Source organism: Molossus molossus, unplaced genomic scaffold (genome assembly GCF_014108415.1).
Source record: "Molossus molossus isolate mMolMol1 unplaced genomic scaffold, mMolMol1.p scaffold_m16_p_5, whole genome shotgun sequence".
NCBI lineage: Eukaryota > Metazoa > Chordata > Mammalia > Chiroptera > Molossidae > Molossus > Molossus molossus.
Genome location: NW_023425388.1, coordinates 63,806,432 through 64,021,997, shown reverse-complemented (window position 1 = coordinate 64,021,997; position 215,566 = coordinate 63,806,432). Strand labels below are relative to the sequence as shown.

At 40.3% G+C, this 215,566-nt stretch overlaps 3 protein-coding genes across 8 annotated transcripts; 2 read left to right on the top strand and 1 right to left on the bottom strand.

The window, feature by feature from the left end:
• The first annotated feature begins 33,085 nt into the window (after positions 1 to 33,085).
• Positions 33,086 to 79,996, top strand: PARP14 (poly(ADP-ribose) polymerase family member 14). The gene is made up of 17 exons (XM_036242588.1): positions 33,086 to 33,479; positions 38,451 to 38,584; positions 39,841 to 39,874; positions 42,990 to 43,232; positions 45,205 to 45,441; positions 49,199 to 51,444; positions 53,860 to 54,096; positions 54,624 to 54,845; positions 56,890 to 56,968; positions 59,736 to 59,885; positions 60,232 to 60,294; positions 60,635 to 60,802; positions 64,632 to 64,838; positions 67,374 to 67,973; positions 69,364 to 69,497; positions 79,100 to 79,274; positions 79,578 to 79,996. Exons 1-17 carry the CDS (start codon positions 33,293 to 33,295, stop codon positions 79,865 to 79,867), a joined length of 5,406 nt encoding a protein of 1,801 aa, XP_036098481.1. The 5' UTR covers positions 33,086 to 33,292; the 3' UTR covers positions 79,868 to 79,996.
• A 5,588-nt stretch (positions 79,997 to 85,584) lies between these two features.
• HSPBAP1 (HSPB1 associated protein 1) lies at positions 85,585 to 135,481 on the bottom strand. Its single transcript, XM_036242911.1, has 8 exons — positions 135,284 to 135,481; positions 121,866 to 122,051; positions 108,833 to 109,014; positions 100,128 to 100,264; positions 97,125 to 97,296; positions 94,443 to 94,526; positions 86,267 to 86,377; positions 85,585 to 86,153 (listed from the first exon to the last, which is right to left on the bottom strand). Exons 1-8 carry the CDS (start codon positions 135,345 to 135,347, stop codon positions 85,623 to 85,625), a joined length of 1,467 nt encoding a protein of 488 aa, XP_036098804.1. The 5' UTR covers positions 135,348 to 135,481; the 3' UTR covers positions 85,585 to 85,622.
• Positions 135,482 to 136,750: 1,269 nt separating this feature from the next.
• On the top strand, positions 136,751 to 215,094 carry SLC49A4 (solute carrier family 49 member 4). Of its 6 annotated transcripts, XR_004956819.1 has the most exons (10): positions 137,027 to 137,483; positions 150,437 to 150,530; positions 167,644 to 167,909; positions 175,258 to 175,387; positions 181,696 to 181,804; positions 188,736 to 188,803; positions 192,129 to 192,256; positions 205,429 to 205,611; positions 213,490 to 213,763; positions 214,980 to 215,094. XR_004956819.1 is itself a non-coding variant. In XM_036243194.1 (9 exons), the coding sequence occupies exons 1-9, from the start codon at positions 137,141 to 137,143 to the stop codon at positions 213,603 to 213,605; spliced, it is 1,437 nt and encodes a 478-aa protein (XP_036099087.1). In that variant the 5' UTR covers positions 136,751 to 137,140; the 3' UTR covers positions 213,606 to 214,141. The 6 variants fall into 6 exon arrangements, 5 of the variants coding, with proteins under 5 accessions (XP_036099087.1, XP_036099088.1, XP_036099091.1 ...); XM_036243194.1 differs by lacking the exon at positions 214,980 to 215,094 and having other exon boundaries at positions 136,751 to 137,483; positions 213,490 to 214,141; XM_036243195.1 differs by lacking the exons at positions 205,429 to 205,611; positions 213,490 to 213,763; positions 214,980 to 215,094 and adding an exon at positions 197,216 to 197,393 and having other exon boundaries at positions 137,043 to 137,483.
• The last annotated feature ends 472 nt before the right edge of the window (positions 215,095 to 215,566 follow it).

Below are 215,566 nucleotides of genomic sequence, written 5' to 3'. Positions count from 1 at the left end.
TGCCTTTGGCTTGTTTACACAGATTAAAAAGAAAATCCATAGGAGAACAGAGAGCACATTTTTTTTAATTGGAAAAGAAAAACAGTGAATCATTCTAAAGCCAAGTTGTCATTGTTCTTATTGGAATATGTTAAGACAGTAAACTGTGTTGCACTAAACCATACTATTAAACAAATAGGCTGCTATTGTGCACCTGTAACAGCTGGGGATTTTGCTTCCTGAAGAAACACTTATTAGTAACAGAATGACTGAATCAAAGAATATTATGTCAAATCTATTGTGAAACAAATCAGGTAAAAATATGTTGTATGGATATCTAATGCTACATGACAAATTACTGCCAAACTTAGTGGCCTGCAGGTAAGGAATTCATTCAGGCATGGCTCAGCTGAGTCATTCTGACCTAAGGTTTGTCATGAAGCTGCAGTGAAGATGTTGGAGGGCATGCAGGCATCTGAAGGCTTTGCTGGAGCTGGAGGATCTGCTTCCAAGGGGAATCACTCAAATAGCTGGCAAGTTTTTGCTGGTTGTTGACAGGATGCCTCAGTTCCTCTCCACATGGGCCTCTTGGCAAGCTGCTTTAGTGTCTTCATGACATGTCAGCAGGCGTAGGCCACAGTGAGCAATTCAGGAAAGAAAAGGCGGAAGCCACGATGTCTTTTATGGCCTAGCTTTAAAGTTATACTCCATCCTTTCCACAATGTCCTTTCAGTTACATGAATCAGCTCATTCGGTGTGGGAGGGAATTAAACAGGGTTGAACATCAGTAGGCAAGGGTCATTGGGGACCATCTTGGAGGTCATATGAATGAGTGAATGAATGATAAATTGGTAATATTAGAAGTGAAAAGGACACTAGATATCAACTAGTCCCACTTTCCCTTCATCTTTCTCCCTTTTCCATCTCCCACTCCTAGGGCAAAAAGCTCTCTAGCCTCTGCTTGACCACTTCCAGCATGCATGTCTTTTTTTTTTAATTTTAAATCTTTATTGTTGTATGTATTAAAGGTGTTCCTCATTTTTCCCCCATTGACCTTCTCCTCCCCCTTCCCGCCCCCCTTCCCACCTTTTCCCATACTATTGTCTGTGTCCATTGGTTATGCACACAAGTTCTTTGGTTTATTTCTTCCCACCCCCCACCCCCTTACCCTCTGAGGTTTGTCATTCTAGCAATGAATTTGTACTTCTTAATCCTTTCACCTTTTTCACCCATTCCCCCAGCTCCCCTCCCATCTGGCAACCAACAAAATGTTCTCTGTATCTATGAGAATGATTCTGTTCTGCCTGGTCATTTTGTTTGTAGATTCCGTTGTCGATACATATGTATTCATTGCCATTTTGTTTGTTCATATATTTTATCTTTTTCTTCAAAAACACCCTTCATCATTTCATATAATAACGGTTTGGTGGTGATAAACTCCTTTCACTTTTTCTTGTCTGGGAAACTCTTTATATGGCCATCGTTTCTAAATGACAGCTTTGCAGGATAGAGTAATCTTGGTTGTAGGTTCTTGCTTCTCATCACTCTGAATATTTCTTGCCACTCCCTTCTGGCCTGCAAAGTTTCTTTTGAGAAATCAGCTGACAGCCTTATGGGAACGCCCTTGTAGGTAACTAACTGCTTTTCTCTTGCTGCTTTTAAGATTCTCTCTTTGTCTTGAACCTTTTGCATTTTGATGATGATGTGTCTAGGTGTGAGCCTCTTGGGGTTCATCTTGTTTGGGACTCTGTACTCCCTGGACTTGTATGTCTTTTTCCTTCACCAAGTTAGGGAAGTTTTCTGCCATTATTGTTTCAAACAGGTTTTCAATTTCTTGTTCTCTCTCTTCTCCTTCTGGCACCCCCAAGATGTGAATGTTGGCACGCTTAAAGTTGTCCCTGAGGCTCCTTACACTATCCTCATTTTTGTGGATTCTTTTTTCTTTTTGCTGTTCTGATTGGGTGTTTTTTTTTTGCTTCCTTATATTCCAAATCAATGGTTTGCTTCTTGGATTTATGTACTCTACTACTGAATCTGTGTAAATTATTCTTTATTTCAGTTAATGCCTCCTTCATTTCTGACTGTGCATCCATCATTTCTGACTGGTCCTTTTTTATGCTCTTGAGGCCCTCACTAAGTTCACTGAGCATCCTTATAAGCAGTATTTTGAACTCAGCATCTGTTAGGTTGCTTATCTCCATTTTGCTTAGTTCTTTTTTTTTTTTAATCCTCACCTGAGGACATCCTTCCATTTTCACTCAGATAGAGCGAGAAGGAGAGAGAGGAAGAGAGAGAAACATCGATGTGAAAGGGACACATCAAGTGGCCGCCACCCACACGACCCAACCAGGGCCGGGGACAAACTGCAGCCAAAGTACATGCCCTAAGCGGGAACTGAACCCGGGTCTCTCTGGACCGCAGGCTAACGCTCTAACCGCTGAGCCAAACCGGCCAGGGCTCGCTTAGTTCTTTTCTTGTGATTTTGTTCTGTTCTTTCATTTGGGACCTGTTTTTTTGTCTCCTCATTTTGTCTGCCTCTCTGTGTTTGTTTCTGTGTATTACTTTTTTTTTTTTTTTATCCTCACCCGAGGATATTTTTCCATTTTTTGTACAGATAGAGTGGGAGGGAAAGAGAGGAAGGGAGAGAGAGAGAGAGAAACATCGACGTGAAGGGACACATCGAGTGGCTGCCACCCGCACGACCAACCAGGGACGGGGACAAACTGCAACCGAAGTACGTGCCCTTAGCGGGAACCGAACCCGGGTCTCTCCGGACCGCAGGCTGACGCTCTAACCGCTGAGCCAAACTGGCCAGGGCTGTTTCTGTGTATTACAGAATGAGCGGTATGGGGCTATCTGAGACCAGATGCTGCTTGTTTGAAAGAATTTAGGAAAACCTGAAGCAGGATCCAAGACAGACCAAGCTTATGGTTAAGCAACTGGCAACAGCTTGGGTGGGCCTGAAAGTTGGGTGGGGCAGGTCCTTAGGGAATCACCAGGGCGGGGCTACCAGTGTGAGCCATGTTGCTGGAGTCCCAGATATGGCGACTGTCTGCTGCCCCAGGGCAGGGTTCACCAAAGGGACAAAGGCCTCCCACAGCACATTTGTCCCAGAGAAAGCCCCCTCTCCAGCCCCCACTTCAGTGCCAAGCAGCTCAGTTCTTCCCTGTATGTCTCTGATGCCCCTCAAGCTGCCTCCCCTCCAAGCTTAGAGGGAGAGAGTCCAAGAAGTCCGTGCGCAGATCCTTTAAGGAGCTGCCTGGGGCTCCAGCCGCCTCAGCCTCCCTGAACCTCAGTTCCCGCTGGTTTTTCCAGCCAGAAGTTATGGGGACTTATCTTCCTGGCACTGGAACCCTGAGCGGGGTGTCTGGTGTGGGACGGGGACCCCTCAGTCCTCAGGGAGGATCTTCCCAGCCGAGGTGTCCTCCTGATTTTTATGTGCCTCCGCTCCTTTTACCAGTCTTGATGCGGCTGCTGCTTTAATTCTGTAGTTGTAGGACTTCCATTCTGCTTGATTTCAGGTGGTTTTGAATGATGGTTGTTCTGTAGTTTAGTTGTAACTTTGATGTGGTTGTGGGAGGACGCGATATTGCATTTACCTACGCCGCCGTCTTGACTGGAAGTTCCCAGCATGCAGTGTCTTGAGAGAACCTATTCCATGCTGGGACAGCTCTAACTATCAGAAAACTCTTGCTTATCCTGAGTTGAAAGCTATTCTTCTATGTCTACTACTTGCTGATCACTGTCCTATCTGACACAGAACATACCTCATTTCTTTTATAGATGGTGGTCCTTCAGATTCATCCCTTGTATTAGAGTTAGGTAAATTCTTAAAATATTTAGCAGCTTATTTATCCTGAAACATTACTTTTCAAGAGTTGCAGACATTTAAGAAGTATTTACGTTATCATAAATAAAGCACATGCATATTTAAAGAGTACAGAAAAGTATAACAAAATCCTCACCGAACTCCATCACCCATGATTGCAATGCTCTGAGGAAACCACTGCCAGTGTTCTTATGTACTCCTTTCTGCTTTCTTCCTTTCATTTATTTTTTTGTTAATCCTCACCCAAGGATATTTGAGAGAAAGAGAGAGAGAAAAACAGAGAGAGAGAGAGAGATGTAAGAGAGACACATCGATTGGTTGCTTCTCAGACGTGTCCTGACTAGGATCCAGGGGTCAAATCTGCAACCCAGGCACGTGCCCTTGACTGGGAATCAACCCCACGACTCTTCGGTGTATGGGCTGGTACTCTAACCACTGAGGACATCGACCAGGGCTCTTTTATTTTTTTTAAAGATAGTTTATTGATTTTTAGAGGAGAGGGAAACATCGATGTGAGAGCACAATATCAATCAGCTGCCTCTTGCAGGCCCCCTACTGGGGATCGGGAATCAGTCCACAATCTGGGCATGTGCCTTTGCCAGGAATCAAACCGGCAACCTTTTGGTGCACAGGATGATGCCCAAACAACTGAGCCACACTGGCCAGGGCCCTTCTAGTCTCTATATCCATCTTCAAGAAAGTAAAAATCACACTTTATTCATTTAAAATAACACTTTATTAAATCCCGTATCTACATTTTTTCACTTAACATTACAAATATTTGTCTGTTACTAATTTTTTTCCATAAACAATCTTAATGGTTGAGTTATTTGCTATATATTTTCCTCTTTATGTATCATTTCCCACATGTCATTAAACACCTTATATATCATTTTAATTGTATTTTAACATATGTTTTTACATACATATCATGTCAAAATAGGGTGTTTACATTTCTAGATAAGTATATGATTGGTTTATGAGATGCCAAGATCATAATCTACCTTCAATCAGATGCCACTCCCTAAATTTCTTGAGGGAAATATCATCCTAGAGAACAAAACGGTGTTCAGTAATGTTCTGTCAACTACCTGGGCCTTGGCTCCCAATCCTAGTGTAGAATCCTAATGAGCCAGGTGGGAGCATAGAACAACTCCTCTTCCTGAGGTAAGGTAGATTCTTACTTACAATGTGAATTGCAGTCTTCTGTCTCCTCTGGTGCTGTTACTCAAGGACTCCCCAATTTATTTTGCTGTACTTCTGTTTCAGTAGTATGACACAGAAGTCTCGAGTACAAAACTCCCATGTTATTAAAGTTGTAACAGTTTCATAAAGAACAAAATATAAACCAATTGATAATTATATACTTACTATAAATTTTGCCTTCCATCACTGAAGCAAACTCATGTCTTATTTTTTAATCTTTTTTTTTTTTAGAGAGAGAGAAACGTGAATATATTGTTCCACCTATCTATGCATTTATTGGTTAATTCTTATATGTGCCCTGACCAGGGATCAAACCCACAACCTTGGCATATCAGGACACTCTCATAAGCTGAGATATCCAGCCAGGGCCTAAATCATGTCATTTTGTCTTTTAAGTCCATCTGTTTTTCAGCTGGTTTGGCCTTCTCTATGCATATGGCCAGAATGGTCTATACTTCTCTCTGAAGAACCCACCATTTCAAGTTAATTACATTAGAAGTCTTCCTCAAACTTTGCTAACTACTAAAGAAATGACTTTCTTCTCTGGAGATTTCCAAAGTTCAGGCTGATGGTACCTGATTGATCACAGACCGCAGGCTACCATTCTGGACTCTGCTTTCATAGAGGGCTTTACTGTCTGAAATCTCTTCTCTGCCCTGTTTACTTTTCTTAGCATTTTTCTGCTCTCATTCCACTACCCACCCCAAATCCTCTCCCTCACTTGTGGAAAAACAAAGACACACACTCTGCTTAGATGAATCAGAAGTCACATTTTAATTTTTTTTTCCCCTTCATTTATTGTAGAGAACCGGTCAAATTCCATGTAGTATGTACGGTGATATGTTAATTGAACTCAAGGTTTATGAATTCATTTACATACAGTATGGTAGGTTAATTTTCACAAGGCCAGTAAGATTGTTTACAGCTAATATTCAATTTCTGCTAAATGCTGTATTAGAACAAATGCAGTTTCTTATAGTAAACATGCTCTAATTAATTAAATTATTACATTTATAAGCTGTTTAGGAAAAACTCTTCTTGTATGTTTCTCTTTTACTCTCACACTATTTACCACACAACACTTCTGACACTAGATGTGTGGTTTTTCTCCCAACAATAACCAATTCTCTGTGACATCAGCTGGGTGTCCCACAATTTAACACAATTCTGACACTACCTACCTTCTCCTCCTCCCCCCCCCCCCACACACACTTCAGATTATAATCATAAGTCCCAGGTTGTTACCTGTTCTTCTGACTGACTGAGTTCCCATAATCCCCTCCTTGGGTTCAATAACTTCCTAGAATGGCTGGCAGAACTCAGGGAAACACGTTTACTGGCTTATTATGAAAGGATATGGTCAAGGATACAGATAAACGTTCAGATGGAAGAGTTACATAGGGCAAGGCATGTGGGAAGGGGCTCGGAGCTTCCATGCTTGCTCAGAGCGAGCTACTCTCCCAGCACTTCCGTGTGCTCACCAACTCGGAAGCTCCTTGAACTTTGCCCCTTTGGGATTTTTATGGAGGCTCATCATGTAAGCATGATCGATCATTAAGTCAATTCCCAGCTCCTCTTCCCTTTCTGGAGAATAGGCAATAGGGCTGACAGTTCTATAAAAAAATTAATAGTTGACCTCAACCAGACTGCAGTCTGGAGGGACTGTAAGGGGAACTCTCATGTCTATGTCAGTCTGGAAGCTGAACAGGAAAAACTCTAGTTATCAGTCTTCCTGACTTCCTTTTACCATTTATAAAATAACTTCCTCTTTAACTGTTCTGGTGAACTTGCCGTGGCTTCATGTCCTGGATTGCAATTCTCTCTTTTTCCCTAAATAAACCCTTTTTGTTGGAAGAATATCTAGGGGTCTTTTTGCTAAGGCCAACAGTTCCAAGTTTCTAATTATGGCTTGGTCTCTCTGGAGACAGACCCTATGCAGGAGCCCACCAAGAATCACCTCTTAGCCCCGGCCGGTTTGGCTCAGCGGTTAGAGCGTTGGCCTGCAGTCTGGAGAGACCCGGGTTCGGTTCCCGCTAAGGGCACGTACCTTGGTTGCAGTTTGTCCCCTGCCCTGGTTGGGTCGTGTCAGTGGCGACCACTCGATGTGTCCCTTTCGCATCGATGTTTCTCTCTCTCTCTCCCCCCCTCCACCCCCCACTCTATCTGAACAAGGTATCGAAAAATGTCCTCGGGTGAGGATAAAAAAAAAAAGAATCACCTCTTTTTTTTTTTTTTTTTATCCTCACCTGAGGACATTTTTCCATTTTTTCGTTCAGATAGAGTGGAAGGGAGAGAGAGGAAGAGAGAGAGAGAGCGAAACATCGACGTGAAGGGACACATCGAGTGGCTGCCACCCGCATGACCAACCAGGGCCGGGGACAAACTGCAACCGAGGTATGTGCCCTTAGCGGGAACCGAACCCAGGTCTCTCTGTACCGCAGGCTGATGCTCCAACCGCTGAGCCAAACCGGCCAGGGCAAGAATCACCTCTTAGAACAGAAGACATTGCCACAGCCAGGAGATTCCAAATTGTTTAATGCCTCTTGTGTCAGGAGCTGACACAAAAGTTGTTCCTAATGCTATTATCACTTAGGAAATTATACGGATTTTAGGAACTATGTGCCAGGAACCAGAGGCAGAGACCAATACATATTTTCTCTTATCTCACGCAAGCCTTTGTCTTTATTGCAACTATCAGTAAACATATGAAGAGAATCTTGTAACCATGTAATTAGAGTGAATAACAATTTTAAAAGATCTTTGCTTCATCTCTCTCATTATTTATATTATTTTTGTAGCCACCAGAATATAAATATTCTCTAACTTTCTTTTCCTTATCTTGTTAAGAAAGACATTTTCAACCAGTAATCTATTTCTCCGAAGCCCCTTATTACCTAAAATATAATTCTAAAAATAAGACCCATCAAATAAATAATTTTGACTTTCACAAAAGCCAACCCCACCTCTTCAATCCAAGCCTTGCCTTTTGTGTGCCCAGTGTGTTCCTGTTTCCTGGAACCCAAACTTGGCAGCCCCTTCACCTCACAACACCTCCTTCATGTCCTACTTAGTCAGATAGAATAAATTGGAAATGATTCTTATTGTTGTAAGGGGTCAGCGAGATAACCAGAGACGCACAGCCAAATTGTAAAGGAGCACTTTATTACACCACAGGCCGGGGCCAAACTGACCAGGGCTCAGGTAAATCACTTTGACAGAGAAGAAGCTAATGCCCAAAGTAGTTGATTCAGCTAGTTAGTGGCAGTGCTGGGACTGGATGTCAAGTCTCTGACAACTGATCAGAATTCTTCGTAGAATCTACATTGCATAGTTGGAAGCAGAAAAAATCTAGAACAGATTCACAAAGCATTAAATCAACAGGTATGAAAGAGCACTAAATAGTTCTATCACAATAAGCCAAGAAGATATAATTAGCTTAGTAAAAAGAGTATGTAAATTCAAAGTCTTAAACAAAGGGATTGCTGAATAAACACAAACAGGAAGCTGAAAAAACTACTAATCAAGGATGTGAGAGGGGAAATTTTCCAATTGAAAAAAGTGTGCAGCCTGGAAAAGGCTGTCTTCAAGAATTAAGAGCCAGCCCTGGCCAGTTTGGCTCAGCGGTTAGAGCGTTGGCCTGCGGTCCGGAGAGACCCGGGTTCAGTTCCCGCTAAGGGCACGTACCTCGGTTGCAGTTTGTCCCCAGCCCTGGTCGGTCGTGCGGGTGGCAGCCACTCGATGTGTCCCTTTCACGTCGATGTTTCTCTCTCTCTCTCTTCCTCTCTCTCCCTCCCACTCTATCTGTACAAAGAATGGAAAAAAATGTCCTCGGGTGAGGATAAAAAAAAAAAAAAAAGAATTAAGAGCCAAAGAAAGATATGTAGACATATGCTTGTAAATTACCTGAATCTTAAAAATAGAGAAAGGATACTTCATTCAACTAAGAAGGGATAGCACAATAATGACATGGGTTAAAATAATGTTTTATTTTGTTACCTTAGATTGTCCACCAGGAGCCAACCTTTTAAATATACCTAACATGGTCTGGCAGGTGTGGCTCAGTGATTGAATGTCGACCCATGCACCAAGAGGTCGCTGGTTTGATTCCTGGTCAGGACACATGCCCAGGTTGTGGGCCCGATCTCCAGTGGAGGACATGCAGGAGGTGGCCAATCAATGTTCTCTCTCATTGATGTTTCTATCTCTCTCTCCTTCTCACTTTCTCTCTCTCTAAAAATCAATAAGGGGGAAAAAATATACCTCAAATGAATTTAATTAAAAAGTCAAGTGACCTATGTGTTTAGCTATAAAACTCAATGCGTTCTCTGTGTCTCCACTCCATGAGGAAAGGTACTCTAGGATGAGCCAAGAAGAAATGGCTTCCTCAGTGATACACAATTGAGACAAGATGCTAAGGCATGTGTTTGTTTTGGATGGATCTTCGAATTTCTTTTCCTAGTTCCTTCTTTTCTCTCCTACTAGAGAAATGGGGCAATAGGAAGGGTTTGGAGATGAGAAGAGCATGGAGCTGGCTCTTCCTCAGAAGAGGCCCTTCTGGCTTTGTAAGGTCACGATGGGCTCAAAGGGAAAGAAACTTTTGAGTGGAAGACTTGGGTCATTTGGGTTCTTGGCCTCAAGGAAAAAAGCTCCCTTCCTTGGGTTCATCTTTCTACCACATTCTCTTATTACATTATACAAACCCCGAAAAGACTAATATTATACAGGTAAGGGCCTAAGGTTCAGGAAGCCACACAAATTAGATTGTTCTTTGCTGCCAGAGAATCCAGAAATTTGGGATCATCATTATTTCTCCATCAGTAATCAATATAAGGCCAACACACTGATAAGGAAAAGATTGATGTGCAAACTAGCTTGAAAGACAGTAAAAATTTAAGATGTAAATACAACAAAAAATTTTGGAAATAGAAACAAAACTAGCTTTAGAATATCAAGAGGTAGCATCACTGAGTATTGGCCTAGAGTTAGTAGACCTGGATTCAGTCCTGACCCTAGAACTAACATGTTACTTGTGTAAACTTGGACAAATCATTTAAGCTCTCAGAGCCTTGGTCCTTCATATTTAAAATTGGGATAATGATTCTTGCCTTCCTTCTTTTCAGCATTCAATAAGATAATACCAAAATTATATTGAAAAAAATGTATTACAGTTTTAAACTAAACATTGGAAGGCAAGACAAAAATAGTACAAACTATAGAGGCAAAGATAAATACACTTGACTACTTAATGCTTTAAAAATTGGGTTGAGGGTTAAGATTGAGCACATGCATTTAATTTTGCTTCATCTTCAAAATCCTAGGAAAACCATAATAAAGGAATTTAAAAGGATACATAAGTCTTTAAGAACAGTTTCGTTGTTGTTGTTGTTGTTTTAGAGAGAGAGATAGAAACATCAATCAGCTGCCTCCTGCACTTCCCCGACTGGGGATCAAGCCCAAAACCTGAGCATGTGCCTGGACCAGGAATTGAACTGGGACCTCTCAGTCCACTGAGCCACACTGGCCAGGCAAGAACAGTTTGAATAGGTGATGATAGCAAACACATTTTAGAACCCAGAAAGCAGATGGATCTGTGATAATAACTACAGACAGTTCAACCTTCAGCTAGAAAGTGGGAAGAAAGCCAAGAACCAACCTGCTTTACCCTTGAAAGACTCAGAAACTGACAACATAGGTGCCTCTGGAGCTAACAGTGAAGCAGGGAAGAAGGGCACGTGCTAAAATGATAGGATGAAAATCATTCGTGAACATTTAAATCCCTAAACACTCTCCCCGCCCTCCTTGCCCAGGATGACCTCTCACCTACTCCAGTGGAAATCTGGAGGCTATTTTCTGTGGAAGGAATAGAGAGTCTCTAAGCAGGACACCAGGCACAGGTGAGATTTTGGGTGCTATAGCAAAAACAAGAGAGTCAGTGGCCAAATGTATACTAAATACTAAATCCTGAGATGATCCTCCCATAGCTCCCTTTCCTATTTGGCTCCCAAAGCAGCAGCATCCAGACTTTTATTCTCCAAACACGAGATTGGAAATTGCAACTTGGACTTGTCCAGGTCAAGAGGAAATTTTACCTAAAGATACTGACAGCAGAGGGTCCCCCATACAGACCATCAAAGTGTTATAGACCAATGAGACAGACCAGACTCAGACTCCGAACTGGGTTCGAAATTAGAGAGCTTTATTAGCCACGCAGCGACTGTCCCATCCTACGCAGAGGAGAGAGCAGCCCCGAGCTCAGGGGGTGGGTTGCTTATATAGTTGTCTTAGCCCCTGTTAAGGAATTTGGGCTAAAGGTTTGCGAGCAAGCAAGCACGCACAGAAGCAGATATTTGCAGTTAGCTGTTATGCCTGAGGGAGCAAGCAGTTTAGGTGTACACAAAGCAGTGGTTATCTATTCAATGCAGCGGATATGGATATCTATTAGCAGCTAGTTCTTGCCATTCTCTGAAATTCCAGGGGGTAAGGTCTGCTTAATGGGAAAAATTTTAATGTTCACATAGCATGTGCTTGTCCTTTACAAAAGCACCTATTGTGAAACTCAAAGTGAATGAGCCCCATTCATTAGCACAGAGCTTCCAATAGCCTTTGGACTTCTGAGAACAGACAACCAAGTTCCCAGGGAAGAAGCCGCTGTAGGACAACAAGGAGACCATAAGCCTCTAAGACAATCATTCCTCAAAGCAGTACATATAGTTTCTTCACCCTGACCTTCACCAAACAGATAAAGCCTGTAAAATAAGAACCCTCCTCCCCTCCTCATGCTACCTCATTCTCTCCTCTCCCCAAGACACTTTTAACTCCTTTTAAAAAAAATTATTATTTTTTTCTTTATTGGTTTTAGAGAGAGGAAGGGAGAAGGAGAGAAACATTGTTGAGAACATCGATTGGCCGCCTCCTTCATGCTCCCCACTGGGGATTGGGCCCACAACCTGGGCATGTGCCATGACCAGGAATCAAACTGGCAACCTCTTGATGTATGGGTCGATGCTCAACCACTGAGCCACACCGGCCAGGCCCTTTTAATGTCTATTCCTCCCAACTTTGAGTCTTCCCTCCTTTCCCACATTATGGTCCTTTCCTCAGCAATTAGCAAGACCCATGTTTTCCTCTGCAAAATAGTCACAACCTCTGACATTAGTTGGAGGTCATAACCATTTTGTCCCTAGTCATTTTAGATTAGTGGGTAGAAGGAGCTGGAAGCTGAATGTCTGAGAGTGAAGGAAAGGAAGAGAACATGAAAGTATTTTTGCCCCGAAGGAGGAATTCTGCTTTTTTAAAGAAAACAAAAACAAAAAAACTAAATCTAAGCCCAAGTTCATATTTCTATATATGAGTTTCATATCTATCATAACTTATAGACCATATTTTGCTAAAAGGGCTTCTGAATCATTTTTAGCTTTTAGTTATAGAAGTTAGAAAAACTCTTTACTATTAAGTCGCTCTAGGAGGTACGTACCTGTATTAGTAAGGGTTCTCTAGAGAAAGAGAACCAACAGGATGTGTATCTATAGAGAGCGATTTATTGTATTCACGGTGAGTCAAGGAGAACTGGGGAGCCTCAGCTTCCATACAGGGAGACACCTGGAGCAGGAGAGCTGACTTCTGCAGCCCCTTCAGCCAGGGGTCATGTGCTGATTCTGGGCATGGGCCAGAGGCTGATCATTCCCGGCTTGGAAGACCTGTGCTGGGAGACCAACTGGTGGAGCTACTGGAGGGGATTTGGAGACCTATGAAATTATGGGGATGCAAGAGGCTGGGGTTTCAAAATAAAAACAGAAAACCTCTGAAAGAAGAACAGAGCCTTCAGAAATCCTGTGAGACGTAGATTAGAATTACTGAATTTAGGGAACCAAAAAATGGCGGCGGAGTGAATGGAGCTACACAGACCGTCTCCCAGAACCAAACTGGAATTACAACTATAACACAGACAAATCGACGGAAAAACCAACAGAAAAGCAGCTTGCGAGGACCATACAACGAGGGACACTGACTCCATCCCGGTAGGCTTGCGAAGGCGCGAGACGTGGCTGGGAGCCCACAGTCGGCAGCTCGGCAGCAGCCTCAGCTGTGAGCAGCGCCCTCGGGTCACACTCCCAGGTGGCCCCACAGCGCAGCCGGAACAGAGGCTGAAACAGCCACAGCCACTCACCTTGGGCTCCGGCAGAGGGAGGGCAGACTGGACTGGAGCGGACGGGACACTCGGGGTTTGGAGGGCGCTCAGAGCTTTGGTTGAGTGCAGCCACTCAGGACGGTGGCCACATTGCTCCTTCCCAGAGCTCTGAGGAGAGGCAGCAGCCCCTCCCTTGGAGATCCAACCCCACCCTGTGGGCCATTGAAGTGTTCATTGAGGCTCATTAACAACCAGCATCTGCACCACCCTCGTGAAAGCCCCTTGGCTGAGCACCAGAGGGAGTTTTTCAATCAACTGACAACCCAAAACTCATCAATTAACCTAGACTGCTAGCCTCCAGGCAAAAAGCTAGAGGATAACAGTACGTTTCCTGGGCCGGCAACTTTAACCAGGAAAGTAAGACTTGACAGTGGTGTTCAACGTGGGTCCTCCCTCGCTTATCTAAACACAGGAGAGGGAGCCACAAACAGCAGAACACCAACACCCACAGGGAGAACTTGACAGGCTCCAAAGCCCACAGTGATAGCCAAAATGGTGAAACACAGAAACAGAAGCCAAATGAAAGAGCAAGAGACCTCCACCGAAGATGAGATCAATGTGGAGCAATTAGGCATGTTAACAGAGCTAGAATTCAGAGCCATGATCTTGAGGAAGCTGAACAGCATGAGTAAGGACATAGAGACACTGAAAATAAGCCAATTGGAAATTAAAAACCAACAAGAAGAGATAAAAAATGACATATCAGAAATGAAAAACACATTGGAAGGTTTAAAAAGCAGAGTAGGGGAAGCTGAGGACCGGATCAGTGAATTAGAAGATAGGGTAGAAAAAAATCAACGAATCAGAAAAACAAAAGGAAAAAACGATTAAAAAACAGGAAGACAGCTGAAGAGAACTATGGGACAACTGGAAACGTAATAATATTCGCATCATAGGAGTCCCCAAAGAAGAAGAAAATGAGCAAGGGATAGAGAATATATTCAAAAAAATAGTGACAGAAAACTTCCCTAATTTGGTGAAGGAAGAAGGCATTCAAGTTCAAGAAGCACAGAGAGTCCCAAGTAAGAAGAACCCAAACAGGCCCACACCAAGACACATAGTAATTAAAATGCCACAAATTAAAGACAAAGAGAGAATCTTAAAAGCAGCAAGAGATAAGCAATAGGTCACCTACAAAGGGAACCCCATAAGGCTCTCAGCTGACTTCTCATAAGAAACACTACAGGCCAGAAGAGAATGGCATGAAGTAATCAAAGTCATGAAAAACAAGAATCTGAATCCAAGACTACTCTACCCAGCAAGGCTATCATTCAAAATAGAAGATCAAATAAAGAGCTTCCCAGACAAAAAAAGGCTAAGGGAATACATTAGCACCAAACCAGCACTTCGAGAAATGTTAAAAGGACTGCTGTAATTAGCAGAAAAAATGGGAAGAAAAATAGAACCAAACTAAACAAAAATGGCAATAAATAAGTACATATCAATAATCACCTTAGCCCTGGCCAGTTTGGCTCAGCGGTTAGAGCGTCGGCCTGCGGTCCTGAGAGACCCGGGTTCGGTTCCCGCTAAGGGCGCGTACCTCAGTTGCAGTTTGTCCCCGGCCCTGGTCGGTCGTGCGGGTGGCAGCCACTCAATGTGTTCCTTCCACATCGATGTTTCTCTCTCTCTCTCCCTCCCACTCTATCTGAACAAAAAATGGAAAAATGTCCTTGGGTGAGGATAAAAAAAATAATAATAATAATCACCTTAAACGTAAATGGATTGAATGCTCCCATAAAGAGACACAGAGTAGCTGATTGGATAAGAAAGCATGACTCATCTATATGTTGTTTACAAGAGACCCACCTCTCAACAAAAGACTCACATCGATTGAAAGTGAAGGGATGGAAAAAAATTTTCCAAGCAAATGGAAAGCAAAAAAAAGCTGGGGTAGCAATTCTCATATCTGATAAAATAGATTTCAAAATGAAGACCATAACGAGACAAAGACGGCCACTACATAATATTGAAAGGATCTATCCAACAAGAAGATATAACCTTGATAAAACATATATGCACACAATATAGGAGCACCAAAATATATTAAAAATCTTCTGGAGGACTTCCAAGGAGAAATCGACAACAATACAATCATAGCAGGGGACTTCAACACCCCGTTGACAGCACTGGATAGATCCTGTAGGCAAAAAATTAGCAAGGAAACAGAGACTCTAAATGAAGCAGTAGACCAAATGGATTTAATAGATATCTACAGAGAATTACACCCCAAAACTACAGAATACACATTCTTCTCAAGTGCACATGGGACATTCTCAAAGATAGGCCACATGATAGGACACAAACTAAATCTCTACAAGTTCAAGAAGATTGAAATCATATCAAGCATCTTCTCAGATCACAATGGCATGAAACTAGAAATCAATTGCAACAAGAACATGCAAAGACATTTCAACACATGGAGGCTAAATAGCATGTTATTAAACAATGAATGGGTCACCGAGGAGATCAAGGAAGAAATTAAAAACTTCCTGGAAACCAATGAAAATGAACACACAACAACACAAAATCTATGGGATGCAGCCAAAGCAGTTCTGAGAGGGAAGTTCATAGCACTATAGGCCTACCTCAAAAAACAAGATGCCCTGGCCGGTTTGGCTCAGCGGTTGGAGCGTTGGCCTGCGGTCCCGAGAGACCCGGGTTCAGTTCCCGCTAAAGGTACGTGCCTCGGTTGCAGTTTGTCCCCGGCCCTGGTTGGTTGTGCGGGTGGCAACCACTCAATGTGTCCCTTTCACATTGATGTTTCTCTCTCTCTCTGTTCCTCTCTCTTCCTCCCACTCTACCTGAACAAAAAAATGGAAAAACCTCCTCGGGTGAGGATGATAAAAAAAAAAAACAAGAAAAATTTCTAATTGACTGTCTAACCTCACAACTTAAAGAATTAGAAAGCAAACAAAAAGAAAACCCCAGAGCAAGTAGAAGGAAGGAAATAGTAAAGATCAGAGCAAAAATAAATGACATAGAGACCAAAAAAACAATTCAAAGGATCAATGAAACAAAGAGCTGGTTTTTCGAAAAGATAAAGATAGATGGACCCTTAGGTAGACTCACCAAGAAACAAAGAGAGAGAACCCAAATACACAAAATCAGAAATGAAAGAGGAGAAGTAACAACCAACACCACGGAAATACAAAAGATCGTTAACAACTACTATGAACAACTATATGGCAACAAATTCGACAATCTAAGTGAAATGGACAAATTTCTAGAAACACACAGTCTCCCAAAACTATTCCCGGAAGAGATAGAAAACTTGAACAGACCAATAACAACTAAGGAAATTGAAGAGGTAATCAAGACTCTCCCAGCAAACAAAAGCCCAGGCCCAGATGGTTTCACGGGGGAGTTTTACCGAACATTCAAAAAAGAACTAACACCCATTCTCAAACTATTTCAAAAAATTCAAGAAGAAGGAAGACTTCCAAACACGTTCTATGAGGCCAGCATAATTCTAATTCCAAAACCAGAAAAGGACACTACGAAGAAAGAAAACTACAAGCCAATATCCCTGATGAACATAGACGCCAAAATCCTGAACAAAATATTAGCAAATCGGATCCAGAAATACATCAAAAAAATTATTCAGCCCTGGCCGGTTTGGCTCAGCGGTTAGAGCGTCCGCCTGCGGTCCGGAGAGACCCAGGTTCGGTTCCCGCTAAGGGCATGTACCTTGGTTGCAGTTTGTCCCCGGCCCTGGTTGGTCGTGCGGGTGGCAGCCACTCGATGTGTCCCTTTCACATCGATGTTTCCCTCTCTCTCTCTTCCTCTCTCTCCCTCCCACACTGTCTGTACAAAAAATGGAAAAATGTCCTCGGATGAGGATTAAAAAAAAAAAAAAAAAAAAAAAATTATTCACCATGACCAAGTGGAATTCATTCCAGGGATGCAAGGCTGGTACAATATTCGCAAATCAATAAATGTGATACACCACATAAACAAAATGAAGAATAAAAACCACATGATCATATCAATAGATGCTGAAAAAGCATTCGACAAAATCCAGCATCCATTTCTGATAAAAACGCTCAGCAATGTAGGAATAGAGGGATCATATCTCGACATAATAAAGGCCATATATGAAAGACCTACAGCCAACATCATACTCAATGGACAGAAACTAAAAACATTTCCATTAAGAACAGGAACAAGACAGGGATGTCCACTTTTGCCACTCTTATTTCACATAGTACTGGAAGTCTTAGCCACAGCAATAGACATGAAGAAAAAATAAAAGGGATCCAAATTGGAAAGGAGGAAGTGAAACTGTCATTATTTGCAGATGACATGATATTGTACATAGAAAACCCTAAAGACTCCATCAAAAATCTATTAAACTTAATAAATGAATTTGGCAAAGTAGCAGGATACAAAATTAACGTCAAGAAATCGACGGCATTCTTGTACATCAATGATGAACTCACAGAAAGAGAAACTGAAAAAACAATCCCATTTAGCATCGCGTCAAAAAAATTATGATACCTAGGAATAAACTTAACCAAAGAAGTAAAGGACCTATTTGCAGAAAACTACAGGTCATTGAAAAAAGAAATAGAGGAAGATATAAAAAAGTGGAAGCACATACCCTGTTCATGGATTGGAAGAATTAACATAATTAAAATGTCCATACTATCCAAAGCAATCTATAGATTCAATGCAATCCCCATCAAAATACCAACGACATATTTCATAGAACTAGAACAAATACTTCAAAAGTTCATATGGAACCAAAAAAGACCCCGAATAGCCACAGCAATCTTGAAAAAGAAGGACAAAGCTGGAGGGATCACATTACCAGATTTCAGGTTATACTACAAAGCGACTGTAACCAAAACAGCCTGGTACTGGCACAAGAACAGGCATATAGACCAGTGGAACAGAACTGAAAACCCAGAAATGGACCCAAGGCAATACGCTCAATTAATATTTGACAAAGGTGGCAAGAGCATACAGTGGAGTAAAGACAGCCTCTTTAATAAATGGTGTTGGGAAAATTGGACAGCTACATGCCAAAAAATGAAACTAGACCATCAACTTACACCATACACAAAAATAAACTCGAAATGGATAAAAGACTTAAATGTGACCCGTGAATCCATAAAAATTCTAGAAGAAAATGTAGGCAACAAAATTTCGGACATCATACGGAGCAGAATTTTCACTGATACATCACCTAAGGCAACAGAAATAAAGGAGAAAATGAACACATGGGACTACATCAAACTAAAAAGCTTCTGCACAGCAAAAGAAACAATCATCAAAATGGAAAGGCAACCCACTGTATGGGAGAACATCATTGCCAATGATGTATCAGATAAGGGGTTAATTTCCAATATATATAGAGTGCTCATACAACTCCACAAAAGGAAGACAAAGAACCCAATTAAAAAATGGGCAGAGGAGATGAATAGACACCTCTCCAAACAGGACATACAAATGGCCAAGAGACATATGAAGAAATCCTCAACATCACTAATCATCAGAGAGATGCAAATTAAAACAACAATGAGGTATCACCTCACACCAGTCAGAATGGCCGCCATCAACAAATCATCAAACAACAAGTGTTGGCGAGGGTGTGGAGAAAAGGGGACTCTAATACACTGCTGGTGGGAATGCAGACTGGAATGCTATGGAAAACAATATGGTGCTACCTCAAAAAATTAAAAATTGAACTTCCATTTGACCCAGTGATCCCACTGCTGGGAATATACCCTAAGAAGCCTGAAACACCAATCAGGAACAATATATGTACCCCCATGTTCATAGCAGCACTATTTACAATAGCTAAGATCTGGAAACAGCCCACGTGTCCATCAGTAGACGAATGGATAAAAAAGCAGTGGTACATATACACAATGGAGTACTATACAGCGGTAAGAAAGAAAGATCTCTTATCCTTTGAGACGACATGGAGGGACCTGGAAAGTATTATCCTAAGTGAAAGAAGCCAAGCAGAAAAAGACAAATACCACATGATCTCACTTATATACGGAATATAATGAACATAACAGTCTGAAGAATACAGTAGACCCAGACACATGGAAGTAGGGCACAGACTGACATCCCTCAGAAAAGGGGATGGGGGGTGGGGGGGTGGGAAGAGATAAACCACAGAACTTATATGCATGTTGCATGACCAATGGACATGGACAACTAAGCCGGGGACAGGGTGGAGGGGGGGTGGGGTGGGGGGGTGCCAATGGGGTAAAAAGGTAAAATATCTGTAACAAAAAAATAAATAAAAATTCATAAAAAAAAAAAGAATTACTGAATTTACCAGTGGGATTTCTGCTGAAAATCCTGAAGAGGCAGAAGTAAAATGAAGGTAGACTTAGCCTTACTAGGGTTGTAATTCAGCCCAACTCAGCAACGTACATTATTGGATTCAGGTGACCAGCCTCAAATAGAAATAAGATGCTTTATAAAATTAAAATGTCATGTAATTTAAAATTAAAATCAATGTAATTTTTATTTTATATGGGAACATAAATGACGAGAACATCAAACAGTATTCCTGATTCAAAAAGCGTCATGAGAAGATTTTGTCCTAGCAGACGTTAAGATATACTGGTAACCAATTTGAGACCCTTGATTGATATATTTGATATATACAAGAATATCAATTATGAGAATATTAAAAAGACCTACACTTGCTTTTTTTCCCCATTTATCTTCAGATAGAGTGGGAAGAAGGGAGGGAAAGAGAGAGAGAGAGAGAGAGAGGGAGAGAGAGGGAGAGAGAGGGAGAGAAACATCGATGTGAGAGAGACACATAGACTGGTTGCCTCCAGCATGGCCCTGTGGCAGGGTTGAACTGCAACCAAGGTACGTGCCCTTGACCGGAATTGAACCCGCAACTCATTGGTCGGCAGGCCAATGTTCTAACCGCTGAGCCAAACCAGCCAGGGCAGGACCTACAAGGACCTACACTTTCTATTATATTTGCCAAAAGATTCCAGGTGGATTTAAAGTTAAACACATAAAATCAAAAGAAATATACTCCCACATGTGTAAATAGACTTGCACAAGGAGACAGCACTTTTTGACTCTTGATGGAATAGAAATTAAAAATAAAGATGCACAGATTTATTACTTAGATAGTTTTACCTTTGGTGGAATGAATACCAATAAAGCTGAGATTTAAAAATTCAGAAGAATGGAGAAAATGTTTGCACATAAACACCAAAGTTCAATAACTAAAAAGTATAAATGATTAAAAGAGTTCATACAAGAAGAAACATCATTTTAAATCATGACTTTTAAAACATTTGGTCAACCTAGTTGGTGAAATAACTGCAAATTAAACCTACTGGGAAGTTTCATTTTGTACTTAAAGAACTAGAAAAAGTTTTAAAAAGTGATGAAACCCTAAGCCCGCACCGCTTCAGGAGAGCACGCGTGCTCATGCATTGCTGATAGCGATGTAAAGGGACCTAGTCTTTCTGAAGGGCAAAACGGCACTTTATTGAAAAAATCATACGTATGCCTAACCCCTGACCAAGTAATAAAATTTATCTTGAGGAAATAATGTTTAATAAAAACCAAAAATATACCTACACAATATTTATTTATGATAGTAAAATACTGGAAGAAAGCTAAAACCCCAACATGACAGAAATATAGAAGCTAGCTGTGGTATACCAAAATGATATACTCTAATGGTACACTAAAAATAATAAATGTAAATATGATATAGGAAGCAGAAAATCGTTGGTTAAATCACATTACTCAAAAGGAAGAATATCAAATTGTGTGTACATACCTATAATAACTATAAAAGGGCCATGAATACATATTGGCACAGGAGGCAAGAGCTCAGATATAGGGAATGTTTCCAGTTGGGTTAAGAGCAATAAGACTTGTGGTGAGTTATTCTGTAAAATAGACAAAATTAGGTTTTTAAAGAATTTGATATTGGTATAATGAGAGCAGTCTTTTCTTTGTAAGGCATAGGACTGGCTTATAGAAATACAGAGATTTGCTGCCTTCTTAACTGGACAGATGAAAAGATAATGGTATTTTCATTTAGTTATGTGAACCTTATTGAATCTGTATTTTCATAAAGAGAGAAAAGGTCAGAGGTAAATGATGGTCAGAGTGAGTCAACCCACTCCAGGGTAATGCTCTATAGGGGAGGAAAAATTATTTTTCCTCTACCCCTCTGAGTTCTTGGCTGAGACCCCTATAATAAAAGACAGATTAACAAAAGAAAAACAAACAGAAGTTTATTAGCATGTATGCCTCATGTACACCTAGGAGAGATCCTGGAGGTGGCTTAGAATTCAGACTTAAATACTCTTAATAGCTGAAGGTATGGGGGAATGCAGGTCTCTTAGGGGACAGTAAATTATTTTGGGGAGCCCTGGCTGGTTTGGCTCAGTGATTAGAGCATTGGCCTGAGGATTGAAGGGTTGAGGGTTCGATTCTGGTCAAGGGCATGTACCTGGGTTGCAGGTTCGATCTCTGGCCCCAGTTAGGAGTGTTCGGGAGGCCACCAATAGATATGTGTCTCTCACATTGATGTCCCCCCTCCCCCCTTTCCTCCCATTCTCTGTTTAAAAAAAAAAAAAATCAATAAAAAAAATATTCTCAGGTGAGAATTAACAACAACAACAACAAAAATATTTTTGGGAAAGGTGAATGGGCCTCAGAAGAATAAGATGAGACATACTATCTTTTTCTGGGTTGTGTTGAATTCTAGTCTCTTCTCCTGTGAAGAGCCCATCTTCTCTGGTTTATGAAACTCCTGGTGACCCAGGGTTTATGACAACTGAGTTCCTTTTGGAGGTTCTGTCTTTAGATAGATAAGGGGAATTCAGAGAATGCCTCTTCCTGTGTTTGCTGTTTCGTAAGTTCCTACAGCTCAAAATAATCAATATACCAAAACAGTATATTTTGGGGGTGCCATGTCTTTAACTCCTACAGTCATATTTTGGGGTGGCATAGTCGACTACCCTTTAGTTCCAAATGAGAATGTTAGCAAAAAAGAATGTTCCCTCATGTGCGGAAAGGAGAGATTAGGTCAGAGCCACCTGTCAGAAAGTAATCTGAGAAGTGGGACTACAGTGGGTAGAATTGTGTCCCTGAGAAAGATATGTTGAAGTCCTAACCCTCTGTGAATATACCTTTTGGAAACAGGTCTTTGCAGATGGAATTAAGCTAAAATGAACTCATACTGTACTAGGGTAAACCCTAATCTGATGACTGGTGTCCTTATAAGAAGATGAAAATTTGAACACAGGGAAAATATTATGTGCCAGTGGAGGCGGAGACTGGAGGGATGCAGCTATAAGCCAAGGATGACAAGGATTGGGAGCAAAACAGTGAGCCAGGAGAGAGGCAGGGAAAGGTTTCTCCCTCAGAGCCCCCAGTGGGAACCAACCCTGCTGACGCCTTGATTTCAGACTTCTGGCTTCAAGAACTGAGAGAATGAATTTCTGTTGTTTTAAACTACCTGGACTGTGGTACTTTGTTACAGCAGCCCTAGGTAATTAATACAGGGACTAAATGTGACTAACCTGGTAGAAATACTAATTCAAACAAAAAACTTACTACAGCTGACTACTGGCTTCTAAAGTGGCAAAATCCATGATTCATTGTTTTTAGGGAAGCACTTACATTATATAGAGTCCCCACCCCCACCACAGTTAGGTCAGGGGTTGGTATATAACTCTGGCCTACAGACCAAATCCAGCCTACTGCCTGCACACTACAAATGGTTTTCACATTTTTAAATGGTTGGGGGAAGAAATAATAATAATAAAAATAATAAAGAACAACACTTTGTGACATGAAAATTAAGCAAAATTCAATTTTCTTTGTTCTTAATAGAAGTTTATTGAAACACAGTACACTCTCATTTGTTTACATATCTTCTATGGCTGCATATAAATATAAATAAAAAATTTAAAAATTAATTTGCTCAGGTGTTAAGAAGGGAAGAAATCTTCCATCTGCTCTTCACTTTCACTTTAGAAAACTTGCAATGAATTGTTTATTCTTTCTCTGCGTCTTTGAAGTGTTTGTCAATGTTTTTGAAAGCTAAAAAAAAAATCCCCTTGCCATTTTACAACCCAGGAATGTTATCTCAAGGGTCAGGGAACCACCTCATTGAATTGTCATCATCAAGGAAGATGGTACCCCACTTCCCTGGGAGGCAGGAGCCTAACTTCTGCCGGCATCCAGCTCCACTTGGATGGAGGCACCTGTCATAGAGACAAGAGAAACTTCTTTTGTGTAAAGCAATTAGCTAACACAGTGGGATACCCCAATTGCCAGGTGAATTTAAGATGAACAATGTGTGACAAATGGTGTTGTTAGTCCTCTTACTTGAGGACTAGTTATCATTTGTCTTGAGAACATGTGTGTAATGGATTGTATCTGCCTGGCTATATAACAAGGTGAGATTTCTTTTTCATCCTTGCAATCCCTTAGGGGATTGCCTGTGATGAGAATCACACTCGGGCTTAATGCTTAATCAATAAAACTATTTTCTTTCTCTTCTACTCTATGGAGAGGTTTTCTGTCTTGGCAGAAGATCTGTCTTTTAATTATATTTCCCCAACAATTGTTTCTGGTCTATGAAGGCAGAACTGAGTAGTTGCAACGGAGACCGTATAAATGGTCTAAAATATTTATTATCTGGTTCCTAATAGAAGAAGGTTGCTGCTGAATCCTGGTCTAGGTATGTGCACAAGTTACCTGGAAAAGCTAAGTTATTCAGTATAATGAAGTGAGAGGAATTTTGGGGTTTGTGTGGTAGGGGCCTGGGAACATGGGGAAGATGTAGAGGAGGTGGATCCTAGGGCAAGGGGATGCAAACCCAAATGCCTAGAGGGGCTGAAAGTTAAAGTAAATGGGTGAGCCCGGCCAGTGCTGCTCAGTGGTTGAGTGTCGACCCATGCACCAAGAGGTCACCGGTTCATTTCCGCATCAGGGCACATGTCCAGGTTGTGGGCCTGATCCCCAGGAGGTGGCCAATTGATGTTCTCTCTCATCGATGTTTCTATCTCTCTCTCCCTCTCCCTTCCTCTCTCTCTAAAAATCAATAAAGGCAAAAAATTAAATTAAAAAAAAAAAGTAAATGAGTGAAGTGGGCCAAATGGAAAATTGAGTGAATAGAAGCCAGGGGTCAGCTGGTCCTGGCTTCACTTGATCACTGACATGTGAGAAAGTAAACCAACCGAGTATTGGCAGACTATCTGATATTTTTTCCAAGAGAAGCTGGAAATCTGAGTTTTAATATAAAACTCACACTGTTCAAATGTGAGCATCTAATTCAAATTTGAAAAGCAGGTCTCAGGGCAGACTTCAGTTTGGTGATCACCAAGTCCAACTTCTGATCTAGAGAATTGGGAGGACCTCTCCATGCTAACAATGAAGGAGGAAATGGTTCAGGTAGGAAATGGTTGATAAATTCCTAGGAATACTTATGTGTAATATTGACCTGGGAGTTGATTCCTACACTGAGATATAATTAGTAAAACCTCAGTGAATGTGTTGGTGATGATTTGAAGGAAAGAAAGGGGGAGGTGTCTCTAGCAGAAAAGCAGGGTGGAAACAAGAGCCCAAAAGCCAATTTCAATGTAGACTTTCTCTGGAAAAAGGTAGTCCCCTGGGGTCTCTAGTACACTGCTGGTGTGAATGCAAACTGGTGCAGCCACTATGGAAAACACTATGGTGTTACCTCAAAAAACTTAAAAATTGAATTGTCATTTGACCCAGTGATCCCATTTCTAGGAATATACCCTAAGAAGCCTGAAACTCCAATCAGAAAGAATATATGTACCCCCGTGTTCATAGCAGCACTATTTACAATAGCTAAGATCTGGAAACAGCCCAAGTGCCCATCAATAGATGAGTGGATAAAAAAGCTGTAGTACATATATACAATGGAATACTATGCAACTGTAATAAAGAAAGAGCTCTTATCCTTTGAGATGACATGGAGGGACCTGGAGAGTATTATCCTAAGCGAAACAAGCCAAGCAGAGAAAGACAAATATCACATGATCTCACTTATTTGTGGAATATAATGCACATAACAGTCTGAGGAACAGGGTAGACCCAGAGATGTGGAAGTAGGGTACAGACTGACAACCCTCAGAAGAGGGGGTGGGGGGAAGGAAGAGATAAACCACAGAATTTATATGCATGTACATATAACCAATGGACACGGACAACAAAGCTGGGGACGGGATGGGGTAAGGGGGATGTGGAGAAGGGTGTCATTGGGCAAAAAGGAGAAAAATCTGTAACAAAAATAAATTAATTAAAAAAATGTAATCCCCTGAAAAGAGATGTATTGGAGAGGGCTCTGAACCTTCCTGCCATACACTGGTTGGAAACATGGAATATTTTATATGGATTTAGTAGAGAATAATTCACACAGGATAGCGAACTTGGGGACTTAGAGTAATGACTAGCATATAATAAGCCCTCAATAAATGTTCGCTTTTGTAATCCAACTATTGTTTTCTAGAATACATGCAGAAACACAGATCACTTGTCCAGGATGCAACAACTACCAAGAAAGAAACAAACAGAGCTCAACAACTTTTCAGCTTAAAAGGAAAAGGTTTGGTGCGTCTGATGGTTTTAAAACATGTCTGCAAATCCTCAAACACTCCTCCCATGAAGAAGTGGAGTCCAAGTCTCCTCTCCTTGAATGTGAGTTGGCCTTAATGACTCACCCCTAATGAATAAAATACCAGAGAAGAGACACTGATAACTTCTGAGGTCTAAGTCACAAAAAATGATCCAGCTTTTCGAGCTCCCTCTCTCTCTCTCTTTATCTCGCTCTCTCCATACCTTAGGAACTGAGCTGCCATGTTAGAAGTCCAGCTATCCTGAAGCTGCCATGCTGAAAGACCGTGCAGTGAACCCACACACCTATAGAGATGCCAGAGGAACCCTGATTGTTCCAGCCCCCATCCTTCTGACTGCTTGAGATGTTCAGTCTAGGGACCAGACACATGGGAGTAAAACAGCCCTCGAGATGACTCCTCTCAGCCAGTCATGAGAGACCTTGACGGAGATTACCTAGATGAGCCCAGTTGACACCCCCCCCCCAATAATATAGTGGTGAGTGGCTGTTGTTGTCTTATGGCACTAAATTTGGGGGGAGAGTTGTGAAGAAGTAAAAGATAGCTAGAATTATGTACTCACCTCCCACTGTGTCAAGAACTTTTTAAAGGTACATTGCCTATTATAAAACAGTAATTTACACCGAAATTTCTTTATGTCTGTACCTTTATTTCACTGACAGATTTATGTAGGATGGAGATTTTATTTATCTTAATTTGGGTATATGACTGATGTATGGAAACAGAAAATATTTACCAAACCTCTTCCACAGATCAAAGACTTCCAGAATGTAAGGGCTTTGAGATATCTACCTTATTGTATGTGGAATAACTCACAAGATTGTGCTTTCTGACTGGTGATAGATATAGCATCCAAATACCCTGAATTTGAGACTGCAAGGAGGAAGGACACTGCTCATTTCTTCAGAAGGTGCTCTGGCTGGGCTGTGAATGACACATGGATTGAGCAGGTGGCTCTGGCTCTCAATCCCTGATCCTTTAAAATGTTATATCCAGTCCTGGCTGGTTTGGCTCAGCGGTTAGAGCATCTGCCCACAGACCAGAGAGTCCCGGGTTCGGTTTCCACTAAAGGCACATACCTCAGTTGCAGTTTGGCCCCGGCCCCGGTTGGGGTCGTGTGGGTGGCAACCAGTTGATGTGTCTCTCTCAAATCAATGTTTCTCTCTCTCTCTTCCTCCCTCTCTCCCTCCTGTTCTATCTGAAGGTAAATGCAAAAATGTGCTCAGGTGAGGTTTAAAAAAATAAATAAAATGTCATACCCAGTTATGTTTGGGCCTGGCTTCTCCAGGGACCAGCCATTGACTGGAAATATAACGGGCAAATGTTTATTTTGGAGTGCCCTTGAGCAGCTGAGTCAACAGGACCTTCCTTGAAGGGGACTCTGTGTGATGCATGGCTGTGACCAACAGAAGTTTCTAGATACTTCAAAAGAGATTAAAACTGGTTGAGTATGGATCATCCATTTTATTTCAAAGCATGACTTTGGAGAACAAACCTCAGGATTGCATCCAGGGCGATGAATTTCTCTCTCTTTTTTTTTTTATTTTTATCCTCACCCGAGGACTTTTTTGTTGTTGTTCAGATAGAGTGGGAGGGAGAGAGAGGAAGAGAGAGAGAGAAACGTCGACGTGAAAGGGACACATCGAATGGTTGCCACCCGCACGACCAACCAGGGCCGGGGACAACTGCAACGGAGGTACATGCCCTTAGCGGGAACCGAACCCGGGTCTCTCAGGACCGCAGGCCGACGCTCTAACCGCTGAGCCAAACTGGCCAGGGCAGGGCGATGAATTTCAAGTGAAACTGAATGAACCACGAGAAAAGGAGATTCAAGGACATGATATGGCTTCTCTAGAGTTTTAGGGATAATTTTATAAACCCCTGAGTTCTGAAATTTCTGGCTATGTAGCCAAATTCTGGGCAAAGATTTTGTCAACTCAAATCCATGACCATGTTTTAGCTTCTGGTGTTTGGATTTGACCACACCTTTCATGCTCACTAGACTTGAAAAGAATTTTAAAGTAAAATTAGTAAGGACACGTGGTTTTTTAAAAAATTGTGGATGTCGCATTGTTAAAAGCCACTTTTCAGCCAGACTTCCAGTTAAGATGGTGGCGTAGGTAAATGCGGTATCGCCTCCTCCTACAAGCACAACAAAATTACAGCTAACTACAGATAACCATCATTCTGAACCGTCTAAAATCGGGCTGAATGAAATTCCTACAACTACGAAATTAACGAGCCACATCTATACTGGGAGGAGGGGCTGAGGCAGACGGGCTGGTCCCACACCCACGTGTGGCGGATAAAAATCAGGAGGGCACCTCGGCTGGGAAGGTCCTTCCTGAGGACTGAGGGGTCCCTGCCCCACACCAGGCGCCCAGCTCAGGGTTCCAGTGCCAGGAAGAGAATCCCCATAACTTCTGGCTGGAAAAACCAGCAGGAACGGAGGTTCAGGGAGGCTGAGGTGGCTGGAGCCCCTGGCAGCTCCTCTGAAAGGGCCTGTGCAGGGACTCACTTCCTCTGTGCTTCAGAGACATATGGGGAAGAACTGAGTTGTTCCTTTGGTGAGCTTTTCCGTTGTTCCTACAGGGCCGGCAGGAATGTGCTTCTGCAGAAAAAGGGCAGTTAATCTAATAGAGAATTGCCTTCCCCAAGAGGCTTTGCTAAGTCTAAGGTCTGCAAAAGAATAGATACAGAATTTGTAAATTCAAATCCCATAGACTGTGAAAGAGGGAATAAAGCAAAAAAAAAAAAGTCAATCTCATATAACACAAGAAAGGAAGAAAAATAAACAAGTAAAAACATAGTTAATTTAAAACCTTGCAAAATTTAGTGGAAATAAGTGAATATATCAGTCATTTCTAATATCTCTAACTTTACATTTACTAATGAAAAGAAATTGGATTGAAAATAACCCAACCAGCCCTGGTCGGTTTGGCTCAGCGGTTAGAGCGTCGGCCTGCGGTCCAGAGAGACCTGGGTTCGGTTCCCGCTAAGGGCACGTACCTCGGTTGCAGTTTGTCCCCGGCCCTGGTTGGGTCGTGAGGGTGGCAGCCACTCGATGTGTCTCTTTCACATTGATGTTTCTCTCTCTCTCTCTCCCTCCCATTCTATCTAAACAAAAAGTGTGTTGCCCTGGTCGGTTTGGCTCAGCGGTTAGAGCATCGGCCTGCGGTCCCGAGAGACCCGGGTTCGGTTCCCGCTAAGGGCACGTACCTTGGTTGCAGTTTGTCCCCGGCCCTGGTTGGTTGTGTGGGTGGCAGCCACTCGATGTGTCCCTTTCACGTCGATGTTTCTCTCTCTCTCTCTCCCTCTCTTTCTCCCTCTCCCTCCCACTCTACCTGAACAAAAAAATGGAAAAAATGTCCTCGGGTGAGGATGAAAATAAATAAATAAATAAAAAAGTGTATACCGTTGAGCAAGATTGCCTGTGTTTGTATCTCAGCCTGATCATTCATTAGCTGTGTAACCTTGGGTAAAATGTTTAACCTTTTTTTTTTTTTTTATCCTCACCCGAGTACATTTTTCCATTTTTTGTTCAGATAGAGTGGGAGGGAGAGAGAGGAAGAGAGAGAGAGAGAGAGAGAGAGAGAGAAACATTGACATGAAAGGGACACATCGAGTGGCTGCCACCCGCATGACCAACCAGGGCGGGGAACAAACTGCAACCGAGGTACGTGCCCTTAGTGGGAACCGAACCCAGGTCTCTCTGGACCGCAGGCCGACGCTCTAACCACTGAGCCAAACCGGTCAGGGCAAAATGTTTAACCTCAATTTCTTCATAGTAAAATGGAGTTAATATTAATTTCCTTATAAGTTTGTTGTATTGATTATTACAATTTAATTATTTTTTACTATATTTGTCCTTGTTTTATGATTTCTGAGGACATTTATTTCTTCCAGGATAGATTTCTCAAAAGTCACGAATAGCCTTGGCCAGTTTTGCTCAGCAGTAGAGCATTGGCCTGTGGTTCAATGAGTCGTGGGTTTGATCAAAGGCACGTACCTTGGTTGCGGTTTGTCCCCTGCCCTGGTCGGGGTCATGTGGGAGGCAACTAGTCGATGCGTCCCTCTCACATCGATGTTTTTTTTTCTCTCTCTCTCTCTCTCCCTCTATTCCATCTGAGATAAATGAAAAAATATCCTTGGGTGAGGATTAAAAAAAAAAGTCACGAATAGATTAATGAATGTTTGTCTTGGTGATTAATTGGCTGTAGAAATGAAGGAAAGCAATCTGTTTTAAAACCTAACTGATTAGAAGAATATTAGTACAACAATTGCACTAAGATGGGTGTGAGGGTGGTGGGGAAGTGTACGGACTTCTCTGTGTGATAACACAACCTCTTTTGGGAGAATGGTAGAGTTTTGTGCTGAAGCTGGCTCACATTGGCTCACCAAAGCTGATCGTTAAATTTTCAAAAATTTTGTGAACCAGTTATAACTACCATTATTTAGAATTATATTGTATAAACTTACAATAAAATAGATTCTCTCAAAAAATAATATTGAAAATTCATCACTTCCTAATTACTTACTACATTTTACTATTATCTGTACTCTTGAGTTATTGATGTCTATCGTATCTATAAGGTAGAAATATTATGTTAAGTGTGCTAATGGTCATGTCTTTTGCCCCACCCTGTAAACTAGTTTCACTCTAGTTTTATTTCTTGAAAAATGATGATGTGAGAGGAAAGAGAAACTGTTTGCCCAGTTCTGGACCTCCAAGCTCTGGGGAGAAGAGGATACTGATTTTCATTGTGGTTTGGAGTGGGATGCCTTGTGGGGAAACCGTCACCACTGGGTGGCGGAGACTTGCCCTTCTGTGTCCTCCCCACTTCCTTTGCTGTGGATCAGGGTGGTTTGAACTGGATAATGAGCGATACCTGCAGGTAGAAAACTGGAGAAAATATCTTAATACAGTTTAGCATCATTATAGATCAGGATCAAAAGCCCAGTAAACTCTCTTTGGCCCATCTCTGGTTCTCTTCATTGCTAAGTTTATTTGTAATTAAGAGACAATAGGTCAGATCCAGTCCTGCAGGGGAAAGCAGCTCAAATTTTGGCAGAGTCGTAGAGATCTCATCACCTCCTTCACAGAGGAAACAGAACCCATCAGGAAAGGACTTCCATACCTTCTATCAACGGTCATTCAGAATTACCCACTTCTGCAGGCCATCTCCGCCTTTTCCTGAGGCAGAGGGGAAAGTGTCCCCTTCCTGAGGTTACTACCTCCAGGATTCCATTCCACTTTCTCCCATAGCCTGTATCTTCAACCTTCCCTTCAGTTCTTTCTACCAATATTTAAATAGGCCTAAGACTCTTCCATCTTAAAATTATTTTAGAAGTCAGGAAACAAACATAACAACAACTGCCTGATCTTATAACCCCATAAACTGCTGCCTAATTCTGTTTTCCCCTACAGTCACACTTCTGGAGGAACTGACTCCGCTTGTTGCCTCCACTTCCTTTCTGTCCTCCCCCCAGTGCCATCTCTGCCTCCTGCCCCCTCACTAGGATACAGTGTTTGCAAGGTCCCCAGCAGTCCAAGGGACTTCTCTCATATTGGCAGTGCTTGAATGATAATCCCTCCTTCTCACTGGAAACACTCCTTTTTTTGCTTTTGTTAACTCTCGCCCGAAGATATATTTTTCCACTGATTTTTAGAGAGGGTAGAAGGGAGGGAGGGAGGGAGAGAGGGAGAGAAACATCAATTGAGAGCGACACATCGATCGGTTGGTTGCCTCCTGCACACGCCCTGACCAGGGTTGGGGATCTAACCTATAACCCAGGTCCATGCCCTTGATGGAGAATCAAACCTGAGACCCTTTCTCCAGCTGACCAACACTGAGCAACACCAGCCAGGGCTGGAAACACTCTTTTATTATGGGTCTAGGATGCACACATTCCTAGGCTCTCTCCCACCTTTCTGGCCTCCTCTTGGTGTTCCTATCTGGTAGATGTCATTATTATCTAGCCCAGTGATTTTCAACTTTTTTCATCTCATGGCACATATAAACTAATTACGAAAATCTTGTGGCACACCAAAAAAATATATATTTTTGCCGATCTGACAAAAATAGGTATAATTTTGATTCATTCACACTGAACGGCCATTGTTGCATTGGCTGTCATTTTTTGTTGTTGTTATTGTCATTTTTTTATTTGACAACCTAAGGGAAAAGAGGTAAATATCCCAGACTATCTTTAGATAGAGTGGGAGGAAGGGAAAGAGGAAAAGAGAGAGAAACACCGGTATCAGAGAGACACATAAACTGGTTGCTTCCCATGCGACCCCGACCAGGGCTGGAGGGCAACTGCAACCAAGGTTCGTGCCCTTGACCAGAATTGAACCCGCGACTCACTGGTCTGTGGGCCGACGTTGTAACCTCTGAGCCAAACCAGCCAGGGCAGGTATTGAATGCTTTAAAAATTCTTGTGGCATACTGGTTAAAAATCACCGATCTAGCCAGTTGCTCACGCTATCTGTGGATGACCATGGAGTCACCTGTGAGCATCTTCTCTCACCATCCACATCCTTCAGTCAGTCCTGCAGCTGTGCCTTCAATACTGAATCCAGCTTTTCTCAGAAGGTCCTCTGCCAGCACCCTGGTCTCAGCCACTCCCATTTCTCACCTGGACAATACAGCAGCCAGCCACTTGGTGGCCTCCCTGCCTCTGCTCCAGCTACCACACAGCAGCCAGATGGATTCTGTACACGTACATCAGATTATGGCATGTCCCTCTTCTCCACCCTCCAAGGCTATCCCCCACCATCCTTAGGCCTCAGGTTATATGTTACCTCCTCGTAAACCCTCCCTGAGCTCGTCCTAATTTGTTCCTTCTAAGAGCACTTACTCCAAACTGTGTCATAACACTGCAGTGTCCCACAGCTTCCAAGCTCAGAGAGGGCAGGAACTGCGTCGGTGTTGAATCCACGCCTTGTGAATATTTCCTAAAAAACTGGTAAATGTACGGTTCTTCTCCCCCATTTCTAGACATATAATAACAGATCAGGGAACAAACTTCAAATGAAGGAAAGCAAGGTACAATTCTGACAATTAATTGCTTGTTGAAAGAAGACCCTAGATGGGCCCCAAACATTGTAAAGTCACAGTTTGATGAGCCATTTTATTTCCTTGTAAAATGTCGGCTTGAGGCAAACACGAAACTTTGTTTGCAGGAAGTCTTGTGACCCAAAGCTGCTGATTTCACCTGCGACTTGTGTGAGTGTCAATAAGCCCTGATTTTAGGGACCCCTGTACACCCAGATGCCTGGAGTGGCCTTTGGCTGGGCTCCAGAGGGAGGTGAAGATTTGCTGGGTGACTAATCCAGTCTGAGGTTGCTGTTTACAGCCACGGACAGGGAGGAGTTTTCCCTGGAAACGAAAGCGAAAGAGGCAAAGTTAACCGCCCTAAGTTGCAGCGAGACTGGCAGTCTTGGCCATACCAGTGGAGGTGAGGATGGCTGAGCCCGGCTACTTCCCGCTGCTGGTCGAGGGGTCCTGGGGCCCCGACCCCCCGAAGAACTTGAACACCAAGTTGCAGATGTACTTCCAAAGCCAGAAGAGATCGGGAGGCGGGGAGTGTGAGGTCCGCCCGGTGCCGGGCAGCCCCGCCCGCTTCCTGGTGCTCTTCCACCCGCAGGACGGTGAGGGTCGCCTGGGGCGGGGGCGGGGGCGAGAGGGGGCCGCCAGGCTCCGACCGCCAGGCTCGGGCCGCCAGGCTCCGCCCGCCCGGGGAACAAGGGAAGTCGGTGTGGGGATGGAGGAGACATTTGTGTGATGCTCTGGATTTGGTAACCGGTTCTCTGGGAATGGTCAATGTTCCATGTGGAGGGAGGGAGAGGGAGAGTCAGAGTCCCTTTTCTTTCTGTCAGTTTTTAGGTGGGGAAGGAAAGGGGCTAAGCAGTGTGAGGAGTCCTGACGATTTCCCCATGGGTCATGGAGATTCCCAGGGGTTCTGGGATAACCTGGGAGAGGGGCAGAGGCGCTGCTTCAAATCACGCTGTCTGGGTGGAATAGAGTTATTGGAGGGGACGACAGCTAGCGCTTGATCTAGGCAGTATCTTTGTTGGTGGTGCCCTCCCCTCAGTTTCACCTTGGTCCTCGCACTGGGTTGAATAGGTTGGGAGTTTTGAGTTTTGAGTTTTGAGTTTTGAGGGGGAGGTTCCCTTCTTACAGGCAGTTGAGCAGCTGAGTTCTCCGCTCCTCTCAATGGATTGCTTTTGCTGTTTAAGGAAGGGGGAGGACAGATACCCACCAAATACCTGCTTGCTTGCGACACACACCAAGTCTTACGACACACACCAGGTCTCGCACCGGGAGAGATGTGGCCACCTGCTCCCAGAGCACTGTTTCCATCGGCATCTCCTAGGAAAGAAATTCTGCTTTCTTTCTTTTTTTTTTTTTTATCCTCACCCGAGGACATTTTTCCATTTTTTGTACAGATAGAGTGGGAGGGAGAGAGAGAGAGAAACATCGACATGAAGGGACACATTGAGTGGCTGCCATCCGCACGACCATCCAGGGCCGGGGACAAACTGCAACCGAAGTACGCGCCCCTAGCGGGAACCGAACCCGGGTCTCTCCGGACTGCAGGGCGACGCTCTAACCGCTGAGCCAAACTGGCCAGGGCTAAAATTTTCTTTTTTTTTTTTTTATCCTCACCCGAGGACATTTTTCCATTTTTTGTTCAGGTAGAGTGGGAGGGAGAGAGAGAGAGAGAGAAACATCGACGTGAAAGGAACACATCGAGAGGCTGCCACCCGCACAACCGACCAGGGCCGGGGACAAACTGCAACCGAGGTACGCGCCCTTAGCGGGAACCGAACCCGGGTCTCTCAGGACCGCAGGCCAACGCTCTAACCGCTGAGCCAAACCGGCCAGGGAAATTCTGCTTTCTTGTCACTGGATTTGTGAAGCACTTGGGCCAGAGGAGAAGCAAGGAGACTTACAGGGCCACGAGAGCAACTGGAGAGCTTTAGGCAAAGATCCAGAAAGGAAAGACAAAACCCGGAGGGGAAAGTTGTGCCCAGATAATGTAAAGGAAGTGAGGTGGGCGCGGGACAGGAGACAGGAGACCTGCTTGGCTCAGAGCTTTGTGAAAAAGTACATCTTTAGGGTATTTCAAAAGAGAAAACTGTATAGGCAGGAAAAAACAACAACCACAGAGAAACAAAGTACATAGTTTTCCAAGGATTAATTTCACCTAGGAATGCTCAGAAGGGCAGCCGTCTGATATAAGTAATTTCCTCAGGGCGTTACTGCTTTGATTCCAACTGTTAGCATCACCATGGGCCTGGCCCTTAGGAATGCTTCTTCCTTCTTTAGCATCCCATTACCCTCAGGAATAGTTCTCAAATTGGGGCCACAGACCCCTGCATCGGACTCTCAGCAGGTTAAACAGACACAGCTCAGCTCTGTCCTAGAGACTCAGGAACCCCAGTGAGGGTGGGTGAGAGGTCATCAGTACTTTGAACCAGCATCCCAGGTGACTCTGATGCACTAAAGGGAGAATGCCTATTGTTTGTTGATGACCTCGAATGAACAAAGGGGGATCCGATTATGGAAACTACAAACAGCATAAAAACCGGCGCAAAATATAGTTTTGTGATGATAACATCATTCTGTTCTAGCCTTCAAAACAGAACTAGTTTCAGTCTCCTGTCAGGCGTCTTCCTTCACATGTTCTAGACCACGACCCCCTTCCTCCATCCCAAAGCTGCTCCAGTGGCCCCTTTGTGTTCCCCGCAGCAAAGACATCTCAAGACTTGGTGTAACACAAGACCTTTTATGGTCAAAGTTCTTGGCTAGTGGAAAGTCCCATTCAGTTTCTGTTTCCTATCAGAAGAACAGCTTTCTGGACAGCAAGTTGCCAGGAACTGGCTAACAATGAATGACCTGCCTTAGCAGTCCTAGGACTGGAAAGGGTCCTCTCTTACAGGGAGATCCTCCCCACCCTCACACCAGGAAGTGGCCTCATTAGGTGCAGGCTCACTGTGTAACAGTACTTCAGTCATGTAATTCACATAATAAGAATGAGCCCTCCAGCATTTCTCTGTAGAAATTACTGTAGAGCACACAGGACTTATTTAGAAGCTCTGTCTTTCTTTTATATAGTTCACGGAATTTCTGAAAAGTTGAGTGTAAATTGACTTAGGAGATTTTAAACCCCGTTTCAGATGTGTACATTTATCATCCTCTCTGGTCATAATTTGGCTCCTGATTATTGTCTGTTTGTTTGGGGTAAGGAAACCCATCTTCTCTTTAAATAAAAGTAAATGTAGATGGTTTGTTATTAGTGCAACAAGGACATGGTTCACAAGGGTACGGATGGCTGGACATCAGAGTTGCAGCTCTTTTTCCTCCCAGATTCACTTTCTCCTAGTTGGAGAGCACTTACTGATCTTGCTGCCATCTGCACTCTTGAAGTAGTGGTGGTCATAGGTATTGCACACAGATCAGGCTGGCACATTTAAATGACTATCTAGGACTCTACCGAAGTCTAGGGAATAATAAAAGGAATACATCACAGTGCGTGACTCTGGAAAACCTGGCTTACAAAACGTAGCTTCCTCTCTGGCCTCAGGTTCTTATCCAGTCCTCACTCAAGCTCAGGGCAGCCCCTTAGGAGTCCATGTAAAGACCTCTGCCCTCCCATAAAGAGTGAAATTAGTGTTCAGCATTTCTTCTCCTATTGTTTCTGGGAGGTCTGCTTCATTCAGTTGGCATCCAGTAAGACCTCACTTCTCCTACCCCTTCATGGATGGTTGAGGTGGAAAAGTTATTCAATCCCCTCTCTTTGAAAGATTCCTATGTATATCCTTGGCCTCATCAGGCCAACCATATCAGAACCACAACACGACTCTGGAATACAACATGTAACCCAACTCATGGCAGAGCTACACTTGTGAACAGTAGAGCACTTTTTTTTTTTTTCCTTCTCCCCCTTTTATTGAATTTAGAAAGAGAGGAAGGGAGAGGGAGAGAGAGAGAGAAACATTGATGAGAGAACATCAATTGGTCACCTCCTGCACGCCCCCACTGGGGATTTGGCCCACAACCTGGGCATGTGCCCGAATGGGAATCGAACCAGTGACCTCTTGGTGCATGAGTCAATGCTCAACCACTGAGCCACACCAGCTGGGCCAGTAGGGCACTCTTAAAGGGTCCTCTTCACCTTGACATTTTTGTACCATTTGACTGTGTCAGCCACACCTCCACATCTAAACTCATTCCTTGTTCTTCACAGTTGGAGATACACTGACTTTCCCTTTATCTCTCTGGCTGCTCCTTCTTATTAATTATCTTACACGTGCATACCTCTTGTAGGTGTTACAAAATTTATTCACAGACCACTGGTTTGAGTGAAGAAGTAAATTTAAGAGAAGTTAAGATATTTTCTCAATGTCATTCATCTTGTTTGTGGCAGAGTTGAAATTTCAGTTGAGATTTTTTAAAATCTTATGTCCATTGTTCAGTTTTTTCACTACTGCCCTGCTGCCTGATGTTGTTGTAAGGTGTCAGCGAGATAACCAGAGATGCACAGCCGAATTGTAAAGGAGTACTTCATTACACCGGCAGGCTGGGGGGGGCTCTCCCCAAATCCTCAGCCCCGAGCCTTCTTTGTTGCCCGCTTTTAAAGGCACAACCTACAGAAAAAAACTACATTCTTTTGGCGCCGCTTTTGGTTGGGGCTGATATAGAGAAGGGGGAGAAAGGAGCTTGTTAGAGGTCAGGGCAACCATTAATCTCTTTTTTCTCATGGTTCCTCTGAGTTTCCCAAGGCCATTATTAACCCCTTATCTTTATAGTTTTCTTTAGGTTTCTCAAGGCCCTTATGTTTAAAAGAAAGAGTCTCCCAGCGTATGTACGTGCAGTAACTAAGCGTCAGAATGGAGTTATTACAATGCGCTATTTAAAAAAAAAATCTCTCTATTCCTTTTTTTCTTCTCCTTTCAATATCACACATGAGGCTCTTATCTTTCCAAGTTAAAGAATTGATTGGAATAGTTTTTAACTAGCCATTCTGCTCCTGGTTACCTGAGTCACCTTCCTAAAACATGGCTTTTACCATGCATGCCCCAGCACCCAATCTTCACTTGCTCACCGTGATGGATGCTTAAATTACTTCCTTTACTGTACAATAAAGATTTCTCCCTTTCTGAGAGCCTACTGAGCATCAGGTGTTACACTAAATTCTTTATCGTGTTTCTTCAATTTAATCTATGTAATATCCATATAAGACAATTCTTATTAATTACTTATTAATATACAAGAAGACAGAGGCTTTTAAACATGCTTAAAGTTAAAAAAATAAGTCTGGCAATAGAATTCAAATCTATGTCTGCTTGCTAAACATTTCTTTTCTTTCTTTGTTTTAACTACATAAAGTCTCTCTTGGGGAAATGACCGAACAATTGATTGATGGTAATAAAGCCTATGGAGATCATGGAATAATTCTGTAAATAAAGATTGCTTGACAATTCTTCTTCTTCTTCTTCTTCTTCTTCTTCTTCTTCTTCTTCTTCTTCTTCTTCCTCTTCCTCTTCCTCTTCCTCTTCCTCTTCCTCTTCCTCTTCCTCTTCCTCTTCTCCTCTCCTTCTTTTTTGATATTTCAGTTCGGCAGAATGTTCTGGAGAGAGAGAACCATGAGTTAGTATGGCCAGGAAAAGGAACATTTAAGTTAACTGTCCAGTCGCCCACACCCCGAGATGAAGTCCATGATGTCTCCAAAGGGAAAATTCCAACAAAGGTAAGTAAAGGAGTGAACAAAGGGGAAGTATGGTGTTCTCCCAAGGTGTGTGGGATGGAAAGCACAATGAGAAAAAACTAATGGAATAAAAAATATAAATCAAACAAAAGTCAGAAATGCAACTTACGGATGTGGTGGGATAGGTATGGAATAATGAAGAAAGGGGCACTTTCTGTTTGATTTTAGACACTTTTTAAAAAGCAAGATTTGAGGGTTATAATAAGGGTGGTTTAAGATGAAAATTTTGGGTTTCTCCTGGGTGCTCTGAACCTGGAACTTGCTGTATTGGTTTTACTTATATGTTGTTTTGAGGGGATAGCGATCCATACTGCATGACTATTTCCTAAAATGGTATAGTAATATTATCTGCCTTGTTGGTTTGTTGGATTGATGTAAAGATTAGAGCCCTGGCCGGTTTGGCTCAGCAGTTAGAGCGTCGGCCCGCGGTACTGAGAGACCCGGGTTGGTTCCCGCTAAGGGCATGTACCTCGGTTGCAGTTTGTCCCCGGCTCTGGTCAGTCGTGCGGGTGGCAGCCACTCGATGTGTCCCTTCACGTCGATGTTTCTCTCTCTCTCTGTTCCTCTCTCCCCCTCCTACTCTACCTGAACAAAAAATGGAAAAATGTCCTCGGGTGAGGATAAAAAAAAAAAAAAAAAAGATTAGATGAGACAACCTGTATAAAGCAAATGGTATAGTGTTTGTTCATAGGAAACACTCAATAAGTGTTAATGGGGAAAGCTGTAGGTCTCGCCCCATGCCCCGGACACTTGGTGTTCACTGGGGTTTCTGTTATTTGTGACTCATCGGTAGCAGTGATTTTTGTGCTGAGTAAGTGGATGTGCCACTACACATGGTGGGGTTGGGGGGGCATTCAAAAGTGTCATTGCCAGAGCTTTTTATGATCATTTCTGTTGATTCTACATTTCTAGGCTGGTCCCAGGCACATTTTCTTGTTTTTTTTAATTCTCACCCGAGGACATTTTTGCATTCATCTTCAGATAGAGCTGGAGGGAGAGAGGGAGGAAGAGAGAGAGAGAAACATCGATGTGAGAGAGACACATCGACTGGTTGCCACTGGCATGACCCCAACCGGGGCTGGGGACAAACCTCAACCGAGGTACATGCCCTTAGCGGGAACTGAACCCGGGACTCTGGTCCACAGGCCGATGCTCTAACTGCTCGCCAGGGTCACATTTTCTCAATGTAAAGAAATTATTAGTAATTTATTAATGCTACTTTATTATCTGGATTTCAGGAATCCAAGACCAAAGAACATGCCAAAGAACCAGGTAAGGTCTCAATTGAGATGATTTGCCTTCACAAGGCAGCTTGGCTTTTGTTAAAGACGGCACTTGTAGACATCGTCCTTATCTTCTTTACTCCGCAAGGCAGGGCTTTCTCAGCTTGAGAAGCCTTGGGCTGCATCCGCTATATTTACAGCCAGCTGTGCAGAGGGTAAACACTGGGGGAGCCACTTGAGCTTCAAGGGCTCAGGTCAGAAGGCGGGGAGCAGCTCTCTCAGTGGGGACTGAGAGACACCTTGCAGGTGAGGGGAGGGCAAAGAGGTGCCTGGAAGATGGTGATGAACTGACATTTAGAGCCCACTTATGCCCAAGCTGCCCTGGAGAAGCAAGTGCATAATGTATCAGTGGGTGCAGTGTGTGGCTAAGTCAGTTTCTGAGAACTGGGTGTGCAAAGTGCTGTCCTCTGTGGATGAAAGCTTCTGAGTGCTGGGTGCAGGGTGGAGGTACAGCCCTCCAGACCAGCAGCAGCTCTTCTCGTCCCAGCTGCTGTAAGAAAGAGCCTGAAACCTAGTAGCTGTTGTGGACACTGTTGCTTAGTGTCTGGGCGTTGGCCCGTAGCACCTGACATTTACTAAAGAAGCAACTAGTTTTCCTGGCCAAGCATGGTGTTATAAAAGGAAAGAAATGATGAAACGTGTTGAATGGCTGAGCAAGAGAGATAAAGTGATACAGTACATATGTCCAGATCTTAGGGAAAAGGAATTCCAAAAAATGTGTAATTATTTTCTTCTAAAGTAGAAATTGTTTCGAGGACATGTTTAGATTTTTGCAACTTTGTTTGACAGTGGCACTAGGATGAGAGCTGTCTTTACTCAGTAAAGCTGGATAGGGATGGTTAGACTGTTTTTACCTTACGTGAATGTTACTACAAAACTCTGGAATCTAGTATGCATGGTTTCCTTAAGAAGTTCATGACTCTAATAAGATAGGATCCCTCCCTCCCCATTTTTCAGATATCAGACTGGCTCATCCAACTCTCAGTGTTCATTGTGACCCCTAAATCCTTAACCTACTTCTTGAATGATACCTTACATGCTATACCCTCAAGTTCAATATTAGACCAGGAAGTGGTTTTATATTTGTACATTTACAGTGGAAGCTTGTTTCTCGGACTTAATTCATTCCAGAAGGCTGTTCAAGAAGCGATTTGTTCAAAAACTGAATTATTTTTTCCCATTAGAAATAATGTAAGTTAAATTAATTAATTCCAGACCCCCAAATGACTCCGTTTTAACCTTTCTTATATACAGTACATGTCTAATGTAGTGTTTAATCTACAAACACTTTTTCTCTTAAATTTATCAAACCACCCTCTATTAGCCTTAAACAAATCACTTTCAGCACTCATTCCAGGGGTGTTTCAGGAGGTCAGCATGCCGCAGTCTTCACTTTTTCATATGTCCTTACCTCCGAAATGCTGTCATGGGCTAACTGCTTTTTGTTTATTCAAACCATGAACAGTTTGTCTACCTCTTCAATTGTCTGTGATCATTGTTTATTTCACCATTAGCAAAATTAGCAATCTTGATGGCCTCTTTATCTTTTAAAGTCATCCATTTTGCCAGCAACAAAAGCAAAAAAAAAAAAAAAAGCATTTACAGCACAATTTTCTAGGATGTTACCAACCAAGCGTTATTGGTAAACTGACTCAAAGTGGTGCGTTCTCTCCTTTGTTTGTGGCCTGAGAGACACTCTTTGTCATGTTGACGTATCAGCATGAAAAGATTGACAGGTCGAGAAACAAAGTTTGTTCAGCAACTGAGACATTTTTTCTGTGACCAACTTGGTGGAGAACCTAATTGTTCAAGAAGAGAGACATTCTAGAACCGAGGTTTGACTGTATATCTGTACCATTTCCAACACTGAGAATTTAATCAAGTCTGTTTTTCTTATGGTTTCATAGATTTTACCCTAACTCTGTCTTTATTGATTTATTAGCACTGCTTCAGTATGTATCCAGCCCCGCTCCACCAATGGACTTTTCATTGTTCTGGAAATTTTAGACCCATTTACTAACCTGTTTTACTTGTTCCAGACTGTAATCAGCCAAAAAGTTGGGTAGTCTTCAACAAGGGACTTAATTGGCCCCTTTAACAGATGGAAGCAGAGGTCTTTTGTCGAATGGTTTCTCCACACTGACTCCTGAACTCCTGAAATTAATTGGAATGATGTAGACAGTTTTCAAGAGTTCTAGCTGTCGGACCATTGTCAGGACTCTTAGGGTCATTGTCAGAATTTTTGAAATTCACTGGAAGGGTGAGCAAAATGAGGATGGAGGGTGGTTACCTAATAGGTCCATATCTGAGGGATGAAGAAAGTAAAGGAGTCTGACCAGGAATGCACTAGGCATGCCTGAAACCCAGAGCTTCTAGTTAAAGATTGACAGGCAGTTGATAGAGCAGGAGAAAGTCAATGAAGGGACACACCAAAATCAGAGGGTGCGAGCACTAAGCCAGTGTCCTTTCTGATCGAGGCCAAGCTGAGTGTGGCTGGGCCTGAAAGGTGGGTCTCCCTGTACCTGATGTCCTTGTCCTTAAATCTGACCCCTTTGTGTTGCTGAAATCTTCCCTGACTTGCCCTTACTATTAGCTCTCTAGGCCATTGTATCTTCTCTGTGTATTCCCTAGTCATCAGTACAAGTATCTTTATTTGTCTCTTCAGTGATGGAAAGTTACTACATTTCAGAGCATAAAGTGTTAGATGATGCTTATGTGTGGCATCATCAGATATTCTTGCTTTCCTCCAGTGGTCCAAGCAGTAAATCTCCAAGTCAGCAAACACTTATTGAGCCTCAAGTATATACCATGTGCTAGCAATACCAGGATGCATAAACATGTTCCTTGCTTTTGGGAAACTGAGTTCAATAATTATAATATGGTGCCATGACAGAAGTATATGTCAGTAGAACAAGGCATAATAAAATTGAACATCATCATCATAATTAAGCAAAAAAAAAAAAAAAAAAAAAAACCTTTTAAGATCTGTTTTTATTTGAGTTAGCTAAGATGTTGGGAAGGAAAAAGAGCAGGGGCTTACGTAATTTACTTTGCTAAGACCATGGTAGATAAATATAACATATTGACCTCTTTTGTATCCCTAGAACCAGATGTGTCAGAAGATGCAAAAATCCCTCTCAGAGAAAGATCAGAAAAAGTAGAAGATATCCCAAAAGAATGTGAAAATATTCCCTCTTTGGTTGCATTTGAAAATGTCACAGCCAATGTGACTGACATCATGTTAATCTTGTTGGTGGAGAACATAAGTGGCCTGTTCAGTGAAGATTTTCAAGTGGAATTAATACGAGATTTTGAGGTTGCCATAGTTACCTTTCAAAAACATATAGGTAAGATTACGTGTCCTTTCATTTTCAGTCTTCTTTGCATCACATTTTTGGAATTTGGGACCCCATCTAATGGAATATCTTTGAAAGTCTGACTCTTTCTGGTAGCTAGTTAGAGGGGACTATAAGTTCATATAGGTGATCACACGCGGTGCAAAAAAAATGAGTGCTCTCTTCGGCCTGCGGTCCAGAGACACCCGGGTTCGGTTCCCGCTAAGGGCGCGTATACCTCAGTTGCAGTTTGTCCCCGGCCCTGGTTGGGTTGTGCGGGAGGCAGCCACTCGATGTGTCCTTTCACATCGATGTTTCTCTCTCTCTCCCTCCCTCCCACTCTATCTGAACAAAAAATGAAAGGGTGTCCTCAGGTAAGGATAAAAAAAAAAAAAAAAAAAAAAAACTGCTCTCTGAGGTCGGTGGGAGGAGTCTGTGGGCTGGCAGAGCTTTCTGCAGAAAAACAAGGACATTTTCCACTTCCAAGTCCTCACCATTCCATAGCAGTGGCAGTGGGCTGGTTAATTAAGAGCGCAGGTCATGAAGTCAAACTTCTAGCTTCACCACTTAACTAATTATCTGAGGTTGGCCAAGTTACTATTCTCTGTGTTCTTTACTTTCCTTACCTGTATAATGGGGATAATAATACCTACCTGGTAGAGTTTCTGTGAAGATTAAGTGAGAGAACGTTTGAAAAGCTCTTAACACAGTACTCGAGACATGGTAAGGACTCAATAAAGGGAGCTAGTAGTCTTATTTCAAATTGATGGTTATTTCTTATAAAGCTAGAACTAAATGGACTTGCTGTTGTTCATGGAGCAAAATTTTTGAACACCTACTGTGTGCACCTGTCTAGGTGCTGTGGGTACAGAGATGAATAATTCTTGGTTCTTGCTTCTGAGGAACTCCTATGGGGCAGGGAGGAAAGCCGTACATAAATGAACAATGAAGATGCAAGAGGAGAAGCTGCCTTCCTCGGCTATGGACAGCAGGCTATGGGGAGGAGAGGGGCTTTGCCCTGCCTACTCCCTTCTATGAAGCTTAGACTCCAGCAGAACCAGTCTGTCATGTCCCAAATATACCATGTTGTTTCATGCCACTGCTGTTCCCTCTGCCTGAAATGCGTCCTCCCCTTATCTGTCTGGGAAATTCTTTATTCTTCACAACTCAGATCGGTGACCACTTACTCTGGGAATCCTTGGATGAGTGCCAGTATTAGTCTTCCCACCTTATCTGATCCCACAGTAGACCACTCGCTTGCTTTCAAGACTTCCTCCCTCCTGGAAGATGAATGTTCAAGAACTTGTTATAGTCATCTCTCCCCATCTCACCCCCAGCTCTTAGCACAGTGCCTGACACATCATGGGCCCAACATCAGTATTTATTTACTTGAAAGAGATAATTGGGCTGAGTCCTGAAGGAGGAATAGGAGCAAGATAAAAAATCGGAGAAGGGCATTTCAGGCATGGGAAATCATATCTCCAAAGGCGAAAGAGAGTGGGTTTTTAAAATAATGACTAGTTTCTGTGGCAGTATGGAGAAGAAAATGAATGGCAGGGAACAACCAGAGGGGATGTTTGGACATTAATTTGGAGTCAAATAGCCAAGGACATAATGCCCCTCGCTAACGAGTGTGAACTCATGCCTGCAAGGTAGTGGGGAGCCATTGAAGGACTTAAGAAAGGGGTGAAACAGGAGATTTGTATGGTAGAGTGAGGACTCAGGTGGTTACGTCAAGGAGGGTTAGGGAGGGCTGTGAGCAGAGGTAGGGACACAGCGCGGTGCCAGTTATCCTGCTATGACATTCATACATGCATCATTGTTCAGAGACCTGGAATTCTAGGCATGTAAATTCTCTTTTAAAAATTAAAATCTTGCATCTAAAAATTGAGTGCTTAGCTCCCCCCTTTATCTCAATATTCAGACAGTTTCTTCTGTATAATGTAAAGGTGTAATTTTCTGATTGATTGATTTTGGTTTGTAGATACCAAGAAATTTGTTGAAGATTGTGCCATGCACCGTTCAGTGAAGCAGCTGCGGCTTTATCCAAGACTCCTGGAAGAGACAAAAGCCATCAGGGTGGAAAACCTGCCACCTGGTGTGGACTACTATAATTTGAAATGTTTCTTTGAAAATCCTCAAAATGGAGGGGGAAGACTTGTCAGCATTGAATGTTTTCCTGAAGAGAGTTCAGCTCTGATTGAATTTTTTGACAGAAAAGGTAATTATCTATTAGCCCGATTTTGTAAACCTTCCCTGGCATAATTTAAACTATGTTAGCAGATCTTATCAGTATAGCTAGCAATTGAATTCTCATAAATTTTATTTTTCATTCATAGACGTCATTGGTATTCCAAGTAGGAATCTTGTTCATCTGAGATATGATGCTTATTGTGTCTAGTGATTCAAACTTTGAAGAAGTAATGTCAAATTTTTGTAAAACTAAAAAAGATATAATTCTTAGAATCTTGGAAATACTGTATTTAAAAAGAGATGTTCTGTGTTTGAGCTGTATACTTGGTAGAAATTCTCGAGTTAATTTCAACAAGGTTAGGTAAAGAAATACTCAGAAACACATACAGTTCCTAGAAATGTCACTACTTCCTGTTCGCCTGTCAGGGTCATCATTCAGAAATTAATAGGGGTGATTTCACATGATTAGTGAATCCAGTGACCCTGTGAAAACCATGTCCAGAAGAACCTCAGGGTAACCCTTCTGAGGGTTTTGTAGACATAGATTGCCAGTTCTCTGAGGCAGATGCAAAGTCAGCTTGGAGATTCCACTGATGTTCAGAGGCCAAGGTTGAGGACTAGGGGACCAGACTTCTTAGGAAAAGAAGGAGCATTGTGCATGGGATTAACTGGGGGAGCATGAGACAGGGTCATGTGGTATGCCACCTACTTAAGATAAATTGATTCATGGGGTACTTAGAGGAACCTCCCTCCAGCTTTTATAAGTTGGAGAAAATGGGGTGGAGGTATAGTTAAGATTAAAATGGAATGAAAGACCTAGTGTTCCTTAGGCAAAGGAACAAAAGAGGAGTTTCTGTCGCATGTTCTCTAAGTCTCCCTGAGCCTGATCTTGACCCCAGGTAGAGAGCTACATAAAGCTGTCTACTCTAGAATTCAACTGCCAGCTAATGGTGGAAGTTGACAACTTTGGTGCCTTTGAACATCTTGAGGGCATGAGGCAGTTGGATGTGTCCTCAGAATGTCTAGTTACATGTGTACCACTAATAATAGGAATTATTTAATTGAGATTTATTTGATAACCGAGCTATACCTGTAAACAGTAGGGCCCTTTCAAAAGATCCGTTTCACCTGACCTCTTTGCACCATCTGACTATGTTGGCCGCACCTCCTCCTCTAACCTCACTCATTCCCTGTTCTCCAGGTCTGAGATACACTGACTTTCCCTTCTCTCTCTGGACATGTGCATAGCTCTGCAGGGTGCTACAAAGTGATTTATAGACATTGCTTTATAGGTATTGCTATTACTGTAATCGTAATCCTTATTTTACAAATGAAGAAACTGAGGTACAGAAAGGTCAAATCACTTGACCAAGGTTACATAGCTAGTAAGTGACAGAGGCAGGATTTGAACCTGGGTTGTCTGGCCCTATAATCTGTGCTCTTAAATTAGCCACTTTTCCCCAATCTCCTGTTCACCTATAACATTAATTTTTCTTGTGGGATATTTTTCTACTTATGATGGGTTACCAATAATGAGGCAAACTGTAGATAAGGATGGATTAAGAACAGAATTTATTTAGCAGTATTGTATTTTATGTAGATTATTTGAGAGAAATGTTAGGCACTTCACTCTGAAATTATTTGGTTTAACTTCACAAAGTCTTAAGGAAGGGATCTCTTATTAAACACCTACTGCATGTGAGATATTTTGCTGTTTTTCTGCTTATCACACTGAATCCCCATAATAACCTTCATGGTTAGATATAGTTACTCTTTCTTTATAGAAGAGGAAATGGGATGGAAAATTTAAGGCACATTAAGGTGACACCTTGGGTGGTTCTTGGGTCAGGTAGACCCAAGTTCAAATTCTGGCTTTGGTGCTTACTAGTTTTTTTATCTTGGGCACGTTATTTTAACCCACCAAATCCTCTGTTTTCTAATCTGTAAAACAGAGTTCCTGTTACTACTTCCCCCACAGGAACATTATGAGGATCAAGTGAAATTACACCTGTAAAGTGCTTGGCACATGGTGGGTACTCAGTTCATGTTAGTGGTCATTGGTACTGCCCAGGCTTGGAGCTTATACCAGACCACGTTGGGAAGTTGAAGCTATGTGTCTGGACCTCTGAAGGCCATGTTCTTTTTATTATGTCTGGCTCAAGGTCTAGGATCAATCATGCATAGGTGGAGTTATTTTTAACATCGTTTCACAAAGACACTATTTTAATCCAAGTTGTTACTGGAATTCAGTCTAATTCCCTTCCTTCTTTTTTTTTTTTTTTAAATTCCTTACTTGAGGATAATTTTCTATTTATCATCAGAAAGAATGGGAGGGAGGGGAGGGAGAGAGACAGAGAGAAACATCCATGTGATAGAGGAACATTGACTAGTTGCCTCCCACACAATCCAACCAAGGCCGGAGATGAACCACAACCAAGGTACGTACCCTTGACCAGAACTGAACCCGAGACTCATTGGTCCTTGGGCCCACGCTCTAACCGCTGAGCAAAACCAGCTAGGGCTAATTCCCTTCCTTCTTAGACATCTTGTATCTGTCTAATAACTACTACAAAATGAGAAGGGGTTTTGGGGAGAAGGGTATTCCCCCAACCACACACAGATGCACACTTATGCCATCTTAGGGACTGTCCCAGTAAAAGTGGCAGGAGGTGAATTGTAACAGGGATGGGGGAGGTGCTGGGCTTAACTGAATCAGTCCCTGGGCTGGGCCCTCTGATGACTTTGAGGATGACCTTGGTTTGGAATCCCTGGTAGAAGGGCAAGAGCATGGGCTTTGGGGTCAGACAGACACTGGTTTGAATCTTAGCTCAGATATTTACAGTCTACATGACCTTATTTGAGTTATCTAATATTTACCAGCTTGAGTTTTATCATTTGTAAATAGTGGTGATAATAATAGTGTCCGTAGCCCTGGTATGGCTTAATCATTAGAGAGCATTGGCCCATGTACCAAAGGCTCACAGGTTTGATTCCGGGTCAAGGGCATGTACCTGGGTTGCAGGGTCTATCCACAGCCCCAGTCAGGTGCATGTGGGAGGCAACCAATTGATGTGTCTCTCTCACATCTATGTTCCCTCTCTCTCCATCCCCCCCTCCCTTCCTTCTTTCCATTCTCTCTAAAAAATCAATGGAAAAAATGTTTTTGGGTGAGCATTAACCAAAAAAAGAAATGAAATAATAGTGTCTCTGCCTCAAAGGGTTGTCGTGAGGATTAAAATAATTAAACATATGTAAAGCACTTACAATAGTGGCTGACACATAGTAAGCTATGATAATTATTATTATGCTCCACCCCTTAGAAGCATTACTGGAATCTAAGACATTTCTAAAGCCTAGAATTGTGAGAAGTATAAGAAACAGCAAACGGCATGATTCTTAGACAAGCTTGGCTTTGGTCACCAAAATATTCTTTACACTGGGCAAACATTATCCCCATGCTTATGACCAAAGTCATATCTATCTCTGAGGCTGGTGGTGACATATCAGTGTTATCTGAAAATAGAATTTATGTAACAGAATTTCAACATAGAGTGATCTTGTTGAAAGTAATTATTCCATCGGATACCTATGCAGTGTTAACACATATCAACTTATCTTTGAGCACTTTGAGAGCAGAGCTGCTTTTTAATACTATGTCATAACATCAAAGTTCTACAAACATTAGCACTTTCTCTCCTCAAGGACAGGAAAGGTTTGTCTGTTTATTCTCATTTGAAACATATTATACTGGGATTACTACTTTATTTTATTTCTTTCCTTTTAAGTGTTAGACACCATCATGACCAAGAAACTGTACCTCAATAATATGCCGCTCTCTGTGTTCCCGTACTATACCTCTTTGGGCACAGCTTTGTATGGGAAGGAGCAGCCTTTGATCAAGCTTCCAGCACCATTTAAAGAATCTTTGGATCTTTTTTTATGGAAGTTCTTACACAAAAATAATCAGCTGATTGAGGAGATAAATGAAGAAGTGAGACGTTGTCACTGTGAGCTGACATGGTCCCAACTCAGTGGTGAAGTTACCATCAGACCTGCGGCCACTTTAGCCAGTCAAGGAAGACAAAAAATTAAGAACTGGAAGAAAGATGTGTCCACAGCATTCTCTGACATCAAGTCTAGATACAAAGTTACCCCATTTAAAGTGGAACCAATAGTATGGGACACTATAAAAAATGATTTGGAAGATGAAAGAATTTTGACTGAGTTTGATACACTTATGGGGATTGTAACCTTAGTGGGGAAATCAGAAGATGTACAGAGCGTTGAGCCACACGTCAAGGAATTAATAGAAAACACCATTCAAAAAATTAAAAGAGAAGAGCAAAGTCTGAAGGAAACAGTGACCATTTCTCCAAGCAAGTATTCTCTTTTGTGCCTCAGCGGTATGCAGGAGCAACTCCACAGGGAGTACCCAGAGGTGGAGATTCTGTATGACAAAGCCACTCAACACATGTGTTTTAAAGGACTCGATGTGGATGTGTATAAAGTAAAGTGTGAAATCCAGGAAAAGGTGTACACCATGGTTCAGACAAGCATTCCGCTTCCGCCTGAGGTTTTCCAGTTTTTGCAGCAGGTCGACTGTGCAGAATTCTCCAAGTCTCTTTTTATAGCACAGGGAATTCTTGCAGTTTATGAGCTAGAGGGTACAACTGTTCTCTTAACTGGCTGTTCTTCTGAAGTCCTATTAGAAGCTGGAAAGCACATGGCCAGTGCCCTAAGTTATAAGCGCATAGACATTGAGGACAGGGAAGTTCTTAACAGCAAGAAATGGAAAATGATCACTCGCAATTTGCCTAAGAAACATAACTCCTCCTCAAAGACTGTAATAATCAATGAGCTAACTTCAGAAACCACAGCTGAGGTCATTATTGCAGGCTATGTGAGAGAAGTAAATGAAATGTACAACTGCCTTTTTGACTTTGTGGAAAAAAACATGAAAATAGAGAGATTCATTGAAGTAAAGCCTCCCTTAGTTATTAATTATTTAAAGGCAGAGAAGAAGCTATTCTTGCACAAGATAAAGGCAAAGAAGCTAAATGTTCATGTAGATTTCAATCATGAGAAAAAAACAAAAGGCATTTTACTAATTGGCTCAAAGGCTGAAGTCCTGGAGGCTATGAACCTCCTCAAGCAAGCCAGGGATTCAGTTTGTATTAAAAGCATCTGTATTGATAAGCCAGGAGCCAGCCAGTTCTTCAAGGATAAAGAATGGTATTATAAACGTGAGGTGCGGTCGTTGGGTTGTTTTGTGGAACTACTGCAGAAAGCAGAGGAGGGAGGTGACACTGATGGGCAGACGTGCTCCTGTCGGACAGAGTTGGCCCCTGGAGTCTCGCTGATTGTACAGCAAGGTGACTTGACACAGTTTCCTGTCGAAGTGGTGGTGAACTCCGCAAACGAGGACCTCCGGCTCAGCGGGGGCCTGGCTGCTGCTCTTTCAAAAGCAGCTGGCCCTGAGCTCCAAGCAGACTGTGACCAGATAGTGAAGAAAAAGGGCAAGATCCCACCTGGCCATGCCACCATCTCGACATCAGGAAAGCTCCCATACCACCAGGTGATCCATGCAGTGGGACCCAAGTGGAAGAAAGAGGATGCCCAGGAGTGTGTGGTACAGTTAAAGAGAGTAGTGGCGAGAAGTCTCCATTTGGCTGAAAATCTCCAGTGCCGATCCATAGCCATCCCGGCCATTGGCTCTGGAAACTATGGCTTTCCCTTACCCCAGTGTGCAGAGGCCATTGTCTTGGCCATCAAGGAAACCTTCCAGTCTAACTGGAATGGAAACAGCTTGAAAGAAATTTACCTCGTGGATTCAGCTGAGAAGACTGTGGAGGCCTTTGCTGAAACTGTGAAAACTGTGTTTAGGAACACTGTGACTGATACTGCGTCCCCACCCAGTGTCCCAGCAGCAGTCCAGCCCAGCCTGGGGAAAGACGATGGAAACAGACGAATGATGCTGTGCCCGGGGGGCCTGAGGATCCTGCTGGTGAAAGGAGATGTGCAGAACGTTACAGTGAGTGTCCCCATTTATAGAACACCCGGCAAGGGGCTGTGGCTGCAGGGAGGCTGTTGCCAGAGGAAGATTAGGATCGAGGGGAGAATTAAGGGAGAGAATCCCATGCCCTCCATTCTGGCCTGGAAACTGGTTTCCTTAGAAAATTGGGATACTTCAGCTTGTCGTTTGCTGATAGAGATCCGCCGGTTATGTGTGGGAACACAAAGTGCATTCAGACCACTAGGTTCCCAGTAAATGTGAACATCCACAATAATAGCTTATGATTATAAGACTCCCTATACTGTCTTAGTGCCTTCACACCTGTCATATTTTGGCAAATCTAAGGTTAATTTCCTATCAAATTTACTGGTAGCAGATATAGAAAAATTAAGCATACATTGGGGACAGAAGACAGGAATTTTGTCAATGGAGCTGAACCAGATCGAGCAGGGAGGCCTGAGGGGACCCTCAGCACCCAACACCAGTATGAAAATATGGGAAGGAAGTAGACTGAACCTGGGAAGGGTCTGGGTGTCATGTGGGGATAATTCTTGAAGGTCTGCCAGGGGGGTGACGTGTTTTTTAAAAACATATTTAACAACATTTTCAACATAGGTTTTAATTAATGGAAACAGCCCTGGAAGCCCCTGCTGTGCCGATGTTACCTCCTTACTTGGGGGATTGTGTGCAGGCCTGGAAGGGATCCCTAGGGAAGGCCACTGCCTATCTTCTTTGGAGAAATGTCTATTCAGATCCTTTGCCCACTTTTAAATTGAGTTGTCTTTTTATTACTGAATTGAAAGTTCATTATATATTTTGGATACAGGTCCCTTACCAGATGTATGAATTGCAAATATTTTTTCCCATTCTGTGGGTCATCTTCCTTATATGCATAAGGAGTAATTGCTGGCACCAATTATTTAGGATGTGCCAGGCACCATGCTAAGTGCTTGGCTTGCATTTTCTCATTCAATGCCATGAAGCAGATTCCAGGATTATTTTTCTTCTCAAACAGATGAAAGAATGAAACTTAGAGGGGTTAAGTAATTTGCCCAACTCCCAGAGCTCACAAATGGGCGAGCCAGGATTGGAATTTGTTCGGGCACTATTTCAGAAATACTAAAAATAATTGTGTTTCTCGTTTAAAAAACCAAACAAATAAACAAGACACCCTTTTGACCACGAATCAGTAACTGGAATGAGTTCCATTCCTCGTCCATCTTGAACCCTGAATAGTCAGACATTCCTTTCATTTGTATGCTTCATAGATGCTTGGCTTTTGATGCCACAGTACCTGCCCCGTGTTGCTTCTCCATGACCCACGCAGGGCAGCTTTGAAAATGACTTGGTCGCCCTGGCCGGTTTGGCTCAGCGGTTAAGAGCGTCAGCCCGCAGACCAGGGGGTACCGAGTTTGGTTCCTGCTAAGGGCACGTACCTCGGTTACAGTTTGTCCCCGGCCCTGGTTGGGGTCGTGTGGGTGGCAGCCACTCGATGTGTCTCTCTCACATCGATGTTTCTTTCTCTCTCTTTCTCCCTCTCTCCCTCCTGCTCTATCTAAAGATAAATGGAAAAAAAAAAAGGTCCTCGGGTGAGGATAAAAAAAAAAAGACTTGGTCACATTCTTTCTCCTCTCTTCTCTTGGTGTTCTAATCTAGCCAATTAATCTGCTTTCATTAACTGTCCTGCTGAAAAGCTTCCATGCTCCTCTCTGTCAGTAAGTCCAGTTGGCCTGGCACTTGAGATCCTCTGCCGTCTACCCCCAGTATAACATTTCCATCCTGGCTTGTACCATTTTGCTGCAGATGCTATCAGGTCAAACTAATCTGCTCATGCTCACCACCTACCATGAGTATGTTCCCCCTTCCCTGCCTCTCCCTGCCTGCTGCAACTATTCCATTTCTAAGACTCCACATCACTTATGATGTCTTTACTGTGTGCACAAGTCCTCTGGCCGCCTTCAGTGATCCCATACTATTCATACATTGATTTTTTTATCCTTACCCGAGGATATTTTTCCATTTTTTGTACAGATAGAGTGGGAGGGGGAGAGAGGAAGGGAGAGAGAGAGAGAAACATCGACATGAAGGGACACATCGAGTGGCTGCCACCCACACGACCAACCAGGGCCGGGGACAAACTGCAACCAAAGTACGTGCCCTTAGCGGGAACCGAACCCGGGTCTCTCCGGACCGCAGGCCAATGCTCTAACCGCTGAGCCAAACTGGCCAGGGCATACATTGATTTTTGACAGCTCTTTTTTTGTCCTGGAATGTAATTTAAATAAGGATCTAATGATACTTTGTCTTGGGTGGTATTTGAGTCTCTGAAAACTTAGTCATCTTAGTTGTCCTCCATCGTGGCAAGTCCAGTGTTTCAAATATAGTGAATGTTTTTGTTAGAAGTTGAAACAAATTGTTGGTTTTGTCTTTAAGACCGATGTTGTTGTCAACTCCATTCCTTCGGATCTTGGCCTCGATAGTGGGCCCCTTTCTCAGGCCCTCTTGAAAAAAGCTGGGCCAAATCTCCAGAAGGAATTAGACATAGCTGGACAAAAGACAACTGTTGACGTGGGCACGATTCTTCAAACCAGTGGATGTAATCTGCAATGCCAGCGAGTGCTGCACGTGGTGGTTCCGGGCTGGAATAATGGCAACCCATCTTCACACAAGGTGGGGCCTGGTTTTAAATTCTCGGGGAAATTGGGTACCCCCCGGACTCCTTTCAGTATAATGTAGATTGCACCCTGTTTCTCTTCTGTAATAACAACATTCTTGGCAGGTTCCATCATTATGGCCTTTTTTTCCAGGGGTAGCTGCCTTCTCCTGAGACTAGTTAATGATATACATTGATTATGGTGCTCAGTCATTGTTGGGGCTTGGGGAAGAGTTACTGAAGACAGCACATTTTTAGCAAGGAAGGCAAAGTGAGGGCTTGGAGAATGGAAGAGCATGAGGGATTAGAACACTAGTTGCTTTGCTTCTTTCTTTCATTGCTGAGTGCGTTTGAAAAAGGGTTTCTCACGTTCTCTTTTCCTTTTCCTGTATTTTTCTTCCCCCTTCTGACTGCCCTTAGCCTGCCTTCTGTTGAAAGCAAAAAGGAGTAGACAGAGATCACAAAGTTGCTAAATTCTTTTTTTTTTTCCCCCTAACTTCCATTTCTAGGCAAAATGTATAAGTATGTGCTTTGTACTTTTCAGATCATGGAAGACATAATCAGAGAATGTTTGGAAATCACTGAGAGCTTGTCCTTAAAATCAATTACGTTTCCAGCCATAGGAACAGGCAACTTGGGGTTTCCTAAAAACGTTTTTGCTGACTTAATTATTTCAGAAGTGTTCAAATTTAGTTGCAACAATCTACCAACAGCTTTGCAAGACGTGTGCCTCCTGCTGCACCCGAGTGATCAAAGGAATATTCAGGTATAGCCTCACTCATTTCTGGTTATTTTGGCAACTGAGCCATAATGGTACCCCATGTCTTCTTGGTCTAGTAGGTTGTTGCTTTCCTGTATTTCCCATCCAGGAAAGTAAAAGAGCAGTGTAGACTAGTAGTAGCATGGCACATTTCAAGCGAATGTATGGATGTAGAAAAAAATTAATTTCTTTTTTAGGAAAATTTCAAACATGTACAAATGTAAACAAAACAGTATAATAAACTCCCTTATGCCCATCATTCAGCTTCACAATTATCAACCTGTGGCTAATATGTTTTATCTCTGTCTCTGTTTATTTCCCATATTATTATTTATTTATTTATTTTTAATCCTCATCGAAGGATATGTTTTTTCTTCATAATGTTTATTTATTTTTATTACAGATAGTTCTCCTTTTTTCCCCCAAGGAGGATATGTTTTCATTAATTTTTTTTTTTTTTTTTTTGAGAGAGAAAGAGGAAGGGGGAGAGAGAGGGAGAGAGAGAGATGTGAGAGAGAAACATTGATTGGCTGCCGCTAGCACACGCCCCTACCGGGAATCGAACCCGAAACCTAGGTATGTGCCCTACTGGGAAATGAACCCACAACTTTTTGGTGTATGGGACAATGCTCCCACCAACTCAGCCACTCAGCCAGGGCCCCATATTACTTTGAAGTTAATCCCAGATATACATTTTACCCATAAACAATTCAGTATTTATTTTAGACACTGGAATTCTTTTTTTTTTTTTTTTTTTTTTAATCCTCACCCGAGGATACCTTTCCATTTTTTGTACAGATAGAGTGGGAGGGAGAGAGAGGAAGGGAGAGAGAGAGAAACATCGACATGAAGGGACACATCGAGTGGCTGCCACCCGCATGACCAACCAGGGCCGGGGACAAACTGCAACCGAAGTACGTGCCCTTAGCGGGAACCGAACCCGGGTCTCTCCGGACCGCAGGCCGACGCTCTAACCGCTGAGCCAAACTGGCCAGGGCCTGGAATTCTTTTTTAAAAGTAACAACACCACAATACTATTTCACACATAGAAGAAATGGACAGTCATTCCTTTATCTCATCAATTATCAAGTCAGTATTCAAATTTCCAACTCATAAATGTTTTGTTTTTACAGCTTGTTATTTGAAACAGAATCCAAATAAGGCCCATATATTGCAATGGAGTTGACATGTCCCCTTAACCCTTATTTATTTATTTATGTTAATCCTCACCTGAGGATATTTTTTTCATTGATTTTCAGATAGAGTGGGAGGGAAAGAGAGAGAAAGAGAAACATCGATCTGAGGGAGACACACTGATTAGTTGCCTCTCGCACCACCCCAACCAGGGCCAGGGATTGAACCGCAACTGAGGTACGTGCGGTTTGACCGGAATCCAAACCGCAACTCTTTGATCTGCGGGCGGATGCTCTAACCGCTGAGCCAAACCGCCCAGGGCTTAACGTTGTATTTTTAACAACTGGCAAGTTTTTTGCTCTTTTTGATTATGAAGGTAATACATATTCATTGTAGAAATTTTGAACAATACAAAATGCATAAATTCTTTTAGTTGTATTTCATTCTAGTCACCTTCTATGCATGTGTATTTTGTAAAGGGTGTCATAATAATATAATTAAAGTTATTCTTTCGTTTAATAGTATACAGTGAGTATCCCTTCTTCCATTAACTACTCTTTGAAAATGCAATTCTTAATGGCTGCTAAATATTTTATGTGGATATACTAAAATTTATTTAGCCATTTCCCTATTGGATATTTAAATGTTTTATTTTTTCTTGATTTTAATAAATGGCACTGTAATGAATATTTTTGTATTTATATTTTTGTCTCCATCTTTGATAATTCTCATGGGATGCATTTGTAGAAATATTATATGTATTTTCATAAATTTAAAATTCTATAATGATAATAAGCTATACTTTGAGAATTGTTCTCTTCTAAATAATTGTGCATGCTGGATCAAAAGCTGTGATGAATCACATTCATTTATCTATTGAGGACTGTAGTAGTCAGAACTGTCTTTGTGTTTTCAGGCATTTTCAGATGAATTTGATAGAAGGGCTAATGAACATTTCGTCAGTGACAAAATTCCCAAGGCTGAGAATACACAAGGTTCAGTAAATATATATTTTCATGTTCTTTAATCTTTTTTGTTGTTGTTCTTTTTTGTTTGTTTCTTTTGGGGTTCAGAAAAGCTTTTAAATTGAGAAATTAGTTCTAGTTTCTAAATAACTATTTAATGATAAGTGGGAGATGGTAGTAATGATTTTTATGAAAAAATCAATTTGTGATAAAGAAGATACTAAATTATATTCCATAAACCTGAGTATGCAAGAAACTGGCCATATTTCTGTGGTCTGGAGCGGAAGAATAAGCAGGCCGAGTTAGATAATCTGTACAGTGGGTTTTTAAGTAGGGAAAAGGCTACTATTTTCTAAGGATGATGTGACATATGTTTTTGGAAATAGACATTTAAAGAGACAGTACCAACCAAATGCTTCTTATCTGTCAAATTTTCTGTTACATATTTGACTTTATTCTATTTGGAGTTTGCCGAAGCTTCTTAAATCTGAATATGTGTGTATTCCATCAAATTTGGGAATTTTTCAGTTATTTCTTCAAACATTTTTCTTGCACTGGTCTCTGTCTCCTCTCCTTCTGGTGCTCTAGTAATATGAACGCTAGGCCTTTTGATAATGTCCTAACAGTCCCTAAGGATCTAGTCTTTTTTTTTTCCTTTTAATCTTTTTCTCTCTGTTCTTCAGATTGGATAATTTTATTGATCTACCTCCAAGTTCAAAGACTAATTTCTCTCTCTACTACACTATTGAGCCTATCCAGTAAATTTTAAAATGTCAGATATTGTATTTTTAAGTTCTAAAGTTTCCATTTGGTTCTTTTTGTTGTTGTTGTTAATTCTCACCTGAGGATATTTGTCCCATTGATTTTTTTTTTAGAGAGAACAGAAGGGAGGGAGGAAGGTGAGGAAGAGAGAAAGAGAAACATCAATGTGAGAGAGACACATGGATTGGTTGTCTCCTATACTCGCCCCAACCAGGGTTATGGATCAAACCTGCAACCCAGGTATGTGCCCTTGACTGGGAATCAAACCTGAAACCCTTCCATCCATGGACTAATGCTCTAACCACTGAGCAAGTCCAACCAGGGCTCCATTTGATTTTTTTTAAATATATGTTTTTATTGATTTCTTTAGAGAGAGGGCGGGAGAGAGAGATAGAAACACTGATGTGAGAGAGAAGCATTGATCAGCTGCCTCCTGCACGCCCTGCACCGAGGATCAAGCCTGCAACCTGGGCATGTGCCCTGACTGGTGGGAGTCAAACTGAGACTTCTCAGTCAAGGGGACAATGCTCAATCCACTGAGCCCCACTGGCCGGCTGTTTGATTCTTATTTTATAATTTATATTTCTCTGCAGAGACTCCATTCATTCCAAATCATTTCCATTCATTCAGATACGTTTACTTTGACCTCAGGGAGCATATTTGTAGTAGATACTTTAAAGTCTTTGTTTGATAATTCCAACAGCTGGATCATCTTCAGATTAGCATCTATAGTGAGTATCTTTATCCTTGAGAGCTGCTCACATTTTCTTGGTTCTTTATGTGACAAGCAGTTTTGGATTATAGGCTGGTTATTTTAATTATGTTGTGAAACTTGGGTCTTGTTAAAATCCTCTGGAAAATGGTGATAGTTTGTTTTAGCAGGCAGTCAATCAGTTAACCTGTTAACCGAGCGGGACGTATAAATACGTCAAACGTTGCATACAGTAAAAAGGGAATTCCCCGGTTAACAGGTTAAGTTCATTCTAAAAATTCTGTCTCACTTTCTGGGTGGGCAGAGGTTCCAATGTCACTTCAGCTCCCAGGCGTGCAGCTCCGGGGCGGGCTCAGGATTTATTCCAGTTCATCCCAGAACAGGGGACCACCCTCTCCACTCTCCCCTCCAGGACTCCCCTCACACTCTCTGGCTTGCAGGAGCCCATTTTCCAGGCCTCTCACCAGAGAGACAATGTTCTCTTGGAGTTTAAGCTGCCTGTTTTGTTGCCTTATAACTGCATGATTGACCGGGGTTGCCCTTGGGCAAAGTGAAGAAAATAAAGAGAGAGAGAAAAAAACAGGGATTTCTCACATACCCATATACACTTTTCAGACCACAAGGGCCCCTTTTCCTGATTCTTCTGTCTGGAACTAGAGATTGTCTCTCAGAGTTTTAGCTCTCTGTGGTGCCATATGGAGTTCTGCACCTGGGATCACTTTGGAGGTAGGGCCTAGATTGAAAAAGAATAAATATGGACAATATGGAAGATCTCTGCCGTACTCTGCAGCTCATGGGGTCCCCTTTTGTCAGTTCTCTGGCCACAAGAAAGGGGCCTCTGAGAGTTTTGCTCCCGTGCTCGTCGTGCAGTTCCTCAGCGAGGGCCACCCTTGGGCCAGAGCTGGGAGAGAAAAGAGGAAACATGTCAAAACAAAACTCCCCTCTGTACAGGCTGCCTCTACAGGTTTTGACTCCCCTCCTGGATCTGCCTGCTGTTATTGACTTTTCAGTCCTCAGTTGGTGGATTTTGTAGTTATCCCATGTTTTAGTTGTCATCAGTGGGAGAGAGGCTCTCGTGGCTGACTTCACCTTGGCCAGCTCCAGAAGTCCACATTTGATAGTATTATATTTTATAATTCTTTTTCAGAAATAGTCCATCCTTGGGGCTAAGAGTCTGAAGTAGGTTAAAGGCCAGAAATTGGGGGCTTGGAGTAGAGAGGAAGAGAAGTATGGGAGGGGCACATGTGAGGAGCATGAAACCTAAGTCATTCTTACCATTGTTGACTTGATTATTGACTCCATTTTTTTTCTTTTTCTTTTCAGTTTTATATGGGACTGTTACCAATCCTAGTTCAGGAGTGCATGAAATGAAAATTGGCCCCATCACCTTCCAGGTGGCCTCTGGAGATATTGCTAAAGAAGAGGCAGATGTGATTGTAAATTCAACATCAAAGACATTTAATCTCAAAGCAGGTACTTCACCTGTAGGATTTTTACGAGTGTAATGGTCATAGTAGATCCCATGAAAGAGCACTCCTATAGCCAAACTGTTCTACAGTTACTATAGCCAAACTGGTTTCCACTATTATGACTTATTAATATTAATGAATAATTTAAAAATTATTTTGACATGGTTTCTTATCACTGGTAACAGTTATTTTATGAATATTTCTTCTTTGTGATCAGAAATACCCAGATTATAGGATTCCTTTATAGTATGATGGGGAATGCATTTAGATGATGAGGCAATCATTCCGATCCAAATATATTGTACTGATTTTTTATTCACATTTGTAACCTTGTTGATGTTCTCATGCAGGGGTCTCCAAAGCAATTTTGGAGCAAGCTGGACAAGATGTGGAGGTAGAATGTTGTAACTTAGGTAAGGCACAATGCTGTTTTTATGGTCTTAAATTGTAAGTGGAAGGCTGAATATGGGGGGCTGTGGGGAGGCTGAGATTGGGAAGACAACATATTAATCTTATAATCACACATTTTACTAAAGAATTTCACTCACAGAGAATTAGAAATGAAAAGACGTGAAAAGTGAAATTTTGGTTAAAATAGAAAGTAAGCAAGAAAGAAAGTATTTTGGTAGGTAGAATTTTAGGAGTCTTTAATTCACATAAAATACTTTATTTGCCAAACCAGACATTTTGATTTCACAACCAGAAAGTGGGTTTAGCATTTGATTTTGCATCTTTTTGTTTTGTGTATCTTAGCTCAACAGGGCAACAATAGTTATATAATTACTAAAGGTGGATTACTGAAGTGCAAGAATATTATTCATGTCATCGGTGGAAATAATGTCAAGAATTCGGTTACCTGTGTTTTGCAAGAGTGTGAAAACCGGAATTACTCAACCATTTGCCTCCCAGCCATTGGGACAGGTTTGTAGCCTCTCAAGGCTAAAGCCCTCGGTGCCCCATTCCCTCTGATTTCCTGCTGACTTGAATGTCGTTCATACTGAGTCTGAGTAAGGGCAGCTTCCTCATTCCAAGGCAGTCACTGAGGGAGAGAGCAAGGCCTGTGGTAGTTTAAGAAAAAGAGGAAAAACTGAAGAAAACCGAAGAAAATGTTGGAATATTAGAGAGAAATTTGCTTTCTAATATGGAGGGGAAGGGAGATCAGAGAGGGGAAGGTAAGTGGGCAAAGAGATAGAAAAACCATCCCTCTTTCTCTTTTCATCTGTTCTTTTCGCTTTTTTCCATCTCCTACATAACCCCTATTAGTTAGGCCTTAACTTTCCCCTCCATCCGCTCTCTGTGGAGGACGTCAGTGCATCGACTTCCACCTCTCCGTAACTAACTCCCAGATGAATGTTCCAGGCCCTTCTCTCACCTCTTGAGCAGTGGCTGTGTTGGTTGGCCTAGGGCAAATCTGCACAGAAACCTTTCAATTATCATAACCCAGTGGGTTCCAATGGGTCTGAAACGCAAGCCACCTTTCTTTTCTCAGCCTACTTGCCTTTTTCAAATTTCCTGTTTTCCTCAAACTATATAATGATTGTGTGATTGAGTCTTCTTATATAAAGATGTGCTTTGGGTTTATCATTAGTAAGGTGATGCCCTTTGAGCTCTTTTCCCAGGAATCGGAGTCATGTGCATTGATCAGGAATTTTTGCTTGGTCTCTCTTAGGAGAGCTGGTCAGGGGAGGCAAATACCCTTAGGCTTGAAGTGGAATGGAGCTGACCAGTTCCAGAGAGAATGCTAGGCACTGGATTGATCATTCCATTGCTCAAGAATCTAAGTTTGAATGTCTGCACTGGAATGCTAGGCCCTTCAGAAGTTTAGCTTCAATAAACTTACCTATCCTTGTCCCTTCCTGGGCCTTCTTCTAATCCTGTGTCCCACATTTTTATTTGTGCCATTCTCTACTATACCTCTTAATGTTCCCACATGGAATGCTATGTGTACTTTATTACTTTCCTGTTTCTCAAAGTATAGTTTATAGCCCCTTTATGTTTTCATGCCCCTGTAGTATCATCCAATCCTAGCAGATCAGCCAACGTGTTATCTGTTTGTCTGTCTATCTATCCATCCATCCATCCATCCATCCATCCATCTATGTACTTGGCATCTTTTATGGACACCCACTAATAATCTCCAGTCTTTATCTCCATTTGCTTTTTCCTCTTTGTTCTGGTCTTGTGTTTCTGTCTTACCTTTATTTGGGCCAAGAAAGCAGGCAGCCCAAGATTGGCATAAACCTTCCCAAGGGAGTGCCTGGGTGGAGACAAAGAAGAAACAAGGAAAGGAAACAGTTTTAGTTTTCTATAAATATGTGCACGTGTTTGAGTATTTCTGGGTTACTGCAAACCTTTTGTTTCTTCCAATGACCAGGTGGCATGCGGTCCTGCACAATCAGCAGGTTCTCCTTGCTTGTCTTCTTTACCTATCTCTAGTCCACTCCAGCTGGTCCTTAGACTAATGCATGGAGAAGCTTTCTCTCTTAGTGGTGTTTATCAGTTGAGTTTGTCTGGGAGGGATCAAGACAGCTTCTGGCAGTAAAGGAAGCCCTCGACCTGTTACCTATAGATACCCACCCTCAGTGAGAATGGCTGGTCAGTAATACCTGCAGCACCTCAAGCTCAGTGTAAACTCCAAAGTCCAATTCACTGTCTTCTCCCCCAAACCTTGCCTTCCTGTTACATACCCAATTATGTTAAAAGAATCACTTTTTTTAAAAAATCCTTCACTCAAGGATATTTTTCTACTTACTATCAGATAGAGTGGAAGGAAGGAGAGAAAGAGACAGAGAGAAACATTGATGTGATAGAGACACATCTAGTGGCTGCCACCCACACGACCTCAACCGGAACTGGGGACAAACTGCAACTGAGGTACGTGCCCTTAGTGGGAACTGAACCTGGGACTCTCCGGTCCACAGGCTAATGCTCTCTAACTGCTGAGTCAAACCGGCCAGGGCTTAAAAGCATCACTTTTTATCTAGAATCATTAACTCTACCCTCTTTATCACTCCCATGTTCACTGCCTTATTAATTAGTTTGATTAAATGTTTTCTGAATGCCTATCATGTGCCAGGCACTGTGCTGAGGCACGGGGGTAGAAAGATGACTAAAAAAAGGATCCAGTCCACAAGGAGCAGCTAACCTATGGGGAGAGACAGACCTGTAAACAAACAACCGCAATACAGCTTGCCCACGATATACACATAAAGGTGTGTGGGTGGCAGAAGAGGGGGAACTAAAGGTCAAATATACATGCAGTTGGTCTCTGGGTCCTCTTGACTTTACTTCCTAAACGTTTCCTACCTCCCTACACTCATGGCTTTATTCTGGTCCCCTCTTTGTTCAGCTCTTGTCTTTGCCTAGACTTTTATTACAGCCTGCTATCTAGAACTGGATTCTCTGCTCCAGTGCCTCCTATACCACCCCCACCCCAATCCCAGACTTATTTTTCTCAAAAACAGATTTATTTTACTGAACACACCAGGTTGAGGTTGAACATATCACACCCCTGTTACATAGTTCTAGGCTTTCTCTCATTTTTCCATACTTCACCTATTGAATACCATTCATCCTATGTTATCATATCCTTTGTGTCTAAGCACCTCGATGAGCATCCAGCTTGTGATGGGACACAGTAAATGTTTATTGAAAGTGAGTGACTGTATCTGAACACCCCTATTTAAATTCTTCCAAATATCATAAGATAACTACAGCTTTGCAAAGGAGAATTTTCCTGCTCATCTAATTAAAAACCAAAACCAAAACAAACAAAAAACCTGAATAAACCTTCCTGGTTAGTTTTATATGGGGTTTGTCTACGTTCCCACAATTGTCTACATAGCCAAGTCAAAGAGGTCTTATTTCTGCAGTAATGTGGGCACCATCAGTGGGGATAATCCAAGTGGGCCCTTAGTCTAGCACACCAGGTTGGTCAGGGAACTTTTACATTGTTACACCCCTCCCACACACACCCATGTGACAGCTGCTGTTCATGTGTACTTTACATGTGACTACTTCCATGGTTTTTCATGAGACTTTTCAAGGAACTTTCCATGATCTTACCTAGGCAGTAAGCTAGAAAAACAAGGTATGGAGCCTGCTTAATTAGGAGAACTGCTCAGGTGGCAACCTTGAATACTGCTAGTCAGCTAAAATCTCACCAAGTATGGGAAGAAAGACTTCTTGAAGGCTCATGGATAACTTGCATACAAAACGTATAGATGATAACAAATAGCTTAGCTTAGAGCTCCAGATGTTACCCAAATTACCTTAGCATAAGTCAAGTCCCCAAAGACATCTGGGAAAATAAGGATACATGCATAAAGTCAAGTGGTGATTGAGAAAAAAAAATGGTTGTCACCCTGGCTTAGAGTGTTGGCCTGTGGACTGGAGTGTCGTGGGTTTGATTCCCGGTCAAGGGCACGTACCTCAGTTGCAAGTTCAATCCCTGGCCCTAGTCAGGGTCATGCAGGAGCAACCACTGGATATGTCTCTCTCACATCAATGTTTCTCTCTACCTCCCTCCCTCCCTTCCACTCTATCTAAAAATCAATGGAAAAATATCCTTGGGTGAGGATTAACAACAATAACAAAAATGTGTTTGCTGATGCATTGTTAGAAAAGTCCACAGAGATGGAAATTTTGGGGAGTGTGGATTCATTCTGTGAGAATTGGAATCCCTAGTTTATTCTTCAGCCTTTTCCAATTGGGTCTTTTTTTTTCTAGTCATTTTTATTTGCTTTTCTAGGAAGTGCTAAACAAGACCCAGATAAAGTTGCTGGAGACATAATTGATGCCATTGAAGACTTTGTCCAGAAAGGATCAGTTAAGACTGTGAAAAAAGTTAAAGTTGTAATCTTTCTGCCTCAAGTCCTGGATGTGTTCTGTGCCAACATGAAAAAAAGAGAAGGCTCTCAACCTTCTACTTCACAGTCTGTGATATCTAAAATTGCATGTGAGTTGTTGATTTTTATAAAATGCATATTCCTAATACTGATGTCACATGAAAAATAACTAAAATTCTAAATTATTTTTAGAATTTGACATACATGTGAGGTATAATTGACATACATCACTATAAATGTAAGGTGTACAGCATAATGGTTTGAGATACATGTATTATGCAATATGTTTAGTTAGCATCCATCATCTCATGCAGTTACAATTAAAAAAGAAAGCAAAAAAAGAATTTCCCTTGTGATGAGAACTCTTAGAATTAACAGCTTTCATGTAGATCATACAGCTGTGTTAAATATAATAGTCATGCTGTACATTATATCGCTAGTACTTATTTATATTGTAACTAGAAGTTTGTACCTTTGACCACCCTTCCCCAAACCCACCTCTGGTGACCACAAATTCTATCTCTTTTTCTATGAGTTTGGGTTGTTTGTTGTTGTTTTTTAAGATTCCAGATGTAAGTGAGATCTTATGGTATTTGTCTTTTTCTGTCTGACTTGAAAAGGCTAATTTTAATGAACTATCAGAAAGAAAAATTAAGATAACAATTACATTTACAATTGCATCAAAAAGAATAAAATACTTAGGAATAAATTTAACCAAGGAGATGAAAGTTATAAGACACTGATGAAAGAAATTGAAGAAGACACAAATAAATGGAAAGAGAGTCTGTGCTCATGTATTGGAAGAATTAACATTGTCAAACTATCCATTCTTCCTAAGGCACTCTACAAATTCAGTGCAATCCCTATCAAAATTCCAATGGAATTTTCTCAGAAATAGAACAAACAAACCTAAAATTTGTATGGAACCGCAGAAGACCCCAAGTAGCCAAAGTAGTTTTGAGAAAGACTAACAGAGGTGGAAGCATCACAATTCCTGATTTCAAAGTATATTACAAAAATATAATAAACAAAACAGTATGATATTGGTATAAAAACAGACACATAGATCAATGGAAGAGAATAGAGAACCCAGAAATAAACCTATGCATATATGGTCAATTAATTTACAACAAAGGAGTCAAGAATATACAATGGGGAAAGGATAGTCTCTTTAATAAATAGTGTTGGGCGCTTACTGCGATAGCACATATACTAAAATAAGTGGTTTTGGGAAAACTAGACAGCCATGCAAAAGAAACTGGCCACTATCTTACACCATACACACAAACCCACTCAAAATAGATTAAAGACTTGAATGTAAGATCTGAAACCATAAAATTTTGAAAAGAAATCATAGAGGGTAATCTTCTCAACATCAGTCTTGGCAACAATTTTTGGATTTGACATCAAAGACACAAACAGCAAAAGCAAAAATAAGCAGTGGTAATATGTCCGACAAAAAAGTTTCTGTACAGCAAAGGGAACCATCAACAAAATGAAAAGACAATCTATTGAATGGGAGAAAATATTTACAAATGATGTACCTGACAAGAGGTTAATATAAAAATATTTAAGGAAATCCTACAACTCAATAGAAAAAAGAACAGTCCAATTTAAAAATGGGCAGAGGATATGAATAGACATTTTTTTCCAAAGAAGTCATACAGATGGCCAACAGGTACATGAAAAGGCGGTCAACATCACTAATCATCAGGGAAATGCAAATCAAAACAATAATGAGATACCACCTCACACCTGTTAGAACACTATTATGTAAAAGACAAGAAATGGGCGTTGAAAAAATGTGAAGAAAAGGGAACCCTTGTGCACTGTTGGTGTAGCCACTGTGAAAAACAGTATGGAAGTTCCTCATAAAATTAAAAATAGAACAACTACATGATCCAGCAATTTCATTTCTGGGTATTTATCTGAAGGAAATGAAATCATTATCTCGAAAAGATATCTGCTTCACCATGTTCATTATAGCATTATTTACACAGCCAACACATGGAAACAACCTACTGTCCATCATCAAATGAACAGGCAAAAAAGACGTGGTATGTACAGGGTAGAGCAAAAGTAGGTTTATAGTTGTAAGTACATGAATCAGTTTATTCCTGGTTCATTAGTTATTAATTATTGTATTATTTTCCATATGAACAACTATAAATCTACTTTTGCCCCACCCTGTATATATGATGGAATATTATTCAGTCATAAAAAAGGAAATCCTACCATTTGCAACAACATGGATGAACCTTGAGGGCACTATGCTAAATGAACTAAGTTAGAGAAAGACAAATAATTATGACATATCTAATATGTAGAATATATATTTTAAAAAAACCAAAATAAACTGAATTCATGGATACAGAGAACAGATTGGTGGTTGCCAGAGATGGGGTAGTAGGAGGTGGGTAAAATGAGTGAAAGTGGTCAAAAGGTACACATTTTCAATTATAAGATAAATAAATCATGGGGATGTGGTGTATACCATGATGACTGGAAAAGAAAATGTAAAAAAAGAAGGGAGGGAAGGAGGAAGAAGGAAGCAAGGGAGAAATAGCTTATAGCTAAACCTTTTTTTTTTGCTTTTTCAATCCAAAAACAATTGTTATATTCTCTTTTGTGTCTCTCTCTCTTAGCATTTTTTGGGTTATCAAAGCCATCTCCCAAAAAACAAATGGTTTTGATTTTGGAAAAGAAAACAGAATCAGCAATTTTTCAGGTGTGTGGTGAAAACGAAAAATGTTTGGAAAACGCCCTCTCCTGGTTACAGAATCTGATCATAAAGGAACAGAATCTTTACATCAGTGAAGATGAATGTATCAAAGACTTTGATGAAAAGGAATGTCAAGAATTGACTAAGCTGCAGAAGGAATTGAATATTTCCCTGATCTTAGACCGTCAAAAACCTTTGATTAAGATTTCAGGAATGAGCAGAGATGTGGAACAGGCTAGAAATGCAGTTGAGGAAATGCTTAAGACAGTGAGATTAGCCAAAGAGCAGGAGTCCAAAGCGGAATACATCAGTGACTTCATAGAATGGCAATATAATGACAATAACGCTTTTCATAATTTTGACAAAATAACCAATCTGCAATTGGAGGAGGCCAAAAAAAACCAGAGACAAACACTTGATGTCAAAATCAATAATCAGAGCTACACAGTGGACTTGAAAACATACACTGCTACAGATGCAAACAGACACAGTTTACCTGTTCGGCGCATCATGAAATCTGAAGGTGAGTCAAACTTTCATACTTGTTATCCATTATTTTACACTTACTTTGGCTTCTGTACTTACATCAAAATTTGTATTCAAGTAGATAAAATTCAAGTAACTCTGAAGGAATAGGATAGGAAACTTGGTCTCTGAGCCAAAGGAGCTTAGATTATGGTCAGGAAAATACAGCACGAATGTGCTCAGCATCTGAGGATGACCATCTCAGTGGTAGCACTAGCCAAACCTTGCATTTTTACAGTTTACAAGCTTCCCAGAGCCAGTTCTTCTGGGAAGTAATGGCTGCTTCAGCCAGGAGAGGGAAAGCCATGGGCTTTAAAGAAAAGTGGCCCAAGGTGTTTTTGGAACAAAAGGGGGAAGACAGCCTGTTCAGAGAGTGGGCACTTTCTGCATCTGTGATGATACCCAGAGAGGACCTGTAGGATCTTCTCCCAGAACACTTCCTCCTCTGCCCTGAACATAAAGTCCAGTGACACACACGTTGGGAAGCAGCCTTCAGATTCTCTGACTGGATCTGCTTCCTGAGAAGGGAATTCTTGTCTCGTATAGACAGCTGTTCCTGCTTTCAAACCACAGAAGTCCCCCAGTGAAAACTAGTAAAAATGGCTTCCTTTCCACTATGTTCTCTTCATCTCTTGTGAGGTCGGTGTGAATGAATTCTTCACACCCTGAGCAACCCCAAGGAAATGAGAAGTCAAGGATAAAATCCTGTTTAGCAGAAGGGGAGACTGAGCTGCCCCACTGCCACATGGCAAACCCTGCTGCCCACTCAACCCTTAAGGATGTTGTGAAGAATAATGAGAGAACGGATGTGGAGGGCCTTGGGGTGGGCATTCTGGCAAAAATCCACGTTTTTGTAAACAAGCCATTAGCAACTATTTAAAATATGGTAGGGAAATAGTTGATGGTTAAATTACTAAATTATAAGAGATTAGAGACTGGGCAGGATGTGCAGCCAAGTCCCACTACAGCAGCAGTTCTCAAATCTGAGCATGATCAAAATTTGTTAAGATGTAGGAACACAGGTTCTACCCCTCAGAGATTTTGATTTGATAGATCTGGGGTGTTTTGTTTTTTAAAAAACAACCATTAGCCCTGGCCAGTTTGGCTCAGCGGTTGGCGCATCGGCCTGTGGACCAGAGAGTTCCGGGTTCGGTTTCCGCTAGGGGCACGTACCAAAAAAATAAAAAACAATCATTACAGTTGGTTCTGTGGTCCGGACTTTGAAAAACATTCTCCTAGAAAGATAAGACATTTCTTGACTACATTGAATCGGGAAATTGTAAAACAAGAACACAAATGATACTTGGTATTTCAAAGCACACCAGGGAGGTGGATTGTGTAGATGAGACTTCCTGGGTGGACAGTGTCCTCAAATGTCTACTTTGCAGTTGAGATACCAGGACACTGGAGCGATATGAAGCAGCAGCAAGTCTGTCTGGTTGAGCTGCAGCGTGGCCATGCAGAATACAACCAAGTGGCGGATGCATTTAATAAGACCTGCTCACAATTCAAGATACTGAAGGTAAGCTATCTGCTGACATGGAGTTTCTTAATGGTGGGAATGAGGGGTATTGTAGTCCTGGATAAATACATTTTTATTTCCTATCATATTTTTTAACCCAGAATTAGAATATTTTATGGTAATTAGATGCTAGATTTTTCTAACGTCCCAATCATTACTGAGACATTAAGACAGAGATTCTTGTGCCAGTTATAATAGATTGCAATATAATACGAGAATACTAAAGACATTTTATTTGTTAAGTAGGCTAATAAAAATTCAAAGATATGGCTTCAAAGTTGGAGTTAATAACTAGCAAACCACCACAGAGCAGCGGAGGCTCCGCGGGTCAGGGTTACTTAGGCGCCTCTGCCGCCCTGTGCACACGTTGACAGTGCTTGCTTCCTCCGTGAACTGGTGGTCCTTGCTTTGTTCACCTCATTTATTTTGGCATCTTCCACTCTTAAAAATTAATATTGCTCTTTGAAATCTATGGTCTTTCTTGACTTCTATGGTAATATTATTTTGATGCTTTCTTCTTTAATTACTTCTCCTTTCGTTATCACTGTTATCTGTTTCTCCTTCGAACCCTGAATCCTAGCTTTCCCCACAGGATTTATACTTTGGTCTTCTGTCTCTGCACTTTACCAGGGAATGCTTTTACCCTTCTTGGATGCGGCTATTATTTCAATGTTAATAGCTCTCAAATCAACATATCATCAATCTGGATCTTTGACTCCAACTCTAGAACATATTCCCAGGGTCCTAAAAATATCTCCACTTGGTTATCTATCTGTTAAATCAATTTTTCTACAACCTAATTCATCATCTCTAAGTAGTTATCTTTCCCCTTCTCCTTTCTGTCCTTGGTTCCACCATTCTCTGAGTAAAGCTAGAGGTTTCTGAGTACCTTCTCTTCATCCATTATAACAAGTGTGCCAATGAGGTCTGTATATTTTTTTCTTTGCAACTTTTCTCTTACTTTCTATTTGCACTGCCACCATTCTATTTATTCATGTAATTAAGCACATAATAATTCAAAAAATATTTGAAATGCCCTAAAAATATATGCCATACCTTCAGATAAAATAAGTAGTTGAAGAAAAATGGACAAAGAGAAAAGGAGGGTAGGGAAAATAAGATAACACAGAAGTATTTTTCACAAAAATATATAACATGAAGTCCTAGATAGTTACTAGAGAAGGACCACCAGTTTGTCCCTGAGCTTCCCAGTAGACAAAGCAAAGAAGTAAATAGCCAGCTACAAGATTCATAATCTTGTACAAAAATCAAAAAGCAAACCATTTGATCAGGAGATGCATAGCTTTCGCAATACTGACTGACTTCTGAGAGGTTTAGTCCATGAATAAAGTACTGGAGAATATCTTCGAAATCATCCTCACAATACATTCAATATCAAATTATATACCACTTTTTTAGTTTATTATTTTTTGAACTCATCTTTATTGTTGAATGTATTACAGATGTTCTCTCTTTTTTTCCTTATTGACACCCTCCTCCCCAACCCCCCTCCCCTTCCCCACACTATTGTCGGTGTCCATTGGTTATGCACATATGCATAGAAGTTCTTTGGTTTATCTCATCCTGCCCTTCCTTCAACTTTTTCACCCATCCCCCCAAACCCCACCCATCTGGCAGGCAACAAAAAGTTCTCTGTATCTATGAATCTGTTTCTGTTCTGCTTGCTTATGTATTTCTTGTCATTTTATTGCTCATATTTTTGTTCTTCTTCAAGAAGACTCTTCAACATTTCATATAATACTGGTTTGGTGGTGAACTCCTTTAGCTTTTTCTTGTCTGGGAAACTCTTGATATGTCCATCAATTCTAAATGATAGCTTTGCAGGATAGAGTAATCTTGGTTGTAGGTCATTCATTGCTTTTTATCACCTTGAAAGTCTCTTGCCACTCCTTTCTGGCTTGCAAAGTTTCTTTTGAGAAATCAACTGACAGTCTTTTTTTTTTTTTTTTTTTTAAAGAGGATTCTGGCTTTATTTATTTATTTATTTATTTTTTAATCCTCACCCGAGGATATTTTTTGTACAGATAGAGTGGGAGGGAGAGAGAGGAAGGGAGAGAAAGAGAGAAACATCGACGTGAAAGGGACACATCGAGTGGCTGCCACCCGCACGACCAACCAGGGCCGGGGACAAACTGCAACCGAAGTACGTGCCCTTAGCGGGAACCGAACCCGGGCCTCTCAGGACTGCAGGCCGACGCTCTAACCGCTGAGCCAAACCGGCCAGGGCTCAACTGACAGTCTTATGGGAGCTCCTTTGTAGGTAATGAACTGCTTTTATCTTGCTGCTTTTAAGATTCTCTCTTTGGCCCTGGCCAGTTTGGCTCCGTGGTTAGAGCGTCAGCCAGTGGACGGGAGAGTCCCAGGTTTGGTTCTTGTTAAGGGCGTGTACCTCGGTTGCAGTTTGTCCCAGGCCCCAGTTGGGGCCATGGGGGTGGCAACCATTGGATGTGTCCCTCTCACATCAATGTTTCTCTCTTCCTTTCTCTCTCCTGTTGTAGACCAACGAGACAGACCAGTCTCAGGCTCCGAACTGGGTTCAAATTAAGAGAGCTTTATTAGCTGTGCGGCGACTGTCCCATCCTACACAGAGGAGAGAGCAGCTCCGAGCTCAGGGGGTGGGTTGCTTATATAGTTGTCTTAGCCCCTGTTAAGGAATTTGGGTTAAGGGTATGCGAGCAAGCAAGCATGTACAGAAGCAGATATTTGCAGTTAGCTGTTATGCCTGAGGGAACAATCAGTTTCTGTGTACACAAAGCAATGGTTATCTATACAATGCAGTGGTTATCTATTAGTAGATAGTTCTTGCCATTCCCTTAAAATCCAGGGGGTAAGGTCATATGTTTGTCCTTTACACTCCCTCCCCCTCTCTCTGAAGATATATGCAAAAATTTCCTCGGGTGAGGATAAAAAAAAAAAAAAAAAAAAAAGATTCTCCCTTTGTATTTAACCTTTGGCATTTTGATGATGATGTGTCTTGGTGTGGACCTCTTTGGGTTCATCTTGTTTGGGAGTCTGTTCTTCCTAGACTTGTATGTCTGTTTCCTTCACCAAATTAAGGAAGTTTTCTGTCATTATTGTTTAAAATAGGTTTTCAATTTCTTGTTCTCTCTCCTCTCCTTCTGGCACTGCTATGATGCAAATGTTGGCACGCTTAAAGTTGTCCAGAGGCTCCTTACACTATCCTTATTTTTTTGGATTCTTTTCTCTTTATGCTGTTCTGATGGGGTGTTTTTTGCTTCCTTATATTCCAAATTGATGGTTTGCTTCTTGGCTTCACCTATTCTACTATTGATTCCTTGTAAATTATTTGTAAGAACGAGGCAGTGCCGAGTAAGCAGAAGAGTGTAGGTTTATTGAGGGAAAGACCTGCTGGGCTACCTCTAAGGAGAAAATATCAACTGGCTTGTCCAGACTAAGAATTTTTAAACTTAGGGCTGGGGTGGGTGGCCGTTCAGCTGAGGAGTCATGGTCAACCTTGATGGGTCGGGGCTGGGGTCTCCTGAAACTTTTCTTGTAGAGACCGTTTGCAGTTTTGGGTGGGTTAGGGTAGTTCCGTCATTCCGTTCCGCCTGACTGGAGTGATGGGTTTTGGTTTCCTGGAATGAGAGGCTTAGGGCAAGGTTAAACAATAAGAGGCCTGGGGCATCAATATGAAAGTAAAAGATTTAAGAGGCTTGGGGCAATAATATGGAAGTTAGAGTTAACTGGTGCCAGACCTGGGCCACTTAATGAGAGGTATGGGGCTCACTGAGAGCAGATGCTGCTTGTTTGATAGATTTTAGGAAACTCTGAAGCAGGATCCAAGACAGGCCAATCCTATGGTAAAGCCTTTGGAAACAGCTTGGGTGGGCCTGAAAGTTGGTGGGGCAGGGCAACCAGGGTGAGCCAGGTTGCAGGAGTCCCAGATATGGTGGCTGTCTGCTGCCCCCCCACCCCCACCCCAGGGAAGGGCTCACCAAAGGAACATCAGCCTCCACTAGCACGTTTGTCCAGGAGAGAGCCCCCTCTCCAGCCCTCATCTCGAGGCCAAACAGCTCAGTTCTTCCCTGCATGTCTCTGGTGTCCCTCAAGCTGCCTCCAAGCTTAGAGAGAGCAAGTCCGAGTGAGTCTGTGTGCAGGCCCTAGTTTGGCTCAGCGGTTGAGCGTCTTCTTCGGACCAGAGGATCCTGGGTTCAGTTCCCGCTAGGGGCACGTACCACAAATAAATAAATAAATAAATAAATAAATAAATAAAGCCAATCATTTAAAAAAAAAAAGAGGAACTGCCTGGGGCTCCAGCAGTGGCAGCCTCCTTGAGCCTCAGTTCCTGCTGGTTTTTCCAGCCAGAAGTTATGGGGATTCTCCTCCTGGCACTGGAACCCTGAGCAGGGCATCTGGTATGGGGCAGGGACCCCTCAGTCCTCAGGGAGGACCTTCCCGGCTGAGTGCCCCTCCTGATTTTTATCCACCACAGTTGGGTGTGGGGCCTGTAGTTGTGGGAGGAGGTGATAACCTCGTTTTCCCACTTTTTTTTAGATCTCAATGTAAACCAATTGAGCAAAACAATTCTGCGAGGTACTAAGACAATGTGACTCTATGCAGCTCTTTAATGATCTGGTTCTGAAATGGCAAATACGTTTCATTCCCAATACCATCTCATCGCAGCTAACTGGCACACTGTGGTGAGATGCCAAGCCCAGGCTGAGCAGGACTGTCCAGCTGGCCAGCAGTGTCTGCATTGGGCCCTGGAGGCTTGCCGTGTGTTGTCAGACCTCGGCCAGAGAAATGATGTCACTACGTTTTTGTAGTGGAACCTTTTTCTCAAATAACACTTTATGTGAAATCCCAGTGTAAGACCAACAAAAGCAGAGCTAGGAAGTACTTAAGGCACCTCTGTGGAGGTCTCTGGTCATGCGAAAACATTAACATGAAAAATGAACGGTTTATCATCCTCCATGTCTGTTACGTCTTATGACTATGATTTTTAACATCCACCTGGATTAAAAAATTTTGCCACATTTACTTTTTCTCCCTCACTCTCAGTTTTTGCTGAAGCATCTGAAAGTAAGTTGCAGACATCATGACACTCCTAAATAGTTTAATACATTTCTCTTAAGAACAAAGACATTCTCCCAAATAACAAAGTATCATTATCCCATGTAAGAAAATATGTTTTGCAAGACTATTTCATAGGTGATACATCACATGAAGCCTTATATGATAAGGTTGTCCCACTATTTTTTTATTTTTTATTTTGAATCCTCACCTGAGGATATTTTTCCATTTATTTTCAGATAGAGTGGGAGGGAGGGGGGGGAGAGAGAGAGAGAGAGAGAGAGAGAGAGAGAGCAAGAGAGAAATATTGATGTGAGAGAGACACATCAATTGGTTGCCTCCTGCACGACCCAGACCAGGGCTGGGGACTGAACTACAACTGAGGTACGTGCCCTTGTACTCTTGATGGGAATTGAACCCGAGACTCTTTGGTCCCTGGACCAATGTTCTAACCACTGAGCAAAACCAGCCAGGGCTGGTTGGGTTTAAATATGCCATATTAATCTTTGTTCTCTATGTATCACAGCTATTCTTTGTTCCGTTTCTTTTTTCCTTACCTTCTTTTGCATTAAGTATTTTTATCATTCCATTTTTATGCCCTATTAGATTGTTCATTATACATCTCACCTATTATAATTCAGCAATTACAGTGTATATCCTTGACTTATTAAACTCTAATGCAAATTAGTATATTTATCATTTCCCAAACAATGCAATGAATTTTGAACACTTTAAACCCATTTATCCCCTCCTGCCTTTTGTACTACTTTTAACCTGTATTTTAATTTTGTGTATATTTGAAACACCATAAAGTTTTAATTTTTGATATAGTCATTGTTTGTTTTTTTTTTAATTTATTTTTTTACCCTCACCCAAGAATATTTTTTCATATTTTGTTCAGATAGAGTGGGAGGGGGAGAGAGAGAGAGAGAAACATTGACGTGAAAGGGACACATCTAGTGGTTGCCACCCACACAACCCAACCAGCGCCGGGGACAAACTGCAACTGAAGTACGTGCCCTTAGAGGGAACCGAACCCGGGTCTCTCTGGACCACAAGCCGATGCTCTAACCGCTGAGCCAAACCGGCTAGGGTGATACAGTCATTGTTGATTTATATTTACCCTTTTATCCCACTGCCCTTCCATTCTTCTTGTATTTTCATGCCTACATCTTGGGATCGTTCTCCTTCTGGTTTTATTGTTGTTTTTTTCAGTGTAGATCTGGTCGTGATGTTTCTGGTAGTCTCAGTGTTTGTTTGTCTGAAAATGTCTTAATTTCACTTTCATTCTTTGAAGGACATTTTTGCAGGGTATAGAATTCTGGGTGGCAGTTATTTTCTTTAAGCACTTTGAAGAAGTTAATCTATTGTCTTCTGACTTTGCTTCACTCTGCACTGCTGTTCTGTCTGGGAACTTGGCCCATCAAATCCTTGTTGCCTTCAGACATGCCTGCCCCTCCACCCCCCCAGCTCTTCTAGTCATTGTTGACAAGAGGATTGGTCTGATATAAATAGTTGACCACAGCCAGAAGCCTGCTGCTAATATAAACCTACTAAGTCAAGTTTAAGATTTATTTGCAGTGCTGCTGTTTTTTTTAAATCCTCACCCAAGGATATTTTTACATTTATCTTCAGAGTGGGAGGGAGAGTGAGAGAGAGGGAGAGAGAGAGAAAGAGAGAGAGAAAGAGAAACATTGATGCAAGAGAGATACATCGATTGGTTGCCACCCGCATGATGCCAGGGACCAACAGAAACCGAGGTATGTGCCCTTGGCTGAAATCGAACCCGGGTCTCTTTGGTCCACAGGCCGACGCTCTAACTGCTGAGCCAAGAGCCACATTGGCCAGGGCTGCAGTGTTTTTTTTTAACCTTATAATTTATCCCATTGGGGATATAGAATCAGATTACTATTTTCAAAATTACTTGAAATAATTATTTTCATTGTGTGGTTATTACATTTTAGAAGGTTGAGTGCAGCACATATACTAAAAACGGGCGAGAAACAAGAATGAAAAGCTAAGAAATAAGAATGATTTCAAAACTAAGTAGAAATTTTTAAGGCTTTTTGAAAATGAATAAATTCTAAGGTAAATAGAAACAAAATGGAAAATTAAAGTTTTTAAAGATTAAAAACTTAATTGTAGGTAAAAAGAAAAATAAATTTTAAAATCACAAATCAGATCAATAAAATGCATGATAATGCAGAGACTTTGAGCTAGAGGTCAAACTGTATCTTAATTAAAAATAAGAAACCCAAAACTGAAAGAAAGAAAAAAAATGAAGGCTGGTAACAGTGTTAGCACCGAGATTTCTGTAGACTGGAAGAAGATTCTGGAAGCATGGAACCTTTACTTTGTGCCTTTCCTGAGGGGCTCACCCCCTTCACCCACTCCTCATTCCTTCCCAGGACAACTCTATGAAACTGCCACTCCCTGTTGATTAGGGAAGTTTGGAAGCTGACCTGCAATCTAGGACCCAAGGAGTTTTCACCACATCCCTGGAAACCACTGACCAAAGAGTATGGTCAAAGCTTGGCCACTTTGGAATGCAGATTGGTGCAGTGTGAAGAAAAACAGTGTGAAGAAATGCAGAAAAACAGTGTGAAGTTTCCTCAAAAAATGAAAAATGGAATTGCCTTATGACCTAGTGATTCCACTTCTGGGAATATATCTGAAAAAAAGAGAAAAAAAACAGAAACACTAATTCGAAGGAGTATGTGCACGCCTATGTTCATTGCAGTGTTATTTACAATAGCCAAGATTTGAAAGCAGCCCATGTTCCCATTGGTAGATGAGTGGATGAAACAGTGGCAGTACATTGACACAATGGAATACTACTCAGCTGTAAAAAAGAAGGAAATCTTGCCTTTTACAACAGTGTGGAAGGACCTAGAGGGGATTATGCTAAGTGAAATAAGCCAGTCTGAGAAAGACAAATATGATATGATTTCACTTATATGTGGAATCTAATGAATAGAATAAAGAAACAAAATAGAAACAGATTCATAGATACAGAGAACAGACTGAGAGCTGTCAGAGGGAGGGTGTTGGGGGACTTGGTGAAAAAGGTGAAGGGATTAAGAAGTACAAATTGGTAGTTGCAGAATAGCCACAGAGGTATAGATTACAGCAATAATATCAAGATAAATAGGTATGGGACCAGGTGGGTACTTGAAGCAGTAGGGGGAACCACTTTGTAAATACATAATTTTTTAACCACTTTGCTATATACCTGAAACTAATACAGAATGATACTGAATGTAAACTGTAATTGAAAAATAAATTAGGCCCTGGCCAGTTTGGCTCAGCGGTTAGAACATCGGCCTGTGGCCAGGGAGTCCCGGGTTTGATTCTGGCCAAGGGCACGTACCTCAGTTGCAGTTTGTCCCTGACCCTGGTTGGGGTCATGTGGGTGGCAACCAATGGATGTATCTCTGTCAAATCAATGTTTCTTTCTCTCTCTCTCTCTCCCTCCCACTCTGTCTGAAGATAAATGTAAAAATATCCTCAGGTGAGGATTAAAAAAATAATTTAAAAAAAAGAAAAATAAATTAGAAAAACAAAAACAAAAACGCATGACCACTTGGGTCTGTGACCAGATTCCCTTCCACCAGGATTCATGCCCACTCTTCCAACTGGACAAGAGATTAATTTTCACTAATTTCCTTCTTGCCTAGACACACTAGTGCTTCTCCCACAGGTAACAGCTTGGCTAGGTAAACCGTCTTCCAGAAGGACGGAGGAGAGGCAGAGTGACGAGGCGAGGTGGACTGCAGCAGGAGCAGTCGTTACAGTGGAAGCAAACGGCAGAGTTGGACGGCCGTGGTTCGCCAAGGCCCTGGACATTGCTTCTGCTCATGCAATGCACAAAAGATGTTAAACATTAAATCAACTTTCTTCCCAAGGCCTGATTTGTGAAACTCTGGGCCTAAAAATATTTCTGAATGCAGAAAGCTGCCATCTGTCACTGAACTTGCTGTTTGTAGTAATTTTTTTTTTTTATCCTCACCTGAGGACATTTTTCTATTTTTTGTTCAGGTAGAGTGGGAGGGGGAGAGAGGAAGAGAGAGAGAAACATCGATGTGAAAGGGACACATCGAGTGACTGCCACCCGCACGACCAACCAGGGCCGGGGACAAACCGCAACCGAGGTGCATGCCCTTAGCGGGAACCGAACCCGGGTCTCTCGGGACCGCAGGCCGACGCTCTAACCGCTGAGCCAAACCGGCCAGGGCTGTTTGTAGTAATTTTTACTTATAAACAATAGTGGTCTTTCCCTGGCCAAGTGGCTCAGCTGGTTGGAGTGTTGTCCAGTATGCCAAAAGGTTGTGGGTTCGATCCCTGGTTGGAGCGCATACAGAAGGCAGCTGATCATTGTTTCTCTCTGGCATTGATGCTTCTCACTCTCTCTCCCTCTCTCCCTCCCATCCTCTCTCACAACATATCCTTGAGTGAGGATTAAAAAAAACAGTGGTCATGTTTCATTTGCTGTGTCTTGCCATGGGCTCTTGGCACTGACAGAATATTTTTTCCTTATTGGTTTGCAGATTGAGAGGATCCAGAATCCAGCTCTCTGGAAGGCCTACCAGACAAAGAAAAAAATCATGGATGCAAAGAATGGCCAAATACAAAATGAGAAGCTGCTCTTCCATGGGACAGATGCTAACTCATTGCCACATGTCAACCTGCATGGCTTTAACCGCAGTTATGCAGGAAAGAATGGTAAGGAAGCGAGGAATATGTCTGCCCCAGATGAGGTGTCAGCCGTAAGAAGCCATGCTGGCTCAGGGACCACGGGGGACCTGCCTTGTGTTCTCTCATGGTTCGTGGCCATGTTGCAGCCAGAGTTTTGACTGACTCAAAGATGGAGGAATGATGTTTTAAATTAAAAACACACACACAAATATTTTAAAGAGGCTTTAGAGAGAACTGAACATTATATTAACATTATTGGATATATTGGGATAATTCATCAAACTCTAGACTAAATTGAAATTCTTAAAAATGTTGTTTCTCTTTTCACAGCTGTGGCATATGGAAAGGGAACCTACTTTGCTGTCAATGCCAACTATTCTGCCAATAACACCTACTCCAAACCAGACATAAATGGGATAAAGCACATGTATTATGTGCGAGTACTTACCGGATTGTATGAATGTGGAAATCAGTCATTAATTGTGCCTCCTCCAAAGAATCCTCAGCATCCCATTGACCTCTATGACACTGTCACAGATAATGTGCGAAATCCCAGTTTATTTGTGGTATTTTATGACTACCAGGCTTACCCAGAGTACCTCATTACTTTTACACAATAACATTGTGGTATCCTTCTCAGAAGACGTTATTCATCTATGCCAGCAATTTTCAACTTGTTTCATCTCATGGCACATAAACTAGTTACTAAAATTCTGTGGCATACCAAAATATATATTTTTTGCTGACCTGACCCCCCCCAAAAAGTATAATTTTGATTTATGCACACCAGATGGCTACTGTTGTGTTGACTGTTGTCACTGTTTTTTTATTTGACAGTCTAAGGGAAAAGAGGTCAGTGCCCCTGACTAAATAGTCAGGTATTTCACGTTTTTAAAATTCTTATGGCACACCAGCTGAAAATCACTGATCTATACTTATGTAGTTATAAAACAGGTTTTAAATTTTTTTCCCTCTTAACAGCCTTTTCTAAAGGATCCTCACCACTGAAATCAGAGTTTCTTCAGCTTCTTTTATAACTAGAGTGAACCTATCTTGAAATCAGTAAGTTTGAGAATTTAAATCAGATAATTTAGTTACAATGGTATGTCCACAACCATGGACATCAAATCTGTAGAAGAAAAGAAAAGGTTTCTATTTTCAGGAAGGAAAGAATAACATCAGTCTTAGCAGAGGGCACAGCTCTGCAGTCTCAGCTGCTAGTGCAGAGAGAAATGGCCCCAGGTCAGGAGGCCACATTACTGTGGGCAGCACAGTCTTACTGAGGGAGTGGACTCCTATCCTTCCTGGGGGCAGCAAAGCTGTCTTATTAGTTGTTTTTTCCATCCCTGGACTACGTCTGTGCCTGATGTCCAATGGATGCTCAAAAAATGTTTCATAAACCAATTAAGAATGAAAAGGTCTAGTCAGACTTCCTACACAAGGATGAACCATTTCGTCAACATCCTTGACTTCTTGCCACGTTGGCTCAAATTGAGCAGATTCCATGATAGGGAACCTGGTGTTTCATGAACCAGCCCCTGGCTGAGGGGCTCCGGTCAGGGCCCTGGGATCGCAGTGCAGCTGCGCCCTGCCTAGCCCAGGGGCTGTGGTCTGCCTTGTGGGGTAGATGAACTGTGTCCCATGGAATTGTGCAGCACAGCAGCCCTGGCTTCAAGTGTCCTTTTTGTGTTGAATCCAAATCTGCCTATTTATGACTTCTCATTGGTGTTAATTTTGCCCAGTGAAAACAGTAGGATGATAATGCTTGCTACATCTTTAGTATGAAACCCTCTACTCTGTTAAGATGAAGAGAATTCTAAGATTATTAAATGGCATATTTTCCTTGGCAGCCTAGCTTTTGGTGATTTAAAGGTATATAAATAAACCAAAGGAATGAAACATAATGCTAATTTGCTAGCCCAGTATCTGTTGGATCATATAGGAAAGTTTATTGTTTAACTTCCCCAGGTAAATTTCAGATTCAGTTTATTGAGCACTTAGATGGCACCAGGTAGTATAATAGACACTTTCATGTACAGTATTTATTTTATTCCCGCAAACAATCCTGTGAGGTAAGAATTATATCCTCACTTTAAAGCCAAGGAAACAGGCTCAGAGTGCAAGCAGTTTCCTTGCCTGAGGTCACCTGGGCAATGGCCCTCAGAGTCAGCGACTGAATCTTGCTCCGTGTCATCAAGCCCTCTGTTCTTCCCACGACAGACCATGGCCTCTAGATTAATGTTACTCATTCAGGTGCATCGCAGCCAATCTGTGAATCCCCTTTATATTCCCTTCACTTTTTCCTCTGGCTTTGGTTTCTGTCAGTTTTCATTGGAAGCTCTGAAGGCTGAGGTCAGAGCTGATGCCCACGCAAAGCCAGTGCTGATGGCTCACTCGGACACAAGGGGTCGCTAGAAGGGTAAAGGTGCTCTTCCCTGGCCGTGGGGGAAAACCTGCACTTCACTGTAGAGGTGGTTGAGGGGGCCACAGTTCCTGCTTCATTAACACATAAGTCTTGATATTTCTCTTGCTGTTGCTGTTTGTTTTTTGAAGTGGACTGGCAAAGACACTTTATTGCTTAGGAGTGTTCGGCCACGGGCATCTCAAATTGGGCTTGACAATGAATGTAAGAAATAAAAAAGGAGAGGCCCACTCTCTAATTTGCTCCTTCTCCAGTGGTTTGGTTAACTTAGGGCAAGGCTGAGTATCAGCGTGTATTCAACCAAGGTATAATGTTACAATTATCCAGTCAATCTAGAGAAATGTCATTTACCTCCTTTTTGAATAAAGTACTTGGAAAATGTCATTTGATGGTAAACATTTTTATTTATCAAGGCAAACACATGAAAGCTTGATGATGAACACAAGCCACTGATAACAAAAGCCCCCAATTAAATATGACAGCATCAAGGGATCCTCAGAGTATTAATAATATTCGGCTGAACCCTGGCCAGGTGGCTTAGTTGGTTGAAGCATCATCCCATGCACCAAAAGGCTGCAGATTTTATTCCTGGTCAGAGCACATACTGAGGTTGTGGGTTTGATACCCAGTCAGAGTATGTACAGGAAGCAACCGATCGATGTTTCTCTCTCTCTCTAAAAAAAAGCATATCCTTGGGTGAGGATTAAAAAAAAAAATCTATCTCTAAAAAAAAAAAATTTGGCTGAAAGTTACAGAAAGGGCACAGTGCAGGTTTAATTCAGTAAATCTGAAGGACAAATTGACCCCAAGTAGCACCTGCTGAAAAAAGCCTGCCTTGAGCCTGTGATAAGTCTTGGTGGTCTACTCTAGGGCCAGAGATTCTTAAATTTTTTTGGTATTTAAATCACCTGAGGTGTCTGCTGAGGCCACCAATCCTGGTTCATCCCAAAGGAGTCAGATTCTGTAGCTCTAAATTGGTGCCCAGAAATCTGCATTTTCAGCAAGCACCTTAAAAATGATAGCTGTCCCTGGTTCCCACAGCCACTTAGGACTTTCATGGACCCCAGGCACTTTTGCCTTTGTGGGCCTCTTACTCTATAAGAAGTAGTAAGCCCTGGCCGGTTTGGCTTAGCGGTTAGAGCGTTGGCCTACAGTCCAGAGAGACCCGGGTTCGGTTCCTGCTAAGGGCACGTATCTCAGGTGGCAGCTACTCGATGTGTACCTTTCACGTCGATGTTTCTCTCTCTCTTCCTCTCTCTCCCTCCCACTCTATGCGAACAAAAAATGAAAAAAATGTGAAGATAAAAAAAAAAAGAAGTATTAAAACTTGTACTTTGTGCCCCGGCCGGTTTGGCTAGAGCTTTGGCCTGCGGACGAGAGGCCTGGGTTCGGTTCCCACTAAGGGCACATACCTTGGTTGCAGTTTGTCCCCGCCCTGGTTGGGGTTGTGTGGGTGGCAACCACTCGATGTGTCTCTGTCACATTGATGCTTCTCTCTCTCTCTCTCCTCCTGCCTCTCCCTCCCGCTCTAGCGAAAGATAAATGCAAAAAAAAAAAAAAAATGTCCTCGGTGAGGATAAAAAAAAAACAAACTTGTACTTTGCAACTGCATTGATAAAAACATGAATGTAATTGAGGATGGAATATATATATATCTTTTGTTTTTTTGAAGGAAATTAAAACAAGCCCGGCCTATGTGGCTCAGTGGTTGAGCGTCAACTCATATACCAAGAGGTTGCTGGTTCAATTCCTGGTCAGGGCACATGCCCAGGTTGTGGGCCTGATCCCGGGGCGGGTGGGGGGCATGCAGGAGGCGGCCCATGGATGTTCTTTCTCATCGATGTTTCCATCACTCTCTCCCTCTCCCTTCTCTCTCTAAAATCAATAAAGAAAATTTTTTTTTAAAGCTAAAACACTTTTGTGGACCCCTAAAAGCTTGTGCACGGGCCCTAGCCACTGTGCCTGCTGTATAGTTCAGCCTTGCTGATACCTGGACTCTGTGACTTTAGGCATATGCTGAGCTTGTACTCCTCAATCCCTCCAGCCTCTAGAGGGTCAGTGCTTTATTTAATAATTGATTTCACTCACTTGGGCATGCTCGTCTGAGAAATGCAGGGTGAAACGGGACCCAGGTGTTTGGTGACCAAGAGCCTGCCCCTTTCATATCTTTTCTCACTTGCAGGCTCCCCTTCTGCAAACAGCAGGATCTCTTGCTATGTCATAATCTCCACATTGAAAGTCAGGACATTGGTCCCCATTACCTGTTTACACTTAGAATCCATTCGTACCAATGGCCTAACTCTGTTTCCAGGTGTCTGTATGCCAAAGACTACTCCCTCTGAGTTAAATGCTTTGTCTCAGAACAGCATTCAAACGTTTCTGACTCCAACCTACACTAACAAATACATTTTATATTAGGCCCAGTACACACACTGATATAACTGCAAGTGTTATGAAGTATATTTACCCTGAAAAAATACTTTTCCTACAAAGTTTCACATAATACTTGTATTTACTACTGAACTCACGGAAATGACCTATTATGTTCCATTTTTTCAAAAAAATGCTGGTCTTACCCACTAAATTGATTTTATGAATTATTAATGGGTCACAGCCTGCAACTTGAAATCAGTGGTCAAAGAAGTAACAAACATAAAAATGAAAATATTCTAAGACAAAGATAATGTCTATTTCTGCAATAGGGCTACACCCACTAGGTTAACGGACACAGTACCCTTGGCTACAACATCCTCTGCCCCAATGTATTTGACGGAGTACTGCCAGTAAGGTCTTCTTTTTAAAATTATCCACTCAGCTGGATACAACACCTGCCACGTGCTGGCCAATGATCTAGGTTCTGCAAATACAGCAATAATCAAAGTCCAAACCTTCATGCAGTGACATTCTGGTTGGGGAATATAAACAACAGATAAATAGGTAGATATACAGTGGTCAGATGGTGGTTAAGTGCTACAGAAGCATTTTTCCCTCCAAATCCTTCTTTTCCTGGTCATGTCCACATGACACCTCCCTCCCTCCCTCTCTCTGGAAGGCACATACTTTCTTTGGGTTTATTGATACCCTCAGGCTGAAGACTGAGAAGGATAAGGCCAGAAGTCAGCTCATCAAAAAGGTGATTTTGTACACCTCTTGTTTTGTATTTGTTTCATAAATAGTTGCTGAGAGATCAATGTGCTTTTCTAATTTCTAAATTCTTACTTAGACCTTAATGGCAACAATTATCCCCAGATCTTCTTGCAAAAGTAGTAACAGTGGGATCAATTTCATCAAACCAAGCTTTTAGTCCGTTTTTATTCCCAGGACGTGTTTCTACATGCCCAGGTTCCTTCCATACTGGACCCCCAACTACTTTTCTCCTGTGGGTATCCTGCCCTGGATGCAGGGATTAACAGTGAGAATTCTGTCGGTGTTAGAAATCTGATCACGTCAGGTCAAGGCTAGAATCCACCCAATGGGTGCATTAGGCCAGGGGCTGGCAATATACATATATTTTTTTCTGTGAGGGAATATAGTGAAGACTTTCAGCTTTGTGGGCATCTGGTTTCTGTCACTGCTCAACTCTGCTACAGCAACCCCACCACCACAGACAGCACGTGAACAAGTCACGAGGCTGTGTTCCAATCACACTTCATTACAAAAACAAGCCGCCCCTGCTTCAGGCTGATGGAGAGATTCTTTCCGGTTGAGAACACTTGGGGCTTACATTTGAAGAGGGCTGGAGGGATGGAATGGGAGAGGAAAGGAAAGGGCTCAGGAAAAAGGTCTAACAAATAACAGAGCAATGTGCATGCAAGAAGGTGGCAAGAGACTGAAATTTAACAAGTACATTTACAAGCATGAGCATAATTTGTGCTACTTCAGCTTTTATTTAAAAATCGTACTATTTTGAAAATATTTAAAAATAGTATTTAAAAAGTCATTTTCTATTATAATCACAAACTTCTTCCTTGTATCAAAAGTTGTGCCACAATCTTGGTTACTTGTGGATTCACCAAGCAGTCCAGCAAGTTATCTGTGGAAATGAATGTCTGAGAAGGGGCCATAGTATTATTTGAAGCAATTTGTTCACCAATTGCATTCTCATGTTTACTCATTATTCGTTGCTTCTTAGTACAGTGCAATTTTTCAAATTGCTCTCCATCTTTGGCAACAAAGTCTTTACCATCATTTTCAAGTATGCCCCCTCTTTCTGAGGGTGGGTCTTCAGAACTCGGTTGCACGGGAACCAGATCAGGGCCGAAGGGACTTGCTGCCTGCTGTTCTACTGTTCCCGAGGTCAGGTTCTGGCTACCTGTCTGATCCACCTCCATGAGGCTGTGCACACTTAATTCTTTCTTCACGTACTCTCCGTTTGTTCTGAGTGCTTGGATTTCTACTGGCTTAGATGTTCTGTAATGATCAAAAAAGGCTGAAACAGCTCTATTTAAGTAGCGACAATTGACTTCATGGGATGTTTCCTCAACCTAAGGAAAACGAAAAACCTTTTAGAGTGGCTACATAGATTGGAAAATACATCTAGTCAGGGTTGATTTATTACAGGAAGCAACTGCCATGACGGGAGCCCAAAGTGGCCTACCTCTGTTGGGTTCAGCCAAGCTCTGGTGCTGTGTGGGTCCTCCGCAGTCTTCAGGGCACACACAAGCGTGCGGGTGATGGCCTCCTCTACCCGAGCCTGGTGGTCCTCTTCCTAAGTTGAGATGAAAACACCATTGTTTTTCATTTGTCTCTGTGTCTCATGGCTTAAAAGAGATAAGAGTCTCTTAATTACCTGTTCTTTTCTCATTAATATAAGCTTAATAATATGAACATGTTGGCAGACCACAATTTTTTGTGTGTTTACTATCATCTGCCATCCAGAAGAGCCGCAGAATATTTCACTAGCCAAATTTAAGTATATATCCTGTCTATAAGGCATAGGCCTTGAACATGAACCACTTTGTGATGGTTTTTTTCCCCCAATCTTTTCCATTCTCTGACATGTTTCAAGCCAAAAAAAAAAAAAAGTGTTACATATATAGAAATAATCCTTATAGAGTTTGACAAGCTAATTGTTTGAGGAATGGGAGAAAAATTATAATAAACATGCTTAGCCACAAGAATGAGATGGCTAAATCTGTAAATAAGTTTTTTAAGATACAATAAATATAAACCAGAGCATTAATGACAAACTACATTAAAGTCAACAACTTTACTTCATCAAACACCATAAAAGAAAAAAAAAATCCCAGATGTCTATAATATATAGTATAATTGATAAAGCCCTGTAAGAATATGAGATTAATATTTAGACTATATAAAGAGTTTGCACACTTCAGTAAGAAAATGACCCAATTTTTAAAATGGGCAAAAGACATGAAGATAAGCATTTCAACAAAAAACAATTACATGATTAATAAACATAAAAATATGCTTAACCTCATTAAAAATATAGGAAATGTAAATCGAGAAACAAACAAAAAAAGCCCCAGTAAAAGAGGGTCTGATAATTCCAAGTGGTGGAAAAATGTGCCCTGACAGACACAAGTATCACACACTGATGATATAAGTGCATACTGATAGAGCCATTTGGAAAACATGTTAGCATTATCTTGTAAACTTGAGTACTGTATACCCTACAGACCAGCAATTCTACTCTGAGATATACACATACTCTCTAGAGAAACTTGTACATTTGTACAAGAATACTCCAGTTATAAAAGTAAAAAATAGTAAAGAACCCAGAACAATGAACCAGTAAATTGTGGTACATTAACACAAGAAAATACTTCACAGTGAAATGAATGTGACAACACAGATGAATCTTGGAAACATAATATCAGTGTGAAAAAGCAAATCCCCCACATTGAGACACGCTTTACACAAGGACGGCTACAATAAAAAAGACAGATAACCACAAGTGTTGACGAGGATGGGGAGAAACCAGTCTTCAGTCACTGCTAGTGGGACTGTAAAGGGTACAGCTGCTTTGGAAAAAAGCCTGGCAGTTCCTCAAAAGTTTAACATATGTGATGGTTAATTTTATAAGTCAACTTGATTGGGCTTTGGTGCCCAGTTGTTTGGTCAAGCACTAGCAGAGATGTTACTGTGAAGATATTTTCTAGATGTGATTAATATCTGTAATCAGTTGACTTTCAGAAGATTGCCCTCAACCATGTGGGTGGACCTCATCTAATCAGTTGAAGGCCTCCACAGTGAAAACCAAGGTTTCCTGGAGAAGATGGAATTCTGCCTCAAGACTAGCAGAAACCCTGAGTGAGCGTCCAGCCTGCTGGGCTGTCCTACAGATTTCACACTCTAGACCGCAACTTCAACTCCTTGAGTTTTCATCCTGCTGCCCTGCCTTGACTAATTAACATACCATATGACCCAGCAATTCCACTCCGAGGTGTATATCCAAGAGAAATGAAAACATATATCCACATAAAACTTGTACATGAATGTTAACAATAGAATTATTCATAGTAGCTAAAAGCAGACACAATCCAAATGTCTACCAACTCATGGATGAATAAACAAAACATGGTATATTTATACAATGGAACACATTCAGCCATAAAAAAAGAAATGAAATACTGATACATACTACTACATAATGAATCTTGAAAACATGCTGAGTGAGAGATGCCAGCCACAGAACACTACATTATGTAATTCCAGAACTGGCAAATCTACACAGATAGTAAACAGGTTAATGATCGCCTATGGCTAGAAAGGAAAATGGGAGGAGTAACTATCAATAGATATGGGGTTTCTTTTTAGGGTGGTGAAAATGTACCAAATTTGATTTGGGTATGGTTGCACAATTCTGTGAATATAGTAAAAACTACTGAACTGTACAATTCAAATGGCTGATCTGGATGGTATATAAATTATATCATAATAAAGTCATTATTTAAAAAAACCCACAAGCCAAGATGGCGGCGTAGGTAAACGCGGTATCACGTGCTCCCACAACCACATCAAAGTTACAACTAAACTACAGAACAACCATCATTCAAAACCGCCTGAAATCAAGCTGAATGGAAGTCCTACAACTATGGAATTAAAGCAGCAGCCACATCCAGACTGGTAGGAGGGGCGAAGGCGGACAGGCTGGTCCCACACCCACGTGTGGCAGATAAAAATCCGGAGGACACCTTGGCTGGGAAGGTCCTTCCTGAGGACTGAGGGGTCCTTGTCCCACACCAGGCGCCCGCTCAGGGTTCCAGTGCCAGGAAGAGAAGTCCCCATAACTTCTGGCTGGAAAAACCAGAGGGAACTGAGGCTCAGGGAAGCTGAAGCGGCTGGAGCCCCAGGCACCTCCTCTTAAAGGGCCCGCGCACGGACTTATTGGACTCACTCCCTCTAAGCTTGGAGGGGAGGCAGCTCGAGGGATGCCAGAGACATACAGGAAAGAACTGAGCTGTTTGGCACTGGAACGAGGGCTGGAGAGGGGGCTTTCTCCGAGACAAACGTGCTGTCAGAGGCCTTTGTTCCTTTGGTGAACCCTTCCCTGGGGCAGCAGACAGTCGCCATATCTGGGACTCCACACTGGTAACCCCGCCCTGGTGATTCCCTGAGGCCCCGCCCCACCCAACTTTCAGGCCCACCCAAGCTGTTGCCAGTTGCTTAACCACAGGATTGGCTTGTCTTGGATCCTGCTTCAGGTTTTCTTAAATTCTTTCAAACAAGCAGCATCTAGTCTCAGATAGCCCCATACCTCTCCTTAAGTAATACACAGAAACAAACACAGGGAGGCAGCCAAAATGAGGAGACAAAGAAACAGGTCCCAAATGAAAGAACAGAACAAAACCCCAAGAAAAGAACTAAGCAAAATGGAGATAAGCAACCTAACAGATGCTGAGTTCAAAATACTGCTTATAAGGATGCTCAATGAACTTAGTGAGAACCTCAGCGAACTGAGTGAGGGCCTCAAGAGCATAAAAAAGGACCAGTCAGAAATGATGGATGCACAGTCAGAAATGAAGGAGGCATTAACTGAAATAAAGAATAATTTATACAGATTCAATAGTAGAGTAGCTAAAGCCAAGAAGCAAACTATTGATTTGGAATATAAGGAAGCAAAAAACACACAATCAGAACAACAAAAAGAAAAAAGAATCCAAAAAAATTAGGATAGTGTAAGGAGCCTCTGGGACAACTTCAAGCATGCCAACATTCGCATCTTGGGGGTGCCAGAAGGAGAAGAGCAAGAACAAGAAATTGAAAACCTGTTTGAAACAATAATGGCAGAAAACTTCCCTAACTTGGTGAAGGAAAAAGACATACAAGTCCAGGAAGCACAGAGTCCCAACAAGATGAACCGCAAGAGGCCCACACCAAGACACATCATCATCAAAATGCAAAAGGTTCAAGACAAAGAGAGAATCTTAAAAGCAGCAAGAGAAAAGCAGATAATTACCTACAAGGGAGTTCCCATAAGACTGTCAGCTGATTTCTCGAAAGAAACTTTGCAGGCCAGAAGAGAGTGGCAAGAAATATTCAGAATAATGAAAAGTAAGAACCTATAACCAAGATTACTCTATCCTGCAAAGCTGTCATTTATAATCGATGGCCATATAAAGAATTTCCCAGACAAGAAAAAGCTAAAGGAGTTCATCACCACCAAACTGTTATTATATGAAATGTTGAAGGGTCTTTTTGAAGAAAAAGATAAAATATATGAACAAACAAAATGGCAATGAATACATATCTATTGACAATGGAATCTACAAACAAATGAACAGGCAGAACAGAAACATTCTCAGAGATACAGAGAACATTTTGTTGGTTGCCATTTGGGAGGGGGGTTGGGGGAATGGGTGTAAAAGTTGAAGGAATTAAGAAGTACAAATTCATTGATAGACTGACAAACCTCAAAGGGAAAGGGGTTGGGGGATGGGAAGAAATAAACCAAAGAACTTATATGCATAACCAATGGACACAGACAACAGTGTGGGAAAAGGCGGGAGGCGGCGGGAGTGGGGAGGAGGGGGTCAATGGGGGAAAAATGAGGAACATCTGTAATACATTCAACAATAAAGATAAAAAAAAAAACCCACAAGCCCAGAAGACTACAGTAAATATGACCTCATTTGCATAGAGCTCAAAAGTGTGCAAAACTAAGCAGTATACTAAGCAGGGACATATAAATACATAATAAAACTTGCTTTGTTTAAGCAAGAGAATGAAGCTAGTGAAGAAAACAGATGGGGTGGGATGGGGAAAGCACAACACATGCATGTTTTCTGTAACTTTCTAGTTTGGGGTCAGGTAACGGGTTCATTGGTATTCCTTATATTACTCTTCATATCCTACAAATATGCTACATATCTAGTTTCATATGCATACATGAAATAAAATACATAACAAAAAATTATGAGAGAGGATAGCCTGTAAAAATGAACAAAAATGTTTTCTAAAAACATTTGGAACAAATACTGATACATACATTTCAATACTGGAAGAATAAGGAGGAAAAATGGATGAAAAAGGCACCATTGGGAAGAACTGAGAATTTACTTTATCCCCTTAAATATATCAGAACAAACAGAATCTACATTTCTTTTCCAGAGAAACTGAGAAGGAATGAATACTGCACCACCTGAAGAGAACTAATATCTATGTTTTCCCAAATCAATGTGACTCGTGACAGGAATACCAGAGGCTGGAGTTAGCTTGAATACAGTAGATAGGTTTTAAGACCTAAGGGCTTTTTGGAGCTAAATTTGACAACAAGAAGGAATTATGGTCTAGTGCCGGAAGAGACAAAAATAAAAGCAATACATGCCAGAGGAAGATATAATTACTAAACTCCAATTCTGCACTCTAGTTTTTCAAGAAAGAATGAATGGTTTTCAAATTGAAGTACACAAAAAGAAGCTATGATACCTATCCTTTGGAAAATTCTAGGAGAGACAACTACACAGATGGTATATTACAAGCTTTAAAAAGACCAGGGTTTCAAACTCTTGAGACTATCTATTTTCAAATCTAAATAAAATATGTACAAATAATATTCTATAGTACATTAAAAAATAACACATTACAACCACAAGAGATTTGTTCCAGAAATTAAGGATGAATCAATATTAGGAAATCCACTGATATAATTTGCCATAAAACCAGGTATTTACTAAAGAGGAGTATTATATCATCATCTTAATCGATGCTTAAAAAGGCATTCAACAAAATTCAACACCTTTTCCTGATTTTAATAAACAAAAGGTAATGAAATAGGAATTGAGAAATACTTAACATGATAAAGTATATACACAACTCAGCCCTAAATGCAGCCTTTTACTTAAAGAGAAATCACTAGAGGAATTCCCTCTAAAGTAAGAAAAAAAAAAAACAAGGATGTTGTTATCTCCACTAATACTTACTACTGAATTGGAGGTATTAGCCAATGTAATCAAATAAAAGAAAACAGTTACAAGCAAACAGATAGGAAAAAAAGAGGTTAAACTATTTTAATTTTTAGGTAATCTGAGAGAGAACTGAAAATACAAGATGGTCAATAAAAAAATCACTATGTGTGGATAAATTAATTCAAATTAACACATTCAATAGTCTTCATTTACACAAATAACATCCAGTCAGATGATATAATGAAAGAGAAGACCCTACTTACCATAGCAACAAAAAAGATAGAATGCCTAAAGATAAACCTTAAAAAAAAAAAAAAGCAAATCCTATATGAGGAAAACTTTATAACACTCCTGAAATAAAGAAAATTAGATTTGGACAAGTAGGAAGGTATCTCATTCTTGGATAGGACAATTCAATCTCATAAAGTTCATATAATATGGATTGAATAAAAATATCACCAGTTTTTGTTAATGAAGCTAGACAAACTGATTCTAAAGATCATATGAAAAAATAAAATCAAGAGGGGCCAGGGAAACACTGCAAAAGAAAAGCTATGACAGAAGTTAGCCCTACAGATTTAAAAAATGTACTAGAAGATATCTCTAAATAATAAAAGATAGAACTGATGAAAGAATGTGAAGAAAGAACAATGGAAGAAATAGACCCAAGTAAATAATGATATCTAGTATATGATTAAGGTGATATTTCAAATTACCAGGGAAAAGACAGACTTTAAAATAAGTGACGGCCCTGACAATTCTATTGTCATTTAGTAAAAGATAAATTGATCTCAACCTTACACTATATACTAGTAGAAACCTCTAAATGGACAAGAGATCTAAGCATAAAAATAAAAAAAAAAATCCAAATTGTAAAAACACTGGTGAATTCCTTTATGTCCTGGAAGACCTGGAAGACAGAAAAGTCTTTCTGGCTATGATTCACACGCCAGAAGCAACAAAGTTTAAGAACACATCCTGTCGGTGAGGCTGTGGAGCAAAGAAGCACTCTCACACGACTGATGGAAATGCGAAATGGCACAATCACAGTGGAGTGGAATTTGGCAAAACCTAACAAAATTAAAGATACATTTACCCTGTGCTTGACAAACCCACTTTTAAGATTCTACCCCGAAGACACACTTCAACAACAGAATGAGCTGGCTTGGGAGAAGCGGCACCTGTCAGGGCTACTGCAGGTGACTGGTACCGGGAGTGGAAGGACTCCCTGGACTCCACCCTGGCATCTGCTCCACCTCCAATTCAGCGTGCTGCGGGCAGAACTTCCGTGCTTCTACTGATCCCACGCCACACCTCTCACCTAATTCTCAAGGGCTACAACTCTCCTCAGCTCACACACACAGCTTCCCCTTACAGGACGGGTTTGTGTTCCTCCACAGCCCTTTCCATTACCAAGGGTAAGAAAAGCCTGACTGAGAGAAGAGTGCAGCTGCCAAAGACAGGAGATGCAACCAAGCTCTGGGAACAGGACACAGAGATGCACTGAAGGCCTCAGGTTAAAGAGGGCACAGGTGCAGCCAAACCTCTGGTTAAAGAGCATACAGATGTGCCCTGGCTGGTTTGGCTCACTGGTTAGAGTGTTGGCCCTCAGACCGAAGCATCACGGGTTCGATTCCTGGTCAAGGGCACGTGGCTGGGTTGCAAGTTCAATCCCCAGCCCCAGATGGGTTTGTGCGGGCAGCAACCAACCAATGTCTCTTTCTCACAGAGATGTGTCTTTCTTTCTCTCTTTCTCTTTCTCTTTCTCTCTCTCTCTCTCTCTCCCTCCCTCCCTTCCTCCCTCCCACTCCATCTAAAACTCAATGGAAAAATATCCTCAGGTGAGGATTAACAACAACAAAAAGATGCAATTAAGCCCTTGGGTTGAAGAAAATAGATGTGAGCTGAACAGGCAGCCATTTTAATTGTCAAGTAGAAAACCAGGATTAAGCAAAGCTTATTGGAGGGAAAAGGCTTCTGGCAGAAATGAAATGATTTGAGAAAACATATAAGCCAGGACTGAGAGTTCTGCAATTAGTTATGAGAGCCCTGAAGCAATAAGCAGGTATTTCTGGCCCAGGTGGTGTGAGATGGGACTGGCAACATGGGGCAAACAGGGGAGATCCAGCCAGGCCCAACACAATTCTCCTAACGCTGGCCCAGGGGAAAAACCCTGCGTGCCAACATTAGGGCCCACTGTGTACCCTTAAAAGAAAAAATGGCACATTACTAAAACTCCTATCTCTAACCTAAATATCCACCAACAGAGCACAGAATACATAAATTATAGCATATCAACACAAAGTAACATTGGAATGTTGGTTAAAGTTAATCACCACATTTTATAAACAGGCTTTGTATATGTAAAAAGCAGGGGATACATTTATTAAGAAAAATAAGTACCAGCTCAATCCATGAGTTTATACTGACAGTGACAGGATCAATGGACTCTACGTAATGCCACCAGTGTCTGGGAACAAACAGAACCTAAAGGGTAAACAAAAAATGGTTAGCACAAGAACAGGAATTTTATTTTTATGTCAGAATTAAACCCTAACTGAAGACACTAGAAAAAGTAATACAAATGAATTTATCATAATATTGCTTTAGGAGTGGAAAACAAGAAAAAAAACCCCATAATCCTTTTGTTCTTTTTTTTAAATTGACAAATTCATCTGTTCTACAAAGGATACTACCAGCTCCTCCCATCACTACTCTCCCTAATCCTGGACCTTCTCTGTTCACATCTAAGTCTTAGTACAGGATTTTGAGACTCTAATAGTTCCCCTTTTCCACTGAAAAATAGTTGTACACATTCTGAGAAAGGGCATAGGTAAGAATGCAGGACATCGTTTCTGTCTTCTCAGTCTACGATCTGGCCAGTGAAAAGTAGTAAGCAGAATGGTGGACTTACACAAGTGGTAACCCTGATGAGTGGACACTGGTGCAGGAACTTCAAAGGTGGGAGAAGCAGGCATGAACTAAGGCCAGGGGCAAGCTGGATGGAGGGAGTGTGATTTGAACCAGGGCTGGATGGTAAGTCAGAGAGAAGACTGAGGATGTATCGGGAGGGAGAAGAGGCACAGACAAGGGAGGTGGGGTTGTTGAGGCACAGCGAGTGGGCCAGTCTTACCATGCAGAGGGAGTAATGAGAGGTAAGTGGGAGAGTTTGTTGGGGGAGGGTCTGTGGAGGGCTCTGAAATCAGAATACAGAATCTGGATTTTATCCTATTGGCATTAGGAGTGGCTAAGAAACTTTAAGTAGGGGGATGGTTAAAATAGTGACATTATGGGAGAGTCTGAGAAGGACAGGAGATTCCTGCAATAGTCCAATTATTAAATGCTAAGATCTAGCCAGGAAGGTATAGTAGACAAAAGCAACAGGCAGAGTCAAGGCGGACTGCGTTTGTTCAGACTCAGTATGAGATTTCCTGCGGAAGGCTGAGTAGAACAGAGAGATGACCTCGGGCTCTTGGCCTTCAGATCTGGAAACTGGTGGCACTCGCTATGGACAAAGTTGAGCTGGGAGACGGGAAGAGAGTTCCTTTTAGTGGAATGGGACACACTGGATTTTGTCATTAGCAGGTCACGAATGTCCTATCACAGTGTATACTTCCAGTACGTAGTAAGAGAGCACCAGTTTGAGGTGGATTAAGGAATAAGTAGGATGCAAGGAAAACTGGTTATGCTAAACAGAAACATTCAAATTTGGCTATTAAAATCGAAGAAAAAATGAATTACAACTTCACACTCACTAGTAGAATGTTTACAACAACAACAACAACATAATAATGATATAATAATTATATCATTAATAATAATAATGAGAAATAACAAGTGTTGGTGAGGATGTGGAGGAACTGGAACCTTCATACACTGCTGGTGGGAAGGTAAGACGGTGCAGTTGCTGTGGAAAACAGTTTGGAAGTTTCCCAAAAAGTTAAACACAGAGTTACTATATGACCCAGCAATTCCACTCCTAGGTATATATACCAAAGAGAAATGAAAACATATATGTGTACAAAAACTCGTACACAAATGTTCATAGTGGCATTATTTACCATAGCTCAAAAGTACAAAACCAACCCAAATGGCCATCACTGATTAATGGTTAAACAAAATGTATCACCATACAGTGGAATATATTCAACCATAAAAAGGAATGAAGTACTAATAACATTCTACAGCATGGATGAACCTTATGCTAAGTGAAAGAAACCAGTTACGAAAGCTCATATATTGTATGACTGTACTTATGTGAAATGGCCAGAATAGGTAACTCTATAGAGAAAGAAAAGGTAAGTGGTTTCCAGGGGCTGGAGGGAGAGGTGAAGGGAGAGTAACTGCCAACAGGTTGAGGCAACGTGAGTCTATACTCAAGCATGAAGAAAGCAGGAAAGGAGCCACTGAGAAGGTAGCAAAGGAAGAAAAACAGGCAGGGGAGAGGGATAATTGAGGGAATAAACTCTCCATAAGAGACTAAGAACATTTTTCAAATTGTTAATAAAACATCAGAAAGCAGATGCCAGTGCTATTAAGATGATTCTCCCTACTGGGCAGCAGCACTAGGTATAATACCTTTGGGAATGCTTCAGAGACAGTTACAAAAGCAACATCCATTCTTGCTTAAAAGCAAATCATTCTCCATTCATTCTGCCTTTGTTGGCCCACCACCTAAATGCATTACAACTTGAGTATATGTGTCTGGGTTCTAGCAGAGTTGAACAGATATTAACTGTGAATAAATGTTCCAGAGGTGCTCAAGTACCCATGCCTTGACACTTTTTCTTAACATGAAAAAAAAAAAAAGATTTTGTGAGCTGTCTTCTTCCACAGTCCATGCTCATCTTTACCAGCAGGAGGAGCTGTGTTCCCTCCTCCCATCTTTCTGTGACCTGAGAAGAGAGAAGTAAAGCCTGTAGCTGGAAAAGCTACCCTCCAATAGCAGAACACCAGGGAAGAAACCATTTTTATTTGTACTGGGCGGAGGGGAGGAAAGGGGGAGGCATGTGGCATAGCGACTTGAAAGAAGTTATAGCTAGGGGGTCCTCTGACAGGTCATCAAGGTTTCAAAGCCCCCATTACCTGTCCTGGGCTCAGCGTAACCACATGTCTTCGAGCTTTCTGGAACTGAGGAAAACGTTTAAAATCAGGATTGACAACATTGACTTTACTAAACACGCTAGATTCTTCATAAGGGATTCTAGTTGGATAAAGGAAAGGAGTATCTTCAGGAGGAAAGAGATGCCATCTTTTCCTAATTAAAGAAAAAAGAAGATATAAATTAGTACTCTGAACTTGTGATAAAACATGTAAGAAGGCAGCAGCTAAGTGTTTGTTTTTACTCGTTTTCATTCAGTCCATAAAGGGATAGAGGAGCAATGATAGTGGTCACCTGGCCCACCTCAGTAAGTGCTGGAATCTCCTCCATTGAAACCTGGTGGTGGCAGGGCAGGAGCTAATGATGCCCTGACGCAGCACCTTTGCTGGGACAGGATCGGTTTGAAAGATCATTCTTTCATATCCCAAATCAAAGTCCTCATACACTGTTTCCATCCCTCATTCTATAGTTCCTAGAATAAATCCGCCCCCCCCCCCCCAATATCTGTATTCTTATCTTATCCAGAGCAACCACCTGTAGTTCTACCCACCAGATAGTTTCCAGACTTCTTCCTGTTGGGGTTGTAAATTTCTTAAGGTAATCCATTAAGGAAGAGAAATGCATAAACGATGCCCCATAACTAAAAAGCAGAGTAATATAGAAATTTTCAAAAAGAGAAAACTGTAAGATGTTTCAGTCACTTTAAAAATTTTGAAAAACTTACAAAGCACCAGACACACCCATACTTCGAGCCAATAGAGGGAAGATACGGGAGACAAAGGAGGGACAATAGTTCAAAAGGAAGAGACAGAGACAGAAACACACTAATGGGGAAGCAAAGAGAAAGACAGCCCTGGCCGGTTTTGCTCAGCGGTTAGCGCGTCAGCCTGCGGTCCCGAGAAAGACAGATGGGAAAACACCTAGTTCTGAGAAAAGCCTGAAGCCCTCTAGTGACCCAGTGCAGTTCCACGGGGCTGTCACCCACGTCCTTTCAAAACTGGGAAGCAGTTGGCTGCTATTTTTGAATGAAGGAGTATATACTCAAGCCTTATTTTGCTTTAGAAATGGTAAGGCTACTCCATTCCACTGTACCTGTTGCTAGCTTAGAAAAATTTTTGGTATTTGGTATATTTAGAATGTTAGAATTGGAAGGATTTTTAAGAGATCATCAGTCTAATTTCACTTTCAAAGTAGTAGAGAGGGACTCAGTATTGGCTTGAGTCTTTCACTGGTAGAACCGGAACTAAGTCACAGATCTCCTGACCTCTCCGGTCCCAGTTCCTATCTCTGCGCCATAGCTGTGTTTCCCAAAGGAAGAGCCATAACAATAACCATCCCATACAATTTGCTTGGCTTGGCTTAAAATGTAATATATATGCATCCTTCTTTTGTTAATCAGAAAACGTAGTCAATCATCATGTCATCCCCTGCTGAAGAGCTCTCAGGGTTCTACATGCTGCAAGAACAGAGAACAAGCAGTATTTGCCTGGGAGTCAAGACCCTCATGACCATTTCTGCTTTCCCCTCTGTGCTGCCCAAGAAATGTCCTGAACGGCCAGGAGAGGAGACGGGGGTATCATTAAATAGGGGAAATAAGGCTGCATATATAACAGCTGGAGTACATCTCCAAGTGGAAGAAACAAATTCAGTTGTCCCTCGCCACTTCGCGCTTTGACTTTTGTGGCTTCACTCTATCGCAGTTTTTTCAAATACTGTACCATACTATATTTGAAAAAAGAGTGATAGAGTGAAGCCGTAAAAGTCAAAGCGCGAAGTGGCGAGGGACAACTGTATATAAATAAAGAATCCCACTTTGTGGAAATTCATTTATTGTGGTACACTCTGGAACTGATTAACCATGATAAAGGAGAGCCGACTGTTCTCACATAACTCCTAAAACCAGAGACTATCAAAATTATTACCTGACTTAGCTCTTTTATCTCTTAGGGTCCACAGACTGTGAAGATACAAAATTGAACTAAAGCCCGGCCGGTGTGACTCAGTGGCTGAGCGTCTAACCATGCACCACGAGGTCGCTGGTTCGATTCCCAGTCAGGGCACATGCCCAGGCTGTGGGCTCAATCCCCAGTGGGGGGCATGCAGGAGGCAGCCAATCGATGTTCTCTCTCATCGATGTTTCTACCTCTCTCCTCCTCTCCCTTCCTCTCTAAAGTCAATAAAAAAAAATTAAAGAAACAAAAAACCAAAATTGAACTAAAGTGAAAAAAATACTGCATTGTGTCTATAGGTAGGCACAAACTAAAATTTAGAGTTGAAAGAGGCTGTCTAGTCCAGCATTTCTCAAACCAGGCTCCCTGGCATCGCCTCAGGGGCCTGAGGGATAGCAGCAAAGTCTCTTCCTTTCAACAAACTGCTCTGCTCTTACTTATTTAGGTTTGAAGAAAGGGTGTTCCTGCCTTTTTTTTTTTTTTAGAGAGAGGGAGGAAGGGGGTGGGGGAGAGAGAGAGAGCAACATCAATGTGAGAGAGATATATCTTGCACATGCCTCAACTGGGGATCGAACCTGCACACTAGGTATGTGCCCTGACCAGGAATCAAACCCACAACCTTTGGTGCATGGGATGATGCTCCAGCCAACTGAGCCACCTGGCCAAGGCAGGTGTCCCTGATTTTAAATAAAAGTTTGAAAATTACACAGACTCTTATGTAAAAGAGCTAAGCAGAGGACTGAAGCTGAACTGGGAGAGGAATCCTGGAAGTCTAGGATCAGCTTTGTGAAGGCAATCCTGAACATGGCTGAAAGACACACACGGAAACACCATTTAACTGTTCCCCTCACTTCACAAAGGAGGAAACAACCAGAGGTCAAGAGATCTTACCTGGTCGTGAGGCAGGCTGACAGGATAGAGCCAGGATAAAATCTTGGGGTCCTACCACCTACCAGTACTGGTTTCTCTTCCTGTGCAACACAGACACACACACAGGCACGCAGACACACACGTTCTCATGCCGCACATGTGTATTACCTTCCTTGTACCTGGAATACTAAGTTGCAACCATAGGAGTCCAGATGACAGGGTGTGTGAGCCCCCAGGGAGCCGATCCACAATGTACTTTCCTGTCCATTTCTTCCATGAAACCCGAAGTCGGACCATATCACATCCTGTTTTGAAAATAAAGTTATAGTCCATCAAGAACCAAACAATTCCTCTGTATGGTAGTGCTGCACATTTAGTTTGACATAACCCACATCCATGGAATTAAAAATATGTATAAGCTAGAAGAGAGCAAACTAGTGAACCAGGCATGCAGGTTTTGTTTTATTCATATTTTAAATCATGAATTTTTCCTACTGAGTTAAAAAAAACAGCAACAAAAACATGTTGTACAGAACATGTTTCTAAATGCTTACACTTCTTTTATCAGTATCTTCAATCTATATTTTCTGTTTTTAGAGGCAAACTATTAACAGCTGTATTCAGAGAAAAATATTTTGAGAATACATTTAATAGATGGTTTTGAGGAAGACTAGAACGAGCATTTCCATTTTGGTTTGAGAGATGAAAAAAGCGGAACATGTGCACATAACTAGCATGTGACAGAAGGGGCAGTTTTCGCAAGGTCAGCACCATTTTAAGTGCCTATGGCTCACACGCAGCAGCTCCGGGGGTGGCAAAGTCATGTGCCTTCTGGATACAGCCCATAAGCTCCATGCAGTGAGCTCACCTCTGTATTCCCAATGCCTAAAATTATACCTGGCTCAAGGTAAGTATTTAAAATCCTGGATGCTTGGGAAGAAAAGAAGAATCTGTTGGCTGATTATGGGTAAATGGTTCAGGTCAAGAACATTTTTAAGCATCTACTGCATAGCTGCTATGATACTGGGTATTTGGAACACAAAAATTAATACAACACAGTCTCAGCCTTTAAATCTAAGAAAGAAAGATAGTCCACAAATCTATAATGTGGCAAGTTTTCTGACAGAAGTGAGCAGAGGATGCTCTAAGACAACAAAAGGACTCCTGGTCCCAAGCAGAGAGCTCGGGGAAGCCTTCAATTAACCTGGGTCCTTGTTGAACAGTTCACCACATCTGACTCTGGAATTTGACTAAAGGCAGCTGAAAGATGGCAGTATAAAAACAGGGGTTGCCTTAGCTAAGCAGCAGCTGGTTTAAGTGATTCTGAATCATCTGCTACATACACTCCCTTGGGAATCTAATGAACGCTAACACCCCTTTCCACAGAGAAATACACACACACAGTATTTCTCACATCCTTGGAGGGAGACGACGCGCTGACCGCAGGCGAGAAACTGTTCTACAGCACTGCTGCAGAAAGAATCACAGAAAAAAGGTTTTCTACAGGATGGGGGGTGGGGGCGGGTTACTATATGAGAAACTGACAAGAGGCTTCTCTGACTTCTAATCTAACACAATATAGACTAGTAAAAGAAAATTATCTTGGAATAATTAAATCAAGGTGACCTAAACTATCTAAATTTCAGCAGCAAGTTGGCTGGAAAAACCAAAGGATGAAGAGTTGGGGGGGGGGGGCGGTTAGTGGGAGGGGGTTTGCAGAGAGAGAGAGAGAGAATCAAAGTAATTTGTCAGCATTTGAGGTACTATTTTGTTTATTTTCCCACAGGCTCTTGAGAGTTGGGCCTTTCTTGCCAATTGAGTTCAGCTACTTATAGGAAGCCAAATGTCTGAAATCAATACAGGCCTGGGAAGAATCTGCCTTAAGTCTTGCTACTAGGTCACAACATCAGTGAAACTAGCACAGATGATTGATGGGGTGACCCACCCTGGAGTTCTACTCTAATGGCTACCTCAAGCATTGGGAAAGTCTTTAGAAAGCATCTATATGCAGGAAATTCTATTCTAACCCTGCCCCTGAAAAGAGCAATCAAGTGTCTGGTTGTTAACTGCTTACCACATAAACACTATCTGTTTTCTTGGAACTTCCAGAAGATCCTAGATTTGCTTTCTACAAATACAGACACATTCATTTCCTCTTCTGCCAAAAATTCCAGTCTTACATTATCTGAAAAATTGTCATACCTCCTCCTTTTCCTTCCTTCCCTCTTTCTTTTTCTCCCTCCCTCCCTTCCTTCCAGAAAGTTCCCTCTCATTCCTACGCAGTCAGTCTGCCTGCCTCCACCCTTAGCTCATGCAATCACTGATCTAGTTCTGTTATCACAATATTTTGAAACTGGATTCCATATAACAACAACGAGGATACGTTTTTTTAAATTGTTTAATTAAAAATGTCCACTAACACTGTAAACAAAATAAGAGACTCAAACTTTGGTTATAATAAATAAAATTCAAGAAAATGTATATGCTTCATTTAATATTCTTGATCATATATAATATTCTAAAACTATTACAACATTTAAGTGATAAAATAATGTCACAAACAGTATTGAACTCTAGTAAAACATTTTATACTCTTCCATCTTGAGGCTTGGTTTCTGCATTTGACATTAAAGTCCCATGGAGTCCCAACTTCATTCAAGTTGGCATCTCTAGCACCTAACAGTGAGCACAACAAACGCTACAAACCTGCTCCGTCATTGATCTAGGTAAGTAGATCTATTTTTATCTTTAGTGCCCCCTAAAACTATTCCAATTTGCAAGTTAAATAATTGTCACAGAATCAAACACCACTTAAAAATGTTGTACAAGTAACTAAATCTTCCATAACTTTACAGTTTTAACCAGAGAAGTGAAGAAAAACTGGTAAGATGCTTGTAAGAGAAGGACAGCTTTTTTGGCCTACCATGTAAACCAATTACCAAAAATAATTCTTCAATTGTTCAGTCCTAGAACACAGTATATTACTTGGTGAAATATTTAAATAATATTTTCACATATGCATTATTACTTTCATTCCTATTTTACAGATAAGAAATCTAAGGCTCTGAGAACACCCCAACTCAAAAGTATTTGCTCTTTACCCATATCATGACATTTGGGCAAGTTGTGGTTATGGTTAATTTGAGTCTGTCACATTAAAACTTGTCTTCTATTTTTCTCCATGCCTATATCATAAATACATGTAGGAAAACTGATTACCCATAATTATGTAATAAACTTACATCTAAATAAAAAACAAAAACAAAAACAACCTAATACTGGTCAAAACAATAAAAATGGAACTTTAATACATCAACTTAAATTTCAAACAGCCCTTAAATGGACATTACAAATTAGCAAATACTTAAGGCTCTTTTTTCTTGGGAAAATTACCTTAAGTAACATAAACAGAAAACAGGTAGAATAGGATAAACATCCAAATTCTTACATTCCCATTTGTTTCACTAGAAAGCATCACTGGCCATCAAACCCTTTTAATCATTACTAAACCACCTGGTTCAATTTCAACATACTCTCATAACTATGTTACAAAGTCCAAGACAGATTAGATAGAACTAATCTTCCACATATTGCATTTTGGGATTCTGTGTCCTGGTGACCAAACAAGGTTCCTGACTCTCAGTAGCCAATATGAATCACAACATAATCTGAATCTACCTGGAAAACATTCTTGGAGTAATATACCTTTTGCTATAAAGTTGATTTATAATAGCCTCAATTGTGATGTAGACCAGGTATTCTCAAAGTGGCCCACAGACCCCCTTGGGGGTCCCTGAGACCCTTTCACAGGATCTATAAGGTTGAAATTATTTTCATACTGCTACTAAGATGTTATTTGCTTATTTCACTGAGTTGACATTTGCATTGAGGGCACAAAAATAATGATGAATATCGCTGGCCGGTTCGGGTCAGTGGTAAGAGCATCAGCCCACAGAGCAATGAGTCTCAGGTTTGATTCTGGTCAAGGGCACGTACCTTGGTTGCGGTTTGTCCCTGGCCCTGGTCGGGGTTGTGCAGGAGACAACCAGTCGATGTGTCTCTCTCACATCGATGTCTCTCTCTCTCTCTCTCTCTCTCTCTCCCTTCCTTTCTCACAAGATAAATAGAAAAATGAACTCAGGTAAGGACTGATAAAGAAAAAAAATGTTGAATAAAACTGCTGGTCAAGCCCTGGCTGGTTTGGCTCAGCAGTTAGAGTGTTGGCCTGCAGTCCAGAGAGACCCAGGTTCGGTTCCAGCTAAGGGCACGTACCTCGGTTGCAGTTTGTCCCCGGCCCTAGTTGGGTTGTGTGGGTGGCAGCCACTCGATGTGTCCCTTTCACCTCTCTCTCTCTCTCTCTCTCTCTCTCTCTCTCTCTCTCTCTCCCTCTCCCTCCCTTCTGCTGTATCTGAACAAAAAATGAAAAAATGTCCTCGGGTGAGGATTAAAAAAACAAACAAACAAAAAAAAACCTGCTGGTCAAGACAGTGGAACCAAAGTGTACTAGTAGAATTGTATTTTTTTAAATAAAAGAGCTTTATCGAGATATAATTGATATACAATGAACAGCATACAATTTTGTAAATTTTTACATATGTATATAGCTGAGAAACCATTACTACAATCAAGATGACAAACCTTTTGATCATGTCCAAAAGTTCCCCCATGACCCTTTGTAACCCATCTCTCCCTACTTCCTCAATCTGAGACAACTACTAATCTATTTTCTGTCAATTTATTTGCAAGTTCTGCAACTTTATATAAATGGAATCATATATTAAGTACTCCTTTTTCATACTAACATTAATCCAAAGGCAAACCAAACAAAGTTGACTTCAGACAATGTAGACATCAAAACAAGGAAGAAGCCCCTGAGAAGGAGGTCATTTCATCATGATGAAAGATCAATCCATTAAGAAGACACAATAATCCTAAATGTGTATGAACTTAATATTTTCAAAATACATGAAACTAAAACTGACCAACCTAAACTGAAAAAGAAACAAATATATAATTATAGTTGGGAAATTTCAATACCTTTCTCTATATAATGGGTAGAACAAGAGTATAGAAAATTAACAATCAACTATATTTATAAAAACAGTAACAACAGAATACACATTAGTTTTAAGTGCACCTGGAACATTTATCAACATTGATTACATTCTGGGCCATAAGGTAATAAACTTAAAAGGAGTAAAATCATACAAAGTATATTCTCTGGTTATAATGGAATTAAATTAGAAATTGATAACAGAAAGATAGCCAGAAAAATCCCCAAATATTTGGAAACTAATATTATACTTCTAAATATCCCATAAGTCTAAGAATAAATCACAAAGAAAATTAGAAAATATTTTCTCAACATTCTGCATTCCTCTCCATTTAGTCCTTTTTGGAAATTCACCACCAAGCTTGAGTACTGCACACCAACAAAACTCTAAGTGTTGTCAGGTTTTCTAGTAAGACTTTGCTGTAGTGTGGATAGCTATGATTGGTGAGTCAGCTGTCTGTAGCTACCAGTTACACCAAGATTGTTAACAGCATTTTTACTTTTTGTACAACAAAGAAGTTTTGTAAATAAAATCTTAACATTAAAAAAAAAGAAAAAGAAAATATTTTGAACAGAATGAAAATGATTTTGGAAACTTGTATCCTGACACCCATAAGCTTCAAAGCTTCCTTATACTTAAAAGACTTTCTGATGAGAATGGCGATATTAGCAAATGTCGCTTTTTTTCTATAATGAAGCATATGGAAATGTGTCACTAGTTGGAAGACCTACATAACTCAATAAACCAATATTTTCCAAATGGATGATGAACGGTATCACAAAAGCTGCATTCCATGCAAGATATACCAGTGGAGTTTATTGTGAGAGTACAAAGAGTTCGGTGCTTACGGGTTCAGACTCTACACTGCAACACACAAACCTTTTGAGAAACTACCCCTTGTCAAATTTGGTGGAGTATTAAAAAAAATATCCACAAGGCTGCTAAAAAACCTCTTTTTCAGCTGCATATGCATGAGGCAAGATATTCTTCATATACTTCAAATATACCAACAAATAACAACAGATTGAGTGAAGAGGCAGATAAAAGAATCCAGCTGTCTTCTATTAAGCCAGACATCAAAAAGACTTACAAAAATGTAAAACAATGTCACTCCTCTCAGAACATTAAAAAAACTTTGAATATAGCTATTTTCAAAAAGATGTTACTTATGTTCACATATGAGTTTATTTGAAATGAATTAACAAATACTTTTAAAATTAATCAGTTTTAATGCTTAACTACCTACCATTTTATGACAGACAGAAAAATACTTAAAAAAAAAAAAGACTTAGTGAGTGGCTGAATGAATTATAGTGGTAAAAGTAAAATAACAACAACTTTGGTACCTGATGTAAGAATACTTGGTACTCTGAAAACTTTGATCTAAAAAATAATATAATCGTAATAGACTTGGTTCATAGCAGATTTTCCTGTTCTAATCTAGAGACTCAATCACCATGATGTGAGCTGACAGAAAATTCATTCAACTAAAAAGACCAGGTTTTATAAAGGCTCAATTGGAATTCCAGAACATTACCAAATGGACTGGGCACATGTATGTCCAGTACAGTTATGCCTGGGCTGAGACAGACAACTGATGGGGTCAGATGAGAGATTCATCCAAGGCAGAGAGAGCCTAGACTCAGCATAAATGGAATTCCTTAACTCTAGCTGTCGAGTCCCCACAGAACTGAGTATATTTAGACCCTCTGTAGCATACAGTGCAGGAGTTAAAGCTTGGAGGGCAGACTGCTTGGGTTATTCTTCTCAGTTGTATATTTTCAAAACTGTTTTACTTAACCACTTTGTGCCTAATTTTTCTTACAATAGGGATAATTATTAAATCATAGGGTTACTGTGAGGATTATAAATGTAAAGCACTTAGAAAAGCACCAAGTATAAGCAAGTACTTGATAAATATTATATTATACACTATTTTGCCTGAAATATGGAGTAAAGAGGTATTAATCTGATCTACAGAGTGGGTGGGGGTATGAGAAATATAATAAAATACTCTAAAAGTTAACTAGGATATCTAAAAGGTCCAGGGTTAAAGATCCATAAAGTGATCACAACTAAGGTTGTAAGAAAAAAATTACCTCCAAATTATCATTTGAAAATGAGTCAAGAGTAGATTTGGTATAGACTTTAGATTCAGAAAGCATCTACTGTTTTTAAAACTAGCCCTGGCCAGTTTGGCTCAGCGGTTAAAGCGTCGGCCTGCGGTCCGGAGAGACCCGGGTTTGGTTCCCGCTAAGGGCACGTACTTCAGTTGCAGTTTGTCCCTGGCCCTGGTTGGTCGTGCGGGTGGTAGCCACTCGATGTGTCCCTTCACGTCGATGTTTCTCTCTCTCTCTCCCTTCCTCTCTCTCCTTCCCACTCTATCTGTACAAAAAATGGAAAAATATCCTCGGGTGAGGATAAAAAAACAACAACAACAAAAAAACCCAATGCATTCCGTTCATGGTTATGAGAATACATGTATATCCTCAACTAACAATTATAAAGCAAGTGATATATTTTTCAATTTTTAATAAAAAGCAAAAATTAAGTAAACATTTAAAAAATTTAATAAAGGAAAGCTACAAAGTATTAACAACTGTATCAGAGTAATTACATAAACATCAGCATCTACACCTTCACTCAAAGTGAAAAAGAAAAATATAGGCTGAATGAAAAACTCAGGAGTCCAAGGACTATCATCCTATGTGAGAAGGAAGTCAGGGCAGGGGCGGGGTGGAGGGGTGAAGGACTCTGAAGCCTTGACCTGATGGTGGACAAAGCAAAGTCATCCTAACAGCTTCCTGGAAATCCTCCCTTCCTACCCCAGGCCTAAGACTCACACAGAAACCAGAGCAGTTTGCAAACTCACTCCACAAAATAAATTGGCAGTCTGAAGTAGAAAACACTGAGAGGAAAGAGGGCATGTAGCCTGCAAGCTGTGCTGTCAATCATGTCAACAGATGGCAGAGAACTTCCACTTTCTTACTTCTGCAGGTACACCCACACCCCTCTGCAAGTACCCCCACACTTCTGCAGGACTTCTGTAATCAAATACTGGGAGCCCAACATCTGACTCAGGCCATAAACCTGCACTAGACCCCGGAGCAGGGAGAGATGGCAGCAGCAGCCTGGCATGCTTCCAGGAGTCTAGGAATGCTTCTTCCTGTAATCAGCTTTGTACCTCCATCTACCTCACTGACAGAACAAGAACTTACATGTAGGTCAGAGGAAATGAAGAGTCATACACAATTTATACTTCCAATATACTCCAAACCAGCTCAGGTGCTGTTTAAAGGCACAGGAGAGAGTGTAGAGGAAATCTGGTGAGTAGAAAAACAGTGAGAAGGTTGCTCATGTGTGCGCGCCAAATATTCAGTTTCTCTTGAGCAAATCCTTTTTGGCTTGAGTGGATAGAATACTCAACACTCACAGTGACTTCTATTGAAAGAAAAAGACAGTGAAAGGAAAAGGTACCAGGGAAATGCTAATTTGTGACCTTTTCTTTTCTTTTTTTTTTTTTTATCCTCACCCGAGGACATTTTTCCATTTTTTGTTCAGGTAGAGTGGGAGGGAGAGAGAGGAAGGGAGAGGGAGAGAGAAACATCGACGTGAAGGGACACATCGAGTGGCTGCCACCCGTACGACCAACCAGGGCCGGGGACAAACTGCAACCGAAGTACGTGCCCATAGCGGGAACCGAACCCGGGTCTCTCCGGACCGCAGGCCGACGCTCTAACCGCTGAGCCAAACTGGCCAGGGCTGACCTTTTCTTAAGAACAAATTATTACCGTGATTAGAAGGAATGTGTTGACTTACCTGGAAAATATCTGTGTTGTCTTCAAATAGACTGGCAACATATTTATAGTCAGCATAAGCCCAGAATTTGGAATAATCATAATCTGTAAATGGTCCAGAAATACTAGAGTGGTCCCAGTTCCAGGTCAGAAACTCTTCAAGTGTAGCTTCTACATAACTACATGTAGTTTCAAACTGAGGAACTGCAATGTAAGGGAATTCAACTTTAAATGTATACAGAACAGTTTCCAAAATAGTCATATTTTAAAAATAAACATAATGGTTAACCAAAAATTTTAACTATCATTTAAATTAATTAAAAATTAATTTTGTACTTGCTATATAATTAAAATCATTTACAACATTCACAATACTCATGATTAAACATAAAAGTGTCTTTCACCAAAGTGTCTTTCGATAGATGACTGGACAAAGAAGATGTGGTACATATACATAGTGGAGTACTAAGTCCTAAGAAAAGATGAAATACTGCCACTTGTAACAACATGGATGGATCATGAGCATATCATGCTAAATGAAATAAGTCAGGTGGAAAAAGTCAAGAACCACATGATTTCACTCATATGTGGAATAAAAAACTGAAAGCAACAAAGGAATAAACACGACAACAGACAAATAGTGGTTACCAGAGGGAAGGCGGTGGAGAGGAGGTATAAAAGGGTAAAAGGAGTCAAACATATGATGATGGAAAGAGATTTAACTTTGGGTGGTAAACACACAATGCGGATGATATATTACAGAACTGCACACTTGAAACCTACATAATTTTATTAACCAATGTCACGCCCCCCAAATTTAATAAACAATTTTTAAAAGGACACTATTTTTTTTTAATCCTCACTGGAGGATATTTTTCCATTTACCTTCTGATAGAGTAGGAGGGAGGGAAAGAGAGAAACATTGATGTGAGAGAGACACAGCGACTGGTTGCCTCCTGCAAGGCCTGACCAGGACCGAGGATGAACTGCAACTGAGGTACATGCGCTTGACCAGAATCAATCCCGCAACTCATTGGTCCATGGGCCGATGCTCCAACCACTGAGCAAACCAGCCAGGGCAAAAAAAGACACTATTTAATTAACCATTCATTTTAAAATAAAATAGTAAAATATTCTAAGTTTTAAAAAAAAGTAATCTTAGAATTAAAGACTACCTACTAACTGATTAAGTTGTTAAAGAGAAAAGCCAAAAGCTTTCCTGAAAGAAAGGGTTTACTGAGCCATATGCTGGCCAGAAAAAGGACCAGGTCCTGGGGCATGCAGTCTAATCCTTGATGGAGCTCTTTTATCCAAACATTTTGGGGAAAAAAGATGTAAGCTGTTTTAAAAGAATTTGCATTAGCTATAGATAAAGGGGGTGGGAGAAGGTGAAAGGGGGCTAGTTCTGGGATAGGTGTATAGTCTGTAAGGAAGAAGTGTTTGTTCTTTAGGATTGGTTATGGGCAATCTTCTGGGAAATTTATGCATCAGCAAGATGCAGTGGCACCTAGTGGTTAGGGTACTCTGCAATTTTCTCTATATAATGGAATGTAAGCAGTCTTTCGTTGGTTCTGTCTTGCAGTTATCTGATTAACCTCTCATTTCTTCTTTCTACCCTCCAGCCTGCTGTAATTGAAGACATCTCAGCTTGTCTGGGAAGCTTAGTTTGTTAGAGCATTGTCCCCATCCCCCAAGGTTGTAGGTTCAATCTCTGGTCAGGGCACATCCAAGAAGCAACAGATGAATGCATAAATAAATGGAACAACAGCCCTAGCCGCCGGTTTGGCTTAGCGGTTAGAGCGTCAGCCCGCAGACCAGAGAGTCCCAGGTTCGGTTCCCATTAAGGGCACGTACCTCAGTTGCAGTTTGTCCTCGGCCCCAAACAGGGCCGTGTGGGTGGCAACCAATCGATGTGTCTCTCTCACGTCGCTGTTTCTCTCTCTCTCTTCTTCTTTCTCTCCCTCCCGCTGTAGCTGAAGATAAATGCAAAAATGTCCTCATGTGAGGATAAAAATAAATAAATAAATTGAACAACAAATCAATGTTTCGCTCTCAAATTAATCAATAAAATATATTTTTAAAAAAGATCTCAGAGTTATTTTCCTGTCACAGTAATCCAATGGAATACGTTATTTAGTTCCTTTTAAATTTTTACTTATTGATTTTAGAGAGAGGGAAAAGGGGTGGGGAGAGAAACATCAATTTGTTGTTCCACCCATGCATGTATTCATTGGTTGATTCTTGTTAAGTTCCCTGACCAGGGATCAAACCCACAACCTTGGCATATTAGGACAACACTCTAAACAACTGAGTACAGTCAGGGCCCAATGGAATACTTTAGACTGCCTTTTTCACTCGCATTCTCTCACAAATGTATAGTGGAGTTTTCCTGAGGCTATATGACATGTATTGATGTCAGTGCTTTGACAGAATACAGTCGTCCCTCGCCACTTCACGCTTCGACTTTTGCAGCTTCACTCTATCGGTTTTTTTCAAATATGTTCATTAAAAAGTTGATCGAGACAGTGAAAATCATACAGCATGCGCTCGGTTGTCTGAGTCAATTAAACACTCCTGTATTACAATTAAAATTACTGTACGTATGGACTGTAGGCCTATGTATTCAAGCACTCCAGGAATCCTTCAACCCCAGGTGCAACCGCTAGAGTCTGGACTGTATATGATTATGTTCTCATATTTTAAAATGTCTAAATTTTAATTTCTTTTTTTTTTTTATCCTCACCCGAGGACATTCTTAAATTTTTTTGTTCAGATAGAGTGGGAGGGGGAGAGAGAGAGAAACATTGACGTGAAAGGGACACATCGAGTGGCTGCCACCCGCACAACCCCAACCAGGGCCAGGGACAAACCACAACAGAGGTACATGCCCTTAGCGGGAACCGAACCCGGGTCTCTTGGACCGCAGGCCGATGCTCTAACTGCTGAGCCAAACTGGCCAGGGCTTAATTTCTAATATGTTAACTATCACTATATATAACCCAGACCAACAAAAAATCATTGGGGTACTCAATAATTTTTAGTGTAAAGGGAAACTCAAACCAAAAAGTTTGAGAACAATTCTGACATTGGTGGAAGTGGAGTTCTTGGGATGCTATGAGGAAAAGCATTTCCTGAGGCCCCCACAGGAGATGGGTTTTTTTTTTAAATCCTCACCCGAGTACATTTTTATATCCATCTTCAAATAGAGCGGGAGGGAGAGAGGGAGGAAGAGAGAAAGAGAAACATCGATGTGAGAGAGACACATCGAGTGGTTGCCACCCACACAACCCACCCAGGACCCGGGACAAACTGCAACCGAGGTACATGCCCTCAGCGGGAACCGAACCTGGGACTCTCTGGTCTGCAGGCTGACGCTCTAACTGCTGAGCTAAACCGGCCAGGGCAGGAGATGCGGTTTTGTGGAAAGCTTTATTGATGATAAAAAATTAAGGTGGTTCCCCTTCGAGTTTCCATCTCTATACATCTCGTTATGGAAGAAGTCCAATCTTGTCCTCAGCAGGGCCAGAATTAAGGCCACTGCCCTCAGTTTCTGCTCCATATTAAAGTCCAGTCCAGTCCAGTCCAGTATCTGGCTAGCTTAGCTTGTCTTCCCAGCTGCAGTCCATTGCATGTGGGGTCCACATGGCCATGGGCCATGCAGATGCTTAAGGCCACGTGGGTATGGAGAGAGAAGATGCAAACGCATAGGTGAGTGTGGGTCATGGGGTGAGAGAGAACAAGAGCAAGAGGCCAGCAAGAATAATAGAAGGGGAACTCTTTGGGGATTTTAACTCTTCAGAATTCATTAGCTTTTTATGGGGTCAACCCCCTAGCCAATCCGTTGCTCCCCAGGCTATACTGACAGGCAAGTACCTACCCTGCATCACCCTGACTTCACTGCACATGCACCCATACCCTCCCCCTTTGTTGAATCCCTTCCCCCAGTGATCTGCAGGGAATGGATTGGTGGTTTCTTAGGGAGCATGAACCTGTAGCTTCCTGGTGAAGCTGCCTAGATAATCAGGCTTATAATGTCTGGCCTCCACTTCGCTCACTTCTTCTTCTTATTAACTAGCTAATTATGATGATAATTCTTCAAATTAAAAAAAAGGCAACACAAAAAACTGTCTTGAAAATTTTCTGATTTTATATTATTTATGAATCATACACAGCTCCTCAGATCATTACATGGACAATGGCAATTTAAAATCTGTTCATTTATTAGCTCATTCATTTCAAAATAATTTATTAAGTAGCCAATTTGTAACTAGCACTGTGCTCAGGCTTATGGGAACATAAACAGATAATACTCTTGAGTTTAGAATATATTTAAATATATAAAGCTTTAACAGGAAATCTGAGGCATCATATAATTAAATGCAAAATTCTGTACCACATGCAAAGAGGAAAAGGCAGAGAGGGTCTTCGAGAGAATTCTACTGTCCGTCCACAGTGGTTTGTTATTATGGGTATGATTTATTTATACAAGAATTATTCTTCTAAATAGTGATGAAATAAAATTTTTTTGCAACCAGAAAAATATTTTAAATGCACACTGGAAAGTTAATATTCAAGAAATCAGCCCTGGCCCTGGCCAGTTTGGCTCAGCGGTTAGAGCGTCCGCCTGCAGTCTGGAGAGACCCGGGTTCGGTTCCCGCTAAGGGCACGTACTTCGGTTGCAGTTTGTCCCCGGCCCTGGTTGGTCGTGCGGGTGGCAGCCACTCGATGTGTCCCTTCACGTCGATGTTTCTCTCTCTCTCTCCCTTCCTCTCTCTCCCTCCCACTCTATCTGTACAAAAAAAAAAATGGAAAAATATCCTCGGGTGAGGATAAAAAAAAAAAAAAAAAAAAAAGAAATCAGCCCTGGCCAGTTTGGCTCAGCGGTTGGAGCGTCAGCCTGCGGTACAGAGAGACCCGGGTTCGGTTCCCGCTAAGGGCACGCAGCTCGGTTGCAGTTTGTCCCCGGCCCTGGTTGGTCGTGCGGGTGGTAGCTACTCGATGTGTCCCTTCACATCGATGTTTCTCTGTCTCTCTTCCTCTCTCTCCCTCCCGCTCTATCTGAACAAAAAATGGAAAAATGTCCTCGGGTGAGGATAAAAAAAAAAAAGAAATCTGATTATGATTTCCTTTGCAAAAGCATAAAATCCTTTCAAGGGGGATGTAGATCTAACAAATGCAAATTAGCACAATGCTTGACACACAGCAGATGCTAAGTAAAAGGCACTATTATTAGTACTTATGCTTCGTTTATATATTTACTTGGGGCCCTTTAAGAGTTAGCTGAATTAGTAGCAGAAGAAGGATATTCAAACTCTTCTTTCAACAGCTTTTATCTTTTCCCTCTATTTCTCCCTAAACTGCTTATATTATGTCAATTATCTTTCCCGGGACTTCCTCTCCTTTTCCTAAAACCTTAAAACCTCAGAATGGCAGAGAAGTAGTAGAGAAGGGTATGTGTCAGAGTCATCATAATTCATCTACTTTACTTGTCACCTCACTTTGAGAAGCAGGAAAACTTTACAAGGGTATGTTCATGTAACAAATAAAAATCAGCATATTTAAGATCTTATTTAAATTTGATAACTTTTGAGAAACACTTAAAACACTGCCTGGCACACCGTAACCCATCAATATACAGAAATTCTTAGTATAAAAACTCCAAATATTTTTACTGAGAGATAAAATAAATTTAATAAGTAAAGACAACATGTTCTTTATAGGAAGATACAATAGTATCACAAGGCAGACTCTTTCCAAATTAATTTATAATGTTTAATGAATTTTCATTTTAAAACCTAACAAGATTTATTTAATGTGAGTACATTGTTTTACTCTAAAATTCATTCAGAGGAATAAAATTCGATAACATCTAAGAAAATACTGAGAAAGAAGAGTAATTAGGGAGGAGTGGTTGTTCTTCAAATACTAAGATATATACCGTTGTTAAAATAGTTTTTAGAAAGTCTTTTACTATCCCCAAAACTGATATCTCGATATGTGGTCCAAGAACAGATACTGGAATATATAACAATACAGCAATATAATAAAAGTGGTTTCAAAGTCAGTAGGGAAAAAAAGAATTATTCAGTAAATAGTACTGAAATAAAAGGTATTGATATTTCCAACTTAAGTATTTGGAAAAAAGTCAGTGAACACCTTATACCAAAATAAATATGGAATGGACAGAGAGTAAAATGTAAGAAAGAAATCATTAAGCTATTAAAAACATACTAGAATATTTATCTACTTTCAGAATACAGAAGAAATTTCTAAATAAATGAAATAAAACAAATAAGATTAAAAATATTAATGAGCCTAGCAGGTGTGGCTCAGTGGTTGGGCGTCAACCCATGCACCAAAAGGTCGCCGGTTCGATTCCAGGTCAGGGCACATGCCCAGGTTGTGGGGCCAATCCCCAGTGGGGGGCATGTAGGAGGTGGCCAATTGATGTTCTCTCTCATCGATGTTTCTGTCTCTCTCTCTCCCTCTTACTTCCTCTCTCTCTAAAAAATCAATAAAGAAAAAAAATATTAATGAAATATTTGATTTGGCTATGTAAAAAGGTAAAAATGTGAAGCAAAATCAAAAGGCAAACAATAAAGTGGGAAACACATTAGTGTAACTGTGCAGAAACAGCATTTCTTTAACATGATTCTTTCTCCTGTCTGTCTGTCCACCCCCCTTTTTTTAAAATCCTCACCCAAGGACATTTTTCTATTTACCTTCAGATAGAGTGGGAGGATGGGAGGGAGAGAGAGAAACATCAGTGTGAGAGACATCAATTGGTTGCCTCATGCATGACCCTGACCAGGGCTGGAACGAACTGCAATCGAGGTATGTGCCCTTGACCAGAATCGAACCCTTGACTCATTGGTCCACAGGCCATGTTCTAACCCCTGAGCCAATCTGGCAAGGGCTCTGCTCCCTTATTTTACTTTATTGATTTTAGAGAGAGAAGATGGGAGAGGGAGAGAGAGAAACATCGATGAGAGAGAGAACAGTCACTGGCCACCTCCTGCATGCCCCCACTGGGGATCTGGCCCACAACCTGGGCATGTGCCCTGACCAGGAATCGAACTGGTGACATTTTGGTGCATGGGTCAACCTCAAATACTGAGCCATACTTGCTGGGCTCCACTCCTTTCTTAATGGTTACGCCCTTAAGACATCAGACTCCGGTCAGCATCAAACTGTCTTAAGAACAAAGCCTCAAGCCCTGGCTGGTTTGGCTCAGCGGTTAGAGCATCCACCTGCAGTCCAGAAGGACCAGGGTTTGGTTCCTGCTAAGGGCACATATCTCGGTTACAGTTTGTCCCCGGCCCTGGTTGGTATCATGTGGGAGGCAGACACTCATTGTGTCCCTTTCACGTGGATGTTTCTCTCCCTCCCTCCCACTCTATCTGAACAAAAATGGAAAAGTGGAAAAATATCCTCGGGTGAGGATATAAAAAAAACAAACAAAAAAAAGCCTCAGGTTTGTTGACCACAGAAACAGAGTTTTGGTCAAACTAAAGATACATCTTGAATTCAGTTGTGCTTCAGTCCCAGGCCCATGAAAGCAGGACTCTACTGACCACACCCTCACAGAACTAAGCAGAACAGCACCATGGTTGACATCAGGATCTGATACAATGACCACCTATTCCCTACCCTGGCCCCAACGAATCAGTAGAGCCTCCACCCCAACTCCCTTAATCACCATGATTAATAATTTTTCCCATATATAATCTGTCCCTGTGTGGTCCATCCTAGAGCCAGATTTTAGGGCACTTGCTTACTTGTGACTCCAGGCTTGGCACCATTTCCTTAAATAAATCTTTACTTTCTTTGCTGAAAACTCGTTTGCACCTTATTGGGCTTTGATGCCTGCAGGCAAACGGATCCCATTAGTCTGGTAAGATTAGTAACCAATACAGTATTCTTAATATGTAAGGAATTTATGTATCTATGTATATGTGTATGTTCATCCTCACCTGAGGATATTATTTTCATTGATTTTTAGAGAAAGTGAAAGGGAGGGGTGGAGGGGGAGAGAGAGAGAAAAACATCGATGTGAGAGAGACACATGGATTGGTTGCCTCCCGCACGTGCCCCAAATGGGACTGGGGATCAAACCTACAACCCAGGTATGTACCCTTGACTGGGAGTTGAACCCTTGACTCTGGTGTATGGGCCAAAGCTCTAACCACTGAGCACACCAGCCAGGGCAGGAATTAATTTTTTTAGAACTCAAAAACCTGAAAGCCTACCCTGGCCGGTTTGGCTCAGCGGTTGGAGCATTAGGGTTCGGTTCCCGCTAGGGGCACGTGCCTCAGTTGCAGTTTGTCCCCGCCCCGGTTGGGGTCGTGTGGGTGGTGGCCGGTCGATGTGTCTCACACATCGATATTTCTTTCTCTTCTCTCCCTCTCGTTCTAGGCAAAAATGTCCTGGGGTGAAGATAAAAAATAAAAACAAAAACAAAAAAACCTGAAAGCCCAATAAGGAATAGTCAAAGAACAATTACCATAAAAAATATGTAAATTGCTAATACACATGAACACATGTTCAACATCACCAGCAGTCAAAGAATGTTAAACTCATGAGATACCATTTTTCACCTACCAGCAAGATTATTTTTTAAATTTATTTTTTAAATTGAATTGACTGGGGTGACATTGGTTAATGATATTATATATTATATAGGTTTCAGGTGTACAATTGTATAATACATCATCTGCATATTATATTGTGTGTTCACCACCCTAAGCAAGATTAATTTTTTAAAAAGGCTTTCTACAAAGCACTGAGCCATAGTATTAAAGACCTTTTCTTCTTTCACTCCACAAATATCTGAATGTCCAATAGGTGCTCAGTCCATGATGAGACATGGCCCTTGCCCCTACAAAGGTGAACTTTAAGGGAAGAGAGACTTTAAACAGTTCATTACTCATATAACTAGCCATGTAATTATAACTATGCTAAGTGTTCCTAAGAAATAGTAGGTGTTCTGAGATAATTTAATAATCACACATTTGGGGGTGGGAGAGGGAGATGTGGTCAGGAAAGACATCTATGAGAAAATGACATTTGAGCTAAGATCTGAAGGGAGACGAGAAATTAAGTAGGTAAAGCTGGGGTAAGGGAAAAGAGGAACAGAGAGAAGAATGGCTAGACTATAAAGGCCTTGAAGTAAGAAGCAAACCTCTGGAAACACAAAAACTGAAGAAATGCTTGTTTGGCCTAAGCTCAGGGAGAGCGGTTAAACTAATGAGACAAACACAGCTTTCTACACCAAAACAAACTTTTGACCTTTAGCCTAAGGGTAATGGGAAGCCATTTAAGGATTTAAGTAGAGAAATAAGATGGAGTTTAAAAAAAAATCTCTGGTTTCAGTATGAAGACCAGCCTAGGTGGGGAGAGCAGGGGGAACAGAGGGCCTACAGACGAGGCTTCTGAAACGATGGAGTAAGAGAGCAGGGTAACCCCTTCTCCTTCTCTAGAGAAAGAGAACCACGTTGATACTAGACACTTAGGATATAAGTCATCAAGTCACCAGACACCACTTAGGAGAGGCATTCCAAGTGACTCAGAGGGTTCTTGTATAAGAAGCTTCATGGCTCGGTTGCAGTTTGTCCCCGGCCCTGGTTGGTCGTGCGGGTGGCAGCCACTTGATGTGTCACTTCACGTCGATGTTTCTCTCTCTCTCTCCCTTCCTCTCTCTCCCTCCCACTCTATCTGTACAAAAAAAAATGGAAAAATATCCTCGGGTGAGGATAAAAAAAAAAAGAAGCTTCATGGATATTGCTGCTACTGACGATAATGGTCATATCCCTTGATTTAGTCATTATCCTTCTAGGAATTTATTCTAGAGAAATAATCACAAACTTGGACAAGATTTATTTTCAAAGTTGTTCACTACAATCTTATTTAAAACTTTTAAACTTCTAAACAATCTAAATATCAAAACAGGAGAATTTTACAAATAAATTATGATACTACCATGTAATGGAATATTAAGTAGCCATTTAGAAGTCACATTTAAGCCTGGCTGGTGCGGCTCAGTGTTTGAGCAATGACCCATGAACCAAGAGGTCGCCGGTTGGATTCCCGGTCAGGGCACATGCCCAGGTTGTGGGTCAATCCCCACTGGGGGGCATGCAGGAGGCGGCCAGCCAATGTTCTCTCTCATCGATGTTTCTATCTCTCTCTCTCTCCCTTCCTCTCTCTAAAAATCAATAAAGAAAAAAAATCATAAGTAAAAGTTACATTTAATGTCAAGAGAAGCTGCTCAGAATATGTTAAGTAGAAAAAAGCAGGCTATGAACATTAGTACATTATTTTAAAAATACAGAAAGATCTATATAGATATATGTGCATTTTGATAAGACCAAGTGTTTTAAAATTTCTTTGGATCGTCCCATTTTTTCAATGTTCTCTACAATGAGGAAGTCATATTTTTATTTTTAAATTATTTCTATTTTTTAATAACATTTGTTGAGCGTTTACTATATGTTAGGCACTGTTTTAAATGTTTTATGTATATGAACACATTTAATCATGAAAGCAATTCTATTACAGAGAAGTGACTTGCCTAAAGTCACACAGTAAGCCAAAATTTGAACCCATGCAAGATGACTCGAGCGTCAGCTCTTATACCACTACCCTATACTGCTTGTGGCAGAATTGCATTTATATGCAAAGAATAACTTTAAAAAGAACAAACAAATTATTAAGATAAGCCACAGAATGAGAGAAAGTACATATTTGCAAGTTATCTATCTGATAAGGATTTAGTATCCAGAATATATAAAGAACTCTTTCATAATTCAACAAAAAGACCAAAAAAAACCCAGAAAGCAAGAAACACCTCAGTTAGAAAATAGGCAAAGGATCTGAATAAACATTTCTCCAAAGAAGATATCCAAGTGGTCAATAAGCATACGAAAAGATGCTGGACATCATTAGTCAAGGTAAATGTATATCAAAAGCATAATAAGATAACAATTCACACCAGAATAAAAAATGGCCAGAATAAAAAATGGAGTCAGTCTTGGCAAGAATAGAGAAATTGGAACAATCATACATTGGCGTGGAAACACAAAATGGTTGAGCTGCTTTGGAAAACAGTTTGGTAGTTTCTTAGAAGGTTTAAACACACAGTTACTGTATGGCTCTAGGTATAAACCCAAGAGAAATGAAAACATATGCCCACACAAACACTGTACATAAACGTTCATAGCAGCCTTATTAATGATAGCCAAAAAGTAGAAACAACCCAATGGCCAGCAACTGATTAATGGATAAACAAAATTTGATATATACATATAAGGGAATATTATTCAGCAATAAAAATAAATGAAGTACAGATACATGCTACGACATGGATGAATCTTGAAAACATGCTATATGAGTGAAAGAAGCTACACACAAAAAGCCACAATATTGTATGATTCCTTTTATATGATGTTTCCAGAATAGTCAAATCAATAAAAACAGAAAGTAGATTAGTGATTGCCAGGAGCTGGGGGTCTGGTGGCATAGAGGGTGACTGCCTAAGGGATACTGGGCTTCTGTATGGGGCAATAAAATGTTCAAGAATAAGATAGTGGTGATGTTGCCTAACATTGTGAATATACTAAAACCCCTGTATACTTAAAATGGTGAATTTTTCATTATGTGAATTTTACCTGAATTTTGAAAAAGAACAAAATATCTTTAGTAAAAAAACAGAGAATTTGCTCACAATCACAGAGACTTTCTACTTTATCTTTCTTTTATCCTTAAGTATCAACATGAAAATGTCAAATTACTGTGCATTATCTATAAAACAGGATAACAACAGTACTATTCTAAGAGGGTTTGAAGAATATTAAGAGAGTTAATATATATGAAACACTCAGAACAGTGTCTGACACAACAGCTCTCAATAACTGTGAGCTAGTAGTAGCAGTAGTAGTAGTATTGGATTTGGAATCCAACGAGGATGGGGAAAAAATTATGTCCTATTTCTCTCTAAATTTTTGTCTTCAATGAATGGAAGATTTATTTGACTACAATCAGGAAGGAAAAAGCACAAGCTGTTTTTTATGTGGTTGCTGCTGTCTAGCATTTAATTTTATAAATACAGTAAATATTTTGGTCTGTGATTAGAATGAGATGCCAAGGAGTTTCAGGTATATTAATCTTGCTTTACCAGTCATGGGAGTACAAGGAGAGTCTAGATACCAAAAACCAAATAATTCTATAAGATCTACTAGAAGGTCAACACGAAAGAAAGAAGTTTGGAGAAGCTGGGTAATTTTCTAGCTTCATCTCAATTATTAATAGATATTCATAGAGCCACATCACAGCAATACTTAAAACACTAAAATTCTAGACTATCAAATTTACCCACATTTAAATATAAGTTAAACACACATACTGAAGCCAGACAATGGTTGTAGACTCCTGTAGACTAGAAACAGCACTATTTCTTTCCTTTAAATGAACTATTTTTAGATGTAACAATTAATTGCTTTATCTGACTATAAAGCAAAAAAAAAAAAAAATCAAACCACTGCAAGTCTTCAGGGAAGAAGAGGGAGCTCGCAAAATCTAATTGCTTAGAGAATGAAGAAAATAGCTTTACATATCAGCTGCAATAGAGGTCAGGCAGCTGATAAAGCAGAGAGATAAAATTTCAAACCAAGACTGAGCACTATAAATAGTGCCCAAAGCTATAAATAGAAGGACACATTCTACATGAGTCAAAAGTGGGAGCAACTATTAGATTAGTATTGGTCTTTTTCAGTCACATGGGAACAGAAGTAATAGCAGATTAACAAATACTTATTAAGTGCCTACCACATACATGAACAAAAACATTTTATATGAGGTTATAAACTATAGGTTATTTATTGTTAAAAAAAAGTCTTTATACAAACTCCTTTTAAAACTTCCAATAAAATATTCCCTATGTGCAAAGAGTCAAAATGAGAATTAGAAATAAAGGACTTTGTAGAGATAAAGAAACCACTGCGGGGGATGTGGAAATGCTATTGAACAGCCATTATTATTATGATTACTTGCAGTCCTACCTGTATCTGTGCTTTTCATTCCCATCCTAAATCGTATTTGCTTGCCATGAAGGACCTTGGAGAGGTGTTCAGCAGTCCAGTGCTGTGCGGGCCAGTCAAAAACCATATTACAGAAGACTGCAGGTTGCTGCAAAGACATGATAATTTCTTTGGCTTTCTCTGGCGTAAAAGGTTTGATATGTTCATCTAGGGAGAGAAATAAATAGAGCAACAGATAGATAATTATAAAGTTATTTAACATAATATGAAAAAAAATCTGGTATCGTTTTAATCACGGCAAATCTTTTTGTGTAATTACACTGCATTTACACATCACTCATTACTGTTCATATAAATATAAATATCAACCATAATTCTTTTTTTTTAAATTAATTTTATTCTACCAGTCTATTAGCTTTTTTTTTTTTTTTATCCTCACCTGAAGACATTTTTCCATTTTTTATTCAGACAGAGCAGGAGGGAGAGAGAGGAAGAGAGACAGAGAAACATCGATGTGAAAGGGACACATCGAGTGGCTGCCACCTGCACGACCCAACCAGGGCTGGGGACAAACTGCTGCCAAGGTACATGCCCTTAGCGGGAACCGAACCCGGGTTTCTGTGGACTGCAGGCTGACACTCTAACCGCTGAGCCAAACCGGCCAGGGCCAAACCATAATTCTTAAATGATATTTCTTATATTAAATTTTAAATGTTAGAAAATATTTACAATTTTCAATGTCAAATAGTTTGTTTGTTTGTTTTGTTTTAAACTTTTTTTTCCCTTTATTGATTTTAGAGAGAGAGGAAGTGAGAGGGAGAGACAAAAACATCGATGAGAGAGAACATTGATTGGCCGCCTCCTGCACGCCGCCCACCAGGGATCAGGCCCACAACCTGGAATCGAACTGGCAACCTCTTGGTACATGGGTTGACGATCAACCACTGAGCCACATTGGCCAGAGTCAAAAAGTTTTTTTAAAAAGTTTTCCAACTATTTAAATTTAAAAACAATACAATTTTTAAAAAATATTATTTCTTAAATAGAGGTGTATGCAAGAAATGCTGATACAAACTACTCTAGAACAATTAGAGTTGCTGGAGTCAGCAACAATTCTACTTGCTGTCACATGTTGATGCCACAAAAAACTACTTAATTATTAAAAATACATAAGTCAGTGGGAAAAGGGGAATTATTTTTACTGAAAGATTTAAAAGGAAAAAAAATGTGCTAGGATGAGTATCATTGTTAATCCTCGGCTTCAACTGCATCTGTAAACTGTACAGGGGCTATGCACTGAGTACTTCAATACATTTCACAGAATCATAGAATGTTAATTCTGAACAGGATAGTAAAGATTTGTATTGCTAAAGAAAAGAACAAGTTTCTCTCTCTCTTATCCTCACCCGAGCACATTTTTCCATTTTTTGTTCAGATAGAGTGGGAGGGAGAGAGAGGAAGAGAAAGAGAGAGAGAAACATCGACGTGAAAGGGACATATCGAGTGGCTGCCACCTGCACGACCCAACAAGGGCCGGGGACAAACCGCAACCAAGGTATGTGTCCTTAGCGGGAACCAAACCTGGGTCTCTCTGGACCGCAGGCCGACACTCTAACCGCTGAACAAAACCAGCCAGGGCAGTAAGTTTCTCTTTAAAGACATCTTAAGATGAAAGTTTTTTGGGAAAGGTAAAAAATGCTTCATACTCTGACCTCCAAAACGTATGATATGCTAAATCAATTAACCAGTGTATTTCAGTTACCTAATCTGTAATTACACTTAATTCAAAATAATTAAGAAAAGCTCATAAATAATCCAAATTCTCCCATCATCCAGCTTTTTCTAAACTTTCTGATAAAAGACAGAGGGATGAGGAAGGACTCATCAAGGAACTTGAATAATTTGTACTTGTCTGATGAATCTAAAGCTTGTTTTTAAAAAATGAAAATTTAAGTCAACTCCACTTCCTTTCTCAGACAAGGGCAAAAACTCAGAATCCTTTCCTAAACCCTTAGTGAAAGTGAGTAGGCTCTAAGCCTTCAGCAGTTGACATTTGAGAACAATGTATCACCTTCTACACAGTCAGGGCTTCCAAATGAGGAGGAAATCAGTGTGGATGCTTAGAGGGTAAGGATAGATAGAAGAGCTGGGGACTACATAGAGTGAGAAAGGGAAATGACACTCTTAGGTCTTGATGTAAAAAGAGCACCAACTTTTTAAAGTGACTTTTAAGTACTAAAGCGTCCTGTTAAAGAAAATAGGATGTGACGAGGAATAAAAAGAGTTTTCTTTCTTTCCTTGATATTTTTTCCCCACTTTTGACATGTATGATAAATTCACATTTAAGGTCTAAACCCATACTAGCCTATAAATACAAGGTTACCTAGCCTTCAGTGCATGAAGTCTTCCTGGACTTGTAGTGCCTAAATTCTGTGTGCATGAAAATGGACAAGCTGCATTTTTATTATATGTTTTTAAAGTTTTGCTAGATTATGTATGTAAAGCTACAATACATTCATAATACTTTCTCATTTGTGGCAAAAAAAAAAAAAAAAAAAAATAGAACTATCCTTTGAGAAACAACTGGGAAAATTAAGAAGTCTCAAAGAACCACCTACTAACCACTAACCTAGTAACTCAAGTTATAGGAATTTGCTTTCAACAAAGTAATTAATCATAAGCTATATACATATTTATATATAACATATATATATATACACATAAAATATCTACTACAAGATAAATCTAAAAATATAAACAACCTAGTGTCTAAAAGTAAAAAAATATTTACTAAATACTTTCCCCATGGTATGTACATCCATTAGCAATAAAAATGAGGGCTATGTAGCCCTGGCCAGTGCAGCTCAGTGGTTGGACCACTGGCCGGTACACCAAAGGGTCTTGGATTCGATTTCCGGTCAAGGGCAGGTACATGGGTTGCAGGTTCAATCCCCAGTGTGGGAGGCAACTAATCAATGTGTCTCTCTCAGACTGATGTTTCTTTCTCTCTCTCTAAAAGTTGATGGAAAGAATATCCTTGGGTGAGGATTAACAAAAATAAAAAATGAGGGCTATGTAGAAATGTAGGGACTGGAATTAACTCAGAGAGCTATTACATTAGCCAAGTGAGAAGTGTGATAATAAGGCCTTGAACAAGGTGTGGCAGTAAGGAAGGCAGAGATGGTAAAGATGAAGAAATCTGCCACATACTTTTATATACATTAAAATAAAAATGCACATGTGAGACCTGGCCAGTTTGGCTCAGCAGTTGAGTGTCAACCCTTGAACCAAAGAGTCGTGGGTTCGATTTCCAGTCAAAGGCACGTACCTCAGTTGTGGGTTCAATCCCCAGCCGGGTCAGGATCATTCAGGAGGTAACTAATGGATTTGTCTTTTTCACATCAATGTTTCTCTTTCTTTCTCTCTCTCTCCAATGCCCTCCACCTCCCTCCCACTCTATCTAAAAAAAAGGAAAAATATCCTTGGATAAGGATAAAAAAAAATGCACATGTGATCCTCTAAGAAACCTGTAAAACACAGCTAGAAAAGGTATTTTATTACCACACAATCCAAAGGAAGAAATAGAAGCTCATATGTCAAAGGTCAATACCCAGGTGACTAACTTAAACTATAGGTCACATACTCTGATTCTAAGTCCAGGCCCCTTTCCACTTCACAATCCTGCTTCCAGAGAATTAAAACGGAGGGACTAACACTAGCATCAGAAATTCAGGAGAGATAATATAAGCTGAAAGGATGCCAGGAAAGTTTTAGATGGATTCATAGATCCACATGTGCTGTTAAGGAGGGAGGAATGTTTTGGTTTGTGCATATGTATGGGTGTGTGTTAGGTGACGCATTAATACCTGTAGAAGAGACTGCTGGTTGCCTAACTTACCCAATACCCATTCTCTTCTTCTTTACTAACAGAACTTTAGGCAATGGGAATAGCTGTAAAATTATGTTTCTTAGACTCCTTTGCAGATAGGAGCGGTCATAGATTTATCTGGAAATTGCTGAGTAAGCCTTTTTGCCCTTACCCTCCTCTCCTATCTTTGGCCTGGAAAACAGACATAATGGTTAGCCATCTTGAGAGATAAAAGAAAGGCCCAGGAAACTGCAACCTCAGCTGAAATAATGCAAAGATGTGTATCTTTGTGCCACTGAGCCAACACCAGCAAAATTCTACTTCCTAAATCCTTTCACATAAAAGAAAGTTAACTCTTACAGTCAAAACTGCTATTAGTTCATAACTGGTATAACACCTAGCCTTCTGAGGCTATCCTTTTCAAGGACAACGATATTCTCCCTGTTAAAAACAAGAGAACAGGCTCCAAATAGAGGTACTTATGTTAAGCTCCAAGTCACCAGTCTGAGACTTAATTACAGTTTTGGCCTCTCCTAGAAATGGAATGTTAAACAATCAAGAATCACCTGGTCAGCACAAGTGAGGTAATCTGTTCGATAGACCATGACATACTCTAAAGGAAAATGACCTTGCCACAACCAACCCACTTTTTGCTAGTATAACTTCCTTGTTCCTCTCCCTTGTGCCTATAAAAGTCTTTCATTTTGTACAGCTCTTCAAAGCTCCTTTTTATATGCTAGATGGGATGCTGCCTGATTTATGAATCGTTGAATAAAGCCAATAAGATCTTTACATTTAATCAGTTGATTTTTTAAAAATATCTCTATGAAGTGCTCAGTGGCTTAAGTTGGATGAATCATGGCTAGTTTAACCCACTTTAGCAATCCATCAGTTCTAAGGTTGTAAAATATTCAAGCTTTGAACATTTGACTTCTAGAAATTTAAAGGGCAGAGATAAACAGAAGCACCAATCCTTTTGGGATTGGGGATTTATTTATTCTGCTTATCTTAAATCAGAGCTAACAGATCATATAGCTTTAAAAGATACCAAAACATGACTAGTGTTTTGATAGAATAGCTTCAAAGTAAATAAGTATTTTTTTCTCTAACATAATGTTAAAAACTATTTAATATGCTCTAACAATCCCAGATATTATTTAATAGGAGACTCTAAAACCAAAGCACCTGGCCCAGTGATAGGAATATATTAAATGTTCAAATATTTGCTAAATGAATTGTAAGTGCTATAAAACATATATAGTATAGAGCAGTAGGATGCTCATCATAATAGGAAATTAACATATTTACATAATTTCTTTTCTTTTTTTTTTATCCTCACCTGAGGACATTTTTTCTATTTTTTGTTCAGATAGAGTGTGGGAGGGAGAGAGAGAGAGAGAAACATCGACGTGAAAGGGACACGTCGAGTGGTTGCCACCCACATGACCCAACCAGGGCCAGGGACAAACTGCAACCGAGGTACATGCCCTTAGCGGGAACCGAACCCGGGTCTCTCAGGACCGCAGGCCGACGCTCTAACCGCTGAGCCAAACCGGCCAGGGCCATATTTACATAATTTCAAGCCTATCAGTAAAATAAAACAATCAACTGCTTGTGAGATAAAACTAATTTAGTTTCTGGTAGTTTAATCAACAATGAACAAGGCCATTAAATTAAATTTAATTGTTATAATTTCCTTTAAAGTCTTTAAAGGATAAGTGTATTTAAGTCTAAAATTGCAGGAAGCAGCAATGTCTAATTAGATGACTTAGAAACTGCTGAAAAAATAATTAGTGATTCTATGCGTGGTACAACAGTCTCTTCTCCCTCTAAGTGTAGCATGTGATTCAGACAATTTATTATAGCTTGGTTAATAACTAATTCTTTGGAGATAGTGAAACACCATCGAAAAGCAAATTGCCTTTTTCTCAGTAATTTTTTCTTTAGTTAATACAAAGTACAAGATAATTTGAAATCTAATTTCTCTGAATTTGCTAGCAATCTGGCTTCAATTAATATCTGGTGTGGACTTATATCTGAGATTTAGAATTCAGGACAAGAATAAGGAAAATATACCAAGTTGTGGAGGACAGACTGTTCCATTATGTGACCACTGCAGGACCTAAGAGCTGGACATGGGCCAGAACAGAGATTGTTTACCACAAATCCCCCTTAAAGATGGTCTGATTGTAATCCATGTACATTTTGAAATAAATCAGCATCTCTCCCATGCCTCCCACTAGGTGCTGGTTCCTAGAACAGGCCATTGTCCTAAGCATGTAATTTTTTTGTACCTGGTAGCATTTGCGTACTAGTATTTACAATATCCCCTCTTTATATTATATAATTCTTTGATGCCTGCCAAGAGGTGGGGGGGAACCATTTATCCTGCAGTCGCCCAAGATATTCCTCACATGTAATTTTCCCTTAATAATCTCTACTAATTACCATACTGGAGTGGCCAGCCTCTTTCTTCAGTCTTTTCTTGTCCTCTGCTTACCGAGGTAGATTTTTAGTCTGGGGACCTTCCCCTGGGTCTGTGTGTACTAACACAAGTTTCAAAATACTCTCCTAATACATATATATATATTTTTAATCCTCACCCGAGGACATTTTTTCCATATTTTGTTCAGATAGGGTGAGAGGAAGAGAGAGAGAGAGAAATATCGACATGAAAGGGACACATCGAGTGGTTGCCACCTGCATGACCCAACCAGGGCCGTGGACAAACTGCAACTGAGGTACATGCCCTTAGCAGGAACCGAACCCGGGTCTCGCTGGACCGCAGGCCAACACTCTAACCGCTGAGCAAAACCGACCAGGGCTTAATAGAATATAACAAAGACTAAGATCCTAAAATTAAAATTAACTTACAGCTCATGCCATGTATAATTTTAATAACTATTAAATTTAATAGTTTTCAATCTTATTCAAAAACTTTCAGAAGGTAACATAAGAGTAAGTCAAAAGTTACAATACAGAGACTCACCATAGTGATAGAGCATGAATAAAAAATTAGCATGGGAGATCTGGGTGGTTTGGCTCAGAGGTTAGAGTGTTGACTCACAGACCAATGAGTCGTGGGTTCGAGTCCAGTCAAGTGCATGTACCTTGGTTGTGGTTTGTCTCCGGCCCTGGTTGGGGTCATGTAGGAGGCAACCAGTCGATGTGTCCCTCACATGGATGCTTCTCTTCCTCCCACTCTCTCTCGCTCTCTCTCCCTCCCAGTCTATCTGAACAAAAACGGAAAAATATCCTCAGGTGAGGATTTAAAAAAAAAATGGCATGAGGAGCTATTATATTTCTAAATATATACATATAAACCTAAGTAAATCATTTGAATTTCAAGGTCTAGAAGGTAGTGCCACTGAAGACTCCACAGACAGAAATGTTGAGGCTGTTATGTTGAGTCCGTACAACCCCGGAATGAGATATTTCCTTGGGCAGACCTGGAAAAAGTTAGAAAGAATACATCCTTCTCTTCATAAAGGTATAAACCTAGCTATAACTAAAACAATGAGAGCCCAACAGAAAGAAATATAATAACCTCAGTCTGAAAGACAGAATCAGATTCAAAGAATGACAAGAATTTTAAATTTCACTTAATGCTTTAATCAATGTGTGATCCTGGAAGTAACATCTCAAACTCAGAATTCAAGTTGATTCTTAACAAAGTAGTTTTATATTTGATTGTTTAGGATTATTTCTTAGATTAATTTTAGATTTACAAAAAAATTAAGAGGAAAGTATAGAGATTTCACACATATCCCATCCACTCACACATGCGTGCCCCGCCCTCCACATTATCAACATCATTCACCAGAATGGTACATTTTTACCAGGGATGAAGCTAAATTGATCACATTTCCCCCCTCCTTAGGACTTCTAGATTAAGAATCACCAGTTTCCTCAAAAAGCTAAATATGGAATTATATGACTCAAAAATTCCATGCTTAGAAAAATGACCAAGGGAACTGAAAACACATGCTCATACAAAAACCTACATATGAATGTTCATAGCAGCATTAGTCATAATAGCCCAAAAGTGAAAACCCATCAGTTGATAAATAGTTCATCAATGATGAACAGATAAACAAATGTGGTATATTCATACTATGTATGGAACATTATTCAACCATAAAAAGGAATGAAGGACTTCCGGTCAAGGTGGCGGCGTAGGTAAACGCGGTATCGCGTCCTCCCACAACCACATCAAAGTTACAACTAAACTACAGAACAACCATCATTCAAAACCGCCTCAAATCAAGCTGAATGGAAGTCCTACAACTACGGAATTAAAGCAGCAGCCACATCCAGACTGGTAGGAGGGGCAGCGGCGCGGAGGCGCGAGGTTGCGAGACGGGCTGGTCCCACACCCACGTGTGGCGGATAAAAAACAGGAGGATACCTCGGCTGGGAAGGCCCTTCCTGAGGACTGAGGGATCCCTGTCCCACACCAGGTGCCCCGCTCAGGGTTCCAGTGCCAGGAAGAGAAGTCCCCATAACTTCTGGCTGGAAAAACCAGCGGGACCTGAGGCTCAGGGAAGCTGAAGCGGCTGGAGCCCCAGGCAGCTCTTTAAAGGGCCCAAGCACGAACTTATTGGACTCTCTCCCTCTAAGCTTGGAGGGGAGGCAGCTTGAGGGGCATCAGAGACATACAGGGAAGACCTGAGCTATTTGGCACTGGAGTGAGGGCTGGAGAGGGGGCTTTCTCCAGGACAAACGTGCTGTCAGAGGCCTTTGTTCCTTTGGTGAGCCCTTCCCTGGGTCGGCAGACAGCTGCCATATCTGGGACTCCAGCAACCTGGCTCACACTGGTAGCCCCGCCCTGGTGACACCCTGAGGCCCCGCCCCACCCCACCCAACTGTCAGACCCACCCGAGCTGTTGCCACTTGCTTAGCTATAGGATTGGCCTGTTTTGGATCCTGCTTCAGATTTTTCCTAAATTCTCTCAAACGAGCAGCATCTGGTCTCAGCTAGCCCCATACCTCGTGTTAAGTAATACACAGAAACAAACACAGAGAGGCAGCCAAAATGAGGAGACAAAGAAACAGGTCCCAAATGAAAGAACAGAACAAAACCCCAAGAAAAGAACTAAGCCAAATGGAGATGAGCAACCTAACAGATGCTGAGTTCAAAATACTGCTTATAAGGATGCTCAATGAACTCAGTGAGGGCCTCAAAAGCATAAAAAAGGACCAGTCAGAAATTATGGATGCACAGTCAGAATTGAAGGAGGCATTAACTGAAATAAAGAATAATTTACACAGATTCAATAGTAGCGTACGTAAATCCAAGAAGCAAACCATCAATTTGGAATATAAGGAAGCAAAAAACGCCCAATCAGAACAGCAAAAAGAAAAAAGAATCCAAAAATATGAGGATAGTGTAAGGAGCCTCTGGGACAACTTCAAGCGTGCCAACATTCGCATCTTGGGGGTGCCGGAAGAAGAGAGAGAACAAGAAATCGAAAACCTGTTTGAAACAATAATGGCAGAAAACTTCCCTAACTTGGTGAAGGAAACAGACATACAAGTCCAGGAAGCACAGAGAGTTCCAAACAAGATGAACCCCAAGAGGCCCACACTAAGACACATCATCATCAAAATGCAAAAGGTTCAAGACAAAGAGAGAATCTTAAAAGCAGCAAGAGAAAGGCAGCTAGTTACCTACAAGGGAGTTCCCATAAGGCTGTCAGCTGATTTCTTAAAAGAAACTTTGCAGGCCAGAAGGGAGTGGCAAGAAATATTCAGAATAATGAAAAGCAAGAACCTACAACCAAGATTACTCTATCCTGCAAAGCTGTCATTTAGAATCGATGGCCATATAAAGACTTTCCCAGACAAGAAAAAGTTAAAGAAGTTCATCACCACCAAACCGTTATTATATGAAATGATGAAGGGTCTTTTTGAAGAAAAAGATAAAATATATGAACAAACAAAATGGCAATGAATACATATCTATCAACAATGGACTCTACAAACAAAATGAACAGGTAGAACAGAAACAATCTCATAGATACAGAGAACATTTTGTTGGTTGCCAGATGGGAGGGGGGTTGGGGGAATGGGTGAAAAAGGTGAAGAGATTAAGAAGTACAAATTCATTGCTAGACTGACAAACCTCAAAGGGAAAGGGGTGGTGGGGTGGTGGGAAGAAATAAACCAAAGAACTTATATGCATAACCAATGGACACAGACAATAGTGTGGAAAAAGGCGGGAGGGGGGCAGGAGGGGGTCAATGGAGGAAAAATGTGGAACATCTGTAATACATTCAACAATAAAGATTCAAAAAATAAATAAAATTAAATTTAAAAAAAATGAAGTACCGATACATGTCACAACACAGAAGGACCTTGAAAACATTACACTATGTGAGACACAAAGGCCTCATATGATTCCATTTATATGAAATGTCCAGAACAGGCAAATTCATAGAGACAGAGTAGATTAGTAATTGCCAGGAGCTGGAAAGAGGGATGAATGGGAAATGACTGCAATAGGTACCAGGTTTCTTTTGGGTATGATGAAAATGTTCTGGAGTGATGTGATAGCTGCACAACTTTGTGAAAATACGAAAAACCAGTGACCTGTACACTTTGAAAGGATGAATTTATGGTATGTAAATACCATAAAAAATAAAAAGCTCTTCTTCCCTTGCTGCATATTTGACATTTTTGGTAGCATCTTTCCAAAACTAAACTCTATGCATTCACATTAAAATTCAATAGTACTCTCCCAACCACCTCCTTTTTTCTTCAGTTTCCTAATTTATATGTCATTTCTCAGGCTGAAGATTTTCAGATATCTCTTATTTTCTCTCAATTTCAACATCAGTCACCCATGACAGCATTTTCTGAAACTAACTGGGATTAAGTACTTTGTTCTTCAGTCTTTCTCCCTTAAATCTATGCTCCACCCTTCAACCAGAGTGATCTTCCTGAAATAATGATCAAGTTACTCTCTTCCTAAGCTCTTCAAAAGCTTCCCACTGTCATAAAGTCCAGATTCCTTAACTGGATATAAGGTGCCCTCTAGGGTCCCTTTTCTCTCACCACTCCTTATACCAACTTCTTTCAGTTCCTGGACCAGGCCAAACTCTTTCTCCTCTTGCCTCTGGACTTCGCATAGGCTTCTCTTATTCATTCCTTCAACAAATATGTATTAAGTGCCCACTATGCCTGGCATTGTAATTGCTGCTTGTGGTCTTGCCCTCAAGGTACTTACAGTCTAATGGAAGAAACAATACAAACAATTACAAAGTGTGAAAAGTGAAATGAGGGAAGAAGCATGTTGTATTATAGAACATTTAGGGTTAGGGGTCGTGGAATACCACGAAGTGTTTTAAATAGGTTGTTCTGGTAAGATCTCAGGTGGTGACATACTCTGAAACCTGAAGATTAAGGAACCAGCCATGTGAAAAGTAGGTAAGAGTAAGGGGGTGAGTGACAAGAGACATTCCTGGAGAGCACAGACCAAGATATCTGTTTTTCTTAGGTTTTTTTTTTTGAGCTTTAAACCGCACTTTAATTTCCAATTAACTGTAACTTACTGGAGATTTTTGTAGATAATGGTTAGGAGTTTGGATTTTATTCAAAGTTTTAAGTGTAACGGAATTCACTGAAGAATTTCAAATAAGAAAGTGTCACTTTTTGCTGCTAAACAGAGAAGGGACTAGAGGGGTACAAGATGGGAAACAGGGACACATGGCCTGAAAATATAGTAGTGGTTTCGGTGAGAAATATGGATGATCTGGACAAGGGTTTGATAGTGAAGGAGGAAAAAATTGATAGACTAGATGCAGAATTGACCTGACTTACAAAGAAGTCATCAGTTGAAAATGAGAAAGAGCCCTGGCCAGTTTGGCCCAGCAGTTAGAACGTTGGTCCGCAAACCAGAGTCCTGGGTTCAGTTCCTGCTAAGGGCACATACTTCGGTTGCAGTTTGTCCCTGGCCCTGGTTGGGGCATGCAGGTGGCAACCAGTTGATGTGTCTCTCTCATCTCTCACATAGATGTTTCCTTCTCTCTCTCTTCCTCCCACTCTGTCTAAAGATGAATGCAAAAAAAGAAAATGAGAAAGAGATGAGAGTATGTAGAAAGTTTAGGGAATTGTCATTAGAAAAAAGAAAGTAGGCTTACCACAGAAACAGGATAAGAAGGATCTCAGGCCCATGCTGAGTGAATATTCAAGAGGTTGACCATTTTCATTTCATAGTGTTATCAATTTGTCCAGGAGTTTTTCCAGCAAAGTTCAGCCATACAGATGCAGGTGCAAAGAGGGCAAAAAAAGGGTTCATCCAGAGTATGGGTTTTGCCAGAAAAATAAAAGGCAGGGAGGGACCAGAATTAGAGCTTTTTTTTTCCCGTTTTTTAAAAATCTTTACCTGAGGATATTGTTCCATTTAAATAGAGTGGGAGGGAGGGTGAGAGGAAGAGGGAGAGACATGAGAGAGACACATAGACTGGTTGACTCCCGCAGGACCCCAACTAGGGCTGGGGGAGAAACCGCAGCAGAGACATGTGCCCTTGATCGGAATCCAACCCAGGACTCACTGGTCCACGGGCGACACTCTAACTGCTGAGCCAAACTGGCCAGGGAGAGATAGTGTATTTTCAAGGGAGAGAACATAATGATAAACTATGATATGCACTCTATTAGATAAGGGGGATACAGATGGGCAGAAAATTGAAGGATCAATGAACTGGAGGTACAGATGAAGTTCAAGAATTGTCTCTTTGGGGTACGCAAGCGAGTTACAAAGGCAGGAGCTTGTAGTCACATAGAAGGTAATAATTTGTTTCTTCTACTTGGCAAACATCTTGCTCTCCAATCATATCCATCCTGTACTTTCCTGTTGTATTCCAATGACTCCCCATTACTACTACCTGAGTTTGTCACTATCTCACCCAATCATAAAGGCCCATCTCAAACTATTCCCATTTTGAAGCATTTGTTTTCCCCACTGGGATCTCTCCTGGTGACAGACCTCACCCAGGGTGTACTGATAATATTCCCATTACCACATACATTAGTCATTCTTTTTCCTTTCTATACCTCTTTACTCAATTGGGAAAAAGCACTGTTATAAACAATCTCTGGATCCTGTGGCAGTCCCCATAACAGTACCAGGAACCGAGCAATCATTCAATAAATGCTAACAGGGGTCTCAGTCTCCTGGGCTTCCAAACCTCACCTGTTCTTTAAAGCAAAAATCCACCGAAATCAAACAAAAGCTCATAATCTCTGTTCACAAAGGTCGGAGACATCTCCATTTACCTCAAGGAGGGGCTCTAATTTCAATCCACTGTAACATTCAAAACACCATCATGCATACAACAGCCCTGGTAGGATGCGGGAATGTAGGGCCTGCGGGAGAATCCAAAACCTGGATGCCACCACCACTTGAGAAAAGCCACGTTTACTAGAAAACAAATACTTTTCCTCACAGCTTAATGCACAGCCAGAGAGACCTGGGACAGAAGCTAGACCAAACGGCCACATGAGAGGTGCCAAGAGAGTCAGCTGTCACAGGGTTGTACTTATGGCCTGACCTCAGCCTGGCACCTACCTTCCTTCTCTCCAGTTCCAGCTGCAGGGCCCGTATCAGTGGTCGTCCCCGGGCCTGCCGCCATGGTTAGCACGACTCCAGCTCCGTCCGAAACCCAAGAGTGGAGTGGAGCGTGAGTGGGGTCCGAGGACGGCCAGGACTCGGGCTCTGAAACCGACACAATGAAAGTAGACGCAACCGTTGCTACCCGAGTCTTTCGGAAGCGACGCTCGCGTGAAAGTCATGTGACGGACGCTGGGCGGGGCTACGCAGGGTTTGTTTTGATTCAGCTGTTGTAATGCAGGCACGTGGTCTCTGTTGTGGCTTTTTTTTTCTTCCCCAGACTTTACCCTTTCAAAGTAGTCCTTTCTTGGCCTCGTTTTCTAGTCTGGTCCTGTCTTTCTGACTTGGCGCTTTCCTCTACCCAATTATATTGGAGTTTTAGGAGATGTTTGCTTTTTTGTGGGGCTCGGAGCAGTGTAATGTGGCTCTGCGTTCGTTTACTCTGCTACCGCCCTTACCCGCCTTGGATACCAGGAGATCTCACGCGTCTCCTCCTTTCTCTTCCCACCTCTTTTGCCATTCAAGCAGCAACACGACTCCATTTGATTTTCGTGGCTGCCGGGGAGTAAGAACCTCGATTAGATGTCCTTTAATCGTGTTCCCCGTATCTCATTTCCCCACCCAGACAAACCAAATCGCTTAGGTTTTCAAAGGCACTAACCCCGGCAGCTGTCAGTCAGGCTTCTGGATTTGTATATCAAAATAAACAACCGGAAGCGTGATCAAGAGATCAACAACCCCCACCCTTCTCGGTTACTCTTAGTGAGGTCAGATCTTAACTGGAGATGGATCTAGGTCATTTGGGGACAAATCTTCCAGTGTTGTTGTTTATCCTCACCCCAGGAGATATATATATTTATCTTAGAGAGAGAGAGAGAGAGAGAGAGAGAGAGAGAGAGAGAGAGAGAGAGAGAGAGAAACATCCATCGGTTGATTGGTTGCCTCTGGTGGGCACCCAGGCCCGCAATGCAACCTGCAATATAGTTATGTGCCCTGACAGGAATCGAACCCGCAGCCTTTTGTTATTCGGGAGGACTCTCCAACCAACCGAGTCACCTGGCCAGGACACAGATCTTTCAGTTTAATTAACATATCTTTATTGGTCGCCTATTAATGACAGGAAAAAGTAGAAACATGTCTATTTGTATCTTTTATATATGAATAAAATTGGCTAGTTTATAATCTCATTGAGTATGTATACAAAAAACTGAAAAAACTAGGCTCTATTCACTGTACATAAAAAATGATTTTCAAGTGGCAACATTGGGGCTCTTACTATACCTCAATCTTATCCTGCCTCCCCTATAATTTCTAAAGTTAAAAAAAAACAAAAAACCAACAACAAAAAAAGAAACCCAACATAGAGGCAAGCATTGGCTTAAGTGACCAGAGGTCACCTAATTGTTTACTAGGCACATGATGTAAAACCTGGACACTTCCTTCAGCCAGCCGGGTTCCTTGCTCAACCTCTTCTAACACAGCCTCTCGGGAGCTTCCTTTTCCCCGGGCTCAGCCCCGCTCTTCCCAGCATTTCCAATTCCTCCAGGTCCTTTTCCTGGGACTGCGGCTCCACTCAGTCTCCCCCCACCGGGGTCCTTCCCACTCCTGCACTCCAGCCTCCTCCCCGCCTGCCACACCCGCCACCCCTCCCAGGCCGGGAACCGCTCGCGCGGCGCAGGCGCACCAGGCGCGGCCGGGAGGCCGAGGGCGTCCAAAGCAGCCTCGGCTTCCGCCTATTCCCGCCTTATCTGCGCGGGACTGGTCGGCGGCTGCACAGACCGCGCTGGGCAGGGGCCCCGCGGGCCGCGCGTCGCCATGGGCTCCGGCTGGAGCAGCGAGGAGGAGCGGCAGCCGCTGCTGGGGCCCGGGCTGGGGCCTGCGGCAGGGACTGCCTGGAGAAGCCGGGAGGCAGCGGCGGCGGTGCTGCCCGCGGCGGCCCCGGGTCCCGGGCGGGTGTACGGGCGCCGCTGGCTGGTGCTTCTGCTCTTCTCGCTGCTGGGGTTCGCGCAGGGCCTGGTCTGGAACACCTGGGGCCCCATCCAGAACTCGGCGCGCCAGGCCTACGGCTTCTCCAGCTGGGACATCGCGCTGCTTGTGCTGTGGGGGCCCATCGGCTTCCTGCCCTGCTTCGCGTTCATGTGGCTCATGGACAAGAGAGGTGAGGGGTTCCGGGGATCACTGGCTGGGGCTGTCAATCCTGGGGGAGCCTCCTCCCTCGGTTTCGGCTTTGAGGTTGTGTGAGGTGAGGTGACGGGAGTGTTGCTGGCATCCCGTTCCTGACCAGGAACCCTCTGTGCTCAAAGCAACAAATACGGGAAGGCTTCATTGCAGCTACTATGTTTTTATCAAGGCCCATTATGCAACAGCAGGGATTAAGTGTTCGCGTTTTTGCATATTGTGGACCCCAGAACATCCTCGTGCACGTGCAGTATATGTTTGTTACACCTCACAAAAATGACTGCTGCTTTGGCTTATTTGGGGATGTTGAGGGTGAAAGGTCAGAAAATAGGCGATGCCCAAGTATAAGGAAGCAGTGAGTTGGCTTTACTTAATAGATGACTCCAGCCCAGGAAGAGCTGCTAGGAAACTCGAATCTGACTCTTTGGTTTCTGGGAAAAGGTGCAAAGGGGCTTAAAAGTGTGTGAACGTGACTAGGTGGCTGTGTCAGTTGAGATTTAGAATTTTCAGATAAAATCTGCAGATGAATGAGACTCTTCACAGAAGAATATGTGGTCAGATATCTCACTTTACCACTTGCCAGTGTGATTCTCTGAGGAGGTAAAAGTCATAGGATTGAATGATAAGGCACTGAATTATACCACACAAGTATGGCCAAATGATTCATGATAGATGTTTTATAGCTGCTGAAAAAGAGAGAATGATTTTAGGCAGATAAGCATAGTGTCTAAAACAAGAAGAGAAATAATTTGATAGGCTCTACTCCAGTGTTCAGTTCTAAGCATTACTTTTAAGAAGGCTGTTGACAAACTGGTGGAGTACTTTAAAAGTTGTGTGGCAAGAATAATAAAGGATGTAAAAATCATAATGTGTAACATGAAGGGAGCTGGGTGAGGCAAGCTTCAAAAGGAAACTTGAGGCAGAGTATAAAATATGTGGAGATCAAGCCCGGGCTGGTGTGACTTAGTTGGTTGAACATTATTCCATGTACCAAAAGGTTGAAGGCTTGATTCCCTGTCAAAGCACATGCCCTGGTTGTGGGCTCCATACCCAGGAGGGGGTGTGCAGGAGGCAGCCCATCGATGTCTCTCACATCAGTGTTCTCTCTCACTCTCCCTTTCTCTCTCTCTAAAAATTATATATATATATATATATATATATATATATATATGTCAAGATCAAGTAGAAGAGGAATTAGACTTAATGTGTGTGGTTCTGGAAGGAAGAACCTTATAACAATGAAAGACACAGCTCTGCAAGGTGTGTCTTGATTGGTGTGGAACTTCCAGACAGAGCAAGGACTTATGCAGAGGATGTGTACTAGGTGCTGAGGTAGGGATTCTTGTACTGAATGCAGGTTTTCTTTGGGTATTTTTTGTTTGCTTTTAAACTGAATTGTAGACTTTATTTAGATTTCACTAGTTTTTCTGCTAATGGCTCCCCCACCCGCCTTATTCCAAGGATTCAATGGAGGGTCCCAAATTGTGTTTAGTTGTTATTTCTCCTTAACCTCCTCTAATCTGTGACAATTCCTCAGTCATTTCTTACAAGGTTGGCTAAATTTAGGAGAAAATGCTATTTTGTTGTCTCTTTTTGTTTATCTTTTTATCAGGAGCATTTTTCAATAGTATTTGCTAAATTTAGCCAATCTTGTTTTTATGGTAGAGAAATGTTCATTTTCACTCTTGTTATTGTAAGTCTATCTACATCTCCAGGTAAATTGGGGACTATCTATTTGCTTCATAAAATAAGTTACTTTAAGACTTGTTTCAGAAATCCTGTGACTATACGGGGAATTCAGTTTTATATTTTCCACTAGTTGAAGCAATAAAACTTAAATTTAAAAAATTCTCTCTTTTAGGAAGTGGTTTTCCTTTTCAGTACAAGTCTAATAAACTTTTATATGTTGACTGTCCTGCTGCACATGTTCTATCTGCATACATAGAAAGTGAGTTCCTTTTATCCTTGGGTTCTAAAATATTTTTCTCCCTAGAGTGTAGGTAGTTGTTTGACCTTCCTGTTGCCATGGTTCCCAGCCAGCTTAGCGTAGAAAGCTGCTTATCTTCCTGAGATCGGTTTTGTTCTCCATCACCCCTTTTCACTTTCCAGCAAGGAGATAAAAAGGACTCCCTAGAAGCCAAATGAAGAAAGGTTCTAGAAGAGATAGCACCTAAATGAGTGCTAAGCACTGGGGACATAGCCCTCACAGAGTCTCTGTACATTCTATTGAGAAGACTCAGGCATCAAACAACAATGAAATTAAATATTTAGTGTGTCAAATCGTGATGTGCTTTGGAGAAAAATAAAGCAAGGCAAGGGAGAAAGGGGATTTAATTGGGTGATACTCTCTATAAGAGAGTGTCACAGAAGACCTTACTGATAAAGTATTATGTTTGAGCAGAGACCTGAGGTTAAAAGGAAGCCTGACTTGTCGGTTCTGGATAAGACTGTTTTGGGAAAAGACAAAGGTCCTAAATTTGTTTGACGTATCTAAGAACAATGAGGCTTGTGTGGCTGGAGTTGAGCCATGAGGGAAACAACAGTAGGAGATGAGATCAGAGGTAGAGGGAGGCTGAATCATATTGGGCCTCGTAGGCCACTGTAAAGACATTGGCCATGGAGGAAGGAGGAGGGCTCTCTCCATTAGAGGAGTAAAATGATGACTCTGCTGTTGTCTTGAGAACAAGAGCCAGGGAAGAGAGACCCATTAGGCTAGTGGAATAACACCGTTGGGGCTAATGGTGACTTCCAACCGGGGTGATGCAGTGGTGAAAAGTGCTTAGATTCCAGATATATGTTGAAAGTAGACTCACCAGTATTTTTCAATGGATTGGAGGTGGGGTATAAAGAAAGAAAAGGAGCCTAAGATATTTCTCAACTTTATTTTTATTTTTATTTTTTTATCCTCACCTGAGGACATTTTTTGTTCAGATAGAGTGGGAGGGAGAGAGAGAGAGAGAAACATCGATGTGAAAGGGACACATTGAGTGGTTGCCTCCCACACGACCCAACCAGGGCCGGGGACAAACTGCAACTGAGGTACGTGCCCTTAACGGGAACCGAACCCGGGTCTCTCTGGACTACAGGCCGATGCTCTAACCGCTGAGCCAAACTGGCCAGGGCGATATTTCTCAACTTTATAGCATTATGGAAGAATCAGGTTGCAATTTACTGACATGTAGAAGGTTGTGGAAGGAGCAGTTTGGGGGCAGATGGCATGAAGATCAGGGGTTTGAAATACCTATTAGCTATCCAAGTAGACAAGTTAAACTGTCAGTTGGATTTACAAATTTGGAGTTCAGGGGAGAGGCCTGAACTTGGGATTAATCAATTTATAAAATGGTATTCAGAGTCTTGATGCTGAGTGAGATCACCTGTGGAGATGGGTGTTGCTTCAGAAGAGGACTGAGTATGGGGACATTCCAACATTTAGAGGTTGCAGTGATAAGAAAGAACCAGCTAGTGTTGACTGACAATAGAGCCTTGGATTTAGCAACATGGAGCTCTTTGGTGTGTCCTTTTTTTAAAAAGAATCTCATTGGAGTGGTGGGGGTGAGTTCAAAATAAATTGCAAGGAGAAAAGTTGGAGACAATGAGTGTTGATATTACTTTTAAGCAATTGTGCTGTAAAGGGCAGTAGAGAAATCGGGCAGTAGCCAGAGGCAGTGTGACTACTGAGAAGGTATTTTTAAAAAATGTTTTTATTGATTTTAGAGAGAAAGGAAGGTGGAGGTGGGAGGAGAAATATCTATTGGCTGCCTCCTACACACTCCCTACTGGGGATCAAGCCTGCAACCCGGGCATGTGTCCTGACTGGAAATCGAACTGGCGACCTCTTGTTGCATGAGATGATGATCAACCAGCTGAGCCACACCTATTAAACCATATATCTGTGAGGCAATATCCTAATGGATCCAGTAGAAAGGGGGAAATTGCTAGAGGGAGAGGGAAGAACTGCTCTAACCATATCCTTGAGTAAGCAAAAGATGAGGTCCTCCACAGCACAAGTAGACAGGTTGGCCTTAGGTAGGAGGGCTGACAGTTAATTCTCCAGTAGTAACAGAGGAGAAGATAGAGTGTATAGATATAGATGCATATAGGAGCTTGTGGAAGATATCTTTGCTTATAGTTCTCAGAAAATAGAAAGCAAAATTATCACCTGACAAATAAGGACAGGGGAGTTATTGGAGGATTGAAGAGAGATGATAAGTAATGAAACGTTTTCCTAGGAAAGCAGAGAACTTATGGACTAGGAAATTATAGTTATGCACCACTTAACCACGGGAATACCTGCTGAGAAATGCATCATTAGGTGATTTCATCATTGTGCGAACATCATTGAGTGTGCATATACTAACCTAGGTGGTATAGCCTACTACACACCTAGGCTATATGGTATAGCCTAATTTCCTAGACTACAAACCTATACAACTTGTTATTGTACAAAATAACACAAGATTAAATCAAGCACAAAAGAAAATGATGCAATCAAAAGAAGCGGTAAATGCCAGATGTATGAAGCTACTGTCAGTGTAACATGGATACTGTTTTACAGCAAACTTTTTTTATTTTTATTTTATTTTATTTTTTTAAATATTTATTGTTGGATGTAAAATGTATTACAGATGTTCCACATTTTTTCCCCATTGACCCCCTCCTCCCCACTTCCGCCTTCCTCCCACCTTTTCCCACACTATTGTCTGTGTCCATTGGTTATGCATATAAGTTCTTTGGTTTATTTCTTCACACCCCTCCAACCCCTTTCCCTTTGAGGTTTGTCAGTCTAGCAATGAATTTGTGCTTCTTAATCACTTCACCTTTTTCACCCATTCCCCCAAGCCCCCTCCCAACTGGCAACCAACAAAATGTTCTCTGTATCTATGAGAATGTTTCTGTTCTACCTGTTCATTTTGTTTGTAGATTCCATTGTCGATAGATATGTATTCATTGCCATTTTGTTTGTTCATATATTTTATCTTTTTCTTCAAAAAGACCCTTCATCATTTCATATAATAACGGTTTGGTAGTGATGAACTCCTTTAATTTTTTCTTGTCTGGGAAAGTTTTTATATGGCCATCGATTCTAAATGACAGCTTTGCAGGATAGAGTTATCTTGGTTGTAGGTTCTTGCTTTTCATCACTCTGAATATTTCTTGCCACTCCCTTCTGGCCTGCAAAGTTTCTTTTGAGAAATCAGCTGACAGCCTAATGGGAACTCCCTTGTAGGTAACTAGCTGCCTTTCTCTTGCTGCTTTTAAGATTCTCTCTTTGTCTTGAACCTTTCGCATTTTGGTGATGATGTGTCTTAGTGTGGGCCTCTTGGGGTTCATCTTGTTTGGGACTCTGTGCTTCCTGGACTTGTATGTCTGTTTCCTTCACCAAGTTAGGAAAGTTTTCTGCCATTATTGTTTCAAACAGGTTTTTGATTTCTTGTTCTCGCTCTTCTCCTTCTGGCACCCCTAAGATGCGAATGTTGGCATGCTTGAAGTTGTCCCAGAGGCTCCTTACACTATCCTCATTTTTTTGGATTTTTTTTCTTTTTGCTGTTCTGTTTGGGAATTTTTTGCTTCCTTATATTCCAAATGGATGGTTTGCTCCTTGGATTTACGTACTCTATTATTGAATCTGTGTAAATTATTCTTTATTTCAGTTAATGCCTTCTTCAATTCTAACTGTGTATCCATGGTTTCTAACTGGTCCTTTTTTATGCTCTTGAGGCCCTCCCTAAGTTCACTGAGGTTCTCACTAAGTTCATTGAGCATCCTTATAAGCAATATTCTGAACTCAGCATCTGTTAGTTTGCTTATCTCCATTTCGCTTAGTTCTTTTCTTGGGGTTTTGTTCTGTTCTTTCATTTGGGACCTGTTTCTTTGCCTCATTTTGGCTGCCTCCCTGTGTTTGTTTCTGTGTATTATTTAACGAGAGGTATGGGGCTAGCTGAGACTAAGATGCTGCTCGTTTGAAAGAATTTAGGAAAAACCTGAAGCAGGATCCAAGACAGGCCAATCCTATAGCTAAGCAAGTGGCAACAGCTTGGGTGGGCATGAAAGTTGGGTGGGGTGGGGCGGGGCCTCAGGGAGTCACCAGGGCGGGGCTACCAGTGTGAGCCAGGTTGCTGGAGTCCCAGATATGGCGACTGTCTGCTGCTCCTGGGAAGGGCTCATCAAAGGAACAAAGGCCTCTTACAGCACGTTTGTCTCAGAGAAAGCCCCCTCTCCAGCCCTCGCTCCAGTGCCAAACAGCTCAGGTCTTCCCTGTATGTCTTTGGCGCCCCTCTAGCTGCCTCCCCTCCAAGCTTAGAGGGAGAGAGTCTGATAAGTCCGTGCTTGGGCCCTTTAGGGAGCTGCCTGGGGCTCCAGCTGCTTCAGCCTCCCTGAGCCTCAGTTCCCGCTGGTTTTTCCAGCCAGAAGTTATGGGGACTTCTCTTCCTGGCACTGGAACCCTGAGTGGGGCACCTGGTGTGGGACAGGGACCCCTCAGTCCTCAGGGAGGACCTTCCCAGCCACGGGAGCCTCCTGTTTTTTATCCGCCACACTTGGGTGTGGGACCAGCCCGTCACGCCCCGCCTACGCCCGCCCCTCGCGCCTCCTCCCCTCCTACCAGTCTGGATTTGGCTGCTGCTTTAATTCCATAGTTGTAGGACTTCCATTCAGCTTGATTTCAGGCAGTTTTGAATGATGGTTGTTCTGTAGTTTAGTTGTAACTTTGATGTGGTTGTGGGAGGACACGATACCGCTGCCATCTTGACCGGAAGTCGTTACAGCAAACTTTTATTTTTAGAAAGTAGAAAGAGTACACTCTAAAATAATGATAAAGCCCTGGCCAGTTTGGCTCAGCGGTTAGAGCGTCAGCCTGCGGTCTCGAGAGACCTGGGTTTGGTTCTCGCTAAGGGCACGTACTTTGGTTGCAGTTTGTCCCTGGCCCTGGTTGGTCGTGCAGGTGGCAGCCACTCGATGTGTCCCTTTCATGTCGATGTTTCTCTTTCTCTCTCTCTTCCTCTCCCTCCCTCCCACTCAATCTGAACAAAAAATGAAAATGTCCTCTGGTGAGGATAAAAATAAATGAATAAATAAAAAATAATGATAAAAAGTATAGTATAGTAAATACATAAACCAGTAACATAGTTGTTTATTATCATTATCAAGTATCAGGCACTGTAAATAATTGTATGTGCTATACTTTTATTTGGCAGGCAGTACAGTAGGTTTGTTTACATTAACATCACCACAAGCACGTGAGTAATGCTTTGTGATACAATGTTACAACAGCTGACATAACTAGGAGATAGGAAATTTTCAGCTCTATTATAATCTTATGGACCACCATTCATTGTATATGTCCATCATTCCAGAATGTCATAATATGGTGCATGACACACACATTAAGGATTGTTAGACACTCAGGGTCCACTTTAAATTCTTGGGCATTAATTCCAAGAGAGACCCATCAACATGGGTGTGTGTTCCTGCAGCCTGTTCTTTTGGACAAGCATAGGCATGGGCAGAGTTGGCACAGAGATTTAACCATAGCTGAAGTTTACCTGCAGCCTGTTCTTTTGGACAAACATAGGCATGGGCAGAGTTGGCACAGAGATTTAACCATAGCTGCAGTTTACCAGATGAGTAGGACTAAAAGTGTAGGCCAAGAGTAGAGGGTTATGTAGAGAGTGATATAACAATGAACCATGGAATCTAAACTGACTGGGAAAAAGAGAAAAGAAAACACAGGAGATGGATGAGAATTCCCAATTGGATAAAGATTTACAGTATTACAGGGAAGAGTGGGAAAGAAAGGAGGTTATAGTTGAAGGACAGATGCTTAAAATTGCAATTATGGTAAACTTAAGGTCAGAGTGTAAGCAAGGGAGTGGCGGACTGAGATGGGGGTAGAGGACATGATTATGGAATAAGAAGTCAGGGGACTGAGAGGCCAGGATCATGTAGTGGATATTGAAATAACCAGATTTATGAAAGAAGTGGTGGCCTAAGGAGTAATAATGAGCCAATTCATTTTCAAGTAGTGAGGGTGAATGACCTGGAGGCAGGTATGTGGTGGTTTGTAGACAACTGCAGCCAGGAGTTGTGAGTATTACAGTCATATAAAATTAAATCAAAGGCTGTTCTGGCTATGATGGAGTAACAGAAACTGGATTTATCCTTCCATCTTAAACAACTAAAAACAAAAAGTATAAGAAATAGTGGTCTTCAGACTAGGGACAATAGGCAGAGCAGGACAGTGATTCCTATGATTGCTTCAGCTTACTACTTGGAGAGACTTTCCAAGCAGCACTGAAGAAATGGGGAGCCCAAACAGAGCCTCGCAGTTTTCTTAAGTTGAGGAGACAACTGAGAATTCAAGGAGGTCAACATAGCTAGAATTCTTAGGGTAGACTACCAGAGAGGGAAAAAGCTTCACAGAGAGCAAGCTCTAGTTCTGTAGGGAGTTCGTCTTGAGTTTTCAGCTATGCACTGATCAGTAGATACATGTAAGGAAACTACCCAAGTCTGGAGAAAGGACCACCAAAAAGAATCAAGCAGAAAAGTTCCCAAAGTTTTTAAACGACTGGAAATAGTTCACTTTCCCAACAGCCATAATGGAAAAACCTCATAATACATAGGAGGTTGGGTCGAATACTCAGAAGGGCATTGCCTCAGTAGTAAAAATAGATGGATTCCCTAGACTAAAGGCTATTCTGGTTCCATCTTGCAAAGCTTAAAATTACTCCTTGAAAAGATCAAAGGTAATTTAACTGTATCTCAGAATGTTGTTCAAATATATTTAAAGGAGTGAAAAAAAAAATCCATCACCAAAGAAAGTAAAATTTAGACTGCCTGACATCCAGATTAGAAATTACTAGCATGCAAAAAAGCAGAAAAATTCAACTCATAAAAAGGAGAAAAAGCAATCAATACAGACAGACCCAGAAATGTCACAGGTGATAGAATTAGTAGACAGGGACATCAGAACAACTAGTTTAAATATACTACATATGTTCAAGAAGATAGAAGAAAGCAAGGAGAGACACAGAAAAAAAGACCAACATTAAACTTCTAGAGATGAAAATGTAATCTATGTCTGAGACCCCCAAAAATATACAGGACAGGATTTAATAGCAGATTAGATGTTTCAGAAGAAAAAGCAAGTGAACTTGGAGACATAGCAATAAATACCATCCAAAATGGAACATGGAGAATAAAAGGTTAAAAACAAAAATCCCACAAGCATCAGTGAGCTGCAGGACAGTTTTAAGTGGCTTAATAATATACATTTAATTAGAATCCCAGGAGAAGGGAGAGGGTATGGGGTGAGAGGAGGTGGGGAAAAAAAGAAGAGATAATGGCAGAAATATTACCAAATTTGATATCTACCAATCTAAGAAATTCAAGAGTCCCAGCAGAAGAAACAAAGAAAATGGTATCAACACACATCATAATCATACTGCTTAAAACCCGAGAAAATCGGGGGAGTTTTAGGAAGGAAAGAGTAAAAATGAGCTACAAGTGGCTGGGGATGCAGGGTCCTCAGGAGAGAGTTTTCAGTGGGAGTAAGAAGGTGAAGAGAATATTTAGAAAAGAGCTTGAGCCCTGGCCAGTTTGGCTCAGCGGTTAGAGCGTCGGCCTGCGGTACAGAGAGACCCGGGTTCGGTTTCTGCTAAGGGCACGTACCTCGGTTGCAGTTTGTCCCCGGCCCTGGTTGGTCGTGCGGGTGGCAACCACTCGATGTGTCCCTTCACATCGATGTTTCTCTCTCTCTTCCTCTCTCTCCCTCCCGCTCTGTCTGAACAAAAAAAAAAAGAAAAAGAAAAGAGCTTGAGAATATAGGGATTCTACTGATCACCTGACTCTGAGTACCTCAGAAGGCAGGCACAGTGGAAAGGTTTTAGGAGTTGGGGAAGTGGCAGAGGTGAGGTTAGATTAGGGGATATATGAAGCCATATTGGGATATGGCTTGGATCCCATCATGGCATCTCTCTTGACTGATATAAACAAGAAAAAACAGGGATAATAGTCTTCAAGGCAGATTGTGGTGGCAAAGCTGTGACTGTTGGGGATAGGGACACTAGAGGTCTTGTCAGGAGCAAGCAGAGCTTGCCTTCAGTACAGCTTATAAAAGTGTGAAGCCTGGAAAGGCCAGTCTTACCAGATGAACTTCGGGGCCATAACTGATTTCCCATGCATTCGCTATTGATGTATGTGTGCTTCCAATCAACTTTGCATGCTGATTTTTTAGGTACCTGTCAGAGAAGCTCTGTTCCTATACTAAATAGGTTCCCAGCAGAAAAGGAGTTATTTCCTCTTGGAAGGAAGCTTCCTGTAGTGTCTGGATTCCATATTTGAATAGAATTTAATTTTTATTTTCAGTCATGTTTGGTTTTCCAGAATTGTTCTAATACTTTTCATCAAATGGTTTTTGCACTCACATTCTAGTAGTGTAATCACTTGGGATCTCTTTATATAAAGGTCTTAGATGTCTTTAAGCCTATTTTCCTGAGGTCCTCATACCTCTCCTTCCCAGTCAGTTGGTATTTTTTTTTTTTTTTTATCCTTACCCGAGGACATTTTTCCATTTTTTGTTCAGGTAGAGTGGGAGGGAGAGAGAGGAACAGAGAGAGAGAGAGAGAAACATCGATGTGAAAGGAACACATCGAGTGGCTACCACCCGCACAACCGACCAGGGCCGGGGACAAACTGCAACCGAGGTACGCGCCCTTGCGGGAACTGAACCCGGGTCTCTCAGGACCGCAGGCCGACGCTCTAACCGCTGAGCCAAACTGGCCAGGGCTCTTTTTTTTTTATTACATGCAGTTATTGAGTCCTGCCTTATCAAGATTTAAATGAGATAAAGAAAGCATTTTTTTTTTCAAAATTGAGCATCAGCTGGGGTGGATTAATTAATACTTAGCAACAATTAAAAATAAGCAAGAAAGCCACAAGCTATACCTGTGAGGTTGCTTTAATAATCAGCTTTGACAACTCTTTTTTAAAAATGTTTATATTAGCTGTTATATTTTCATTTGTTTGATAAAAAGTATAATTGAGCCCTGGCCGGTTTGGCTCAGTGGTTAGAGCGTCAGCCTGCGGTCCAGAGAGACCCGGGTTCGGTTACCGCTAAGGGTCTGTACCTTGGTTGCAGTTTGTCCCCAGCCCTGGTTGGTCGTGCATGTGGCAGCCACTCAATGTGTCCCTTTCACGTCGATGTTTCTCTCTCTTTCTCTCTCTTCCTCTGTCTCCCTCCCACTCTGTCTGAACAAAAAAAATGAAGGAATGTCCTCGGGTGAGGGGGGGGGGAGCATAATTGTAGAAAAGTGTGCTAGCCTTGAGCAGTAATAATAGGGAACCTGGTTATTTAGACCATATTGCCGTGAATAGTGCCCCACTACTCACTTGGTAGCTGCTTACCTTAATTACAAACCAAATATTTAGGGAAAAAAATAAATAGCATGTAGACTGTAAACCTTATAGTCCCAAATCTGTAAAATTTTATTCAGTATTTCATAGGGCACCTAGTAAAACCTTAGCCAAGCAACATTTTGAAAATTTAGGCTATTTATGAACATAAATGTATTTTATATTAATTGCACTTTATTTCCTATAGCTGTAATGTGGTTTTAAAATCTGTGTTCTGTTAGTAGAAGCAGTAAATGAGCAGTTTGTATGCATTGCTTCTTACCGAGAAGCACAATTTTCTGTGCTATTCCTTCTGCCAAATTGTATTAATCATGTTCGATCATATAAGAACATTATGAAATTAACTTAGTTCATATTACAAATTATCCGTAAAGTAGTATCCGCATGTGCCTGATCCAGATAGATCTCAAGTTTATTTTCCTCACTATGTTTAATCTGAATAATAATTTTATCGACTTTCAATTACCTTCAAGCAGAGAAGTCCTTTGAAAACCAAACATTTAACCATTTTCCCTTTGCAAAAAAAAAAGTAAGGTCTGAGCCCAGCCAGTGTGGCTCAGTGGTTGAGCATTGATCCATGCACCAAGAGGTCACCAGTTCGATTCCTGGTCAGGGCATATGCCCAGGTTGTGGGCCAAATCCCCAGTGGGGGCATGCAGAAGGCAGCCAGTTGATGTTCTCTCTCATCAATGTTTCTTTCCCCCTCTCCTTCTCCCTCTCCCCTCCGTTCTCTCTAAAATCAGTAAAGAAAAAGAAATTATAAAAAGAAAGACCATTATTGTATTAATAATCAAATGATTCTGAAGACCACTTCCTATGACACTATAACAAACATTAACTTGTCTTGATTATAATATGAAAATTCTTAATTGGCCAGTTGTCATTTTGGAGAAAATCTAAAACAACAATGTATCACATTAAAAAACATTTTAGAGGAAGTTTTGAGTTTTTGCAGATTGCATTTAAAATTTAGAAATTTTGTATTGGAGATATAAAACTAAAATACCTAGTCCTTTAAACTTTTTTTCTAGCCCAGCCAGTGTGGCTCAGTTGGTTGAGCATTGTTCCATCGCCTGTTCAATTCCTGGTCAAGGCACGTGCCTGGGTTGCGGGCTTGATTCCTAGTAGAGAGCATGCAAGATGCAGCCGACAGATATTTCTCATCGATATTTCTATCTCTCTCTCTTCCTCTCTCTCTAAAAATATAAATAAAAACATTTAAAAATTATTTTCTGTGAGCAAAACTTTCTAGCCTTTTATTTTGAAAAAACCAGAGCTAATGGAATTTCTTCCTCTGTCCTTGATGTGATCATTTGAGTTTCCTATTAAAGTATTATTAAAATAATAATTTATTTTCAGCATGTAGAGGTCTTTTTTCCATGTTGGGAGTTATAGGGAAAAGCTGTAATATTAGGATATAATATCAGTATGATTGAGTTAAAAAAATTTTTTTTTGTTCTTAACATTGGACTTACTTGAAAAAACATTAGAAAATAATCCAGATGTTTTTATTTGCTTTTATAGGTCTTCGGATAACTGTGCTTCTGACATCCTTCCTTATGGTTTTGGGAACTGGTCTAAGATGCATACCTGTGTCAGACTTAATGCTTAAAAGAAGGTAACTCCTATAAATAACTTAAAATTCTTTCCTACACTTTTTCTTTTGTTGTGAGTATAATATATATGTTTGCTTATAAACTTTGAGTAAACAGGTCTATTTTTAAGATTATCAGTAGAGGGTCGTATTTATAGTGGCATTTATTTTCCCCCCTATATAATGATTAATTCAGTGGACATTTATTAGTTGTTATATGGAAGATACTATACTAGTTATGAAAATAAAAAGAGAACAGGTTCATCTTCATGCTACACAGGAGCTGTAATAACCACAGGAAAATAATAGTGTAACATATGCAAGAATAATGTAGTTAATGCCATAGAAGAAGTTAACATTGCCCTGAGAGACTCAGAGAAGTTTTGGCTGAGAGTATCAAAAAGAAGAGTTTGTAAAGGAGGTGATAATTAAATGAGGCATTGAAGGATGAGTAGATTTCAGATAACTGTAGTTAGAGGAAGGCTAATCCAGGATAGAGGAACAGCAGGAACAAAGGCATGGAGGCAGATAAGTATAGGCCTCTTTTGAGCTGGTAATTTCATTTCTGCACCTGGGTCCATGGATTTACTCTCAGGGGGTGCAGGGTATTAAGAAGATTTAAAAATTTTGTTTTCCTTTTGGTTAAGAATTATTTTACCAGTAATTAAAAGACATTTTTATTGACCAGAATGTCAATTTCTTAAATTAGTATTTCTCAAACAGGACACCTAGATGTGACCTTGAAACCACTGCGATTTTTTTTTCCCTTTAAAAAGGACCCATAAGGGCCCTGGCCGGTTTGGCTCAGCGGTTAGAGCGTGGGCCTGCGGTCCGGAGAGACCCGGGTTCGGTTCCCGCTAAGGGCATGTACCTCGGTTGCAGTTTGTCCCTGGCCCTGGTTGGTCGTGCGGGTGGCAGCCACTCGATGTGTCCCTTTCACATCGATGTTTCTCTCTCTCTCTCTCTCTCCCTCCTGCTCTATCTGAACAAAGAATGAAAAAGTGTCCTCGGGTGAGGATAAAAAAAAAAAAAAAAAAAAAGGACCCATAAGGGACTTAATTTGGGGAAACACTGGTCTACAAAATAAGGTATAAAGAGATGAATTGAGAAAAGAGCATCCAGATTATGAAGGGTCTTGATGTCATCTATAGAGTTGTATTTTCTTCACTGGACAGTTGAGAGCCACTTAGGTGCATCAGGGCAGCAGTAGAATCAGGCCTATGTTAGGTAAACTACTGATTTAAGGTATGTTAGGATTAATTACAGAGACTTCTGGCAGGAGACCAGGAAAGATGCAGTGAGAGCCTAAGCTGGAGTCATTTTTTTTGTTTACTTGTTTATTTACTTATTCATTTATTCAACAAAATTAACTGAGCTGCTGCTGTGTGTTCTGGGCATGGATAATACATCCTAGAACACAGTACACAAATCCCTGCCTCATGGAGTTTACATACCAGTTGGGGAGGCTGGCAATAAACAAGGTAAGTAAATAAAATGTATAGTATGTGCTATGGAGAAAAAAATAAAATGGGAACGAAAGATTTGAAATGTGAGGGAAAGGATGGTGAAATTTCAGAAAGAATGGTTGAAAAAAACCTCACTGTGAAGATCACTTTTTTGGATAAAAACCTGAAGGAATGATGCATTATCTAGGGGATAAGAATTCCAAGAACTTCCAGTCAAGAATGGCAGCGTAGGTAAACGCCGTATCGTGTCCTCCCACAACCACATCAAAGTTACAACTAAACTACAGAACAACTGTCATTCAAAACTGCCTGAAATCAAGCTGAATGGAAGTCCTACAACTATGGAATTAAAGAAGCAGCTACACCAGTTGGTAGGAGGGGCGGAGGCGGACGGGCTGGTCCCACACCCGCGTGTGGCGGATAAAAATCAGGAGGATACCTTGCTGGGAAGGTCCTCTCTGAGGACTGAGGGGTCCCCATCCCACACCAGGCGCCCTGCTCAGGGTTCCAGTGCCAGGAAGAGAAGTCCCCATAACTTCTGGCTGGAAAAACCAGCGGGAACTGAGGCTCAGGGAAGCTGACATGGCTGGAGCCCCAGGCAGCGCCTTAAAGGGCCCGCACACGGACTTATCAGACTCTCTCCCTCTAAGCTTGGAGGGGAGGCAGCTCGAGGGGCGCCAGAGACATACAGGGAAGACCTGAGCTGTTTGGCACTGGAGCGAGGGCTGGAGAGGGGGCTTCCTCGGGGACAAACGTGCTGTCAGAAGCCTTTGTTCCTTTGGTGAGCCCTTTCCTGGGGCGGCAGACAGTCGCCATATCTGGGACTCCAGCAACCTGGCTCACACTGGTAGCCCCGCCCTGGTGATTCCCTAAGGCCCCGTCCCGCCCCACCCAACTTTCAGGCCCACCCAAGCTGTTGCAGTTGCTTAACCATAGGATTGGTCTGTCTTGGATCCTGCTTCAGGTTTTCTTAAATTCTTTCAAACAAGCAGCATCTGGTCTCAGATAGCCCCATACCTCTCGTTAAGTAATACACAGAAACAAACACAGAGAGGCAGCCAAAATGAGGAGGCAAAGAAACAGGTCCCAAATGAAAGAACAGAACAAAACCCCAAGAAAAGAACTAAGCAAAATGGAGATAAGCAACCTAACAGATGCTGAGTTCAAAATACTGCTTATAAGGATGCTCAGTGAACTTAGTGAGGGCCTCTAAAGCATAAAAAAGGACCAGTCAGAAATTATGGATGCACAGTCAGAATTGAATGAGGCATTAACTGAAATAAAGAATAATTTACACAGATTCAATAGTAGAGTACATAAATCCAAGAAGCAAACCACTGATTTGGAATATAAGGAAGCAAAAAACACCCAATCAGAACAGCAAAAAGAAAAAAGAATCCAAAAATATGAGGATAGTGTAAGGAGCCTCTGGGACAACTTCAAGCGTGCCAACATTTGCGTCTTGGGGGTGCCCGAAGGAGAAGAGCGAGAACAAGAAATTGAAAACCTGTTTGAAACAATAATGGCAGAAAACTTTCCTAACTTGGTGAAGGAAACAGACATACAAGTCCAGGAAGCACAGAGAGTCCCAAACAAGATGAACCCCAAGAGGCCCACACCAAGACACTCATCATCAAAATGTCAAAGGTTCAAGACAAAGAGAGAACTTTAAAAGCAGCAAGAGAAAAGCAGATAATTACCTACAAGGGAGTTCCCATAAGACTGTCAGCTGATTTCTCAAAAGAAACTTTGCATGCCAGAAGAGAGTGGCAAGAAATATTCAGAATAATGAAAAGCAAGAACCTACAACCAAGATAACTCTATCCTGCAAAGCTGTCATTTAGAATCGATGGCCATATAAAGAGTTTCCCAGACAAGAAAAAGCTAAAGGAGTTCACCACCACCAAACTGTTATTATATGAAATGATGAAGGGTCTTTTTGAAGAAAAAGATAAAATACATGAACAAACAAAATGGCAATGAGTACATATCTATCGACAATTGAATCTACAAATAAAATGAACAGGCAGAACAGAAACAATCTCATAGGTACAAAGAACATTTTGTTGGTTGCCAGATGGAAGGGGGTTTGGGGGAAATGGGTGAAAAATGTTAAGGGATTAAGAAGATCAAATTGGTTGCTAGACTGACAAACCTCAAAGAGAAGGGGGTTGGGGGGGTGGGAGGAAATAAACCAAAGAACATATGTGCATAACCAATGGACACAGACAACAGTGTGGGAAAAGGCAGGAGGGGGGCGGGAGTGGGGAGGAGGGGTCAGTGGGGGGAAAATGAGGAACATCTGTAATACATTCAACAATAAACATTTAAAAAAGGGGGGGGGGAGGGAAGAAGACAGCTTGGCAGGAGGTACGGCTGGAGCCCAGTGAGAGACTTTGTGGGAGGAGTAGTAGGAAATGAGACTAGAGCAGTTCTGCATGGTGGTGGGAGTGTGAACTAGGAAACCACTGGAAGTTTTGAGCTGAGGAGAGTCATAATCACAGTCTGCTTTATTGAGAATACACTGAAGCTGGAGGTCAAGGGCAGGAGTAAGGAGCCCTGTTAGGAAATCAGTGCTGTAAACTAGGTGAGAGATGATGGTAGCTTGGGCCATAGTGGTGGCAGTGGTGGTGGTTAAGAAGTCAGATTTCGATTATGTTGTGAAGGATTTGCTGATGGATTGAATAAGGGGAATAAGAGAAGGAGTAGAGTCTGGAATGACTCCTTGCCCTGGGAAGTTGTGGGAATGGAAAGGATAGCACAGATGTGAGAGAGAACATGAGAGAAAGAAATCGAAGACAAGGTGATTGAGGTTTCCCTCAAGGGACACAGGAGGAGGAAGGAGTGAATTTTAAGGACAAGATGTTGATTTTCATTTGGAACAGAATTTTTCAATTTCAAAATAAGTGCTATTTATTTTCAAATTTTCAATGTTATATTTCCAGAAAATATAAACTATAAGAGTTTCATATTTTTAAAGGAAGACAGCAAAGTCATTTGTGTTCCTATGGAAAGTTAGTCTTATTTCCTATCCTTCTGGATGAGGTTTTAACAGATGAGTTTCATTATTGTGTTTGAGATGGTCTTAATTTTTCAAATATCCAGTTTTTTCCTGAGCATCTACAGCTTTCAAATACAAATTTCAGTGTAAGCTTAAATTCAACAGTGCATTTCTTTTAAAATGCCTATTAATATTTTTGTTAGCTTTTCTTCTGTTTTGGGTCATTTGTACTATTCTTTCTAGTCTTATGTCCTTCATATGCTTTCCATATATAAAATTCCAGGAATAATAAAGAGTTGACTCTCTCTATTGGTGGAGAAGGTGGCATGAGAAAGAAAAAGAGCTCATACAGAAATGTAAACAAAGAAGGAAAGAGAAGAAAGAAATAAAATAGAGTTCAGAGAGATTAAATTGTTTATGAAAAACGGATGTAAATTGAATTTTCGATCCTTGTCTGTTCAACTATAAAGAATGTAGAAATATTATCCCCTTGAAGTGAGACTTCATTTTATGTCCATACAGTATTTCTTTTAAGCAGTATTATTATTATTATTATTTTTTATCCTCACCCGAGGATATTTTTCCATTTTTTGTACAGATAGAGTGGGAGGGAGAGAGAGGAAGGGAGAGAGAGAGAGAAACATCGACGTGAAGGGACACATCGAGTGGCTGCCACCCGCACGACCAACCAGGGCCGGGGACAAACTGCAACCGAGGTACGTGCCCTTAGCGGGAACCGAACCCGGGTCTCTCAGGACCGCAGGCCGACGCTCTAACCGCTGAGCCAAACTGGCCAGGGCTTAAGCAGTATTATTAACAGTGCATATACAGCTATTAAAATGAAAATGCTACAATTGGAATGTGTATTTTTGACTAGTAGTTTCAATACATCATCACTTTTAAGCTTCAGTCTCCATCTGACACTCAGTGGGAAGGGATCAAGACCGTTAGTGTGCATTCATTCAGCATTGAAACAGCATTTAGCACTCTGTATTTTTGTGGCTCCTTTTCACTGGGAACTTTTTGAATTACTGACCCAGGCTTCTGGAATATGGCGTCCTGTATCTTAACTTCTATAAGTGTCGAGAATAGTAGCTTTTCAACAAGTTCTTTCCTCAATCAAAACTAGTCTTTTTGTTTATTTTTTATCCTCACCTGAGGACAATTTTTGCATTCATCTTCAGATAGAGCTGGAGGGAGAGAGGGAGGAAGAGAGAGAGAGAAACATTGATGTGAGAGAGACACATCGACTGGCTGCCTCCCACATGACCCCAACCGGGGCCAGGGACAAATCACAACCAAGGTACGTACCCTTAGCAGGAACCGAACCCAGGTCTCTCTGGTCCGTGAGCTGATGCTCTGACCGCTGAGCAAAACCAGCCAGGCAAAAGCTAGTCTTAATAACCACCTTCCAAATGGTGTTCTACTTCTGCATAGTATCAATTATTTATTAATTATTTATTGATGAAAACTCAGGAAATATTATTTTACCACTTTTCTCTCATTGATATCATAGATAAATAAGGAACTTAGAATAATGAACTATAAAACATTTCTTCTTTTATGATCGGGAAGCTAATCATACCAAAAAACATTATAGATGGCATCTCTATAGTGTGAAATGTGATATTACATACCCAGTAAACAATTTAAAGACTTCTAGAAGGTGATCTTATTTAGTAAGTTATATACGCTGTTAATCATAGATGTATCCAGTGATTCCTATATAACATTACCATATTATTTTTCAATTTCAGTGTAATTTTTATTAATATTAACAATAGATAAAATTTACTAACATGTGTTAGATAGTTAAATGGTATTTTCTAGAAAGATACTCCACTGTGAAATGCTTTGCAGCTGACAAAATTACATTTAAAATGACCATACCAGAAAAATGATTTGTTTAGTATATGGTTTTGTGACAACAGCTTATCTATCTGAAAAAAAATAAAGAACCTTAAATGTCTGTCTTATCACTTAAGTAAATCTGTTAGATAGAAGATTTAAATGTAAAAAATGAACCATAAATGTATTAGAAAACAAGACTGTTTTTAAAACCTTAGAATGGAGAAAGCCTTCCAATTACAACACAAATCCCCAAAGCCATAAAAGAAAAGCTTAATGCATTTGACTACATAAAAATTTGAAATATCTGCATGATTAAATATGCTATAAAACAAAGTCAAAAGACAAGTTAAAAACTGAGAAATGCTTTCAACAATAAGAAACATAGCAACTCAGTAGGAAAATGGGTGATAGATATGAGCAAGTAAATATAGAAATTGAAATACAAATGACATAAACAAGAAGACGCTCAACTTTCCAACATAATTAAAGAAATGAAAATTAAAACAGCAATTAAATATCTGTTTATTAGCAAAGATAAAAAATTATGGTAAGTGCTGTGCTGCTGGATGGAAAAACAGGCCCCTTTGATGGGTAGGTAATTTGGGGCATCCTATTTGGAGGGCTTTTTGACAGTCTTTATCAGATTCAGAATGTCCATGTCCTTTAACCCAGTATTTGCACTTCTAGAAAATTAGATCACATACAAAGCTCTACCAGTTTCCAAGGACAACTATGTTTGTGCAGCTTTGCTTATAGTAGTGTAAGGCTAGATATGCAACCCACTGTCTTCAACAGAGGACTGGTTATGGTAAAGTATGTAGTGGAATAGTATGCAGCTATGAAAATGAAGTGAAGTTTTATAAGTGCTAATATATATTTTAGTTTTATCAAAAGGTAAAGTTGACTTATTATGTAATATATTATGTAACATGTTATGTATAATATCTTTCCACATAAAAATAAGTGGGAAGGATATATATGCCATTGTTTGGCAAAGATAATTTCTGAAAGAAACCATTACAATGGTTGCTTCTGGGAAAGAGGCATGGGGAACTACAAGTCTAGATGGAAAGAAGATTTACTTTTCATTTTATACTCTTTCCTACTCTTGGGAATATTTTTACTATGTTGTATATATTACCTTTTGACTGAGAACACCATTTAAATGAAATAATTAGAGCATCAATAATAAGAATAAGAGAAGGAAAGGCAAGGAAGGATTATATGTAAATTTCCCTAGTACAGAAATATAAACCTTTTAATATAAAAATGAACAATCGGTAGATTTAAGAACTAAGACTCTTCTCATATTTCCATAGATCAATATTTTTTAGAAGTGTGATCTACAGACTACCTGCTTATTAAAAATACAGAACCTTGGACCTCACTTCAGTCCTACTCAATTAGTCTCAGGAATGAAGCCCAGAATCAACCATTTTAACAAGATTTTCAAACGAGAAAACTCACAGTATTGTCCAGTTATTTTATCTAACTCAAAATCCAGCATTTCCGGTTTCTGCTGAGTGTGACTCTCTGGGAGTAATTCCTTTGATTGTTCTTTGCAGCTTTGGCTTTGTCCTCTGGAAGGCTCTTTTTTTTGTCTGGTATTCTCAGTGGCCACACCTGTGAACGTTGGAGGAAATGTTCTTTGCGATGGCTACACAGCTTTTGCATTTCACTTTCTGCCAAGTGCTGATTTGGGGATCTGAGGATTGCTTTAGGGATCAACAATCTTAAACTTTTCTAGAACTGTTTTGTAATGCCTTCCCTCCAGAAAGGAACATGGCCCTGCCAACACCTTGAATTTAGCCCAGTGAGACCCATGCTGGACTTCTGATTTATAGAACTGTAATATAATACATTGGTATTGTTTTAAAGATACTAAGTTTGTGGTGTGTCATTTTAAGAGCAATGGGAAACTAGTACGTGTGTGTGTGTGTGTGTGTGTGTGTGTGTGTGTGTTTAGTCATACACAGTGCTAGTAAGGCGGGTCCTGTCAACCACTACAGATGGAAAGGAAAATTACTACAAACTGGAAATAGTTTGGGAGTAGGTTTCATGAGCTCTAAAATGTTTATACCTTTATTTCATTGACCTTAAAGAAGTAATTTGGAAATTGGAAAATATTTACATACAAAGATGCTCACAACAGCATTATTAATATTAGCAAATAAGTAGCAAACATTAGAAAAATGCTTAAATCAGTTTTTGCATATCTGCATGATGACTGTTGTGGAACCATTAACAATGATGATTATAAATTGTAAAGAATCTTGATTTAATTTTTAAATAAATTTATTGGGGTGACATTGGTTAATAGGATCACACAGGTTTCAAGTGTACATTTCTATGACACATGATCTGTATATTGCATTGTGTGCCCACCAGCCACAGTCAGATTACCTGTCACCATGTATTTCGCCCCCTTTACCCTTTACTACCTCTCCATTCTCTGGTAACCACCATACTGTTGTCTGTGTGTGTGTGTGTGTGTGTGTGTGTGTGTGTGTGTGTGTGTGTGTGCGCGTGTGTATCCATCCTACATTTGAGTGAAATCATATGGTTCTTAGCTTTTTCTGACTGATTTTGCTTAGCATAATAGTAAAGAATCTTTAATGAAATTATAAAATGCTATGATAAATTATAAAGTTAAAAAGATTTGGTGCATAAAACTATATTGTATATGATATCTGTGGTTACCTATGCTTAAGTATTGATTGAGAGATTCATTGGAAAAAAACTAAAAGAAAAAAAAAAGACTGAAATATTAGTAGTGGTTGTCTGAGTTATTTAATTGCATTATTGAATGTATGGATTTTTTCCTTCTCTTTGAGTATATATACATTTAAACTAAGAGTACAAAATAAAAGTTAGGACACAAATGGGGGAAGGTAGACATCTCTCAGATCAGTTCATTGTTCCCCTGTACCTTGGCGAGAGATTATTGCATTTGGCCATAATAAAACCCTGTGAGATAAAGTAGAAGAAATTGAAACAGAAAGGGAATAAGTGCTTCACCAAAGATTATATGGTTAATAAATTTAGCTAAGACTAGAAGCCAATATTCTTTCACTGTGTTTTTTCTGTACTTTCTATAACTGGTAATTGATGTTATTATTATAAGGTTCTTTAGGGCCAAGACTTGTAATACTCATCTTTATATTCCCTTTAGTGTCTTGCTGCAGGTGCCTTGACTATAATAGATATTTTTAATTGAATCATAATTGGCCAAAATTATTAAAGATGCAAAAGTGAAATAGATTTTTATAAAAGAAAACTGAGGTTATGATAACATTATTTAGAAGACTCATTTTCTTTGTATTGTCATCTCTGTTTCTCCCTACCTTCCTTTTTCCTATAATTAATTTATAACATCTCTGACCCTTCTTATTGCCCTATCTTTTCTTGGGCGACATAAAGGAACACTATTTCTAGCACTTTTGCCATTTTCAATATCCATGAAATCCTATAACACATGAGTCTATGCAGATGCAGGATGATTAAGAATTGGGGAAAAGTTTGTGAACCATATTGAGCCTTAGATGTAAGAATTTTTATAGATTCTAAATTATTTCATATTAAAATATATAGAATTTAAGTTGAGATTGCTGTACTTACACTAATGCTGTATCTAAGTGTCAAAAAAAAACCTGACTCTACAATGTTATCACCAATTCTAGTCATAATAAGCTGAAGGTTTATAAAGTAGGTTTATGCACAAAATAAAAATATGCTAGCTACAGTACGCCTTTGGATCCGAGAACCTTAGGTTATCTTAACAGTCAGTGGTTTTTGTTATTACTGTTATTAGCAGGTAACCTTAAGAATGAGATCATGTGGAAGAGTAGAGATTTTGGACTAATGAAATAAGTTCTAATTTTACTTACTAGTCCTGGCTTAGCTAGTTTGATGACTTTGGAGCTCCCCCAATACTTTTAGAGGTAGGAAAGTTATAAAATTATGAGTGTGATTTTAAACATGTTAATAGCCTTTCTGGAACTCAGTTTTTATATCTTTAAAATGAGAAGGGTGGGTTATCTAGGTGAGGTTTCGGGTCTCTTCCAGCTATAAAACTTCTAATGCTAAAACATTATACTCTATAAGTAGAAAATAACTTAGGGATGATAGGTATTTGTCAGAAACCAAAAGGTTAGGATACCAGAATATCATTAAATACAAACTGAAATGTCAAGTACGTTAGAAAACGTGACCTCAAGATCTTGGGTTTGAACTTTAGCTATTGGCATTTGTTTGGAAAGCTGTAGTATACTGAATAATATGAAAAGGAATGCAGCTGTGCACAAATGCCATACCTCATACCACTGAGGCCTCAGCCTCTCTGTGGGCAGGGGCACTAATTGAGGGCAGAAGGTGCAGAGGGAAAAATCAGGGCTTGGTGAGGCCTCTTCAGGTATCCCCCTGGCCTACCACAGGCCAGCAAGTCTCAGCAGTACTCAGCCTTTCTAGTCTCTACCATCTGGTTCCGCTCATGCTGGAGAAACTCCTGGATCTTTAATCTAATCTTCCTCTCAGCCTCTATGAAAATTCCCCCTATCTCTTATCCGTTTTTCCACCTGGCCAAAGGGGATAGCACAAACCAGGCCTCAGAAGTAGGCAGAGCTAAGTAAGAAGTAAAAAGGAGAAAAGGAACATGTCCTGAGGGATAAAGGAAGAAAAGGGGAGGGAGATGGGAGACAGGGAGAGGGAGTAAACTCAGGAGTCAATGAAAGAAGGCTGGGATGATCCGTCACAGCTTGACCTGCAAAGATCAGACTTGCTACCCCCTAACTATGAATATACCTACTTCATCAGGCACGGAGTTTCAGGTGAGGAAGCAAGAGTTAGATTTTGAATCAATTGGTCAATTTCCAGAGCTCCCTTTCCGCTACTCTGCTACTAAGCTTATTGCCCAGAAAATAAAACTGCCTTCTCACACTCTTCTGCCCACGCTTCCCAAGTCCACTGTGCTTGAGACAGTACTCAAGTGTGGCCTTGCTTTTACCACCCTCAGAGTCTTTTTAAAAACGCTTCATTTCTAAAATATTGTTAATCATCTTGTTTTTTACGTCACTGAATTTGAACTTTTGAAAGGGCAGGTTAGCTGTGTGCCTCTGCTTGACTCAGTCGGTGCATTCCTAGAGAGCACCCACATTGCCTCAGCACACGAAGCACTCTGGGAGGTCAGAAACCATGCTCCTGACCCACAAGGAACCACTCAGCTGTGACTTGCAAAACAAAACTGAAGCATGTAATAACACACAAAAATAGACACAAAATTTCACGATAGACTTCACTTCACTGAAGATTGTGAATCACTCCTCTCTTGTCTGTGTTATTTTTAACAGTCAGCCCAGATCACCGAGTATTAGTTTCTGAAAGCCAGCTTCTTCCATGCGTGCTTAGAAAGCATTCAGACAATCACAACGAGGTGCATTTATCTTTCAGTATGCGATGGCAGCCCTGGCCGGTTTGGCTCAATGGTTAGAGAGTCGGCCTGCGGTCCAGAGAGACCTGAGTTCGGTTCCCACTGGGGGCATGTACCTCAGTTGCAGTTTGTCCCCGGCCCTGGTTGGTCGTGCAGGTGGCAGCCACTTGATGTGTCCCTTTCACGTCGATGTTTCTCTCTCTCTCTCCCCCTCCCACTCTATCTGAACAAAAAAATGGAAAAATGCCCTCGGGTGAGGATAAAAAAACAAACAAACAAAAAACAATATGCGATGGCAGAGAGACTTTTTCGTTCAGACTATTCATTTATGCTGGGTGTTGTTTCTCTTTCACATCACCAACCTTACATACCTAATTTATGTCCTAGCATCTGTTTCCATCAGAATGGATTGTCTACAGTGAAATTTCCATTTCCTCAGGAAACTTACTTCCATCCTCAACATTTTGCTGAAACAGCTTTTTTTCAGATCACGAATAACCTTGTTGCTGAATCCAGTGGTCACATTTCAGTTAAACTATCTTTCTGTTTGTTTTGACACCATCAGCCACTCACTCTCATCTTCTTGATACCTGTCTCTCCTTAGCTCCCATGATGTCCATCTTTCCTTTTATTTTTTTTCCCTGGCTCTGCAATTGTTCTTTCCCATTGTTTTTCTAGATAGACTCTTGCTGGTCACAGCACATGCCAGGGTTGCAGGTTTGATCCTGGGTTGGGCAGGGTGTGAGGGTGGGGGGCAGTTGATGTTTCTCTCTCTCTCTCCTGCCCCCCTTCCTCCCTTCCATCCTCCTTCCCTTCCTCCCTTCCTCCCTCTCTTTAAGAATATCCTCAGGTGAGGATTGAAAAAAGAACATATATATATATATATATATATATATATATATATATATATATATATTCATTCTCCAGTTTTTGTTCCAAACCCCAATGTATATAATATATCTTAGCTTAGACTGCTTTCCTTAGCTTCTAATCTATATTAAAACACTTACTGGACATTTTTACAGAAGTATGGTTGTGCCCCTCACCCAATATCTAGTCTTTTACCTAACCATATCTATTGCATGGCTAGAAACAGTTCTCCAAACCCTCCTCTCCTCTGCAGCCCCACTGTTGTTGCCAATACTGCCAAAGGGTCCTTGTCCTAGACTCCACACTTGAAAGTGCCTCAGTCTGGCTTTCCTTCAGCTTTGCTGTTCCCTGTGAGCTGAGGAGTCTATAGGGCCAAGGAAATGTGAAATGGTTCTCCCCCTGCACACCCACCCCCTACCTGTCACCTAGCTACAAAAGACTCCAAAAATCCCTGCAACAGTCCTCCTTCCCAGGTCAGTTCTTCCAAGAGTAGAATGCATGCCTGGTGTGTACTCCCTAGGCCCAAGGGGCAGCTGTTTGGAAGGGGAGAGAGGGAGCTTGGATGGCTTTGGACTTTCAGGTCCACGTGCATGCCTGTGAAGCCCCTGGTGTTGTAGATCAGAGGTCAGAGGACAAGGGGGCCATATAGGGACCTCCACTGGTATTCTCAGAGGCCCCACAAGCATTAGGGGGCAGGACTAATTATTGTTTTACTTTTCTTTGTATTCCTGGTACAGTGCTTCAGCTACGTTTAGAGATTCTCAAGGGCAAGAGCTTTATATTTTTAACTTTATATTCCTATATACTTAGGCCTATCACAGTGCCTAACCAATACAGTGTGAATACTCAGTACATGTTTGTTGAATGAGTTAAAAAGCACAGCTTATATTGAATAATTTATAATTATTCATCTCCTTTATTGTCATTGGAAATTTTATTATAATGTTTATATGGTTTTATTATGTCTTATGGCCAGCAATTTCCCTAGAAAAACCTGCCTCTAATTTTGCATTACTATTAAATAGGAAAACTAGATTTTATATATAAAACTGAATTTTACTTTTAAATATATTTTTACAAACAGTTTTATAAAATAGGGTTAGTTAATGATAGGTAACAGAAAATAGTGTCAGGCAAACATAAAAATCTTAATAATACAGGTTAGTGTTTTATTGTGGTTACCAGGACAACAGTGCTTATACCAAGTTATATTAATAACTGCCAGGCCCTGGGGGGCTCTAGGATACACGTGTGAGAAGGAGCAGGACTACGTTCTGAAAAACTTAAAGATGCTGGTAAGAACGGGACTGTGTTTCCCTGTCAGGTTTCCCATGAATTCAGAGGGTAACCCCAAAATCCTGTAGGTCCCAGTTCTCCTACAGAGCTCATCTGTGAGGAGTATGTTTGTGCATGGTGGCTTTTAATACAAAAAGCACATAATTATTTAAGTTAGAGTAGTTTTTAAGTACCAAGTTAGCATGTTTGAATTCCTGAGATGATCTTTCAGTATGATAATATATATATGTTTATATATATTCAGTATGATAATAATATATGTTTTAGGTTCACCCCACAAGTTCAGTGACCTTGGAGACTTAGAAATGCCCCTAGTAACATACTTGCTTTGATTTGTACTTTAGCAAGTGTACCATGTTATAGTGAGAAAGACAGATCTGAGAATTGAGTAAACTGGACTTGGATGACCTTTACATTATTGTAAGCTCACACAGCCTGACTCTTAGGTTTGCTATTTGGAAAATGGTCTATTCATGATTCCACAGAGGGGTACCAAAATGTTAATAATTTGAGTTTTAACCTGAACTTTCAGGATTCATACTGTTTCATCATGTTTTATCTTTTTGATAGGTTGTTTCTTCCATGTTCTTCTACTCTTAACATGTTTAGGCATAATAAAATATACTCATTCCAACCCTTCTTTTTCTAGATGAGATGAGTCTTTCAGGAACATCTCATTAAAAATATTAAATATCAAAGCAGTTACCTTTATGAGCCATCATGCACACCATCACGAGTCATGATTAAGGGAGTCATGACTAAAACCACTTAATGACATTGTTTCAAGAATATTTCTGTGATGAAATTGCTGGGTGACAGCATGGGATCCATTGGTTATAGGAGGAGGTATTCAGTTTATAAATACTTATATTGTTTTTGTCATCTAGAAAATAGTTCCCCTGAGACAGAAAGATTTTAAAAAGTCTTTAGTTGTCTTAAATTAGTAATGACACTTGAAGCTATTTTGCCTTCAAATAATTTTTCCAACATTTAGAAAGATGTGAGCAAACCAAATTCACATATTTTACCTCCCACTCACTTATGCTTCTGCATTAGGGGTCTACCTCTCTTTCATATGCCAGTTTATTACTTCCTTCTGCATTCAAAAACCTTTAAATAAGTAACTTGAGGTGGCAATTGTTTATAAAGAGGATTTGACACCCACATGGTGATTAAAAAGAAAAAAGGTCTAAGAGAATGTTTTGGAATGGTCATTATCCCTTATTTTTTAAAAATTATGTTTTACTGATGTTTTAGAGAGAGAAGGAAGAGATAGAAACATCAATATGAGAGAGACACATCAATCAACTGCCTCCTATATGCCCCCTTCTGGGGATCGAGCCCACAACCCAGGGATGTGCCCCGACCCGGAATCAAACCAGAATCTCTATCCATGGGACCACGCCCCATCCACTGAACCACACTGGCGGGGCTAGTTACCCCTTATTTTATTTATTTTTCTTTATTGACATTAGAGAGAGAGAGAGAGAGAGAGAGAAACATCGATTGGCCGCCTCCTGCATGCCGCCCACTGGGGATCGGTCCCACAATCTGGGCATGTGCTCTGATTGGGAATTGAACTGGCGACCTCTTGGCGCATGGGTCGATGCTCAGCCACTGAGCCACACCAGCCAGGCATCATTATTCCTTATTAATAGTCTAAACATACAGAGAGGAGGAAATGAAGAGAAGAATAAATTGTGGCTGACCTAGGTATATTAGATTAGAGAACATGGCCAATAAAGGGGAAATTGCAAGAGAGGAAATGGGTTTAACACCTACCAACAGGTGCTTAACTAATGTTTATTGTTGATTATGATGTTTAGTTTTATATACTGATAAGATGCCTAGAAAAGACAGTGTGTTGCACTGAGCTTAATTGTAAATGGATGGGAAGAGTAAAGTTAAGAAATAACCTTTCACATAGCAATAATACATTTGAAACTTAGTAACTTCCTACAAGCAAAACAAGCAAAAAATAAATAAGTAAACTCAAAATGTAGTTACTATCATTTATATGTCATGAATACTGTCCCTGACGTTCCCTTTACCTCTAAGGCAGAAGAGATGGACTCACCTCCTTTTCTTTAAAAATAATTTTTTTTTTTATCCTCACCTGAGGACATTTTTGCATTTATCTTCAGATAGAGCGGGAGGAAGAGAGAGAGAGAAGCATCGATGTGAGAGAGACACATCGACTGGTTGCCACCCCAGTGGGCCGGGGATGAACTGCAGTGGAGGTACATGCCCTTAGTGGGAACTGAACCCAGGACTCTGGTCTGTGGGCCGATGCTCTAACCGCTGAGCCAAACTGGCCAGGGCTCACCTCCTTTTCTTATGTTTTTTGGACTTTGGCTGCTTTTCTTCTTCAAGGCTATTCATGAATGTGGATGTGGATGTTGGGAGTGGAGAAAGAAATATCAGGAAAGGGTTTAATCAGCAAGGAACAGTATGAAGCATTGAATTGAATCCTGAGAAGAAATAGGCAAGAGAACAAATGGAATGGAAGCAAGAAATTGCTCTTCCCCAACCCTTACAATTAATGTCAGTCAGAGAGCTAGAATCGGAAGGAAACTAGTGATCCTGGGATTACAGTACCTTAACCTAACAGATGCTTAGTACATGCTTATGTAACTTAATTTCATTTTATGGGAGAAGAAATGGAATCCCACAGAGGTGTGTTAATGCCATTCAACTAGTTAGTTGCAGACCAGGTCATCTGATTCCTCCACCAATTCCTCTTCTATTAGAAGGCACTATAATAACTTTTTTTCCTGTAATTCTGTGACTTGCACAGAGTGAGCATGAAATGTGGAGCTTAACTATATTGTTTGTAGGGCTGATAGCACTAGTAGATCTCTTTATTAGTATGGATTTTGGAATCAGACTTAAATCTCAGCTTTGTTAGCACTTTGACAAGTTTCTTATTTTTTCAAAGTGAAGCTCTTACATAGTGTTGTTATAACAAATGAAACAAGGTTATTTGGAAGTATTTAGTTTGGCATGTTGCACAAATCATGGGCTTCAGTAAATATTTGTGAAGTGACTAAGGGATAACTACTATTATATTTAATCTCCCTCAGAAAGAATCAATATCCTTTAGGTACAGGGTATTTATAGATATGTATTCTTATTGCCTTAGTTAACTGCTGTTTGGCTACTATCTTTTTGTCTAGAAAATGCCTGCTTCACCTACTTCACAGCTTTTTAATTTGTTTTTAATTCCAGACTAATCCATGGAGGACAGCTTTTAAATGGATTGGCAGGTCCAACTGTAATGAATGCAGCTCCATTCCTCTCCACAACGTGGTTTTCTGCAGATGAACGGGCCACGGCCACAGCTATTGCGTCGATGCTCAGTTATCTCGGTGGAGCATGTGCATTTTTAGTCGGACCACTTCTTGTTCCAGCTCCCAATGGCACATCGCCTCTTCTTGCTTCAGAGAATAGCAGGGCCCACATTAAAGACCGTATAGAGACTGTATTATATGCAGGTATTTTGAAGTTTATTTTCTTCCTGTTATACTTTGTCTTTTATCCCAGTTATCTTCACTCTGCTTTTGTATACCAGGTCACTTGCTATGAAATACTTAAGAGGACTAATATATACATATGGATATATATGCTTTCTCTGTTATATAATATGGAGAGGCCTATTTGAAACTTAACCTTTCTAGGAAGTTATTAAGTTTAAAATGTATTTTGATGGGAGGTTATTTCTTAACTTTAATCTTCCTGTCCATTTATAGTTAAGCTCATTGTAACACATTGTCTAATGTCTTTTCTAGATATCCTGTCAGTATATAAAACTAAACATCATAATCAACAGTAAACATTAATTAAGCACCTGCTGGTAGGTGTTAAACGCATTTCCTCCCTTGCAATTTCCCCTTTATTGGCCATGTTCTCTAATCTAATATACCTGGGTCACCCACAATTTAGTCTTCTCTTCATTTCATACTCTCTGTATGTTCAGTCTATTAATAAGGAATAATGACCTTTCTAAAACATTCTCTTAGATCCTTTTTCTTTATTTCTAGAGCCAGGCCATAGTCCACTGTTACATTACAGTCTCCTTAGTATATTCCCTTTCCTCACATACATGTTTATCATTTCCTTCTGTATTCAGAAAACTTATAATAAGTGTTTACTATATACCAAGCACTTGTGCCAAGCACTGGAAATTGGTAAGATCACTGATAAGGTAATTATAATACGAATAGAGATGTACAGAGCTTAGAAGGCCTAACCAGCCTGAGTTTGGAGAGAATTTGAGGAAGCAGGGAAGGCTTCATCAAGATTGTGATAAACAAATGTAGGAATGTCATAGGAGTTCACCAAATGTTTGAGTTAGGTGGGGCATTACATATAGAAGGAGCTGTAACTGCAAAGGCAGAGAAGTGAGAGACCTCAGTATGTCTAGGGACATGCATATAATTTGGTATGGCTACAGTAGTGTCAAAATGTGTGTTTGGGTGTAGGTAGCAAGTGGCAGAAAATGAGGTTGGAAAGATAAAGGACCCAATTAAAATAAGTCTTTGAGTTTATTTATTCACTTATTAACTTAACTATATTTTGAGCTCCTGTGTATCTGTCACTATGCTAGGCACTGAGGTAAACATAGTTCCTCTTCTCATAGAACTTAGTGTCCCAAAGGATACAAACAGGTAAACAAATAGTTGTAAACAGGGTGGTAAGTGCTATAACTGAAGGCCTACAATTGCTCTAGGAGCTCAGAGGTGGAACACCTAACCCAGATTTGGAAGATCAAGTTCAGTTTCCTGGAGGTATAGCATCTAAGTTGGAACCTGAGGATGGCAGAGAGTTACCCAAGTATAGTGGGCAGGAGGAAGAACATACTAGAGAGAGAGAAAACCATGGAGGAAAAGCCCAGTAAGAGGAGAGAGCCTGCTAAAATCCAAGCAACTTAGAGCCCAGAGTGGCTTAGGTCTGGTGAGAGTAGTGACAGATGAAGCAAGAAAGGTAAGCCAGGCCAGTCAAGCCTTCTGAACAGGGCTAAAGGGTTTGAAATTCTCCACATTGTGGGCAGTGGCCATACTCTGAAGGATTTTACACTAGAGAGTTACATGATGATACATTTCAAAATCTGGTTTGGAGGAAATAAAAGTGAAAACAGAAGTAGTGGCAGTAACCCTCCTGCCTCCTTACTCCTTTTTTATTGTTGTTAATCCGCATCGGAGGATATTTTTCCATTAATTTTTTTTTTTTTTTTTTTACCTATATTAGGAGGGAGTGAGGGAGAGAGAGAGAGAAACATTGATATGAGAGAGACACACTGATTGGTTTGCTTCTGCATGACCCCAACGAGGGCCATGGACCTTAACTGGGAGTTGAACCCATGACCCTTCAGTCCGCAGGCTGATGCTCTATCCACTGAGCCAAATCAGTCAGGATAACACCTTACTCCTTTTAAAGAAAAATAATTGAAATGTAAAATTAAATAAATAAAACTGAAAGCAGGTGAAAAAATTTTGAACTTTATTTTGGTTATGTCATTCTTTTTATTGAAAACTTAAACAGTGATTATGTCTTCAAATGACCTGATTTTAGGCACTTTGGGGTATAGCAGATAACCTTACTCAAAGCTTCTCAGTTATTTCTTCATTGCTTTTGTATTTGCCAGTCTGCCTTCTTGAAATATTGTCCCACAAACCTTCATTCCATTAAAAATATTTGCCAGAATTACTACCTTAAAACATTAATGACACTTAAACTAAATTATTCCACACAAAGTCATAAAAAGTAAACATAATAGATCAATATCTCTTAGGAATATAGACTCACAATCCTGAAAAAAATACTAGTAAATCCAGCAACATGTTAAGAGGATTATGTACCATGACCAAATAGGATTTATTTCTGGAATGCAAGGTTGGCTGAACACTCAAAACTCAACTAATGTAATATGTCATATCAATAGAATAAAGGGGGAAAAAAAACATGTGATCATCTTGAGAGATGGGGGTTGGGGACAGCATTTGAGAAATCCGACGTCATATCAAGATTAAAACATTCAACAAATCAGAAATAGAGACAGGAACTTCCTCAACCTAATAAAAGGCATGTATGAAACATCCAAAAATAAGATCATAGTTATTGGTCAAAAACTGAATGCATTCACCCTGAGATCAGGAACAAGATAAGGATGTCCACTCTTGCCATGTATACTTAACATTGTGCTGGAGGTTCTAACCAGGATTACTGAGTAAGAAAATAAAGGCATTTTAAATTGAAAAGGAAGAAGTAAAGCTATCTCTATTTAAAATGGCATGATCTTGAATATAGAAAAGCCTCTATAATCCATTAAAAATACATTAAATCTAAAAAGCACATTCAATAATAATGAACAAATATATCCTAAAACAAGGTTTTGGATGCAAAATTAATATATAAAAATCAGCCCAGTCAATGTGGCTCAGTGGACTGAGTGTCATCCTATGGACTGAGAAGAGAGGTCCCGGTTCGATCCCCAGTCAGGTCACATGCCTGGGTTGTAGGCTTGATCCCCAGGAGGGGGTGTGCATGAGGCAGCCAATTCATGTTTCTCTCTCTCTCTCTCTAAAAATTCAATAAGAACATATTTAAATATATATATCATTGTATTTCTATACATTAGCAATGACTAATCCAAACATGAAATTAGGAAAACAATACCATTTATAATAGCCTCAAAAAGAATTAAATATTTAGGAATAAGTTTAATAAAATAAATGTAAAATTTGCACTCTGAAGACTTAAACACCGTTGAAAGAAATTAAAAAAGACCTAGAGAAATGGAAAGACATCCCATGTTTAAATGGTGAAAAATTTAATATTGTGAAGATGCTAATGTCCCCAAATTTAGCTATAAATTCAGTGCAATTCCAACTAATATATGATTGCCTTTGTCGCAAAACTTGTTGAGCTGATTCTAAAATGTATGTCAGAATGCCAGGGATCCAGAATAGCTAAAATAGTCTTGTGAAAGAAAAAGTTGGAAAACTCACACTTCCCAATTTCAGAAGTTACTATAAAGCTACACTAATCAAAACAGCATTGGATAAGCATATAAATCAGTGGAACAGAAGTGAGATTACAAAAAGTAAACTATTGGCATTTATGGTCAACTGACTTTTCGCAAGGGTGCCAAGACAATTCAGTGGGGGAAAGAATAGTCTGGAATAACTAGATAGCCACATGCAAAAGAATCCATTTGAACCCCTTCCTTACACCATTCACAAAATGAACTCAAAATGGATCATGAACTTAAATGGGAGAGCTAAAACTATAAACTCTTAGAATAAAAGATAGGAGTAAATCTTCATGTTCTTGGGTTAGGCAAAGCCTTTCTATAAAAGACACCAGAAGCACAAATGACCAAAAAAAAAAAAAAAAAATGTAAATTGGTTTTTATCAAAATTAAAGTTTTTGTGCTTTAAAGGACACCATCAACAAAGTGAAAAGACAACCCACAGAATGGAAGAAAATAGTTCCAAATTACATATCTGATAAGGGACTTTTATCCAGAATATATATATATATATATATATTTATCCTCACCTGAGGACATTTTTCCATTTTTTGTTCAGGTAGAGTGGGAGGGAGAGAGAGGAACAGAGAGAGAGAGAGAGAAACATCGATGTGAAAGGAACACATCGAGTGGCTGCCACCCACACAATCGACCAGGGCCGGGGACAAACTGCAACCGAGGTACGCGCCCTTAGCGGGAACCGAACCCGGGTCTCTCAGGACCGCAGGCTGACGCTCTAACCGCTGAGCCAAACCGGCCAGGGCCAGAATATTTTTTTTAAAACTTACAATTCAACAACAGAAAGACAGACGGCCCAATTAAAAAAAATGGGCAAAGGACTGAATAGACATTTCTCCAAAGAACAAATGGCTGCCCTGGCCGGTTTGGCTCAGCGGTTAGAGCGTCGGCCTGTGGTCCTGAGAGACCCGGGTTCGGTTCCCGCTAAGGGCGCGTACCTCGGTTGCAGTTTGTCCCCGGCCCTGGTCGGTTGTGCGGGTGGCAGCCACTCGATGTGTCCCTTCACGTCGATGTTTCTCTCTCTCTCCCTCCCACTCTACCTGAACAAAAAATGGAAAAATGTCCTCGGGTGAGGATAAAAAAAAAAAAAAAAAGAACAAATGGCCAACAAGCACATGAAAAACAAATGCTCACTGTCATTAATCATTACGGAAATACAAATCAAAGCCATAATGAGATAAACTTCACACCCAGTAGGATGGCTATAATCAATAATATGGAAAATAAGTGTTGGCAAGAAAGTGGAGAATTTATACATTTGCTGGTAGGAATATAAAATGCCACTTTGGAATCATTTTGGCCGTTCTTCAAAATGTTAAACATGAATTACCATATGACCCAGCAGTTTCATTTCTAGGTATATACCCAAGTGAGATGAAAGTATACATATATCTATGCAAGAATTTATATATGATTGTTCATAGTAGCATTAGTCATAATTGCCTAAAAGTAGAAACAATCCAAATGGCTGTTAATTAAATGATTAAAAATGTGGTAAATCAGGGCATACCAGAAGCTGACCTTGGCCCCAACCATCTGGATGGGCATCCACTGGTGGTGAAAGGTTCCTCATGGGCAGTGTTGGGTGCCAAAAAGCCCTGTGACACAGGGAAATGAAGCACTATAGGTTTGTGGAACTTGCACCAGTCTTTCTTCTGTTCACCCCTCAAAAGGGTTTAGAAAATGAATTTGACAATAGAAGGAAGGAAGGAAGGAGAACCAGAGTTGGTGCTTGGGTTTTCTGGCTTCTTAATTGTTTTCATTCTTCCCAGCTGCCAACCTGTGCTGTGGGCATTGTTTGTCTGGAGGAAAATGCACTGTGTTTATTTTATAACTATGTTGAGTGACCCTCCTTTTCTACCTGTTAGGAGCTCAGATCCCACCCTCTCAATTGAACTTCTGAAAATATTTTGCAAATGTCCTCCAGGTTCCCAGACCTCTCTGTGCTCACTCAAGACCAGTCAGTCTCCAAGCAAGCCTGGGAACAGAACCAGGCTTTCAGGGGTGAGATCCCTGCTTGGGAAGAAGAACTCATGCACCTTTGTAAAGAACCCTAAAGCAAACTGCACATCTGTCCTGCCTCCACAGGAGATATAATTTTGGAAGGGCCCTTATTATTTTCTATAATATTTCTTCTTGTGTTCTAAGCCCAACATTAAAACCTGTTCACATCAGCCCAAGCCCTCCTGAGAAGCAGTGAGACCAAATCTTACTGGTGCCAAGGGAACTGCATCTGATGGGCTTGTTCTGCAAACTGCTTGTATTTGAATTCGTTCCATCTTAAACCTTTTTTTAAGTAACAGTTAAGCTAACAACAGGGAGAGTATTAAAAAATGTGGTATATCTATTCAGTGGAATATTACTTGGCAAAAAAGAATGACGTGTACTGATATATGTTCCATCATGGATGAACCTTGAAAGCATGCCAAGAGAAAGAAGCCAATCACAGAAGACCACATATTATATGACTCTATTTATAAGAAATGTCCATAATACTTAAACTTATAGACACTGAATGTAGATTAATAGTAACCTTGGGCTGGGAGATTTGTGCAAGTAATGAATACAGAGTTTCTTTTGGGGATGATGAAAAGTTCTAAAATTGATTGTGATGATTGCACAATTGTGAATATACCAAAAAAACAACAACACATTGAATTATACATTGTATGTTATGTGAATTATATTTCAAGCTGTTTATAAAAATGCAAGTAGAAAGGGCAAATAATATGAACAAGGCAATTATAGAAGACTAAGTACAAATGGCCAGTAAGCATATGGAAGGTGCTCATTCATTATTACTAATAAATAAAAGAACTGTAAATTAAAACAATTCATTAACTTTTGTTGCTTCTTCAGTTGACAAAGAATAAAGATATTATCTGTGATTAAGGGTCTTATAGGAATGTTGTACCTTTTGCTAAGAATATAGCCCTAGAATTAGAATTATCCTATTGAAAAGTCTTCTGAAAATCACTTATCTAATATCGTTTATTGGCCCAGAAAGAGTAAGTGATTCATTTAAGTTCCAAATTAATCAATGGCATAGGCAGGTCTATATTCCAAGGCTTTCTGACATTTCTACTAAATTAAGCATAGTTAACAAAAGGTGGGACTTCTAGGAGACAGGTCTCTGGAGGGAATAATCAAGATACCTAGGAACCTTCCCTTCTTTGATGCTGCCAAACTCAGGTTGTTGGAATGTTCATTTTAGTTCTGAATTTTTAATACTTTACATTAGCTAGTCTTGTGTTTATAAATTTTTCTGTCTCCTGGTTTCTTATTTTGTATGCTTTCCTGTTATGTTCATATTTCCCATATAGCCTGTAAATTGAGTCTGTCCTACATCAGAATATCATTATCATTGATCAAACAGAACTTCTCCTGTCCTAGTCTTACCAATTTTCTCATCTTTATTTCTGAGGGCCATGCTTATTAGACAGTCATTTTAGACCTGTTTCAAAATCTCTTAGAGTTCAGAACTGCTGGTTTTTAATGCGTTTTCTCCGTAGAGCAACACTGCCTCAGTCTTTTTGTCTATTCAGTGTACCTTAGTACCACCATACTTCATTGCTTATAGAATGACTTCTTACCTATGACTTCCTGAAATTTATATCTTTACGTATTATCTTTCTCATAAGACTGAGCTATTTTGGCTAGGTACTGTAATATTAAGCTTGTCTTTATATGCCTAGTGCTTAGCCAATAATAAATACTTGTTAGAAAAGTAATACTTGAAATATTGAACTTTCTGTATTGTCTGGTTAACATTTTACTTTTTTTTTTTCTTCCAGAATTTGGAGTTGTCTGCTTACTATTTTCTGCAACTCTAGCTTATTTCCCACCCCGGCCTCCTCTTCCTCCCAGTGTGGCTGCAGCTAGCCAGCGGCTGAGTTATCGGCATAGCTTTTGTAGATTATTAAGGTAAGTACACTTAGAATCACTGAGTGGTTTTGATTAGCACCTTTAAAATAATTCCACATTTATTTAAGATAATTTAAAATAGTAATTTTTTTTAGCAACCTATTAATCAGGCTATAAATAATTGATAAAAAATTTGATTAAATCCTTTACAGGGACTTCCTGTCAGAAATCTATCTTTAAAGTTTCCCCAAACAAAAGCCTCTAAAGAATTTTTACCTTCTCTACAAACCACTTATATTATTACTTAATATTTTTTAAATCACATCTTTTATTTAAATAATTTTCTTTTATAAGGAACCATATCATATAATAGTATCTGTGAAATAATGGGTTTTATGTTTTTATTATATTTTTCCTAATATGTACATTCTTTTTATTCATTTTATATTTCTTAATACACATTAAAATAAACAAGTGCTAGTCAATACAAAGTAAATAAAATAAAATTTATTTGTATACCTTCAAAAGGATCATACTTTGAGAAACTTATATTTTATTGGTATAATTAGACTAAATTCTGACCTTGAAGGCTCAGATGTTACAGTACTGAATTCAGTAATTTGAATATATAGACCATCCATCACTGGTGATTATGATTTGCACTTGGGCCATTAGAACTTGTCTTTTGAATTTTTCCTCAGTTAATTGTGATAAATTTTTAGTGATTCAATAGCAACTCTCTCTAGTTGGTTCTTTCTTTTCTAGTCTTCCTCTCCCACCAGATGGTAAGTTCCTTATGGTCAAGCACTTGTGGTTTTTGTATCTTCGGTAGCACTGTTGTCCAATAGGATTATAATATGAGCCACATAATTTTAAATTTTCTAGTAGCTTCTTTAAAAAAAGGTAAAAATAAACAGGTAACATTTAATTTTAGTAACATATTTAAAAAAATGTTTAAGTATGTTTTTATTGATATTTTTAGAGAGAAAGGAAGGGAGAGAGGGATAGAAACATCATTGTAAGAGAGAAACATCAATTGGCTTTCTCCCACCCTCCCCCACCCACAGTTCCAGGCATGTGCCCTGACCTCTCAGTCCATGGGATGACTCTCAGTCCACTGAGCTATACCGGCCAGGTTTAGTAGCATATTTTCTTTAACCCAGTATATCTAAAATATTATTTTAATATGTAATCCGTATTCAAAATTATTTATTATTTTTTTTTTTTTATCCTCACCCGAGGATATTTTTCCATTTCTTGTACAGATAGAGTGGGAGGGAGAGAGAGAGAGAAACATCGACGTGAAGGGACACATCGAGTGGCTGCCACCCGCACGACCAACCAGGGCCGGGGACAAACTGCAACCGAAGTACGTGCCCTTAGCGGAAACCGAACCCGGGTCTCTCCGGACCACAGGCCGACGCTCTAACCGCTGAGCCAAACCGGCCAGGGCTGTATTCAAAATTATTAATGAGATATTTAACATTCTTTTATTCGTACAAAATCTTGGAAATCTGGTATGTATTTTACACTTACAGCATGGTAAATTCATTAGATGGTAAATTTTCATTAGAAATACAGTGCTTGGTCTGCATTTAAATTTTTTTAAATTAACAATTGAGCAGTGTCTCCCATATTGCAGTATTTTATCTAAAGTTAAAAATAAGTACCTTCAATTTTTCAAGCTTGTAATCAATACATCTCTGATATTATTTGAATGGTCTTATTCTATAGGCAGTTGTTTGGGCCTTAATTGAAGATCCTTCACTTTACTTCTATAGAAACTTCTTATAAAATTCACTGTGTATTTGTTGCACATCTCTTAATATTATTCACTTATTATCTTAAAATCTTTTTTGCACAACAGACATCATTTGCTCTGCCGCAGGAAGTTGCAATTGCCATTCCTTGTGAAATTTGCAACATATCTTATTTTCAGTCTCATATTTTCTCTATAAAATATTCAAATAAGCAAATTACAATGTTATATCAGTATGTAGAAAAATATTTAGTGAACTGAGTTAGTTCACTGACACCAAGAAGATCAGTGACAGATTATAATACTAGAAGCAACACATATTACAACGTGCACACTACAGTAATATCTTACCTAGTGCAGTAGTTAACGTGAATTGCAGTTCTACCAAAAAAATAGAGTTGCGTTTAAAATTAAAAATTAATTCTGAAGTCGCACTAGCCACATTTCAAGTGTTCAGTAGCCACATCTGGCCAGTGGCTACCATGTTTGCATAGCTATGTAACATTATTTTTCAAACTTTGTTTCACAGCCAATTAATATAGTAGATTGACCACCTTTTTAAAAAAAGTAGAATAAAGTAGAATAAATTATTGTGTCACTTGTAGTAATGATACATATCTTTTGTGAGAGTTTTGATTCAGTTTACCTATATATATGCAAATATGGGTAGGTCACAAAGTAAAAATATTTTTCTTTTTCTGGAGTACTGTAAAACGTTTTTGAAAACCACATCTCTACAGCACCTAGTACATCCTTCCACTAATAGGCAAAGAAGAAACATTAGTTAAATTGAATTATTATCAGTGACACACACTTGTAAGATGACAGTTAAAATGATAGTTTTTAAAAAGTAAATGCTATTTAACTAGTTTTTTCTTTATGCCAAGCTGGAGATTAGATAGCAGTAGATAAGGCTAGAGAGGTAGGTTAGGGACATATTATGCCATACTAATAATTTTGGACTGTTCTGTGGAAAGTGAAGGATTGATTTTATGGTAAGGAGTTATATAAAAGATTGTTCTGATGAGGAAAAACAACTTAAAATTGATCACTCTGGCCCTGGCCGGTTTTCTCAGTGGTTAGAGCATCGGCCCTTGGACCAAGGGGTCATGGGTTCAATTCCTGGTCAAGGGCACATACCTGGTTGCAGGTTCAAATCCCAGCTCTAGTTGGGGTTGTGCAGGAGGCATCCAATCAATGTGTCTCTCTCATGTCAATGTTTCTCTCTCTTTCTCTCTCTCTCTCTCTCCTCTCTCCCTCCCTTCCACTCTATCCAAAAGTTAATGGAGGAAAAAAAATTATCATTCTGACCACCCTCTGTTTGCTTCTAATTGCCCTAGAGTCAACAAGATCTTTATTCTCAGTTTAAACTGTAACGTGTAAGATTTATATAAAAAATACCCTTTTCACTAACCTTCTTTTGTCTCTTTACATATTCGACTGTTTACAGGATTGCTTGCTTCTACTTTTTCAGCTTGCCAGGGGAGTTCTTTGGGCCTGCCATGCTCTGTTCCCCTAGCCTACTAATGTGCTTTTCTCTGGTTCTTCTAAGAACCTCTGATTACTTCATTACTTCCTGGATTAATTGGAATAACTGCTTTTCTAGACTCTAATTACATTATTTTTTGGGGGGAGAATCAATGGTTATGTGCCAAAGTTTCCACCACAATTATTTATTTGCTGTTCATGTGATTCCCGTCTCTTAATATGCGTTTAACCTGTGTAACCTAATGTAAACAGTTCTCTCCCTTTATGTACTTGTTTAATATTTGATGATGGTAGTGGTTGTTTATGCTTTTCAAACTTCAAGAGTGGAGAGTTGAGTTAAACCTGTTCCTTCAGGACACATGAACACATTTACTCATTTATTTATTTGTTTATTCTTTTATTTCTATATCCCTCTCTCATTCCCCTCCCCTTCACCTGCGTAGGCCACCTCTTAAATGTATTTAATGTGTATTTCTCTGTGTGCTTTTGCAATATGTGTATTGTTTTGTATGCATCTATGTTTAATTTATCTAAATGATGGTACATTATGTGTATCATTCTGTTTGTTCTTTTTAGAAAACACTATGTGGTCTTTTGTAACTTTTAATTTTGGAAATTTATAGAAATATACAAAATTAGAATAGTACCTCCATTTCCCCATAACCTAATTATCAACAGTTGCCTATTTATAGCTAATATTGTTTCATCTCTATTTTACCTGCTTTCCTCTTCCTGTATCATGAAGCAAATCCCAGACAAGTTATTTCATCCGTAACTATTTCAATGTGCATAATATATGTTAAAAAGATAGGGACTCTTTAGCGTAAATATAGTACCATTATCACACCTAAACACTTTTTAACAGTAGTTTGCTAATATTACATCAGTGTTTAAATTTTCAGTTGTCTCATAAATGTCATAATTTTTTTTAACATTTTGTTTGAATCAGGACCCAAATTAGGTTCACAAATTGCAGTTGGCTTAAATCCATTATAATCTATGAGTTTTCTTTCCATCTCTCTCTTTTTCCCATGCAATTTATTTGTTGGGGAGCCAACTCTTTTGTCTCCAGGGTCTAGATTTTGTTGATTGCCCCCTTGTGGTGTAGTTTGTCATGTTTCTCTGTCCTTTGTATTTCCTGTAAATTGTTAGCTAGAGCTGTGTTTAATTCAGGTTTTTGTTTCTGCTTTGGTTTTGGTTTTACAAGACTATTTCCTAAGTAGGAAGTAGGAAGAGCATTTGGAAGAGCAGAGGAATAAAATCAAACATATAAACTATATATTATATAAAATTATATGACTGTGTCTTGGCTGGATATATAATATCAGTAGGGGGCTGGGAAAATAAACTATGATATACCAACATAATGGAATACTATGCAGCTTTAAGAAAGAATGAAGACACTCTGTATTGTATTGACTATGGAAGAGCTTTCAGACTTAAATTGAAAAAGTAAAGTTCAGCAAATGGTTGTACTATGCTGTCATTTATGTAAAAAGATAGGGGGGAAATGCATTTTTGGGGGGCTTTTTCTTTTTTTTAATTTTTAATTTTTTTATTTATTTTTGTTACAGATGTTTCTCTTTTTTCCCCCATTGACATTCTCCTCCTGACCCCCCCCCCCATTCCCAGCATTGTTGTGTATGTCCATGGTTACACATACATGCATATAAGTTCTGTGGTTTGTCTCTTCCCTTCCCTGCCCCCAAACCTCTCTTCTGAGGTTTGTCAGTCTGTACCCTACTTCTATGTCTCTGGGTCTATTTTGTTCATCAGCTTGTTTTGTTCATTATATTCCACAAATGAGTGAGATCATGTGATATTTGTCTTTCTCTGATTGGCTTGTTTTGCTTAGGATAATACTCTCCTGGTCCCTCCATGTGAAATACATATATTTTTTATTGGCTGGTATATTTTGAAATATTTCTGCGAAGTTACCCAAGAAAGTGGTAACACTGATTATTGTGGGACGAGGAAAAGAGAGGGTAGAGGGAGACATTTTCCCCGTATCTTTATATCTGTTTTGTTTTGAGCCTTTTGAATTGTATTGCCTATTAAATAATTATAAAACAAAAATAATAGTAAAACAAATGATAGTAAAACAAAAATTAAAACTACTCTCTGAGAATGGTAAAACTGGAAAATTATATATGTTTTTAATCGTTTTCTCTCTCTACCTTGCTTGTGGAGAAACAGTAGTATTTTTAACATTTGAATTTTTTATTTTTCAATTACAGTTGATATACAATGTTATATTAGTTTCAGGTGTACAACATAGTGATTAGACATTTATGTCACCAGGCAATCACCTGATAATTCCAGTACCAACAGTAATTTATCCTTTCACATAAGAGCTTTTTTTTTTTTTTTTTTCCATCCTCACCTGAGGACATTTTTCCATTTTTTACACAGATAGAGTGGGAGGGAGAGAGAGAGAGAGAGAGAAACATCGACGTGAAAGGGACACATCGAGTGGCTGCCACCCGCACGACCAACCAGGGCCGGGGACAAACTGCAACCGAGGTACATGCCCTTAGCGGGAACCGAACCCGGGTCTCTCCGGACCGCAGGCTGACGCTCTAACTGCTGAGCCAAACTGGCCAGGGCAAGAGCTTTTTTTTTTTTTTAACTGACCCTACCTATTCCTATATGAAATAATGTTGGTAATTCATCTATATAATAAATATTTTAAACAATATGAACAAAAAAGACTATTCTTATAAAAATGAAAATTTTAAAGAACTTTGAATTTATTAACAAACTGACAAATATTTTTTATTTTATTTTATTTAAAAAAATTTTTTTTTCTTTATTGATTTTGGAGAGAGAGGAAGGGAGAGGGAGAGAGAGAGAGAGAAACATCGATGGCAGAGAACATCTACTGGCCGCCTCCAGCATATCCCCCACTGGGGATTGGGTCCACAACCTGGGCATGTGCCCTGACCAGGAATCGAATCGGAGACCCCTTGGTGCATGGGTCGATGCTCAACCACTGAGCCACATTGGCTGGGACTGACAAATATTTTTATTTCTGATTCTGATGTTCTTATTTTCAAATGACTTTTGATGAATTCTAGATTTTGAATCTGCAATAATATTTTCTTTTACTTCTCTTTTACAGCAATTTGAGATTTTTGATGATTGCTTTAGCATATGCCATACCACTTGGTGTATTTGCTGGATGGTCTGGAGTTCTGGACTTAATTTTAACACCAGTGCACGTCAGCCAAGTAAGCATTTTATTTCCCTATATGTTGTAGATATTTTTAGTTCATTTAAATTATAAATATTGTTTACATGTTCTTGGTTTTAGCTTCAGGGCCTGAGTAACACATTATTCTATACCATTATTGCAAAGGCAAGGTCCACATGAAATAGTTATAAACAATATTGATTTTCTTTCTGGATTTGGTTAAGTCATGAATTTCACATTTATTTGGGTGTTATTAATGATGCTAATAAACAGAAAAATAAAGAAGGAAAATATTAGTTTTGTTGACTCCATCCTTGATTCTTGCTTTATACTTTATGAAGATTAGGATCCCATCTTCAAATATATGGCTATACCTACATCTAATTTCTCACTCTCTCCAATCTCAGGATAAGTATATCTCATTTCTTTAAAAATAGCCATTTCACCTATATTCTTGATGCTATCCATTTTTTTCCTCTTGCTTCCAGATAGCATGGTAGGAAGGGATAGAGAAAGTTGGAGAGGCAAAATGGAAGAAAGTCCAGCACACTGGTCTGATACTCCTTTGTATGAAATGACAACAATTTGTCCATTCTGCTTTGGTGCGCATTTCAGTTGTTTCCAGTTTTTGGCTGTCACAAACATTTCCGTTGTTTCCAGTTTTTGGCTGTGACCGTTCTCATACATGTTTCTTGATGCATCTCTATACACATTTCTGTTGGATATGTAGCTGGGCAAAGCATTGCTGGTTATAGTGTATGCCTGGTTTGATAGGTGGTGCCAGACATCCCCCAAGTGGTTGTATCAGTTTACAGTCTCACCAGCAGTACATGAAAATTCTCATTGTTTCACATCATTATTAGCACTTGACAAAATTGGTCTTTTATTTTTTTAATGTTTTTTTTTAATTGGTTTTAGAGAGAGAGGAAGAAAGAGGGAGAAAGAGAGAGAAAAATTGATGTGAGAGAACATCTATTGGCCGCCTCCTGCATGCCCCCCGCTGGGGATTAATCCCGCAACCTGGGCATGTGCCCTGACCAGTAATCAAACCAGTGACCTCTTGGTGCATGGGCTGATGCTCAACCACTGAGCCATACCAGCCGGGCAAAGTTGGTCTCTTTAAATTTAGACATTCTCATTGCTGAGCAATTGAACACCATTGTAGTGATGTCTTTTTAAGTGTTATGTATTTGAATATTCTTTTTGTGACACAACCATTCACTCTTTTGCCCCCTACTGGGGTTTTTTCTCTTCCTGACTTGTAAAGAAGAGAACTGTGCAGAACGGGCACCCCAGAAGACTGTGGGGGGTCCTCAGGAGGTGAGAAACGTACTACACATGTAAAGTGCAGTACCAAAGTTTTAACAGAGAAACTGCTATAGGGTTGAAAACAGAACAAATACAGTAGAGGACAAGCGATGCTGGGCTCTTGTTCTGGCCTCGCCAGAGTGGAAAGACCTCATTAATGTCTTGGGATTCTGCAGAGACACCAGAAAGACCAAACTTTAGAATGTAAGACCGTACCCCAGACAGAGTAAGTCCTGTCCTACTTAGACCCATAAACAAAGCTTAAAACCAAGGCCCAACAAAAATCTTCAGAGGAAACAATTTGGAGACTGTGTCCTACCAAGTACGAGGGACTTGGGAAACATCTTTGTTTCTACTTCTCTGCCATAATAAAGCACAAAATCACCCACACAAATTGAAGGTGATCATTTAGTAATTGAACTGCCTACTAACATGAAAATCAACCTTTTTAAAGAAAGATGAGAAAGTACAGAATCTTTATATTGTATTGTCCATGACATATACTATACAATTGAAAAAAACACACCAAAACATTAGACATACAAAGAAACAGGAAATGTGACCCATATTTTAAAAACAAAAAAAGTAGCCAATAGAAGCCAACTTGGAGATATTGTAATAGGTAATTTAAAAATTTTTATTTTTTCTTGGCTGGCATATAGAAGTATAGTTATTTTTGCAAGTAATTGAAGTAGTCTAAAAAGTCTTTAGAATCCTTTAACTCTCTTTAACCATCTAGCATTTTTTGTGCTATTATTGTTGTGTATTTTATATGGTACAAGACATTATCTTTATTGTTTATAGTCAATATTTATATTCACTCTATATTTACCCATTTTGTTATTCTTCTTTCCTTTATCCTTAGTTAGCTATCTGTGATCGTTCTTCTATCTAAAGAGCACCCTGTGTGTGTGTGCACGCGCGTGCGCGCGCACACTTGTATGTGTGCAACAAATTCTCTTGTTTGGGATTTTTTATTGTGGTCTGAAATGTCTTCATTTCACCTTTATTTCTTAATATTATTTTTGTTGAGCATAATAGTCTTGGTTGGCAGTTACTTTCTTTTGTTTCTTCAAAAATATGCCATTTTCTTCTGGCTTCCATTGTTTCAACAGAGAAGGTAGCTCTCAAATTTAAAAGCTTGCTACATTTAAGGTTTTCTCTTTGTCTTCGGTTCCAGCAGTTTTACTATGCTATAAGTAAGTGAAGTGATGATTTTTTAAAAAATTTATTCTGCTAGAGGTCTGTAGGACTTCTTGAATATGTAGCTTGGTATTTCTCATCAGTTCTGAAAATTCTTAGTTAATATCTCTTTGAAGCTTATGTTGATTTTTTTCCAATTTCACTGTTAGGAATTCTAACTATAATATATGTTATACCTTCACAGTGTACGCCCCATGTCTCTTATTCTCTCTTCTGGAATTTTCATCCTTTTTTCTTTCTTTGCTTCAGACTGGGTATTTCTCTAGCCTTTCTTTCAACTCACTAGTTCAGTTTTCAGTCTAATATGCTATTAAACTCATCTATGAGTTACTAATTTCAATTATATTTTTAAGTTATACATTTTTTATTTGATACTTTTTCAGTTTCCAAATTTCTATAAAATGCTTGAGCTTATCTTTATTTTTTGAATCATTAAAAATAGTTATTTAACCCTGGTCAGAGTTAGGCTTAGCAGTTGGAGCATCGGCCTGTGGACCAAAGGGTTGCAGGTTTGATTCACTATCAAAGGCATGTACCTGGGTTGCAGGTTTGATCCCCACCCTGGTCGGGGTCGTGCAGGAGGCAACCAGTTGATGTGTTTCTCTCACATCGATGTTTCTCTCTCCCCCCCCCCCCCCCGCACCTCCCTCCCTCCTTCTCTTCCACTCTATCTAAAAAAATATCCTGGGGTGAGGATTAACTAAAAAAAAAAATTGTTTAAAGTCTGTATCTCATAATTCCTTTATCTGGATCCCCTGTGGTTCTTTTTATATTTATGGTATTCATTGATGTTTTCTTATCTTCTTGTGTGTTCTGTTATTTTTGACTGAGTGCTAGACATAGTAGCACTATGAGAAGTTGTAGAGATAATTGAAGCTTCGAGATGACGTTATTTTCCTCCAAAAAGAATTTATTGTTTTCTTGAAGGAGTCTAGGGATCATTTAAACCAGTTCCAAGAATGGGGATTATTTAAAGCTGGGCTTCAGTCCCTCAGAATACAGTTTCTAGGTCACAGTACTCTTAGGTATAGTTCTTCAGAGTCCCCAAGTGAAGGCTGGGATTTTTCACAAGGTCACCCACCCTACAGTAAGCCTCGAACTCATATTTTTTTCTTTCTTACCTCAGTGAGTCTGTTGATAACTTCTAAGCCTCTTAGCCACTTTCTCTAAGATCAGCAGATACCCCACCCCTAAGGGAAAAGTGTCCCCAAATATCAGGCTTATCTGTCTTGGTTTCCTTTCCACACTACATCATGTTTCCATAATTATAGATTACTTTCTTGGCTTTCTGATGCCATCAGATAGATTTTCTAATTCTCAACCAGAATATTAATCCAAATTACCTAGTATATCTTCACCATAAGATACAACTTTCTTTAGTTTCCTAACCTATTTTTCTGGATGGCAGGTATTTCAAGCATGTTCATTTTCAAGAAGGAAAAGTGTAGTACCCGTTTAAATGATTCTGATTTTGTAGGTCTTTTTTTTTTTTTTTTGCTAATTTTTTTTTTTCTTTATTGATTTTTAGAGACAGAGGAAAGGAAAGGGAGAGAGATAGAACCATCAGTAAGAGAGAACATCTATTGGCTGCCTCCTGCATGCCCCTCACTGGGGATTTGGCTCACAACCTGGGCATGTGCCCTGACCCGGAATCAAACCAGCGACCTCTTGGTGCATGGGTAGACACTCAGCCACTGAGCCACACTGGCCGGGCTGATTTTGTAGATCTTAGGCTTCATCTTATAAATCCTAAGAAGGCCTTCCAAGTATCTGTCTCTGTACAAACTCTGAGAGGTATAGGGACCTGAATCACACAGGTACTAAATAAAGTGAAATTTCAAATTAAATGAAAGCACAATATCAAAACAAAGAAAAAATAATTAATTATTGTGCAGAATGTGATTAACTAAAGCAATCATGAACAGAGGAAAAAGTGAAGCACAAAATGGCCTGACAGGACCAGGGTCAGTATGGTCAGATGCATAGTGGTTCTTTTTTTGTTGTTGTTGTTGTTGTTTTTTCATCCTCACCCGAGGACATTTTTCCATTTTTTTTGTTCAGGTAGAGTGGGGGGGGGGGGAGGAACAGAGAGAGAGAGAGAAACATCAACGTGAAAGGGACACATCGAGTGGCTGCCACCCGCACAACCGACCAGGGCCGGGGACAAACTGCAACCGAGGTACATGCCCTTAGCGGGAACCGAACCCGGGTCTCTCCGGACCGCAGGCCGACGCTCTAACCGCTGAGCCAAACCGGCCAGGGCTGCATAGTGGTTCTTAGTCTGGCACAGAACCCCGTTCACCAAGGGAATGGATGGAAATGTTAGTGGGAACCTAACAGCATGATGTGGGCCTTAGACAATGGATGCTAAATGCTGTGCAATGAGGGGCAGTTTTGCATAACAGAATTCTCTTGCTCCAAAGCCAGTGGTATAAAAAAATGTAGATAGCCCTGGCCGGTTTGGCTCAGCAGTTAGAGTGTTGGCCCGTGGACCAGAGAGTCCCGGGTTCAGTTCCTGCTAAGGGCACGTACCTCGGTTGCAGTTTGTCCCCGGCCCTGGTTGGGGCCTTGTGGGGGGCAACCAGTCGATGTGTCTCTCTCACATCGATCTTTCTCTCTCTCTCTTCCCCTCTCTCTCCCTCTCGTTCTATCTGAGATAAAAATGTCCTCGGATGAGGATAAAAAAAAAATGTAGAGATAATTTAAATGTCAGGTTATTATCTTTCTCCAGAGAGCATTTATCTTTGTTCTGGCCTCCAACACTGGTGCAGCAAAGGACTTATGTAAAATGATTGTATTGGAGTAGGCTAATCTGTTACGAGAAAGTAGAATCCCAAAATTCTGAGACTTGAGAAGAAATCCATTTCTCATTCACACAGCAATCTAGGACAGTTTACCTAATAATCTAGGACAACTGTCCATAGTTTGATCAGGTCTTTTTCTCACTCTGATTTAGAGACCTGGGTTGCTTCTACTTTACAGCTCTTTTGTCTCAGGACCTTGTCATTATAGGCATGGGTGAAGCTGGGCAACCACATCTGGATTCCAGCTGGCAGAAAGGGGAAGAAAGCATGGAGGAGGCATGTACTGTGTTCTAGGTTCTAGCCTAGACATGGCACACCTCCGTCTGCCGCTTCCATTAATGAGAGCTCAGTCATGTGGTCACATGTAACTGAATAGGGGCTGGGACATGTAATCTGGCTAAATGCTCAGGTAGAAGAAGATAACATATTTTGGTGGACTGCTGAAAATCTTTGATACAGATATAGAGAAAATATGACTAGAAAAAATAATAAAAGGGCAGCTCTAAAGTGCCAGGTCAGATTTGGATTTCACCCTATAGCCACAAAAAAGCCAGTAGCTGTTTCTGAGCAGGGAATGGAATGATTGGGATAATTATTCTGGCAGTAATGGGAAGAATAGATTGTGGAGACCATTCAAGATGCTATTACAGGAGTCCAGAGTCAGAAGTAAGATAATAAACAAGTGTGGTGAACGTGGGAAGGGGCAAGAGGAGACAGAATGCACCAATATTATTAGGGACATGGGGACTTTCCGTGGTGTCAACAACTAACATGTATTAACTTGTTTAATTCTCAAAAAAATCTGTATCATCCCCATTCCATTAATGAGAAAATAGAAACTTAGAGTATGAGCTGAGATAGAAGCCAAGTCATAATAAGAGTTAGAGATGTAGGCATGATGAAGAAGTAAAGGCAGCATTTGTAGTTGCTCTGAATAAGTTTGACCATGAAGGTAGGAAAGAGATAAGACATTAGGTAGATGTAGAAGCATCGTCAAGTAATAACAGTTCTAACCTTTATTGAGCACTTCCTGTGTGCCGACCATCGATCTAAGATCTGTACCTGAATTATCTCATTTAGTTTATTTTATAGGTGAGAAGATATAATTTGCTCAGTGTCACGAAGCTAATACATGGCAGGGCTGGAAATGTTTTCTCATGAGCAGACCAAGCTGTACATTTGAAAATCAGCTCAAATTATCTTGCTCTATCCAGTTTTCCCAGGTGCTCAATCCTCCAACCCACATTACCTGCCCCTACCCCCAATTTGTGTTGTGTTAATACACTTTTAGTTGTTGCTAGGTGTTTTAACACAATTATTTCCTAGTAGTTATCTGTATGTTGGCTATAGTTAAACTTTTTTACATCAGTGACCATTGTCTGTCCTTTTCCTGTTTCCTTAAGACTTCCTACTATAATTCTAGGCATGTAGAATGTTTTTGAAAAATAGTTGTTGTGACATTGAATATTTACTGAGATAAGTTTGTATTACTTAGTCACACATGAATCCTTTCATTTGATTTATTTTCTTAAATGGTATTTCCTAAATTTGTTGCCAAATAACTATTAACATATTATAGAGGATTTTTTTTTATACCTTCTAAATTGCGACATGATAGTCTTATATTAAATGTGTCTGCCTCTTTCTTAACAGGTAGATGCTGGCTGGATTGGATTTTGGTCCATAGTCGGAGGCTGTGTTGTTGGAATAGCTATGGCAAGGTAAAAATATTTTATGTTAATCATGTGAGTAGCCTGAAACAAACAAAAAACCCAAAGGGACAATCAGCTTCCCTAAATAAACATTAACATTCAAGGAAAAGTAAAATATTCAAAGGTTAGAGAAGGGCACTTGTTCAGACTACAAGAAAACCAACATGCAGTACGTAGAATTTACTACTGTAAGAAACCTCCTCAAGAGTTGGTCTGTCCTGAAATGTTTTTGGAGACCGGAGATGTATTCTCCATGTAATTGAGCTACCTCTCTCCACATTATTAGAGAACAGCATCTACAAATGGAACCCAAAGAAATGTGCTACAGTAATAAAGGCAAATTGATAGTTATCGAGAAAGAATTGAAAAGAATCATTTGTAAGAATATGTCTAGAACTTTCCATGAAAAGGCAGTATCCCGATTTGCAGATATTTATTTCTGTTTTTTGGGGGCAGGTGTTTCAATGGTTATTCCAACTGCCTATGATTTTTTTTTTTTTTTTCCTTTATTGATTTTAGAGAGAGGAAGGGAGAGGTAGAGAGAGATAAAAACATCCATGAGAGAGAACATCGATTGGCCACCTTCTACATGTTCCCTACTGGAGATTTGGCCCACAACTTGGGCATGTACCCTGACCAGGAATTGAACTGGTGACCTCTTGGTGCTTGGGTCGACGCTCAACCACTGAGCCACACCAACCGGGCAAAACTGCCTATGATCTTAACCCATTATGTCAATACATTTTTAGAATGAATCAGAGGAAGGAAAAATTTTTCATTTAGTCTAAAAAAGAGAGAAGAATAAAAATGCCAGTTATGTATGGGACTACCTATAAAACTACTCTTGGTCTTTCCAAAGAGATGATATTCATTCACATCCCACATAATGTTACCTTGTTTAATCAAAAACAAAGTTAAGCAATCAACTTTACCAGGAAAGGAAGACTCTATACATATTTGGGGAGATCAAGTAAGATAGGTAAATTACTTCAATATCTAAACACTTAAACATGATTGACACAGAATAATTTTATATCTAGATCTTAAAGTTTACATAGTGTTTCTGGGATAATGAAAGAATAAATTGACACTATTTTATAAATCACTTTATCTGAGGTTTTTATTAGTTAAGAAAATATAAGGATAAAACATAAAGGCTAAAGAAGAGGAATGGGAAGATAGCTATTTGTAGCAAATCACTGCACTGATACTGAAATGCATTGACCTATCTCGTTTGACAAAAATCATACCTAATTATTCTGATTAAATCTCCAAGCCAATTAGAGTGAGTCGTCATTTACCAAATTCTATTCTGAGCACTGAATAGGTCAGAGCGAATCATTATATATCAGAAATGACATCTCACGTTCTCCCTTCTCTTTATTTTCTTTCTATAAACCTTTAATTTGAACTGTATAGAAGTAGAACTAGAAGGAAAAATTAGAATGAGAACATTTTTGTTTTTAATTTGTTGAGATGGAAGTTCTAAAAAGAACTACCCTTACTCTGGGATCTGAAATCAATTGTAGGTATCTCCTAGGCCTTAAATAAAATTTTAAATTACATTTATAACACTATTTGGGGGATCCCTAGAATTCAATCTCCTTATAGGCATGAGTGCTTTGGATGATCTTTTTTGTAATTATGTTAGCAAAGGCCAATACTGAACAGTATACTTTGGTCCTAACAGTATGCTTTGATGGTATTAGCTCCTTTGAAAGGACTAGGTCTCCAAAAAGAACAGATCTCAGTGGTCAGTTTATTCTTGGGTGATCTGACCTGTGAAACTGTCTCACTGTTCAATCTCACTGAGTTCTGCTTATACCAAAAAACTGTTAGTCCCTCATGCCTGGTCATCTGCCTATCTGACAAGTAAGTTCAGACAGTATACCAGGAATGTACATCAGAAACGTGTGTGGTGAACATGGGATTAAAACAAAGTTTTTAGATTTTCTTAAGGCATATTTCTATCAAGCTGTGGAACCTTTTCCACAATTTTAAAAGTAAGAATTTTCTGTCTGTGAACTTTGATAGTTGAGAACAAACCTGTCACTAGGCGAAGATATAGCCAATTTTCCCACCAAAAGATGGCATCAGCTCTCATAGGAAGTCATTTTAGTCTAGATAACGCTTACAAACATGATTAATATCATGTCAAATAAGTGCAAAACAAAAGATAGTATTGAAAGTGTTGATAGGGGCAGTCACGTAATTACAATAGAAATTAAACTCATTTTTCAAACTTCAAAGAAAAGATATGGTAAATGGCGTATTTGGGATGGGATCTGTTTTTCGACAATGGGAACAATTCTGAAGGACGGAGTAAGTTGTGCGTAGGCAGCCAGAGGATTGTGCCTATACAATCAATAGTTACTCAGCAGATGAGGAGAAGCAGTTGATAAATGGGAAAGGTTTTGGTTGTAACTAAAGCATCTCTACCAGATACCTTTTAGTTTCATGATAATTCAGGAAAAAGCGGGGATTTTAAGAACTTAAAATGCTATGAAACAGTAGTCACAGGTTTGAAGAAGAGTATTCACTATTCCAGAGCTATGTTCTTGCCCTCACAAAGCTTATGGTCTGATAGGTAAGACAGAAAACAAACAAATCCAAAAACAAGAGAAATCCCAATAGAGATAAATGCTATGACAAAAGTAAAGAGATGGGATGGGGAAGGTTTCTTCAGTGAGTGTGGAGAACCTTGTTGAACTGAGACTTGAATAGCCTGAGGAAGAAGCAGGAGTAAGTCATGTGAAGAATGGGGGTACCAGCACCCCAGACACACAGGACAAGTCATTGCTTTGGGAAACAACCTCACAATGTATGAGAAATAGAAACAGTTCTGTCCAACTGAAGCATAGTAAGGCAAAGGGAGACTGGAGGCAGAGACCAGATCATATACGACCCCAGAGACTCTAGTGTAAGCTTTTGTATTTGTTCTCTGAGTCTGAATTTTGGGAAACCCATCTCTGTAAGTTTATGTCAACAAGTTAGCCTGTTTTCTAAAACTATAACAATATGTACTCATTATGGAATGTTTAGCAATTATAGAAAAATATGAAGAAAGTAAAAGTAGCTTTTAAAAACTCAGAATTCATCCTATAAGTTACAGATTCTGAACAGAGCTCACCTTTTGTGTGTTTTCTAAGAGAAAAAACTATCACAAACTAGCATTTATCACACACACACAAATGTATTGGTTAAATTTTTTTTTTAACCTTTAAAAGAATATATGGAAATTTCTTTAAGAAATTGTTAAATGAACATGTATCATTGATTTAAACAGTATTTTAAAAATTCAGCTGGAATTAATAGAACATTGTTGTTTCTTTAGGTTTGCAGATTTTATCAGAGGTATGCTGAAACTAATTCTTCTCCTCCTGTTTTCTGGGGCTACACTATCATCCACGTGGTTCACGCTGACTTGTTTGAACAGCATCACACATCTGCCTTTAACCACAGGTGAACACAGACTTTTGAACTTTGAATAAGTATTTTTAGTTCATAGAAGTATGTATTCTTTGACATTAGGATTTTTTCTTGCTTTCTGTAAGTAATTGTTAAATATGCAAAAAGGTCTCCCTTGTCTAATCATCAAACCATCATTCCATCTAAGAAAAGCTCAAGAAGTAACTAAAAATATTTTCACTGGTATTTTACATATAAAAAAGAAGTATAATCTTTAACCTAAGCTTATATGGCATGGAAAAACTTATGTGCTTTTAACATTCACATCAGAGCATAATACTAAGATTTTTATCTTCTTTATAGACATTACATCATTGTACAACAGTAAGGAAAATGAACAAAGGCAAAAAGCTATGATGTTTACAGTACACACCGTAAAATTCTTTGAACCAGCAACTGTTAATTTATTTTATATTTATTATTATATTACATCATATTATGTATTATTACATCACCAATACAAAACAAAACTTACTATTGGAAGTATATTAGAGGCAGCTTACTTAATACATCCATTTGGCCTGAAACATTAATAGCTGTTATATTTTTATTGTTGTTATTAGTATCACTGGGGGTCTGTATTAGTTTTTTATATACAGCTGTAATAAGTTACCTCAAAGGCAGTGGCTTTAAAACAACACAAAGTTATCTTATATTTCTGTCCACTAGAAGTCCAGCTCAGGTCTCACTAGGCAAAAATAAAACTGTGGGCAGAGTCAGGAAAAATCGTTTCCTTGCCTTTTTGATCTTCCAGACAAGAGGCTGCCCACATTCCTTGGTGTGTGGCTCCTTTCCTCCATCTTTAAAGCCAATAACAGCCTGTTAGGTCCTTTTCACACTGCATCATCTGCGCCTCTCTTCCAAGGCCACATCTTCTTCTGAACTCTCATCTCCTGCCTCCCTCTTCCACTTTTAAGGATCCTTGTGATTACATTGAGCCCATCAAGAAAATCTAAGGTAGTCTTCCAATTTTATTTTATTTTTCTTTATTGATTTTAGAGAGAGAGAAAGGGAGAGGGAGAGAGAGATAGAAACATCGATGAGAAAGAACATCGATTGGCTGCCTCCTGCATACCCACCACTAGGAATTTGACCCACAACTTGGGCATGTGTCCTGACCAGAAATCGAACCGGGGACTTCTTGGTACATGGGTCCACACTCAGCCACTGAGCCACACTAGCCAGGTAGTCTCCCAATTTTAAAGTCAGTTGATTAGTGACCTTAATTCCATCGGTAGCCTTAATCATTTCAGTCATGCAAGGTAACGTATTTACGGGTTCCAGGGATTAAGACATAAATGTACTGGGGGTGGGAGTCAGGGGACATTATTGTGCCTACCACAGGATCTTTGTAAAATTATTATGACAGATTATTTTATAAAGCAAGAGGGCTCTTTTATTGCTTCTTCTTTTTTTTTACTTTAACAAAAGCTTAAGATGCATATATTAGTCTCCCTTTGTCCATGGGGGATATGTTCCAAGACCCCAGTGAATGCCTGAAAGTCTGGAGAGTACCAAACCCTGAATATATACTATGTTTTTTCATATACCTAAATACCTTTCCACTTAAAGAAAGTTCTTCATGGCTTCTATTTGGCATATTCGAATTGCCAGCATCACTACTCTTATGCTTTGGGGCCATTATTAAGTAAAATAAGGGTTACTTGCACAAGCACTGAAACACCATGACAGTTGATCTGATAACAGATGCAACTCAGTGAGTACAGGTAAATAGCGTGTGCATCGTGGGCGTGCGGACAAATGGATGATCCACAGCCCAGGCTGGACAGAGTGGAGCGGTGTGTGACAGTGAGGGATTTCATCACCCTGCTCAGAAATGTGTGCAATTTAAAACGTACAAATTATTTATGTCTGGAATGTTTAATATTTTCAGACTGAGGTTGACCTCGGGTAACTGAAACCGCAGAAAGCAAAACCACAGATAAGGGGGGACTATGTTTTTTACTCCATTTGCAAGTAATATTTAGCCACCCGTTGGATTATGTGTTTAATATTAGGATTATTTGTTGTAAAGTTAGATTGTAAGATTCTCTGTTATAACAAGCACTTGTGTGGGTAGGAGTAAACAGTCTGAAAGTGGCTCTGTAGCCACCTATTAGCCAGTAGCAGGTATGTTCCATGGGATTCTGTGAGAGGTTCCTTTCACTATGCATTTATGTATTTGGGAGTTCCTACCACTTTCACAGTTATAATAGGGCAATGGGATAAGGTTGTCCTATAACCCAGATTATCAAACTGTGCCAAGTCAGCCGCCCTGAGTGCATTGCAAACTCACAAAGGCAACACGGGTTATTTTAAATTTCCAAAGGAAACTCCACATCTGCCAGACACTATGCAAACCTCTGGTTCCAGGGAGTTTCTGCTTTCAGCATTAGATCCTGCTATGTTCTTTTTGATGAAGTTAGATTTTCTGCAGTTGGTGTGATAAAAAGCAAACACTGCACAAAAATCATTGTGGAACAGGAAATGAGAGTGGTGGTGTCAATCCGATTCCAAGATTTGAGAAGTTGTACAGCGCCCATCAGATGCACACATCCCAGTAGTAAGTAATTGTGGTTACTTAAGAATGAAATAAGCCCTGGCTGGTTTGGCTCAGCGGTTAGAGCATCGGCCTACAGTCCCGAGAGACCCAGGTTTGGTTCCCGCTAAGGGCATGTACCTCAGTTGCAGTTTGTCCCCGGCTCTGGTTCTGTTGGGCGGGCGGCAGCCACTCGATGTGTCCCTTCACGCCGATGTTTCTCTCTCTCTCTCCCTTCCACTCTATCTGAACAAAAATAGAAAAATGTCCTCCGGTGAGGAGAGAGAGAGAGAGAAATATATTTCTTCTAATATATGTGTATTATTTTTTAAATAGCTACTAAATTGTTAGGACATATATATATTTTAAAAATTGTTTGCATCTAACTGTGTAATTAACAGAATTGGCTTTGGAGCACCATGAAAAAGTTACTGAGACATGAAGGGTGCTGACAAGGAAGATTGGAGCCTCTGCTCTGTACCATTCTGCTGGGCATCCTCCATAATGTTTATTGCTTTGCCTGGAAAGCCCAGTGTCCAGAGTAATACTTTTTGGATACTGAATACTTTTTATATAATGGCATTCCTACTTGAGCGTCTTGAGCAATTTGGGAAACTATTCTGGGCCAGAATTTTATTTTATTTTATTTTATTCTGGTATAATTTTATTATTTAGCAGTTGTACAACATTCTGGTGGAACAGTTTTAGTTTACAACTTTTCTTATTCATGGCATTACACTCAGATTTTTTTGTGATACTGTATGTCAAGTATGCATCTGTTAGGTTTCACAAGAACATAGTCATGAGTACCCAGTAAGCAGATTTCTTTCCCTTGAATTAAGTGTAGAATATTCATTATAAGATAGTACATTCATTAAATTTTATGTATTTTCTAATTAACATAAATTCACAGTTTTGTCTCTGGATGGAGGCACTAGGAATTTAATTTTTTACCTCCTTTGTTTTTTCTTTTCATCTGGGATTTGTATAATGAATATGCTTACTTTTATAATCAGAAAAAAGTATATATTTGAAAACAGTACATGTTTTAAATCTTAAAAGAAAATTGATGTAATTGACCCTGATCAGAACTGTTTTCCCAATCTGTCCTTGAAAATAATTATGTTGGACAGAAACGGAAGCAGAATTCTAAATTAAATCAAAACCATAATTGAAAGGTTGAGTTTGATGTGGCCGTCTTAATAACTACTGAATGTATGAATTCTTTTGTTTTCAATTGCAAGTCAGTTTTGAATGTCACTGAGATACTCCTGAAAGATACACTTTTAATATTTTTATATTTATATTTTATAAATATACTGGGTTAAGGACTAGATTTGTTCACATCCCTTCTCTTGATTATAGTATATTTTTTTTCCTTGTTCCTGATACCACTGATCAGTTACTTGAGTATATGTTTTGTCTCCTCTGCCACTCTGAAAATCTGGAGCATGGATTTATGCCTTATAAATTATGACCTCAACTGCCACCACAGTACCTACCACAAGCCCTAAGGAATGAATGAATGAATGCAATGTACATTATCTCCTCTTTGAATCTCAGTAGATAGACTTATTATTGCAAGTCATAGCCAGCAGTCATGGCCACTCTGTTATTCAGCAGTAGCTGTAGGAAGGCAAAGGGGCACGTTTTAATGGAACAGGGAGTATTTGAATAAATCTATCACAGATACTCTTACTGCCTTGGTAATAATCTGACCTAATTGCTCTTAAGTAAAAGAGGTTTCATGAAAGGAAATTTACTATAAAATCTAATTATAGACAAAGTTAGCCCTTTAAGCTATTTAAAATCAGTAATAGCAATATGTTTCTTTCTTCTTCTTTTTTTTTTTTTTACCATAGTCATTCTTTTTTTAATCAGGAAAAGATCTAGTCTTATTCCCCATTTCTAGCAAACTTTAGTGTTTCTGTTACTGCTTTTTATATATCAGAAGAATCAACATGAAAAGTACTTGAAAATATATGCATTAATTTTAACGGTTGACATAATAAATTAAAAGCTAGTTAATTGTGTTCAACCCATGTGTTGTAAGTGCTACTACTACTAAAACCTTCTATTGCAATCTCTTTGTGATCCACTGATCTTGATACTGTTGTGCCACACAGAAGAAAACTGGATCATTTCATTTTGGTTAAAGGCATACTGTTTTGCTATATGTACTTGCTTACATACATCTTATTGGAGGCTATCAGCAGTATGCTTTTATTTCCTTAGGGAAACTTAATATTTAAAATTGCATTATATCTTTATGGATTGAATATGTACAGTAAGCCAAATAAATAAACTCATGACTAAATAATGCGAGTTGCAAAGTCGTGACGTTTATGCCATGTAGAAAATTATGAAAGTACAGTATTCACCTTATCTGAAAGTTTGATGTCTCGCCCTGTTAGCCACAGCTCACACAGTCATTTTTCACAGAACAGATGAATACTTTGAAAATGACATTTTGAAAAACGTTAGCACTTTGGTGTTGAGTTTGCTGAAACGATATGATTTGGATGTTGAACAGAAGTTGCCTTGGGAGAGATTCTTCATCTAATTCAAGTTAGTAAAATGCCCTGATGGTGATGTCAGAAACAGATAGTAGGTGGGGAATGGGGGGTAATTAACTAGACAACCGCCCCTTGAGAGTGACAGCTGTTACAAGCTGACTTCAAGTGATACTTGAAGAAAGAAAACAAATTTGGTTGTCTTGAAAGGCATGAGACATAAATAGGGTAGAGAGTAATCCTCTTAATATATTTTGCATTTATTAAGATAGTTATGTCCCATTTTAATTAGCATGCAAAGAAGTTAAAAACACAACATTTGCCAAAAAATGGGTGGTAAATAAGAAATTGAGGCCCTGGCCTGTGTGGCTCAGTTGGTTGGGGTCATCATACTGTGCGCTGAAGGGTTGCCAGTTTGATTTCCAGTCAGGGCATGTGCCCAGATTGTAGGTTTGATCCCCAGTTGGTGTACGTATGGGAAGCAACCAATCAATATTTCTCGGTCACATTGATGTTTTTCTCTCTCTCTCTGCTCCCTCCCCTCTCCTTCTCCCTCTCCCTCCCTCTCTCTCTAAAATCAATGAAAACATATTAAAAAACAACTGTTTTTAAAAAAGAAAATTCAGAGAAGAACGGTGAACGTGATTAAAGAAATTCATATAATTAAGAAAACTAAGAATGTTAAGCCTTAGGGAAAGAAGGCTAGAAGTGACTCAATTATTGTTTTCAGTTTCTATAAACTGAAAGTGACTATTTCTCATGTTCATGACTGTCTGACAAGAATGAAAAAAATAGAACATAGATTAAAAGAAGAAAATGGATTTGTGAAAAATATTTTTTTAAAACGTTTTTATTGATTTTTTAGGAGAGAGAGAGAGAGAGAGAGAGAGAGAAACATCGATGTGAGAGAGAGACATTGATCAGCTAGCTGCCTCCTGCACTCCCCCCACTGGGGATAGAGCCTGAAACCCGGGCATGTGCCCTGACCAGGAATCGATTCGGAACCTCTTAGTATGTGGAACGACACTCAATCCACTGAGCCACACCAGCCAGGTGGATTTGTGAAAAATCTTAAATGTAGGAGTCATGAAATGCTCAAAGGGCCTGTTGAGAAAGACCATGTACTGTTTGCATACCCAGGAGATTTTTAAAAAAGTCTTCAAGCAGAATTTGTATTTCTTTAAGGTAGAGAGCTTGACCAGGTGATCAGTTACTATTTCATGATTTAATAGTACATTGTCTTCTTCAGAACTATAAGTAATTTTTTGAGAGCTTGAAAGTTACTGGTTAAACCTGTACCTACGATATCTCATTTCACAACCAGTCTATACTCTGGGCCTATATTTTGTTACAGAGGATTATTAGTTGCACCTCATTCCTGCGAGATCATTACTTTGCCTTCTTGCCCTTGGAGACTCTAAACATAATGGTCAACCTTTATAGGACTACATTGTGTCATCAAAGAGGCTAAACAAGGCATACCACAAATTAATAACTCAAAGAAAGAAAATCACTAAACCACTAAAGAATATTGCAGCAAAATTCGCCCATCCTCTTTGGAACCACAGTTTCATGCACGGCATATTTTAATTAGTGGTAGATCGCAAAGGCCACAGCCGTCATTTTTAGGAAGAAAATGTGAAACTGAAAAAGAGACACAGCTTAGTGATATAGGAATGTATATTGGTGTGTATGTACAAACATACATATATATTCTGTCTATTCTACATGCTCAAAATGTATGAAGAAAAACTATGTAGTTAGCAATGTGGGTGTTTACTCTCTGTCTTTATAGGTGTGTCTTTATTTCCAAAAGGATTTGCAATATCAGGTTCAGGTTGTAGAAATATCTTTTTTTTTTTTTTAACCTCACCCGAGGACATTTTTGCATTTTTTGTTCAGACAGAGCGGGAGGGAGAGAGAGGAAGAGAGAGAGAGAGAAACATCGATGTGAAGGGACACATCGAGTGGCTGCCACCCGCACGACCAACCAGGGCCGGGGACAAACTGCAACCGAGGTACGTGCCCTTAGCGGGAACCGAACCCGGGTCTCTCTGGACCGCAGGCTGACGCTCTAACCACTGAGCCAAACCAGCCAGGGCTAGAAATATCTTTAATAGAGGTCTAATCTAATACATCCCAGTTAACTTCCCTAAGTTTATCATAAAATAAAAATTCAGTAAGTATGCACAAGAATAAAAATTTATCCAATACAATGTATTAATGTTATAAACCTACTCTTTAAGGAAATGTATTGATTCCAATCCTTAAAATAATTTATAATATTTATTCTTATTTTATAATCCTTATTTTCTTATTCATAATGCTTCTTAATAAAACTGTAAACAAATTCTCTATTCTTATCTACCTAGAGGCACAAGATTTTTGTTTTTTATATCCTAGTTAAACTCTCCTACCTACACCTCTTTCATTTTGTTATTGATCTACTTAAACGAACCTTGGTCATCATCTGATATAACTTACTTCATAAATGTATCTCTTCCATTACAGTCCAGATAGACCTTCATCTGACTGCAATTTGAATACCTCCCCGAAGAGAAAACACATTACTGGTTCTGTTGTTAGTCAGCTCTGGGTCCTGGGAAATTCTTCCTCCTTTGGAGATAACTGACGTGGAACAACACAGCTTCCATAGAGCAAGCTATCTCCTTCCCTCTTCCACTGATGGCCCTCAAACAACTGAAGATGTTTATCATGTTTGGCCTTAGCCTTTTAATCTAAACATCCCCAGTTCTTACACCCGTTTCTCATCGAACCTAATTTCCACACCACTGACCAGCATAGTCATTCTCTTTTAAACCTTCCATCGCTTCTCAAAATGTATTCCTAGATTTTGGCACACTTTTCCTGTTGCACTCAGCACCTAATATTGGGAGGCTCTTGTGTCTCATGATTAAACATAGCTTTTTCTAAGAGAATGAAGTATAATGGTCTAAACACTTGTGTATGTACATAAATGGCTGCTGTAGTAGGCATCTACCATATCCTTTGGATCTGGAGTGATTTGAGGCAAAGTATGTCCTATTTATTGTTCTAGCATAGCAGCTTACATATAATAGGCTCCTGATAAATGGTTTTGAAGAAAGGCTTGAGCTAAAGTTTTCCCTGTTATATGCCTAAGCAATAATTTTTGGGCCCATTTTGCATTTATCATGATTAAAGTTCATCTCTTTCTTTGTAACCTTTTGGTGCTCTATTTTTTATTCTGTCATCTGTCTTATGTGCAGACACTTCCAGCTTTGTGCTGAATACAGATTTGGGAAACATGCCTGTTGTGTCAGTACCACTGAATAAAAGAAATACCGCCCTGGCCGGTGTGACTCAGTTGGTTGAGCATTGTCCCATGCACCAAAAGGTCACCAGTTCGATTCCCAGTCAGAGCACATGCCCTGGTTGCAGGTTCAGTCCCGTAGAGGGTGTGCAGGAGGCAGTCGATCTCAATCTCTCTCTCTCTCCCCCCCACCCCCAGTCTCTCCCCCTCTCTCTCTCTCTCCCCTCATCTCCTTCCCTCTCTAAAATTAATAAAAAAATAAATAAAATTAAAAAAAGACAAATACCAAGCCTTGCTTGTTTGTTTTTTCCCAATCTGACACAGTGGCTTGGTGGAAAACATGCTAGATCTGTAGGCCTTAACTATATTATTATTACCACTCCTAACTCATATTGTTTCGAAATAAGTCACTTTGACCTTCAGAACTTTGGTCAGTTCACCTGTGAAACACCTTACCTGCCTCCAAGAATTGACAGGATGATCAAATATGATAATATATTTTTAAATGTTTTAAAATTTATATAAATACAAGATTTGAAATGGTTCTTATTATTGATGATATCTTGAGAATCTCATTAAATGTTAAGTGGAAGTAGTTCTTATCTAAAATTTTGTGATTTATTTTGTAACTGCTAGTCATCTAAGGTTTGAGTGTTTTGGTTAAAATGTATTTATACATAGTTTTGTTTCCCTAAAGTTTAGTAATTTGGTTTGTCATGGGGAGCAGGGTTGGTGGACCAGGCTTTCAGGGTTTTGATCCAATTCATGTTCTTGAAACACATCCACAGGACTTTGTTTTTGTGCCATTTAAATGATGGGTCTGTGACTTTTATTAGATTCTTTGAAAGAACTCTACGTCAGCATTATGTTTGTTCTGCTAAATTACCTTGACTTTTTAATTGAAAGGCAGTTTATTATAATTTTAGTATGAGTACTATAGAAAGTCGTGGAAATATTTAATGATCATGTAGTTTGAACCTTCTCTGATGAGCAGGAAATTATCTTGTCTGCCTGACTTTTAATAGATGACAGTCACCCACTAGATCTGCCAAGCCAGTGTATAAAGACACTGTATCACATTCTAAACTGAAATCTCAAGTGAAAGTCGAATTCAGACTTAATAATCAGCTTCTACTTTAGGCATGTCCCAGAACACGGGGGAGGAATATATTAAGTCAATCCTGACAGCTATCGGTCCCCATTCTGATTAGGACGATCTTAATTTAACCCTTTCCTGTGCACATTACTTTGATTCTTTAGTTTCCACCGTAAGAAGTGATTTCAGCATAGCCAGCCAGTGTAAAATAACCCTTTGCTCATCATTTTTATAGTAATACAAGAAGCAAACATCGAGAGTAAGAGAATTGAATGAAAATACTCCCGTTTTGATTACTGGCCTCTGAAGTCATACCCTTCACCACGGCACGTTTTCCCTGTGTAACAGGTGTGCTAGTAAATGAAGTGGGAATGTTTATGCTGATGCTCCTGTGCCAGGACTGGGTTGTATGGCTCCCAGGTGTGGACGCCATTGATGAGTCAGTGAGCTAGCAAACCTGCATGAAGTGGATGGAGTTGGACCAGCTACCAATTCACAATTTTATTACCAATGAAATTTCTCTTTTTATTTTGTCAAATAGGTAAGATATACTCATAGTAAAAAAGTCAAATTCAAATAGTAGATAAGGGTATACAGTGAAAAATGTCTACCTTCCTGTGGCCCCCCTCTCTAGAGGCAAACCTGAATGGCAGTTTCTTATTTGCCCAGAAAATTCTTTATACATTTACAAATGTGTTTGTGTGTGTTCTTTTTAAAAAATATAACACTTCTGTTTTGTTTTGTTTTTTTATCCTCACCCGAGGACATTTTTCCATTTTTTGTTCAGGTAGAGTGGGAGGGAGAGAGAGGAACAGAGAGAGAGAGAGAGAAACATCGATGTGAAAGGAACACATCGAGTGGCTGCCACCCGCACAACCGACCAGGGCCGGGGACAAACTGCAGCCGTGGCACGCGCCCTTAGCGGGAACCGAACCCGGGTCTCTCAGGACCGCAGGCCGACGCTCTAACCGCTGAGCCAAACTGGCCAGGGCAAAAAATATAACACTTCTGTACCTTTTGTTACTTATATATCTTAGATGTCCTTAATATCAGTACAAAGTTAATTCATTAAAAATTTTTTTTTCTTTATTGATTTTTAGAGAGAGGGTAAGGGAGAGGGAGAGAGAGATAGAAACATCGATGAAAGAGAACATTGACCGGCCGCCTCCTGCATGCCCCTCACTGGGGATCGGGCCCACAACCTGGGCATGTGCCCTGACCAGGAATCAAACTGGCGACCTCTTGGTGCATGGGTCAATGCTCAACCACCGAGCCACACCGGCAGGGCAAAGTTAATGGATGTAATGGATGCATAATGTACCTTTATTTGGATGTTTGATAAATGTTTAAACAACAGGATATTTAGCTTGGTTATAATATTTTCATACTACAGACAATATTTCAGTGATTCTGCTGTATATACTTGGACCTGCATAGCTGTAGGATAAATTCCTAGATCTGGAATTCCTGGGTCGAACAGTCGCATTTTTTATTTTGATAGACATTTTTAATTACCCACCAGAAGATGAACTATTTACAGTTCCGTCAACAAAGTTTAATCACAATAAAAATTTTATTTTCCCAATGACAGAGATTTCCTTTTCCCTTCCCAGAATTTAGATTCCTAAATTCATGCAGCCCACGGGAGCTGCATGGCCATGAGGGGTTTTCAGACAGGCCTGCCTCACCAGGCTCTCCTTCCCTGAGACATCCCATCTCTGCCTCTCTCTGCCTCTGCCGCTCTCATTAGTATCCTGATTGATAAAAATCAATAAAATCAAATCTCTCTTTTCAAGGCTCCATACCAATACATAGTTCTTTTTCAGTATGTCCTTATCATTTTTTTTTACAACATGCAATTATTCTATTATATACAGATTATGATTATTGTGTAGGCATTACATTTTAATTTGCCTGATTACACATTACATGTGAGGGTATATTTCCTTTAGAAATATAATGTCAAAAGGACAATTTCCAACAGTTTCTAAAAAATGGTAAGTCTGTCTCTGGTTTGTGAATTCTTACTGAGAAGTGGCACCTTCTGGTTCTTGCGGGTTTGCCGTTTTCCTGTCACTTGTCTCTCTGCTGTCGTGGTCTAAACCCCTAGGCCCATCTCTGCTCTGATTACCACTAACTGACCAATAAATTATTACAAAGTGTTTTGTAGGTAGAATGTTCTATAAAAGCTACCAGTGATGTTCCATCCCTACTTTTCCTAATGGGCCACTAATGAGTCGTGTGTTAGGTAGAATCGGTGATTGATTTACATGACCTATGTCTAGTATATATACAGTGAACATGAGGTGTTAGGTGTTGTTGTTTCTAAGAATCTCTTGACAAGTACTTCATGATTTAAATGGTATTTATTGTAACTATTAGATGCTTCCCATTTGATTCTGCGGATAATTTGGTCGCAGCCTTAGCCAGCAGTGTGTTCTTTACTCACTGTCTTCCTTCGTTCTCTGTCTTCGTGTGGCATCTATGCAAAGAAACTCTAAGTGATCACCAGCTCTCTGTGTTATTTGAACGCACGGAATATTGTATAACCCTGAAAGGCCAGTATAATTGGAAGAGGAAGTGGGAGTTGAGGTTAATTGGAGAAATTCTATTAGAAAACAGTGGATATTTTTTTTTTACTGTTAATTATTGTAATCAGTATGATAAATTCTGGTAATTTGTTATGTTCTTTGAATAATACATAACAGACTTAGGATAACCCCCTCCCTTTCTGTAGTTCCTGGACAGAAATGTTTTCCTTAACAAAGATTTTTATGAAAAATATTTTTCTGGTAACCTTAACCTTAGGATAAATTCTACTCGTTATCACTAGTGGGTATGATATACTTACTAGTCTATAGGAGATGTGTTTTAGATTTCTAAATAGGGTAGCATTTTTTCCCTCCTTGGTTCTGTTTTTACCTTCAAATTAAAATTTGTGAACGTTTGTATATGGCAATAGCAAATCATATACTTATTTGGAATTGGGCGCATTTCTCAAAACTTTCTTCTAAGAAAAAATAATGTCTTTATTCAAAGATTTCACTACAGAGTAGGGTTAATAGGCCTTTTATTGGCTGATCTGGGATTCTAACTATTATTAATTATACATTTCTGGATGAAAATTTTTTGTGTTCCAAAAAAGTTACAAATGTTTAAACAAGACTTAACATAAAACTTATTTCCAAATTGAGGACTAATTAATTCTATCTTAAGTGTTTCTTCTGGAATTGTGTACTGAAAAATTTTTATTTTGTACCTGAGGGTTAATTATTAACCAGTCTCTTTAAATATGTAACTTTTAGTAATACTTAATGTTTCTTATATTTATTCTTAGATTTTAAGTTCTCTTTACAGTTATAAAATGAGTCTAGATTTTGAATTAAGTTGCTGTAGTTTATCTCTCTCTATATATATTTGCTGGGAGAGTATGACTAAGGGTGAAGAAGCCTTTTATTTATATTATAATGGTAAAATTGTTTCTGTGCTTTGAGATAACCCACCAAACAGATAAAGCAAGTAAACTGGGAATCATCCCGCAACAAAACCTTTTCCATCTGCTCACCTGAGCAAAGAGCTAACGGATGTAAGATGCTTTGTCGGACTTGATCAGCTGCCATTGAAAATATGAAACTGCATACTTATAAAAGAGAGGACCCAGAAGATCTCTCTGCTGTGACTCACTGCTGCTACTGGGAAACTGAAATGTGTTTGTTTTTATTTTAGTGACATTGTACGCCTCCTGTATTCTCCTGGGAGTGTTCTTGAATAGCAGTATACCTATATTTTTTGAGCTTTTTGTGGAAACTGTCTACCCAGTTCCAGAAGGAATTACTTGTGGAGTTGTCACTTTTTTAAGTAATATGTTCATGGGAGTACTTTTATTTTTTCTCACATTTTATCACACAGGTAAGAAATTTGACTTTTTGTTTACTGTCTAAATGTGTTATGAGAGGGGTTTGTGGCACTGCTGTATGGGGAGTTTATATGGTGACTTTTCACTAAGGCTGATTACTTTATTTGAGCTTTTACATGCTAATAAAAGAAAATATCTTCAGTGTTTTGTTTTGTTTTTTAATGCATCCTAACCTGATCTAATTCACCTTTACGCCAAAAAAATTCTGATTTAATTAACCTGGACCAGGGCCCAGTATTTGTTTTTAAAAGTCCCAAGAGCCCTGGCCGGTTTGGCTCAGCGGTTAGAGCATTGGCCTGCGGTCCAGAGAGGCCCAGGTTCAGTTCCCGCTAAGGGCATGTACCTCGGTTGCAGTTTGTCCCCGGCCCTGGTTGGTCATGCAGGTAGCAACCACTTGATGTCTCCCTTTCACGTCGATGTTTCTCTCTGTCTCTCTCTCTTCCTCTCTCCCCCTCCCACTCTATCTGAACAAAAAAAGTCCTCTGGTGAGGATAAAAAAAAAAGTCCCAAGAGACTCTAAAATGCAGGTTCTCACTGAGAACCACTGGTATATTACTTTTTTCTTTTTAATGTTTTTATTGATATTTTTAAAAAGAGAGGAAGGGAGAGACAGATAGAAACATGGATGTGAGAGAGAAACATCTATCAGCTGCCTCCTGCACACCCCCTACTGGGGATCGAGTCTCAACCTTGGCATGAGGCCTGACTGGGAATCAAACTGGGACCTCTCAGTCCATGGGACTGTGCTCAATCCACGGAGCCACACCAGCCAGGCTGGTATATTACTTAAAAAAAAATTATAATTTCCTGTCTTAACATAGAGTATAAATTAATGTCAGGGGTACATAGTTAAAGCTTTAGGAATGAGTGAGAGGTCACCCAAGGAGTGTATAGAGTGTGTAGAACAGCACTGTCCACATGAACTTTTTCTGATAATGAAGACTTTTTTATCTGCACTGTCCAGGACAGCAGCCGCTGGCCACATGAAGCTAGTGCAGCTACGGAACTGGATTTTTTTTTCCCTCACCTGAGGACATTTTTGCATTCATCTTCAGATAGAGCTGGAGGGAGAGAGGAAGGAAGAGAGAGAGAAACATCCATGTGAGAGAGACACATCGACTGGTTGCCACCCCCACGACCCCAACCGGGGCGAAATGAACTACAACCAAGGTAGGTGCCCTTAGCAAGAACCGAACCCGGGACTCCCTGGTCTGCTTCTGACACTCCAACCGCTGAGCCATACTGGCCAGGGCCGGAACTGAGTTTTTATTTCATTTTAATTAATTCAGGTTCAAGTAGCTACACGTGGTCAACACAGGTATAAGAAGGTTGAAGTTAGAACCCAGGGGTACACATTTGAAGAAGAAGGAAATCCGTACAAAAGAGGAAGGGACGGGGTCCTGAACCCATTGAAGGAGTTCACCTTGGACCAAAGGAGATAGAAGGCAGTGTCGATGGCACAGAGGCAGACACCTTTGCTGGGCAGATTATTGAAGGAGTTCGTTCTTGATGTCATCACCTTTCTTCTTAGAAGCCAGTTCACCTATGAAGAGTTGGTGGGAAGAAAGTAGAGAACGGGCTTCAGGAAAGAATGAAACTGGCAAATAACCTTTGAGGGGTGGGAGGAGGCGCACAGGGACAGCTGGAGGGGCTGCTGGGTGTGTTGAAGACAGGCCCGCTGGTGCTGGGGTTCGTGGTTTGTATTGGCTCTGTTTTGCACAGTTGTTGGGTTTTCTCTGATACTCTCTTTTCTGTAATCCAAATTCTGTTTTACTATTTCAGAAAATCTAAGCATCATTATCTGGGATTTTTTTATTTTGCATGTTAAAATAACTTATAAGTGTGACTCTTGAATATAAAGCTTTTATTAATTTCTATTAGATGAATATTCCATTTTATTTCTCATCTTAATCAATCTAATATTACTATGCGCCCCACCCCCGCCCCATCCTGGTTGCTGTTCTCTTAACTACGCATCAAATACCAGTAAATTTAGATAATTTGTACATGGAAGAATCTGTAAGATTCAAATGTAAGAAATGCTTTAAAAGGTGATGCTCCAAGAGGCCCAATCATTTATAGGAAACCTGACAAGCTTATAAATAATAACCACGATAACCTGCTTACACGGAGAATACATTTTTGAAACTTTCAAAGCTGACAAAACAGGATTGGTCCTGGGTTTTGAACAACTTGCAGCAAAGTGCTTTCACCTAACAGCAAAAGGCATACAAAGGATATAGTAATCTTGCCATAACGGACAACAAACTAGATCATTTCTGTCAGTCAGTAGTGCAGGAAAAGTCGGTTTTAAACTTGATGTGCGCTGGGTTTATCATATGAAGGAGAGTGCTTATCCTGGAGACGCCTTTCCACTCGGGAGAAAGCCATCACCACGTGTTAGACTTCCAGTGAATTTTCTAAACAGAATCATCTAATAATTATTACAGACCAGCTTTAATCTACTTCATTTATGTCACAGTTGCAATTAAGAGGCTCACTGCTCTCTTTTGCCTGGTAAAGTACCGGGGGTGGCTGTGTTGCCCCTCTGGGTAACAGAAACAGTTTTCCAGTTCATGGGCACGGATGTGGTAAGTGTTCCTTGCAGCTTAGCAGAGCGTGGTTTTTCCTGTCTGCTGGTGATAGTTTTGTCCTACAGTATTTAAAAACAATAGTAGACGCCAGATAATGTTATCCCCCCAGTGCATCTCTTGCACGTGGTCTCTAGACTGTGACACGTGTGTATTGATCAGTTTACAGCTGGGAATGTCCCAACACTGTCTGACTGGGAGAGCCCAGCGCACTCCTGGCCATCTTGCTCGGCCAGCGGAGTTTCTCCGCCGCTCCCGTGGGCCCAGCTGCAGCTCTCAGTTTGTTCAGCAGAGACCAGCGTCTGGCCTGAATTAGCTGGAACTGACATCAGTCAGGGCTCATTCATTCTGCAGATTCCTGGTGACCAGAGACAAGCAGATATTTTTGGTTCTTTGGCGTGGGCGGCAGAAGAAACACTTAGCGTCATTTCTGCTACTTCTGTCTCACTGATACAGTCAAGGATTTATCTAGCTAGGGAAAAGAAGCTCTTTTTGGTTGGTTTCTGGTCACATATCCTTATATATATCTGTGGAGACGTTAAAGGTTTCTGCCTAAACTCCATGATTATTGTGAAAAATGAAACTTTAATAATTAATTTTAATCCAACAAGGTGATTTTCAGGGGGAAATAAATCTCAGCACATTTTGACATTTCAGAGAGTTAATGAGAAGATAATATGAAAGAGCCCAGACCAGGGCATAACTGGCACTCATCAAATGTTTGTTTTAAAGAGAGTGGAAGGGAGGGTAGGAGGGAGAGAGAGACAGAGAAACATCAGGGTGAGAGAGACACTCCGATTGGTTGCCTCCCGCACGCACCCTGACTGGGCTGGGATCAAGCCTGGGATCAGTGCTCAGGCCAGTGCTCTAACCATTGAGCACACTGACCGGGGCAAGAAATGCTTTTATATGTTTGTGAGTATGTCAGCTGAATACACGTAAACATGCCCCACATCTCTCTAAGGCTAAGGTTACTAGAACTATGAAAACTACTGAGATTCTTTCACGTATGATTGATTGATGTTGTCCTCAGAGCCCTGCAACAAAGTCCATATGCTTTATAACTGAAGTGTGATACATAAATTGCAAATCTGAAAATTCTGAAAAATTATCCTAAAAATGTCTTTTAGTGCCATAGCCTAGTACCCTCGACATTTTTTTGATAAACTGAATTCCCTTCCATTAGAGCCAGTGTTCAAATGTCATAATTTAGTCATTTTAAAATTGAAAAACTCACCCAGAAGTTACGTTATATGTCAGAATTCAACTATTAGTTATGGAAGGCCAGCATTTTTATCATAAAGATCTGTGATTGTTTAGATCTCTTCCCAGAGAAGTACTACACTTCCTGCCTAGAGTTTATCTCCCACGGAGTGCTATCTGGTAGGCGGTTATGTCAGACGGGTGTTCGGGAATGTATAGCCTGACCCAGCTGTTTGCCTGCAGGTCCTGCAGATATGGCATCACCACCATTGACAGCGCATGTCACGCAGGCCCCTATACCAGTGCCCTGGCTTATTTGGAGCCCTGAGTTACAGGTCTCCCAGGCTCGGTTTTTATTTGCTTTGGGTGCCTGGGACCCAAAGGAGTTTCTTAGAGTTTTTCTGACTTGGCTTTTACATAGTCGCTTTTTAAAAAATTGTTGCCCTGACCAATGAGGTTCAGTTGGTTGAGTGTTGTCCTGTGCATCAAAAGGTCACCAGTTCGATTCCTGGTCAGGGCACATGCCCATGTCTTGGGCTCGATCCACAGTGGGGGGCATGCAGGAGGCAGCCGAACATCAATGTTTCTATCTCTCCCTCTCCCTTCTTCTCTCTCTAAAAATCAATAAAAACATATTTAAAATTTTTTTAAATGCCCTGGCCAGTTTTCTCAGTGGTTAGAGCATCAGCCCACCAACGGAAGGATCATGGATTTGATTCCCGGTCAACTTGGGTTACAGGTTCAATTCCCAGCCCTGCTTGGGGTCATATGGGAGACAATCAATCGATGTGTCTCTCTCACATCAATGTTCCTCTCTCTCGCCTCTGTCTCTCTTTCCCTCCCTTCCACTCTATCTAAAAAAAAAAAAAAAAGGAAAAATATTCTTGGGTGAGGATTATTAAAAAAAATTTTTTTAGACAAGATTGTTACATGATCCCTGATATAAGCATATTGGTAAAACTCAGTTGCTTCCTTTAATATTTGCTTTGAGAATCTCAGCGAGTTATTTCAGACAGCCCCGTGATGCTTTACTCTAATAATGTCACTTACAGAATCAATTTGGGAATGCTGTTCAATTCTTTATGTGCTCTGAAATGTATTCCAGTGTTCTATTTGATAGTTTGTAACTTATTCTGAAATTTGTATTATCTGGGATGGGCGGTTTAGAAGCTTCCCAGCAGGTTTTGGCTAAAAGCATTAAAGGGGTGTGTGTGTGTGTGTGTGTGTGTGTGTGTGTGTGTGTGTGTGTGTGTCTTACATCAGTTCTTTCATTTTGAAGTAGCTTAAAAGATTCAGGGGCCTGGCTGAGGTGGGAGGCATTGACTAGTGGTTACCAGAGCAGCTTCAACAGAAGTGGGCTAGTGAGAAGTATTTTCTATCCGAGGAGTAAAATAATGCATTGTTTGATGGTCAGATCTGTTGAGTGATAAACGGAGCAAAGGGAACAGGATGTTACACTGTGTTTGAAATCAGGTCAGCTGGCTCCTCTCAAGTGGGTATGGAGACAGTTTGCTAAATCATCATAATTCTGGTTAAATCACCAAAGAAAAGTAGAAGGTTGGCTCTGGGAGGTGGTGTCTAGAACCAGACAAGTACTTGAAGGTGGTAGAAACCAAAAGCATGGCATCACTGAAGGGAACGAGAAAGTGGAAAGTATAATAATGGTTCTGGAAGAAACAGGTGAGAGAATGCGCAAAATCCTAATTAGTTCTGTGCAGCAGAGCACCACCATTGGTGCAGAGCCCACCTCACCGAGCAGAGTGTGGCACCTGTCCAGACCAAATGCGCAGAGAGGGCTCCGGTTACAGTGTGCATGATGGAAGAGAGGACCAGCAGAGGTGGGGGGCAAGTTGTGGAGTCTTGGGGTACGGATTTGTATTTTCTCTGGTTAAGGACAAAGGGAATGAATGTTGAAAAGATTTAAAGGGTAAGATAAGAAAATTCAGTGGCTCAGGACCCTGTTGGCTCAACTACGTCCTATGACCCTGGGCTCAGAAAGGACAGCAGTTGACTTTGCTAAGTCAAATGAAGCTTTGAGAGAAACCATTTCCTGCTTATTAGAATGCCTAAATTGTGGTGTATGTGAGTTGTTTCCAGTAGGAAGATGGACAGGTTCCTATCTCTGACCTTTTGCTTCCTGAAAAGGCAAAGAATTTCAAAGAACACTTATAATTGACTGAGCCAAGTGAACTTACTGAAAGGTGGACTTGACTTTTCAGAGAGAGGCATAATAGTAAGAGTGAACCAACCGCCCATGACACTAAAGAGCAATTATGAGGCATGTTTAAAGATTTCATCTGAACCCAGGTAGAGGGAATAATTTACAACTCTGATAAACTAAAAGGTCTGCTTGGGCAACATTTGAGTAAGTTTTGCTTAGTATTGACAGTTTTGCTTTGGCAAACACGTGACTAGGTGTAAGAAGAGTGAGGACTGGTTGCTCGTTGCTGCTTGTGTGTGTGTTCTAACTCCCCATGAAATGCAGCTGAAAATTTGACCTTAAAGTCAAAATGCTCACCACAAACAGTATGCTGTTGTCACTATTTTGCTGCCTTTTCTCTTCTTATTTTACTTCTTTTGCCTGTTAAAATTATCATCCGAAATCCAGAGACTGCATGGTTAATATAAAAGCAGAAAACACCTGGTGTGTCATTTCAGGGGATATCAGAATAGGCAGGATCCCAGAGTTCACAGCCTCGCTGAGGACTTAGATTATATTCAACCCAAGGAAAGCCCAGAAAACAGCTTGGCTATGAACATATCATTGAAATACATGTCTTTGTTACAGGCCATATAATAGCGTGTCTGACTTTTAAAATGTGGAAATCGAGAGGTGGGAAGTAGCTTTTGTGAGCATATTATGGAAAAAAGATATTTCAGCGCCTTCTCTTACTACTTGGTTTCCAGATTCCCACTCCTGAGCAGAAATTGCTCTTTTAGCCATATGCATTATGGATTAAACTGAAGCAGCAGTGTAGAAAGTTTTAGGATGATTTTTGAAGATTAGGGCAGTATTAGCATTCTGTAGAAGTACAAAGGGAAAATATAAACCTATAGCCGTGCCCAAAGAAAAAATGTACTAGGGAACTTCTTTATCTCATCTGCTGCTTTAAAAAAAAAAAAAATGAAACTGCTAAATGGATATTAAACTGGAGAAGTTATCTCCCACAATTGCCACCAACCTCTTTATGCCAAGAAGCTGCTCACTTCTGCCCCCAGAGCCTCAGGACTGACTGGTAAAAGGGTCGGGGTAGGAAGAGCTGAGCAGAGGCCCAGGTCCAGGGCCACTGCAGCGGGAGGGAACAGCTGGAGGCGGCCGGAGCCCCACCACTGGCCTGTTGGAGAGCCCTGAATTCAGGAGCAAGCCTCTTCTTGATTCCATTAAATCAGATCACAAGAGAATTGTCTGTTTAGATTATTCTTGTAGGTTTTCTGGTGATTGGCATCATACATAACTGATACTAGCAGGAAAAAAAGACCAAAAAGAAATAAGCCAAAATATTCACAGTAGTTTCTCTGAGGGTAGAATTAGGATTAATTTTTTATGTTTTACTTTATTTTTTTTATATGTTTTCTCGTCTGCTTTACAGTGACTTACTATTTGATGTTTTTGCTGAGAATCAGATGTTTCTATCCAAAAAAATATAAAAGTGCTATCTCCAAGTCGAAGTGATTTTATTTGTCTTTCTAATCCAGTAGATATCTCTAAACAAGATAAGCTTGAGGGTGATAGAGGGCACTTAAAAATAATTAACAAACTAACATTGAAAGGTGATTAATTTTTTTTTCTTTGTAGTTAATAGATTTTTCTGCCACCAAAATCAAGGTGGATTAAATTGATGAAAAGTTATTAACAATACTGATTAAAAATATTCCCCACAAAAGCCCTGTAATATGTTACATGCATCACGTAGACTCTAGATGTTCCTGTTGACTGAAAGGCGGTTTTCAGGCCCTGCAGGGCGCCGGCGCAGTCCTCGTTAAGTGCTCTTGAATGCAAAGCAGCTTGCTCCCAGCATACAGGTGGCGTTCTGCGTGACACGTGAATGCTTACAACTGCGTGTTTTTGTCTTACAGAGTTGTCTTGGTTCAACTGGTGCCTTCCCGGGTCATGTCTGCTCAGTCTCCTCCTCATTCTGTGCTTCAGGGAATCCTATGACAGACTCTACCTTGATGTGGTCGTCTCAGTTTAATAGCACAGACCTGAAGGAGTCCACAAAGAGACTGGAAATCAATCCCACATTCTGCACACTTGCTCGGAACTGCTCGCAGGATGAAAAGGAGAAGACAGAAACTTCATTCCGAGGTTTTGTTAGGTTACAGATGATGACATTAATTTAATTACTACTAGGTAATAGTGTGAGACTTGAATGATAATAGGGGTCTTAAAAACTCTATAAATGGCACACCTGTGCCTGATGCTGGGGTTGGAAGTCTGATGTCTTACACACAAGGCCCTACCTGAGTGATTCCCTCTGTGCTCTGTGCCAGTGCTGAACTACTGATGGATTGCGATTATGCAAAGAAATAAAGGGTGTCTATCACATGAAGACAACTCCTTCCCTAAGTTACATATCAGAATAGGAAGAAATGCCACTAACTTCTAAAGAAGTTTAAACCTTATATCTGATTTTAATTATAAAATAGCCGAGAGGTATATCCATGATAGAAATTAGCCACGTCTACACTACATTTTTTCTAATAAAGCCATTTCTTCTATGACTCCTTATTTTTAATTAGGTCAAAAACCTCTGGCCATCTTTATTATGGTCACCAAGTGTTTTCCAGTGACTCAGAACACATACTTTGTGTCGCGACCTTAACTTATCCTTGTTTCTGTGAAATACAGTTTTATCTATTAGGCTCTTAAATAATTATATTAAAGGTGACTAAATGTTTAATGTAGTCTCATTAAAAATTGTATGACAAATGTAATTTCGTTCTGATTTAGCACTTTGTTGAAAGAGAAATGACAAATCATGTAGAACATTCTGTGTCTTCAACCCATATATATATATAGCCCATATGTGTGTATATATATATATATATATATATATATATATATATATATAGTGGCATGGGATGTAAGTCTAGCACCAGCTATTATTTACAGGGGTTATATTTTATTAAATGACCCCTGTTTGAAAATAACAATTTATAACATGGAAACATCTGTTAATTACATTCTTATATTTCAATTCAGGTTGTAAAATATTCAGTTCTATATTGAGCCAATATATTTGAGAGGACAGTATTTTGCCAGTACTGGTTTTCTTTCTATGGATGATAGCTTTGTAAAAAATAACAGTAACTCGTTGAACAGCTCTCAGACATGTACTTCACTGTGACATAAAATATGCTGCGGTGGGATTGTGATTATTACCACTGCTCACATTTACATTATCCCCCTCACACAGAAAAACCAAACATTTCCCCCAGAAGTCAAGAATAATACTTTACCTTTATTATTCTCAGCTTCATTCAACCCTCTCTCCTTTTTTCCCTCACTTAACATTGTGTCTTCCTTATCAGCTATATATAACTTTTATTTTTGTCTCTTTGGGCAGACAGAGTGCAAGCCAGCTCCTGTTAGCCAGGGCGGTGAAGGGTGGTCAAGGAAAGCTGGTCAGCACCCATTCTGCTCATCTCTGCATGCGTGCACACACCATCACACACGCTCAGAGCTGCAGGTATCCCTCCGTGCCCCCTTAACAAGTTTAAGACTATTCGTTAACTCACCTCAGTCCTGGAGGAAGATTCTATTACTGCTGAGCCTTCTTCTAAGATCCTAAATTGTGTAACTGGGAAAGTAAGAAAAGCCTGAAATTTAGTATCTGTGAGTCACCTTTAAATCATCTCCCTTTTATAACCACTCTGCTGACTTAGCAACAAGAAACAAAGGAAGTAAGGAAGTTGCCAAAAAGTAGAAGAAAACCCATGAAGGCTAGGCTCATTTCCAACTAACTCTATCATTCTTCTTAAATAAAAATAACGTAAAAGGAGCCTTGGCCAGTTTGGCTGAGCGGTTAGAGTGATGAACTTTGGACCAAACAGTTGCAGGTTCAATTCCGGTCAAGGGCACATACCCAGTTATGGTTCGTCTCCAGCCCTGGTTGGGGTCATGCAGGAGGCAGCCAGTTGATGTGTCTCTCTC

What these genes read in the sequence shown, in the direction of transcription:
- SLC49A4 (XM_036243194.1), top strand. Translation starts at nt 137,141, where the DNA reads ATGGGCTCCGGCTGGAGCAGCGAGGAGGAGCGGCAGCCGCTGCTGGGG. An exon ending in AGCTTTTGTAGATTATTAAG is followed by an intron (nt 175,388 to 181,695) that starts GTAAGTACACTT and finishes TCTCTTTTACAG; the next exon opens with CAATTTGAGATTTTTGATGA. An exon ending in GTTGGAATAGCTATGGCAAG is followed by an intron (nt 188,804 to 192,128) that starts GTAAAAATATTT and finishes TTGTTTCTTTAG; the next exon opens with GTTTGCAGATTTTATCAGAG.
- PARP14 (XM_036242588.1), top strand. Translation starts at nt 33,293, where the DNA reads ATGGCTGAGCCCGGCTACTTCCCGCTGCTGGTCGAGGGGTCCTGGGGC. An exon ending in AGAACATGCCAAAGAACCAG is followed by an intron (nt 39,875 to 42,989) that starts GTAAGGTCTCAA and finishes TTGTATCCCTAG; the next exon opens with AACCAGATGTGTCAGAAGAT. An exon ending in TGAATTTTTTGACAGAAAAG is followed by an intron (nt 45,442 to 49,198) that starts GTAATTATCTAT and finishes TTTCCTTTTAAG; the next exon opens with TGTTAGACACCATCATGACC.
- HSPBAP1 (XM_036242911.1), bottom strand. Translation starts at nt 135,347, where the DNA reads ATGGCGGCAGGCCCGGGGACGACCACTGATACGGGCCCTGCAGCTGGA. An exon ending in GTATTCCAGGTACAAGGAAG is followed by an intron (nt 97,297 to 100,127) that starts GTAATACACATG and finishes TTCTTTAATTAG; the next exon opens with GAAAAGATGGCATCTCTTTC. An exon ending in TTACGCTGAGCCCAGGACAG is followed by an intron (nt 94,527 to 97,124) that starts GTAATGGGGGCT and finishes TTTACCCTTTAG; the next exon opens with GTTCTGTTTGTTCCCAGACA.